General features: G+C 48.3%; 1 protein-coding gene and 4 long non-coding RNA genes across 10 annotated transcripts in view; 2 read left to right on the plus strand and 3 right to left on the minus strand.

Annotated features, from left to right (window-relative positions):
- Positions 1-5388: 5388 nt before the first annotated feature.
- LOC111767939 (uncharacterized) lies at positions 5389-220219 on the minus strand. The gene is made up of 5 exons (XR_011424991.1): positions 220027-220219; positions 172949-173084; positions 172076-172271; positions 8965-10945; positions 5389-7456 (listed from the first exon to the last, which is right to left on the minus strand). It is a non-coding gene; the product is annotated as an uncharacterized lncRNA (long non-coding RNA).
- Positions 9281-20729, plus strand: LOC106781610 (uncharacterized). 5 transcript variants are annotated; one of them, XR_011424990.1, is made up of 10 exons: positions 9281-9418; positions 9543-9668; positions 10700-10960; positions 12176-13628; positions 14233-14383; positions 16853-16969; positions 18341-18572; positions 19038-19101; positions 19769-19831; positions 20386-20729. It is a non-coding gene; the product is annotated as an uncharacterized lncRNA (long non-coding RNA). The 5 variants fall into 5 exon arrangements; XR_011424989.1 differs by lacking the exon at positions 20386-20729 and having other exon boundaries at positions 19769-20152; XR_011424988.1 differs by lacking the exons at positions 12176-13628; positions 20386-20729 and adding an exon at positions 17346-17485 and having other exon boundaries at positions 19033-19101; positions 19769-20152.
- LOC138917252 (uncharacterized) lies at positions 191717-193315 on the minus strand. Its single transcript, XR_011424994.1, has 3 exons — positions 193264-193315; positions 193024-193170; positions 191717-192241 (listed from the first exon to the last, which is right to left on the minus strand). It is a non-coding gene; the product is annotated as an uncharacterized lncRNA (long non-coding RNA).
- A 22-nt stretch (positions 220220-220241) lies between the features above and the next one.
- STC2 (stanniocalcin 2) lies at positions 220242-235744 on the plus strand. 2 transcript variants are annotated; one of them, XM_070232904.1, is made up of 4 exons: positions 220242-221780; positions 223827-223969; positions 226497-226708; positions 232256-235744. In XM_070232904.1, the coding sequence occupies exons 1-4, from the start codon at positions 221630-221632 to the stop codon at positions 232656-232658; spliced, it is 909 nt and encodes a 302-aa protein (XP_070089005.1). In that variant the 5' UTR covers positions 220242-221629; the 3' UTR covers positions 232659-235744. The 2 variants fall into 2 exon arrangements, with proteins under 2 accessions (XP_070089005.1, XP_070089006.1); XM_070232905.1 differs by having other exon boundaries at positions 221366-221780; positions 223830-223969.
- Positions 235745-288248: 52504 nt separating this feature from the next.
- LOC138917251 (uncharacterized) overlaps positions 288249-288358 on the minus strand; it is a 5029-nt gene continuing 4919 nt past the window's right edge. Inside the window, exon 3 of the long non-coding RNA XR_011424993.1 lies at positions 288249-288358. This exon is cut by the window's right edge and continues 972 nt beyond it. This is a non-coding gene — a long non-coding RNA (uncharacterized lncRNA).

The raw sequence follows: 288358 nt of genomic DNA on the forward strand, positions 1-288358 counted from the left end.
ATTAAAAATGTGAAAATAGAAATTAAAAACTTTGTAAAAGATTGGAAGATGGAATTGAGGAAAATTTTGAAAAGTCAGTCAGAAAGACAAAGAGATAGGAAACAGAAAAGAAAGAGAAAATAATTAGAAGACTAGTCCAAGAAGTCTAACATGCAAATAAGAAGAGTACCACAAAGCAACAATAGTGAAAACAGAGAGGAGGAGATATTCGTCAACAAAGCAACACAAGGATATTTCCCAAACTGGAATAGCACGAATCTCCAGACAGAAAGGGAACTTCAAGTTTGCAGCATAATGGAAAAAATATACTCACACCAAGGCCACTGTTATGAAATTTCCAGAACACTGGGAATAAAGAAAATCTAGCACGCTTCTGAAGGGTAGAAAGAAACAGGTATGTGCAACAGATAAGGAATTAGAATAAATTTGGAATTCTTACTAGCAAACAGAAAGAAAAACAAGCAAAAAAACAATGGGGAGTGGCTTCAAAATTCTATAGGAAAATTATTTCCAACCTAGAATTCTATAGCCAGCCCGATTATCACTCATATGTAAGAATAGAATAAAAATAATTCAGACACACAAATTCTCAACAAACATTTAACTTCCACATGCTTTTTCCCAGGAACTCATTGGAGGGTATTCTACCAAATGAAGGAGTAAGCTAGGGAGAAACAAGACACGCCACACGTGTGAGCTCCCTGGGGCTGCTGTAACAATATGCCTCAAACTGGGGGTCTGAAACAACGGAGGTTTACAGTGTCATGTCCTAGAGGCTAGAAATCTGGAATCATGGTGTCAGCTGGGCCACACTTTCTCTGAAACCTCAAGGGGAAGGTAGGTCCTTTCTTGCCTCTTCCAGCTTCTGTAGCAGCAGAACTCCAGTCTCTGCCTCCGTCTTCACTCAGTCTCCCCTCTGGGCATGTCTGTCTCTGCGTCTCATCTCCTCTTCTTATAAGGACATCAGTCGTACTGGGTTAAGGGCCCACCCTACTCCAATAGGACCTCATCTTAACTAATTGCGTCTGCAGTGAGCCTATTTCCAAATAATGTCACATTCTAACGTTCTGGAAAAGACATGAATTTGGCAGGGGACAATATTTAACCCAGTACAACATACAGAAACAGGAGGTGAGAGGAATTCTCTGGATGCTGGTGAAGGGCTGGCCCAGGCCGACAGCTGTGTACCAGGGCAGAGGGCAACCGGCACAGACTGGGCAGGCCAGACACTCGAAGATTTTGTCAGGAAGGTGAAACTGAGATTTACGGATTGAATTAATGATAAATACACAGAAAACTGAGCAAACAAACAACAGCAACAATAAAAAGGCAATTGTTAATTCCAGGAAAAACAAAAGATTAGTTCCTAGCCACAGCTCTGCAAGGCATACATAAATGTACATAAGAAACAATGAATGCTTATCAAGCCAAAATTACAGGACAAATCTATGGGGAGGGCGGGGGATGGGAAGTGGTGGAAGTGGAGGGAGGAAAGAGTGATAAGTCCTTATCTTCCACGGTTAAGGGAGAAGGCCAAAACCTGAAAAAGCCAGTTAGCAATTCAAGTATATGGAGACATGTGCAGTACATATTAAAAGAGTCAAAAACATTGCGCCTGGAGAAGAGGAAATGGGAGGGGAGGGGAATGAGGAATGTTGTTTGTCTTAAAGCTTGTACAACTAGTTGAACTGTACATATGCATAACCTCAACTAGAGAAATAAAATCCAAACAAGAGAGAGAGGCACAAATTGGGCCAAATCATCAACAGCCTGGTGCAAGGTGCACTACACCATAAGCACACTTTATAATTCACATATTTTATGATGAAATTCTAGAGTCAGCTTCGACCAAGGGCAATTCTGCCTCCCCTCACCCTACCCAGGGGACATTTGACCATGTCCAGAAGCATTTTCGGTTGTCACAGCCCTGGGGGTCTGGTGGCCAGAGACCAGGGACACTGCTGAGTATCCTTCAGCACACAGAGCGTAGCACTCACAACAAAGAATTTGCTCAACAACTAACAAAAAAGAAAGATCTGGCCCAAAATGTCAATAACGGCAAGGTTGAGAAACCCTTGCTCAACAGATGGCTGGGAAGAGAAAACCCAATGGAGAGGCCTGGGAAACCGGTCTCTCCACACTCACACGACACTCTGACACCAGATGGCTGCGTTTTCCCACACTGACCCCTTCTCTGATTCTCTGTGGACCTAACTGGATGCCCCACAACTCAGTTTACTTCTGACAGTCTATCTCCAATCCGTCTACTTGGAGTTAGCGTCACATCCCACGAGGTAGGGGCTCAGGCCCACAAGACTGCCCCCAGTCTAGCTGCTAGCCGCAGGTCCCAGGCCTCCTGTATTTATACCAACCGACTGGCTATAAATCAGGGGTTCCCACGACCCCCTGCTCAGGTTCAATAATTTGCTGGAACAGCTCATAGAACTCAGGAAGGCACCTTACTCACATTTACCAGTTTGTTCTAAAGGATACCGCTCAGGAAGAGCAGAGGGCAAGGCGAGGGGCAGGGCTGGCGTGTGCTTCCGCGCCCTCTCCGGGTGCCCCGCCCTCCCGCACCTTGACGCGGTCACCAACGCGAGGCTCCGAACCCCATCCTTTTCAGTTTTCGGAGGCTGTGTTCCATAGGCATGATTGACTAACTCATCCTCCAATCCCTCTTCCCCACCAGGAGGTCAAGGGCCGGGGTTGAAAGTTCCAACCCTCTAAGCACTGGCCGGCTCCCCTTGCAACCGGCCTGCCCCCGCCCCCCTCCCCCATCTTCGGGGCTTCCCAAAAGTCACCTCAGGAACAGAAACTCGGGTGTGGTTGAAAGGGACTTGTGATGAATAACAAAAGACACTCCCTCCACCTTTAAGGCTCTCATCATTAAGGAAATTCCAAGGGTTTTAGGAGCTCTGTGCCAGGAACAGGGATGAAGCCCAGATGTCTATTTCTTATTATAAGTCACGATGCCACAGGAAGCTGTTGAGATCCTCGAGGTAGGAAATCACAAAAGGCTGAATTCCGAGAGCTCTCGGGTGGACTCCACGGGCCTGGAAACCCGATGCAGGGGCAGACGGTGGAAGCAAGGCCGAGTTTTCCCACTTGGGTATTGAGGTGGATGTTGATGCCATGAACCAAAGCCAGGGAAAGGGTGTCGGCGGAGGAGAGAACAATTTAGTGGGTGAAGTTTAGTCTGAGTCGCTTAGAGGCGACGGGAGGTCAAGGTGAAGAGGCTTAGTCGGGTGGGTTCTGGGGTTCAAGACGGAGGTCTGGAGGGTGGACACATATGTGGCAGTCACCGCATTTAGAAGTAGGGTTTCCTGAGGGCTTTTTTTTAAGCCAGTGTTCACCCCAGACCTAGCATAGCGGCTGACACTTAAGAGAAAATTCCTGTTAAAGATGTACTGACTGAACAAAGGAAAATCATGCGTTCTAGTTTCCTGTGGCTGCTACAACAAACGACCACTGTGGGGGATCAGGATGTGCCTCCCCAAAATGTGTCTCTTTAGCTCTGTTATTTTTAAGGACAAAAGACTCTGAAAGAAACTTTGACCTTCCCTCTAAGTGCCTAAAAGAATTTAAGACAGAAGGCCTGTCCCAGGACAGGCCATCACCATGGACAACTCTCTCCATCATCACATTGTCTATGGATGCCCAGCTAACATTCGTTGACCAAACGTTTGCTTTTCCATCTCCATGTGAACTGCCTTACTCCCCTTTGAAGCCCCAAACCACTACCCCCAACATCCTCCTTTGTCTTTAGCTGAAGATGGTATAAGGTGGCGGCTTCAGCCATTTTGGCGAGTTACTCAGTTTTCCTGGGTTTCTCCCTCGTATACATGTCATTAAACTTTGTTTGTTTTTCTCCTGTTAATCTGTCTCATGTCAGTTTAATTCTCAGACCAGCCAGAAGGACCTAGAGGGGCGAGGAATAGAGTTTCCTCCCCTATGTCACAAACTGGGTGCTTAAAATAACAGAAACTTATTCTCTCACAATTTTGGAGGCCAAAAGTCTGAAATGAGTATCACTGGGCTGAAATCAAGGTGTCAACAGGGCTGCACTCCCTGCAGAGGCTCTGGGGATCATCTCTCGCCTTGTCCAGCTTCTGGTGGCTGCCAGCACTCCTTGCCTTGTGGCTGCATCACTCTAATCTCTGTCGCCATCTTCATGTTGACTTCTCCCTTGTGTGTCTCATCTCCCTCTGCCTCTCTCTTATGAGAACACTTGTGGATCTGCCCAGATAATCCAGGAAAATCTCCTCATCTCAAAATCCTTAATTTAGTCACACCTACAAAAACTTTACCATATAAGGTAACATTTGCAGGCTCCAGGAATATACTGGAATAACTCAATATGCTTGGGGGTTACCATTCAGCCCATGACAGGGATCTGGACTACAAGCCCCTGGGAAAACAAACCTTAAAATCCTGAAATTGAAGAAATGATGGGAAGGCTGACTACCCCAGGTGCTGTAGTGGTTTTAAAACGTCCACAGATCATCTGATACCCCTCTCCTGAAAAGGTGTATTCTAATTTCCCTGCCCTTGAATGTGGGCTGCACTTAGTGACTCATTTCTAACAAAGAGAATCAAGTGGAGGTGACAGCATGTGGCTGTGGAGAGTAGGTCACAGAAGGCCCTGTGACTTCCTTCTTGCTCACTTTCTCTTCCATGACTTGCTTTTGGGACAGCCAGCCACCACGTTATGGGGACACTGAAGCAGCCTACGGAGAGGGCAGCGTAGGGAAGAACTGAGGCACCCTGCCGACGGGACTTGAGAGAAGATCCTGCAGCCCCAGGCAAGCCCTCAGTTGCCTGAAACCTGGTCCCACATCTGCCTGCAGCCTCATAAGACAAACGGAATAGACCCACCCAGCTAAGACGCCCCAGAACCCCTGATCTGCAGACACTGAGATAATACGTGCTTCTCATTTTAAGCCATTACGTGTTGGTAGAATTTGTCATGCAGCAATAGATAACCAATACAAATGGGGAGTGAGAAGGAGATGAGACAGCAACAGCAGAGCAAAACCAGAGAGAGAGACAAGGAGGCACGATGTTGGTGGGTAGGACAGGGCCGAGGGAAATAACTCCAACGATGGTGGCGTGGATCCCGGACGGCCTTTGAGTCTGAGCTCCTCCATTATCGAGTGGACCCTGTTACATATTTCCAAAAATATTTGGCCTGAAGATGAAAGCAGAGAACTGAGTTGTATTTGAAAAGATGCACACAAGAACCTAGCATGGAGTCAAGAACATGGAAGGGGGAGAAACAGCAACAACAAGACTCACACTCTGGCATTGTGCTGTTTCCTGGGCCACTCTGCTATACTGATGTTCGCGTTGGGTACCGTCCCCACACGCAATCAGGTACTATGATCCCTATTTTTTTTTTTTTTAAAGATTTTTTATTTTTCCTTTTCCTCCCCAAAGCCCCCCAGTACATAGTTGTATATATATATTTTTTTAGTTGTGGGTCCTTCTAGTTGTGGCATGTGGGATGCCACCTCAGCATGGCCCGATGAGTGGTGCCACGTCCGTGCCCAGGATCCAAACCGGCGAAACCCTGGGCCGCTGAAGTGGAGCGTGCGGACTTAACCACTTGGCCACGGGGCCGGCCCCCACTATTATCCCTATTTTTGACGAGGAAACGAGGCTTCCAGAATTGACGTGGCTACTCTATGCTCCCACGGAGCCGGGACGTGACCCCAGATCAGGCTGATTGCAAAATCCACGTTAATCCCATTGCACCACCCACGTCTCTTTGTACAGCACTTATTTACATTCCTGGGGATTGTTTGAATTCTCTTCCCTCTGCCTTCTCACTAAGAACTCTGCCAGGGTTCCTCCTCCTCCCACCCCTGAAAAAATCCTTTGATTATTGTTCATTCCTGAAATCAAGCGTCTACATATTTCACCACGGAGACCCAGAAAGCCCTCGAAGGGTGGAATGCAGGAGCTATGAATTTAAAGCTTCTTCAAGACTCTTCCTCATTCTCTCTCCCCAGGGTGGGTAGGGCTGCCGTTCTGCCTGGCCGCCTTCCCTCCTCCTTGGCGTCTCCCCACCCTCTGGAGCTGCATCTGGCCGGAGCACGACGTTCTCTCAGTCCCATTCCCCTGGAAAATGTTGAGTCCGCGTTGACACGGACACCCATCAGGGAGCCGTGCAGCTGTTCCCACGCAGCCAGCTCAAAGGCCTTCTGGAAATGGTTTGCATTCACCCACCTTCTGCATGGCCTGGCAGCTCTGCGGGGCCTGGCACCCCAGGACTGAGGCTGGGGTCGGGGTGCAAATTAGGTTTACTCTTCTTTTCCCCCTCCCTGACTCCCTGAAGGTCTGGTAAATTCAGAGTTAATAGCTAAGAAAAACAGGTACTTCCTTCCTGCTATCCAGAATAAGCTGGGGGGAAGGAGGTGACATCTTTTTTTTTCTTTGTGGTTCGGGATATCTATTATCATATTATTTAGCTCTCATTTGATTTAAGTGGCATAAATCCAATTCCAACTGGATTTGGCAAAAAGGAGAGTTTAATAACAGTGTATTGGAGTATCTCCAAGTAAGCTGAAGACAGGGTAGGGATTGCTGCCAGATGGGGTCACCATGTACAGTTGTGCAAGCTGCACACTGCACAACCCCAGGGGCCACTATCACAAGGTGACCATACAAATGGCACTTGCTGGAGTTATGCAGGGCACAACTTGTTGAGCTCTTCTCACTGTCCCTCTTCCATGTTTTAGGAATAACTGGAAGCGGGGTCTTAAATGCCCACCAGGACTCACCCTCCATCTCTGAAACGAGCTTCTCTCTGAGTATTGACTAAATCCCTCCCACTGTGGGCTGGTTTCATCCATGAGGTGAATGAAACATTGTCCATGAACGATTCCTTACTTCCAGCATGAAGGAGGGACTGACTCATGCTGTTATTGGTCCCAGCTTCAAAACTTCTAGGGAAGAACTCTGATTGGCCTGTTTGAACTTGGCACCCATCCTTCCGCCAATCAAGGGGGTAGATGGCTCAGAGGCAAGTGCTGCCTGTGCCTCAGCCAGAGTCAGGTCCCACCTGGACCCAGCACGGCTGCCCAGTAGGAGGCAGCAGGTGTAAGAGCACCACCTTCGTGGAATTTAAGGCTTTTAGCCTCTGCTCACTTGTCTTTATTGTCCTAACCTCCAGATTTTTCAGGAGAGCTGAATACCTAATAGTAGGTGGGACGATGGGGACGAAACATTGCTCTGTCTCAAGAGTGGGTGTGCATTAAACTAATCTGCGGGAATTGCATTTGACTGGACCTTAAGAGCTCGGGCAAAGCGGGAGCTGTATGCACATTGTCATTATTATGGGGCACATTATGATCCTCCTGCAGTTACTTGCAGGCGCCGTCTAAGCTGTCTTGAAGGCAGAAAATATCAGTTCTCTTCCCAAATTAACTGCTCACTGATGCTTGGTAACCGCCTCCTTCAAGGGGCCAGAGAGAAGAAACAACAGTCTCATAATCATTCAATTGATCTCCCTCCACCTCCTCCCTGGCCTCTCATCTCCAACACGAGTTTGGAGGGTGTCCCCCCACCCTTGCCCTTTAATATTGCTACCCCACCATGGCACTCTATCCATATCTTTTTTGAACCCCCAACTTTTCACCCCAACTCTCATCAGTCACCATAGTTTAGCAGCTTGAACGTGAAAGCCAGAGAAGGATTCTCCGGGTGTCATGAAATCCAGGGGTTCCCCTGAAAGGGACAAGGGAGACATGTGGACTGAAGGAAAACAAATACAGCTGCCACGTGCCGTAAATATCACTGGATCATTTCATCCACATGTAACAAGGGGTTGCATGACGATTAATGACCAAAATAAATAGTAATCAATTACGATGATGGTAATTATGCTTTTGAAATTAGCCTGGGAAAGGATGACTGAGGCAATTTTTTATTCCAGCTCAGGAAAATGGCATGCCAGCTGGGGCTAATAAGAGCTTTCATTAGAGCGCTGAGCTCCGTCCAGGGCTATGAAGAAAGCCCTCTCTGTGCTGTGGGCCGGCCCGGCCCTGACATGCCTTCTGCTTTTTAACAAGAACTGAAAGGTGGCAAGACAGACAGTTCTTGCCTTGGCACCAGGGGAAGTCGGCCTTTGAAAAGGCCGTGATTATTTTCAGCGGCCCAGGACGGGGGAGGCTCGTTTCCTTTGCCTCCATCTCCATGGCCTCGGTTCCAGCCCCGGCACTGAGTACCTGGGACTGACTGGGGCGGCTGGTGGCGGGGGATGACCCAGGGCAGAGGTCTGGACAGGGGAGCACTGGCCAGGGCAGTTGCAGAGACCGGCTGGATAAGGAGACAGAGGGAGGAAAAAAATGTGGTTTCTGTACAATGGGCTGTGTGTCCTTCCCCGCACTTCAGCCGCCCCAGGAACTGCTGTGGAGATGGTCACTATATTTACTTGCCAGCCCGTCCTCTCCACAGAGCATATTTACCCAGGCCCAGGGCGGCCCCCACAGCCCCGCCCTGCTGGCTCCTCTGTTCCTGCACACCGAGTGCCCTTGGGAATTTCATGGAAGTCACTTGCTGCTGGCTCCTGCCTCAGTTTCCCTTTCTGCCTCTCTCCCTTTCACTCTCTATTTCTTGCTCTGTTTCTCTCTCGCTATAAAGAAACTAAAGAAGGCCTCTCACTTAGCCACCCAGCAGCACAGTTGAAGAGTTTAAGGGTTAGTGGAAAAGAATTCCCTTCTCTCTCCTTTGAGGTCTGATAGAACTCACTACCCAAACCTCTGACTGAGGCTCGCTTCCTACACGCGGATCACAGCCTCAGCTTCATTCAGCGGCACTCAGCCCCCCAGGGGACGTTTGACAATGTCTGGAAACATTTTTGGCTGTGACAGCTGAGGTGGGGAATGCTACTGGCATCTAATAGTTGGGGCCCGGGATGCTGCTTAAACATCCTACAAAGTATGCAAGAAAGAATTTTCTCACCCGAAATGTCAATAGTGCCGAATCTGAGGAACTCTGGCTTAATTACTGGCTAATTCGGAAGCATCTATTCAGCCCTCAAAGGCTGGCTTCCTGGAAGACTGGGTGTCCTGGAAGAATGGGTGCGGGACTCTGAAGGCACCTTGGGCGAGAAAGAAGTCTGCAGAAAACACGGCCAGCCAGAGGCCAGCCACACGCCTGCGCAGTAAGACATCCGTGCCCCCGCCTCCTGGCGCCAGCGCTGGCCAATCAGATTAGCTGCTCCAGGGAAACTAAGGCCGCAGAGGAGGTTGCAGACGCTCCCTTTGTAACGCTTCTGCCAACGGGGAGGACGTTCCATCTGTCTGGTCAGAGAAAGGACTTGGGCAGAGAAGAGGGTCCCTCCACAGGCCAATTCAGGTTGTCTGATAAATCTCCAGAGTCTGATGGACCCAGGAAGTGATCCTAAGAGGTTCAGGTATGGCCGAGAGTTGGAAACAATCCCCAAACATGGCCCTCGTCTCAACATTCATTTGGCAGTTGCGCACGAGGCCTTGTGTCGGGTGCCTTCCACACCTTATCTGCTTCCATCCATACCGCAGGGCTGCACGACTGTCCTTCCCACCTCACAGATGAGGAAACCGAGGCGCCGGAAGGTTAACGACTTATCCGAGGCCACTTGTCACAGGGCAAGTCCGTGGAGGAACTGGGGTGGAAGCCAGCATGATGTAAGATAACTTGGGGCCTCCCAGGTGTCTAAGGAGGACTCGAGACCCGGAGGGGACTGGTTGGCTGGACTGACGGGAGTGGCGGGCGAGGGAGCTCTGCCAGCACCCAGACACTTTGGGCTGAGAGCGGAGATCCACGGTCTGCAGTAGATGCGGGTTTGGAGATGAACTCACTCAGCAAATCCCCAGAGCACAGATTTAAGTTGTACCCCTTGAACCTTGCAGACCTTAACCTTGTTGAACCTTGTGGAACTTAACTCAAAATCAAATAATTTTACTGTCAAAAAACGGAGCTTATTTAGACTTCACATAAGTTCTAGAGATTTGGGTGGTGGGAGCAGAGGACTATGATTCACTGAGCGCCAACTACGTGCCAGGCACTCTGCTAGACCTACTCGTAGATGATTCATTGCTCCCTCCCCAGAAACCCAGGAGACACCCTTAGCCCCAGGGTTAGGGGCTAGCAAAGGCCAGGGGCAGAGCGCTGGCGTGCACGTACGCACATGCCCTGGTGCTCGGCACGGTCTGTCATTAGGAAGGGGTACTGGGCTATCATGGGGGCATAGCTCCATTGGGGCTATTGTCAGAGAGGGTCCTGCAACGTTCCCCTGCAACCCGGAGAGCTTCTAGAGACAAAATCCCAAGGCACACGCCCAGTGAGCCCGATTAATTGGCTGCTAAAAAGCCCACACACACCGAGACGACTCTGGTCTCCATTTGGTGTCCTCAGAAAAAGGGCCTGCTTTTTTTTTTTCCTGCCCATTCCAGCGTCAGGAAATTCTTCCATATAGACACCCTCAGGCTGCGGCTTAAGCCAATTTCCTCCTCTCCAGTCCAGAGTGGAGATGAGGAACAGCTGGTGGCCACCGTCTCTAACAATCTTTCATAAACCTGAAGACCCATTATATAATCAGCCTTCTCCAAATGAAATCATCCTAGTTCCTCTAAACATTCCTCAGAGATCATTTATTCTCCAGGTTTCCTTTGTAACTTACTTGACCACTTTGGAAATTCTCTTTGTTCCTCTTAAGGTGCAGAGGCCACAGTCAGACGCGACGCTGAGCCCATTTCAAACGCCCTCTCAGAAACGTTGTCAGAGGGTGATTCTCCCGGTAAAGCCAACAGGGAAGAAACGGGGACAGGGAAAAGCTCAAGGCACCTGAGTGCAAACCCCTGCTTCTCCTCAGACAAGCTGTGTGACTTCAGGCGAATCAGCGGTGTTGGCGAGACCTCCGTTTCTTTCCCTCCAAAGCAGGAGGAAAGACTTCCCCATAAGGCTGTAACGAGACAGTGTAAGTTAAGTGCTTGGCGCCAGTAGAAACACTCTACCCAGTAGCTGTTGTGACTTTGCTGTTATGCCCCCTCTCCCCACCGTGAAATGTAGCCACTTCGTTATTTATAGTTCCTCCGAACCAAACAGAGACAGCAAACCAAAGACAGGAAGTTCCTCCCTGACCCTGTCTGCCTCCTCAAGAAGGGAGCCGCTGTCCCAGATGTGTTTGGACCAGGCTGGTGGCACCTCCCAGGGGTGTTGGGGGAGGGGCTTCCACTTTGGGTGGGAATGGGTTTGGTGACTTCTTAAAATCTCTTTCAACTCCAAGATTCTATTTAGAACCCAGGTCACCCCAGGCTCTCACCCCTTATGCATTCTCCACAACAAAACCCAAACAGATTTCCCATGGGGGAAACGCAGGAGAGATGGTACCCAGCACCCCTTGCAACACACCTCCTCTGCATGCCCATCCCCCGAGTTTCCATTCTCCCATGCTGCCCCTGGTAGTCTTCCTCTTCCAAACTCCCCTGCAGATGCTCCATTCCTTTCTGTTGGGTCAAGCAATGCAGCTGTGCCCTCCAACATGTCTGCCCCAGCCAGGCCAACCATAGCAGCTGACAGGCTCCACCCTCCCCAGCAGGCAGTGTAGAGACCGTCCACTCTTCCTGGAGCATGGCCCCTGGGGCCTTACTCCACAACCAAAGAGACTTAGCACAGAATCCCTTTCCTCTACACACAGAACTTTTTCCAAGAGGAACTCCTATAACATAATTTTCTCCATCTTTTTGCATACAATTTAATGATTTCAGCCTCCAGTTCCAAGAGCTTGTATTACCTCCTTGTAAAACAAACTATGCCAACAAATATTTATAGTCATATATTTTTTTAAATGCCTCTGCATTTTTTATCTATTGGCGTTATGGTACTTTTTGTCCATCCATGTGGAGCATCTAATAGAGCTGGGCTGCAGCATCACAACTCGCCCATAGGTGGCACCAGCTCACACACTTTTATGTGTGGGCATGAAATGTAACTTAAGATGGAGGTTTCAGGTTATGTGAAATGACTTAGCTGCATATTTCTCTGCTTTGAGAAACTCAAAACTTACTGACTTTCCTTCCAGTAAAAGGGAGTAGCTGAACTGGACTCCCCCTTTCCAAGGCTTTAGTTGACAGAGCACTTTCACAGTTGATTTGCCATGTGGATTGCTCACAGCACCATCCCTTTCCCACAGCACAATCGAGCCTTTCAGTGATTCCTGCCAGGTCATGGCAGCAAGTGTTCCCAACATCTCTTGGGTCACGCGTCAGGGAAACCTCCCAGGGCTTCGAGAACCCAGGATGCACTGATTTTGCTGTTAGGACACAGGCGTGGCTGGCTGCAATGAGTTGGCCTCCTGCCTCCAGCAGGCAATGGATTCCTGCTCAGCCAGCAGACAACTGCCTAAGCTGGACGTTGCCCACCAGTATCGTCCAGATAGGCAAACTCCTGGCTCCTTATAAATCCTCCCTCACAGTTGGAACTTTCAACAGCAATTGCAAAGCGGCTTTGGGATGAATCAAAGGAAATGCATTGGACGGCATTTGAAATAGTCTAGGCTAACCTACTGCCTCGATCCAGGACTGGGACGTAAATGGAGGTGGACTCCACCAGGAGCAGGAGCGATTTCTTCCCAGCCTCTGGGCCGGGAGGAGAAGCAGGGCTGTGAGGAGCTAGAGGGGAGAGTAAGCCGATAGCCGTCTTGGTGCACCGTGGCCAGCGGCCTGCCTCTGAAAGATGCAGTGTTGTCCTTTGCCTGTTTGGGTGGAAAATGACATGCTACGACACAGCTTGATGGATGGTGAAAGCCCTCCCCTGCATATTCCCTTTCTGCCCCCCCTCCCTTTTCCCACTGGCACTGGCACGTGATCTTATGCTTACCAAATCTGCCAATCAAACCAGAAAAGTTAATTTGTCAGAAAGGAAAGAACATCAGAGACTCTTTGAAAAAGAGGTGGTGTTTCCTGGTTCCAGAGCATCCAGTCACCACAAAAGCTTTGGTGCTCTGTCTGTTCCTGTGAACATACAATTAGGTGATGGAAGGGGGGCTCCAGAAGGAACGCAGACCTGCCTAGGGGCACATGCTAACTCAGTTCTTCCCTCACTGATTTACTCAGCTAATCCTATCTAGCCCCTCTTGGTTTCGGGCCCAGTGCTGTGGGCTGAGAACTCAGAGATGAGGAAGACTCAGTCACTGTGTTTCAGTCACTGATTGCTGTGTAACAAAATACCCCAACATTTAGCAGCTTAAAATCGCCACTGACTAGGCTCCTGTATTCGTTTGGTCAGAAATTCAATCAGGGCACAGCAGGGTTAGCTCCTCGATGTCTAGGAACTCAGCTGCAGAGACTTGAAGCCCAGAGGTGACCTGCAACTGGGGAACAGCATCGTCTAAAGGTATGGATTGGGATGACTTGAAGACTAACCCTGCAGACCAGAGCACGTGGCCACTCCACGTGGCTAGGCTTCCTCACAGCACGGCAGCTTCAGAGCACTCATACCCTTCATGTGGTAGCACAGGGCTCCAAGTGCAAGTGTCCCAGTCAACAAGGAGGAAGCCACCTTGCCCTTCAGGATGCTGCCTTCCAAGTTACCCGGGATCCATTCGCCCTGTTCTGCTGGTCAGAGCCATCACAAGCCACATAAAGGTAAGGGAGGGGACACAAACACCACCTCTCACGGGAGGAGTGTCCAGTCACATTGTAGAAGAGCCTGTGCGATGGAATACTCTGTTACAGCCACCTTGGAAAATAAGATTCGCCTCTCGCCGTTCATGGTGGACACAGTAAGAAATGCCTCTGGCTGTCACATCCCAAGTGCTTCATTCATTCACTCACTCATGTGTACCCAGAGGGCAGCTGCAGCCTCAGCAGTTCCCGAGATCATGGTCAGACGACCTCTGACCCACAGTTCCATGGCTTCGGATAGCTGGAGCCTCCCCAGCATTTCCGCGGTCTCCCCTTCTCCTCTGCTGAGTCAGAGCTCGCTGCGCAATGCAGTGTGGGGCTCATCCATTCTTGGGGGGTAGGGGGGAGAGGGAGTTTCCATTGTGCATCTCGTGCAAACGTTTAAAAACTCATATTAACAATGTCAGTTCTCCATAGTCCTTTCCAACAACCCCCCACACACACCACATGCACACACATCACCTGGGATTTCTCCCCTTTCCCCCTAGCCAGCAGCCCCAGCCTCTATGGCTCCTTCTTCCCTTCCCCTCCCAGGGATCCTCAGTTTGTTCCCCTCTGTTTGCAGAGTGAGTGGCACTCTGAAGCGTCTCCCCACGTGCCTGATGTGCTCACAGGAGCTTTTCAACATGTCGAGCAGAGCCAGAGCCTTCCCAAGATGGCAGCCCTCCCCAAGGAGGGCACAGAAATCACAATCACCAGTCGCTCATGCAACACAGGTTGGTCGGGCACCTACTGGGCGCCAGGCATGGGGTGGTACAGAGGACGTCAGACTGTATTCTGTGCCCCTCTGAATTCTATTGCGTAACAGCTGCTTCACCTTGTTGTTAGAGGAATGCCTGGAAATAGGATTAGCGTTGTGTTTGTTATCCTGGCCACAGCTTTTGCCTCGACAGGTCACCTGTGCAAGGGATTCTGTCATATACCATGCGTTCTACTCCCCCTACTGCAGTCATTTGTCAACTATCTTTATGACTTTTGCCATAAGTATATACCACCTGTGTTTTATTGGCGTTATATAAGTTTTTTAAATGATTCACTTTCTTCGCTTTCCATTAAAAAAACCCTTATATTGCTATAATCCCTTGCCAGGAATAGAAGCCAACCCTAAAATTAAATTCAATTTTAAAACTATTCTATGAAATTTTAGCTAAAGACAAAACTTGAGCCTGTGCCCTCTCTCTTTGTGAAAGAGGGAGCACAGGCTGTATGGAATGGGTGTTCAAGACAGTCTGGCACACACTGAGACCCACTCTGTAGTGTGATCCTGACAGGAAGGAGGATTCTCCCTGAGGGATGTAGTATAATTCACGCCATCTCTGTGTACCCTCTACCGTCATCTCAGCACCACCAGTGATTTCTGTCTAAATCAGTCAGGATAGCCACGTTCTGCTGCAGCAACAAGCAACCCTCAAATTTCAGTGGCTCAAAACACAAAGGTTACTTCTTGCCCATATCCACTGTGGGTCAGCAGGTCCCTGCTCATTCTTGTTGCTCAGGGTTCCAGGCTGATGAAGCAGCCACCATCCCGAACGTTGAGAGTCATTGTGCCAGAGGAAGAAAGTGATATGCAGAATGCCTGGTTTTTAATGCTTCCTCCCACAGTGGATACTCACCACTTCTGCTCACTATTCAATGGCTAAATCAAGTCACATGGCCAGCTGTGCCTCCCCTGGGCAGGAAGTACAACCCGATCATGTCCTGGAAGGACAGCCAGAATATCTGTGAACTATACAGACCTCATCCCACCCTACGCACTGAGAACACTGTCCCTAACGGTTGGGCCCCAGCTTTTCCAGGCTTTCTCTACAACTCCCGCCACACCCAGGCACACCAGGCCACTCACCCCTCTGCAGCCATGACCATGCTCTGCACTTGCCTTCCCCTGCCTCTGCCCATAACTCCCACTCACCTGAACACTCTCTCTCTCTGCCTCCCATCCTACTCCCCTCCAAGATTCTACCTGTTCCTGAGGCTTTGTCAGCCCCAAAACTGAGAGTACTGTCTCTCTGTGTATGTGTTCTCCTAGGGTAACCTTATGGATTCTCAGAGCTAGAAGGGATGAACTCCCTCATTGATAGCAGAGCTGCTCACTCCCAACACTGTTGACATTTGGGCAGGATAACTCTCTCTCGTTCTGCCCATTGTAGTATCTTTTGCAGCATCCCTGGCCTTTACTTAGATGCCAATAGCAACTCTTCCCTCCAGTTGTGACAATCAAAAATACCTCAAGATGGGGACTGTCCCTTAGGGGGGGAAACAAAATTTCCCCCAGTTGAGAACCACTGTTTTACAGCGTGGCCAAGAGGAATAAATACTGCTCCCAAGGTGACATGGTGGGGTAATGGCTGAAGGGGCAGGAGAAATGCAGGCTCTTGGCTCCCCATCTGGTGTTCCTGGCACTGGTGCACAAGGTTATGGTGGGAGTATAAATGAGGACAATGGGCTGGGCTCATAGTCTTTTGACACATTTGATGCGCCTATTGAATACTTCCATAAAGAAATACACTCTCTCTCATTTAAAAAAATAACACACACAGACTTCTTGGTCTGTCTTACATTTTTCAACTTTTAGTATAATTCAGAGGACAAGAAGTACTTCATTTTCCTTTAGTTCTACCATAAGAAAAGAGCAGTGTTAATCCAATGACAACATGGCAACTGACAATGTTAAGAGAGAGACACTAGGGAGTGCTGGGGACTGTGTCAAACTAGAGAATGCATGCCCCATCTAAAAAGCCACGTGCTGTAGCAAGTTGTTAGGATTTTTCAAAGAGATGAAATCTGAATTTTAATGAGATAACTCCTGATTTTTAGAGGCTGAAAACTAGTTTAATTTTGGGGTTTTTTTTTTGAAATATGTAAGTCCAAATTACAGGTCACACAAAATACCAAGTTTGGCCCTTGGGCCATGCAGCTCAGCCACTTCTACGTTACCCAAGCGACCACATCATGCACCCCTGGAGACATGCTACAGCCACAGCCCACAGCACCCCGAGTATCAGAGTCACCCAGGGGGGCTTTTAATACTGCAGAGTCCCAGACCCCACCTCAGACCTGCCAACCAGAAAGCCCTGAGGGTGAGCCCCTGGGACCTGGGTTTTTGCAAAGCTTCTAGATGATTCCGCTGCAACAGGTCCCTGACAGGTTTGGAAACCATTGTATTAACTCCTCCCTCCCCTCCCCAGACTGTGAGCTCCTCGGAGGGGCTGCGTCCCATCCTTCATGTCTTCCTACCACGAGCACAGAACTAGCACAGATTGGGTGCTCTTTAAGCATCTACTCAAACTGAATCACCAGAAAGGGTGAGTAGTAATTGCTTCCAGGCTTTTCTCTTGGATCTCATTTTTTAAAAATCTCTGTGGTATTTGGTTGCAACATTCTTGTATCAATTACAAGGTTCCCTGGAGGAAAGAGGAAGGCAGGGGAAGTGACAGTGGGCAAGTAGCATTATCACCACTTTAAATAAAAAGACAAAGTCTGTGATGAGGCCTCGGTTCCAGGAAGGCTGGGGGACCTTCCCACCAAGTGCTCGCTCCTGGACAAGCCTTCCTCTGGCTCCCTAGAGGGCAAACAAGTTGTGGCTTCTTCTCGCATGGGCCTCCCTGGGAAGAGTCGCTCCTTGGGCATGATTTATTGAATCTACCAAATTTTAAATCCACCCACATCTCTTTCCTGCAGTTCCACATCAGGGAAATTCCTCTCCAGACATCTTAGGACACAGATACCAAGATGTAGGTACAAGAATGTTGCAGACAGACCAGACTGTTTGAGAGAGTGAAGTTGTGGACAAGGCCTAAGTGACCATCAACAGGACACAGGTGACAGCGGCTCTGGTCCATCCGCGTGACGGGAGACCAGCCAGCAGGTCCCTCCTGTCCATCTCTGTCATGGCAACTCACTTTTGCCCTCTGCAGCTCTCTCCACCATTTGCATTTACCAACACATGCATCTCTTCACCTGGTCACTATTTCTTTTTGGTTTCAAACTCTAGCTATAATTCTCCCAGAAAGAAACACCATGCATGCTTTAAGAATAGATATGCAGGTCCTGATACCGAAAGATGCTCAGGATACAGTGCTAAGGGCAGAGCATTCCAGAATGGTAGGTGTGTCACAGGGTTCCAACAGCAAGCAGACGGCACACTCAAAAGTGTACAAAGGTGTGAAAATGGTGTTGGGATGGGCCTGGTCCAGTGCTGGGGTGAGGGGTAAGGGAGCCGACAAGGGTTGTGAAGCACCCAGGGAGCAGCAACAGCAGGAAGTCACTGCCCTGCCTCGGCCTGAGGGGACAAAGGGAGGGACAAGATTACTGGAGTCCAGAGGGAGTTGGACTGTGAAAAGACCCAACAGGGCCTGCAGCCTCAGGGAGTCCAGCCACTTGGAGAACTACAGGGGTGCAGGGCAGAAGTAGGAGGGGAGGAGGAGGAAACCCCTCAGCGTCCTTCGTCCTTGTCCTCCCGCCCTTCCATCTCCTGCCAGTGCTTCCCACTGGCCAGCCCCACTGGAAGCCAGAGACCATGGGAGCCAGGACGCTGCCATTGCGAGGTCAGCCTCCCAGACACAGAGCAGGGCAGAGAAGGGTAAAGAAGAGCTGTAGGGCTGGAGGAGGGGAGGCAAACGGAGAACAGCCACCAGAAGCATGGCTGGACCAATTACATATGCATCTTTTCGCAGGCATGGGAACACCTGAGGACCCCCACCAACCACCCAGCGGCTTTCTCTGGGAGGGGAGTTTGGGGGTGGAGATGTTCGAGGGAAATGAGACTGGACTTTATGCACTTGTGTACTCTGGGATCTAACAATGAGCAGGAGGTATCTTTAGAACAAAAAGTGTCATCATCGACTCTGCAGTGCTGGACGTCAGAAATGCCAGCAAGAGAAAATCTTCCCTGACTCCTTGGACCAGGTGGGTCCCTCTGAGATGCTCCCAGGGATCCTGGCAGAGGAAACTTGCGGGGGGGGGGGGGGGGGGGGGGGACAAAGGAGTGGAACCTGGAAAGCTGATGAGGCATCAGGAATGGCCAGCAGCTGTGCCATGGGTCAGTGGGCAGGGCAGCATCTGCGTGGGGCCAGACAAGTAGATCAGTACATGACCCGAAGAGCCTTGAATGCCAGGAGGAAGGAGCTCCTTCTGCTTGGAGGTCCTGTGCTTCTGGGGCTCACTTCCAGCTCTGTCACTCGGCTATGGACCCTTGGGCCATTACATGACTTCCCTGAGCCTCAGCTTCCTCCTCAGGAGTAAGAGACTGATAACCCGCCCTCATCTTGCAGGCTTGCTGCAAGGATTCGATGAGGTGTCTGTACAGTACCTGGTACCTAATAAGCCCTCAGTTAATCACTGGTATTATTATTGTCATTGTTGTCAGCATAGGCGAAGCTCACGGCAGATGCTAACCTGACATCCATCTTTCAGCTGGGATCCCAGGGCAAGCAAGGTAAAGGCCCCAGGGTCCTCTGTTTGGAGGCAGTCAATGTTATGCATTCTGTGGTCACACAGTGTCCCCCTCACCCCAGCCAGCTGTCTGACAGCCTGTAAACAGATGGCGGGTGGGGTGGCCAGTGAGATAGTGCAGATGGCACTGAGAAGATCCAGCCGCACTTTTGGGAAAACAAGTCAGAGGTGATGGGAGCCCCCGTGGACATCTTTGTCTGTGACCGATAGCACACCCAGGGAGGCCTCCAAAGGAAATTATGAGATGTACCAGACCATGGTGTGCCTCGCCAAGAACTATCTCCGCCCTCGATTTCCATGGCCCGTGGCCACAGAGACATTGCAGACTGTCAGCGGCCACCCTGGCAGGGCTCACAGCACAAGCTGCGGAGGCCGTCGAAGGCCCAGCATCTCAAAGAGTGTCGTCTTCTCGCACCCTCCCCTGAGTCCCTGCCTGGCTCCTTCCTGCTTCACTCACCTGTGTGTCCTCCCCTCTGAGGTCCCTGGGGCAGACACACAGCCAGGAACACGTGGCTGTTTGAACACAGAGCTGCCACGTGGCGTGGTGGGTAGGGGGAGGCCAACATGGCGGAGTGTCCGGGGCTCCTTGGGGTGGGAAGTCAGACTCCGGCTTGGGCTGAAGAACGGAGAGGACCCACTTTTGCTTCCAGGTGTCCTGCCACCTCCTCCAACCTCCCTGCCTCTGCTCCCTCTGAACTCGTTCCTTGAAGAAGGCAAGCTTCACCAAGACTCCATGCCTCCGCATAGCTCTCTCTTCTTTACCCGGGGGACTTCTTCCCGTCTGCCAGGAGCTAATGCAGATGTCACAGCCTCTGAAAGCCTGCTCTACTCCTTAAGAGAGTTAATAATCCCCTCCTTGGTGCTCGCGCAGCCCGCGGCACCCCTGCCCTGCAGCGTTATCTGTTCTTCTGGCATGCTTCAGACTACGCACAACTCCACAACACACACACACAGACACACACACACACACCCCAACACACCAACTTTCTTCACTCTCCATTCTATAGTTGATTCTAAAGCTTTAACAAAAGAAATAGACACTCTTGATTTTCACCGTCACTGGCAAGGCCATTCAAAGGAAACCAAGGTTTACACTAATCCTCTGCCAACAGAGACACACATATTAATACCACTCCTTACTGCTACCGTCACAGGGAGAGCGAACATTGACATCCACGGGGGGAGCACTGTGCTGATTATGTCGCATGCATTATCTCTAATCCTGGGATAATCCCATTGGGTGGCTACTATTGTCCTTATTTTATAGGTAAGAAACCTGCAGCGCAGAGAGGAAAGGTGACTTTCTTAGTCACCAGCTAGTAAGTGGCTGACCTGGCTCTCAAATGCAGCTATGGCTCCAAGAGATGACGTCCCCTCCCAAGCACCCTGTTCTCACACTTTCTTTCCAAGTAGCAGGCCACTTTCCTTCTCCCTGTCATGCCCACCCTTAGCTGCCGAGCTTGCACAAAGCCCATCTCCCCAGCTTGTGTGATGGAGCAATGGTTTCTCTGGGGGTGCTGCTTCCCATCCACAGAAGCTTCCTCAGTCTTCCTCCTCCTGCCGCCCACTCCCACTGCTCTCAAAGCTTATTACAATGTGTGTCACTAGAAAGCTTTCGGTCTCCTCGTCTTCTGTGGTCACCCAGGCCTCCGGTGCAAATACGCCCAGTGATGTCACCATGTCTTCTTGGGGCCTCCCTCAGCAGCCAGTCAGGCCCACGCTGACCCCTGCTTCCCTTCCTGCCGCACCGGGAGGCGTGAGCGCTGAAGGCCACGGAGCCAGCTGGGCCTGGGACTCAGAGCAGGAACTTGAAGTCCAGCTGGTCAGTCAAGGCCAGCTCCGTCACTTGCTACCCCGGTGACCTTGGGCAAGTGTGTTCTGCCTGAGTCTTATATCTCTCTCTATTAGTCAGGAATAATACAATGACTTATTTTCTAGGGTTGTGGTAATGAAAAAAGGAGATGGTCAGTACGAAGAGTTGAGCACAGGCCCTCTCATGTAGTAAGTACTTGTTAAATGCTAATTTATAGTATTAAAAAAGCGTTTATGGGCCAGGCAGTTTTCACAGTCGGTTGGAGGAAGGAGGCCAAGACCCACAAACAGATCATTTGACATGGCATGTCAGTGTCGGACTGGAGAATGTTGTGGAATGGCGTTCACCCACTGTGGCTTCAGATGAGGTTCTCCAGAGGAGATGCCATCAGCTGGCTATAAAGGGGGGCACGCGCCACTTGACATTTGTTATGACTGTTTGGGGTTATTCTGAAATTTCTTCTCACGTGGATCTATCTTATCTCCTCCAACTTGAATTCTCGAAGTCTTCTCAACTAAAACTATGTTTTATCCCTTTGCTTTCTCGCTGCGTTGGGTCTCACGTTACATCACTGACAGCTATAGTCACATAAAGATCTGAGTCTTTCCTAAGATTTAGAAAAGGAAGAAGGGAGAAAAGAGCAAACTTTTGAGGAACACCTTCTGCAATGCCAGGCTTCTCGGCCGCACTATCAGATTTGATCTAGAGTATTCTTTGAGATAACCAAGCTATCACTCCAATTTTTAAGATGAAAAGACTAAGAGTCAGAGAAGAAATCTGCAAGTTGATCTAACTAGAGATGACATGGCTGGAATCTGTTCCCAGGTTCCTCTTAGCCCAAAGTCTCCCCAAAATGCCCAAACCATCATTTTCACATTGTTATAAGACTGAAAAAGAAGAGCCTCATTGTATATCACAGAAGGAAATGAGATTCGGCCCACAGTGGTTTCTGCTGTCATTTTCATCTCACTCAGTCCCGTTATCTCTCTGGTCACCTCTGATGTCAATAATCAAGCAATGCAGTAACGCAGCCCCTTTCCATGAGCTGAGCGGCCATTAGATTTGCTTTTCTAAGTCCCATTCAAGAAGCTGAAATCCATTTGCCTTCCTTTATTTTTCCCCTCTCCATTCCTTTCTGGCCTGGATGGAGCGCCTTAGTGCTGGAAGTCATCCCACATTTCTTGGCAGCGTTTCCGTCTTAGCCTTTACAAGGTCCTTCTCACCCACCACCTGCCAAACCAGGGACATGCAGCAAAGGGGCAGAACCGACCAGTCAGCCCCACCACACCCAAGTCAATATAACTCACAGCCCAAGACTTAATTTAGAACCCCCTTCCTGCCACCACGTACCTTGGCGCTTATGTTTGTGGCTATCTTTCTGGCATGGGGATTTCTGCCAAGGTTATTTTAATGCTGACTGACACCTCTGTCTATTCTGGGAGAATATCTCTGGAGAGAAGCAGCCGGTGCCCAGGTCCCAAGACCTCTGGAATGTAATACTGGAACGTCCAGACTACATCGGTTCCTTGGTGGGAATCTATTGCGTTCGCTAGAGAGACTGGGGGAGATTGTCCTCCTTTCATGTGTTAGAGTGACTTAAATGCCCCCAGCCTCTGCTGACCCACATTTCTAATTTATCAATCTATCGAAACAACCCATGAAAGGAGTGAGGTACTGATACATGCCACAACATGGACGAACTTGAAACATGCAAGTGGAAGAAGCCGGACACAAATGGTCACATATTGTATGACTCCATTCACAAAAAATCTCCAGAATAGGCAAATTCATAGAGACAGCAAGCAGATGGGTGCTTGCCAGGGGTTGGAGGGAAAGGGGCGAGGCGTGACTCACACAGTGACCTTAAAGGGTGTGAAGATTTCTTTGGGAGTGATGAAAATGTTTCGAAACTAGCTTGAGGTGATGGTTGCACAACACTGTGAATGAACTAAATGCCACTGGATTTAAATGGTTAACTTTATGTTACTTAAATTTCACCTCAATTACAGAGTACCTCAATCGCTACAGAAAGGATTTGATGTGGCTGACCAAGTTACACACATTCACCAAGACACAAAATGAATACAGCAAGAAATTGGGACAAGAGGAAAATGGGGCTAGAAAGGAAAATGAACCCTGGGTGTGAGTAAGAGGAAATCTGCAAGCTTTTAGCTATCATTTGATTATGAGAGGTGACTGCAGATTCAACCTGAGCTTCCCAGCAACCAATGCAAAACGGAAGACGTGAGTTCTTCCAAATTTGCAGAATCCAAAGAATGCAATGAGTCAGTGTTCAGAAAATGCTCTGTGGAAGGCTAGAAGAATTTAGGAGACCCTGAAGGGACCACTTTAGAGATGGACACCCATTGGGGGAGGGGCCTCCTGTAATGCTCCTCTGCCTGGCCGTCCACACAGCAAGGCTCAAACCCCAGCCCTTTCCTCTGAGAAGCAGGCTTGGCAAACCTCCCAGCCCCATGGAGGGAACAATCTTATTCAGAAAATTGTGGGGCCCATGGATCCCCAAAAACAAACTAGAAATGTTGTCTGGACGATACATCACGCACATGCAGTTCACTGAATATTTGAGGGGCAGCTGCTCTCGTGGCCAGCACTGCTTACACCCCAGGGACACAAAGGTCAGCAGAGCAAACCTCATGAAGCTTGCCTTCTACAATGGAGGCAGATGATATTTTTTACAAATCACATAAATATATCATTGCTAACAGTGTTTAGTATGAAGAAAAAGGAGAGGAAACAATGGGAGTGGATAAGAGTGGAGGGACTAGTGGTGATGTTGAGAGGAAGTCTTCTCTTAAGGTGGGGACATTAGAGATGAGATCTGAGGGAGAGTTCAACCACAGAGAGAAAGAAAGGCTTCTAGATGGAGAAAAGAACATGAGAGCAAAGGCCCTCAGGTGGGAGGGAGGAACCTGGAGCATGCTGGGAAGTGACAGAGGGTCAGGGTCAGTAAGGCAGAGAGCGACAGAGAGAGCGGAGGGAGAAGAGGCAAAGAGATGGACAGAGGCCAGGTCCTGATGGACTGAGGAGGAAGAGAAGAATGCGCAGGTCCAGCTGCACTGCTGCCCACTCTGGGGTGTGGAGGAACATGGAAAGATGGCCTCCAGGATGGAGAAGGAAGCTGGTTTCGAGGACTGAGGGATGTTAGGATATTGTTTCATGCATTAGTCCCCAGGGGCAGGCAGGAAGATTCCAGAATGAACCAAACCCTTGTCCTACTGGTAATATCGGGCTGGAGAGGTCATACTCGTCCCTGGGGAGCCTTCCCTGGCTATCCCTCTGTGTACCACTGGTGTGTGTACCCAGAGTGCTGTTAACTCTTCTTCAGTGTTTACCTCCAACATCTGCGGGATCTTTCCAGAAGTCTGGAGAATGCTGTTGGCTGCCACAGCAGCCATTTATGGAGCTTCGTTATCTGTTCAGACCCTTCAGACGTCACAGTACCATGTGAGATAGGCATTATCAGCTACATTTTGAAGGTGAGAAACGTAGACTGAGAATGAGAGTGGCTGGAGGGTTTGCTTATAGTGACCCAGGTAGTAAGAGGAAAATCCGGATTGGAGCTCAGGTCTTGTGATTCCTCAAACTGCTGCCTTTCCAACCACAGTTCACAGACTGTCTGAGGACCCCTGAGGTCACCCAAGGTATGCCTTCGAGGGCTTTCAATCTTAGGTCTCACCTCTGCCTCCAACCAGCTGGTAGACCTCCAGAAAGGCACTGGATTATGCTTTCCTTGTGAAATAAAGGTGTTTCTGCTTTAGGGTTTCCAAAATGCATTCCTCAACCTTTTAGCCCCTCAGCGTTCTCCATGAGAAAGCTATCCCATAGTCAATTCCCCTGGAGAGACCACGCATACTCAATCTCCTCCTTGGTGAGTCACCATGTGGTGAAGGCTCTGAGAGATCTCACACAGGCTGGCCTTCTCCGTACCTATTTGACCATGGAAACTTTCTGGTGTACAGTACCTAAATCATCCTAGGAAACTTGTGTTCCAGAACACTAGACTTGATCACTCAAAAGACTAGACTTGATCACTCCAGCACGGATTGCTGTTTTCCACATACTATTCTGGGCTCTGGAAAAAATGTAAATGGTGAAGCTAAATGGATCCTGCCCTCAAAGAAATCCTACTCTGGCGGGTGACAGAAACATGTCTACAGTGAATTGTACTGTCATGTGCTAAGTTCCTAGCCTGTGGCCAAGGGATGAGGGAGGGCTGGAAGAGACGGCAGGGTAGAGCAGTGAGATGACCTAGCAGCAGGATCGGTGCATCGTGTGGGTGGGGAGGCACTGGGGTGGTCAGAAGGACGTGACAGAAGAGGTCCCAAGTGGGGCCTTGAAAGATAAGCCAAAAAGGGGAGTGGAAGAGGAGATGATGAGAACTTTACGGCCAAAGAGATGGATCAGCCAAGGCACAGAATGTTCAGGAAATGGTGACTAATTTGATAAAGCTGATGGAAACCCAGCAGGGGTTGTGGGGGGAACGGGGTGGGTGTGGGAGGCTCAGGGTGCTGTCTGAGAGGACAGCCTCCTCTGAAAGGCTGAGTTTATGCCCCAGGGACCCTCACTGCCTTTCTGGTCTGTGACAGCTAGGATTCCCCATCTAGATTTTCTGACCATGCTCTGCTGCTCTCTGAGAGTTCAACCCCCGGGGTTCAGCCAAGCTCTAACCACAAAGAGTGGAGACAATATGGTTAGAGAGTAAAACCCAACCCTGAACTTGCCCCCCAGTTTTCCATATCTGAATTTCCAAGGTTACCTGGAGCTCTGCTTATCAGTTAGGAATACTTTAGGCTGCAAGGAACAGAAAATTCAACTAAAGTGACTTAATTTTTTTCCCTGTGGAATGGGAAGGGTCAAGATGAGGTGGGAATGCTGGTCTCTGGGGGTTGCCTGCACCCCACGGTGCCCTCCTTTCCAGTATCTGCCCCAGAGCAATTCAGTCATCTGGTCGACCCCACTCCCACCACAGCCCTCTCCCTCACCGAGAGGGAGTTTGTTTTTCTCACGTGGTACAGATGGAGGTAGGATATACTGGCTGTAATTCAGCATCTCAGTGATGTCAGGACCAGTGTCTCTGCAATTCTCTTCACCTTTCCATCTTGTTTTCAAGATCTCAGCTATAGGCTCCGCCCATCATGTCTATGCTCAAGGGAGAAAGGACCCACCTTCCAACGAGCTCCAAAGCTCTCCCGCGTGCACCTGTTCATTGTGCAGAACATGTCCCATGACTGCCCCTAGTGCAAGGATGTCCGGGAAAGCAAGATGTCACCGGGAACTGACTTCACTGCTGCTCCGAACAGAATCAGGGTGTGTCAGCAGGCAAGGGGGACATTGATTCTGTGTCAGTCATAAAGAGTGTCTGCCATCCATAAACAGCATAATTCTGCTCCCCTCTTGGGTGGAACTCTTGGTGTGAGCCCAATGGCAGAGCTCGGCCCCCAGAAGATAATTGCTTCTTGGCCATTTCTGCAAACCACTCTGTTCCCTTAAGGTTAATGCAAAAAGAATTTTTCTGTTTAGATGATTTAAATGGACTCTGTGAGAATTTAAGGATTTCTTTAAAAAGCCTCAGGAAAAAGGCACAACTAATTACGTGCCTTAAGCTTCACACACAGCAAACTCTGACCCAGGCGCTCGGCACATAGGAGAGCCCGTGCTTCTGGGATGGGGGGCTGTCTGCCTTTCTCCGCAGAAGCTGGACATGGGCAGCATCTTTAGAATCTCTCAGATTTCCCCTGGGGTGGGGTGGGGGTGGGACTTCTTGCTCCATTTGAGAAAAGGTTAGAAAGATTTAAAAGAAAGGTTCAAAATAGATGCAAAGAGAGAGAAAGACAGGAAGGCTGGGAGGTCTGCTGGCTGTAACTGTATAATTGTGTCTGTCTTTCATTTTTGCTATTCTGTTTCCTAAAATATTTTCGTAATGAAGGCTCACTTCCCTGTTCCTAGTCTGCCGTCATCTGGAGTCTTCGGAGCAGGATAAGGATGGCCACCCTCTACTGAATGCTTATTGCACACCAGACCCAGCACTGAGCACTTTACACACTCCGTCCGATCGGGCCCTCAACTGCCCTGAAGAGTAAGAACTGTTAGCACCCCATTCTGCAGATGAGAAAACTGAGGTTCAGAGACGCAAATTAACAGGCTCAGGGCTATCAGCCCTCAGGTGCCAAGCTCCTAACCACCGTTACCATTCGGCTCCTGCAGGCTATCGTTGGTGCCTAAGAAAACCAAAACTGCTCTTCAACTGAGAGCAGCGTCGAAGGCCCGGTGGCGGGCCTTCCTAGGGCAGGAACCCTCGCTGGGCTCCCTGCCAGCTCTGACCCGCAGGGCCCGGCACCATGGTCTGCTGATCTGCCTTCACAATGGAGGCGGGAACAAGGCAAGGGAACTGAAATGAACGGAGCTACAGCTGAAGCCAGGCCTTGAGTAACATATGGTTTGAGTAACGTTTGATCCTCACAACAGTTCAGAGGAAAATCTAGGAGACTGTTGATTATAATGTCAGCCCTGCCGTCCAGCAGATTGGAATCCTGCCAGCCGCGTGACCTAGGGCAAGCTTGCTAACCTCTCTGAGCCTCATTTCCTCTTCTGTAAAATGGTGCCCATCACGGGAATCTTATGAACACTAAAATAATCCATGGGAATAGCTCAGCACAACGCCTAGTACAACTTGAGCTCTTGAGCGATAACAGCTACTATCTGACTGGTGCTCTAGAGCGGAGGTTCTCCTCGCCCTATTTTAAGGGTGAAGAAACCAAGGTGGCTTGCCCAAGTCACATGGCTGGAAAGTGGCAGAGCCGGGATTAAAACCCAGGCCTGAGCTGGCTCTCTTCACGAGCCACGATGCTTCCCTCACGGGGAAGTGCCTGTGGAGCACCTATCAGAGCTGTGGCAACCTCAGAGGGAAGCAGTGCTGCCAGGGGAGGATCTACTCCTTCCTTTGAAGGCCAAAACCTCGAGGAATGGGGTCTAGGCAGGGCCAGATCCTGGGCAAAGGGGACTCCTCACAGACTCCCTTTCTGCTCTCGGCAGCAAGCACACAGGGAGCCTACGTTCTAGGGGCTGCGGAGGGGAAAGTCATGAAGCCGCACCCGCCGGAGATGGCGCCTGGCGCTCGGGGTGATATCTCCTGGAGGTGTCAGCACGTCATAAAGCATTCCCACTTGGCCAGGGCAGCTGCTCCTAATTTTGTCCAAGGTTCAGAAACAACGAGACACGTGGGCCTGCCACTGACTGTTCCTGTTCAAGTTCATGGAATTTCAGCTCCCAAGGCCTCCATCGGAAAACATTCAGAGACATTTTCCCAGGCCAGTGCAGACCCGCTGCCAGGAGACGTCTCCCAAGAAGGCTTCCGCCTTCTTCAAATAGGCCAAAAGGGTTTTTTTTCCTTTGGGCACCAGAAAAGTACAGCACGTATTGTACATAAATGCAAACAGTAGGTACAGGGTGGCCAGGATGGTTTGGTCGTGACTTTGTCATTAGAGCATTGAAATAGATGACCAGGGCACCGCCTTCTGGGGTAGCTGCCAGCGTCTGCTGGGCAAGAGGCATGGGGGCCGGACTTGGGCGGTGTAGCTCTTTGGTGCTCTGCACACCGACACTCCAGCAGGCAGACAGCGTGTTTAGCCAGGCTTTGTGGGGAGTTTCATAGATTCCCCATCCTCGTGCACAAAGAGAATTCCCTGCCACGGGTCCTGCCTGCCCGGATGCACATCACCAGCATGAGGTGCCCTCTTCCTGTGAGTCACATGCCCAAAGTGCCAGTCAGGGGCCCAAGGGGGCAGCCTGGTCCCACCCAGGATGTGGAGGAAAAGCAACAGGCTGTGGCGCAAAGAGCAGCAGGTTTGCAAAAGAAGACCTGAGTCCAAATCCTGGTTTTCTCACTTACCTCCTTTGCGGCCTCAAGCTGGTCCCCTGCCCTCACTTGGAGGACAGGATTCCTAATGCCCTTTCTGCTGCCTCATAGGGTCAGTCAAATGAGGAGATGTGTGTGCAGGCTCTTCCCATGTGTAAAAGGCGCAGCACACAGGAGGAACCCACTTAGTGTTTTTGAATGAACAAGTGAATTAATGACTTGGTACACTTATAGGGGAAACTGAGGTTCTGAGCGGGGCACTTAGGCTGTTCGTGGTCAAAGGCTGGGCCCACTGAAAGCTCCAGGTGGACATCACCTAGGGTTTCCCGAGCGAGTGCAGGAAGCCAGGATGCATCAGCTCAAAGGCAACACCGGTCCCCGGCACCCTGCTGTTTGAAACCCTCCACAAAGCCCCCCTGCACTGAGAACAAGCACCCAAATCCTGGCCATGGCCTTTAAATAGGGCTGCAAATTGCATCCCCTGGATATAGCGAATCAGAACGTCTGAGATGAGACCCAACAATCTGTTTTTAGGAAGCGCTCCAGGGGACACTGACGCACAGTTGAAAATCACTTCTCCAGGTCTCCGTGGCAGCCCCTTATGGCCAGTGTAAAAATCTCTACGTGGACTTTTAAGGTTGTGTAGCCTTCACTGTGAGTCTAGTCGTTGTAGGCTCCAGGAGAATCCAGAGATTCTCCATTCAAGACAGACCTGCTGAGAGTGGCGGCTCAAACTGGTAGGTCATCAGCAACTTCCACCAACTCTGGATAAGAGAGGGGACAGGCCTGAGGTCCTGTTGCAGAAAGAGAATTCTGCTACCCTGTAAAGCATGGATTTTAAAGGGATGGGGGAAGACTGATGGTGTACTTGCCTGGGTACCCTGTGTATCACTTGGAATGCTTTCAGCTGCAAGGATTATCAACTGAAGGGTGGCTGAAACAATATAGACCCTTACTATGTCACTTTGCAAGAAGCCCAGAGGAAAGCAGGGCTGGTCACAGAGGTCTCAGGTCTTCCCATGTGGTGGCAGGTCATCCTTTATCATCACAAGACGGGTGTTGCAGCCTCAAACACCATATGCTCACTTGACAGCATCCAGAGCATGAAATAAATAAGCAGGACAATGAGGCCTTGACTTTCTCTTATTATTAGGGAAGAAAAATTTTCCCAACAGTCTCCTAGCAGACTCTCCCTTACATCTCCGTGGTCAGACTCGGGGAACACACCCACCCCCAGGCCAATCACTGACAAAGGAGAAGGGACTGCCACAGTTGGCTTGGATTCATCAGGAACAAAATCGAGGCTCTTAGTGGACAGGAAGGCAAGGAAAGAATGAGGGCAGTGAATCTGCTAACAAGTAGGAGGATATTTCTTCAGAAGAGAATGAGCTCAGAGCCTGAAGCGCCAAGTTCAGATGCCAGTGGATGCCCTTGCAGATCACGGAAGATCCTGTACGCAGAGGTTGGAGCATCAGACGGGAAGGTGTAAGGGTAGGAGTGAAACCCATGTGAGAAAATAAACTCTGTGGAGAGACAGAGGCAGAGGGAGAAGAGCACACGGAGCAGGTTTGGGACTGAGAAGTTTTCCCTATTTTCTAGGAGCCATTGGAGGAGCTGAGAAAGACAGCCTGGTACTGTGGACACCAAGACCATATATGGATGGGGGTCCCTTCCCCACCTGAACTCTTTTAGGGATCTGAGCTAGGGGTGGGGGCAATAACCAGAGGCAGCTCAGCGCCTCAGGAGCTTTCAAATGCCCAGCTGGGCATGTGCCAATTTGGGGGCAACCCCACATCGGAGTCCTCAGGTCCTGATCTAACACTCGGTCTTTAGCAGCCAACAGAAGATGGCAGGCAGGGAGCTGGCGTTGGGGGTGCGTGGGGAAAACCAGGGTTCCGGGCTCACCAAGAGCCTCCTTTTCAGAGTGGGAGTCGGTGTGGATGAGCTCTGTTTCCTGTGGAGAGGCAGCGAGGATTCCCGCCCCCTCGCCCCAGGGCGGGCACACACCAAAGCTGGGGGATGTGCCAGGCGAGCGGCCAGTCCTCAGGGCCCAGGAAGAGGGAGCCCGGCCTGAGGAGGGTTGGGGGGACATCAGGCTCGCAGATACAGCCACTGCACTTCACCCCAGGCTCCATCCAAGAGGAATTGGATTCCAGTGGGTATGTGGGGGACCAGGGACTTCAAGGGGCCATGAACAGGGTGCAGGCTCCTCCTGAGCCCTGCCCTGGGAGTCAGAGCTGTGTGAGAGAGCTGGGAGAAGACTGCTGCTCTGCTGTCTGCTCGGGGTGGGCGCCTCTCCCTTGCTGTCCACTGCCTGGTCCTGCAGGGATGAGGCATCTGCCATCGTCAGCAGAGGAGCAAAGGCTCTCTAGCAAGCTGCAAACAGAACCAGTTCTGCACAACCCTGTGAACCAGAGCTTGATTTCACTGGAAGCCTTGCTCCCCACGCATCCCGCGCCTGGGGGATTTACTGTTCTGGGGGTCTGTGTCGGCACCGCCACCTGCTGCACTCCCCGGCCCTGGAACGGCCCGGGTCAACAGCTGCTTGCAGGCCTCCCCAGTCCCTCCTGGCACCCCTCCCCTGCAGCAGCTCTGTGGACGGGCAGCTCGCCCAGCCTCTGAGCGCTCCCAGTGGCGCCTCTCTCTTCCTGCCGCCCCAGGGCTCAGTCGCACCTGCCGCCCTGCCTTCCCCAGGGGCCCCGGCCCTCCCGCCTGTCATTGTGGCTTACAGAGAATGCCTCCTGCCCTGACCCCAGGACGCACAGCCTCCCCACTTAGAAATCACAAGTCTCTTCTAAAGCTTCACCTGTAAAGTGGGGCTGCTTCCCTCTGAGTCTCATGGCCCCACTGGTCAGCAGGAAGAGTCAGGAAGTCATTCGTCTTGTTCCCAGGGTCATTTCCATAATGGATCATGCCTCCACTCCTGTTCACCCTTTATGCTGGACACAACCTTTTTTTTCTCTTAGTAAATTTACAAAAGTAACATGTGTCCACCCTCCTCAGTGACACAGTAGGAATAAGTAGAAAGAAAATCATCATCACCTCTCGCCATCCCTTTTCACCTGCTCTTCCCATGCCTAAAACAGGTGGCGAGTAATCTTCCCCAACACTGCTCACACAAACATACGCAGATGTGCACGCAGGTAGCCTTTTGGCTTGGAGCTGGTAGCTTTTGCAAAACCAGATCCTATAACACGCCCTTAGGGGCTGCTTGCCTTTCTCTCTTAACAAGGCATCGCAGCTTTCCTCATCGATAGATAAAATCAGATGCATTTTGGCACACAGTTATGTAAAATTTCCACAGATTTGATGTGCCACAATTCATTTGTTCAGTTTTTCCCCACTGGTGGCTACTTTGGTGGTGTCTGGCTCTTTCTCAGCATGAGTAAAGCCACAAGAACCAGTTCTGTCCTCCACGAGGACAGACTGGGCTCAGGGTTCATCCTGGATGCCATTTCTCCACCTCTCTTGCCATTTTTCCCCCTCCCTTCCCATTTCCTCTGCATTTCCTGTCCGTAATTTCTGGCGTGGCACTTAATAACCAGGTCTGATGTTCTGTTTTATTTTTCTGCTTATTATCTGGACCCAATTCCAATGTGTGTGGCGGCTCCCCACACCACCAAGCAATTCTCCAACTGGGTGTCCTACAATTCAACTCGGTTCTGACACTACCTACCTGGAGATAGCGTCAGATGCACGGGTTGAGGGCTCAGTCCCTTAAGACTGCCTCCACTTCAGGGGCTAATTGCAAGTCCAGGTTGTCGCTTGTGCTTCTGACCAACAGGCTATAAATCAGAGGTTCCCACGACCTCCTCTTTGGGTTCGATTAGTTTACTAGAGTGGCTCACAAAACTAAGGAAACCGGTTTACTCACTAGATTACTGGCTTATTACAAAGGAAATCAAAGGCTATGAATCAACAGCCAGATGAAGAGATACGTTAGGCGAGGTCCCAAACAATGGAGTCCCTGTGGAGTTTGAGGTCTGGCATGGTGGCCCATGGAAACGGTCTGGTCCACCAACCTGGAAGCTCTCCAAACTCCCTCCTTTTGGGTTTTTATGGAGGTTTCATTGTATAAGCATGATTGATTAAATCATGGGCCATTGGTGCTAGATTCACCCTCCAGCCCCACACCCCTCCCCAGAGGTCAGGGTGAGACTGAGAGTTCCAACTCTCTAATCAATCACGGTTGCTTCTGGCAACAAGCCCCCATCCTTAGGTGGGGTCCAAAATCACCTCATTAACATAACAAGAGATCCCTTTGTCACTCTCATCACTTTAGGAATTTCAAGGGTTTTAGGAGCTTTGTGTCGGAAACTTGGCCAAAGATCCAACGTCTACTTCTTCTTATAAATCATAATATCACTATCTGTATCTCCAGAGAGTCAGAAACTACTCAGGGCAAAATTAAAACATTATGCTCATCTTTGTTACTTAGGCAGTGCCTGGAACCCAGTGGGTGTCAATAACTGACTATTACAGGAATGAAGACATGAACGGGTCCTGTGGGAAGGAGTGCCTTGTGCCTCTAAATCATTGCAAGCGTGATGCTTAAGAACACAGTTTTAAAAGCAGGTAAAACCTGGGTTTACATCATCGGTCTGATGATTTATGAGCTGAGTGTGCTTAGACAAGCTATTCAACACCTTGGTGCCTTAGTTTCATTCTTTGCAAAATGGGAAGGTAATACCTATCTTTTAGGGGTTTTGTAGCTCAATGCTACATGGTGACCATTCAGTCAATGGTACCTTCTGGAAGTGGTGATAGCAATAGTAATGATAACAATGCTAATAAAACTCAATGAAATTAAAAATTAAGCTGAACTCACAGATATTTTCAGAATGAGAAAGAAACTTTACTGTAAATCTTTGTACGTGGTCTATGATATGAAGGAGGAGGTCAGGAGGAAGTGAACCGAGGCCAGGGAAATGGCGGCAATGGATGATGACAAGGCCCAGAGACCCTAGAAGCAGTGTTTCCCAAACTTGCCCCATCTTAACCATCAGAGAGCAGTTAGCGTACAGATTCCTAGGCCCTCCACTTGAGATTCTGGCTCAGTGGGCCTCGGGTGAGGTTGAGGGCTGCTTTTTAATAATCCCCCTGCAGGCTCCTGATGCACAGCCTGGTCTGGGGAGTATGCATGGAAATGGGTGAGCCCAGCTGAGTTCTGGTCTCCTATGTTTTCCTCAAGAAGTTTCACAGTTTTAGGTTTCATATTTAGGAATGTGGCCCATTTTTACTTAACTTTTGCATATGAGGCAAAGCGGGGACCAAAGGTGATTTTTTCACATGTGCATGTCCACCTGTTCTAGCACCATTGGTTGAAAAGACTGTTCTTTCTCCACTCAGTTTCCTTTGCACCTTTGTTGAAAATCCATCGGCCCTATATGTGCGCATCCTTCTGGATGCTGCCCTGTTCCATGGATCTATATGCTTTTCTTGATGCTGATACCACTCTGTCTTGCTTACTGTAGCTTTAAAATAAGTCTTAAAGTCAGACAATGTAAATCTTTCAACTTTTTTCTTCTTTTTCAAAGATGTTCTGGCTACTTAGGTCATTTGCATTTCCATATGAACTTTAGAATCAGCTTCTCAATTTCTGCCAAAAGGCCTGCAGGATTTTGATTTGAATTGTGTAGAATCAACAGATCAATTTGGGGAGACTAGACATCTTAACAATATTGATTCTCTGATCCATAAACACAGCATATCTCTATGTAATTTAGCAATTCAGTAATATTTTGAAGTTTTCAGTGTACAAGTCTTACACATATTTTGTCAGATTTATCCAAGCAGTTCAAATTTCTGAAGGTTTTGTAAATGATACTGATATTTCAATTTCCTATTTTTTATTGTTAGTATATAGAGATATAATTGATTTTTGTATATTGATCTTTTATCTTGCAAATTGCTAAACTCGCTGACTAATTCAAGGTTTGTTTTATTTTCTTGATAGATTCCAAAGGATATTCTACATAGATGGTAATGTTTTCTTCAAGTAAAGACAATTTTACTTCTTGCTTTCTGATCTGTATGCCTTTTATTTCTTTTTCTTGCCTTATTACACTGGCTAAAACCTTCAGCACCATCCTGAAGAGAAACGGTGAGAGCGAATCTTCTTCCTTGCTTTTGATCTTAGGGAGAAAGCATTTAGTCTCTCATCATAAGTGTGATACTAGCTATGGGCTTTTCACTGATTCTGTCCATCAAGTTGAGGAAGTTCCCTTCTTTCCTGAGTTTTCTGAGAGTTTTAAGTGAGAATGAATGTTAGATTTGGTGGAATGCTTTTTCTGCATCTATTGAGACGAACATATGGTTTTCCTTTTTCAGTCTGCAAATATGCTGAATTACATTGACTGATTTCCAAATGTAAAACCAAACTTGCATTCCTGAGATGACCCCACTTGGTCATGATGTTTGTTCTCTCTACCTATGTATGATCTATCTATCTACCTATTTAGAGTGGATTTGCTAAAATTTTAAGAATTTTTACATCTATGTTCACAAGGGCTTTTGCTCTGATGTTTTGTTCTTATTATTGTTTTTCCCAATGTCCTTGTCTGGCTTTAGTATCAGAGTAATGCGTGCATCATAGAATGAATTGGGGAGTATTTTCTTATCTTCAATTTTCTCTATAATTTGTGTAGAACTGGTATAATTTCTTAAAATTTAGTAAAATTCACCAATGAAGCCATCCAAGTATAAAGTCTTCTTGGTGGGAAATTTTTAAGTACAAATTAACTTTCTTTAATACACATAGGGTTATTCAGGTTATTGACTTCATCTTGAGTGAACATCTTTGTGTCCTTCATAGAATTTGTCCATTTTTTCTAAGCTGTTGAATTTATTGGCATAAAGTTGTTCATAATATCTCCTTATTGTCCTTTTGAAATCTGTGCAATCACTAGTTATCATTTCTCTCATTCCTGATATTGGTAATTTGAATCTTCTCTCTTTTTTTCCTGATCAGTTGGTCAAGAGATTTATAAATTTTAAGGATCTTCTCAAATAACTATCTTTGGTTTCAATGATTTTCTTTAGTATTTTCTGTTTCCTACTCCATTGATTTCTATTCTGGTCATTATTTCCTGTCTTCTGCTTACTTTGGGTTTCATTTTTTTATTTGTTTTTGGTTTTTGACTAACTTCTAAAGGTGGCAACAAAAGTCATTGATTTGAAACTTTTCTTATTTTCTAAGATAGGCATTTGGTGCTATAAATTTTCCTCTAACTACTACTTTAGCTGCTTCCCACAAATTTTCATACATTGTCTTTTATTTTTCACTTATGTCAGGAGGAGGGAGTGGTCAACTGAATCAAATGCTGCTCATGGATTGACCGATAAGGACTTAAGGTTGACCTGTGGAGTTAGCAACACAGAGGTTACTGGTGAACTTGGTGAGCTATTTTGGTGGCATGGTGAGGGACAAAAGCTTGATTGGAAGGACTCAAGGGAGAAAGTAGAGATTGAGAGTATAAATCTTCTTTGAGTTTTGTCTTATAAAGGAGCAGCGAACTGGGACATAAGCTAAATGGGGAATGAAAGGTCAACAGTAATCTGCTTTAAGATCGGAGAAAAGTAGCATGTTTGCATGCTGATGAGAATTGCTTTGACTTTTTCTATTTAAAATTTTTTAGCTTCTAGTTCTTTGAAAAGACAAACAAAACTAACAAACCTTTAGCTAGGCTCAACAAGAAAAAAAGAGAGAAGGCTCAGATAAACAAAATCAGAAATGAAAGATGAGAAATTACAACAGACATCTCAGAAATACAAAAGATTATAAGCGAATACTATGTAAAGCTATACACCAACAAATTGGATAATCTAGAAGAAATGGATAAATTCTTAGACTCATACAACCTTCCAAAACTGAATCAAGAAGAAATAGAGAATTCAAAAAGACCAATAACCAGTAAGGAGATCAAAACAGTAATCAAAAACCTCCCAAAAAATAAAAGTCCAGAATAGATGGCTTCCCTAATGAATTCTACCAAACATTCAAAGAAGACTTAATACCTGTCCTTCTCAAATTCTTCCAAAAAATTGAAGAGGATGGGAAACTTCCTAACTCATTCTATGAAGCCAACATTACCCTGATACCAAAACCAGACAAGGACAAAGCGAAAAAAGAAAATTATAGGCCAATATCACTGATGAACATTAGCAAAAATCCTCAAAAAAATACTAGCAAATTGAATACAACAATACATTAAAAAGATCATACACCATGATCAAGTGGGATTTACTCCAGGGATGCAAGGATGGTTCAACATCCACAAATCAATCAATGTGATACACCACATTAACAAATTGAAGAATAAATCTCACATGATCATCTCAATAGATGCAAAGAAAGTATTTGCCAAAATACACCATCCATTTGTGATAAAAACTCTGAATAAAATGGGTATAGAAAGAAAGTATCTCAACATAATAAAGGCCATATGTGACAAACCCACAGATAATATCATTCTCAGTGGAGAAAAACGAAAGTTATCCCTCTAAGAACAGGAACCAGACAGGTGTGCCCACTTTCACCACTCTTATTTAACGTAGCATTGGAAGTCCCAGCCAGAGCAATCAGGCAAGAAAAAGAAATAAAAAGGATCCAAATTGGAAAGGAAGAAGTGAAACTGTCACTATTTGCAGATAACATGATTTTATATATAAAAAACCCTAACAAAACCACTAAAAAACTTTTAGAAGTAATAAATGAATACACTAAAGTAGCAAGATACAAAATCAACATACAAAAACCAGTTGTGTTGCTATACACTAACAATGAAGTAGCAGAAAGATAAATAAAGAATACAATCCTATTTATAATTGCAACAAAAAGAATAAAATACCTAGGAATAAACTTAACCAAAGAGGTTAAAGATCTGCACACTGAAAACTATAAAACATTGTTGAAAGAAATTGAAGAAGACACAAAGAAATGGAAAGATATTCCGTGCTCTGGGATTCAAAGAATTAACATAGTTAAAATGTCCATACTTCCTAAAGCAATCTACAGATTCAATGCAATCCCTATCAAAGTTCCAACAACAGTTTTCACAGAAATAGAACAAAGAATCCTAAAATTTATATAGAACAACAAAAGAACATGAATAGCCAAAGGAATCCTGAGAAAAAAGAACAAAGCTGGAGGTATCACACTCCCTGATTTCAAAATATACTGCAAAACTATAGTAACCAAAACAGCATAGTACTGGCACAAAAACAGACACACAGAGCAATGGAACAGAATCGAGAGCCCAGAAGTAAACCCACACATCTATGGACAGCTAATTTTCAACAAGTGAGTCAAGAATATATAAGGGAGAAAGGAAAGTCTCTTCAATAAATGGTATTCGGAAAACTCAACAGCCACTTGGAACAGAATGAAAGTAGACCATTATCTTACACCATACACAAAAATCAACTCCAGATGGATTAAAGACTTGAATGTAAGACCTGAAACCATGAAACTTCCATAAGAAAACATAGGCAGTACACTGTGACATCGGTCTTAGTAGCATATTTTCAGGTACCATGTCTGACTGGGTAAGGAAGACAATAGAAAAAATAAACAAATGGGACTACATCAAACTAAAAAGCTTTTGCACAGCAAAGGAAACCATCAACAAAACGAAAAGACAACCTGACAATTGAGAGAAGATATTTGCAAACTATATATCTGATAAAGGGTTAATATCCAAAATATATAAAGAACTCATACATCTCAACGGCAAAAAAACTAACAACCCAGTTAAAAAATGGGCAAAAGATCTGAACAGACGTTTCTCCAAAGAAGATATACAGATGGCCAACAGGCACATGAAAGGATGCTCAACATCATTAACTACCAGGGAAATGCAAATCAAAACTATACAGATATCTCACTTCTGTCAGAATGGCTATAATTAACAAGACAGGAAACAACAAAGGTTGGAGAGGATGTGGAGAGAAGGGAACCCTCATACACTGCTGGTAGTGTAAACTGGTGCCACCACTATGGAAAACAGTATGCAGATTCCTCAAGAAATTAAGATAGATCTACTGTATGATCCAGCTATTCCACTGCTGAGTAATTATCCAAAGAACATGAAAACATGAATGTGTAAAGATACATGCACCCCTATATTCACTGCAGCCTATTCACAATAGTCAAGACTTGGAAGCAATGTAGGTGCCCATCAAGAGATGAATGGATAAAGAGGATGTGGTATATATACACAATGGAATACTACTCAGCCATAAGAAATGATGAAATCTGGCCATTTGTGACAACATGGATGGACATTGAGGGTATTATGCTAAGTGAAACAAGTCAGAGGGAGAAAGTCAGATACCATATAATCTCACTCATAAGCAGAAGATAAAAACAGCAACAAACACATAAAGACATAGAATGGATTAGTGGTTACCAGAGGGGAAAGGGGTAGGCAGAAGAGCAAAAGAGGTGATTAGGCACATGTATGTGATGATGGACTGTAATTAGTCTTTGGGTGGTGAACATGATGTAATCTACACAGGAATCAACATATAATGATGGACACCTGAATGTTATATTATTTTATAAACCAATGTTACCACAATAAAAAAAAATTATTTAGCTCATTGCCTCTACTACTCCAGAATACATACTCATCCTTTTTTCTTACTTTATTAACTCTAGATAACATCTCTTGACTCTAATGTAAAAGATAAATGTATGGCTCAATTCTGCTACCTCCTTGCTATCCCTCTCTGCCTTCCAAAGTTTCATTGTGTGTGTGCTTTATCCATTAATTATCTTTACACCTTTAAATAACTTACCTAAACCTCTATTTCTTGTTCCATCACTTTTCATATGTATCTCAACCACTCATTTTGTAAGTTGAGTTATCAACACTCTTCCTTCCCACAATCTTTTCTTTCCCTCTTCCTATTCCAACTTTGTTTAGCAATGATTGTTTATAGATTAAATCAAATTGATTAAATATAAAGCATTTAACATGTCTATAGTAATGTTATTCATGTTGGGTCAAGTAGTGTGCTAAAATTAAATTGTCTTCTCCAGAAGTCATTTATCCACTTATTTATTTATTCATTCATTCATTTGACAATTATTTACCGAGTGCCTGCTACCTGCCAGGCACTGTTCTTGCCACTAGAGAGAGCATGATGAAGAAGACAGATGAAATCCTTGCCCCGTGGAGCTCACATTCCAGTAGGGAGGCAGCAATAAACAAGCGAACCAATAATATAACTCCAGGTGGGGATGAGTGCTACGGTGGAAGATAAAGTGGGGTAAGAATTTAGACAGATGAGGGATGCTTTAGACTGAGTAGTCACAGTTTCTGAACAGAGACCTGCGTGGAGTGAAGAAGAAGCCGTCCAACAGCTGTTGACTGGACCATCTGACATCACAACACTTGAACAGCAGAAGGAAAATGCTGCAAACACCATAGTCAAGTGGATTTTCTTTTCTTACATTCACCTTTCTCTTTTTCTTTTCTTTTTGTTTTGCTGTACATTTGAACCATGATATGGCGTCTTAGATGCTTCTATGTCCCTCCAACTCAGAATTGTGACATCCCTTTATTTGCAAAGGCAAGTTGCCAATAGCAAAACACCAAACAATTTAAATGTCAAGAACTTTGGTTGCCAATCACTGAAACTGATGGATAAATATTTAAATGGTAACGCTAATAAGATCTAATCTTTATGAAATCTCTTTTTGCCACGGCCAAAAAATAAAGGTCAAGGGGAGCCACTCTCCCTTGAACATGCTCAAGAAACAGAAGGATGTCTCCATTTGAAAGAAAGGTTCAGAATAATCCATCCTTTGGAAGGACTCTTCTTTATTCCTTTGACAAGTTTAATTTAGTGCTGGTTGTTTGTGATCACACCCTGGGCAGAGCAGCACACTCGGTGAGAGCAGGAGGCCTTGATGAGTGGAGACCCCCGGCAGCCCTTGGTAACGGAGTCGGCAGGCAGCGGTGAGGTAGGACTGCTGGGATGCTGATAGAATGATTGGGTCTGCAGATCACCGTGGGGAGAACAACTCCAGGTCTTCTAGTACATTTGCCACTTGCAAAGAACTTTTCCAACTTTTTCTATCTCAGTCTATCTGCTAGGAAGATGAGATAAACTGGGGTATAGAATGGCAGAGAATCAATCTAGTAGTCCATCTACAAGACCCCTGGTCCCCTTGGTGATGTAGTGCCTGATATGAGATGTCCCTTCTGCCCTGGCTAAAGGAACTGGTGTCTGAGCGCTTACTGTTTAGGAGAACAGAAGTGTCATGCAATGAAGAGGACAGCAAGGCAATGAAGGAAACAGAGGACAATTTCTCTCTTATACTCCAAGTTGACTGAATACACAATGGCCTTAAGAAGCAGAATGAACCTTTAAATTCTCACTTTTATAATTCAATGATAGAAAAAGGTTGCAAGGATGTCACCATAATGACTTTGGGGCAGTAAGATTTGGGGGACCAGAGGGGAAAGAGCTTTTACTTTTAATTTTATATACTTCTACTTGTTTAAATGGTTTTACAATGATTCTGTATTCCTTTGGTTATTTAAAAGCCTCATAAACTAGTTTAGCTTTTATTATTAAAGCAAGTTCTAAAATCAGAACTCTGTCTCTTTTTCATGATTAAACTCCATTAGATCATTCACTAGCCTGAACTGTATCTCTCTCAGGGCCTATACAATGATTATACTTTGGAAATGTTTTTAAATTGGCAAACTGATTATAACAAGTAGTTAAAGCAAAAAGGAAGTGACGTGGTGTGTCCTCTTGCTTACTTCTGAAGTTTTTATGACCATCATAAACCCTAATTCTGACTACTGGGTGCTTTGCAAATTACCTTGACCCCAGAGTTGAACAGTAAATCCAGATAGTCCAAAAATCAAAACTATATGAGTGGAGACTTCCACTTCTGGCCATGATGAAGTCATGGGGACCAGATTTACCCTCCTGCCTGAAACAACCATGAAATTAGACAAAATATATGAAACAATAGTTTTCAACATCTTGACACCATGCAACAAAAGATAGTGACCCCAGCAAGACTGGAGACAAATGAGGAGAGCCTTGTGATTGTCCCAGCTTACTGCCTGAGGGTATTTCCAGGCTATGGCACAGGGAGGGGGAACCAAGAAGAGCCTGGAGGCCTCTCTGAGTCCAGGAGATAAAGCTAAGAGTACAGGGAGGCCAGGGAAGCTAGAGTTTTCAGGGCACAATAGCAGAGAGGAGAGAGATGCACAGAGAGAACCCATAAATCTACAGCAAGTGTCCTTGAATATTCAGCAGAATAGTGATCAGTGTATGTTTGTGAAGAAACTACACAAGGCTGGGTAAAGAACCACCCAAAAGGACTGGAGCAAACAGTACCTGTTAGAATCAGCCAGACTGGAAAATCTCATCCCTCAAGGGGTACTGGGTAGAGCACTAAGAATGGTCTTACCTAAGCAGTGGAGAATACTTAGCCCTAGATAAAATGCTGCTCTGGTCCAGCCCAAAAGAAATTTAAAAGCAAGACCTGCCAAGATCAAACTGTGTCCAAATAACCTCATTCCAGAAAAAAGCTCAAAAATAGTTATAGGAATACAAAAATACCCAGCAACCAAGAAGGTAAAGTTCATAATGTCTGACATCCAATCAAAAATTACCAGGCACTCAAATGATCAGGAAAATATGGCCCAGAGGGAGTAGAGAAATCAACTGAGACTGACTCAGAAATGTTACAGCTGTTAGAATTAGTAGATAAGAACATGTCAATAGATATTATAACTGTATTCCATATGTTCAAAAGCTAGAGGAAACATTGAACATGCTAAGTAAAAACATGGAAGATACAGAAAAAGATAATAAATCAACATCTAGAAATAAAAACTATAATGTCTGAGATGAAAATTACACTGTATGGAATTAATGACAGATTAGATATTGCAGAAAAGATTAGTGAACTTGAAAACACAGCAGTAGAAAATATGTAAAATAAAACACAGAGGAAAAAATACATTAAAAAATGAATGAACAGAGCATTTTTAAGTTGTGTGACAACTTCAAGCAGCCTAATATATGTATAATTTGAATCTCAAAGGAGGCAAATGAGGACAGAAAAAAATATTTGAGGAAATAATGGTAAAATATTTTCCAAATTTCATGAAAAATAAAAACCTCAACTAATTAAAAAGCTCAACAAACTCCAAGAATAAGAAATACTAAGAATACTACTTCAAAATACATCATAACCCAATTGCTCAAAACCAGTGATAAAGAGAACATCTTAAAAGCAACCAAAAGAAAAAATATACATTATGCACAGAGGAACAATGATGAGCATGACAGTACATTTCTCATCAGAAAACATGCAAGCTAGAGGCTAGGAGAACAACATCTTTAAATTACAGAGAGAAAAAAGCCAGTCAACCTAAAATTCTACACCCAGTGAAAATATCTTTCAAAACTCAAGGAAAAATAAAGACTTCATTCAAAAACGGATTGAATTTATCACCAGAAGATCTGAACTATAAGAAAAGTTAAAAGAATTCCTTCAGATAACAGATAGGAATATGGACCTATAGAAAGAAATAAAAAACACTGAAAATGGTAACTATGTGTGTAAATATATGAGATTTTTTTCTTAATACTTAATTGTTTAAAGAGAAATAATAACATTGTATTGGCGGGTTTATAATATATGTACAAGTAAACTGTATGAGGACAATAGCATAAAGGCTGGAGAGGAGAAATGGAAATATACTATTGTGAGATTCTTACACTACACGTGAAGCAATATGATATTGCTTGAAGATAGACTGTGATAAGATACAGATGAATACCATAAAGCTTAATAAACCACTAAAATAACAACAAAAATTATAGCTAATAGCAAACAAAGGAGATAAAATGGATAATAAAAAATATTCAATTAATCCAAAAGAAATCAGAAAAAGAGGAAAAAAGGAACAAAGAGAACAGGGGAGACAATAAAACAAATAGCAAGATGGTAGATTTAAACCTAACTAAAAATAATAATCACATTAAACAGAAATGATAAAATATCTCCATTAAAAGGCAGGAATTATCAGACAGGCTTTTTTAAAAAAAGCAAGACAACTATAGCAGTCCACAAGAAACCCATTTTAAATATAAGGACGCAAATAGGTAAATGGATAGAAAAAGTTATACCATGCTAAAATTAATCAAAAAAGCTGGAGTGGCTAAATTAATATCAGACAAATAAAATATTACCAGGGACAATAAAGCTCATTTCATAATAATAATGTGGTAAATTCATTAAAAGGACATAGCAGTCCTAAACATTTATGCATCTAATAACAGAGCTTCAAAATACACGAAGCAAAAACTGATAAAACTGAAAGGAGGAATAGACAAATCCACAATTACAGCTGGAGATTTTTATACTCTTTCTCAATAACTGATAAAACAAGTATATAGAAAATCAGTAAGGATACAGAAGACTTGAACGAGACCATCAACTAATCTGACCTAACAGACATTTAAAGGACGCTCTATCCAACGACAGTGGAATACACATTCTTTTCAGGTGCACACAGAACGTTTTCTAAGATAGATCATTTCTTGGCCATCAACCAAGTCTTAATAAATTTAAAAGAATTCATGTTATACAAAGTATGTTCTCTGACAGCAATGGGATTAAATTAGAAATCAATAACAGAGAGACATCCAAATACTTGGAAACAAAATGATACACTCCTAAATGACCCGTAAAATTATAAAGCATTTGAACTGAATAAAATAATGAAAATACAACATAATCACAATTTGTAAAATGCAGGTAAAGCAAGACTTAGAGGGAAATTTATAGCATCAAATGCCTAAGAAGAACCGTTTCAAATCAATGACAGCAGCTTCCATCTTAGGAAACTAGAAAATAAAAAAGAGCAAATGAAACCCAAAATAAGCAGAAGAAAGAAAATAATGAAGATTAGTAATGAAACAAATGAAATAGAAAACAGGAAAAACAATGGAATAAAATCAATGAAAGCAACAAGCTTCTTTGTTCTTTGAGAAAATAAAAATAACAATTAATAAACATCCAGCCAAACTCATCAGGAAAAAGGAGAGAAGACACAAATTACCAATATTAGAAACAAAACGGGTGTCACCAATACAGATTCTACAGATATTACCAAGATAATAAAAGAATATTTTGAACAACATCATGTCAGTACTTTCTACAACTTAGAGGAAAAGGGCAAATTCATGGAAAGACACAAACTACTAAAACTTGTTTAAGAATAAAACAGACACCCTGATAGCCTTATATCTAACAAACAAATTGAATTTGTAGTTTAAAACCTTCACACAAGCAAGCACCAGGCCCAGATGGCTTCACTGGTGAGTTTTACCAACATTTAGGAAGAATTAACACCCATTCTACACAATCTTTTCCAAACAATTGAAGATGAGGAAGTACTTCCCAACTCATTATATGAGGCCAGCATTACCTTGATACCAAAACCAGACAGAGGCATTATCAGAAAAGAAAACTAGAGACCAATATCTCTCATGAGTATCGATAAAATAATCCTCAATAAAATGTTAGGAAATTGAATCTAGCATTATATACAAATAGGATCAATGTATTTCACCATAGTAGCAAAATAAGAAATAAAATCCATGAGATTATCTCAATAGATGCAGAAAAAGCATTTGAAAAAATCCAACCAATGTCCATTCCTAACACAATCTCAGAAAGCAATGAATAGAAGAGACCTGGCTTGACTTGATGATGGGCATCTATGAAAACCCTACAGCTGACATCAAACTTAACGGTGAAAGACTGAATGCATTCCCCGAAGACCAAGAACAAATCAGGAATATTCACTCTCACAATTTCTATTCAATTTTGTACTAGAGATTTTATCTAGTGCAATAAGGTAAGAAAAAGAAATATAAGGCATCCATTTCAGAAAGGAAGAAATAAACCTGTCTTCATTTGCAGATATGATCATCTATCCAGAGAATCTGATGGGCTCTACTAGAGAAAAGGCACTAGAACATATAATTGAGTTTAGCCAAGGTGGAGGATACAAGATCAATATGCAAAAATTAATTGTATTTTGATATACTAGCAATGAACAATCAGAAATTGAAATTTTTAAAATATCTTACAATAGCATAAAATATTAACTATTTGAAGCTAAATCTGACAAAATGTATGCAAAACGTTTATACTGAAACTTAAAAAGCACTAGAGAGAGAAGTATAATATATTTATGAGTCAGAAGACTCAATGTTGAAGGTGGCAATCTCCCCCAAATTGTTTTATAGATTCATTGCAATCCCAAGCAAAACCCCAGCAATCCTTCTTGTAGACATTAATAATAAGCTGATTTTAAAATTAATATTTAAATATGAATGATTTATAACAACCAAAACCACTTTCAAAAAGAAGAATAAATTTGGAGGACTGACACTACTTGATTTCAGAACTTATAAAGCTAGAGTAATCAAGGGAGTGTGGTTTTGCCATAAAGACTAACAAATAGATCAGTAGAACAGAGTCCAGAAAAGATCCATGTCCATATATGAAAACGGACAACTGATTTTCAACAGAGGTACAAAAGCAAGTGAGTGTATAAGTCTTTGTGACCTTGGGTTAGGCCAAGCCTTCTTAGATACACAACAAAAGCACCATCCATAAATGAAAAAACTGACAAGCTGGATTTCACCATAATTTGAAACTTTTGCTCCTCAAAAGACACAGTTAAGACAATGAAAAGACAAGCCACAGGCTGGGAGAAAATCACTGCAGATGGTACATCTAATAAAAGACTGGCATCCAGAATGTTTAAAGAATGCTTGAAACTCAACAATAAGAAAACAAAAACTCAATAAACAACCAACCTAATAAAAAAACTGGGCAAAAGGTTTGAATAGACACTTACCAAAGAAGATACACAGATGACTAATCATAACATAAAAAGACACCCAACCTCACTAGTTGTTAAGGAAATACAAATTAAAACCATAACGAGATACCACTACTCACATGTTACAGTGGCCAAAACTAAACGGACTGACAATACCAAGTGCTGACAAGGATTCAGAGCAACTGGAATGCCACTCACTGCTGAGAGGAATATAAAATGGTACAACCACTGTGGGAAACAGTTTGACAGCTCTTAAAAATTTAAACACACACCTAACATATGACCCGGCCAAACTGCTCTTAGGTATTATTCCAAGAGAAATGAAAGCTTATGCCCATACAATGACTTGTACAGGAATGTTTATAGCAGCTTTATTTGTAATTGCCAAAATCTGCAAACAACCCAAATGTCCATCAACAGGTAAATGAATAAACAATTGCAGTATATCCATACAATGGAATTCTACTCAGTAATAAAAAGGAATGCACTATTGCTATATGCAACACATGGATGATCTCAAAATAATTAGGCTGAGTGAAAGAAATCATACAAAATAGGGTACATTCTGCAGGATTCCATTTATATAAAACTAGAAAAATGCAAACTAATCTATAGTGTCAGACAGCAGCTCGCGGTTGCCTGGGGATGGAGGGCGCAGGTGTGGAGTGGTGGCCAGGGGTGGGAAGGTGGAACCCAAAGGGCACGAGGAAACTCTTAGGGGTAGTGGACATGGTCATCATCTTAACTGTGGGGACAGTTTTACAGGTGTATACATATGTCAGAGCTTATCAAACATACACTTAAAATATGTGCACTTTATTGTAAGTCAATTATACCCCAACAAAACTGTAAAAATAGGCAAGGTTTTTTCTTTTCTAATACATTTTTTTCTTGAATCATCAGAGCATTTTAGCTCTTTTACTGCACCTCTACACAATTACTTACACAAACACAGCTCCAGCCTTGAGGATATACGATAGAACACACGCACGATTGACACATATACACAAGTACACACAGTATGCTCATCCAAAAGCCATTTGATTCTGAGATATGTTACAATAGTAATTCTCAACTCTTTGACCAGGCGTATTCCTTTTTAACGCCAAACCATTTGAAGACTTTACCCAACACGATCACTGATGTGTGTTAGTATGCATTAATTGAGAAGAGACATAACGACAATAAGCTCCTAGGAGCCTCATGAGCACGTATGTATGAAAACTTATTTTCTTAATCTCAAAGCAGTAACATGGACTTGTGAAATGGAAGCACATATATTTTCTCTCGGTCTTCCCTCTCCCCTGATCCTTCTCTGTGCACAGGCGCCAGGACTACCAGCACGCCTTGTCCCCAGGTAGCGCTGACCTAGCAGAGTAGAGGAGTTAATTCTTAGCTCATGAGTTTCCGAGGGAATTCAGAGCCCTCCAGGAACAGGGGCTGCAGAAAAGACTCAGGACGTGAGCAGCAGATTGGGAAAAATGGGTAACGATGGAAGTGCACAGCAGAGTAAGGCTTCCGGTCCCAGAGGAGAAGCAGCACGCCTGGCCTAGGGGGGAAGGACTTAGTAAGAGGGGGAAAAGAGAGTTTGGATGACACCAGGTGCCTGAGAAGAGGCCCTCTGCTCTGCCCGCCACCCATGGTAAGGCCAGAGGTGGAGTGGAGGAAACTGCCTACCTGATGCATGTGCTGATCCAAGCCACAGGATGCCTGTGCCCTCGTCCCTGGAAGAGCTCGGAGCTGGCACACCCCAGCCTTGCCCTTGCCAGTATGGCACTGGAGCCAAAGAGGGATCTGACAGGTACAGATCCAGGAGAAGAGTTCAAGACCATGTCACAAAGTTTCCTGCATCCCAGAGGGGTGTAGGAGTACCATCCACTTCCTAGGCCTCCAGGAGAGGCAGCGTCCTAGAATGCTGGCAGGTGGGACTAGGCCACGTAGTGCAGACCTGGAGACTGCAAGATGACAGCCTGAACTGACACCCAAGAAACGGGCAGGGGTGAGGCTGTCTCAGAGACCGCCTGCATGGTCCACGCCAGCTGAGGGCTCTTCCCCTCCTGATGCCAGGAGACAACCTAAGCACCTCAGAATAGCAGACACAACTCTGGGACAATTGAGGGAGACCCTGAAATGACTAAGATTAAGTTTCCAATCCTCATAAAATGAGGAATCTTTAAAAGACATTAAACCACCGTAGGAAAACAGTTGCATGTCTTTCAACTAATTTTTTGGATTGAGAAATATGAAAACGCTAGTGTTAAGTGCTGACGTGTTATTTAGAAATAATAGTGTGCTCCTATGAAATTAAAACCCTGGCAATACGCCATGTCTGTCCCGGAGGCTGGAAAGAGCTCCATCCTAACTTGGGTGCAGAGACTGCACAGCAGCTGCTGAAACACATAACAAAGCCATGGAGAGACAGACCCAAAGATCAACAGAAGAGACTCGAGAGGCAGAAATAGACCCACTCACACAGGGCCAATCGATTTTTGACAAAGATGCAAAGGCAATTCTAAAAGACCATCTTTTTGACAAATGGTACTGAAACAACTGGACATTCACGTGCAAAAAAAACTTTGACCCATATCTCACACCTTTTCAAAAGTTACTCAAAATAGATCATGGACTAAAATGATAAACTAAAGCTATAAAACTTACAGAAGGAAAGAATTTTGGGGATCTTAGATTGGGCCAAGAGTTCTTAAATACAACACCAAAAGCACAATCTATACAGAAAAATAGCTATTTCAGACTTCACCAAATGTTAAAACTTTTGCTTCTCAAAACACACTGTTAGGAGGATGAGAAGATAAGACACATACTGGAAGAAAGTATTTGCAAGTCACATACCTGACAAGGGACTTGTATCCAGAATGTACAAAGAACTTTCAAAACTTGATAATAAGGACCAAACAACCCAAGAAAAACATGGGCGAAAGATTTGAACGGACACTTCACCAAGAAGATACATGGATGGCAAATAATCACATGAAAAGATGTTCAACATTATTAGTCAGTAAGGAAATACAAATTAAAACCACAATAAAATACATTACATTCTTTTCAGTATGGCTAAAAATAATTTTAAAAATTGACCATACCAAATGCTAGAGAGGATGCAGAACAAACATACACTGCAGGTCAGAATGCAAAGTTGTACAGATACTTTGGAAAGCAAATTGTCAGTTTTTGATAAAGTTAAACACTCACTATGTGACCCAGCAATCCCACTGGTAGGTGGAAACTTATGTTCACACAAAAACCTACATGCAAATGTTTACAGTAGCTTTAATTATAATCACTAAAAACTGAAAACAACTTGTGATGGTTAATTTTATGTGTTAGCTTGGCTGGGCCATAGTCCCCGTACATTTGATCAAACATTATTCTGGATGTTTCTGTGGAGGTGTTTTTGGGTGAGATTAACATTCAAGTTGGTGAACTCAGAGTCAACCAGACTGCCCTCCACAGAGTGGGTGGGCCTCACACAATCAGCTGAAGGCCTGAATAGAACAAAAGACCGACCTTTGCCAAGCAAGAGGGGATTCCGCCAGCAGACGGCCTTCAGACTTGAACTGTAATGCGGGCTCTCCCCTGGGTCTCCAGCCTGCCAGCTCACTCTGCAAATTTTGGACTCGCCAGCCTCCATAACCACATGAGCCAATTCTTTAAAATAAATCTTCCTTTCTAATATGCACACATCCTATTGATTCTATTTCCCTGGAGAATTCTGTCTAATACACAACCCAAGAGTGTTTCAACTGGCGAAGAGACAAACTGGGGAACGGCCTCTAGCGGAATACTACTCAGCCATAAGAACAATGGACTACTGCTACACGCAACGAGCTGGATGAATCTCAGATGCATTTGGCTGCGTGAAAGAAGCCAGACTCGAAGCTTACACGCTGTTTGATTCCATTTATATGACGTTCTTACAAAGGCAAAACTCCAGAGATGCAGAACAGGTTAGTGGCCGCCAGGAGGAGGAGGGGTTAATGCAAAGGATCAATAGATAGTTCCCTGTGGGGACAGACGTGTTCTGTATCTTGGCTGTGGTGGTAGTTACACGTCTCTATGCATTTGTCGAAACTAACAGAACACCAAAAAGAGTGAATTTTACTGTACGTTAAAATAAATTAAGTTACAATATAAAATCAAATGAAGTGAGAATCCTGATCTGGTACAAGAGGGGAGGAAGCTGGAGTAAAGGTGCCCACCCCCCCCCGACACGCGGACCCCAAATCTCCTCCTGCCGCACCATCCCAGCACCTTTCTGCCTAGAGCAGCACCGTGCAGATAGAAATAGAACATAGGCTCCACGTTTTCACTAGTTAAGCAAGAAAGTCTAAAGAAATAAGTGACAATAATTTTATAACATATTTTGTTTAATCCAATATTCCAAAATATTATCTTTCCAACATGTGCTCAATATATAAAGAAATAGTAATGAGACATTGTACTTTTTTGGATGAAGTCTTTGAAACCCAGTGTGCATTTCACACTCACGGTTCGTCTCCATTAGGACTGGCACTTCCAGGGGCTCCTGTATGTCAAGGGCTACTGTATGGCGGGCGCACCTGTAGAGCTGGTCCCATCCATCCCTGGCAGACGGGGTCCTCGCCCCGTGTCCAGCCAAGTCCTGCCCAACTTCAGAATCTTGGATTCTGAGGTCCTTGATATAAGAGGTTGACTCCTTGGACTCCTAAACAAACCCAGCGGCTGGGGGAGGGGAGAAGCCCAAAGCTGGGAGTTGAGGGCACCTCACTTGGCAGTCTGCCTGCAATGAGTATGCCCCGTATCAGAGGTGCCGGAGGGAGCGGACACGGGTCCCACACAGGAACACACTGTCCAGAGCCCAAGACGGCGCCCCAGCTCTCACTTACAGACCTGTCTGTTCCTCAGCCTGACAGCTGGTAGCTGGGGAAGGTACGATTATTGATCGCCAGCACAGAGAACCGCCACTGACATTCATCTCCTACATTTTGGGGGAGCTGCACCAGATCACTGTTGAGACAAGACTGGAACTCAGCCTGGGTGTGTCTGTCTGTCTCTCTCATTCACTCTCTCTCCCTCTCTTTTAAGAAGTGTCAGGAGGGTAGACTTCCTGCGCCTAAGCATTAGGTGTTAGGGGTGCTGAAATATTTATTTTCCTCTCCCTCCCAAAAAGTCCAGCTAAGACTGCTCAGAGCAAGCCCAAGATGCCCCAAGTTAGAGGTTTTCTGAACCACTTGATCTGACCCTAACTCTTCCCTGTGTGGACAAAACCCGCACAACTTAATTAAATGGCCCAAATTAAATCAGATGTAACCAGAGGCTGTAACAGAGAGAGGGAGATGGGCTCACCTGGAGACATACAGCTTTCTTCATTAAGCAATGGTGTCCAGATAAAGAAAGAGCATTAAGATGATAATTCAAAGTGGGGAGCAACCTTGGAGGGTGAGCCTGTCCATATCTCAGCTTCCTGGAAGGACTGGGCCACAGCAACCCTGAGTAGCCACGAGTTGTTGGGTGTTCATCCATTTCTCCTTATTGGTAAAAGAGCGCCACACTTCCCTGAAGCAGCTACCCTTCCCACATGCAGTTTGGGTGGGGTCAATCCCACTCGCAGCTCCAGCAAATCAATGAAGCTATAAGAGGCATGGTGGTCAGTTTGGGGAGCGGAGACACGGCCCAATCTAGACAAGTGAGACATAAAATTTTTTGCTGGGACTTTTGAGGAGGGAAAACTTTCCTCACTACAGAAGGATGCTTCTCACAACTTGGACGTAACAAGAAAGCATGTGGGTCTCAGAAATCATCTTGCAGCCAAGAGGGGAGACAGTTTAATTACAGGGCAATCACCGAGGGATGAACTCTGTTATACTAAATAAATAAATAAGCTGGATCATTAGTTTGAGATGCTGGATCAAGCCATACTTGAAGCTTATAAGACCCATCTTGGGACTGATGAGTAATATGAACCAATAAATCCCTTTTATTGTTTAAGCCAATTTGAGTTAAAGTTTCTATCAACTGTTACTGAAGTATTCACAACAGATACACATCCAAAAAAGATACTTTTCTGCTAACATCTTTACAAGTAACCCTAAAATCGATCTTTAGTAATGTGGAACAATGTCGGCAATCAGAGTCAGGGATCCAGCTTCAGGTCTAATCCTCCCACTTACCCTGAGCTCAGCAATAATAACAGTGACAATAACAATTATGACGGACTCCTCACTAACCATGCTGTACGTATAGCATTGCAATCTTTACAAACAGGAAGACAGAGCGTGCATTTCTTATTTCACTGATGAGGAAAACAAAGATTCATGGAGGTAAAAATAACTTGCCCAAGATCACAGAGTTAAGAAGCTGGTTCCTTTTCTTTATAGCCTGGACGTGATCTGACTTATTTCATTGTTTATCATAGATCGCCCACACTGACATGAAACGCCATGAGGCTAGAGGCTTTGTCCGTTTCCCCGCTGGATCCCGGATGCATGGAACAGCTAGCTGCAGGCACAGAGAGGCCCTCAGTAAAGACTGGCTGAGTATTAAATGAACAAGAGTCAAACCCAGGTCTGGCTCCAGAGCCAATTCTTTTCACAGCCCCAGACTGTCTCTCATTATTCCCTTGGGTGGTAACAGGGGCCTCTCAGGTGCTTAAGGACAGCCCTGCCTCCTCTGACCTGGTGGAATATCTTGAATGGCTTCGGCCTTCCCTTGTAGGCCCTGGCGCGTCATCCTCTGACCATCCCAGACCTGGTTCACGCTGTCTGTCCCATGCCTAAACAAAGACCTAGCAGGGACCTACTTGGTGGCCAACACTGGGTTCTTTACAGACATCACCTCATTCGGCCCTGCACACACCTGCAAGGTGGGAGCATCACCCCTATCTGGCAGATCAGGGCGGGGGCCCGGAGAGGTTCCATGCTTTTAAAGTCACAAACAGCTTGACTGTGCGACTCCAAAGTTTCTTACATGTTTCTTTAAAAGCCACACACTATAAACAATTTAATTATTCTTATGAATATCACAAAATCTAGAACTAGATTTGGGGTTTTAGTCAGAATATGTCAGAAACAGGGCAAAATGGACATTTTGTCATTCATCATCATTTCAACAGACGCTTCTGAGCATCACCGATGTGCCAGGTGTCGTGTGAGGCTCTGGGAACGGAGGGTTGAATAAAACAGTCCTGTCCCTTCTCTCGTGTTCAGTCCAGCATCAGCTGAGGCTCTCCTATCTCGGGGTTGGGACCACTGGACACTTGGTGAGTTAGTTAAAGCAGGCCAAAGGACAGCAACAGACAGCCCTTGCCTTGCTCAGGGCAGGCTAACTGCACTAGAGACGATCTCAGCTAGCAGGAGCTCAAAGTAATAAGAATGGCTGTATCGCAAAGGCAAAGTCTGATGGTCACATTCCTGGGTGGCTCGTCCCCAAGTGCTAATCCAGGGACTAGACTCCGCTCATTGTGGCTCTGCCATGTTGGGGCTTCAGAGGTGCCCTGGGATCGGCTAGCAAGAGGGCGGATGGTCCTGCACCAGAGACGTTTATGGCCGAGGTTTGCAGGTGGCACATCCTCGTTCCCACAGTCCACTGGACAGAACTGTGCCAGGCGACCCGCCTGACTGGGAAGGTGGAAGAACGTGTGGAATTAGCGCTCACCAAGAGTTTCTTTTACAGACTCCAAAAGTCTGGGGAATTTTTAAAAGAATTCCACAACTCCAAACATTCCAAATTTCTAAAGAGGAATTTGAAGTTGAATCCTTTCTGTGTAACAGTCCAGGGTGGGGATTTGGGTCAGCAGCAACTCTCCTCCACACAGTCGTGCAGGGCCCCAGGCCGGTGGCAGTGCTGCCATATGAAAAAGTCCTCAGGAGAGGTTTTAGGGGCGGGACCTGGAAGTTGCACTCAGCCCTTCCACTCACCTTCCACTGGTTAGAACCCAGTCACACGATCATACATGACTGCAAGGCAGGCAGGAAATGCATTCTATACACCAGGCAGAGGGAGGAATGGATTTTTCTGGGTGGCTAGAGGATTCTTCCTTACCTGGATTTTTGCCTTGGACCTGCCAAATGCCAGTTACTCCTCATCTCCCGGACTGACGTCCCTCTCTGGTCCCCTCCTTCTGTGGCTTGACATGTGTGTATCTAGCTATTCTCAGACAGTTTCCTAATTCTGGCCTCTAAGTAGAAGTCCTTCCTTGCAACGGGGAGGCAACGTGAGAAATCACGGACCGTGCTCTCGGTAGCAAGCGCTGTGTGCTTTCGCACTTCATCCATCTGGTGATAACTCACTCAGACCTCATTCTTCTCTGCTGGGGCAAGGCGGGACCTGTTCAGTTCTGTCTTCCCAGTGCCTAGAATAGCATGCCTGGCACACTGGAGGCAACCCAATAAATATTTGTTGAATGAATATATGAATTTTCCTTCAGTCATAAAACCTTAGGAAGTTCATGTTGATGTTGAAGAAATCTTCCCTGACTCGTTAGACATGCTCCCATCTCCTCAGCCCCGAGGAGGGCATCCCTGACCACAGCCACAGGGCCCCCCCACTGCTCCCACTTCTTTTCCACTCATGGCAAACTTTGAAGAAGCCACATGCGTCACAGGCCTTTTTTTCCTCTTTCTTTGTATTGCTGATGTACGTGGAAACTGGAGTCTGCCTGACCCTCACTTTCCAATTTTTGTCATCGTTGGCCGTCAGTATGGAACCCGCCACGGCTGAGATACGTGCTGCTGGGGAACGAACCCTGAACTGAGCACAAGGAGACTTGTCTGGGTTCCAGCTAAGCTCCTTAATAGCCGTGTGGTTTCTATAAATCAGCTGAAGGCTCTGAGTTTCAGCTTCCTCTGTGCTCAGCAGATAACAATATCTACCCTGTCACCTTCACAGGATTGTTGTAAAAATGCATTTCATCCACTCATTTGATAACTATTTATTTGTGGTCTACTATATGCCAGCCATTGACCCAGGTTCTAGAGATCCATCAGTGAATAAAACAAACTTCCTGTGCCTCAGAGCTTATCGTGGAGGGAAGCAGACTATAAATAAACCAACAAATGAATATATAACACATCAGGTGGTGGTGAGTGCTATGGAGAAAAATGGCACAGGGTAAAGGAGATGAGAGCTCCAAGGAGGGGATATTGGAACAGAGGCCTGAAGGAAGGAAGTGAGTGAGCCAAGCAAAAATGAGGGACAGCATATGCAAAGGCCCTGCGGTGACAGTATGCTTGGTATTTATGAGGAATAGGAAGGAGGCCAGTTCGGGTGGAGCAGAGTTAATGAGGGAAGGGTAGTAGATGGTGAGATCAGAAAGGTAACATGGAGCTGGATCAATCAGAGCTCTACAGGCCATGGAAAGATTTGGCTTGTACTCTAGTAAGACCGAAAGCCATTTTTGTCTTGAACATGGAAGTGATGTGATGTGCCATATGCTTTGTAAAGATCATTCCAGCAGCTGTGTCAACAGCTTCACGGAGGCGGGCCTGGAGGCAAGGAGACCAGTGAGGAGGCCATTGCAATAAAGCAGGTGAGAGCTGAGAGAGGCTGGGACCAGCCGACAGCCCAGGAGGCAGTGAAAAGTGGTCAGGTTATGGATATATTTTGAAGGTAGCATCAACAAGCCTTTCTGATGGAGTAGATAACAACTGTAAGAGAAAAGAGAGGAGTCCAGAATAACCCCGAGGTTTTGGCCTAAGAAGTGAGAAAATGGAGTTGCTACTCATCGAGATGAGGAAGACTACAGAACAACACAGAAGCTCTCACTGCGCTAGGGGTTCAGTTTGGGAAACATCAGACGTGTGACACTGGATATGCCTATCTGGAGTTCAGGGGAGAGGCCAGGGGGAGCTATAAATCTGGGAGTTGGCAGCCTATAGAAGAAATTGGTAAGACCACCTGAGTGAGTAGAGAAGAAATAATTCTGAGGACTGAGCAAGAGGAAACGCCAATAATTAGAAGTCTGGGGAAAGAGAGAGGCACAGCAAAGAAAAACCAAGCTCAGAAGCAGTCCCCGAGGTAGGAAGAGGCACGAGAGAGAGAAGTGAAGAAAGTGGGTCAGGAAGGAGGGGCTGACTGCCGCTTCCGTTATGATCCAGGAGCTTGGCCAAGAAGCACCATGGGAGATACAAACCCAAAGATATCAGTGTTCACGTTAAATGTAAAAGGATTAAGTTTCGACTCAAAGTCTATAATCAGCAAACTAAATTAAAAAACAAAATCCAATTATATGCTTCTTACTAGAGATACACCTTGAATATAGGACACAGAGTAATTAAAAATTAAAGATGATAAAAGACAGGCCATGGAAACACTAACCAAAAGAAAGCTGGGATAGCCAGACAATGCAAAGTAGACTCAAGGCAAGAAGCCTAAGAAGATAAAGAGAAAGGTTTCATAACGATAAGAGGATTAATCCCCCAAGAAAATTCTCTGTTTATATGGACTTAAAAGACATAGCTACAAACTTATAAGAAAAGACAAATTCACACTCATAATGGGAAACTTTAACATACTTCTCTCAATAAAAGATACAACAAGCAGGAAAAAATCCATAAGGATATATAAGATCTGAACAACACAAGCTTGATAGATTGGCAAGTACAGAACACTGTGCCCAAAAGAATGTACGTTCTTCTCAAGCATACATGGAACATTTATGCTGGCCATAAAAGAAGTTTCAACAAGTTTCAAAGGATTTAAATCACTCAGACTATGTTCTCTGACCACAGAAGAATTAAGCTGGAAATCAATAAAAAAAAAAATAAGTAGAAATTCCTCAAATGCTTGGAAATTTAGCAATATACTTTTAAATAGGTCAAAGAAAAAATTTCAGTGGAAATTGGAAAATATCTTTAACTAAATGATAATAAAAATGTAACATACCAAAACACGGGGAATGTGGTTAAACCTCTGCTAAGAGAAAAATTACAGCCTTAAGTGCATATATTTAAAAAGAAGGAAAGATGAAAATCAATAATCTAGTTATCCATCTCAAAAAGAAGAAAGAGAGCAGCGAATTATACCTAGAGAAATGAGAAGGAAGGAAATAATAAAAATTAAGAGCAGAAATTAATTAAATATAAAACATTCAAGAGAGAAAATGAGCACGCCCAAAAGTTGGCACTTGCAAAAGAATAATAAAAGTGTTAGGTTTCTGGGTAGTCTGATAAGAAAGAAACAGAGAAGGCACAAATTACCAGTTTCAATGATAAAGAACACATCCTATAGATATTTAAAAGATAATTATAACATATTATCAACAATCTAATATTAACAAATTTAAAATTTTAGATAAAATGGAAAGTGCTTAGAAAAACAAAACTAACAGAAACTGACACAAGAAGAAATTAAAAACCTGGAATTGTCCTATACCTATTAAAGAGACTGAAGCTGTAGTTAACAATGTCTATACAAGAAATCTCCAGGCATAGATGGCTCGCCTCCAAATATAGATGGAAGAATCTTATATAAACAGTTGAATAGACTAAGAAAAAGAAAATATTTCCTAATTTGTTTAATGAAGCCATTGCAACCTTGACACGAAAAACTGACCAGGAGATGATGAAAAATTTCAGGTCAATGAGTCTTAAGAACAGAGATGCAAAAATACCAAACTAGCAAATTGGATTCAGTGAAAGATAAAAATGATGATAAATCATGACCAAGTTGGATTTGTTCCAGGAACGAAAGGACAGCTTCATATTCAAAATAAGTTACTATACTCCACCACATTAACAAAATGAAGGAGAAAATCATATGATCATCTCAGTAGATGCAGAAATAGCTTTTGATGAATTTCAACACCCATTCATGACTGCCAAAAAAAAAAACTTTACAAAGAAGAATAGAAGAGAACTTCTTTAACCCAATAAAGAGTGTTTCCAAAAAAACTTATAGCAAGTGTCACACTTAGTGATACTATTGAAAGCTTTCTGCCTGAGAATGAGAATGAGCAAGAGTGCCTGCTTTCACGACTTCTATTAAATATTGAACTGGAGTATCTAGTCAGTGCAAAGGCCAAGAAAAAGAAAAGGCATACAATTTGGAAGACAAAAATAAAACCATTATTATTTGAAAAAAGTATGATTTTTTATATAGTAAATACAAAAAGATCTATAGACAAACTATTAACATTAATAAATGAATTTAGAAAGGCCATCATTAATAAGTAAATTTAGCAATGTCAGTGGATAGAAAGCTAAACGCATGTAAAAATCAATTGTATGGCAAAAGGTGTATGGCAAATAAAACTTCAAAAGAATATTGTTTATATTAGCATAAAAATATCAAATATTAATAGAAAAACTAATAAAGACCTACATAAATGCAGGGAACATACTGCACTCATGGATTAGAAGACTCAGCACTGTAAAGATCTTAATTTAACCCCAAATTTAACTATAGATTCAGTGCAATTCAAATCAAATTCCTAAAAGGTTTTTTGTGGAATTTGAGTCAATTTTTCAATTTGTATGGAAACGCAAAGGGCAAAAAAGCCAAGACAATCTTGAAGAAAAAGAACAAAGCTGGGGGTCTTCAAGTATCAAATAACAGGAGCTATTATAAAGACAGTATGTTGACTATTATCAAAAAGACAAGGGAGAAGTGCTGGCAAGCAGTTGGAGAAAAGGGAGCCCTTGTGCACTGTGGTGGGAATGTAAACTCCTGCAGCCACCAGAGAAAACAGTATGGAGCTTTCGCAAAAAATTAAAAATAGAACTACCATATGACACAGCAATTCCACTTCTGGGTATTTATCCGAAGGAAATGTAAACGCTAACTTGAGACGATATCTACACCCCCATGTTCACAGCAGCATTATTCACAGTAGCCAAGATACAGGAACAACCTAAGGGACCATTGATGATGAAAGGATAAAGAAAATGTGGTACCTATATACAACGGAACATTATTCAGCCATAAAAAAGAAGGCAATTCTGCCATCTGCAACAACATGGATGAACCTTAAGGCTGTTATGCCAAGTGAAATAAGTCAGAAAAAGATAAACACCATATGCCCTCACTTATACATGGAATCCAAAATAAATAAATAAACTGAACTCACAGATGCAGAGAACAGACTGATGGGTGCCAGAGGCAGGAGATGAGGGGTGGGCGAAATGGGTGAAGGGGGTCAAAAGGCACAGACTTCTGGTTATAAAACAAATAAGCCCTGGAGATGTAATGTACAGCATGGTGACTATGGTTAATAATACCATACACTGAAAGTTGCTAAAAGAGTAGATCTTAAAAGTTCTCATCATAAGAAAAAAATAACAGTATGTTATTAGCCCAAGAATATAAAAATAAACTCCGGAAATACAATGCAGAGGCCAGAAACAGGCCCACACTATGCAGTCATGTGATTTATGACAAAGCTGACACCAGAGTGCAGAGGAGGGAAGGATGGTCTTTTTAATAAATGGTACTTGATCAATTAGAAAAATGAATTGTGATCACTACTACGCACTACACAATTCCAGATGGATTGTAGATCTAAACTGTGAAAAGTAAAATAAAATAAAATTATGAAGCTTCTAGAAGAAAATATAGATCTTCACAACCTCGGAGCGCTCAAAGATGACTCAAAAAGAAACACACAAAACACATTAACCATACACGAAACGATTGATAAACTGGATCTATTAAAATTAATAGACATATTAATTTTTCAAGAACACCACTCAGAGACCGAAAAGACAATCCACAGAGGGAGAAAGATTACAATACATATATTAGCTGCAGGACTCATACATAATATATATAATAATTCCTGCAAATCAATAAGAAAAATCCAAATGAATAATAGAAATATTAACAAAAGACTTGAATAAGCACTTCTCAAAAGAGGATATCCAAACGGCCAATATGAAAAGGTACTCAATTCCACTAGTTATCACAGAAATACAACTTAAAAGCACCGTGACAATACCGACCCCAACACACACTCATCAGAATGGCTACACTAAAAAATCTTGATAATACCCAGTAATGGTGGGAATACGGTGGAAGCGGAACTGCAGTAGGCGTATTAATGGCACAACCACTTGAGGAAACTGTTGATATCTACTAAAGCGGGACACATCCATACTCTGATACAGAAATTCCATTCTAAAGGGGGTGTATGTGTGTGTGTATAGATATATATATATATATCCCCGAAAGCCATGTACAAAAGCATTTCTAAGAGCCTATTCACAAAAGCTAAAAACTATTGGTGTGAAAATTATATTAGCATAAAAATATAAAATGTCTAAGAATAAGTCTGACAAAAGTTGTACAAGATCCCTACATATACAGACATTAATGAGAGGAAAGTAACGAATACCTAAATCAACAGAAGGACATACCTAGGAATAAATCTAACTAAGGATGCCCACCAAGAGTAGAATGGATCAATTGCGACGTACTCTAACATCTGAATAATATCCGGCAATAAGAATGCACAAATTACAACTTCACACAACGTCATCCGTGAATTTCACAAATGTTGAGCAAAAGAAATCAAACACAAAAGCACACACATTGTATGATTTATATAAAGTTCAAAAACAATTAATTTTCAGTGGTGAAACTCAAGAGAGTGGTGGCTCTTGCAAGGGCAATGACTGGGAAGGGACATAAAAGGCTTCAGGGGTGTCATTAGGGTCTGTTTTTTAGTCTAAGTTCTGGTTACAAGCTAGCTCAGTGCGGAAAATTCATTGACGTGTCCGCTTATGGTTTACATGCTTTTATATAAGTATGCTATACTTCCATAAAAAGTTTACTAAAAAATAAAAGGGAAACAGATTAAGGCCATCCCGTGCTGGTGCTTAGGACCTCAATGTCCCAAGCCCTTTGGCTTTTGAACATGTGACTATTTATTTACTCATTCATTTGTTCAACAAATATGCCTTCAGTACCTACAGTGGTAAGCAAATCAACACCACTCCTGACCTGGCAGAGCTTCTATTTCCGTGGGAGGAGACTGACAGTAGGCTGGGATAGACCACGTCATGGGCTCCCTCATCCTCCAACTTCCAGAGGATTTGGCCAGTGGGAGAACTGGCAGGAGAGCCAGAGCTGGGGAAGAAAGGGAGTTTAGTATATGTATTCCCTCCAGCTCCCTCCCTACAGGATTCCCACAGGCAGTCTGGGTCCCCCATGGAAGGCCCCAGCTCCTGCCAGGCGGCCCTCTCCATCCAGCTTCCTTCTCCGGGGCCTGATGACTGCCCCCTCCACTTGTCCCTTCAAGCCCAGGGATGGTGTCGGCTCCCAGCTGTATTGTCTCCCTAAATTCTGCCCCCACCTTTATAAACAGTCCTTTGTTAAAGTCCTCGGACTCCCCACTTTGACTGCCCCCCCCCCCCGTTCCCGATCAGAACCCTGATTGATGCACAAGATGAATCTCAGCCAAGAAGAAAGGAGATGAAGGAAAACAAGCAAGATGATGGGATGGAAAGCAGCTGGTGGGAGGAGGTGAGTTTAGATAGGGGGGTCAGAGAAGGCTTCATTGGGAATGGGGATACTTGAATTGGGAGCTGAGCGACAATGAGGAGGTTGTCATGAGAAGAGCCAATTAAATCTCTCTCTTTGTCCTTTGATATCCTGATCATACCCCAGGGTTAAAGTTTTCTTTACTGCAGGACTTCTCAGAGCCTTGAATGTGCGTGTTCTATAATTCTCCAGGAAGGGGTAGCTAAGTAGCATTTCCCAGACTATACCTTTGACCCAGAATCTTTCTCTAGAGCAGTGCTATCTGACCAAAACCTCACGGGAGCCACATATGTCATTTTAAAACTTTTAGTGGACACATTAAAAAAAAAATAAGTAAAAAGAGGTGAAAATAATTTTGATAATATACTTTAACATAATACTTCCAAATATTATCAAGTCAACACATAATCAATACAAAATTATTGAGATATTTTGCATTCTTTTTTGAAGACTAGTACGAAAGCTTTAACATCTGCCGTGTTCTATATGCCTCCAGCACCTCTCGGTTCAGTCTAGCCACATTTCAAGTGCTCATTGGCAGCTCGAGAGCGTCATGGGGGTCTTCTGTTCCACAGGGCACTCTTGAGGAAACCCTGCCCCAAAAGGGGACCCGTGGCCAGAACTTTCCCCAGGGCAAAGAGCTAGGACACGGTAGTCAGTAGAACAAGTTGTAAAAGGTGGCACCAGAAGATCGTGAGGCATTTTGGGAAACATCTCAAGCTGTGGAAGAATTAAAAATAGCTAAAAGATAGGACACGGGGTCACAGCTTTCTTGTTGTACAGTGCTGCCTGGGTTATCTTTGGCTGCAGAATAAATCGTCCCCAAAGTCGGTGCCTTTGAAGAACAACCATTATTCATTTGCTCGCGATTTTGGAGCTGGGCAGGGCTTGGTGGGGATGGTCACCTCTGCTCCATGTGGCATCCGCCGGGACAGATCGGCGGGAGCTGGAAGATGCATCTTCAAGATGATTCACTCACACGGCTGGCAAGTTGGAGCTGGCTGTCAGCTGAGTTCAGCTGGGCAGCCAACACGTGAAGAAAAATCTTGGGCTTCTCCATGTGGCTGCTTGGGCTGCCTCGCAGAATGGCAGCTGGGTTCCAGGAGGCAGCCCGCAGAAGCAGCCAGCCTTGTCAAGAATAGGCCTTGCCCTATAGAAGGAAACTACTTCAACATTATAAAGGCCATATACGACAAACCCATAGCCAACATCATACTCAATGGGCAAAAACTGAACCCCATCCCCCTGAAAACAGGAACGAGACAAGGATGCCCTCTATCACCACTCTTATTTAACATAGTACTGGAGGCCCTGGCCAGAGCAATCAGGCAAGAAAAAGGAATAAAAGGAATCCAAATAGGGAGGGAAGAAGTGAAACTCTCGCTGTTTGTAGACTACATGATCTTATATATAGAAAACCCCAAAGAATCCATTGGAAAACTGTTAGAAGTAATCAACAACTACAGCAAAGTTGCAGGGTATAAAATCAATTTGCATAAATCAATAGCATTTCTATACTCCAGTAATGAACCAACAGAAAAAGAACTCAAGAATACAATACCATTCACAATCGCAACAAAAAGAATAAAATACCTTGGGGTAAATTTAACTAAGGAAGTGAAGGACCTATATAATGAAAATTACAAGGCCTTTCTGAGAGAATTGGATGACGACATAGAGATGGAAAGACATTCCATGCACATGGACTGGAAGAATAAACATAGTTAAAATGTCCATTCTACCTAAAGCAATCTACAGATTCAACGCCATCCCAATCAGAATCCCAATGACATTCTTTACAGAATTAGAACAAAGAATCCTAAAATTCATATGGGACAACAAAAGACCCCGAGTTTCTAAAGCAATCCTGAGAAAAAAGAACAAAACGGGAGGCATCACAATCCCTGACTTCAAAACATACTACAAAGCTACAGTAATCAAAACAGCATGGTACTGGTACAAAAACTGGTGCACAGATCAATGGAACAGAATTGAAAGCCCAGAAATAAAACCACACATCTATGGACAGCTTATCTTTGACAAAGGAGCTGAGGGCATACAATGGAGAAAAGAAAGTCTTTTCAACAAATGGTGCTGGGAAAACTGGAAAGCCACATGTAAAAGAATGAAAATTGACCATTCTTTTTCACCATTCACCAAAATAAACTCAAAATGGATTAAAGACCTAAAGGTGAGACCTGAAACCATAAGGCTTCTGGAAGAAAACGTAGGCAGTACACTCTTTGACATCAGTATTAAAAGGATCTTTTCGGACACCATGCCTTCTCAGAGAAGGGAAACAATAGAAAGAATAAACAAATGGGACTTCATCAGATTAAAGAGCTTCTTCAAGGCAAATGAAAACAGGATTGAAACAAAAAAACAACCCACTAACTGGAAAAAATATTTGCAAGTCATTTATCTGACAAAGGCTTAATATCCTTAATATATAAAGAACTCTCGCAACTCAACCACAAAACATCAAACAACCCAATCAAAAAATGGGCTGGAGACATGAACAGACATTTCTCCAAAGAAGATATATTGATGGCCAATAGGCACATGAAAAGATGCTCATCATCGCTGATCATCAGGGAAACGCAAATCAAAACTACACTAAGATATCACCTTACACCCGTTAGAATGACAAAAATATCTAAAACTAATAGCAACAAATGTTGGAGAGGTTGCGGAGAAAAAGGAACCCTCATACACTGCTGGTGGGAATGCAAACTGGTGCAGCCACTATGGAAAACAGTATGGAGATTCCTCAAAAAACTAAAAATAGAACTACCATACGATCCAGCCATCCCACTACTGGGTATTTATCCAAAGAGCCTGAAGTCAGCAATCCCAAAAGTCCTGTGCACCCCAATGTTTATTGCAGCACTGTTTACAATAGCCAAGACGTGGAAGCAACCTAAGTGCCCATCAACAGACGAATGGATAAAGAAGATGTGGTACATATATACAATGGAATACTACTCAGCTGCAAAACAGAACAAAATCATTCCATTTGCAATAACATGGATGGACCTTGAGAGAATTATGTTAAGTGAAATAAGCCAGCAAGAGAAGGACAATCTGTGTATGACTCCACTCATAAGAGGAATTTAAAACTATGGACCAAGAACAGTTTAGTGGATACCAGGGGAAAGGTGGGGTGGGGGGTGGGCACAAAGGGTGAAGTGGTGCACCTACAACACGACTGACAAACATTAATGTACAAATGAAATTTCACAAGATTGTAACCTATCAATAACTCAATAAAAAAAATAGTAATAAAAAAAAAAAGAATAGGCCTTGCCCTGGCACCGCATCGTTCCTGCCCCGATTCGAGGGGAGCGAGAAACAGGGCCCATCTCTCCGTGTGGGGAGGGACCAAGAATTCGTGACCAAGAATCGCTGATCCACCGCAGACGCTGTCATACTCCCACATCCAAATTTCTAGTTGATCCTCTCAGCAGCATTTTTTCAGCTTTAATAATTTATTTCTTTAATAAACTTGAAATAAATATGACAAATCTTAACCATTATTTATGTATGTGTTGAACACAAATGTTTGCTATAAACATCTATTTTCTTTAAATTTTTTAAATTCATAGGCTTTATTTTTTAGAACAGTTTTAGATTTACAGAAAGATTGCAAAGATGCTGCAGAGTTCCCACATACTCCTCCACCTCCCACACACAGGTCCCCTAATATTAGTATCTTACATCAGTATGGTACATTTGTCACAATTAATGAACCAATATTGATACCTTATTATTGACTAAATTCCATCATTTATTCAGATTTCCTTGGTTTGAAGCTAATGTCCTTTTCCAGTTCCAGGATCCCATCCAGGATGCCATATTCCACTAAGCTGTCGTGTCTCCGTAGGTTTCTCTTGGCTGCAACAGTTTCTCAGTCTTGCCTTGTGTCTGACGACCTTGACGGTTGTGAGGGACACAGTCAGCTATAGTGCAGGATACCTCCTAATGGGATGCTTGGCGTTTTTCTCATGATTAGATTGACAGTATGGGTTTGGGGGAGGAAGATCACAGACGCAAAGTGCTATTGTCATGACAACACATCAAGGGTACCTGCTGTCAGCATGACACGATTGCTGATGTCGACCTTGACCACCTTGCAGGCACAGCGTTCGTCAGGGCTCTCCACTGGAGAGGTCCTCTTTTCTCCCCTTTGCCTAGCGTCTTCTTGAGAAGGAAGTTGCTCTGTGCAGCCCACACTTGAGGGGTGGGGAGTTATGCGCCCTTCCTTTAGAATGAAATATCTCCATAAACTGATTAATTAATCTGCATGGGAGATTTGCCTCTTGTCCCCCATTTACTAATCCATCTATCATCTGTTTATATCAATATGGACTCACGGAAATATTTTACAATTTAGGTTATAATGCAATTCTCCTTTATTTATTTGTTCCTCAAATTGTTCCAGCTTTGGCCACTGGGGGCTCTTTCATTTACTCAGCAACACGTTGATTTGAATACTATCATCGCCATGAGAAGGATGAGAAAAAAGCAGTTCGTTCAAGTGACAAGACAAGCCCAGACAAGACAGCCGCCCTCTGACTTCCAGATTGCCACCGCACACACAGCCCTTTGGTGCTGCCGCAGGACCGGCTAGGATCACCAGGCAGCTCCCTCGAGAAAGTCAAACAGGTCACCGCGGGTTGTAGGAGGTCCTTGTGGCCTCTCAGTATTCTGAAAGCTCACAGCCAAGGAAAGGGTAATTATATACCTCAACAGAGAAACCAAAAACAACCGAACAGCACTGGGTCATAAGGAAGCAGTTCAAGGCTCCATAAATAGCACTGCCCTGGTCCTCAACCATCTCAGAACCAAATGAAAGCCAGCCTGGCCTCGGAGCTGACGTGAGCGCACTGCCCAGCCCACCGCGGGCTCCAGGGACTACGCGTGAATCCGGGCGCACCAACAGACGCCGCCGTGCAGGAGGAGGGCAGGCACCTCTGGAGACACACAGTCGTTCTGGAACCTCAAGGACAATCTCCACACTGGCCACAGACCCCAAGGCACCAGTGTCCTCCCAAGGGACAATGGTCGCACAAATACGTCTCTTTCTATCCAGCAGGGAACAATCTTGAGAAATAAACTGGCTCTGGATGGAAAGAATACAAAATGCCCCCACAAAGAAGGCCCCATTTGAAAACACTTTCACACAGGGTCACACCCTTCAAGGGTCCACATTGTGTCAGTGGGTTAGACACACGGCTCCACCTGGAGGAAACAGCCTTTCAACCTTGAGCTCATGACAGGCACAGGCGGTCAGTGGTTCAAATGCATGCTTCAATACCTAAGTTGCCCCTTACAAAGGGCAAACTCTGTACAGACTGCCAGTAAAGACTTTCTTAACACAGCAAATTCTTTTATTTTTTTTTCTCTTGAAGTCCAAAACTTCTCTTCACAAGTATTCTTTAAACCAAGCTTTATTATAAGATATTTCAAACCTATAGGCAAGTCTGGAGTATATTAGCACATACCTTGTAACCTCTAACCAATTTCATCGAGTCTTAATTTACACCCTATTTGCCACAGATCTTCTTTTTATAAAGGAAAGAAAACCCTGCATCACCCCTTGCAGCCCCCATGTGCATCCTCCTTTCCTGCCCCGCGGCCCCTCACAGGCTAACACTGGTACTCTCAGCCATTCACATCGGCCTCGTCTCTCCTTCTCACAGCCTCCACCAGCTTCGCCGGGAGCCCAGCACCAGGGGATCAGCCCAGGACGTGTGTGCTGGAGGAGACCCACCGAGGGAGCTGCTCAGCCAAGGAACAGCCTGCTGAGCGCGACTGTCAGGAAGAGGAGATAGGCCCGGAGGAGAGAACGGAGGAAAACTACGGCGCAGGACTGGAGACACATTTCAGCCTTCAGAAGACAAAAGATGCTGCATCAGATAATATCATCTGTTTTGCCCAGAATCTCCTTTGTTTTTCTTAAGTCTCTGTGAAAATGATTTCACGTGCCAACATTTAAAAAAATCTCATGTTCTTTGTTCTCTTAAGGAACTGGGGGATGGACAGAGGCCTCAGAGCTGGAGGAGCAGAGAATGGCACAGCATCAGCAAACGTGGTCAGGCCCCTACAGATTTGGCTGCATACAGGTGAGGGCCAACAATGTATTAAGCATTATCAGATTTGTAAAATATGTTTGATAAGCTCGCAAATGTTCTGGCAGGCTAGTGGGTTCCCCAAATCTGTTTCTGCAAGACTTCTACTGACTAAATTAATGCTATACGGATAGGTTCTTCAGGGACACCAGCTGAATCCAGTCATAAACAAACAAACAAAAGGCAAGGAGGACGCAAAACCACACTCATTTGCTAAATTTCCAACCAAACTAAACTTAAATTTTGTTATCGAACCCTGAACTGAACCCTACCCAAGCATTTTCAAAATTCCACTTGCCAGACTGGTTCAAACTGGAAATGTGTCTGTTTCCAACACTATAGACCCAGACCCAAGTCCAGTCTCTGAACTGCTGTCACTTGAAGGGAAGGAAACTATGGAGGGTATGCTGTGTGCCAGGCACTGTTGCAGATGTTTCACTTTCTATAGCTTATTTCATCCTCACAAAAGCCTCTGAAGGGTGGCATTAACCCCATTTGATAGATGAGGACATCAGGATGCAGAGAGGTTAAGCAACCTGCACCGGGTAACAGAGCCAGGAAGTAGTGTATATGGGCGGGCCTTGGATTAAACACAACTGTACGTGAGTTCCTATATCTCTGTGGTGGTCTCACTTGTGTTGTGCTTTGGTTGGGCGGTTTCAGGTGGCCGGGAATAGAGGCGCCGAGGTTCTCTTGGGACTTGAGGATGAATCGTAAGAATCCAGAGGAAGTAAAGGGGCCCAGGAAGTAAATGCAGTCACAGTATCAGACTCAGGCTTCTTGTAGAATGTAGCAGTGACCTGTCCCCTCAGAGGGGTGACATTGTGGCTGCTGACTCTGGTGACACTGCCCCCTCAACATGTCCTCCCTCCCTCCCCCCTTCTCTCCCTCTCTCTCTCTCCTGCTCTGCTTATCTCATGGTTTCTGCTTCACGGCTCCATATCGCGGTTCCCACCAACACCCTACTTGGCGTGTGTGCCCCCTTTTGCAAAGGACACCTTGGCAGAAGCCCCCTCCAATCTAGGGTGGCCAGGCACCACATGGGTGGACATCCTCCCATGTCCAGCCAATCAATGCTTGGTCCAGTCGTGTGTGATCAGGGTAGCAGGGTCACATGACACAAATGTGGCTAATTATACAGAGGACACCACTTTTCCTCAGACAGGAGGTGTGGGTGTGACAGGCCGTTGTTGTCTCAGGGACTTGCGTATGAGTTTCCTGGGGTTGCCATAACGAATTATCACAAAGTCAATGGCTTGAACACAATAGATGCGTATTCTCCACACAGTTCAGGCTGGAAGTCTGAAATCCGGAGCCAACAGGGCCGCAGTTCCTCCAAAGCCACAATGGGAGAGTCCTTCCTTGCTTTCTCCAGCTTTTGGTGGCCCCAGGCATTCCTTGGCTTGTGGCTGCTTCACTCCCATCTCGGCCTCTGTCTTCACATGGCATTCTTCTCCCCATGTGTCTCTGTGTCCTCTCCTCCTACTATAAGGACACCAGTCATTGGATTTCGGGCCCATCCTAAATCCAGGATGATTTCAACCTGAGATCCTTAACTAAGGACATCTGCAAAGACCCTATTTCCGATAAAGTCACATTCCAGGTTTTTAGGTGGATATAAATTTGGAGGGTACACCATTTAAGCTATTACAGCTTCTCTTCAGTAAAGTGTGGTGTCACACACAGCCCCACAGTGTACCATGGGCTCCCAGAGAGCACAGGTCTTGCCTTTGGGATTTCTTTTGGGTCTGCCTCAGCGTGGTGCCAGGAACTACACAAATGCCTACTGACTGACCTAGAATACACCAGAAAAACAATTCTGAAAAATCAATTGACGCATCACTTTATTAAAATCCCTACGTTTCGTATGTTGCTGTACCCACCTTTGGCATCCTGTACTCATCGTGGCTGCGTGGTAGTAATTTTCTGGGCCAACCACACCACACAGCCCCATCCACAGAGACGTGAGCATGCGACTCTGCCCTGTCTCCTGCACAGAGGTCAGCCACCATAGCCTCTCCCTCCTGGAGTCGACCTCGTGCCGTCTCTGCAGACCTAACCCTGCCTTCTAAGGTTTCCAGCCTACCAAGTCTAAAACCCATGGCGAGGCGAGGCTCGTGTTCCCTCGGTGTTGCCTGAGGAGGTGGACGAGTCCTGCTCCAGCTGAGCCTCCTTCACTAAATGTTCTCTGGTGGGAAAACAAACCAAACCCAGCCCCAGAACTCTGGTTTGGTTCTCGGTGATATAAACAATATTTGGATTTGTTTCGAGGTTGAGCAAACTGGTGCAGTTCATTCCGGTTTTTGGTTCACAATTCGGGCCAAGTCCCCGCTCCAGACAGAAGGAATGTCCCTGGAATGCCTCTTCCAACTGGGGCTCAACAGCTGAAAGGCCTGGGCGTCCAGACGGAGGCCGCCTGCTCCGCAGACACCCAGGGACTTCCCTCAGCTCCAAGGCCTCGGGGACAGGGCCTGGCAGCATGGCTGCCCAGTTGTCTGAGTCTGGCTTGGAAGGAAGGCCACACTGCCTCCCACGGGCTAGAAGCAAGATGCCATCCCCCGCAGGCCAGGCAGCGGTGCAGCCGAGCACACCCTCAGCCCAAGGGACCCAGCAGAGGAGCGGGGGCAATGGGATCGTAGGTGTCGCTGTGCAAATCTGCCACAATCTCCACAGGAGCACAGCTCCAGTGATCTCAGTGGGGCCAGGGCCCAGCCAAGAACCCAGATAACTATGTTCAGCTGAGTGGGAGACAATAGGGAATGGTGGGTACTGGGGGATCCGGCCAGAGGCAGTCAAATTCAAACTGTTTTTAGCTTGGGGCTCCCTCTGCACAGCTGGCTGGTCTGAGAGGCCTGCAAAGCAACTCTCCATGCCTTCTTTTGGCAAGCAGAGACTCAGAGCACACTTTCTGGGGCTGCTCCTCCCTCCCCAGCCAGGAAGCAATGCAGGGCTGAGGACCAGGCATCAGGAGTGCTCATCCCCAGGGAGTGACTTCAGGGGACAGAGCAGCTGGGGGCGTTGGGGACATCTGGCAGTGAATCATCAATGAGGAATTTTGATAGGAAAACACATATTTCCACCCTAGTCTCCCTCCCACACTGACCCACACATCAAAGGGGTCCTGGGCCGCAGGGAACTAGTTGGCCCCGCCCTGAATGCTGGAAACCCAAGGGCTGGGACCAGGAGGCACATCCCTGAGGGGCTGACCCAATTCTGCAATGTGGGGAGACACACACCTCAGGCCAGCACACCAAGAGTTGACAAACACTGTCAAGGGAGACAGAATGAAAGCCCCCACAAGAGCTCTAGTCCTAACACCTCTATTTCTCATGATCATTTTTCCTCTCCTGACCCTTTAAATAATCACCCAAAGGACAATCTTATCAAAGGCAACTCAGGTGCTCCCTGACTGAGCTCAAAGCCACTTTTATGCTGCCTTGGCTGCACGGATAGCAGAGGCCGCCTGAGACACGATCCAGAAATACTTCCAGTGCTGGCCGCCCGACGGGATGACATGGCCAGCACATGCGATCTCAGCCGGGTGTGCTTCGCGCTAAACTCTGCTGGCTGCGTGCTGGAGTCAATTATAGGTTTTCTTGCACTTACATCTTCATTCGTTCTACATTGCTGAGTAGATGGAATGTGCTGTCAGCTTAAAAAAAAGGTGTTATTTTTTTTTCAAAGACTCAACACTGTCCAGTCCTATTAAAAAACGAAAGGAAAAAAAAAAATCTTGGCTCCAGCATACATTGCTAATGGGCATGGAATTGATTCACAAGTCCCCAACTCCAGTTATATCAAAGTAATTACCGCAACCTAGAGTAATTGGCTCCATATTCAATATTCACAGAAGGCTGCGCATGTTTTATATATATATATATACATATATTGAATTGGGAGAGAAAAAAGTATAATTGAAAAAAAAACTATCAGAGAACATTTAAACTACCCATATATATATATATATATATATATACCTCTAGAAAAAACCTTTAGCTGTGATAAAGATCTTGAAAGAGAAAAACGAAGCAGAGCCTGGAGAGCCCAGAGCCCTGAAGATCTCAGCACCCCAAGACTGGGGAGTGGGCAGTCAGCTCGGGAAGTCATGAGGAGCAGCGTCTACACAGCCTCGCAGGCCCATTCCACAGCTAGCTACTCTCAGCACGTGGCGGCCCCCTCCTGCTCAGCAGAAGAGCGAACCCCAAACCTGACCCCCAGTCCATGGAGTTTCATATGTCCTATTTGTGGCTCTGGGGACTCCAGTTGCCACTCGGTCCCCCAAGTGGGTCCTACAGGGCTGGAAAGTACTGGCAGAGGAGGCCATGGCACAGGGTCGCATGGAACACCCCCACGCAGCTCCAGAACCACTTCAGGGAGGAAAGCAGTCCACGGGGAAAGACTGTGGACCTGAAGGAACTTTATGGGCAAAGAGAAGGACATTCAGAGCTGGAAACTCAGGAAAGGAGGTAAGGCAGGCCTTCCCCAGGGACGTGGAGACGATGGAGTTGATTTCACAGATATAAACGTGAGCCTGAACCTTGATCTCTGTCACCTTTCAGGCTTGGTTGGAGCCTAAGATCTCTTGGAGCTTTTTTTCTGTCATCTATGGAATTGCCCTTCCATCCTGGCTTTGTTTCATCTGCAAAGGTGATAAGCCTGCCTTCCTGTCTTTATCAAGGCCATTAACGAAAGTGCTGGGTAAGGAAAGCCCTCACCACCAGGCACCTCACGCAGATGAGCCCCCACCCATGGATCAAGAAGGGCTGTTCAACCAGGTGCGTGTCCACCTACCTGCTCTACCTTCCATCTCACAGTTCCCCATCTTACCTGCAAGGACAACACCTGATCTGGGGGGTCGAGAGGAAGGTACAACTTGGCGATCAGGTTGCTAACGGTGTCTTCTCATCGTGTGGGTTCACAAAGAGGAGGAAAGCCGGCGTGCTGGAACGGCCTGGTGGAGCACGCAGGCGACCCTGTGGACCCTGGCCCAGGCTACCACCGCAAATTCCACACGAGGACTGGAGAGACTCCTGGCTTCTCCTCAGTGTTGTCTCTGGCCAGCCTCTGCAGATTCTCAGCCTCACAAGAGAGGCTCGTTTTAAAACTTCTGGCAGCTATGTAGGCTCTGTCCCATGGTACCTTTGATTTGGGGGTCTTGATTTAAGTTCGAATCATGTAATCTTCACTGGGTTCTGTTCGTGCCTCCTCACCTGGGATCCAGTTCATCAAAGTCAGCCTTCCAGGAGGGGGTTAGGGCCCAACAGCCCTCAGGAGTGTTTCCTTGATAGACAATCCATAGGGAGGGGCAAGAGAAGCAGAAACACTTTCATTCCTCTATCAAGAGGTTCAGCCCAAGGACATGAGACATTTTTAAATAAGAGGGTGAAAAAAATTAAACGTTTGAAACAAATAACTGGAAATCCAGTTAACACACAATAGAAGTGCATTTAGTCATTTGAGAAAAGACCTTGTGAACTTTGGGATGCTCCGTAGGCTTAAAAGTGTTTAAATTCAGAACAGCTGGATGCAGCACAGCCCCACCCGTGTTCCAGGGACCCAGCCCAAGAGGACCTGAGGGTGACAGCCACGGCACGAGGGGACCTGGGGGTGACAGCCATGCTTCTCGTGGGTGGGCAGGGCTCTCCCACTCCCCAGGGAAGAGCGGAGCTGCCACGTGTTCCCATTTTACAAACTGACAGCAGTTATGATCAGAAAGGGTTTTGCTGCCAATTTGAGAATATATAGACTGGCAGGAGTAGAGAATGAATTTCAGCTCCTCGTCCAGCTGGCCAAGAGGCAGCTGCTCGTTTGGAATGTAAACGGAAGGTACTGGCTGAGAAACTAGAGGAGAAATAGCTGCCATCCGTCTTTCAGGGGAGGGTGAAGGGACCATCCAAAGGTATATTCTTTCAGAGTTCTGGCCTCAGTTTCCCTCCTTTTAAAATGCTAGAGCGCTCAGGCAGCTGTGAAGATTTAGTAAGACAATAATGCAAGTGGGAGCACTATTGGGAGAGAGGGAAGTTGAGAGAAAGAAGGAGAGAGTAAGAGAAAGAGAGACAGAGAGAAAAGACATTGCCTCTTCACCCATGGAGCCGTACTCCCTGAGGCCAAACCAACCCACACAGAAAGGCAGAGTTGAGGTAATTTTGTTCGTTAAAAGACTATTTTTCTGGATACTCTTCTAAGTGCCTAGGTTACATCAGTGAATAAAGCAGAGGAAAATGCCTGTCCTCATGGAAAGAAGTGAGAGAAGTAGTGCTGAAGCCTGATCAAACTGTGCCTGAAGCCTTACAATCCCCAGAGATTCAAGTCACCTGAGCCAATAAATTCCCATAGCATTTAAGCCAGCTTGAGTTGGCTTTTTTCTTACTTGCAAAGCATCCTAACTGCTACTGCCATCCTCTAGACATGGTGGCACCTGACCAAACCCTAAGTCTGGTCACATTTCACTCCACATTCAAATTAAGGAGGGACACAAAAGACAATGCTCATGTCTCTGTCTGAAAAACCAGCCATCTCTGGGTGGCACATAGCTCTTATAAATAGCCAGGAAGCAGATTCAGGCTGGAAAAGGAATTTTAACAATTTCAAAAAAAAAAAAAAGATAAAAAGGGAAGAATTCCACAGGAAATTGAAGGGGAATTTGGGAGATAGAATGAAGCAACCTTCCTTGGCCCACGGCCAGAACCATTGGCCAGAACAAGCCTCAAGTGTCCGGGAGCATCAGGGCCTTCCCAGAGCCTCTCACTGGAGAGGTAGTTCTGGGTACAATTTATGTGCACGGATAAGCATTTTTTGTTCATTTTGTCCCCTGAAGCTCTGAATTCTAAGGATCTCCAAATGCTTTTTTTTTTACAAAATCAGTGTTTCGTTCTCCACTTTCGTAGGGTTCATGAAATAAATCCCAGTTGTCTTGAAGTCTAATGGACTAGGCCCCCTAACTAAGAAGCAGGGCTAAGGAACATGGCACAAATGTTCTCAGAAATATTTGTAATAGCAACACACATACTCCTTTCCTTCTGCTAACAAGTCATCTGAGCTCATTGTTGCCTTTTTTCCTTAAAGATTGACACCTGCGCTAACATCTATTGCCAATCTTTTTTTTCCTTCTTCTTCTGTCCAAAGCCCCCAGGTACATAGTCGTGTGTTCCAGTTGCAGGTCCTTCTGATTGTGCTACGTGGGACACCGCCTCAGCGTGGCCTGACAAGCGGTGCCTTATCGGCACCCAGGATCTGAACCAGCGAAACCCCGGGCCACCGAAGCAGAGAGCGCGCGCTGAATGACTCGGCCATGGGGCCAGCCCCTATTTGTTGCCTTTTAATGAGCCCTTCCGACGCTGTAAATTGCCATGGACATGCCACTGTTTCTGCCTCACCAGGTTCTACTCCTCTGTCATCTGTTAACAACGCCCAACTACCCTTGGGGAGCCAACCCTCCTCCATTTTCAGGCCTTGTGGTTCAGTTAGGTCTGACCCCATGCCTTGGCCGCTGGGAGGGACGAGAGACCCAGACCCAGCCAATCAGAGCACCACACCCTCCTGAACACATGGTAATTGGTTTAAGGATAGTCACAGGGCCCAACCAAGCCAATGGGAATCAGCCCAACTACTAGAGTTGAAATTATTGGGAAGGACACTGTCCCTTTCCACGAAGCCTGCTTAGTTGATAGGATGCAAGTCCAGAGTCACCACGGTGCTAACGGGAAGGTAGCAGAACTAAGAGACATGGAGAGATGACGCATCTGGGCCTCCAGATCCAGCTATGCCTGAAGGCAGCCTCTCTCTATGGACTCTTTAAGACATTTAAGCCAAAATTTTCCCTTTTTCACTTAAGCCAGTTTAAGTTAGGTTTCTATCATTTCCAACCAAACTTCCTGGCTAACTCATAAGTAACGGCTGCCTGGGTACTCCCTACCTCGCCCATCCCTGCACATAGCACGCCCCATCCCAGCAGTTTAGAACAGCGTGGGCCCCACCGTCTATTCCTCAGGCATCTTCCAAATGCCGCTTCTCTTTAAAAAGACACAGTGTTCACAATGCTGCCCCTCCCTTCGTTCTCCACTCGCTAGGAATTCCAGTTGTTCTTGAAGCCGTATTTGTAGACCCCGCCCACCCCTACTGACCCCATGGACCTTTAAATCCAGTGCAATTGCTGCAGTTCAAGATCTTTTTTTAGAGGAACCCAAACTCCAGTTGGTGCACACAGTGTTCTTGTGGTGGCAGACAGGGGAGCACTAACTGCAGTCCCGGTCAACACAAAGTGACCCAGGTTTAGACTAATGTTCCCCTCGGCTGCAGAGAAGTTAGGAAAGTCTCAGAAAAAGCAGCTACAGGACCATGGAAAGAAAACCAACCGGGCTTCCATCTCAGGCGTCTTTGAACTCTTTCCATGCAGCTCGCTGAAACCTGGCTCCCGGAGTCCTGGGTCCTACTGTAATTACTGAGTGCTTCCTACAAATCTCATGATCACATGTCTACATTCTTTTCAGGAAAGGCCACGGAGGACCCCACTACCCAGCCACGTGTGGCCCTCCAATCGAGTGGTGGTCACAGGTACACAGAGAGAGGCTGGCCTCAGGCCCTGATTACTACCCACATTCTTCCATAGAGCCGTGGGCCAGGGCTCTGCTGAAGCTCAAAGGGCATTGGAAGCTTCCTGCTCTGAGGGGGCACGAATAATGGCTCCCAAAGATGTCCCCCTCCTAACTCGTAGAACCTGTGAATGTGACCTCACATGGGAAAAGGGGCTGTGCAGATGTGATGAAGTCAAGGCTCTTGCGATCTCCTGCGTTATCCAGGTGGCTCAATGTCATCACAAGGATCCTTCTCAGAGGGACACAGGGTGGGTGAGAGAGAGAGGAGAAGCAGGTGATGCTGGAAGCAGAGGTTGGGGTGATGGCTTTGAAGATGGAGCAGGGGCCCTGCCAAGGAAGGCAGGTGGCCTCTAGAAGGTACAAAAGGCCGGGAAATGGATTCCCTCTAAGGCCTCCAGGGAGGAAAGCCAACACCTTGACTGATGTCTGACTTCCGGCCTCCAGAACTGTGAGAGAAACAACCTGTGCCATTTTAACCACTATATTTGTGGTACTAGGAAACTAATTCAGGTCACATGGGTCAAGATGCCAGTGGCCACTCCCTGTGCTCAGCCCAGGCCGGGTGCTGGTCCTTGTGTGGGCAAGAAGCTACAAGTGCACGTTAGTCTCCCCACCCTACGGCTCCCAGGACACCCTGGCCCTTCTCCTCCCCTGGAGGGAACCCCTGAGTTCAGACTCAGAGCACTGCCATCAAACAGAGCCGGCTGGAGCCTCTGAGGAACAGGGAGCGTGACGTCCCTCCCCCAGTCACCAACTTGGCTATAAGTGGATAAGATGTGGCATCTCCCACGGACATGTCCCTGCAGACGCACTGTATGAGAGAAAGGACGGCTGGCACCTCATAGAAGATTTGCATCAAAGATGTGTTGATTGAATGAAGGACAACCAGGTGTACCAGTTTCCTGTGGCTGCTGTAACAAATTACCACAACCTTAGGGGCTTGAAAAAACAGAAATTCATTCTCTTACAGTTCCAGACGCCAGGAGTCTGAAAACAGTCTCACTGGCTGAAGTTAAGATGTTGGTAGGGCTGGATCCATTTGAGACCATCGAGGGGAGCATCAAATACAGAAACTAGAAAGTGTGGTTACTGCAAAATCAATGAAAATAACTGCAAGCTAAATCAAAACCCACCAAAGAGAGGAGAGTAATCTAATTTCTCTCTGGGAGAAGCCATGCTAGTTTCTTTGGGCTGTTTCTGTCCTTTGTGCTAATGCCGTCTTGGCGAGAATTCTAGCGATCTCCACTCAAGGTAATGCGCTCATGTGTCTCCTTTCCTCTACTGGACCCTCAGCTGAGACTCAGTAAATTCTAACTGTGCATTCATGCCTGCGAGCCAGGTGGGAGACGACTTCTCCTGGACGTGACCCAGTGGCCTGTAGCCAGTCCTCACTGGCTTTCACCCAATCTCGAAAGCAGCCAAGTGCCCAGAGCTGCCCTCCACTCCTACAGCCTTGCCTTATGACCAACAGAACAGAATGTTCCTGTCCCCACAGACCAAACAAAGGCAGGGGAAAAGGGTGGCCCTAGAGCATGGCCGTTAACATGCCAACAGACGATGCCCTCTGTCAAGATGTTCTCATGGGCAAAAACTCCAACACAAAACCTCAAGATACAACTCCTCTTTCTCCCTAAATTAACATCAACACCTGAAGAAAGCCTGCCTGGCAGGATCGTCATCATCCTTCGGGCTGCTATTTATTGAGGACTTATACGTGCCACTCTGCACACAATATCTCATTTAGTCCTTTCAATAACCCTTCAAGTTGAGTGTTATTTGGAGTCCCATTATATAGCAGAGGAAACTGAGGTTCAGAGATGAAGTCATTCAGCCAAGTTCATTTCCTCAATTCAATCCTCATGTTCTTTTGTTCTTTCCAACCACTGCAGTCCGCACATATAGTTGCCACATCCAAGTATGGGGGCTATTTCTTCAAAAGTACTAACTAACAAGGGTTTTATTTGGTTGGCCATGAGACTCCCTCATTCATGCAGCTGCCAGAGTGTTCTGTATTCTCCACCCTGAGAAAGAGATGACACTGCACAAGAATCTTTTCCTGCCTTAAGTTTCAAAAGTGTAGTCCCTTCGAGGCCAGTAAAGGGCCTATTTGCAAAGACAACACAACAGACTTAGGAGAAGCTGTGAGTAGGAAGAGCAAATCTGCCCACCGTCTCTATCCCATCCCATCCCATCTCCAGGTCAAGGCTCCCAGACTCGGGGGAGGGGAGAGAGATGGAGGGAGAGCAAGGGAGGAAATAGGTGGACCTTGTCTCTCGCCCCTGGACTTGACCCAAAGAGGATGGAGAGGATGACACAGGCCCCAAACTTCAGTCATGTAGGTGTCAACACCCTGTATTTTTGCTGTGACTTTTCACCTGTAGCAGCATTTACTTACTATTTCTCTTTAAATCAACATTAACTCTTTTAAAACTTAGCTTCCTCCTAAGCAATAACATTCTTAAAATCATAGACTTGATGTGCTAATTATATTTTTCTAGTATTCATGAAAATAAACACATACAATTAACTTTTCTTTTTAAATGCTCATGTATCCCCCTAATGCCCACCCCACCGGGGGAAAAGCTCTGTTCCCGTGGCCTCTCCGCTTTCAGAGCTGAGCCTGGGGAACACACGCATAATCAGGAGGAGGAGCTTCTGGAAGGCCTTGGGCAACCATGAGGAAACTACAGGCCAAGGGTTGGTACGGGCTGAAAATGCCAAGAACACAAAAGCTGACAACCCTAGACACAGCCGCAGCGTTAACGAAGCATCATGCTCTCCAAGACCACTGGTTTGTGACAAGCTGGGAAATACACGCCTTCCAAATGCTCCTGGGTACATCGTGAGCTGACTGTCACAAGAACACCCTGATTTTTGAATCTCATAGATAACAAATGACCTGAGATCTGGCTCCCTTCTAGAAAATAATAAGAAGATGCCCCCACTGAGCTATTTGGTTTTGCTCCGTCTACAAACCCACATGCACACAGGGGCCTGAGTGAGTGAAGTGGGCCTGGTGTCGGAAAAGCCACAGTGCAAGCAGGATGAGAAATGGCCACTGACACTCAGCCTCAGGAAGGGGAAGCCAAGAGGGAATGGTGAGGACCGTGAGGAGCTGGGAGCAGGCATCAGCTTTGCCTCAGTGCCGGCCAATTGCTTCAGGCCCAAATGGGGACCCACTTTGTGCAGATGTTCAGATATGTTTTTTTTAATTCTTCCAGTAAGAAAGGCAAACTTTTTTTTTTTCCGCAGGGGAAGAGTCACCCTAAGCTAACATCTGTTGCCAATCTTCCTCCTTTTGTCCTCCTTTTAGCCCCCAAAGCCCCAGTACATAGCTGTGTATAGTTGTAAGTTTTTCTGGCTCTTCTATGTGAGCCACTGCCACAGTATGGCTACTGACAGACAAGTGATGTGGTTCCCTGCCCAGGAACCAAACCTGGGCCAACAAAGCGGAGCACGCTGAACTTCAACCACTAGGTCATCAGGGCTGGCTCCAGATGTTTAGATCTTTTAAGGGAAGCTGGAAAAAGATATTGTTATGTACAGGCTCTTAATTTTTAAGTGTTGACAATCCAAATTAAAAGAACAAAACTCTCTAACAAACAGCATGTGGATCAAATTTAGCCCAGAGGCAGCCAGTCGTAGCCTGTGCATTTGGACCATGAAGGAAGGGACCATGGCTTATTCCTCTGGAGAGAAAACTTTACATGTCTGACCTCATAGACCAACAGCACTCGTAAGGAGAGCCAGTTAGCCCCACATTGCAGATTGCGGTGATGTAGCACTGCGGTTAGGAGAGCAGGTCCCAGAGCCTGGGTTCCTCAGCTGTGTGACCTTGGGCAAGTAACTTCATCTCTCTGAGCCTCAGTTTCCTCATCTATAAAGCAAGGTTCAAAACAACGGTAGGGTGTTGGGAGGAGGAGTTAAATGAGATTATGTGTGTCCCCCACTAGGCACGTATTAAAAAAATATTGATTCTTGATAAGTGACTTGCCTGAGGTCACGCAGCTCAGTTATGAAGAGCCCAGGTCAGCTGACTCCAAAACCAGTGCTCTTCCCACCAGACCACATGTCTCCGTGCCGCATGAACAGCAAATTATGTCACTACATCTGCAAACCCCCAGCCAGGTTAACATCAAACTCCTCACGTCAAACTTCCCGGAAAGTTGTTCTGACACATATTTAGTGATAGGCATTGTCGCTATTTCGCAGCCTGAGAATTCGGCTCAGGGGAGAGCTCTGTGGGGCCACAAGTAGAGCTCAGCTCGTGAAACCCCGCAGGCCTGGATTCAGACCCAAGCTGCATGACCTCCCCTCTCTGAGCCTCAGCATCCCCATGTGAGAAATGGTTACCATAGTGATAATAGTTACCCCACTGAGCTGCGTGAGGTCTCAATGAAACAACATGAAGGCAAGCTCTTGAGAAACTGAGAGGCAGCTCACAACTGCTAGTGTGGTAGCTGAAGGCTACAATATTTTAACAATTTCATGGTAACTGAGTCAGCATTTCTGGGTCTGGCTGGACTGGCCAGGCTGCAGTAGACGGGCCCAGGAAGTGGCTCTGGGCTTCCTTGACCAAGGGTTAGAGCGGGGAGAGAGCAGGGCAAGGCTGCATCCACTGCCAGGATGCTGAGAGAGCAGACCGGGTGGGAACAGGGGTGGGGCCACACTGACTCCCCATCACTGAAGAATAAGGGAGCCCAGGCCTCCGCCTTCCGGGTGAGGAATACAGAGGAGTCACCCGGCTGTTGTTATGTAGTTAATTAATTAACTGTTAAGTTAGGAAGTGTGGAGATACACGACTAAAACAGAATGACGTTTTTTAAAAATGTACAAATAGTACACTTAAGATGTGTGCATTTTATTGTATGTTCAGAAAAATCCATAAGGAACTAGCTTTAGTTAACAATACACATGCTGAAATATACTGGGGGTGTGTGCTGACGCCTGCAACTTACTCTGAATGCACCCCAAAAGTTGTAGATGGATGGATATAGCGAGGAAGGGCTAGATGGAGAGATACATGATAAAACCAGCAGAGTAAAATATTAACGGATATAGAATCTAAGGGGTAGGTATGCGAGGGCTCCCTATAAAATTCTGTCACCTTTTCTGCATCGTTTGAAAATTTTTTATGAAAAAATTTAAAAAGTTGATGCCTACAAGATAATTTTAATGACAAGAAAAAAATGCATATAACATTAAGCAGAAAAAAGCAAACTATATGACCTCAAATATAGAAAGGTTCCTCCACCACCACGATGGGATTGAGAAAAGACTCTCATTTGGAAAAAGGAAAAGAAAACAAGTCTCTGCTGAAATATTATCATTAGAGATTCATTCGGCTGCACCTCAAAGGCTCCTGACCTTCCAGAATCTTCCTTTATGTTTAGGGTTCTTAAAGAAAATACCCTCAAGTTATTACCAGCATACATCTAAGAAGAAAGAAATTGGCAACCATCTAAGAGTAAAATAGATCTAGGGAGTAACAAGAGGTGAGAAGCGACCACTAGGAGTGGGAGGGAATGGGATGGGGGGACAAACCCCTCCTCTGCACACGGTCTCCTATTGGCTGCATTGGGACATTTGCCATATTATGCCATATGAATAGGGAAACTGAGGCACAAAGGTGTAAAGAGACCTGCCTTGGGTCAAATAATGCTCCACAATACAAAAGTTGGGAGCAGCATCTTCACTATCTCTGCTGTGGGGTCTGCTGTGCCCCATGCACCTGCCCTAGGGAACAGGCAGCCGGAGCCGGGAGCAGATGTGCCAGGTTCATGGCTTTCTCAAAGTCATCAATACCATGCCAGTGCTTCCAAGTGGGCAGACACCTCTCTGATGCTCCATCATTGCTCTCCAGAGAAGGTATCCTAGCCTCCAGGTGTGGGGGGAAGAAAGAGCAAAGCCATGCATGTCCCACCACTGTCTCTCCACCCCCAGTCCTAAGGCAAATCTTCCTGCCATCAAGTTCACCCATCACCTTTCTGACACGGAAACCTGCACAGGGTGGTGGGGTCCTGGTTGGGCAGGGGAGAGACAACTGTTCTCTGAGCAGGTCCAACACTAGGTGAGACGACCAGGGCCCCTGCACGTGACCCCCTGAAGATGCTCCAATGACAAGTCAGCTCGGAGATCTGGATTCCTGAAAATGCTAGTCGACCAGCCTCTTAACTTGGATAGTCACTCAAGCAGAGAATTAGTCAGAACATCTTTGCCCATTAAACTGCCCTTTTTTCCTTTATAAAATCTGGCTGTTCTTCCCAAAATGTTTTGACGGGCAAATTTCTTAAATGTCTTAGATATATTTATGTGCAGTTCTTTGAAACAGGGAGGATTTCAGCCACCGCTCCACTCAGAGAGCTTGCCCTGCTCCACGCCACAATGTGGAGCAAAGGTCGGAGTCAGACGGCCACAAGTCATAAAGCTGGAATTACAGTAACGCCATCCTGAGGCCAGAGACACAAAGCAAGCACGTCACTCCCCTCTGACCAGTGGAAGTGGCCTCCAAGACTGGGTCCAATCCGAGAAAGTAAACACTGAGGCAGAAGAGGTGAAGGCACTGCATTGGAGGATAACAAAGAGCATATCCAAGGAAGGTTCAGAATCATCCCACTGACAGACACTATAGAGCATCTACTAAGAACGGAGGTGGGACCAGAGAGCGATAAAGGTGTGTGATCAGAGCCACCACGCAGGCTGGGAGAGACCATGACCACGTGAGCCGGGAGCCCGCTGTCGGGCAGGGAGCAGAAAGGAGGTCAACTCAGCTGCAGTTAGGGACCAGGACAAACCCCTTTTGCAGCCCAGGTCACAAGCCTCACTTCCGAGGTTTGGGGACCTCACAGTGGCTACATGACAGCTTCCCGAAAGGGGGAACTTCAGGATGTTGGTGACATGGGAAGCTGGGGGAGGGGGAAGGGCAGCAAACGCAGAGTCCCTGGGGCCTTCCATCTTGCTCCCGTTAGCTGATCCCCTCACTGAGAACCTTCTGTCCTAACCGCTCCGAGACACTGCTCACTCGGCAAACGCCAGTTTTGGTTCTTCCCAAGAATCCTGCCTGTCTGCCAGCTGCATGAACAACTGTGGGACCCACCCTGTTAGAAAAGACGCCCCCAAATACCCTGACCCTGAGGCTGTGTCAGCCCGGCCCACTCTTCTCCACAGGGCTGGGAGGAGGTCAGCCTGCACGAGGCGGTTCCGCCCGGCCGGCCCCTCCATCACCTAAGGGGTGAGCCGAGATTCTCTGCAGTCTGGGAAGGAGGATTTGGACTTCTTGGAACACAGAAGGCTCCCTGGCTTCTTGAACTTAATGAGGAGGGAGACGCTTTGCTTTGATCTCTGCCCCAAGCTGTGGACGATCAAAAGACTCTGGATTTGTATTTACGTAGGTAGCTCCATTTTTAGGCAAAATTGCACTGAGCGACCGAGCCAGTGTCGGCACCTCCCAGGGGTAGGTAGCACCCCCGACCGCCCACACCCAGCCTCGTGAGTCTGTGCCTTGGCTCGTCAGCCCCAAAGCAGGACATTAAAGGAGTATTGAGCTACATCTTTAATAATATTAAAAAAAAATGTTTAAGAACCATCATAAAAATCCATTGGATGGCATTTTTTTCCACTTTGGCAAAACTAGAGTCATAGTCTATGTTATTACAGACTCAACCACAAGAGAAGAAAGGCAGCCAGTCACAATTTAGAAAATCACATTCCAATAGCCCTGGAAGGGCATACTAGCCGAGCAGACATGGGTCCAGTCACATCTGTCTTTTTCCACAGACGCTGCTCCCCCAGGCCACTATTGAGCAACCTGTCCCCTTTCCAAGCAGCCTCTGAGTGCTAGAGACTGACCTGAAGTGATTCTCTGTTTTCTCAAACCTACAGACCGAGAGGCCTTGCACTTGATATAATTTGAGAAGCCCCAGAGGAAGACGCCTCGACACCACCCCCAACCCTACTCTGCCAATTTAGAAATTTGTTGAAGGGAATATTAACTCTAAAAGGTCCCTTATCAATGTGAGCTGTTCTTGGGAGGGATAATGCATTAAATCATATAGTCATTCATACTTTAGTATGAAGTAGTCTGATAACAGCTACCATTTATTAAGCATCTACTCTGGGTCAGGCATTGAAGCAGGCACTTTAGACAGTCACTTAATCAGACTTTGAAGGAATTAAACATTAAAAATTCCGATGAGAGAAAGTTTGGGCATGTCCGATTAGCAAGGAGTTAGGATGGGGATGGTAGATATATGGACAAGATTGATATCACAAAGAGTGATACAAGGCCAAGGGAGAAGTAATTAATGCTAATGGGAAACTCAAGCCAGGCTTCACAGAGCTGACGTCTGAGTGGAATTTTGATGGATGAAGAGAAGTTCAACAGGCAGCCACAGTGAAGAAGGGAATTCTGGCAGAAGAGGAAAGATGAGAAAAGGTACAGGTATATAAAATAATAAAGCGTATGCAGCAGTCTGAGTTCCAGCAGGAATATTCAAATTAAGAGAATTCAAGAAGGCTTTAGTAAACAGACTATTGACTGAGGGGTGGGCAAGATCCAGGGAGACCACGAGAGACAGTGCAGGACTCCAAGGGCTGTACCACCCCCGGCCTCAAAAGGAGGAAGGGAGGCAGCAGTTACCTGAAAGGAGAAAGAGAAAATTTCCTAGAGAGGGCCACCTTGAGAGGATCCAAGTCTTCTAAGGCACGCAGCCAGCCTGAGATGGCCCCTCAGGGAGGGGTCCCCCTGCCTATCTCTCCTCTTCCTCCACAGATCTCCTGTGGGGCTGCCTATCTGCCAAGCCCAACAGGAAGCCAGAGGGCAGGGCAGGGGGTCCTGGGGGTGCATCCCTAGTCATCTGACTCCTGGGGCTCAGAGCTGGGCAGAGCAGAGTGGAGGGTGGGTCTGGGGTGGGGGTAACTGGAAAACACCCAGGTATATGAGATGTGGCTGGAACATGGAGTATGGGTTGGAGGGGTGACAGAGGGATACAGAGCAAGGATGTGACCACAAAGGAGCCTGTTGGACAGGCTAACAGTGAGCAGGGACCACTGATCTGACATGGTCACAGAGACACTGGCCACTGCTGGCCTTTGCTGAGGGCCCTGGGAACAGGTGTCCACCAAAAGGTGCCTGGCAGGCAGCCAGTAACTCCTGAGCTGAGCCAACACGTTCCCACGCTTCCCAAGCTGTGCCCGGGAAGCTGAGCCCAGCCGGCGTTGGCTCCCGGAGCTCCTGACGCTGCAGACGACAGCCTGGGAGAACAGAGGGGTGGTGTCTGCCGGTGGCTACACCTTGAACCGGCTAACACCAATCTCCCTCTTTTATTTGTATTTCATTCCACCTTTTTTGCCCTCCTCACGTGGAAAGACAGCCCTGTGATAAGGGACTCCCAGGTTTCCCAGACAGACGACAAATATCTGTCCGCTTCCCCCAAGGGACAGCTCTAGGCGGCCAGCCGGGAAGCTGAGGCAGTCCTGCCCTGCAGGGCCTCAGAAGAAGAGCGCCAGCCCCTCTGTCTGGGAAACAGTAAAGCAATCTCCAAAGTGATTCATTAAAAGCCCTGCAGTGGCAGAAGACCATCACCCAGATGTGAAAACAAACACAGAGGGAAACTCCAGCATCAGAATGGTTTCAATTTTTTAAACAAACGCACGGCTGTCTCAGGGAAGGGAAGAGCCGTTTTACCGTCTCTCCAGCCCCTGAATCCAAGGCAAACCTTCTCCAGCCAGCAGGCCAGGCAAATTCCCACGATGCCAGACTCAGAAAACTGTGAAAACACTCACTTGACCCTCCGGGGCCCTTCGCACTAGAACTTCGTGACCCAGCAGCCAAGGCCAGTCACCCAAGCTCACCCAGCTTCTGGTGGTGCAGCCTTCAGCTCAGCCTTTGTAAAGCATCAGAAATTAAGGCAGAAGCAATTGTTCCATGCTGCTCTGAAAAAATTGGCATAGAAAATAAACGGGGTATGAATCAATATCGAGCAAAACCAGCAAAAAACATGGTAAAAATGGGAGAAAATGGGAGTATGTTTGGGCACAGATCACATACACATATTACCATGCACAGTGTCTGGCAGAGTAAATAGCACATAGTAGGCATTTGATAACTATGTCAGGAAGGAAGGAAGGAGCCTCAGCCAGGGAGGAAGTTGTCCAGGGATCCAGGAGTTCCCGAAGGACCTGCTTTACTTGGAGGAACCCAGGAGAACCACAGCTGACCCCGCCTCCACCCATTAAGTGGTAAGGATTGGAAAAGATCAGTTCCTTGAAGCCAAATTCAAATCTTTCCCATGAGAAAATATTAAAATGCTCTTACACAGCTGGGATTTCTTTTTTTTAAATTGTGGTAAAACACACATTACATAAAATTTACCAGCTGATCCATTTTTAAGCGCACAGTTCAGTGGCATCAAGCACGTTGTTGAGACATCACCAGTCCCATCCATCTCCAGAACTCTTCCCATCTTGAAAAAGTGAAAGTGTGCACACATTAAACAACAACTTGCAACTTCAGCACACCTGCCACGGCAGCCCCCGGCCGCCATTCTACTTTCCGTCTCTATGAGTTTGACTCCTTTAGGTACTTCATCTAGGTGGAATCATATAGTCCAAATTTGACCTTTTGTGACTGGCTTGTTGCACTTAGCATAACATCCTCAAGTTTCATCTGGGTTATAGCACGTGTCAGAATTTCCTTTCTGTTAAGACTAAATAATATTCCTTTGTATGTTTATACCACATTTTGTTTATCCAGCCATCCATTGACGGACACTTGGTTGCTTCCCCCTTTTGGCTCTTGCAAATAATGCTAGTACAAACATGGTGTACAAATATCTCTCAGAGTGCCAGCTTTCAATTCTTTAGGGGTGTATACCACTGGGATTTCTTCTGAGCAATGAACTTTCCCCTGAAGGGGGGCAGTGGCAGGGGAAGAATCCAGCATTCTCGGAGCAAATCATCTAGTTGTCAGATGGCTGGAGAACACGGCCGTTGTGAACTGACTCATGTTTAGGCTAGACCTCTAACCGTACACTGTGCGCACAGATAGTTAGGAACCTGTGGGAACCCCATTCCTTGTCACAGCCAGCCGCACATTCCCAGGGAAGATCAGTGCAAAGGGCAGAGTTTGGAAGCCTGAGAGACCCAGGTTCAAGGCTCAGGAGGAGCCCTTCCCAGCCACATGACTCGGGTAAGCCAGAGAACCGATAAGATCCTCAGTCTCCTCGCCTGCAAAATGGAGATCACAGACAGCTCTTCACAAAGCTGCAGTGAAGACTGCTGAGAAGGGACACAGGGTGCCGGGGGCTGCTGGCGCTCAACAAACACTGCCTTTCCTCCATTCTAAGATCCCTCCCCTGTGTCCTCAACGTCACATTTCTGTACTCACATTTACGAATGCAGAGTGTGCCTGACCAGACACCAGCTTTATTGTTACCTGTGAATTGAGTGAACTTAGCCAAACCACTCTAAAGAGATCGCAGAATTTTCCCAAGAAGAAGCTGGCATGAAGACCCCAGGTTGAGAATGCCTAGCACTCAGGGCGGGGCACATTCACCTGTCAAAGGGCCCTGCTCACCTCAGACGAAACAAGGACTTCCAAAGAGTGAGTCCTTAGCCCAGTGCTGTGCAGCAAAACTGTTAATACAGTGTTAATACAGTGGCTGGGGAACAGACTCAACAGTGGAGCATAAAGGTTAGGGCTATGGTTCTGGAATTAGTAGTCTTGGGTGTGACCATAAGAAAGCCACTTCATTTCTCCAAACCTCAGCTTCCTCATCTGTGAAATGGAACCAACAGCAGTACTGCCTCCCAGGGTGGCAGTGAGGAGTAAGAGATGGATAGTGTCTTAACACGCTTGGCGCAGAAGCCACACCGGGTCAGCCGTGGAACTCAGATGAGATGAGCCAGGGCCCCTCTCCCCTCAGTCCTCATCCTCAGGCATTTCTGCAGGAAAAGAGGATTTAATGAGAAGCTTGCACCATGCTCTGCCCCTTCTCCAAACTGTACCATCAGCCCCCTCCATATTTTCTTTCATCACCCTCAAGGCCTTGATCATAAAGTTTAGAGGCATCCATCCATCCATCCATTCATGCACCCACCCAACAATTACTGAGCGCCTACCCAATCCCAAGGCTGACAGAGCCAGTGGCAACCAAGAGATGAACAGAACAGACCTCTTCTCCACAGGAAGTCACAGGAAAAGTGGAGAAGGAACGAAAGTAAGGACAAGAATCGCAAACACTGACCCATGGCTATGTGCCAGGCATGGCTTCAAGCGCCTTTGCATAACTCATATAATTCTTCCCGTAGTCCTGTGAGTAGCACTGGTACGATTCCCATTTTACAGGTGTAGAAATAGGGGTGTGGGCAGGAACTTGCCCAAGGTCACAAAACTGGTAAGTAGGGGAGCTGGGATTTGAACTCCAGCCCTCTGGCTCCAAGTCCATGTTTTTAACTAGATTGAGAGTCAAAAAATGTTAACATCTGGTATGATATAGGCACCAACTGATCAGGACAAATACTGGCGATTTTGCGATGCTCTTACATGCCAGCTGAAAACCAACCAGCCCTGTGTGAACCACTTTTAACCTCTGGACTGTAGGACCCTAACACTAATGGGAGTCCTGGGGCAGAGGGTAGGGGATCTGGCTTGGGAGCATGAAGGAGGGTGTCTAACAGCTCCCCAGAATCAGCAAGCAGCCAACTGCTGGTGGGATCTCAGTACCCTGAAGGTTGACAAGTGGTGAACACGTAAATTCCGCTCTCCAGCTCAGTCCCTTACCATTCACGGAGAGCAGTTCTCACAGGGGACAGCTCATTTAACCCTCAGAGACCCCTGTGAAGGGCGTCTAATTGCTGTCCACTTCACAGAGGAGCAAGCTGAGGCTCAGTGGGGGAACATCTCGCAGCCAACTCCAAGCTGAGGATGCCCGGCACACCTGTCTGTTGAAGACCTCTGTTCAGCTCAGAGGAAAGAATTATTTCCAAAGAATGTCTTTGGCCCCCTTCTGCATGCTTGTCAAAAGCAATGGGGCCTGCATATAGTCTCTTTGTCTCCCACTAACGACCAGCCCAGACATCAGGGCCCCTTGCTTTATACTCTGCCCTGGCGTCCCCTCAAGGTGGCCACCCTGACTGCACTATCTAAAACTGTAACCACAGGCCCTCCAGGACCGGTTCAGCTGACCTCATCTCTTATCAACAGAGTGATTAAGAATTGCCTTTTGGAAAATCTGCAAAGTCACGTAGCCAGGGCATGCACAAAAGACAAAATTGTGACCTGAATTGACCGTGGAACCAAAGATCCTCCTTCCCACAGAACCCAAGGACCAGGACACAACCCGAACTTGAAAGTTGGACTCTTATCAGAAGCGAGGAGCCCCTCATTCAGGGAGATCTGGTGTTAAAATTCCCTCCCCATCTCATCATACATGTATAGAACACTGTCATACATGTTCAAACCTTACCATACACACTTGAGGCCCACCAATCAAACTCCGTCCCACCAGCATTTCCGTGTGCCAGCCTGTTCTCCCTAACTTCTTAAATTTCACCCCAGATCCTGAACCGGGGAGACAGATCTGGGGACACACACCCCCTGTTCTCCCTGCAGGTTGATCTCACAGAATAAACTGATCTCTTTTCCCAAAGGCTGATGCCATAATCAATTGGCTTGTTTATGCGCATCGGGCAAGTGAACCCCGATTTTGCGCAGTAACCAAATCACACCCCATCGCTCACCACTGCCTTTCCCTCCTCCATTTTTCTTCAGAACACTATGGTTATCTGGCATCACAGATTTATTTGTCTAGCGTCTGTTTCTCCCCAATTAGACTGTAAGCCCCATGAGGGCAGGAAATTTGTCTGTTTTGTTCTTCACTGCATCCCCAACATGTGGAACAGGTCCCAGGGCATCATAGGCAGTCAGTGTGGTTTAGTTCAATGAAAGAATAAGTAAATGAGTGCAGATGGGTTAGGGAATTACCCCTTGTCTAAGGAGCTAGAAACAAGGACAAGGAACTCACCTGGGCCCCTCCCCCTAACAAGTCTAAGATACCCCCAGGCTTGGCCTCAGGGCTAATAGGAACACTTGACCTCTTGCCTTCTCTTTCCCAGTCCTCTTCCCCTTCAAGGTGTCATACTCATAAGAGGCCCCTCATTTCAGGGACCCGTTTGGACGGCACCCCGTAGCCGCACTCCGGATCTTTCTTACTTGTCTCTGATCTGACACAACACATGTATCCTCCCCTACTTCCACCCCTTTGCAGCACCAGGCCAAGTCTGTCTCCTCAGGTACCTGTAATCCTCATTCATGCAAAGGTATTGATGAATGATAACAGGCAACAGATAGGACTTTTAAAGGGATCTTCTAGTGACAAGACAGTTACACGACACGATGGCTAATTGTAGGAGTTTCAGGGATCCCAGGAACTTACATGCCTCATCATACACAGACTATTACCTGGGGATGCCATTCATCCCTTCATTTCTTCATTTGCTATCTCAGCACACATTTACTGAGTGCCTTCCGCCTGCCAGGACAGATCCTGTGTGACGATGACATAAGAGTGAGCACGATAGCCAAAGTCCCTGCTCTCAGAAAACCCACTGTCTAGCTGAGCAGAGAGAGCAGTAAGCAAAGACCTTGCCAAGGAGGTTTAATCTCATTCTTAGTATTATAATAGAGGGTGGGGGCCCATGCGGGGACCAGAGGCAGCTACCCAAGGAATAGGCATTCCAGAAGGCCCTCTGGAACAACTGCAGTCTGCATGGGCTGCTGGCGGGGGACTGAGAGTCCAGCCGGGAGCCAGGGAGACGTGGGCATTCCAGGAGCTGCAATGGTGCCGAGGTCTGAAATGGCACAAGCAAGGCTGGCCCTGGGCCCACTGGCTTCATGGGACCCTCAAATGTGGCTGAAGCTCAGCACGGCCAAGGCATTTGTGCCAGGCAGTAGGAAAAAGCAACAGGGCAAGGCGTCCCCGGGACTGAGTAGACAGCCACTCTCCCCTCTCTTTGGAATGTTAGAGATGGAGCCTGTGTTCCTAGGGTTCTTCGTGCCCTATAAAGTTGCCCGACTTCGTGATCTTAACAACACAAGGGGCAAATGGGCTGCATCTGCACACAATCTGCAGTGCCTCCTTGACCCTGGCACGTCCGACGAGCTGTTTTAACATCCCGCTGCCCTCTCCCCTGCATGTCAAGGGTAAGAAAGCCTTGGCGCTAGCCACAGCAATTATGGACGACCAGAGAGTTTTCTTTGACCTGCCAACTAAGGTAAGCACCTTTTTTCAAAGATACCCAAGATTTGGCTTTTAATTCAGCTTGAACCCAAGTCTCCCTCCCGGGCACGATCTCCAACGTGCTCAGTTGCCCAGTGGAAAGAGTCAGAGCCCTTTCCTTTCCTGGCTTTCTCTGATACAACAAGCTTCCAGCAACTGTCAGAAAAGATGGCAAGTAACATCCGTGGTGGAGACAAGCCTACGAAATTATTTCAAACATACAGCAAGGTACTGTGCTCGCTGCAGAGACACACGCTGTTCCATGGACATGGGCCCACTCATGAGTCACCAAGCACAATGGGGCATTGTTGAAAGTGTTGGGAACATGAGAATTTCCTCGCTGCCCAGCTTGGGGAATGCTGGAGCGATGTGTGCCTCCAGAAATGAAGTCAGACAGACTCGGCCCAACTTCCATTTGCTGGGCCCAGAGACCATGAGGCCACCATGTTTTATGCTGACTTTTGCTCGTAAGAACCACCCTCAAAGTTATGTTTAAGGGTCGACTTCTCATCTGCACAGGCAAGAGAAGTGAGTGCTTTGACAAAGGACATGAACAGAACCGTGATCAGAGGGTCCTAGGCCATGTGAAAGGCTGTTCTAAAGACCCTCACATCAGGCTTCTGCACTAACAGAGACACTGGTGAGAAGAGGAAAAACTTGCCATGATTTGGTGTGAGGAAGGGCTATGGCAGGCATGCAGGCAACAATCCATCGACAATAATACATAATAGCTCTCATTTCTTGAGAAATCTATTATGGGTCAGACACTGTTCGGTGCTTTATAAGTGTGGCTTCATTTCCTTCCCACGTCTCTAAGATATAGGCAGACCATGCCAACCTCAGCTACAGAAGGAAGCCAGACTCCAAGAGGTGACAGAATGCGCCTGTGTCACAGAGCTAGTGATATGCACACCCAGGATTTGAACTCAGGTCTGAAGGTGGTACCCTTCTCTTAGCCACTGTACTATAACACATGACAGAATTTGGTGGCTGAGAGGTATTTATTGCTGGGAGAGTGATATCTCCTTAGCTCTGGATTAAGGGCAGCACAAGGACCCAGTTGCACAATCCTAGATTTTGAGCTCCTCTCTCCCATGATCCTTTGCACCTATCTCTAGCACAGCTCTTGTCACATAACTCAATGCCGAGATGGCTTGTTAGAACACTGTCTCCTCCACCAAATCCTGAGTCTAACCAGAACAGGCACTCCAACCTATTGCCTGCATCTGCCACCACATCTGGAGTTGTGTCTGCATTGCAAACATTTTTGTGGGTCTGCATGAATGGATGGATAGATGGTTGCCAAGATGTATGGATAATTCAGATGATCTGGGTTCAAGTCCAAGCTCAGCCATTGGCTGGCTGTGTGGACTTGAGCAAGTAACTTCACATCAGCAGGACTCAGTTTCCTCATCTGTACCATTGAGAGGCTCAGTTACAACTGTACCTACCAAATGCAAGACAGATCCCACAAATGGAATGCAAAATGAACACTCTTTGTTTTTATTTTATTTCATTTAAATTGATACAGATTTATTTTCTGATATAAAAATATAACTAGGTCATCAAGCCCCTGAACGTTTCTTTTGAAATGAGATTAAGTTTCAAAAGAGAAGTTGATTTTAAAAATCTGTTCAACAATGTCCATTAATACTCAAATATTACAAATAACTGTGAAGGTGACACATGGATGAGTGAGTTTTGGAAACCAGGTTAGCTGATCTTTTACATCGGTGCCAGGGTCTAAATTCTGTGCCTCTGATAGGTGGACCAGGGAAGGGGCTAAATGCAGGCAGACACACGTGGAGAAGTGAAGTGGTGACAGACACGACATTCCAGAAGGGCCTTGGCCGCCACATTCAGCATTCAGCATCTACCGGATGCCTGCTCTGTGCCCGGTACGGGGCTACATGCCATGGTGACATCCCTGTGAATGTGAAAAGTATCCTGAACAGATGGATAGGCAGGTTAGGGGGAGAGGACAACCAGAAGTTGGTTTTGTTTTTTTAAATTTTTAAGTTCTATCAGTAGAGGTGACCATAGGCAGGCCTTTCCTGGCTTACACTCAATAAAACACAGACATGGGAAGCTGTCTAGAACACAGAAGACCTTCGTATTTATGCGTCTGTAAAGGGGAACAAGTAGAGGCTTGGGCCAAATAAGCTCTAATTTCCCATCTAGTCCTAACTTGGCTTGGTGCTTTCACCAATTGAGTACTGGACTTATCTGAATATTTATTACTCTGATTGAAAAGCTCATTAGTTAAAGCAACCTGGCCACTAATCATTTCACCTGGAAAATTCCCCCTTAACCCGAGAGCTCTTCTGCTGCTGTCTCATTTTCCAGGGTCATCAGCTCCTCGGGTTCCCATTCAAACTCCTGGGGTGGGAATGGCATCACGGAGAAGGGCTGAGGGTGAAGATTCTGCAACACGACTCCATCAGCTTCTCTCCTTTTCCCAGGCCAGTGCTGGGCAAAGAGAGGGTGGAGTGGATGAGGGCAAATTCGAACCCCCTCCAAGCCAAACAGCTCTCCTTGAACCCTGATCCATCCATGGACAGGAGCCAGAAGCATCACTGTTGTGCATGAAGAAACCAGACATGTTTCCAAAGCTTGCTGGGAAAACTACTCAGATGAATATGGCTTCCTGTAAAAACCAAACCGAAGGCAAATAAAATGTAGAAATAGCATCCCAACATTTCCTTTATGCCCACTGTATAATTTTCTTCTAGCTGGACATCTGCTAGGATTTTTCCCAATTTCTTTTAGATGTCAAGGCTAGAATGTTAAAGAGTTCTGAACCTATTTCCGATGGTGCAGTAGGGGCTGGGGTTCCCATACCACCAAGCAATTCTCAGACACCAGCTGGGTGTCCCACAGATCAACTCAGTTCTGACACTATCTACCTGGAGATTGCATCAGATCCCACAGGTTAAGGGCTCAGGCCCACAGGACGGCCCCAACCCCCGCCCTGCTTCACACAATCACAAGGCTAGCTTGTCTTCTGTGCTTCTGAAGGACTGGCTACAGCTCAGAGGTTCCCATGGCCCTCTCCGTGGGTTCAACTAATTTGCTAGAGCAGCTCACAGAACTCAGAGAAACATTTTACCTTCTACATCACCAGTTTATTAGAAAAAGATACAACTCAGGAACAGCCAGACGGAGGAGCTGCAGAGGGCAAGGTCTGGGGAAAGGGAGCTGACCTTCCATGCCCTCCCAGAGCATGCCACTCTCCCCAGCTCTCCACGGGTTCACCAACCTGGAAGGGCTCCAAATCCCATCGTTTTGGGTTTTTATGGAGGCTTCATCACACAGGTATGATGGATGAAAGCATTAGCCATTGGTGATTGATGCAACCCTCAGCAGGGGCGGGACTGCATTCACGGTTGGTTCCCCTGGCAACCAGCCCCCATCCATAGGGGCTTTCCAAAAGTCACCTCGTTAACACGAACCCAGTTGTGGTGGAAAGGGGCTTGCTGGGAATAACAAGACACCCATTTCACCTTTATGCCTCTGAAGTGATTTTAGTAACTAAGGACAAGAGACTAAATATTATAACAAAAGATGTTATCATTGTTTGCATCTTATCGCTCAGGAAATTCCAAGGGTTTTAAGAGCTCTGTCCCAGAAATGGGGACAAAGATCAAATATATATTTCTTATCATAAATCGCAATATCACAAATGTGTTTTCAATGGTACTTGGAGACACTGAACGAAGACATAAAAAACAAAACAGCGGTGGGTGGAGATTTCCACGACCCACAGGAGGGACTTCCCAGTTGAACAAGAGTAATAAATGCCATTTGTTAAGCAAGTCCTATGTACCCGAAAGGCACTGGGTGGGACACTGTGTGTTTATTATCTCACCAGGTCCCGACTGTGCCTTCCTTATGTAGGTGTCATGATTTCCATTTTACAGATCAAGAAACTGAGGCTGGGGTGAGGTTTAGGGGTATGTGACTTGCCAGAATTCACACAGCTAGTAAGTTGCACAACTAGGATTCGAGCCCAGGTCTGATTCTCACACCCACTCTTCTCCTTGACCCCATCACATGCCCACCCCAGAGGGTGCAGAATCTTGCCTCCTACCCCAACCCGCCTTCGAGAGGGTCCTCTCAGTCCACATCCCTGGACGCCGCGCGCTCCCCTCTCTCGCCCCTTCGCTTCAGCCTGGTGTGTGTTCCCGCCCCCCTCCTCCTCCACAGGAATTTGTCTCTGTCCTCCTAGAGCCAGGTTATAGTCTCCTTCCTCCAAGAAGTCCTCCCAGCCTTCTTCCACACGATCATCCCCTTCTCTGACCTCCCATGACCTGGAAAGGTGAGGACTTACAATTTGACCCTTGAATATCGGAAGAGGGAATGGATTTCACCACTGTCTGTTCCCACCCAAGTTCAGAAGCAAAGCCACCATCGCTCTGCATGTCAAGACCCCCTACGCTCTGTCTCAAGGGGCTACGGTGTGACGGACCTTGAGAGAACGTGGTGTCCACATAGGGCAGTTTAGATGGGACTTGGCAAAGTCTCCAGGCTCCTGTGAGTGTCATTCTGATGGCTGATCCACAGGTGACCAGAAGGCTACACACTGGAGTGACTAGACAAAGACCATTTGGGACACCTCTGCCAAGGGCACATCCTCGAATGTAACAAGCCCTCTGGGCACGGGGCAGCTCCAGGCCGCTCCCTGAGTCTCTCAGTGCTGGCCTTCCTCTCTCCACCTGGACCCCGTCCAGTCTTCCCTGTGTCACTCTCTCCTGCCCTGCCCTCCAGCCTGGGGACCCTCCTGTGGTCCGGGGTGGGGAGAGGCCCGTGAGGTTTTCCTCGATCCTCGTTCTAATCCTAACGTTACCGCAGAGATTTTCCTCCCCGCCTCAGGCCCCACTTTGACTCGCAGAGGCTGGCTTTGGTTGTCTCAGCACTGGACATGAGGTCACGCCAGAGAGCGAGCAGTTCAAATCGGGCTCAGGAAACCACCCACCTCAGCTTGAATCTCACCACATTCTAGCTGTGTAGCTCAATCTAGTTTCATAACCTCTCTGTGGTGAAGTCCCCTCATCCATAACCTCCCCGGTCCGAGCGGCAGCCATGATGTGAGGGATAAATGGGTCACCCACACGCAGCTCCCAGACCAGGGTCTGGCACGTGGTAAGCACTCCATACATTTAACTGTGGGTATTATTTCTTGCACTTTTTATTCCCACAATTAAAACCCGGCTTTCCCTTGAAGTGTGGTGGCCTCTGTCTGACCCAAGGAAAAGTCACATGCGAGGAAGTGGGAAGAAAGTGAAGCAGAGAGGTGGCATCCGAAAGTCACAGCCAGCATCCAACAGAGAGGGCAGACGCCCACCCGGGACCCAGGCCACAGAGGCGGGGGCAGGAGCAGCGAGCAGGCCCACAGCTCGGCCTGACTCACACGGCCGTGCGCCAGCAGAGGTCAACAAGGCCTCCAGGCCACCCCCTGAGACACATCTCTGTGATGACCTCCAACATCATGTCCTCAGATAACAATAGCTACCTTTGAGGAGAGGTCGTGAAAATGAGCAGAATTAATACACAGAAAGAGCTTAGACGGTCCCTGCATGTCAGACTTGACAAACGTTAGAGCCCATTGCTATCTCGGTAATTCTTATGTTTATTCTTTGTGCCTTTCTGCATTTTCCATTTTTCTATGATGAATATGTATTACTTTGACAACTAGGAAAATATGGGGAAAGGACATGTTTTAAAGAAGAAAAAAAACCCCAACAATTAAAGAGAGAGAACATCAGTCCTGAAGGGTGTAAAAGAGGGAGAGGATATATCCAGCTGGGGATAATTCAGGGTGGGCCTCATGGAGGCGGTGGCATCTGAGATGTTTTCAAGCACAGGTAAAATTTCCTTAAGCAGTAAGGAGTTCCAAGGGTATTAAGGTTCTCTGGTGTCCATGATGACTAAAGAGCAGGGAAATTACTGCCAATGGAAAAGCTGTGAGCAGAGAAAACCCAGCGACACCAGTGGAAGGTTCAGGAAGAAGGTCCCGTGAGGCGCATGTTTTCCAGAACGCCTATTTTCCGGGCAACACGGAGGCAGAAAGTGAGCAAGCCCTTTAAAACTGAGAGACCTTTCTCTGTTACTGATCTAGGCTTAGAATTGGCACTGGAAAACACGAACTGATCATTCACAAGAGAAGAAATAAAAAAGGATCACTAAAACAGTGGGGGAAACAGCGATAAAGTAAAACGGGCCAATAGACACAAGGACGGTCAGAGGGGGAAAGGAAGCAGAAAAGGAAAGGCCATAAGATTTATTCTTACCCCTGCAGATCAACAAGATTACACTCAACACTGCCTGAAACATAGAGCACCACGTTCTCCTCTGTCTCACCCCCAAGGCCCTCCCCTAAATGAGGGTCAACGACCGCCACTCACCTCCCCAGAGCACGCCTCACTCGCCACCGCTCCCTGCTCTGCCAAGGGGGCCTGGACGGGGCAGAGAGCAAGGGTGTATGTCCTGCCCTAACAGAGCTGAAGCATCAGAACCCAGGGAAACGACAAAACCAGGCCAGCGGGCATAGGCAAGGCACCCAGAGCCCACACCCTCTTACTTCGTTCAATCTTTTTGTAAGAGAACCTCCAATTACGCTTCAGTAAATCAACAGACAGTGTGTGGCATCTCAGTGTGCAGAGGAGGAATCCCACTTCTGCCCCCTCAAACAGAGTAACTCCAGGCAGGAGCCTCCCTCCTGGGAGCATGCGTTCCCCGATCCATCCAATGGGAGGGGTAGCATAGACCCTGCAAGTGGTTAGGGGCATTAGAGAGAGTGAACACATAGCCTCATCGGCCCTCAATAAGGACCAGCAATCTATGCTGTCAAAAAGTCAGAGAGGGGGCTGGCCCAGTGGCATAGTGGTTAAGTTTGTGCACTCCACTTCAGGGGCCCGGCCCAGGGCTCATGGGTTCAGATCCCAGGTATGGACCTACACATCGGTCATCAAGCCATGCTGTGGTGGCGTCCCACATACAAAAGTGGAGAAAGTTCGGCACAGATGTTAGCTCAGTGACAATTTTCCTCACCAAAAAAAAGTCAGAGAGGAGGGTGAGTCTGCACAAAAACGTACAGAGTGGTTCCTCCTGGCCGGAGGGCAATGGCTGGAAGTGGGCTGTGCTGCTGAAGTCTGATCCCTCTGGTTCTCTGCTACCAAGTGCTCCTGGCCAGGGACAGGCTTTCTAGGTGTCAGAAGTCTCATTTTCCCACACTGCATAATAGGAGCGGGTAGTTCAGTGGGGACCTGGGCATGCAGAGCATTGGGGCTGGTGGGTCACACGCTGGGCCGGACCCCACAGGCAAGCCTTAGCAGTTTTTGTGGTCACTTAGGCACTGGGCAAGAAGAAAGACCTCAGACATCCATCCACAGCTCTGGACTAAGAAAGAGGCAAACACGCCAGCTAGGGGCAGCTACAGCAGCTTCCAGAGGCTTCTAGCTCAGTGAACTGATTCTACACGAAGCAGAGATAATTTAAGAAAACAATGCCTATTATCCCGGACATTTGAGAACATTCACGGTTCTTCCTGTCCTGTCCCCATCTTACAGGTCACAAAATAGGCAGAAGAGCCTGATACTTGGGGACTAGCTATTTGATTTAAGAACTAAAACGCTGCTTCTAGTGACTCAAATAAGGAGCCCCACTGTCTACCTTGAGTCCTCGACTCAGTGACAACCTGGGACACATGTCCTGCAGGACGCCTTTCTCTCACTCATCTTCTTGCATAAAGTCACCTACCGATCAAGGCAGCCAGGAGTCGAGACCTCCCTTCATTTCACCTCGTCAAATGCTGCCAAAGGAGCACCAATATATTCTGCGGTCTCTGCCTCATTCCATCTTCATTTAGCAAAAGCCACTGACACTATTAATTTGCTTTGAGATTCAGTGGAGAAGTAAACAAGCCATTTACATGAAACTAAATCAAAGTGGTGTCAGGTGGGAAGGGAGGCCGGCCACTGCTGACAGCGGCGAGCACTGTTTGCCATCCCCCCGGGAGACCAGTCCAAGGGGAGGGTGCCGAAGATGCTGGCAGCTCAGGAAATTCAAGTTTAGCAGAAATGGAAGAAAGGCTGTGGGTGGTACACGCTGGAAATGATTTTTAAAATGTTTAAATAAATTCACAGATGACACATCCAGAAGGGATTGTGAAAGGAACCTAGAATGGGCAACATGTTTATAAATCAGCAAAATGACTAAAGCACACTGGCCTCTCTCCCCCACAAGAACAGTATCGCCACGGCGAGCTTGGGAAGCATTCCCGACCCTGGGTTTCACAACAATTAAATCACGAATATGACTCTTAGTACGTCAGGAAAGCAAAGATGTCACAACCACAAACCTTTACAACAGTTCACTGTGCCAAGAATTTATGTGGTGTGCCTGATAAGATGGACATTGCTTCATCAATCACATTAATTATGCGAAAGGGCCCATTTTACTATGAAGCATACAAAAAACAACTAGAAAGTACAATGTAACTGCAGCACCTGCCACAGAGCTGATATATTAGTTATAATACGCACTATTATGTTAGCACCAATTGGACTCGCCTTCTTAAAACATGGGCGATTTGGGAAGAATGATTTCAACACTCCTGGTCTCTTTTGAAGAAAATGTGAGAAAAACGAACTGGATGCCCTCGTTTCCCTTTGAGAAGTTGTCCTGCAGCAGGAGGGGCGTTTGGCATCAGTCCTGCCCCCACTTTTAAGGGTCTGAGAGCCCCCACCTTGAGGGTGGGGTGCATGCCTGCAGCCATGTCCCCGCTTCCTCTTAGAAATCTCCTGGAGGTTCCCCAGCCTCCGCTTGGATGCTCCAAACACTGGAGCACTCACTCCAGGACAGCTCCTTCCATCAAGGGGGCTACCTACTTTCCTCTAGTTCTAATTCTGCTTTCTTGGGAACAAGGAGAGAAAGCTCATCTTCCCTTGGCGGGCCAGGCTATGCCAACTAAAATGCCGTTAGCTTCAAGAAGAAGAAAACCCAGCTCAAAGGGGATGAGACAATAGGAGCTCGACAGACTTGCCTGAGAGGCAGCCCCGAGTTGGGGGCGTCTGGCTGTAGGGTGGGGAGACTGACCTGGTGGCTCAGACTGCTCCCCAGGCTGCTTGCCCTTGTGGTCACAGGATGCTGCCAACAGCCAGCAGGGCTACCTGCTTTCTTGTTCACTGTTGGGGGGAGGAGTGGACAGGCACACGGTCCCTTCCTGACCCCCCTCATCTAAGTGCAGACTGACTTTCCCAGAAACCCCTCCCTAACTCCTCCTTGCATCCCATTGGCCTGAAATGTCTTAGATCTGCCCATCTCTGAACCAATCGCAGAAGCAAGGGGATAGGGCTTCCCTGATTGGCTTAGCTATTGATCAACCAGGGCCCTTCCAGGCTGTGGGTCCATCTGCCAAACCCTGCTGCTGTCAGACAAGGGGAGAAGGGTAGTGGATGCTGGAGGGGTAACCACTATGTCCCCTCGTGGTCCTTCTCTGCTCCTGGTTGGAAAGCCCAGCCCCTTCCCCTGACCCTCTGCAGGCACCATCCCTGGGCCTCTTCTGGTCTGCCCGCCTGCCCCAGCACTCAGCAATTTGGGGTGCTCCCCTGTGCAGGGGAGCCACTCTGCACCTGTGTGGGTACACTGGGCGGCCAGGGACACTGGCCAAGCCCAACTTGTGGCTTTTACGATCACGTCACACTGGGGGCTTACACTGGACAAATTCCCATGGGCGTCTGGGGGCCTGGGTTTGGATTCCTGCTCTACCACTTACTGGATGTGTAACCCTGAACAGGCTATTTCCCCACCTGCTCCCTTTGTTTTCTCATCCTTAAAATGGGAAGAATAATAATACCCGTAATATTGGGGTATTTTGAAGAAATAAAGCATTCATTGTGTAGTGCACAATAAGTCCCTCATAGATCTTGGTATTATTATTATTATTCACAATAATAAACTGGTTCTCCCTCATCTGGTACCGACATCAACTGCCAACCGTAGAGCAAAGTAACAGCTTTCTGCTTCTCCATCACTCAGCCCAGATCCAGAAATGTGATCCTTGCCATCTGTGGTCGCCCAGTTGTGCAGAAGGCCCTGCATTCTCCACAGGAGAAGCTCGCTCTCCGCCCTCCCGGAGCCCTACCCTCCCCCTCCACCTGCTCGGCGCTGCCCCCTGGACCCTGCCCCCTGCCCCCTGCCCCCTGCCTCTTGCTATGTAACAGAACTGAGCAGAAGAGCTCTATCACAACAGAAATACCCCTTTTCAGTAACCACGTGTCTTTTTCCTGCCTCCGTTACTCAAAGGCATTATTAAAGTTAATTTTAAGAAAAAATATCAGAGCCGCTGGAAAGATAATTTTAATAGTAACCCTTTGTCTTGTAAAACACTCAGCTTTCTCCAGGAGCTAAAAAAGAAAAGTAACTATCGCACTCTATTTCCTTGCAAGTGTTTCTATGCTACATCGTACTGCAGTGGGAAGTCGTGGAAACAATTACTGATATTGACATTTTTAAGCAGTTTTAAGCAATTTGCCAAGGCAAGAATGAGAGGGAAAACTAACTGCCCAGCCACTGCTTCCTCTTTGGGGTGAAAACCAGTGAATGAGTGGATCATGTTCCAGATCTCAACACTTCCTTCCCGCCCAGGCTGCAAATTCCTGTTGCTCAGGAACTTTCTCGAGCTCCCACCCCCGAATCTGTCCAGCACCCTCTTGCTTTGGCCTCATCCCTGGGGCTCTGTCCGATTGCCCGAATTCAGTCTCATTCTCCTCAGCCCTCAGACAGGCCCCTCAAGCAGACTGGCCACTTGGTGTCGGCTCGGCTCTCTCAGCTCACCTTCAGCCCCACGCTCTGCAGCCCTCCGGTCAGGGCTCTCCGCGCCCTGCACGCAGTCCAGCCCTTACCCTGATCACCTGCCTATCCCGCAGGGTAAGAGTGGAGACCATTCCTTTACACACTCAGCAGAGCAATATCTGAGAGGCCTCAGGGTACCCATCAACCTTGATTTTGACCTCAAGGAGGAAACCCATGTTCTTGCAAAGACAGCTCCCTTATCATCACCATCAGAGACAGAAAGGGCTGGATGGATCATGAAGCTAATTCTGTGCGAGAAGCTCTCATGAAGGCACGATTGTTTCCATTTCTTCTGTCCTCCCTCTGCCATGTGGCCTTGCCCTGAGAACCCACCCCCACTGCACTGACCCTGGGCTTGCCTGTGTGCTTTGCTTTGGCCAAGGCATATTAGCAGATGTGACATGACAGGGACTCTTCCAGGGCTTGCAGAGTTTGGTTTTCCCACTTAGAATTTCATGCTCCCCGCCATGAGAAAGCCATGCCCCAGGTAACCACTAGTCCAAAGAGACTCGGACCCAACCTGCAGCCTGGAGCCAAGCCTGGCCAATGCCAACCGAAACACAGTCAACCCTAGACCCATAAGCAAGAAAATAAATGTCTGTGGTTGCTTGTATGCAGCAAAACCCAAAATGGAGCGCCACTGCCCAACAACACCATTACTGGCATCCTGACCACAGGGCTCCTCGTGCCCCAAATCGAGAGGTGACTGCAAGCCACAATATGAAAAGGCAACCTGTGGAATGCGAGAAAATATTTGCAAACCACGTATCCGATGAGAGGTTAACATCCAAAACATATAAGAAAATCATACAATTCAATAGCAAACAACCAAATAATCCAATTTAAAAATGGGCGAAGGACGTTTCTCCAGAGAAGACAAACAGATGGCCAACAGGTAGGTGAAAAGGTGCTCAACACCACTGATCATCAGGGAAATGCAAATCAAAACCACAATGAGATGTCACTTCACACATGTTAGAATGGCTATTATCAAAAAGACAAGAAAAACAAGTTTTGGCAAGGATGTAAAGAAAAGGAAATCCTTGTGCACTCTTGGTTGAAATGTAAATTTGTGCGGCCATTATGGAAAACAATTATGGAAATTCCTCAAAAAATTAAAATAGAACTACCATACGACCCAGCAACCCCACTTCTGGGTATACATCCAAAGGAAATGAACTCACCGTCTCAGAGACATATGCACTCCAGTGTTTATCACAGCATACTTACAAAAGCCAAGACGTGGTGACAACCCAAGTATCCATCAGTGGATGAATGGATAAGGAAAATGTGGTATATACACGATGGAATATTATTTAGCCATGAAAAGGAGGGAAATCCTGCCATTAGAGACAACATGGATGAACCTGGAGGGCATTATGCTAAGTGAAATAAGTCAGACAGAGAAAGACAAATACTGTATGATCTCACTTATACGTGGAAGATAAAAGAATAGAACTCAGAGAAACAGACTAGTGGTTTTCCGGGGCGAGGGGGTGGGGGAAATGGGTGAGGGTGGTCAGAGGGTACAAACTTCCAGTTGTAAGATGAATGAGTTCTGGGGATCTAACATACAGCATGGTGACTATGGTTAATGATACTGTATTGTATATTTAAACTTGCTAAGAGAGTAGATTTAAATGTTCTCACCATCAAAAAAAAATGTAACTATGTAAGCTGATGGATGTTAACCACCCTTCTCGTGGTAATCATTTCACAATATATACACACACCAAATCACTACATTGTACACCTTAAACGTACGCAATGTTATATGTCAATTATAGCTCAATAAAGCTGGAAAAAAATAAAATGACGCTAAATATTTTCTTTTAAAAAAGAGGTAACTGCAATCATCCCAGGACAGAAGAGAGAAGAGCAGCCCCTCCATCAATGGCCACATCACATTTCAATGATGAGAGACCAAGGAGATAAATCAGAATCCTGGATGGAGCCGGCTTCTGCCTTATTCCACGTGGCCCATGTGGTGAACAACTGTTGGAAGGGATGCCTGCCTGTGTCCCCTTCCCCTTCCTCTGGCACCAGCCCCCAGACTCCCCTCTGGGGAGCCACCACCCACTCACTATCAGCCCTGCGGTTTAGGAAGGCTCTCCCTGCTCTCTGGTTCTAGGTGTGGACTCAGGGTCCCAGCCTGGCCGTTCAGCATATTCCATCACCCTGGCCACAGTGAGTGGGTCAGGGATGGACATGTGACCTACGCCAGACCTGAAAGACTTTTGTAAAAACTATTAGGAAGGAAGAACTCTCTTTCTGGTAAGATGTGAGCCCAGAGCTGCTGGAGCCACCAAGCACAGACAGATTGTCCAAGAATAAAGCAAACACAGAGGAAAGCCAGGTCTAAAAGATGGAGATGGATGTCCAAAGACTTTATGTGAGCACCTGGACCCAGCCATGCCTGAAGTCAATACTACTCTGAACACCTCAGGAAGTGAGCCCATAAATTCCTTTTTGTTTCATCAGCCGGTGGAATTGGGTTCTTCTCCTCCTCCACTAAAAGGGTCTTGACTGAGACTCTCTCTTTGTTAGCCACACTGTGCAATTGCTTCTCTCCATCCTTCCATCTTTGAGTCTAAATTTAACGTTAAGAAAAAGCATAGAATTTTGATGCTCCTCCAGTGGAATTTCTGTTGCTGGCCTTCACCATTTTGTTGAGCCAGTGATTCCAAACATTTGAGAGCAGCAAAGTCCATTGTCGGTCATGAATATTGCGTGGCAGATATTTACTTATGCATTCATTCACTATTTTCTCAGCAAGTGGTTAACGTTTCATTTCTCTTGGGAAAAAAAACATTCAGCATGTTACCACCACCTCCTTTCTCCACCTTCCTCAGGATTCAGGATTATTACAAAGTTGAAATGGATATTTCTGAACTTTAGAGAGTAAGAAACAAATCAAGCCATCCCCCTTCCAAAAACATCAAACAAACAAACAACAAAAAAAACTTATCTTGTCAGAGAGGGTCCTCTCCCCTTAAACGCATTCCAAAGCAATGGCACAAAGGCACGCATCAGGCCAAATGCCATGGGCTGCTGGCTGAGGGCCATCTGGAGAACGTGCTCCCCTTCCGGCCACCCCCAGCCAGCTGTCAGGGCTCCCCACTTGGAGTCCTCACGTTCCTGAAATGATATGGGCCATGCAGATGTCACAGGGCTCACGCGAGGCATGGCTGTGGCCTCAGCCCTGGAGTGCTCCCCTGCTCAGCTGTCACAGCTGATTGGGCCACAGGCCCAACAGAGAGTCGCTCAGAGAGCCCCGAGACAAGACTCACCTTCCCCCACAGGGGCAAGCCCCTCATGCTCCAGCAAGGCCCTCGCAGCTCTCTGGACCGGCCATGCTACCCCCTCGGACACACAGCCTTCACTGTCATTCTTTTTTAATTATCCTTTTTTTTAATTGTGATAATAGTCACATAAAATTTACCATTTTAACCATTTTTAAGTGTACAGCTCAGCAGTGTCAAGTACATTCACATTCTCTTGCTACCGATCTCCCAAGTACTTCATCTTGCAAAACTGCAACTCTGTCCCCATTAAACAGTAGCTCTGCCTCCCAGCAGCCCCTGGCACCCACCTTTCTCCTTTCTGTCCCCGTGCATTTGGCTCCTCCAGGTACCTCATGTAAGGGGACCCACACAGTATTTGTCCTTTTGTGACTGGCTTATTTCACTCAGCATAGTGTTCTCAAGGTTCATTCATGTTGCAGCAGGTGACAGAATTTGCGTCCTTTTTAAGGCTGAATAAGATCCCATTGTATGTTTATACCACATTTTCTTTATCTATTCACCCCCTGATGGACATTCAGGCTGTTTCCACATCTTGCTATTACACGTGGTGCTGCCATGAACATGGGAGCGCTGATATCTCTCTGTAAGTTCTGTTGGCTACATACCCAGAAGTGTAATTGCTGGATCATACGGTCATTCTATTTAATTTTTTGAAGAACCCTCATACCGTCTTCCGCAGTGACTATACCATCGTACATTCCCGCCAACAGTGCACAAGGGTTCCAATGTCTCCCTGTCCTTGCCACCACTCGTTGTTTTCTGGTTTGGGTTTTGGTTTTGTCTTTGATAGCAGCCCTCCTAATGGATGTGAGGTGATACCTCATTGTGGTTGTGATTTTTACCGTTATTCTGGTTGTGATGGTCATTCCTGTAAGTGTCTCCTGTTGTATCAAGTTGTGTGTGTACGTTTCTTAATGTTTCAGAGGCAGGAGTCTTCCACTCTGAAGATTCATGACCCTTGGTGCCTAACCACCTTGCTACAAATGGCCCGACAGCTTCTAAGGAAGAGATTCTGCTGCACGGTCACGGGGACCTGGAGCTCTGAAGTGATCTGTGCCACGCTACCCTCTTCAGAAAAGGAAGGGGAGGCCCCCAGAGGGATACTGTGAGGGTTGCGAAATCTGAGGTGGGCAAGTCTGGACTGCAAACGTGCCTCTGCCACACACCTGGGGCATGACCATGCGGATGTCTCTTGGCCTCTTTGAGCCTTGTTGTTTTTTTTTCTCATGTGCAGAATGGAAGTGGGAACAGTATCTATTTCACAGAGTTGTCACAAGAGTTAAGCTGGAGAACACATGTGAAACGCAGCGCCTGACATAGAGTAAGTGCTCAATAAATGCTAATGGCTGTTGTGGTTATTGTTTGCTTATTCTTATTAAGTAACTTGGCCCAGTCCCATGACTAGTGATCGGTTTCCTGAGTCTCAGTTTATGTTCTTGCCACGATGACTCCTGACCCCACCTTCCTCGGTGGACGCGCTCACTTAAGCAGCCTTGTCTCGGTTACTCCACCGTAACTGACTGCCTTGTTTCTAAAACGTGCATTGAACCCAATCTCTCAATGGTACACCTGATCAATGCCATGCAGGAGGACAGAGGACAGCTGTGGGAAGCCCCTGCTGGTAGTCACTGCAAATTCTGAACGGTCCAAAGTAGCAGAAGGCAAGGGCCAAATGACAGACAGGGGCATGAGGGGGCTCAGCAGATGGAGTCTGGCAAGACCTCTGACCTCAAGGAAGTTCGCATGATCCGATCTCATGCTGTTTCTAAGTCACTGGGGAGCTGCTTTTCTGCTGCAGCAACCCCATTATGAGTCCGTCTGATACTTCACGCTTTACAAAGATCCCCTCATTCAATAAACAGAGAGCCTGCTGCCGTCAAGCAGGATGACGTGCGAGGTGCCAGGACACCCCGAAGAGCAAGGTCAGAGGGTTGGGGAGCAAGGGAGAGATTCAGAAAATCACACAGACTGGTGGAAAATCGCGAGTCTGCTAAGAGCACAGAGAAGCCCTGGGCCCTGAGACGCGGCACGCGGAGCTCTCAGCTGAGGCCCGAAGGATGGGTTACGGTAGTGTGACGGAAGCGGCAAATAACCCAGAGATCTGTTCCCTGCTGCTCCCCCACCTGTGGGTCCTGAACACCCGCTGTGCTTCTGTCCTTCAGCAACCAGCCTGCGCTTAAGGCTCAGGCATCCGATGGACCCAGGGGCTTAGTCAAAGTACACGAGCTGTCCATTAACACAAGAGTGGAAATAAAGTGTGGTTTCTCCACTCTCAGAATACTATGCAGCTGTTAAAAGGAACTAACTAGAGCCGAACGGGCCCATATGAAAAGATTACCACAAGAAATTAGAAAATGCAGAGATCCAGGGATAGAAACGCATTATTAAAGGGTCCATTTACGTAAGAAAAAAATAACACACACATACGTGGGTACTGCAGACTTTTTTTTGGAAGGACGCATAAGAAACTGTTTATATTAGTTTTCTAGAGATGTCATAACAAAGTGCCACCATCTGAGTGGCTTAAACGACAGAAATGTATCGTCTCACCGTTTGGAGGCGAGAAGTCTGGGACCGAGGTCTGGGCAGGGCCGGCTCTTTCCGAGGGCCGTGAGGGAAGGCTCTGTTTCTGGGCTCTCCTGGGCTTGTAGGTGCCATCTTCTCTCTTCATCTTTTCACACAGGCTTCCCTCTACGCGTCTCCGTGTCCAAATGTCCCCTTTTATAAGGACATCAGTCATACTGGATTAGGGCCCACCCTAATGACCCCACTTGGACTTAATTGCCTCTGTAAAGACTCTGTCTCCAACTAAGGTCACATTCTGAGGTTCTGGGGGTTAGGACTCCAACATATGAACTGGGGGAGCTCAATTCAACCCTAACACTATTGGAAGAGGGAGAGAGGCTCATCTTTCACTTCAAACTTTTTTCTGTAGAGTTTGAACTTTTACCATGTACATGAATTTCTATTACAAAAATATTTTTTAATAGAAAAACCAATTAGAAATATATATCACCCCAAAAAACCAACTGCCGAATGAAAGCAGTGGGATTGTCTATCGTAGGTCAAAGTCGTTTGCCTCCATCTCTGAACTGAGAGGTACGTGCTAGATCAGAGGTCTCCAAGACAGAGAGTACCCACCCAAGAGAGAGAACCTGACCCTCACTGACCTCTCACACTTCTGGTTATTTTTATTTTCACTTCTACTTTGCTTTATGGGACGTGTATTTGTGTAGTGGTACATAATACTTTTCACTTTGAGGTGGGTTTGCCTTATAACTGGAGTGCGTGGGAAAGCCCCTTTGGGGCACCTCTCATAAAGGCTGATGTTTTCATGGGCAAAAAGGCCGCAGTCAGAGACAGCATACGAGCCCTCCTCGCTTGGTTTCCTCCAAAAGTTGCCTGTTCAAGTTGCTACTGCTGTGTGACAAACTGACTTAGCTTCTGATTCACGGGTCTAGACCCCAGGAAGGCTCAGCTGGATGGTTCTCGCATAGCGTCTCTTACTTGTTGCAGCCACATGTCGGCTAGGGCTGGAGTCATCTGGAGGTCTGGCTGGGCTGGACGTCCTGGACCATCCACTCACATGGCTGACAGTTGTTGGCTGTCTGTGGGGAGCTCAGCAGGCCTGCCGGAACACCCACACGTGGCCTCTCCTGCATGGCAGTCACAGGGTATTCCGACACACTAAACCGTGGCTGGTTCCTCCTCAAGCAAATACTCCCAAAAGTACTCCCAAAAGTACTAAGCAGAAGCTACATGACCTTTTCTAACCCAACCTTGAAGTTACAGCATCACTATTACTGTATCAATTATAAGCCAATCACTAAGATTCAAGGGCCCAGATTTGGCCCAGATTCAAGGGGAGAGACCAGGCAGAAACTCATGGGCTTTTTGACCCAGGTTTGGAAATCACACAAGGTATTTAGTTATCTATTGCTGTGTAACAAATCACCCCAAAGCTTAACGGCTTAAAACACCAAACCTGAATGATCTTACAGTGTCTGTGGTCAGGAATTCAGGAGTGGCTTAGCAGGATGCCTCTGACTCAAGGCCACTTGTGAGAGAGTGCTCAAGGCACCAGCGAGGGCTGCCATCACTGGAAGGCTCGACAGATGCTGGAGGATCTCTTCCAAGACTCACGCATACGGCTGTCGACAGCAGGCCTCAGGTCCTCACCTCATGGCTCTCTTCATGGATTGCCAGAGTGTCCTGAAAGCATGGCAGCCGACCTCCCTGGAGAGATCAGAGAGAGGGAGAGAGGGAGGAAGAGAGACAGAGAGAGACAGAGACCAGGCAGCTGCAGGATCCTTTATGACCTAGCCACACTCTGTCACTTCCAATTAATTCTCTTTGTTAAAAGTGAGTCACTAAATCCAGCCCATGCTCAAGGGAAGGGACGCTAGGCTCCACTTTGTAGGGAGTAACAGATAATTATAATTTGGGGACATTTTTAAACACCACTGACAATATCACAACTACGGCGTCCTAATAGGTACCAGTAAGTCTCACTCCAGGTCAAAGGGGAGGGGACACAGATCCCACCTTCAGTGGCTGGAAGGTCAACGATTTTCAGACAGGGTCTTAGACACAGTGTCTCAGTCTGCTGGGGCTGCTATGACACATTACCACAGACTGGGTGGCTCCAGGAGCAGGCATTTATTTCTCACAGTTCTGGAGGCTGGAAGTCCAAGATTAAGGAGTCAGCACACTTAGTTCATGATGAGGGCTGGGTTCCTGGCTTGTAGACAGCTGCCTTCTTGCTGTGTCCTCACAGGGTGGAGAGACAGAGAGCTCTGGTCTCTCCTCCTCTTCTTATAATGTCACTAATCCCACCCTGAGGACCCCACTGTCATGACCTCATCTAGACTAATTCCTTCCAAAGGCCCCACCTCTAAGTATCATCTCATGGGGGATTAGGACTTCAATACATGAATTCGGGAGGGACACAAGCATTTAGTCCATAACATTCTGCCCCTGACCCCCCAAAATTCACGTCCTTCTCGCATACAAAGTACATTCATCACATCCCAACAGCCTCAAAAGTAAAGTAAAGCCCCCAGGTAGCTGAGACGGCGATGTGTGAGTGTGCAGGAAACTGTCAACCACAGCTGCAGGTGAACTCAAGCAGCCCAGGTGGACACAGAACAAGCATCAACAGCATCTGCCGTAGAATCTGTCACTACCCACCGTGAGATCACAGAGTGGCTTCTAAAATGTGTCCTTAGTGGTCAGGGAGAGGACTTGTGAGAACAAGTCTGTGACAGCCCACAAATGCATACAGAACACTAACCAGAGCTCAGCTGAGGAAGACGCTCACTCACTCATTCGACACACAGATACTGCCCACCTTCTCTCCACCAGGCACTGTGCTGGGCTCTGGAACAGAACCGTGGACAAAATGGACACCATTTCTGACTTCACAGGACTCACAGGCTAGTGGAGGAGACCAGCATTCATCAAATCATCACACAACAAGATAAGCAACAATTGTGACAACTGGTTTAAAGGTACAAACTTCTGCCTGCAGAGCCAATGAGAAGGAATGCATTTTCTGCAGAGAGGGACCATCTGAGACAGCCCAGGAATCTAGAGCCCTTGACAGACCTGCAGAAGTCACGATGCATGGTCCCAGGATATAACAAAGACACAGTGGATGGTTATTATGGACGGAATGCTTATGTCTCCCAAAAGTCACATGTTGAATGCCTAACCCCCAGTGTGATGGTGTCAGGAGGCGGGGCCTTTGGTTAGGGTTAAATGAGGTCATGAGAGTCGAACCCCCATGATGGGTTAGTGCTCTCGTGTCTCTCTGCCATGTGAGAACACAGCAAGACGGCAGCCATCTGCAGGCCAGGAAGCGGGCTCTCACCCAGAGCTGAATCTGCCAACTCTTTGATCTCGGACTTCCTGGCTGCCAAAACTATGAGAAATAAATCTGTTGTTTAAGCACCCAGTCTGTAGTATTTTGTTACAGCAGCTGAGCAGACTAAGACAATGGTGTTGGAAGTAGTTCTGAGCACGGCAGAACAGGAGGGTCTCTTTGACGCTGGGCTTCTGTAAGGAAGGGTCGACCACTCCACCACAGACCTGGTCACTGAAACAATTATACTCAAAAGACAGAAATCCAACCAACGCCCTAAGGATGACGGATTGTAGAGAGAAAAGTCTGGGTTCCCTCGTGACACTGCTGAGCCCCCGCACTGGCTCTGGACAACTTCCTCCAAGCTTCTTACATGAGCTAATTAAGTTTTTATCACTTGATCCACTATAAATTTGGTTTTCTGTCACTTGAAGCCAAAAGTACCACTAACTGACAAACATATCATTTTTCCCAAGACCCTTCATGGGAACTGTTATTGTTGCCACGAAATAGTTAAGCAAACTGATACCCAGAGAAGTGAACTGATGCATCCAAGGCCACGCAGCTAACAGAGCTGGAACTAGCACTCGAGGCTTCTCTGAATCCACGCTAGTACAAGACACTCCAGGGAGCACAAGTCCTGTCTCTCCCCACGGGGCCCTTGCCACGTGTTGTCACCTTACGGAGCTGTTTTTAGTCTCCAAATGCTGCGAGGCACTGGACCGCCAGCTGCCACCTCCTGGCTCGGCGCCACTGACACACGTGTCACCGCAGTGTCCTCTGCTGTCGTCCCGTGAGCCCACGGCATTCTGCATCCCCGCCTGACAGTGTGTCCTGCTCCCTCCCTTCTTTGGACATTCTCATCTCCCAGGTCCCCTAGAACTTCCATCGTATCACCACATACACATATTCTTACAATATTTAAAATAGTAGTTACAAAAACTATGTAATAACATTAGGCCATTACACGTGAAGTGGAAAAACAGGATACAAGTTGCATGCACAGAGATATGAAAAAGCACATGGGACATAAAAAATGAAAGCAGAAACACCAGACAGCTCGCTGCGATTGTGGTGGTGTGGTAATATTCTGGGTGATTTTTTTCTTTTGATTTTCCACATTTTCTGTTATGTACTTATGATGAAAAAAATAGGTTAAAATGTTTTTTAAAATATGTCATTGTTTATCTGGCTCCTCTCCTGGGAGGGAGCAGAGCAGAGCCTGCTGGTTACAAGTATGAGCTCCTGAGCTTTCACGGCCTGGGTTCAAATCCCAGCCCTACCACTTCAGGGCTGCCTGACTCTGCGAGTTCCTTGTCTATGCTGTGACTCAGTCTCCCCATCTGTAAAATGGAGCTAAGAACAGCATGTGTCTCATAGGGCGGTCCTGGGGACTAAGTAAGATAATGTTTGTAAAGCGCTTAGAATGGTGCCTCATACACGGTCAGTGCCAGGGAAACAGGCCTTCAATACAAGCCATTTCACTGTGCCTTCTCCACCGGGGCGCATCTTGGAAGGGACTATGATACAGAAGCAGGACAAATCTCATGTTCAGAGGGACCCAAATGGTGGAAGCTGCAAAGAGATGGATTTGTGATCCAAAGAATAACTCCGGAGCTGTCTCCCATCAAGCAGGCTGGGGGCGAACTCCTCAGCAGTCCAGCACTGGCTGGCTGGCATAAACACCCTCAGACGCTTTACAGCTCATGAAGCAGCCACAGGTGAGGCCACCGCGAGCGAAGTGAAAGGAAGATGAGCAAACCATCCCCAGGGCAGAAAGGCGCTGAACAAGGCTTCCTCCGCTTAAATAGGATGAAGTCCTCTAGTGGCCGGGAGGTGACACTACAACTCCTTGTCTGAGTCCTCACATGGGATGCCCAATGGTTGCTGGCGACCTCAAGCTGGGTTTGGTTTTGCCAAGCGTGTCAGGAGAGGATGCTGTGGCTGAAAGAGCCAAACACATTTCCTGAGACCCAGGACCTGTATGTTTATGGCATGAGCCCACTTTATGTAGCTGATCTCCAGAAAGGAGGTCCCTTCCCTGGCACGTTTGGCTGTGCTCCACTTGTGTACACACCACATCTGCTTGGAGACAGGGGGTTTCTAAAAGGACAGCTTAGAATGTGTTAGAGATAGGTGGGGCCTTAATCTGGATTATCTCATTTCAACCCCTTCACTTTACAGACGGGAGAAATGCCATAGTAGATACATTATAAATACTTGATGAGAATTTAGTGTCACTCTTTGTCCTTGGCATTACTTTAAGAGAGGATCTCATCAAAAAACCCATCTGCTGATACATTAACTGCTCTTTCCTTCTCAACTTGGCATTGGAAAAATGCCCATGAAAACAGCAGGCTTCATTAGGAATTATCTTCCTTTACTTTTATATTTTATGTATTATTGTATGGCTGGGAGAAAGAGAAAAAAACAGGTAGGAAGAAGAAGAAGAAACAGACAAAAAAAACAAAAAGAATAGTCCAGTGCAGGGCTCGCTCGGCAAACTTTCTGTGAAGGGCCATATGGTAAATATTTTGGCCTTCGAGAGTCACGTGATGTGTCGTGAACACTCAACTCTGCCACCACAGCATGAAAACAGCCACAGACGATACATAAGTGAATGGGCACGGCTGGATTCCAATAAAACTTTATTTACAAAACAATCAGGGGGCTGGATTGGGCCTGCCAACCCTTCACCTAATGCAAGAATGACGACACTCCCACCCTTGACATATGACAGAAACGGTTAACTGACCGTGGTGTCAACTTACTGCCTGAGTTCAAAACCCAGTTCCAGGTCCTTCCTAAGTGTACAACTTCAGGAAACTTGCTTAACCTCTCCACGCCTTAGGTTCCTCATCTTTAAAATGGAGATGGGAATACCACGTGCCTCCAGGGATTGCTGCCAGAATCAAGTAAGACCACGATGGCAAACGCTCAGTACAGCAACTGGTTTCAATAAGCACACTATGCACGTTACCTGTCTTCACCATCACCTTGGTCGTCACCATCATCATCTGCCTCAACTGACGGACACAGTTGGGAGCATGAGATGAGATAATGGGCATGGAAGTGGTCCGGCACGACTCCCACCAGGCAAATGGAAGCCTCCTTTCACTGAAGCGCTTACATGCACGACAAGATCCCACGCACTCACTTTCCACTGCTGAAAAGCCAGGGGAAGCTGGATACATTCTTCCTGTGTGAGTGGAATAGTTAGGGAAACCGAGCCTCTGGAAAGCTCAGGAGACTCATTAAAGGTGGCAAATGACTGATGGGGTGAGGGGGCCCCACCGAGAGCCAGCTTTCCACGTTCCTTGCCTGCTTTTCTGCTTCCTAGCAGCAACTTTGGGTTCCAATGACCCTACCGGGCCCTGTTTGCTCAGGGATTTCTGAGTATCTCCAGGGAATAGATCCTGAAATTTCTTTTGGATGTGCTCCCCAACCCTCCATCCTCCAGTCATCTCCACCCACTGATTTCTTGTCTTCATTATCTGCTGCCTAGCCCATTACAACAGTCCCTTGACCGGCCCCTTTGATACGGATGGATTTCTCCTTGTCCTATCATCCACTGCCCACCGTCATCCTGGCTGATCTTTGTAAAACATAGATCTGACTCTCAGGCTAAAGATCTGCATTGTAAAAATTGCATGTGGGCCCCCATCAGTCCGTCAGTCCTCGCTCTAGTCCTCCCCATCCCCCTGCCCAGCCCCAGGGACCTTTGACTCCAGCTCCAGGTACATGCTCACCCTTTGCTCAGCTCCACAGTCTCCCCATGGCAAGGCTCAACAGTGTCATCTGTGTTCCCGAGCAGGGACCCCAGAGCTCCCCCTGCTCTTGGCAAGGCAGCACGCCTGCCACCACCACACACGTACCAACACTCTCACCACAGTCTAAGAAATCTTCAAGACCAATTCCATGATGCCTCAGCCACTGCCCCAGGGCGCATGGCTCCCAGCCACCCCCACATCACCTGACCTTTCATCCCCAAAGAGCTCTGTACACACCTGCTGTGACCCAAGCTTACTAGTCCTCCCCAATGTCCCAGCCTTTCTACAGGTCCTGTGCTTCCTCAGTCCGTTCTCAGCAGAACTCTCTATTCTCAACCTCTTCCCTGGATCTTCTCTCCACCATCCCATGACTTAAACCCAGTTGTCTCCCGAAAACTCGGCTTCCTCTGCTGTCTGCTCAAGGGTGGCTCTTCTCTTTCCCAGCTCCTTGTGCCCCTGGCCCAGAAATGGAGGAGACATCCTCCTCCCCACATTCAGGCCTTTTTCTCTCCTACTTCCCTGAAAAGGCTCACTGGCCTGGAGGCTCACAGCCCCTCCCTGCTCCAACCCTGTTGCCCTTTACAGCTACCAATTTACTTAAACCTCACAAAACCCCATGAGGTAAGTATGATGAAATCCTCACTTCGCAAATGAGGAAACTGAGGCACAGAGAGGTTAAGTAGTTTGCCAAAGATTACATGGATAAGACTCAAACTCAGGGAGCTGGCACCAGAGTCCAGCTTCTTAGCCACTCCACCTACTTGCCCCCAGGGAAGGCAGCATCCTCTACCCACTCCCGCTCCTTGAAGACTGTTACGGCCACCCTGAGAGGCCTAACAACACTCCATTCTCGGTATGAGCCCAACTTCAGGCACCCCATCCACAGAACACTGTCTCCTGTCCTTCCGGTTCACATCCTCTAGGAAGCCAACTCTAATCTTAAAAACCCATCAAAACTTCCATTATTGACCCAGCACCAACAGAACCTGCCCACTTGCCTGCTTAGAATCTAGGGTCTATGCCCCCTTTCACACAACCTCAATCCCAGTGCCCGTGGCTCCTTCCTCAATCTTGCCCACCAGAACCCACCCCTAATTAAGCCCAACTTTCCACCTATCCCAGGGCTGCTCCTTGTAGCTGCACACGGCTGGAGAAACACACCCAGCTGTGCTGCCTGCTGGGCCTCACAACCACATCCTCAAATACCCCTCGGCCCTACCCAGCAATCCTCCATTTCCCTGGTCAGCTCCTCCCCGCCTGCCTGGGAACGAACCTCAGTACCTTCTCCTCCAACTTGTAACACTTCCTCCTTCTTTCTCCCCCTCTTGCTTTTTCACTCCGTAGGTAATGGGAGCAGTCAGAGGAGGACTTCCGCATGCAACCCCACTGGATCTATGCTCCTGGCTGCAGCTGTCCCATCTTCCTACCTTCCTCTGTCACTGAGTGGGCTCTTTGCAAAGGCCAGCGCCTCCCCTAGGCCCTGGGTGCCCCCACCTCTCACCTCCTCCAGCGCATGACTCCAGCAATTAACGCCCCCGGCTCCTGTATTATGTACGGGTTTGTCTCTCTCCACCGAATCTATCCCACCATCTTACAAACTCGCCGCTCTCTCTTCTGTCATCAAAAATATTTTTCAACTACTTTGACCCCCCATTCCTCTGCAGCTACCTCCATATTTCTTTGTTCTCCTTCACAGAGTAGATTTTCTGAAACATTAACTGAACTCAAACTGTCGGTTTCTCTTCCTAGTCTCTCTTAATGCATCCTAGTCAGGCTCTCAGCCTCACCACCCCCCTGAAATGGCTCCTCCCAAGGCCACCAAAGACCCCTGTGGTGCTCAATCCAGAGGTCAATGGCCAGCCCTCGCTGCCTTGACCTACCAGCAGCATTTACACAGATGACCACACCCCCCTCCTAGAATACAGCATGATCCAGAAAGAACCAAATGCTTGCACAAATGTATTACTCAATAACTGGATTATGTATAAACAGGTAGTCAAAACCTATTCTTCAAGGAACTATCATCGTTCTTTCTATCATCTTACAAATGCCCAATATGCGCCCTCATGACCTAGGGCCCATGTTGGTCCTGGAAGGCATTTATCCCAGATGTGTGGAGCATGCCACAGTTGGATGATTCAAGTGGAGCCATGATACATCTCTTCACGTCTGCAAGGTTGGGAGGAAGAAGAGGTACAAACCAAGATTCTTGGGCAATACAATTTTTATTTTGCTTACTGAATTATAAAATTGCTGTGACAGTCAATTCGTCTTGAGTTGACCTGTACTTCTTCACCTGACTTCCACGATACCACGCTCGCCAGGTTTTCCCCCCTTCTCTCCAGCTGTCCCTTCTCAGCCGCCTTCTCGGTTCCTTCTTGCCTCCCTGGCCTCGTAACACAGGTGTGTCCAAGAGCTCCATCCGCTCCTCCTCCGTGTCTGCTCTCACTCCTGGGTGTGCTCATCCAGGCTCTTGGCTTTGAGATCCATCTATCTGCCCCTGACTCCCAGATTTAGATTTCCAGTCCAGCTGACAAGCTCAAATATCCAACTACCTACTTGACATGGCCAGCTGGGCGGCATCTAACAGGCATCCTGAACTCCTGACCTTCCCACACACAGAAACCCGATTCTCCCAGTCTTTCCCCTTTCAGAAGATGTCCTTCTCATTCTATAGTTACTCAGGCCAAAACTCTTGGAGTCCTCCTTGACTCCTCTGTCTCTCACCCCCCACATCTAGTCCCTCAGCAAAGGCGACCTTCACAACACCATGACCTCTTGCCCCTTCACAGCTCCCACCCAAGGCCAAGGCAGCTTCGTTCCTCACTTGGATTATCGCCATAGACTATTTCCAGATTCCCTGCTTCACTCTTGCCTCCTGCGTTAGTTTCTTAGGTCTGCACTAACAAGTATCCTCAGATTTGGTGGCTTAAAACAACAGAAACTTATTATCTCACGATTCCAGAAGCCGGAAGTCCAAAGTCCAAATTCAAGGTGTTGGCCTGCCCGTGCTTCCTCCAAAGGCTTCAGGAGACACTCATTCCTCGCCTCCTACGGCTTCTGCTGCCTCCACTACCCCTTGGCTTGTGGCTGCAGCTTCTAATCTCTGCCTCCGTTTTCACAGGGCCTCTTCCACCGTGTCTACGTCTTCTCTTCTTCTGTCTCGTATAAAACATTGTCTCCGGATTAGGTTCCCACCCAGATAATCCAGGATGACCTCATCTCGAGATCCTTAACTTAATTACATCTGCAAAGACCCTTTTTCCAAGCAAGATCACAGTCCCAGGTCCTGGGAATTAGGATGTGGACATATCTTTTTGAGGACCACCATCCAACCCACTAACCTCTCTAGAGGCCGTTCTCCATGTAGCAGCCATATGTCAAATCGTGGCATGCCTTAAAACCCTCCATACGCCCTCAGTGGAGGAACTCAGAGGTCCTCACCATGCCCCAGGAGACCCCTAGGACATGGTCCCCCCTAACTCTCTGACCTCATCTTCTGCCCCTTGCCCCTCACTCCCTCTGCTCTGCCCCCCTGCCTCATCCCAGGCCTTTGTCCTTGCTCTTTGCTCTGCCTGGAGCATCTCCCCCTCGTGGCTCCATGGTTCACCCACTCACTTCCTCTCAGGTCTTTTCTCCACCATCAGCTCCTAACACAGGTCTTCCCTCTGCTCCCGCTACCCTCTCTCCCCCTCGCTTTGCCTGATTGTTCTTCATAGCATTTCTATTCTCCTCCATCATCGACTGTACCTTGCTTATTATTTTCTGCCTCTTTTACCAGAATGGAAGACCCATGACGCAGGGGCTTTGTTTTGCTTGTTGTGTGTCATGGACTGAACATTTGTGTCCCCTCTAAATTGATACGTTGAAGCCCTAACCCCCAAGATGATAGTTTTTGGAGGTGGGGCCTATGGTAATTAGTTTAGATGAGGTCATGAGGCTGGGGTCCTCACGATGGGACTAGTGTCCTCAAAGGAAGAGACTAGAGAGTTTCTCTTTCTCTCTCTCTACCATGTGAGGACCCAGCAAGAAGGCAGCCACCTGCAAGAGAGCCCTCACCAAGAACAAAACTGGCCAGCACCTTGAACTTGGACCTCCCAGCCTTCAGAACTGTGAGAAATAATGTCTACTGTTGAAGCCCCACAGTCAATGGTATTTTTTAACAGCAGCCCGAGCTGACTAAAACTATGGTACCTCCACCATCCAGAACAGCGCTTGGTGGGTGCAGGGTGCGCCACAAATATTGTTAGTTAAAACCTTCCCAGAGTCCTCTGGGCAGCATGCACATCCCAATTTGGAGGCGATTTGCTTCTTTTATAGAAATAATGGGAGGCAGCATGGGGCTCAGATTGGGCTCTGGAGTCATCACTCACTCCGTGCACGCGTATTCATGCTCCAGCCTAGCATTCTCTGCACCATCTTGTCAGGACATGACACATCTGTCTCCTCCATGAGACTAGAACCTCTTCCTGGGATGAGTGGGAGTTCCAAGGTAACGCACCAAAGTGCTTCCTGAGGTCTTTTGGGCACCATGATTTGTCCCAGAGCAGTGATTCTATTAGTGGATGTTTCCAGTACCAGAGCAGCTGGGAAAGGACAAAGCTTTGGCTGGGTGGGTGTTTTAGTATAGGTTATTAGTATAGGTTATTGTGGTTCCAAGAAACAAAACCCAACCCAACCTTGAGAGGGAACAAAAGATTTTGGAGGTAGGAAAGGCTTCAGGTACAGTCTGATCCAGTAGCTGAACAATGTTGCTCAGCATCCATTTCCTTCCATTGCTCTGTGTCAGCTTCATCCTAAGGCCAGTTCCTCTCATGGTCACAAGAGAGCTAACTGGGTTCATCTTCCTCATTTATATCTCACAGGGGAGAGAGTTTCTCTTCCCCACAACCCTCAAAGAACTCTTGGGCTTCCTCTGTTGGAACTGCTCACACCACATTCCCACTCCTGAATCCATTCAGTGTAGCAAGAATTAGGCTAACTGCCTTCAACCAATCGAGGTCCACTTCTGGATCTGGGAGTGGGGCCACTCAAACCACATGCTGGGAAATTTGGGACGCTTTTAGGAAGGAGGAAGGGAAATGGACGCTGGGGAGGTGACCAGTCATTCTTAGGACAGTGGGCCTTCCAGAACTTCAAACCCGCCAGGTGACTGCTGCCCCTGTCTCCATACAGGATTAGTTCTGGGTACCCGCAGTCAAGTTATGGCTTTTACGAGATATGAGCGAATCTAACCAAGGCTTTGGAATGTCTCTTGAGGAAATTAGTGGTGAGCAGGCCAAGCATACAATTAAGTATTGAATTTTTCTATAAACACACAAGCACAGATACACACAGAACGGGGCATGGCATATTAAGTCCTCCGTGCAGAGCCCTTTCCCACCAGCCTGTCCTGTGCAGAATGACTTCGGGTTAGAAGACGTGCCAAATGAGGGAGTTGCAACGTTCCATCGTAATTGCAGTGGAGCCTCGGCAGGAGCTCTGTCCTCTGCGCAGCATGGAATGCCTTTATGTAAGCACACATCTATGTATGGCGACCCACAGCACCAATCTTGAGGGTTCTTGCTCTCTGTCCTCTCAAGCCCTCCCTCTCTCTCTCCAGGATTAACAGGAACTAAATGCCTGGGAAATCCTGACTCTGTTAAAAGTGTTCCAGGCCCAGCCTGTAAATAAGCTTCCCATCTCCAAGTGATTAAAGGACCCTGACAAGCTTCCTTGTCTCCCACCGCCTCTGCCATGAGTCCATCTGGAGTCTAAAATTCCCACATCGCTCAAGCCTTTGGATTTGGGGGTCTCGAAAATGCAAGAAAATTATCTCTTGGGTAAGTCATTAGCAGCCTTTGACTCCCAAGGGTGTTAGAGACCTTGAGAGAAGGAAGCTGGGTGTGCACACTTGAATGGGAAGGAAAGAGGGCCTGATACAAAGACCAGACGAGGGACGCCCTAGGGTGCCAGGAGGTAGGGAGAGTGAAGAATCTGCCTGAGATGGAAGGACACCAGCATGTGGCATTTCCTGCATCCCAACTGAGAGGCGCTTGCTTCTCTTACCAAAACGATGAAGGGAGCACAAGGCTGCGATTCAGCTCTGGAGTCCGACAGCCTGGGTCCCCTGCCTCTAACTGCGTGACCCTGCGTGACCCTCACCTCTGAAGTCCTAGCTGCTTTATCTGCCAAAAGAGGATAATAATAATAAGACCTTGTAGGATAATTTCATAATAATATAATATAAAATATATATATTAGTAGTAGTACAGCATAATATATACTTAGACATATTATACTATGGTATTCTATATAGTATACTATACTGTATATACTAGTACGTAGTATACTATATAATTGCATATTATATTATACTATATATAATAGTATACTAAACTATATAGTATAATAGGTAATATATACTTAAATGTATTATGCTTTACTATATACTAGTATACTATATAATAAATTAAATACTATATTATATACACTATATATTATATATAATATTTACATATATTATAGTGTATATGTTCCATACAGTATACTATACATATATTATACTATACATGTGTTATACTACACTTACATCTACTATACTATATATTAGTATATAGCATATAGTATACCATATACTATGGTATATGGTATAATATATAATAATATAATAGTAATAGAATAATAATATCTCTTATAGGGTTGTTGGAGGATGAAGTGACACACCTGACAAAGACTGAACTATTGGTCCAGCTTCTCCCCGCTCCTGTGGTAGTATTATACATCCACACCTTTGCCATGGCCTCGGGGGAACCTGGAGGGGTCTTCCCTGCCCATGACTTTGGACTTGACTATGTCACTTGTTTTGGCCAACGAGATGTTAGCAATGGCTCGAAATGTGCCCGCATGACTGGCACTGCCCTCTTGAGCCCCTGCCTTGGCTCGGAACCAGCTAGCATAAGGTGGGTGAGCAACTCAGAGAGCAGACCTGGACCCAGCCTGCAGTCGGAGCCCAGCCCAACCCAGCCAAGCCCCCCACAGATCAGGCAAACCCCGGGTGACCTGTAGATGTGTGAGCTGCACACCCCTGAGATTCTGTTGTTTATTACACAGGCAAAGCTGAGTGCATAGTAAACACTCAGTAAACATGTGCTATTCATTTTACGATTTTTGGCATAGGAAACCACACATGGCTCATACAACTAGGGTACTTATTTGGAATGTCAGATTCGTGATATTTGCTCTCACACTAAGTTGCACTGCAAGATCTCAAGGGCCTGTTTGGGATCTGAGCCAGCAGGCATCCCATGGTGTGTGTGGCTGACCCACCGGATCATTCACACACTTCCCCTCTCATCTGCACCGGTGTTTGTCACAAGTCCTCTACTACATCGCCACATTCTCCACTCACCCATTTGAGCAACGTTTATCGAGCGCCTTCTACATTTGCTAGGAAAGAGGACAAACCACAGCAAACAGTGCAGACAAGGCTGAGCCTTCAAGGAGCTGCATTCTAGTAGGGGAGACAGGTAACAGACAAAAACACATAGAAACAAGCAAGCGTAGACAGATGAGAGCCGGGAGGGCAATAAACAGGCAAGGAGCCAGAGAACATGGGAGGGGCCACTTCAGCTGGTGGTCAAGGAGGAGGGAAGGGCAAGTGCAAAGTGTTCAAGGAGCCCAAAGGAGTCACGCGGTTAGAGAGGAGAGCGTGAGAGATGAGTGGGAGGAGAGGAAGGCGGGGTGGGCAGGGCAGACAGCCTAACAGTCGAGGCAAGAAATTTGAATTGTATTCCTAGTGCAGTGAGAAGCCTTTGAAGGGTCTTAGGCACAGGAATGAAGATTATCCAGTTGGCAGGCTACCTAGAGGCTGGACCAGGTGGCCCGGGGAGAACTAATGGTGTCCTGGACCAGAAAGATGGCCATGGAGTGGCAGAGAAGTGTCTGAGGATAGAGAGGGACTGGAGATGTATTGTGGAGAAGGGGCAGTATATGAGTCAGGCTTCTCCAGAGAAACAGAACCAATCAGATCTCTATATCTATATGGATTTATTATGAGGAATTAGTTCATGCAATCATGGAGGCGAAGCAGTCCCATGATCTGCCATTTGTAAGCTGGAGACCAGGAAAGCCAGCAATGTAATTCAGTCCGAGTCAAAAGCCTGAGAACCGGGGCAGCCGATGGCGTAAAGCCCAGGCCGAGGGCAGGAGAAAGAAAGACGAGCTGTCCCAGCTCAATCTGCGAGGGAGAAAAAAGGGGCAAGTTACCCTTTCCTCTGCCTTTTGTTCTACTCAGGCCCTCAACGGATTGGACGATACCCACCCTCATTGGGGAGGCTCTTCCATTTACCGAGTCCACAGATGCAAACGCCCATCTCATTGGGAAACGCCCTCAGACACACCAGAAATAATGCCTCACCGAGGCACTCCATGGTCAGTCAGGGTGACCCATGAAATTAACCATCACAAGTCCGCCCCTTGTCAACTTGGCCCTCATCCACATCTCCTTAAATCATACTTAATCTCCAAAGAAAGACATTAACTGTAACATAATTCCACCTAAATACTATGATGTCAAATCAACAATACTTAAGTACTATGCTATAAGGTCAATACATCTCACGTTACGTGGTAAGAGAATAAGAGAGGGAAGAAAACAAAGATATTTAAGATATATATTTGATATATGAGACAGAAAGCTACACATACACATATTTATAACAAAATAAGGAGGAAATACTCATGATAATTACAGTCCTTGTTTCTGTAACTAGTCACATGGTCATAGCTGGTATTTATAACTACCTCCTCCTTCTTTTACTATCCATTCTGTATTCCCTTGGCCTTCTGCTGATTGAGGTTCTTTACCTGCTAAGGTAACCCGAACCTTCATTCCTGAAGGGTCTGAACCATTAGCAGTCCTGCCTGGACTGGGTTGTTGTGGTTTTCCACTTACTCACAGGGCATGGTAATACTACGACCTGTCCTAAGGGATCTCCTGTATTCCTGACATGATCTTCCTTGCCTCCATTGTGGAGAAGCAGCCCAATTTCCCCTCGGTAGTCAGGACCAATCAGCCCAGCCAGCACAGGACCTCCCTTCTTTGCCTGTTGACTAAGAGGCAGGAGGAACTCAAAGTGGCCAGGTGGCAGTCTTAACTTCCGGTTTAACAGAATCATTGTTAGGTCTCCTGGTGGAAGCGTTCCACCCTCTGGAACCAAGACGTCTAGGCCAGCAGAGCATAAAGTCATGGGAACAGGAAGCAAAAATTTTGCTAGTGGGTCACTAGGGGTAATAGCCAATGGTGCCACTCCCATTTCCTCCCCTTGACTCCTGGGCCTGTGAATCCGGGCTATGGGAGAAACAGCAGCATAGACTACACGCTGAGTCAGAGCACAGGCAGCCTCCTGGAGAACCCTGTCCCAGCCCTGAAGGTACTGCCACCTAGCTGGCACTGTAACTGAATCTTCAAAAGCCATTCTATATAGCTAGCTGCTTCAGGATGGTGGGGGACACGGTAAGACCAGAGAATTCCATGAGCACGGGCCTTTTACCGCACTTCTTTTGCTGTGAAGTGAGTTCCTTGATCAGAAGCACTGCTGTGCGGAATACCATGACAGTGGAGAAGGCATTCTCTAGGCCCATGGATGGTAGTTTTGGCAGACGCATGGCATGCAGGGAAGACAAAGCTATATCCAGAGTACTTATTCCAGTAAGGACAAAACACTGCACCTTCCGTGTCGGAAGTGGTCCAATGTAATCAACCTGCCACAGGTAGCTGGCTTCTCACCCCAGGGAATGGTGCCATATCGGGGGCTCAGTGTTGCCCTCTGTTGGTGGCAGATTGGGCACTCAGCAGTGGCCATAGCCAGGTTGGACATGGTGAGTGGAAGTCCATGTTGCTGACCCATGCATAACCTCCACCCCCGCCACCATGGCCACTTTGTTCATGAACCCATTGGGGCATGACAGGGTGGCTGGGGAAGGAGGCTGACTGGTTTCCACAGAATGGGTCACCCTATCCACCTGATTATTAAAATCCTCCTCTGCTGAGGTCTCCCTTTGGTGAACACTCACATGGGATGCAAAAATCTTTCTGTGTTTTGCCCATTCAGAGAGGTCAATCTATACATCTCTTCTCCAAATTTCTGCCACCAGTTTTCTGATCGTGTTCCTTCCAAGTGCCTGACCATTCAGCCAAACCATTGGCCACAGCCCATGAATCCATTATATGTATATATGGCTACTTCTCCTTCCAAGCAAAGTGAACAACCAGGAGCGCTGCTCCCAGCTGCGCCCGCCGGGAGGATTTCCCTTCACACTGTCCTTCAGGGATAGCTCAGAGGGGTTGTAAAGCTGCAGCTGTCCACCTTCCTGGGGTGCCTGCATATCACGCAGCACCATCCATAAACCAGGCCCTAGTCTTCTCTTCTTCCGTCAACTGATGGTAGGGAACTCCTCACGAGGTCAGGCTGGGAGGGAGAAGGCAGAGTAGGAAGAGTGGGGGCCATGGGCATTTGGGCCACTTCTTCACGTAACTCACTTGTGCCTTCAGGGCCTGCTTAGGCCCGATCACATATATACCACTTCCATTTGATGATGGAGTGTTGCTGTGCACACCCAACTTTATGGCTTAGTGGGCCAGATAACACCCAGTTCATCATGGGCAGCTCAGGTCCTATAGTAACTTGATGGCCCATGGTCAAGCGTTCAGCCTCTACTGAGGCCCAGAAGCAGGCCAAGAGCTGTTTCTCAAAAGGAGAGTGGTTATCTGTGGATGATGGCAGGGTCTTGCTCCAAAATCCTAAAGGCCTGCACTGGATTCACCTAGAGAGGCCTGCCATCGGCTCCAAACAGCATCTCTATCTGCCACTGACACTTCAAGCACCATTGGACCTGCTGGGCCATCTGCACAAATGGCAGAGCAGCGTGCCCCGCAGCCTGGACCTGTTGCAGATCCGTCTCTTCTTCTGGGCTCTACACAAAAGCAGCAGCTTTTTGGGTCACTCAGTAAATGGGCTGGAGTAACACACCCACATGAAGCATGTGTTGCCTCAGAAATCCAAAGAAGCCCACTGGGCATCATGCGTCTTTCTTGGTTGTAGGAGGGGCCACATGCAACAACTTATCCTTTACTGTAGAAGGGATATCTCAACATGCCCCACACCACTGGACCCCTAGAACTTTCACTGAGGTAGAAAACTCCTGAATTTTAGTTGGATTTATTTCCCACTCTCTGACACACAAACGTGTTTCCCGTAAGTCTGCAGTAGGTTGCTATTTCTCGCTCACTAGGTCCAGGCAGCATAACATCACCAATGTAACGGACTAGTGTGATGTCTTGTGGGAGGGAAAGGCGATCGAGATGCCTGCAAACTAAATCGTGACATAGGGCTGGAGAGTTAATACACCCCTGGGTAGGACGTGAACGTGTATTGCTGGCCTCACCAGCTGAAAGCAAACTGCCTCTGATGGGCCTTACGGACAGGGATGGAGAAAAAGGCATTTCCCAGGTCAATAGCTGCATCCCAGCTACCAGGGAATGTGTTAATTTGCTCAAGCCATGAAACCACATCTGGTACCTCAGCTGCAATTGGAGTCGCCCCCTGTTAAGCTTATGATAATCCACTGCCATTCTCCGAGGTCCATCTGCCTTCTGCACGGGCCAAACAGGCAAGTTGAATAGGGTGTGGATAATCGTGCCAGTCAAGTTGACACATAAAATTAACCATCACAGGCAGCCAGAACATTAGTCTACAAGGAGCCTCGCAGGTAGAAATGGGGGCATTATAGAGAAACTACTGGAAACCTTCAGAGCTAATGCAAAGGGCTCTTTACAATGAAAAACAAGCCTAAGAAAGAGGCAAAGTCTCCTGCCAGAGTTATCACTTCACATGGAACAGGGTAACACATCAGTAATAGGAGGAAGGTGTCTTCCTCTGGGAAACAGAACCAGGTAGTCGTTCGGAGAAAAGTGGGGGTCATGGTGTTATTTTCTGTGGCCTGCATGGTGCTGAGGGGTGTCTGCCCTCAGAACATTCAGAAGAAACCAACCGCAGGTCATGAGGAGAGAGTAGATTGTGGTTGAAATCACCCGCCATCTCCCCACGTGGTGACAACTTTGTCCCATGTCCCTTCAGCCAAGCTGGACCGACCATTCCCAGAATTCTATTCCATGTACGTACAATTCTGGGCCACAAGAGACACTTGTGCAGGATTTGGACGGCAGACGTGAAGCTGCAGCCACACTCAGGCTCAGTAGCCACCTTCAGGGTCAAGGGCTGTTGCAGATCAAGTGCACTGTCGCTCACCTTGTCAGGGTGAGGAGGCAACCAGGAGGCAGCTTCCTCAGCCCCCACTGCATCTCCCTCTTCAGCTTCACCGAGTCCTGGGCCAGGCATGTTGCTCCAGGACAAACAGCACCAGCTTCTCCCGCAGGGCACCCACGTCCTCTAGGTGAATGTTTGGAGGTGGATGAGACTGATGCGGTCCCAGCTCCTCCTTTTGGGTCCCAGCTTGCCCAGCTTCTCCCACTTGACGTTTATCTTCTCTCTCCTACTGCCAGCCCTGCTGAATCCAGGCCCAGCACCCAGACGCAGGAGCAATGGCCTTACAGAGTGTTGCAGCAGCTCCCATTACTGCACCAGGTCAGATCCCTAGAATAAATCTCTCATTCTGTATCACAGAGGTTCCGCTCCTCCGACAGAACCCTGACACCAAACCTCCCTACATCCCTGCCTTCACGTCAGGCTACAGTCGGTAGAGTCTGCGGACCCATGACGGAGTCGACCCTTCTCTATGTGGAACGTGCCAAGCAGGAGGTAGTGATAGGCAGGAGAGGCTTAGAAACAGCCACGAGAAGGGTGTGGGGAGGATGGAAAAGAAGAGTGTCAGGAGAATAAGGGACATATTTGTGGGACCTCTCCAAAGGTCTGCCCCCATCCCGTGCTTACAGGGGATAAATCAGCCACAGTCCCCTTTACAGAGCCCTGGCCGTGACCTGTGCTTCTGAGGAGGGTCACGGAATACTTAGGTGAGGGAGAAACTGGCATTCTCCATATCCTAGTCTGGGGGAGGTCCCACCCCTAGGAGCTGGGCACCTCTTGTACCCGATCTCTAGTAGAATGCCTGCCTCCCACATGAGTGGCCAGGCAGAGAAGATTACCAAAAGCAGAGGGGTCCCCAAGGCTGAAAGGTCCTTTGCCCTCATCTTTCTGTTGCCCAGCAAGGAGCAAGTGATACTCACAGAGGACAGGAAAGAGGACCATACTGTGAGGGTTAGATTTGTAACTAGGAAACTGATGCTGCCTCTCTGTCCACAGGAATCCTGGAGTAACACCTCCTTAAAAGAGCAGGGGCCCCTGTAAAGTGTGAAGTGTGGTGACATCTCACCCCTCTGTCTCCTGTGCCCATTTGGATGCCAATCAGTGTTGCCTTGGCAAGGCCCACTCCCGGGCTCTCCCACCTCCAGAATTCAAGCCAGTCATTGACTTCACCATCCCCACTTTGCTTGCAACTGATAGGAGGATCAACTGAACTTGCTTGGACCAACCAAAGAATAAGGGGCCAGCTGGGACTTTGAGTGACAGCTTCTAGTTCTGCAGAAACTACAGAAATGACCCAAACCATAAGGTTCCCAGGGGCTGGGACAAGAGGATGTCACTTCCCTAGCAAAGCCCCATCCTGGACCACTGAGGATTCTGTGACCAAGGCCAGGAGAGGGTGGGGTCAACAAGACCCTGACAGCCAGGTGAGGCTGCCACAACCTTGGCCCCTTCCTTCCCCGCTGTGTGTAGGATCCCTGTAAGTATAGCACGATGGAATATTTTTTAAATCCTTTCTCAAAATGAAGCCCTTCTGATAAACCAACACATAAAATGGCCCCCAAAAGCTGTACTGCTCTAGGGACAGTGCAGGTGCCTGGTCTGAGATGTCCCTACTGCCCTGCCAAGCCCTCCAAAGCCCCCTCATCCACCCTGCATCCTCCCCAGAAGCACCCGAGGTGCCCCAGAGGAGCCCCAACTCCTCGGAGCCAACCCATCTGTCAGAAGCAGCCTAGAGTGAGCCCCACTGGGCAGCAGAGGCGACCACTGCAAAAAGACGGCGGCGTTGGTATGGGGGAGGGGAGAGAAGGGCAAAGGGCAGGGAGGCTGGAGGAGGGGGGGTTCAGATTTAATATATTGTTTATTATATGCCTATAATATGCCAGGAAGCCTTGCAAGATGGGAAATACTTTTCTCATTTATAAATGAAGATTCTGGAGCACAAAAAAGCAATTTTCTGGGTCACACACATCTGAGATTCAAACCCAGGCATGGTGGCTCTACAGCGCATGCTCTTCCCTCTGTGAATGCTCTAGGGACATTACTGCTTTTGTCTCCCTGGCACCCCAATTCCTTTGGGGAGCCTTCCTTGCCTATTCCAATATGACAGCCAATCACAGTAACCTGACCCCCTACCACTCACAGGGGTGAGCAGGCCTGGCCAATCACAATGCTGCCCCTCCCTGCCAACGGTGCTCGGGCCAAGGGGTTATGGATGGCACAGTCAGGACCAGTCGGAGTCCTAGGACAGAATGCCTAGGAGGAGGGACGGTCTCTTCCATCTGATTGCTGAACTGGGAACACAGGGATCTGGGGCCGCCAGCAGCCCTCTTTTCCACCATGTGGTCTATGCGAGCTGGTTTTCAGAGAAGCTGAACAGAGGGGCAGACACGAGCTGATGGACACAGGCCCTGGAGGGCAGAGCCTGTCCCCTCTCCTGAGGCCCGGGTCCCGCAGACTGTTTTTGACCCTGTGGCCTCGCCTGGCCCCATCCCAGCTCTGTAAGCCAGTAATTCTCAGTTCCCAGTGTTTAAGTGACTTAAGCGTGTGGAGTAGTATAATAACACGTGCCATCTGCCACGACTCAGACAACCGGGTGTGAGTCTATAGCTGGTGCCTTTCAGCCTGCGTGCAGGGAGCCCGAGGGTTCTGGGGAGCCTCCTCGGAAGGCATCTTTGCCCCATTTCAACCAAAGAAGCTTCTCTTTGATCTGCTTTGAAATTGGGCTTCCTCATCAGATTTGGATGGAAGAAAGCACAGTGCTCTCAAGACATAAGTAATAATAAGAATAGTTTGAATGGTACTCAGGGCAGATCAGAAGGGGGAAGATCCCGGGGTCATGAAGACTCAAGAAGCCTCCCTCTCAGCGACAGGCCCGGGAAGCCCCTGCTGCCTTGAACGCATCTTGAAACCACAAGCAGTCCCAGTTCTTTCAAAGCGAGACCTCAAGTCAATCTCCCCCAGCAGCACATCAGGCTTTAGAAGATCAGATCACAGAGCCTGGGGCTGGGAGTCAGGGACAGTCCTGGGCAGCAGGAGAGCCACACAGGATGCCCGGAGAGGGGGGGCAGGACCAGAGGAGAGCCAAGTGCAGGAAGGACCATGCCTCTGGCTGGCTTTGCAAAACTCTCCACCACTGCTCAATGGCCCTTGCGGCGCCCATGGAGGTGAGGTGCTGAGTGACCCCCGGAACTATGCAGTATGCTTCTCAGTGGACGCCACAACCCAGCACTGCAAGAACAAGGGGTTAGGGGAGTGTAGATGGAGTGAGGGCGACCAACTCATTCCCGTCTGCCCAGGACTTTCCTGGTTTCAAAACTGAAAGTCCTGTTTCCCAGGAAACCCCAACATCCTGGGCAAACTGGGATATTTGGTCACCCCAGACAGCACCGAACTATGCAGCCGAAGATGAGGAAAGAACCTGGCTTGTATCACAGGGCTGAGCACAGTCTTGATGGGAATAAATGAGAATTCAGAGCTATCTGCTCATGGAATTTGTAGAGAAGCTGTGGAGGGGGGAACTGGCTCTCCCAGCGGATGTCAGGGACAGGACACGTCACAAGTGGTGCAGCGAGGAAGCATTCCTCTGTAATCCACTCACCAAAAATAAGACCAAATATGCACTTGTTTCTCCTTGGAGTCTTCTTCCAAGTGGATCTCCAGAGTCTCCCCGACCTGATGCTCTTAGCGCGTGACGGCTTCCACTGGCCACCACGACTCCACTGCTGCCGTAGTTTCTCAACTGTTCCAGACCAGGGAGTGGGAAGGGAAACCAGGGCCCGAGAATCCTGCACTTTCCTTTCTCACCTGGAAGTCGTGAGGACTGAGGTGTGACCCACCGAGGATGTGGTGATGAATACGACCCTCCTCCACCATTAGGGTCACCTCCTGTCACCTCTCAGAGCCTATGTCAGCCGTACTGATTCTATAACTTCTGGAATGCACCCCTCCCCCCTTTCTGTCTGTCCTTTGTGAATCAGTCACACTTCGCTCCCCATGGAAGCCCCCCATCATCCCCAGAACTGAAGCCCACCCTGGCCCCTGATGGGTTTGCACTTTCGGCACCTCCCAAGGGTATGACATTGGTTTGAGGTCACCTGGCTGCACAAGACTCTAACCTTGTTATCCATCCATCCACCAGCACCTCACACAGTGCTTAGCCCAGAGGACCACACACACACACACACACACACACACACGCACGCACGCACGCACGCAGGAGGGAGGGAGCCCTGGAAGGAGGGAGATCTCCACAGCCTGAGGAAGTGAGGAAGAATGACCAGAGACATTTTAACCTCCAAAAGATAAACGTAAGTGCTCCAGAGGGTACCAAATCAAAAGACAGAAAGCAAACCCACCACCCCTCATATTTATCCTGTCCCACCACACTGGAACACAAGGTCACTCCGAGGAGTTGAAGGGCACGAGATGTAGAAGCGATGATGGAAATGCCTTCCGATGCACCCTAGAATCAATTTCTGGGATTCCATGTATGTTCGCCACAGCTAACATTTAGAGACAAGGGCAATTTACGATGGTTAAGGCCAGCGCAGTGGTGCGAGGGGAGGCAATTATTTGGAGAAACAAAACATCAGGCTTCAGTTCCCACCACCCGGGGGATGAAGGGCTTCCTGTTGCTCCAGGCTGGCCTTGCGGCCCGAGGGACTGCCCCCAAGGTGTCCAGCAGGGGAAATCCCCCTTCGTGCCCTGCAAGGCCAGCTCAAAGTTCTCTCCTCCGAGAAGCCTACTCAGATCCCCGAAAGGAGAGAACTTGGTTTTCCGAGTGCTGGGGCGCTGGGAGAGGCAGAGGACAGCTGGGCTCAGAGAGTGGACTTCGGAGCCAGTCTGCAGGGTTCAGATCCCCACTTCAGACTTATGATCTGCGTGCCCGTGAACGACTCAGCGACCTCTCTCGATTTAGCTTCCTCACCTACAAAACATGGGTGGTCACAAAACCTACCTCTCAAGATGCCGCGACAGTGAGTTAATATAAACGCCAGGGACAGAGCCAGACGCGAAGGACACACTACACTAGTGTTTGATGATATCACTATTATTATTTCTCTTAGGACAAAGATCGCATCCTTTCTTGCAGGATCGCTACTACGGCACCCTAGACTGGAGGTGTCTCAAGAAAAGAAATCACTGACCCAAATCATTGTTTTGTTCTCAGTGCTGTGTGGCTCACACAGAGTAAATAGAAATCAATAAACATCTCCTCAATGAACACACAGGAGTGCTATAAAGAAGACACTACCTGCCCCACCGCCACAGAGGAAAAAGAAAATCTTGACACTGATAACATTCAATGACCCCTTTCTCCCAAGGAGCTGGGACCATGACAGCATCCGCACTCAGAGTCTGCAGGGCCGGCTGACTTTTCTAGGCTCCAGTCTTCCTTACTTGCCTTTTTTTTAACACTCTCGTCCCCCTCAACCTTCTTTTCCAGATACACAAAGGAGATGGATCACATGGAAGCTAAAGGGCACAAGTGAGGGATCCACAGTCAGTGAATGAAGAGGTAGGTACCGCACAGCGGAGCAGAGAGGCCTGCGTTCCGAGCTGGCTCTGCTGCTTTACTGGCTCCACGGCCTCTGAGCCTCAGTATTCCTCATCCAGAAGATGGGGCTAAGCAACCCCCAGTCGTGGGGAGGAATAAATGAGCGGGTAGCATGAGGCCCAGCACACGGCAGGAGCTCTGGGTTCTGAGGGCTGGGAGTGCCTGGGCTGTTTATCTGCAACTGCACAGCCCCCCGGGGGCAAGGGAGCAACTTATTTACATTCGCTTTTTGGTTTACTTTTCCCAAGAGCCTGGTCCAGCGCCCTGGGCACACCATTGGCATGCGGCAAATATCTCCAAAGAGCTGGTGAAAGCTCCTGCTTCCTCAGGGAGAAGGAAGTTTAAGTACTTCCACCGTGGACTCAGGACTAGAATTCAGGTTTCCTGACTCTAAGTTTGGAGTTGGAGACACAAGACGGGTCTCACAGCCAGTGGCCACTCACAAAGCGTGCCAGGGTCCCAATCTGCCTGGATCCAAAAGGCCAGGTTTTGAAGACGGAAACAAAATCAAAGGAACAGTCATCCATAATGTGAAACGTTAAAACAAAACCAAGAAAAAATGCAGGCCCTGCCTCTCATTAGCGACCAGCATGAAGGGAAGAAAAGAGGAGGAGGCAGAGAAAAAAAGAGACAGGAGAGAAAAATGAAAGGAAACAAGGAGCAGTAGAAGCAGAAAGGAACTGAGAAGGAAGGAGATTCCCCGAGAGTTACTCACAGAAAGACGGTAGCAAAGCGCTGAAGACACGGACAGTGCAAGTGGGTGCAGAGGGCAGGGGAGGGAGAGAGGGCCCCGGGGGGAGGGGGAGCTCCTTCAGGGGCCGAAACTGGGCAGTTCAGATAAGAATTAGGCGGTCAGGACAGTGTTCAAAGGCTGGGATCAGATCCTCCAACAGGCAGCCGTGGACAGACCGCAGCTCGTTGAGACAAATGAAGGCAGGGTCGGTTGTAAATTCGTGCTCAAGAGCCCAAAGCCTTACCCTGGACGCTGGACAGCTGCTCTGCCAGGGAACAGAAGAGACTGAGTTTAAAGAAACGGTAGGAGTAGGGGAGTGACAAAGCCTGGCTCTGCGGGGCCGTCCAGACTGGGTCTGAGCAGGATAAACGAGAAGCATTTCAGCAAGCCAGCCAGAGCAAGACGCTTCCTTAATTTGGGGACTGCTCCAGCTGAGCACTGGGCTGTCCTCGGGCAGCGGCAGCTAGTGGGGCAAAAGGACCGGGGTCCATTCCAGCTCCAGGCCATATAACATACTCAGTGGAGATGGGTTATTCTGGAGGGTCCAACACGCATTCTGCCTCTCGGGGGCAGCCCTGGACATTTGCCCCCACACGCATCCCTCCCCATGCCTCCCCCAGGTGCCCGAGGCAGCTCTGGCTCTAGAGTAGGTCATGTGGGTTGGGTCACAACTAATTCATATAATCCTACTGTCCTGGTCACAGGAAGTGGTTCAGGCTTGGTTTAGGTTCCCTCAACTGATCCAATAAGACCAAAATCCAGGATTTTGTTTGACAGCTGAAGAAAGGGATATTCCCTTCTCTGCTGGATACGAATTAGGAGTAATGTAGCCCCGGGTCGGGGCAGGGGGGCAGCTATAGCCAAAAGTAGCAAAGCGAAGATTTTGATCTAGGTTACATTACTTCTGGGATCAACCTCCTCCCGAAGGCGCCCAGTCAGTTCATTTAATTGAATTCTCGCTCATGAATAATCCAGCTGGAGTTTTCTGTCAAATGCAGTGGAAGGAGTCCCAACACGAAACCTCACTGATTTCACCCTCTGTTATGCAAAAATAATAATAATCATAATAATGTAAAAATAAAGATAAGTGCTAGCACAAATATATGTGGGAAACAAATTTAAGCACATTGAATCATTTCAGTTCTCCAGGGGCTGACTACACACCTGCTAGAATGGCTAAACTTTTAAAAACTGACCATATCAAGTGTTGGTGAGGATGTGGAGGAACCAGAACTCTCAGACACCCCAAGAAGGTGAGAACTGTGTGTAATAATTATACTGGAGCACACCTATGCTCATTGCAGCATTATTCACAATAGCCAAGATGTGGAAAACAACCTAAGTGTTCATCAACAGATGAATGGATAAAGAAGATAATGGAATATTATTCAGCAAGAAAGAAGGAAATCTTGCCAGTTGCGACAACATGGATGGACTCTGAGGGCATTATGCTAAGTGAGATAAGACAGAGAAAGACCAATACCATATGATATCCCCTATATGTGGAATCTAAAAAAAGCCAAACTCGTAAAAACAGAGAGTAGAATAGTGGTTACCAGGGGTGGGGGAATTTGGGAGATACTGTTTAAAGGTACAAACTTACAACTAGTAGCTGAGTCCTGGAGATTTAATGCACAGCACAGGGATTACAGTCAACGGTATTACATCACAAACTTCAAAGTTCCTAAGAGACTAGATCTTAATTGCTCTCACCACGAAGAAGAAATGATAATTATGGGATGTGACAGAGGTTTTAGCGAACACTACAGTGGACACACATTGCAACATATAAATCAACCCAATACATTGTACACCTTAAACTTACATAATGTTATATGTCAATTATATCTCAATAAAATAAAATTTAAAAAGACTATACGGGAAGTAATAGCTCTACCAGGAGTGATGGACACTGTTCACGGAGAATTCATTGAGAATCATGGGAATCGAGAGGCCGAAGGGACTCCGAGAACATATGAGAAGATAGAAATAATTATAATACTGCCTTCTACTTGATCCTAAATATCCCCACCCCCTTTTTCTCCACTCACCCCACCCTACCTCCAACCACCAACATCAACCCCACTCTCACCATCAACACAGGCTGCCTGTTGGGCTAGGCATCACATGACCTCCCTGGCCTCAGCTGCCTCGGCTGTGAAGTGGGAATGATACCCAGAAGGCGGGAGGCTAAGCATGGTCAACAGGATGCCTGCCAAGGCCGCTTGTCCCCCAGGCCTGCCCACAGGCCCCTGCCCTGTCTGGGAGCTGGGAAAGGGTCCTGACCACAGGCAGCCCATCCCAGGCCGAGCAGCTCCCCCTGGCTCAGCTTGACAAGAGAAGAGAAAGCAGGCCAATCATGTTTCCTCTGACAGGAATCTGAACTGGAACATCCCGGATGATGGGGCAGCAACTGCTGAGAGCTGAGCGGAAAGGCTCTCAGAGGGAGAGCTGAGTTACAGGGGCTCATAGTGAACCCAAACCACAAGACAGCCAAATCTGTGAGTAAACAGAAGTATCCAAGAAGAGATACACAGAGCAGAGGGTGAGGTCCAACCAGACAGCAGTGAGGGGGGAAGAGCGGATGCGCAGTAAGAAGCAGAGGTGTTGCTGGAGGCAGCTGACCTAGAGAGAGACACAGAGGAGCACAGCCCCAGGGCCACCTCGGACCCCAAAGGCTTCCTGGTTCCACTTTGCTCCTCTGTATTCTTCATGACCCACTCCTCCTGTGAGGGGCCCTGAGGAGTCACCCAGCCTACGGATTAGCCAAAGATCTCCTGAGTCCTCCTTCCTCCAGCTCCAGCACCCAGAAGCTTCTGAGGGTTCCTCCACTGCCAGCTGCAGACCCACCAAAGTCCTGCAGGCAGCAGCTCTGTGACTTCTCACCTCTTACAAGGGGGCTCCTTCATGTCAGTGGCCCACTTCTTACTGACATTACAGTTTCAGGCCCAGGAATCCAGAATGCACCCCAGCAAGGTTACTGTCAGACACCCAAGTCTATCCTCTCTCCTCAAAAAGCTAAAGAGGAGTCAAGAATCATTGTGTCCCTAAAAACTGCTCAGAAGACAAGACACTAAAAAAGTCCAAATGCAAAGATAGATTAAAAGTGTTCCTTTGGCCTACAAGGTCACAGCGAGACCAGTTGTGCGTGCGCGCCAGTGTGTGTGCACGTATGTGTGCATGTGCGTGTATCCATGTATGTGTGTGCCCCTTTAATCCAATAACCTGTTTAACCCTCCATGAATCTCTAAGCCTGGCCAGTGAGGGACCCTGAGGCTGAGAACATGGAAGAATCATGGTGACCTCAGGGGGAGGGGCAAGGATTGCCTATAAAAGTACATGAAGGAATCTTCTGAAATATTCTACATCTCGGTCTGGGTAGTGCTTCCACAAGTGTAAACATATGTAAAACTTCATCATGTTGTACATTTAAGATCGGTATGCCATACCTGGCAATTCCACACCTATGCATATATCTTCCAAAAGAAGTGAACGCAGGGACCCAAACAGATATCTGCACACCAGTGTTCACAGCAGCCTTATTCACAACAGCCAAAAGGTGGAAACAACCCGTGTCTGTCAACAGATGAACAGATAAGCAAAATATGGTCTATACATAACAATGGAAAATTACTCAGCCTTAAAAAGGAAGGAAATTCTGACATGCTACGACATGGAGGAAACTTGAAGACATGCTAAGGCAGTCAGAAGAAGACAAACACTATATGATTCCTCTTATATGAGGTACCCAGAGTAGTCAAACCTGTAGAGACAGAAAGTAGAATAGTGGTTGCCAGGGGCTGGAGGTAAAGGAGAAGGAGGAGCTATTATTTAATAGGTGTAGAGTTTTAGTTTTATATGATGAAAAGAGTTCTGGAAACGGATGGTGGTGATGGTTGGACAACAACGTGAATATACTCAATACCACTGAACTATACACTTAAAAATGGCTAAGATGATGAGTTTTATGCTACGTGTATTTTACCACAAAAAAAAATTGGAAAAAATGTGGTCTATACACACAATGGAATTTATTCAGTCGTGAAGAGGAATGGAATACTGAGCTATGCTTCCTTTACTTCTGAGGCTCCACTTCCAACTGGAGGGGGCCACACCGACAAGCAATTCTCAGGACACCAGCTGGATATCCCAAAATTCAACTCAATTCTGACACTGTCTACCTGGAGATAGCATCAGATTCCACAGGTTGAGGGTTCAGTCCCACAAGACTGCCCCCTCTTCCCCATTTCAGACGCCAGTGGCAAGCCCCTGTTGTTGTCGGCTGTACTTCTGTGTACCGAGTGACTTCAGATCGGAGGTTCCCATGATGCCCTCCTTGGGTTTGATTATGCCACTCTCCCCGAATCAACTCGTGTTCACCAACCCAGAAGCTCTCCAACCCTGGCCTCTTGAGTTTTTATGGACAGTTCATAGGCATGATGGATTAAATCATTGGCCATTAGCAACTGATTCGCCCTCCAGCCCCTCTCCCCTCCCCGGAGGTCAGGGGGTGGGCCCGAGAGTTCCAACCCTCTAATCGCTGTGTTGGTTCCATTAGCAACCAGACCATTTCCTCAGTGCTTTCCAAAAGTCGCCTCATTAACGTAAAAAGAGACACCATTATCGCTCCCAACACTTAGGAAATCCAAGTGTTTTGGGAACCGTAGGCCAGGATTTGTGGACAAAGTCCAAAAATATATGAGAAATATATTTTGGTGATCTGAATGACTAAATACTTAATTCTTATAAATCATAATATCGCAACGTTATGACACAACGGACCTTGAAAACATTAAGAGAAATAAGCCAGACACAAAAGGACAAATATTGCATGATTCCACTGACATGAGGTACGTAGAGCAGGCAACTTCACAGAGACAGAAGGGAGAAGAGAGGTTACGAGGGGCTGAGGGGAGGGAGGAAGGGGGAGTTACTGTTTAATGGGGACAGAGCTTTTGTTGGGCGTGATGAAAGATGCTTGGGTGTACACAGTGGTGATGGCTACACAATATTGTGGATGTGTTTAACGCCTCTGAAGTGCATACTTACCAGTGGTTAAAATGATAAATATTATGTATATTTTACCACACACAAAAAGATTGTTACACTTTACGTATGTATGTTACAGTAAACGTACTTAGTTCCATTGACACTAGGATCTCAATACCTTTCTCAGTTAGAAGGTGATCCCCATCTGGGGTACTTTGCCAGGCTGTGTGGCAGATAATGATTCAAACTCAGGCCTGTGAATACAGAAGCCAGGAATAACCCCCCCGTCCTCCCAGAAAGCAACCCCCTTCTAACAAGCTGGTAAATCCAGTTCTGCTTAGGCTGAGGACAGCCTCTATCCTGCCAGGAGGGCTGCGGCTGCTGACCTCTTTACCAGGGTGGCTCAAGGAGTTGAACAACAACCTGGGTAACTTGGGGCCGGTGTCCTTCCTGAGTCCGAGCTGGCCCCCGGTGCCTGTGGAGACGCTCTGCCTGCAGAAAACACTCCAGCTCGCTTGTCTATAAAAAGCGACTAGCTCAGAAGGTGTGGCTGAAACCAGCAACGACAAAACTTCCCAAATCAAATGATGAATTTAATCCTATCTGGCATCAGCAAGCATGGACAGGAACCGTCCCCTCCACCCTTCCTAGTCTGAGGCAGAATAAATATAGATGCCCATGACCACAACTTTCCACCCTCCGTGCACGCTGCCCTGTCCTGCCCCGCCAGGTGGGCTAGAACAACATGTTTGGGACAAAGATCCTGCATTATATTCAGTAACATCAACAACCTTTGCATGGGGTTGGGCACATTTCCATAGACTGTGGATTTTAGACTTTAAAGCATCCTTTGAGGTCATCTCAGCAAATCTCTTCATTTTCCCCAAAGAAAAAACATAGGGAGGAAATGGTAAGGATCTTGACTTGACAGACTGCCCTGGATCTGAACTTGACTTTGGCACTTACTGGGTATACGGTCTTGAACAAGCTGAGTTATTGTCTTTGGGCCATAGTTTGCTCATCTGTAAAATGGGGATAATAGTACCAACTCTGTAGGGTTGTTGTACTAAATAAGATTAAATAATCCATGTCAAGAGCCTGGCACTTCCTCTCTCACTGTGGTAGGACTCTTCATCTTCATCATCATCATCATCATCATCATCATCATCATCAATATCATCAATATCGTCATGAAGCTAAAGCCCAGGGAGATGATGGGTTGATCCAAAATCACACAGCTGTGGCTTGTGGCAAAACAAAGTCTCCCACACCAGTGGGTTTTTCCATTTCATCACTCTGAGACAGCACTATTGCCTGGGCCTAAAAATTTATAGCACTTCATGGAAAATATTTGAAATTATATGGCTTTTCCACATTTCCAAATTGGAAGTCCAGCTTGAGGTCCCAGAGTCTTCAGCACAGAAACAAACTTTTCAGAGCTAAGATGTTGAAATCAACTAATAGGAGGCTCTTTGCTCTCTTCCTCCACGTCTGAACCTGAGATTCTCAAGGAGGATGGCTGTGGAGCTGGAGATGGTCCAGAGAGCTCCCCCGGAGGAGCGGGCACAGGAGAACCGCCCAGAAGGTGACTGGACTTGTGCTCAGAAAGCTAAAGGCCGAAAGGAAAGTTCAGATGAATTGTGAAGGGAACGGATAATAATACCACGATGACATTGATTCGGCACTTACATCCATAACTTTTTTTAATCTTCCAATTCTGTGATACAGGCAAAATTATTACCCAGGTGAATGAGGAAGAGCTTTGCAAACTCTCCCCAAGGACAGGTTTTCAGGTCTCCTCGCTAAGGTATCGCTGTCCCAGGATACCAGCTCGTCTCCCCAGACCTTTGAACTGCCAGCCTCTCCCAGGTTATCTTTCCATACGAAATGCCTTCCTAGTCTCTGCTTGCTGCAATTCTATTCATCCTTCAAGGCTTAGCGGGAATGTCACAGCCTCAGACTTTGCCAGGCGTACCTATCCGTTTTGCTGTCTGACTCATTTACCTGGAAGTTTAGCACTTACCATATTGGGTCGTAGTTAATTGCTTGTGCGTGTGCATGTGTGTGTATGCATGTGCGTGTGCACACCGGCTTCTACACTAGGGGTCAAGCTCAAGAAGAGCCAGAATCGTGTTTAATTGCCTCTGTATATTGCTTAGTGTACATAAAAGATGGTCAATAAATGTTTGTTGGAATTTTTTGATGTCCTTGGCCACACAGCGAGTACTTAGAGAAACTAGGACATCATCAACATGGAGCTGTCCTTGGACCCAAGAGCTCATGGAGTGTTCTGAAGGATATCATCTCCAAAGTTGTTGATGGTTAAAATGTGCACAAGTACACAGTTCAAACTAGTAATTTACCCTAACGAGTCCATTAAACAAATAGACAAAGACACATATTGAAGGATGTTCGTTACAGTCCTGTTTATAACAGAAAAATTGGAAGCAACCTAAACACCAGCCCCGAGGACCGGTTAAAGACAAAGATTTCATCTCTGTGTGCACCTAAACTGAAATGCCACGTTACTTTAAAAACGGTTATGTACATCTCTGCTTACGGATGTGGAAAGCTGCCTGTGACATACTCCTAACCGAAAGAAAAAGCAGGTTACAAAACCACATCATTAATATTACCTCACTTAAGTAAACTATGAACATCTGTGCATATGCTTAGGGAGGTTCTGAAGTGAGTTCGCCAAAATTGAGAGTGATTATCTCTGTGTGAAGATATTTCGGGTAATTTTTACTGTCTTTTTGTACATTTCTCTTTTTGTGTGTGAGGAAGATTTGCTCTCAGCCAACATCTGTGCCAATCTTCCTCTATTTGGTATGTGGGTCACTGCACAGCATGGCTGATGAGTAGGGTAGGTCCACACCCAGGATCTGAACCCACAAACCCAGGCCGCCGAAGCGGAGTGCACCAGACTTAACCAATACCCGACAGGGCCAGCCCCTATACATTTCTGTACTAATTAAGCTTTTTACTTTGAGATATATTGTTTATATAATCAGAAAAAAACAAATATATTTTCATTTTGGAGAAAAAAGCGTATATAAGCTCAAACGAGGTTTTATAAACTCATGGGTGATAAGGCTCCAAACTGCTCCCTGAAAAGAATGAAAGGACTTTCAAACGCAGTAGGTGTTGGCTCCCGTGCAGGAATCCTAACCTTCCCACCTGACAAACGGGCATGATGCTACTGCCCTGCCACCCACAGGGCTGCCGCGAGGAGCTGATGGGTTTGAACCTCTTTTGAGAAGTAAAAGGAACAAAACAGATGCAAAACACAGACTATCTTAATAATTCAATCATTGTTTATTAAGAATTTGCAATAAACTAGGAAGGTATGCTTCAGGAGTTGCAATCTCAGACGCCACCAGGGACCAGGCAGGTCAGAGAGACGGCAGGGCCCCCGGGTCCAGGACCAGTGACCACTTGAGAGGAATTGGAAATCTAGATTCTTAGGTGAACTCTCTCAATTTTTAAATGTTGGGATCTCATCTTAAAAATTTCAAACATTGTGCCATTATTAGAAAACACAGCTCAAAAACTCAAAACACGCTCAAAAACACACAATTGCAATTTCTGGTATGTATTCCCTTAACTTCACAGAAAGTTCAAAATGAATTAGTTTATCTCTTGTCCATTGACATAGCTACATATCATCATCTCAAGACTGGAGCTCCTTCTGAATTAAAAAGACACACAGTCTAACTTTAGAGTTGGATGTATTATTGCATTCTTGTTTTAATTGATAGTTTTTAGATGACATACAGCAATTCATTATTAACCAAAATATCTGACAAACCAGAACACCCCACACATCCTAATCATGCCAGTGACAGAATTCTAAATACACGTGTGCATTATATTCACATTTGTGTGTGTGTGTGTACAGATACTTGCAGATGAGTATGTGTCCTTGGAGGCGTGTACACGAGAGTATGTTTCAAAGCCAAAGAAAGCACAACTGTCGTTTTTTAAAAAAAACCTCTGCTTTCTATTTTTATTCTCAATCTGAAAGATACCAGCTAAACACCATTAGACAGAACATCAATGAGGTTCAATTATAAGGTTAGTGCTTGATTGCTTCCAACATCATACCGAAATACAGGAAAATAGTCCCAAATGATTTACATATGTATGGATGGATAGATGAACAGATGAATGCATTTGAATGGATATATAAATATATATCCAATATAATAAAAATGAGAACGAGATCATAGATGTGGAAAAGGAAGGCTGAGCTGCAGGATGGTGTCAGGGAAAGTCCACACACAGAGACTCGAGGCGCCAGCCCGACACCGTCACTGTCTACAGGCTGCAGGTTCAGCTCCCAGTGGTCAAAAGAAAATTCCTCCTCACTTATTCCCCATGTGTCATGATTACCATCAACTCTCTGTTTTCCTGGCGATGAAACTAACTGAAATAAAGCCTCTCCTATGGCTCTAAGCTGAAGATGACAGATCAACTAAAAGTATTCCGAATAACCTAGAAAATAGAAGGCCAAGAATCTTGCTCAACATCCTGAGATGGTCTACACCCAGTTAGAGAACCGTCCACTGACTTATTCTTTACCCCAAGACAGGCTCCTGCGTATACACACTAATCATCCACCCTCTTTCAAAACTACAATTTAAAAAAAACATAGGAAAGACTCCATTTTAAACTAGGCCAGCCTTTAATGCGTGCAAAGGATGAAGGGTCCCAAAACACTCCTGCCCCACCTCTTCATCCCCACGCCCTCCGGCTCCAGGCGGGATTGTCACGCTGCTCAGGTTTCCAGGGTCCTAGGCCTCTGATGAAAGCCCCTTTGCTGCTTCTACCAAAACGCCGGGCTGTGTGGTGTCTGTCTGGGGTTCAGGAACAGGGAAAAGGGTGCCGAGCAGGGGAGAAGTCAGGGCCAGCAGTGAAAAGCCCCTTTCAAGAAGTATTATGGGCTGAATTGTATCCTCCCAAAATTCATATATGGAAGTCCTGACCCCCAGCACCTCAGAATGTACTGTATTTGAAGGTAAGATCTTTAAAAAGGTTATTGGGGCCGGCCCCGTGGCTGAGTGGTTAAGTTTGCGCTCTCTTCTTCGGCGGCCCAGGGTTTCACCAGTTCGGATCCTGGGTGCAGACATGGCACTGCTCATCAGGCCATGCTGAGGTGGCATGCCACGTAGCACAACCAGAGGCACTCACAACTAGAATACACAGCTATATACTGGGGAGCTTTGGGGAGGAGAAGAAGGAGAAAAAAGAATAAGATTGGCAACAATTGTTAGCTCAGGTGCCAATCTTAAAATAAATAAATAAAAGTCTAAAAATCATCCATGGGAAAAAAGATCAGAAGGAAATAGGACAAAATGACAATAATAGCTGTCTTTGGATGTTAAGCCTAAGTATGATTTTTTTCCTTTGAATTTATTTTCCAAATTTCCTAAAATGACCACGTATTGTTTTCCACGATGAAAAGAAAATAAACTAAAAAAGCCTGAACTAGATGAAATATTTTCAGAATTATGATTTATGCTATTAATATGCATCAGTCACATGATATATGAAGCAGAAATCATAATTCTGACAATATCACATCAATTTATTTTCATTCCCTATAAATCAAGTTGTCCTGGAGCTCGCCGCCCATCCACCGCTTCAGAGGGCCAAGCAATTGCTGAGCTTTGAATTTTAAACAAGATTTATAATGACGGCAGCAAGAAATCATTTTGAAAGTCAGGCTTTGTTGAGAAAAGGAATTTCTAAATTCCAAACTGCTCCCCTTGCAAAGCACAACACGTGGTGGTCTGAACATACCAGCTACATTCAGAGAGAAGACAGGATTGGACAGGAGGGCGGTTCTCCAGGCGTCCTCTCCACAGGAAGGAGGAGAATCCTTGTGGTCTGAAGGGTGATGCTGAGGATGCTGGAGACGTAGACGAGGTGGGATAGTGACACCCTCAGCCTCTGAAGGACCCAGCAACCCCACCTCTCCCTGGGCCTTGGCTGGGGGGCTAGGGAGTGTCCAGCCAGAGAAAAGAAAGCCCAGACTCACCGAGGGGAAGAGAACTCCTAAAAGGGCTGCATTATGTCCCCCTAAAATTCCCACGTTCAAGTCCCTATCCCCAGCCCTTTGAAATGTAACCATGTTTGGAGATAAGGTCTTTAAAGAGGTGATTGAGGCCAAGAGGGTGGGGCCCTAGGCCAATATGGCTGGTGCCCTTATAAGAAGAGGAGGAGGCACCAGGGGTGCGTGGGAACAGAGGGACAACCACCTGAGGACACAGTGAGGGAGCCATCACCTGCAACCCAAGGAGAGAGGCCTCAGGAGAAGCCAACCCTGCTGACACCTTGATCTTGGACTTCCAACCGAGAACTGTGGGAAAATAAACTTCCGTGGTTTAAGCCCCACAGTGTGCAGAATTTTGTTATGGCAGCCCTAGCAAACTGATACAGAAACCATCTTGAAGAATGTCCCCAGCACAACATCAAGTGGCCAAGCAGAAGGGAAATGCCACCTGGCACGGTTAGCTGCTCCCAGCAGTGGGTCTCAGTGCACACACAGAGGCACACAGGGTGGGACCCGGCTGCACCCAAACACAGGAACCTCGCCACCAATGGAAATGGAGAGATCACAGGCTCCAGGAATGGGTGCTGGCGAGACCCACAAACAGAACAAGAAGGATGAGCAATCCCCCACCCGCCAGGATCCACACAGAGTGCCAGGCACAGGGCCCACAGGACGGCTGCATGAGAAGGCCCTCACGCTGCCAGGATGCTACGGGAGCATCCTCGGCACCCAGAGACCCCAGCGAAAGGAAGGAGGAGGAAGGGATGGAGCTCGGAAAGACTGTTTCCCGCAAAGGGAGGGTTTCATTCAGGAGCATTTAAGTTACCTTTAACTGAAGAGTCTGAAGTTTTTCCACCATATTTTTTTGCACCTCTGAATTGTTGTGGATTCACTTCCAACCAAACTGTGGTGTTACTGGTGGTGAGAAGTCATCTCTAACCGAGACAGCAAGAGAAACGACCTAATCTTGGTCAAAGCAGTGCATAAGCTGAAGGCACCAGAGCATAGACTAGGAACTGTCCTGAAGTCCATTCGAGTGGGTCGGGCTCCAGGAGCCCTGAAGGGGCTCGGGTAGCATGAACCCCCTCTCGAGATGTGGCACGGACCCCAGAAACCACGTTCTATGAGGTTCTGGTCTGTCTCACCAGAGGGTGAGCTCCAGTCTAATGACTTGGAGGGCTTCCTGCTTTTTTTCCATTTTTAAAAGAGCAGATGTTCTCCTGGGAAAGAGATATTTAGCTACCCAAACAAATCAGAGAAGTGGAGGAATGGAAATAAACCAGGCGCCTGCCTGCCACGGTGGCAGTGCCCAAAGAAATCACATTAGCTGGAGGGGAGCACCCGGCCGGGCGCGGGCTGCGCCGCTGGGCACGGCTCCTGTCCTGAGCGAATGACGAATATGACTGTCTTTGTTCTGGTTCTCGACGTGAAGGACGGCCTGTGGGGTTATGTGTCTAGTTTGTTGACTCTCATAAAAGACTTTCATAAATTTATTCTTAGTGCCAGGGGTGCTCACCGGTGTCAGAGCGGAGTCCTTTCAGACAGTTGCTCCATGTTAAAACAAACCACTCAGATGCATCTATAAATAATTGTCTGGGCTTCGTTTAGCTAACAAACGGCTTTTTCTCTCTCTCTCCTCTCTTTTTAAAATCAACTCTAAAATGATTTCATAAACAACGGGAGGAATTTCCCATTAATATTAAAGTGTGTCTGGGTCAGTCATTTCATAGAACTTTCCAGAGAGAACAAGCAGTCCTTCCATCTTGTCCATGTGAAACCTGTTCCCTTTTCAGAACAAGACATTTGGCAGCCTGGCCTCGCTAGGACCAGTCAGAGCTTCCCCTCCCCACCATCCTATGTCCATCTCTTTCTCTGCTTGGGCCAAAAAGGAGGAATGCAGCGAGGCTGTGGACAGCCATAGCCTGAGCCAGTCGGGAGAACATGTCACCACCCACAAGGGCTCCAGTATTTCTACTCTGACCTCAGAGCTCCAGAATTTTACTTTTCAGGCCACCACCCATCTAGGATAGAAAGGTAGAGTTATGGCTGTGTCAGCTTAATTGATGTCACAGAACTCCCCCCCGTCAGTCCCCTGCAAATAACAGTGTCTTAAAAGAAGGTAGAAGTTTATTTCTCTTTTACATAAAAGTAGCCTAGACATACACAGCTTAGGGTTGGAGTAGTGGCTCCACAGTGTCACCTCCTGTCTTTGTACTTCACCATCCTTAGCATGTCACCTCACGGTCTAAGATGGTTGCTCAAGTCCAGGCATCATGTCTGCAATTCCAGGCAGCCAGAAGAAGAAAGATAAGAAGAAGAGTATTCCCTCCCATTTAAGGTCATTTCCTGAATTCCCACAATATGCCTCATACTTCATCGGACAGCATCTGATCAGATGATCTTACCTAGCTGCAAGGGAGGCTGGGACTCGTCAGGCAGCAGTGCTGTTTGAAAGGGAAGAATGGACATTGGGAGGCCACTAGCCATCTCAGGCACAATGATGACTGCACTTGATCACCTGACAGAGAGCCTTCCAGTGTCTACAACGCCAAATCTCCACACGGCCCTGCCACTGTTCGTTTTTTAAAGAGTTTCCATTTTCACATCCCTTCTCTTTAAAACTCACCTTCTAGCCTTCATTTTTCCTGTCTCAGAGTTGGGATTCTGAGAAGCTGGACCACCAGGCTGAATTCGAGCTTAGTTCTCACCAAGTCAGCAGCACCTGCTGCCGTAAACTCCAGCTGCCTGGGCCTTCTCCTGTGCTCTGAGGGCTTAAGGAACCAGGCAGAGAAACCATCCCCAGAGGACCCTGCAAGCACAACTTGAAAGCGAAACCAGAGTCCTGCTTCATTCCTGCTTCCCTCAGGATCAGCGCAAATCTTCCAGCCTTCATGGTCCACACTAGGGAAGGTGCCAGAAGCCGGGGGGAGGGCAAAGCCACTCTGGCCAGGATTAACAGTCAGCCCCATTGATGGAGGAAGCCACTGCCCAGACAGACCCGCAGCCCTTGTGGACAGTTTCCTGCTCCTTGGATTCTCAAGACCAACCACAGCTTGGACCCCATGCCTCGCCAGAGTCCCCAGACGCTGCCCCTGCCTTGCCGTGTGGATTGCAGCAGACCATACGTGGTCCGTACGAGATGACCTCCTGGCGCCCACCTGCCCGTCCCGCCACTCCACTAGTCCAGCTCAGTGCCCACTCCACTCCGCACCAGCAACGTTGCTGCCAGCGACAAACACTACTGAGCATCAAGTGTCAGAACAACTTCCCCCACATGAACTCCACCTGCCCACACGGCTGGGGGCGCGGCACAGGAGCAGAGTGAGTGGTAAAAGGATACCCCAGCAGTTGTTGCCAAAAGACCAAGTAAGAAGACTACAGGTGGGCATGCAAGGGAAAACAAGCCACAAAGCAGCCTTTCTTAACCTGCAGTCAACGACGCACCGGTACTGTGCAGTGTTCACAGGCGTTTCCACCCCAAAAGCGCGGTCAGCTAAGTTTGGAAACTGCTGCTGCCAGAGATTCACACCTTAGCAAATTAAAGGCTCTGAGAAGGCCTGCAGTAAAGAAGGCTGTTTGTTTCCTTCTTTGGCCCAGCATTTCCTGAACCGTTTAACTACCCCCGTCCTCTGGAATGCCTATTAATGTCTCCCAAAACCAATGTTCACCAGAACACTGACTGATGCAGTAACATGCTGAGGGTCACTGCTACTTCTCTGGCTCTGGGATCAAACAAGCAGTGTTAAATCCCCACTCTAGCATTTTTTAGTGGTATGGCCTTGGGCACGTCACTAAATCTCTTTGTGCTTTAATTTTCTCATCTGTAGGATGGGGGTGATCATGGCACCTGCTTCCTAAAGTGGTTGTCACTTTAAATAAGCTAATGCATGTTCAATGCTCAGAACCAAACAAATGTTAGCGGTGATGACGACGACGATGAAGAAGATGATGACGATGATGATAATTACAACCCTGCAGTGGAACGCTTTCCACAGCTTACAAGTATGCTTCTCCCAGGGGCCGGGATTCTGATTAAAATCATCTGCGGTTCTCCAGCATCCAGCACAGGGCCTGGGTGCTCCAGAATGCTGAATGCCTAAACAAACGGAAACGAGACGTACAGCATAATGAGACACGAAAAGCAACAAATTCTTTGGACAGTGGCTACAGCTGAAAAGTAAAGCAGAATTCCCTCCAAGGAACAGACCCCTGTCTGTCTACCCTAACCTGCATACAGACCTCTAATGACCACCTGGAGGGCGGGACAGGACACACGTATCTCACACACACTGTCCCGTGAGCGAGAATCATACACTGGCACCTTGTTTTTTTTCTTCAGAGCCAATTTACTGATCTGCCAGGTGGCCTGGGATAAGGTCAAGGGTGGTTAACTGAACCATTCTGATCCTTGGTCTTGGGGAAAATGAATGAGAGACTTACAGAGAGGGTCAGCAGCTGGAGTGAGGGAGAGAGACAGAGAGAGGGAGACAGAAAGAGCCAAAAGCAGAAGTGGTCAGTCAGCGCAGGTGCTGAGCAAACCCAGAGGCAGGAGGCTTCACGGAACTGCTGTCGTGCGAAAGCTCCAAGCCATAATACAGCCACAAATCTCGAAGTCTCCCCTTATTGCACCAACTCTCGCTTCCTCCCCAGCACTGTATATCCTCCTGTGCTTTTTTATTCTTCTGTGTACACAGCTATGCATTTACACACGCATCCCGCATACGCCCATATTTTATGTACATGGTGATAAAGCTCACTTGTAGCCCCTGCATCCCTAGTCAGCCTGGGCTTAGGCCTGCCTGGGGACCAAATGAGGGAGCCCCGCCCAGTGTGAGGGGCTGAGCAAGCAGGAGGAAGCTAAGGGCAGCCTTGGGGAGCTGCCAGTGTGCCGTGCGTGGGAAGTCAGACAGCACCTCTCCTCCAGCACAGCCTGCCCGTGGCTCCCCATTGTCTCTCCAAAGCCAATGTCCTCACAGCTCCAAGACTGCCACAGTGTGGCCCTCGTCCACTCGGCTACCCGGCTAGCCCACCTCCCTCCACACACACCCCTCACCACCATTCACTCAGCTCCCTTCATCCTGGCCTCCTTTCTCTCCCTAGAACGTTCCAGACACTTCCTCAACTTTGAGATTTTGCACTGGCTGTTCCTCTGCCTGGGACACTTCTCCACCAAGCGGCCACCTCCCCTCCTCCAGGTCTGTGCTCCAGCCCTGCCTCCCCAGTGAGGTCTCCCTCAGGTCCTACTGCAACATGCTAGCCCAACCCACAGGGCGAGCCGGAGCCCTGACCCAGCCTTTCCCCTTTCCACAGCGCTGGGCGTCTTTCAACAGACGAGACTGAGACTGCTGGCTCATCTGTTAGGTTCACTGTGTACCGCCTGCACCCCACAAGGGTGGCGTCGGAGCTCTTCTGATCGCCAGTGCGTCTCAAGTGCCTACAACACACTCTTGACTGAACGGGCACTGGGTAAAAACTACGTGAATGGACACGTGGATGGACGGGCTCCGGGCAAGAAGTGACGAGTTACAGCCTAGGGGAGACAGGGTTTCCCGCAGGCACCAAAGGGAGGGGCTCGAGGGATCTCATCCGGACACGAAAGACAGATGCAGGGAGCTGGGTCACGGAGAGGGGCTCCAGAGAGTGATGCTCCCCGAACCACTAACGGCGATATTCTCTGGGGCTGGGATCATGAGTGACTTGCATTTTATGTTTTATATGTTTTCTATTTTATATACATATAAAATAAATCTAAGTATAAATATAAATATTTGTTGTTAGCACCGTCAAGTGGCTTCTGACTCCTAGCGCCCCTGTGGACAGCAGAGCGGAGCCCTGCCCGGTCTTTTTGCACCATCCTCTCTCCTTCCAGTGCTGTAACAGACAACGCCCCGCTGCTATCCATACTTCACGGCCAAGTTTATTGGAAGTGGGTGCCAGGTCCTTCTTCCTGGTCTGTCTTAGTCTGGAAGTTCCACTGAAACCTGTCCACCACGGGGGACGCTGCTGGTATTTGAAACACCGGTGGCATCGCTTTCAGCATCACGGCAAGAGGCAGCAGCCACACTAGGACAACTGACAGACGGGTAGTGTGGTTCCCTGAACGGGAAACGAACTCGCACCACAGTGGTGAGAATGCCCAATCTTAACCACTAGACCACCAGGGCTGCCTATAAATATATATAATAATATATAACAAAGACTATAAATATTACATTTTTTGTATTTTATATATTATATTTAAATGTAATATATTTATAAATTTATGTTATATATTGTTTGAATTTTTATAATGTGCCTACATATAACTTTTGTAATATTAAATTGAAAAAGTAAACTGAATGAATGTACACAGCAACACATTCCATGCTAGAGAGGAGACCCCAGCCCCTGAGATCTGAGCCCTGGGTCAGAGAGAGGTCACCATGAACATCAGGGGGGACAACAGGTCCTTGTGTGCAACTGCAGGACCCTGAATGCCTGACTTTGGGGCCTGAGCCCCAATCTTAACTAGTCTCCTCTCCTTGGGAAAGTCTTATACACACACATGCACACGCACACTACTCCAGGGATGAGAGTGACCCAGGCCTGGTCAGACAGAGCATCATAAATTTGTTCAGGTGGGCATGTGACCCAATCAGAATTCATCTCAAGGCCCCTGCGGGAGGACTAAGAGCAAACTGCTCTCTTCCAGTGGAGTTAAGTCTGCCCAATGCTTCTGGCGGCCATCCTGTCACCATGAGGAGAGCACCAGCCCGAGGATGGAGCCAGCACAGAGGAAGGCAGAGCCAAGAAACACTGAGAGTCCCTGATGGGGACCATGTGACACCTGGATGAAGCCATGCCTGAAGCTAACATTACCCGTGTCCCGCTCAGTGTGATGAGCTGATTGTGTTAACTCAGTTTTCTTAGACCCAGTTAATACAGAGAGCCCTGAGATACAGACTCGGGTGTTTCCTGGACTCTTCCCCACGGGGAAGAAGTCTGCTCATGGGCTCTCAGAAAGAAACATGTGGTGTTTTGTGAACAGAAGACACTACTGGAGCAGACTGTGTCCCTGCTCCATCGAGACCACACCCCCACCCTAGTGCCTTTTGCTGTTTCTGGTACCCGTCCCCCACCTCCCCTGTGTTTTTGTTTCCAAAAGCCTGACCCTGCAAGAAGCGCATGGGAGTTGACCCTTCTCTGGGCAGCCCTGAGCCTATGGCTGAAGGTCACAGGGTTATGAGGGCCCAGCTCTCTTGCTCAGAACCAACTCTGAGAGGTAAGTCACCCCCAGAGTCCCCTGCAGGATGAGGCTGAAGCTGCCCTCAGGGGCTCTGTCTAAAGTCACTCTCCAGCCTGGCTTCAAGTCCTGCTTCCCATCCCTTACTGCTTTCCCTTGAGAGCACACACTTCATAAACCAACAACACACAAATCCTCTGAGGGACCTAACTTAGACACCAGGGGCAAAACGGCCAGACCAGGGGAGTTCAGAGCACCCCCAAAGAGCAAGGGGCCAGGGCGCCTGGAGCTCATCTTTCCCCCAGCCCCAGGAGACGACATGCAGCCGCACAGAGCAGGGAGGGAGCTGCCCCTGGAATGCCCACCCCCGGGGTTGTCACACGGCAAAGGGAAACCAACCTGGCTCCCTGTCAGAGAAGAAGGACAGCACGGGTGACAAGCGACAGCCAGGCACACAGTCTCTCATCCCCACGCTGAGCCGTGGACTCGAGGCCAGCCTGCACAATGCACTTGGATCCCACTCCTCTTCAAGCCCTCCCTTGTCTCACCACACTGCCTCTGGAACGTTCAGTCACCAGTTCTACCCCCATGGTCCAGTGACCCGGATCTACTAGGCAGCTCTCCAGACCCATCTTGGATGGCCCCACAATGCCATGTGCCAGGACCACACAATGGGCACTCCAGCCTCCTCTCCTCCCGGGGGCACGCGCAGCCAGAACTGAATTTCTGCTTCTTTTGCTGTCACCACATAAGTGTTTACCCAGAACTCAAGGAAGACAAGCCTCTCTCCTCTTGGTGGTGGTCACAGCACAGGTGCCCCTCCTGACTCTGTGAGAGAATGACCACAAGGAGTGTGCAAACCTTGTCCCAGCCCTGAGTGGGCAATGCTGCTTTTGTCTTCGCAGGAGCCACTCCCCCTCCTACCAGTAAGAACCCGCTAGACCATGCCACTTTGAAAGGTCCAACGCTGAGCAGGTGGCCCAAGAAAATCAACACATAAAACCCCGGCCACAGTGATTGGTTGGGGCTGGGCCCTGACCACAGCCAGGCCAGTGAGACCTGATGGTCGACTCAGGAGATAGAGATGCTCTCTTTGCTGGCCGTGAAGCTGGAAGCACATAAGCCTGGAAATGCCAGGGGCCACCATGGGAGAGTTTGTTGGAGAACAAAGTCAGCGTATTCTCTGTTGGAGTGGAGATTTTGCTATTGTTTTTCTTTCGGTCTTCTGCTTAAGCCAGTTTGAATTGGGTTTTTCTGTCACTTGCAACCAAAAGCATGAAGACTAATAGGAACAGCAATGGATAAAGTACAAGAGAGAAAACTTCCGCTAGCCCCAGCCCATCACTAACTCATCACATGCTTTGGTCAAGGCCCTTAACATCTAAAAGGAAGTCAGCGGACGGTGACACACAGATCTCTGCCTGGCGCTGAGCTTTGCTCTGCCTTCACCTTCCTTTCCTCGGAATTCTTCAAAATCCAGTGCGAACCAGAGGAAGCCTGCCCTTCTCTGGAGACAGCCCCTGGGAATTCCTCCTGCCTTCAATTCCTGCAACACTTACCCGTGCCACTCACTGGTTCTTACGCCACCTTGGTACTTTCAGGTGAAGTCCATGCAACATGCTGTGTCCCCACAAAACTCCTAAGAAAAGCTAAGCGCATCACCATATCGCAGGCGCTGGGCTAAAGCTCCCCTATGACCCTCACGACCACCCTGCAGGAGGATGCTGATCGTCTCATTACCCCCGTCTTAAAGACGAGGAACAGAGGCTCAAAGAAGTAAGTCACTTGCCAGAGGTCACCCGGCCAGGTATGCTGGACAGGGATTCTTTGAGATGACGAACTTTGGGACCATACTCTGCTCCACAGACCTCAGCCTCAGCTCGTCACCTACCGATTCCTCCCAAACACGCTGCTGATGGATTCTCATCCACTCTGAGCAGATTTCAGGAAAGCACAGGCCAGGAACAGCCAAATGGCACTTGGTGCTGCCTCTCCAGGGAGCCCAGGTCTGCAGGTGGGGGCCAAGGGCCCTGCTGAGGGCTCCCCGCCCCAGTGCCGTCTGCTCTGCCCTGCTCCATCCCCTTTGCACAGAGCCCCATTCACCTCCTGGCTGGGAGGTGAGGCGGGTTCCCAGGGCATTCTGAGGCGGCTCTGGGAGCTGGGAGGGCGGCTGGCTAACAGACGACCCATTCTCCCCTGGAACAGAAGCAGGTCAGTCCCCATCAAGAGCTCGCTCTGTAAGTCCCTGACCAAAACAACCCATACTCGTTAGCTGAACCCTGAGCTGGGCCCAAACATTAATTTTTTACCAAACTATGAAACAAACCAAAGTGTTTTTTTCCAGAAAAAAAAAAGTAGCAGACAAGTTTGAACCTGAGCTGAACCTGTATATTTTCTAAGACTACTGAACGGGAACAAAAATCAGACATCAAAATGTTCTGTGAACGAAACCAACATTCATCCAGTCCAAGCTCTTGATCTGAAAAGACATCCAGGAAGGACCATTGACCTCCCTGTGTGGCTCTGTGGGCTGCGTAACAGTGTTCAAAGGAACGGTGTGTCAAGAATGGAGGCTAGCTTTTTCAAATGCAGTAAAAAAAATGTTATTTTATTTTAACCCTCCATACAGATGAACCGGAAACTTTCAGAGCATTCAATTCCTCTTGTATTGACAAGAGCATTTCAAGGATTGATCGATTATAATAATACAGCCTAAAACATCAGCCGAGAGGACAGGGTCTGGGGTCCTGGTCCCAAGTGCCCAGGTGACCTTAGGCACATTACTCTGGGTCGTGGTCACAAACAGTCAAGGGCAAGTGTGGCTCTCGAACAGCCTGACTTGGCCCACCTGATGCTGGGCATGGGAGGTCCCCTCAAGCATGTCCCCTTTTAGAAGATGCACAGAAGCATCTGACCCCACATTTCGTGCCCCGGAGGAGAGTGCACTGGGCTAGCTGGACTGTCTGTTCTCATTCCACCCCACCCTCTGGACTAGCTGCTTGCAGGGTCCCAGAGCAGGAACCCAGAGGCCTATCTGCTGAAGGCCCCCCAGCCATAAACACACACCAGCCATCCCAATCGTAGGGCCTGAAGAAGAGAGTGCTGTGCGGAGAACGGGAGCTGACTGAATAGGAAGTGGGGCAAAAAGCCATGACCATCAGCTCCACCTGCCATCGCAGTGAAAACAATCATTCCACTGACCACGGGCCAATTACACCTGCTTTAAAGACCAAGGACATCCAAACGGCTAACAGCAATAACCCTGGGATGGAGGAAAGGAGAGCAGGAGGCAGAGAGAGCTCTGCTGTCTATTTCACACTCAACCATCATTTGGAGCCTTCATAAGCATGCCTTGCATTTATAATATTTAAAATAAAAGCTAAAATGCACATATACATGCTATGAGCTAAGCATATGATAAGAGCAGAGACCACAGAGGGAAGAATGGATGGACCGAACTTCATAAAACGGAAAAACTGTTGTTTTACCTATTTGTAAATTTGTAAAAAATTTACAAATTTGAAAAAAAAAAAAAAAAAGAAATAACCTTAAACTATATTAGGAAGGGGAAAAATTTACAACAGTCGTGACATAAATATTTACTATCCTTAACATATAAAAAGCACTTAGGGAAAAACTACACTCCAATAGAAAAATGAGCAAAAGACATAAATAAGCAATTCATGGAAGAACTACAAACGGTCACTGAACATAAAATATTCACCCTCACTAATAATCGAGGACACACAACGAAAGTCAGATAACATTTTTGTCTGTCAAACTCGCAAATATGTTTCAAATTTTTTTATAATACTTGTTGGTAAGAGTGTCATCAGGTAAACCACCTCATACACTGTTCATAGGAGGGTAAATTGGTAAAACCTTTTGGGGGGGCAATATGGCAAAACCTATAAATAACTTTAAAATATGCATAAACTTTGAAATGGCAATTCCACTTCGAAGCATTTATCCCTAAGGAAAATCATCATGGTTAAAGATACATGCATTTGGATGTCCAGTGAAGCATTGTTTATAAAAGCAAAAAGTTGGAAATAGCCTCACTGTCCAAACAATGAAGGACTGGTTTAATATATTATGGCATTATACACAGGGAACAACTGTGCGGCGATTAAAATGATGATAGAGAAAGTATGAAACGACATGGAAATCTTCGTGATACATTAAGTGAAAAACACTGGTCACAAATAGTTCGCACAGTACGAACCCACTTACACAAATAAATACAGGTATGCATCTGCAGTGAATTTTTAAATATCTGATTATAGGCTACTTTAATTTTCTCCTCTATGTTTTTCTGCCTTTTTTGTAATTAAACATCTGTATTTTTTTAGTAAAAAAAATACCAGTCCAGAAACACATCCAGGAATCATTTTCAAGTAACCAATCAAGGAGCAAACAACTTTAAATCAACAAGTTAAGAACCAAAGACATATCAAATAAGATAAAGTAGTATCAATTGTTCCAAATAACCCCTCCAATTAATCTTCCATGCCTTTTTTTGTGAGACCACAGAATCTGAGCCCATAGAGATGAGGTCATTGCATTGCAAAACTTGCTGGACCGGGACCACATTCTAAAATCATAACCTACTCTTACCCACAGCAAAGAAGAAGAGAAGCTTGCTCCCTTGTTTTCCTAGAAGAAAACAATCGCATCTTTAAAACTCACGGTGGAAAGGCTGAAGCCAGACTTCCCAGGGGGCTGGGACAGGACGGTTTGGTTCTCAACGACATTGCTTTGCGCCAGTGTGAAATTCAGATTTTCAAAGAAGGAAAGGAGAATACTTGAAGAGAAAATGCTATTTGCAAGCTGCCAGATACTGATGTGCAATGCTAAGAAAAAGAGACAAAAATAACAAACAGGGAAAACCAGAGCTCCTCAGTGCCCTGCGTAGCGCTTCTGGGGCTCGAACACACGCGCGCCTGGCACATGGTAGCTGCTCAGGAAATCCCGGCTGAATAAGATTGGCGGGGCATTTCACTGGGCTTCTCCCACAACTCCTATTCGACCACACATCCTTAACTAGAAATATTTCCCCTCTCAGTGGAAGCGAGCACAAAGCATTTAGGCCACAGGACTAAGACTCAGGACAATACAACATCTCAATTTAGGGGAAAGTGAGACACACGAGAAAACAGGGCACTGATGGATCAATTCACTAATACCTCCTCTCCGCACTGTCTCAGAGGAGAGCCTCCCAGGCAGGCGCTAACCTCCAGATACTACGAAGCACAACTGGCAAATCCATTAATTACTTCTTGTCAGACACGTCCACGTGCTGGTAAGAAGGCCTCCTGGGTTCATTCAAGTCCTTTGGGCAAGTTAGGAAGACAAGGTTTGACTCATGTGAATTTCTATGATAATCTAATGAATGACTGTCCACACACCAGAATTATGTCTCCTATTATTGTATTATTGACCCTTCCCAGGACCCAGACAGTAGCCCCTCTTGACCTTGGACCTAACACGTAGGGAGAATTTCATTTCTAACATACCATTTTTTAACTGAATAATGGGAGTGTAAAAGAAACTTATCATCACTGGGGATTTTCTTTCCACTGTTTTTGCATTTCCTACCAACTAAATCACAGACTGTTCAGATGGCTGATGCGCACAGTGCACCATGTCGCTTGGAAATGACCCGCAGCTGAGCCTCTCTTAACCATAATTCTCACAGAAGGGGGTATTCCGTTTTCTTTTAGAGACCTGCTTGGCAGAAAGCTAAAGAGAAAATTTCCTGAGGGAAAGTTTTCGTACACGAGGCGGGTTCTAGAAGGTCTTTAGAGGGATCAGATGAAAGTCTGTCCAGTGTGAAGATCCTAAGACACTATAGCCAGCAAGGGTTTGCTAAAGGGGACTATGCCAGTGTATCAGGGTTTTCAGTCCTGAGAAAAAGTATAAAGGAAAAGGACAGAGAAAGGCCTTATGGCCGGAGCAGGGGGAGGAACGGAAAATCAGACAGACGTCGGAAAGTCAAAAACTAATCCACGTCACTCTGTGCCAAATCAGGACGCCCATATTTAATGATCAGACTGGTTTGGTAAGCAACAATCACAGAGAGCAAATTGTTTAAAAGCCACTTTACTAAAAGAATATGGTTTGTTGTATAAATGTTCTTTGTCAAATACACGATGCTTGCCATTTTTGGCTGGAAATCTGGTTTATACTATTTATACAGAGATTTATGTAACCCGTAGATGACTTTTGTATATATTTGTGTGCACCCGCTCACCCTCTTTTCGCATATGGTCAGCACTGAATATATGTTTGCTGCAGAAAGAGATAAATGAATGGCTGCCTTTGGAAAGCAAACATTTCCAAACATTTGGCCACAAAACTGGGAGAAATGCTGAAGATCTGATAGGATATGAACCTGATCCACTCTCACACAACCTGAAGGATCCCATCTGGAAATCTCCCCTCTGAAGACAAGAAAATATGTAAACAAAGGAAAAAAAGAAGTGGACCCACTGGCGAGTTTAGCAAGTTGCGAATCGTGTTCATTTTCTTCTAGCTCACATCCAGGAGGGTCAAGTTCTGTCCCTGGCCCTCTTCCCATGCCCCCGCCACACTCCCCGCCTCCGTGGAGGGCCAGAGGAGAAGGGTCAGCCCTTAACTGGGCAAGCCAAGCCCAGGACTGCAGCAGTCCAGGGCTGGGCCATAGAATACAGCCAACGACTGTTCTCTACCCAATTCTCATCCCATCTCAGGGACGAGACCCCAAATCCACGGAGGGTTGGTGGAAGGACATGTGGCAGTCCACACTGCCTTGAGCTGGATTCCCTGAAGGTGGCAAGCGGGCTCAGCACCGGACAGAGGCAAGATCATTTTAGGTGGGGCTCAGTTGAATATTTATTGTTCAAGTAGCTATAAATTTACTTATATCACTTAGTTATGTTTCCTAGGAAAATGACAACCAATCCATGAAACGCTGCTTCAGATGAGTGCTTTCCAAGGGGACACCCATGAGCATCTCTTTCAAAAATGAGTTTGAGGTGGGGATGTAGTTAGGGAACAAGACTATGTGGCTCTAGCTTTTGGGATTTGGGGTTTTAAATTCTTTGTTTTCCGTTCTCCCCTCCACTGGACTCCCAAGAGCCTACAAACACACCCACAGTTAAATAGGTTTTGGAGAGACTACACGCCATCGAGGTGTCAGTCCCTCAGCCATGGAAGATTCTGAGAGGGTCTGCAGTTTACAAAAAGAGCTTGCTTGCTTTGGTTTCACCTTTTTTCCCATCAAGCATATTATTATCCCACAGGACACACCTTGCAAGTTTTGCTCCACATTTTCTAAGTTTCACCTCTGGGTAAAATCCGACCATGAAAAAGCTGCATGCTCGGGCCAGAGTGTCTTGCGTTCTCGTACAATCGTTTTTATGGGAAGGGTTTTGCTTACACAGCATCTGCCTCCACGGAGGGAGGTTTTTTGGTGAGGCGGACAAAACTCACTGCTCCATGCATTGCAGCGCTGTGGTGAAGAAGACCTCAACCTCATCACAGTGTTTCCTCTGTGAACACCCAGGGTAGAAACCTGCCCAGCCTCGGCTCCAGCAAGAGCTGGGCTTCTCCTGTGCAAGCTGGCCTGGGTCCAGCTGACGGACAGCAGGAGTCCTCTAGTGGATATTTCCTTCTTTGCTTTGGCCACCACTAAGCTCACAGCCAAATGTGCAGCTTGCCTCTAGAAATTGTGCAGAACTATGAGGCTCACATGTCTTTGCACAAGTCGACCTCTGACGTGTTCTTCTTGTCTTACCCTTGCTCCCCTTCACCCTGACATCCTTAGTTACAGGATTGTCCTGCTGTCTTCCACGTGTTTGCTATGAGGTGTCTTGAACGAAGAAGGAATGGATTCATACAGGTTTGGGCTCTCCTTTCACTCTGTGCAGACGGGAAGAGAATCTGGACCACGGGATGGGAAAGGCCTTCCTGCATGTAGGAGAACAAACATCCTGCTTGTTCCACGGACGCACTTTGCATTTTTACATGGTTTGCTTGCTATGCTTTTGGTAGATTGTGGTTTTCTGAAATTATTTGTTTGGGTGTAAATTATCGAAAGTTGTGTTTGTATATTGCTTGTCTATTTCAGTTTGGTTTTTTTTTTTTAATTCTTGTGTACTTGGAGCCTGGGTCTGCATGTGGCCCACCTGCCATCCAAATAAAAAAGTTAGACCACTTCTCTGAAAATCTCAGAAGCCAATCTGGCCCCCGTCCCTACTCTTAGCTGACGGCAACATCTGGCACAAGTGGATGGCGATTGACAGGCTGAGGCCAGCATCTTCCTGGCCATCCACTCTCACCAGAACCCCTACCACAACCTCCCCAGCAGTTGCAGCATTTTTATTTAAGTACTATTGCATATGTAGGGCACAGGGCAACACCCTAATCTTCTTTTATGGCATCGGTAGGCTAGTATTTCCTTACAAATGCTGTGCTTGGTTCCTTCCATGCATATGGTGAGCACAGTTCTCTCCATTTTATCAGCAAGGAAATCCAGACTCAGAGAGTTAGGTAACTTGAGTTTGCATTTCATCCTTCGTCAATCCCTCAGTTAGTGAGCGGGAAGCTGGGAAGGTGAGAGACTAAAACTTCTGCTCAGAACTCAAGGAGCTCAGGCAGAGGAAGCAGGCAATTAAACCATGGAATGCTGTTTTCAGTGTCCCTGCCCCTCCTTCCTCAGCCCCCTCTTTCATTCTAGAACTCCTCTTTCTACTCCATCTTTTCCCTCCCCAGAACCTCCCAAGAGCCTCTACTGCCCTGTTCCCCAGGGCCCCAGACCTTCTGATGCCCCAGTCACCATCCTTTCTTTCCATCCTCTGCTTCAAGGTAAAGGGCCCTGGGAGGAGAAAGGAGTCCATTACACTAATTCGCTCCCAGGTCCCTTCTTAATGTACTCCTCCTCTCAGACAGGCTGCTCTTTAAAGTAGACTGCAGGGAAGCACTCACTCCTTGACTCAAAGGAATAAAGTCTCTGGTGCAGGGAATTCAGGCCGTAAGCAGGAGTCCGGGGAAACATTCCCAGCTGCACAGGCCTCCTGGCACCCTGACTCTCCCGCACAGAGAGCCTCAGGCTGCACACTGCAGGGCTGCAGAAGACGAAGCCCAGCCCTATGTGCTCCACCAGGGCCCAGTCACCTTTTGTGGCTGGCATATAACAACCCCCCATCACTGACAGAGGACAGCCTGGGGACGGGTCTGGAGGTCAGAACTGCAGGGTCGCAGCCCAGAGTAGCTGCCCTCTCTCGCCTGCCTTGGGCCAAACTAGGCCAGACCCAACTGCCCATCCTTCCCCAGGGAACCAGACCCGCCTCCAACAGGCAACTCATCAAAAGGCTTCGCCCCCATCGGGTCCCTGTGGCTCAACTGGTTCTCTGAGCCACCTTGTTTCTAGCCCAACGAATTTAACACAGGCAGCCTCGGCCCCTAGTGGAGAGAGGAAAGCCATGCGCCTCCCAGCCTGGCTCCTGCCAGGACGAGGCAGGACGAACCCTCCCCCAGCTGGGTACAGCCCCACTGCAGAAAGGAGAGGGAGGCCCCCCCAGGCACATCTGTTCCTCCCCTGGCCTCCCCTGAGGGTCTCTGATGGGCTTCGCTCAACGTCTTTCTGTCCTACCCTATCCACACCAAATCTTGGACTGTGAGAGGTCAAATATGTGAATGAAAATGGAAAAGCGTGTCCGTGCTCTCGCTCTCTCAATGCAAGTCCAAGGAGTTATGGGACCAGACACTGGGCGCTGTGTTCTTGCACAGTCAGCCAGATGTTTGGTCTGGCCTGGATGGCGTGGGCCCGATAGCATGCTGCAGTCCTGCTGGAGGGGGACCCCCTGGCTCAGACACCAGGTCACGCCGCCCCATGGCTGGAACAGCCCAGAGGCCCCCAGGAGACAAGCCCCTCTCCCCCGAGAGCCAGCTGGACACCCCACCTCTGGAGCTCAGCTTCTGACAAGGTCAACACACAGAGGACCTTTGCGCTTGGTTTTGGGGTTTGTTTTTGGTTTGTTTCTCTTCCATAAATTGACAAAAATATAAGAAAATTCCATTTTCCTGAATACCTTAGCTGGACAAATTTGTGCTCAGTGACTTACTCTGACATAGGGTTTCAAGGAAAGGTGACCAGGACAAGATGCAGCCCGTCCCACAGAAAGGGCACAGAAGAGCATTCCAGGCATTCGCCAGGTCGCCTGTTCCTTCAGCCACATCAGTCTGGCCATCGGAACGGAAAGGTAAATAAGGCCCCCAGACTTGGCCCTTCAGGACCTCCCCCTAGTCTAGTGCGGGAGACAGACGTGGAAAAACCAGTCCAGCATCTATGCTTTGCCCCGGTGGAGGAAGGAACCACGTGGTGGAGAAGCTCAGGGAGGAGGCGTTTTGTTCAAGTCTTGAAGACTGAGCAGAAGACATCTCCTCAGGGATGTTTTCAGAGGCATCCCCATCCTGCCACAACTATCCATACCTGACTCAGTGCTCCAGGGCGGGCCGAGCATGTGCTCCCATTCCAGCCCTCAGCCAGGGTCCCTGGAGGCTGCTGCTGACTCATGTCCCCCACACACACTCCGCCGCCATGTCCACTTCCCCTGGATCAGGGAGAATGACGGGGGCAAACACTTGAGCCAGGAGCAAGTAGGGGAATGGCCGGAGAGAGATAAATCCAGCCCCCAGATGTTTCTTTTGGCCTCCAGAGTATTTTTTAAATTTTTAATTAGTGCCATCACTTAAAAGTTGGAATATTTTATATAAAAATTATCTTGAGTTTTTCTCCTCTCTAGGAAAATTGGAAGATACAGCTTCAAGGGTCAGAGAAACAGACTTCACTTCTTGATAGGAGAAGCTGCAAAGACTCTGGAGATTTTTTTCATGAGCTCTCCAGTTCACCATTAACCACACCTTGCAGAAACCGGGAGTCAGTTGCCGTTTCTCCTGGAACTTGAGCTACTAGTTTTCTTCCATCTGGTCTTCCTCAAAACTTCACTATACCTGAAGCCTCGGAGGCATCCAAGTTAAGGAACTAAAGCTAGAACTCTTATCCTGTGGCTTAGCTCAGAACAAGCACACCTGACCCACCTACTCATGCACATGGGAAGGCAAGATGGATTTGATGAAAATAAAACCAGAAACTCGATCCAAAGTAGTAGCTGAAGGCTCTGCCCGGTGATGCCAAAGGATGAGCAAGATCCCAGGTGGTGAAGGACAAGGCAGGGAGAGGAGGAGAAGTGCTGAGATGGACCAGAGCCTCTGGTGAGAAAGGAGTGATCACGGAGGGGTGAGGGCAGGGTGTACAAGGCAGCCCCAGGGAGAGCTCACAAAGAGGACAACTGCAGACAAGAAAAGAGGAGAAAACTCCCCTGTCACAAACAGTCAATTCCCATCACACGGGCTCTGCAGCAGAGCACCCGGAGGCAGCAGAGAGCCGAGCCCGCATGCCCGGAGACGTGCTGATGCCCCACACTGCACACTGCAGGGTGTGGGAGTATCCCAGAGGACTACAACACAGGATGCTCGGGGGTAGAGCCTAGCCTCGACGGGGAGAAGTTCCAGCACAGAGTACAGAGCATCTCCAGATGACGCAAGAGATGGCTGTGAAGGGCTCAGTGCATGGGGGACAAGCATGAGCTCTACTGGAACTAACGGGCAGCACCTGTTACAATGAAAATGGTTGTCCGTCCCCTCTTTTCATGAGAATTGTTTGGTCTTTGTTCCCAGGGGTACAAAAGTGTGTCTCAAGTTAATAAATGCCTTAAAAGATGATGCCACAATTCACATGCTAAAATACACATTGCAACGAGGTGCTCAACACCCCCGTGAAGTATTCTTGACAAAAATGAATGAATCTAGTCAAGCCTTTAGACTTAACTTCCAGGATACAGGAACTACTGGGGACAGAGGAACAGGTAAAGCAACACCAGGAGGAAACAGTCAGACATTCAAAAGGTGAGACTTTGCTCAACTCAACTGGCCTACTCATCATGGTTACTTAAAAAGGGGGAGGGAGGCAATAGATTGTTCTAGAATGAGACTAAAGAGATACATCAAGCAAATGCAATGCAGGAATGCTGACTGGATTCTAATCCCTAAAAAACTCAAATCTCAGCCTTAAAAAAATATTCAGGAAACTTTAATATGGGTTGCGTATGAGATGGTACTAGGAAATTACTGTTTCTTAGACATGATGACAACGATATTATGTATATGTAAGAGAACTTTCTTAATCCAGGAGACATTAAATGATAAAGTATTTAGGGTTTGTGCCAGTTCTTAAAATACTGTCTCTTGGCTCCAAACTCATCTTCCTATATTTGGCCTTGAACCCTGGGTCGGGGATTCTGTAAACCATACGATAGCATCTGCCAAAAGGGGGCGCTAGAAAGGACCTGCAAGGCCAGAGGAGGAAGAGGGCACTCGCTTTGTCCTGCCTGTTTCCTGTTCCTGCTCTGCCACCCCGCGCTGCTGCTTCACCCTGGCAGCCGCCCTTCTTTCCCAAGCAGCTGCTGAATCCATCCCCACAGAGCCACCAGTACCCTCCAGCCAGCCCCCTCCTCAGAGCTCTGGCCCCAGCCCCACTCAGGGCCAGCACAGCCGAGCAGCCCCTGGCCAAAGAGATCAGAATGTCATTGACATGGAGCCCTCTAATAGGTTTCTAGATTAACAGTCCCAACCTTTTGCCTTTATGCCACCAGTCCTAAGGACGGCACCTGTTTCCTGAAACTGCCTCCTCCATGATTCCTTGGCATTCTAGTCACCTAGTTAATAGCTTTTTACCTAGTTATTATAGTACATTCTCTGTACTCAAATAGCAAGTGTGGTTCCCTCTCCTGAATGGGTGAAGTGTTATAATGTTTGCAACTCGCTTTAAAAAGATTCAGCCAAAACGAAGAAATACAGATACGCATATGTATAGCTATAACACTCACACACGTACCCAAACAAATATCGAGACAAAGGAAAAAGAGGCAAAACTGTTGGATCTAGGTGGTGAATATAGGGGGTTCACCATATTAGACCTCCAGTTTTCTGTGAGTTTAAAATTTGTCATACTAAAAGGTTGAAGAAAATAAAGATAATAATACCTACTCCTTGGTATTGTTATGAGAAGTCTGTTGAGATACCAATTAGGAAAAATAAAATACTTTGCCATTCCGCCGAGTACATCTGTGGCCCCAGAGGCCATTTACCCCGTGCAAGGTTGGAGTTCTGCTGGTTAGGCTCCTCTGCTCTCCCGGACAGAAACAGCATGTGTGTGAGAGCAGGAAACCAGCGTCTGCCAACAGCACCTGTGCCGGCAGTCCCCGCGGAGGCCGGACTCAGCAGAGAATTGGGCTGGGGCTTTCACACAGGACGCCTCAGCTCATCCCAGCAGAAGAGAGTGCATGCCTTCATCAAAGAGGAGGAGGACTCTCCACACGCTCCCCTGACAAATCGCTTGAATAGTTACGCTCTTCCCCATCAGTTCCGAATCTCAGAGCTGAATCTCTGTGCTCCAGACAAAGCCCCTTCTTCTCACTCTTTCCTCCACACTGTCTCCTTTTTCTATGAAAGAAGACCTCGTCTATACCTCATTAAATCACCTGTCTTGGGGCAGAACACCATCAAGACCCCATAACCACTTCATTGTTCTTTCCCTTTTTTAAATGCTTTGTCTAGTTTTACTGAGATATAATTGACATCTAACATTGCGTTAGTTTAAGGTATACAATATAATGATTTGATATATGTATATACTGCAAAATGATTACCACAATAACACATTTTCTTTCCTGAACACTAGCTTCCCTTTCCTCCAAGCCTCTGACCACTGGGCCACAATGCAAGGCAAGCCTCTCCTTTGGTCCTGATTGCTAGCCCCCACATGGTGTTGGCTTTCCATCTGTTGTTTCTGGGTAGAGGTTTGCTTGCTTAATATTGTTGACCGATCAGTCTGTGTCCCACTGCTGGCCATTTGGCTCGCATTCTTTCCTTCATCGGCTGCACCCTCACTCGATCTGATCTGTGGTGAGCACAGCCTTAAAACAAACATTGGGCTCCCTCAGTCCCAGTGAAATTGCACTCAGACAAGCGTGTGAATTCTAATACGACCTTAAAATAGAAGGCCAGGGAGTCAGCCTCCCATCTCTGGCAAAGCTTGTCATAGAGATGACCAAGAAAGAGGCAGCACCAGGATGAAATAGCAGGCCCCACCCCAGGGAAGCGGGGGTCCAAAGTCTGCGACCACCCGGCCCTCACTGCTCTGTGGTTTGCTCTGTTGTTTCCTACATCTGAAGCAGCCTCCCTGCCTTGTCTGCCTCCTAAAAGCCTTCTCATCCACTGAGGGCTGACTCAACTGTTATGTCCCTCGTAAAGCTTTCTCTATTTCCTCCAGGAAGAAGACAGATGGCCAATAAACACATGAGAAAATGCTCGCCCTCATTTACAATCAGGACAATGAACATTAAGACAATAAGACAACATTTTTCACCCCTGAGATTGTGAAAAACAAAATGTTTCATAACACCAAGCATCAGAAAGGGGGTGGAAAAATAAGGACTCTCATATCCTGTTTGTTGGGCTCTAAATTGGTGCAGCCATTGTGGAGAATAAATGGGCAGTATCCAGTAAAGTTTTGAGCATACACACCTTAGGAACAAGCAATTCCACTTCTCATCGCCCACCCTTGGAGAAATATTCCTTACACAAATGCACAAAGAGCATGGACAAGAATGTTCACTGACAGTTGCTTGAAATAGGAACAAACTGGAAGCAACCTAAACATCTATAAAAGGAGCAATAGATAAACTATTGTGCAGCCATTCAATGAAATACCAGGCAGTAATTAGAAAGAATACAAGAGATAGAAGCAATGAGACCCAGTAGTGACAGTCATGCTAGCATGCAGATCTTGGCCTATGATACCAAGCCCTAACAGAAACCAGCGCTCCTTGGAGAAATGGCCGATTCCAGGGCTGATGCAGGGTCGGTACAAGATGAGCCTGGAACACTTTGTCATGCCAGACAGTAATGAAGTACTCAAAAAAATGATGCATACGTGTCACACTGATACAGAGGGAGCCTCCACTGGCCTAATCTGGGACAATTTGAGCACTAAAATAATTAAAGATAGTAATAAATTATAGACCACTGAAAAATTAGAACCCATGAGTCCATAATAAATAGATAAATACATAGGGGAGAAGGGAGGGCCCTAGCTTATAGCAGAATGCCAAGCCCACTGGTGTATGTGGAGAGATCGTCAGTGCTGGAAAATCATCATTTTGCAACCATCACAATAAAGATTGGCTCAGGCAAGAATCATCAATGGATGCTAAATCTGGGGGGAAGTGTCTATGAGGAGTGGGCTATTTGAATGGTCTTAAATGTCTTCCAAGAGACTGCATATTAATTGCAAGGGGAAAAAAATGGTAACTATATAGTAGACAAATCAGACAACACCTTGCCTAGGTGATTACATTTAGCATCACCAGCAAGGGGCAGATGGACATTGTGGTGCAGATGTGGTACCCACAGATATGGTATGCTGAAAAGGAGTCATCATCAATACAATATTCTGGCTGAAAATGCCTAACCTGAATCTAATAATCAATCTAATGCTGAGAGGACATCAGAAACCCAAAATAAGAAATAGCCCATTTTATAAAAAGTGACTATATTCTTCAAAAGTGTCAGTATCATAAAACACAAAGAAAGATTGTAAAAATGTTCCATGTTAATTGAAGAAGAAAGAGACCTGACAACTAAATGCCATATCTGATCCTCGACTGGATCCTGGACTGGAGGGGAAAATACAACAAAGGACATTATTCGGTTAAGTGACAAAAATGGAATATGGAATATAGATGGTAGACTAGGTAAAAGTAGCATATCAACATTAAACTTAGAGAAATTCATAACTACTGTGACGATTTAAGAGACTGTCTTTACTCATATGAAATACACAGAGAAGTACTTAAGGGGGCAAGGACAGAATGTACACTACTTATTCTCAAACGATTCAGAAAAGACAATTACATTGTATACATGATAAAATTACATTATATCTCTCTCTAACATGTGTGTGTGTGTGCATATAAATATACACACACATCTTTGAACTAATCTTATTCTTGCAACTTTTGTTCCAAAATAAGAAGTTGCTTCAAAATAAAAAGCTGGAAAAAAGGGATGTACCTATATGTACTACTATAGCAAGAGCTCCAAATTTACTGTTGAGCGAAAAAAGAAAACTTGGGAGATAATTCACTCAGTGTGATATTTCCCACATTACATCCACTTGTACATTAAGTAATACACAGAGAAAGTTCTGGAGGAACACGTGCCAAACTGATTATGTGGTTTGCCTTTGGGGGAGAGCAGGATAGCTGTTATAGAATACTTTGGCTTCTCTGCAATATTTTTATTGTTTAGAAAAGTGTATTCATGAACTGCTCATGCAATTAGAAATGACTTTCTATTTTAAGGTTAAAGCTGCCTCCCTCTCAGTTCCCATCGGTGACAAGGATCATCGCTCAAGTTTTCCGAGACAGCACTCATTTCAATATTTGAGCCCACTCTGACATCTGACAGTCCCAGAAATGACCTGGCTCTGGGGTTGAGATACCTGGTGAGGAAACAGCAGCAGCGTGGGGTATTTGCAAAGACCTCGAGCTGCAGAGTCAGACAGAGCTGGTCTGAGCCCTTCCTCCATCACTCACCTACAGTGAGGTATCGGCAAGAGACGCACCTCTCTGAACCTCAGTTCCTTACCTGTAAATGGGGAAAGGAACACCTATATGGCAGAGCTGCCGAGCTTTAGGTACAATATTCATAATTAATTTGTCCTTAGACAACATGCACACAAAATGCCGAGCCTATCCTGGGACTCGCCTAGAGCATCTCTTTATTGTTACTCATTCTACCTCTTTTTCATCATTTGCCTGCATGCACTCTTCCCCTGAGAGCCCAGAGGCTCTTGAAAGAAGGGTCTATCCCTTATTCATTTCTCTGCTTCCAACTGCACCTCACAGAACACTCTGGACATTGGCACCTGACAAACATTTGGTAGCAGGGTAAACGAACCTTGTCACAGAAAATCTGGAACAATATGTAAGTATGCCTTAAGACCCCAGGTTTACTTTAGAATTATCAAATATAAGTAGACATGGCCTCCGAAGTCACTAGGTAGAAATCTGTAAGTGCCAAGAAGATGAAGAGGTGACCAATGACCACGTGTGCTCCTGATCAGTGGAGGTGAAAGAGCCCTGTGAGCATTCCTTGAAGCCAAAGGTGTTATTTAGTAATAGGTGTTATTTTTAAATGTTCCATGTTCGCCAACGTTTGGAAAATGCCAAACTAGAGAGAACTAAACAGGCTTATTTACTGCCGGACTTGTCAGCTCCTTTAATATGCTAATGAGCATCATGAATATGCAACAGTCAATATAATTTGCAAGACATTCCAAGTTTGACTATGAAATCTTGCCCTTTTTTTGAGGCTCTCAAGGCCTTGATCCCATAGAACATGCTTTGGAAAATGCTGCTCAAAGCTGTTTCTCCAGTGTCAGAGCATGGTAAGAATAGTACTTAGTGGAAATTTAACAATATAACTATAACCCAAGAGGGCAAGGGAATAAAGTAAACCAACAGTTTAAGAGTGCTATCAATTTCTCTCATATTCCTCTCCTTCCTTTTTTCCCTTTTGGTCCAAGGAACGTGTACAAAGAATCCCGACAAAAAAAAAATCATGCTCATGACTCCAAAACTGAAAAGAGAGACCCCCCCCAATATCATCATTCCAGTCATTTCAGCTTCACTTAATTCTGTGCACTCAATTCTACTCATCCATGGACTGGACAAATGGCTGAAATAGCCACGATCCTGCACTGTGGCCATGTCGTGGACCACACGTAGAGATGCTTGTCTCTACACAGCCAACTGGAATATTTAAGCAAATGCTCAATAGGATGGGAGAAGACCAATGCCACGCTCATTATGACCTTCAAATAGGCACTGTGACAGTCCAGATGATCTCCTTTTTATTCATTATCTCTGAGTAACGGAAACCTGTTATTTTAGCCCATCCAGTATCTATGCCCACGCCCCTTTGGTAACAACACACTTCTCCTTTGGGGAGTTATTCTTCCCTTCCTGCCTCCCTCCACCCATGGCACACAGTCTTGATGGGCCTGTCAATCAGGCACCCTGGGTCCCTCACCCAAGGAGTGGGTCTGGGACTCAAGACAAGTTAGACTCTCTCTCACCCAGGAATTTCGCAGCTAGAGTAGAACAACGCGAGACCAACAAAGGCTGGGTCTGACGGGCTCATCAGTAAAGCCCAGGAGACAGCACTTCAGTTCTGCTCCCCAGCTCCATGTGCTGTCCTGGTTCCCCTCCTTTGCGTGACTCGGGCACTCGGCTTTTCCTTTGATCCTGTGAGTGCCCCCAATGTCCTGCTGATAGAGTCCCAGAGAGTTTCTGTAACTTGCAGCTGAAGGAACTTGCCCAGTATGCTGAGCAAAATGATCGAGCAAATTCCTACTCATCCTTCCAGGAGAATCACTGACTTAAGATCTGAAAGTGACCGGAAAGCTTCCCTAACAGCCTAACCTCCTCACTTTGCACAAAAAGGTCCCTGCTCTCTTGAGAGGGTAGGCAACACAGCCCCTGTCCTTCTGTTCACTAGTGGAGCTCAGGATTCCCACCCACCTTCCTTTCCCGCCTGGAAATCTGACCAGATTTCCAAACTTCCATTTCACATGGAGATGCAACCAAAACCGCTCTGGTCTGAAGATCTGAAGTGTGACTACTTTTCTTCCTCTCCCACACCAAACGTGGCCCCTCCACCGCCACTTATCAAATGCTGTGCAAAAGTACATCATCCTTTAAATGGCCCAGGGAGCATTGCATCCCCCTAAATGGTCACAGCCTGCCACTCATCACAGTCCTTCAGCTCCATGTCCTGAAGCCTCCTGCCTTTGGGAAGGAGACGCGAGCATGGAGTGTGGCAGTTCCCACACTAGGGATCTTGTCAGCGGCTCATCAGGGATCCCACACCAAGCCAAGGACGTTCTATTCTGAGTGTGGCCCCAGTATGTTCCATTTCATCGGCAGAGCACGTTTATTCTGGAGAGAGATGTTTTGGGCACATCTGTAGTAGCCAACGAGCAGTGCTTCCTTATATGCAGAACACAAAATCATCACATAAAAATCTGACCCAACTGCCAGTAGGGGGTTTAAAACAAACAAACTCACCCCTAAAATTACCTCTCTGGGCTGGCCGAGTTTGCACCTCGGAGTCACAGGCTGCAATGGTGGAACAGAGGCCGTAAAAATCAGCCCACAGCAATCTGCGGTTCTTTGGGGAGCGGCGGGGGCCCGAAGCCTCCATTTCTCCCTGCCGAGGCGGAGGTCTGCACTGGTCACCGCGCACGCATTCCAAATCCGCGTCCTTTGAAAAAGCAATGACAAAGGAGAGCTGGCTCAGGTTGTTCCCTGCAGCGCTGCCCAGGCTTTCAGAGCACGACTGGGAAAGGAACCCAGACTCGCCCACACTTTCCAAAGGGGTCGAGAAGCCTGCGGCCCTGCCCATGCCCAGCTGGTCAGCCCCGGCCTTTTCTCACGCTTTCCCTCTGCTCTGGAAGTCCTTTGTTTCCTTCTTCATTTCAGGAAGCATTCTCCAAACCCCACCAATTCTCCACCTCCTGACCTGAGCAAGGTGCCCACAGCCCAGCCCCCACCCCCACCCCGACCCCCCTACCAGGCTCCCCTCTGTAATGGAACTCCAACCTGTGGCTCTTTCAGTGCTCATTAACATGTCTCTCTCCCCAACTGGACAACTGTGAGCTCCTTGAGGACAGGCCTGGGGTGCGCTTGTCTCCACAGCTCCAGGGCCCAGCACCCTTCCAAGCCCACAGCAGGCACTCAGTGCAGAGAACGGAGTAGAAACAAAGCACCAGAGGCACAATGATGGCCACAGCTCCTGGCCCTGGGAGGGAGCAGCTCTGTCGACAGGTCACAGCTCTGCCCATGCCAGTCCCACCATGCCCAGGGAAGACACGGTCCTGGCCTCAGTGTCTGCGACCTTCCACACGGCCAACATTCCCAAAGCGTTGGGATGAGTGGTACCTTCAGAAGGCTGGAGACAGTGACGTTTGACATGAAGGCGTCCAGAACCAGACAGCGGGGACCTAACTCCGCCTCCATCACTCACTAGCTGTATGAACGTGGGCAGGTCAAGCTCTTGATGCCTCAATTTCTTAATCTGTGAAATGGAGATAATTACAATACAACATCACAGGGTTGTTGTCAAAATAAGTGAGTTAATCTACATAAAATGCTAGGTGCCCTCACTATGTAAGTATTGGCTCTTAACACCGAAAATAGTGTAGGTGGTGCCTTGATTTAATCACAGTAAATCAAGGAATTATTTTGTCCTCAATTCTCTTTCAAACTTTCTTATTATGTCAAGGAAAAAGTCACAGTGACTTTAATATGTGACTTTAACACGAATATGACATTAACACATCTCTAAAATCTGCTGTTCTCCCTTTTAACAAAGAGAAAGCAGGCCTGAGCTCCAGTCTTTGGCGGGTGAAAAGATCAGCTGAAATCCATAAAGTCACTTTGCCCTTCTTGTATGATTGCTGTTGACTACTGGCAACTCATGCTGGTTTTCTATTTATGATAGTGAAATAAATCTTCCCTTGAGAATAAATCTATTGACATAAAACGAGTAGGTTCAAAGAAAAATATGCAATCATAGAAGTAGTTGCAAATGTACTATGGCAAAATTCACGAAGATGAGACCCAAATGCCTCAAGTAGAAAATATACACTAAATATACCCATATACACTAAGGGAGGCCTGAGGCAGAAGCGTGCTGTGCCCAGGGAGCGCTCGGGAAGATGACCAATGGCAATGTCCTCCCTCCAGAGGAAGCCACAGCCTTAAAGTGTCCCCTGAAACAGAACACGTGACAAGAGGGCAGGCGCTGCTGAACTCGGAGGGGGCTCCTGCCGCCCCTGGGTGGAGGTCAGCAGGGGGCGGAGCAGTTTAGGGAGCTCCAAGGAAGAGGGCAGGGAGCTGCGGAGGGGAGACTGGACTGGCCGCCATCAGCATCCACTGCAAGGCCAGGAGTCTCGGAGGGACAAAAGAAGACATCATGCATCACCACCTGAGGGTCGGCAAAGCCGGATGCACTGCCCAGGAATCCAGCGTCTCCTGCATTCCCTGACACCCATGCAACTGAGGGCAAGAGCTGGAAGAAGAGGTCTCAGATGGGAAAGAAGCCCACCAGGCCTTGAAAGCGGTGTCACAGAACACCCAGGGGCGTCTCCAGCAAATGGGATCCTCCACCCAGCCGTGATCCCGGGGTTTTCTTTGCGTTTGGGGCTCATCTATTTGTGCAGTTCGTTGGCGGGGGGCATCGGTAAATAGCTCGAGCTTGCTTTTCAAAGCAGCTGTGTTCCCTTTCCCTGTGACTCACAGGCGGGGCTCGCCCACAGGCACAGACAGCCCGCTCACTGTCCTCTGGCTGGCCGGCCACCACAGCCATGCCCTGGGTGAGCACGGGGAGGGGCGTGCAGAGGCATCTATGCCTCCTCCCTCAGCCAGCACGGGCGACAGGACACAGGCCAGCGCTCCACGAGCCCCCAGCCCCCTGAGCGAGCCTTCTGTGAACAGCCGGCTCTGAAACAAGAGCTACGCTTCGAAAGGGCCTGCTCCCAGCCGGGCACGTTACCTCCACACTCACGAGAAACTCCCCACCCTACACACGAGGGACTCAGAGAGGCAAAATGACACACAGCCAGGAAGTGACACGGGCTGTTTTGTGGACCCAGGTCCCTGTGCCTTAAAGCCCACTCTTGCCATCCCAAGGCCCCCACCGCCTTGCAAGGACGTGTGTGTCATGATGGTGCCATCCAGAGCGTGCTGGGAGGACACATTTAACTCTGCTCAGGGAAACGAGGGAAGGCTCCCCAGAGAAGGTAACATTTGAGCTGAGACTTTAAAGATAAGTAACGACTTTGATGGCAAAACAAAATAAGCTAGACTATGTTTCATTCATTCATTCATTCCATGCTATATTTCCAGGACTGAGCTAGGTACTAGGAACATGGTGGTAAACAGACACAGCTCCCATCCCCAAAGGGCTTACTTCCTAGTGGAGGAAACAGAAAAAAAAAAAAAACAAATGAGTAAAGTTATTCCTAATTGTGTGTACTGTCAGGAGACGTGTAAGGAACTGAAATGGAGAATACCAGGGAAACCTATTTTAAGACGGTCAGGGGAGTTCTTCCTGAGGAGGTGACATTTGTGCCGAGCCTGAAAGATGAGGTGAAGGTGCTACGCACGCAAAGTCAGGGGAGAGAAGTGTCCTAGGCAGAGGGAGCAGTGTGTGCATAAGGCCCTGAGGCTGGAAAGGGAATTGTGCGCTAATGGAATGAAAGAGGAGAATGTCTGGAAGCAGCTGAGCCCCAGGAAAAGTGCTGCTCAGGGGGAGGCTGGGGAGAGAGGCCAGAGCCAGGCTGGGTAGGGTCTCACAGACTGCGGAAAAGAGTTCTATTCTAAGTGCATGGGAAGCTCCTGAAGAGTTCTCAGCTTGGGAGTTATACAATCTAATCTAGCTTCTAAGATCAGCCCTCAGTTCCCTCATCTGTAAAACGGGAGGAGGGAAGAGACTGCACAAAAAGTGCTGAGCACCCTCCCCGGTTGGAGAATGCATTGAAGATGTTCTGAAACGTGGGCTTGCATCAAGAGCACCTGAGGTGCTTGTTAAAATCAAGGCCGCCGCCCCTGCTCCCAAGATTCTGATGGGAATCGACGGGTCTGGGGAGGCCCAAGAGTATGCAACCCTCAGGCGATAATACTGCTCCTGGTCCAGGCACACCACTTTGAGAACTCTGGGATTAGAGAGAATAATAAAGAAGTGGGAGGTGCCATGGGGATGCTGTTGCAATTGTGAAGAGCTGGTGGAGAAACAGGATGTTCGTGAGATGGAGAAAAGGGGTCCAGAGCAGAACAGTCCTATTTTGGGGGTCCCAAGGACAAGAGCAGCTGAAGGATGGATGTTGGGAATGAGCGAAAAGGAGATATCAGGCAGGACACTCCTAGAGCTCCAGCTTGAGCAACTAGACAATGACAGTGGCAGGAACTGAGGGGGACACTGGAGGAGGAGCAGATTTGGAGACAGGGGCTGGGACAGCCACTTGGAGACCTCTGCAGCCCTGAAACAGCAATGCCAAGCAGGCAGGTGGAGCCTTCACAAGGACAGCAATCACATCTATCCTGCTTTCTATTATATCCCCAGATCTCAGCCTAGCATCTCCTGGCACGTAATAAATACTAAGAAAACATTTGTTAAGGGTTGACGAAAAAATGGAGCCTGAGGAACTAGGATAACCAAAGGCACCGGGGTAGCAACATTGCCACCACGTCTGAAGAAGCCATGACAGTCACTCTGTTGAGGCTAAGCCGCGAGCTCGATCACTTCCTGACCTTGACACATAAGGTGACATGGGAGGCTGGGGGCAGAACAAAAGACAGAAGTGAGCTACGGACTTCACAGGAGACTTCTTCCTTCAGAGGTCAGAGATGCCACATTTGAGCCCTTCTTGGGTGGGTTTTGAGATGTCAAGGTTTGATCAGAGAGCTTAGTGAGCATGAAGGCCAGAGGACTCTTGGGTTTTTTATAATGTAAATCATGGGAAAATCAAGCTGTGCAACTTGGGGAAACAAGGAGGGAGGGATGGGGAGACAGAGAGAGAAGAAACAGAGGAGTGAACAGGAAAAGTGGCTTAAGCAAGACTATCTACCCACCAAGGGTAGACGAGGCCGGCCTCCAGAACTTGAGCTCCCGGGCTAACCTCGACCCTGGCGTCCTCACCACATTTCAAGCAGGCACAATGGACCCTCAGCCTCCCTACTTGCCAAGTAGTAAATTAAAAGGCTGTAATTCCAGCCAGGAGTTCTGGTGACATCATAAACCACAGAGCCACAAACTCAATTCACCAGAAGCCCCAAGATGGAATTACACCCTTTTTTCCTAATCCAGGCAGCTCTGGTCACTGCCATTTTTTCATGATATAATAGAAGCAAGCAATATTTTAACCATTTGTGTGTGGCCATTCTCCTCCAGCCACAAGGCCCCCTCTCCTGGCCTGGGTCCGTCTCCCCTCCCACCCCAATGTGTGCCTTCCTCCTAAGGGGTTTCCTCCAGGGCTGCCCCCTGCTTCCGAGGCTGCCCCTCCTCCAGGCCGGCTCCTCTTCCCTTCTTCCTCCAGATCTTCTCTGCTCTTCCGTCTCGAGACTCTCAGGAGCGAGCGGCGCCCTGGCTGCCACCCTCAATCTGCTTTTCAAGAGAAGGCCAGTCTCTCCTGGGTCCAGGGCAACGTCCTGGAGAGCAGATCCCATAGCGTGTCTGGAATACTCTGCCAAAAGTAGCATGAACAGGCAGTCATGTTTTCAATGAATTGGGGAAGTTGACAGCCTAAAGAAGAATCCTTCTGAAAGCAAATGCTTGCCCCTCCAATATCCTTTTGCTTTGTTTTGGTTTCGAGTCCTAATTTTCAGGAAGTTTCGTTTAACACAAAGTCTACCTGGGCGTCACATTACCTCCCCGCCCCCCACCTCACACTGGAAGCTGACACCTAAGCTCCCATGGGAATCGCACTGGGGAAAGGCCACAGGGAGGACAAGAACCAAAACAGCTACCTCTGGATGAGCAGCCCCTGCGTCTCAGAGGCTTATATTCTTCTTTATCCCTTTCACAGAGATATTATTTCCCTCGTTTTATGGAGGAGGGAAAACGAGGCCCAGAAATGTGGAGTATTTTGCCCAAAGTCCCACGGCAGCTAAGTAAAGCCCTTGGATTTGACCCCAATCTGTCTGACTCAAAAAGCTATATATACATGCGCTCTCAGTGTCCCCGAGCCAAATATTTTGAGAGCAAATATTGCATGTGACTCCAAAAGGACTTTAATGATTGATCTTCATGTAACGTGATTTTTTTTATTTCAGAAGGGATGAAAGTTCTATACCATTTTAGGGTACAATGAGAATCAAAAAACACATTCCAGTGTTCTGTGTATCAAAAAGAACAAAGTAAATTATTTCCAAAGCATTATGACTTTCCCCAAGCAAAAAACAAAAACGAAAGAGTTTAATTCCACATTGATATAATCTGGCAGAAACAAGGTGGACCAGAGACTCTTTTTATAAAGTGTCATCCACCAAATGCCGGTATTTGAGATGGCAGCTTTCCAAAGGGTTCGGACGCACAAGTCTGTCTGCCCACGCTGTGTGTGGCGTGCAGTGTGAGCCCTGGGCATCTGGGAGATGTCCCCCAGTGGGAGGGGACAGGCCACCTGGGCATCTAGGAGGTGTCTTCCAAAGGCAAGAGGGAGATGAGCTACAGAGAGTTAACGCATCAGGGGTTAAATGCCATCACAACTTCGTAAGCTAGGACGTCACAGCTGGAAGAAGGCTGCAGGTGAAGCACTTCATAAAATATCCGACACCATTCCAGAATGCTATCTGCAAAGCTTTCTGAACACAGCCGTCTTGAAGGAAAGTTGGACTAGAACAGAAAAAAGACAGCATCGGTTTTATCTTCTTCAGAAAATGCATCTCTTTGCCTAATGAAGCACGTGTTTGCACGGCTTAAGGAAGATGTGAGGCAGTGACCTAATTTTTTTCCTCTAGCATCAAGGGCAGTAAATAACATCCTCCCAGAGAATACAAGTGGGGAAATACCGTCAGCATATATTAGATGAAGTTACATGGTACAAGTGAATGCCGCAATGAGCAAGCAGGCAACTCGCTTCTCCAAGTTTAGAGTGACATGACAGAATCTCCTAGAGATGGAGAACGATTTATTCATTCCCGGCAACAAACATTTAATTACCAGATGAATCCATATCATTGTACTGCACGGTGGAAAATCATCATCATCTGCCAGATGTACAAAGACAATGAATTTGAAAACATCTTGTGGGTTTTCCTCACGGACTGAACTGAATGTCCAGGGCCCACTGGCTCCACTGTGGAGAACGCACCAACACTTCGTGTCCTGCATCCCTGGCTTCTGAGGAGGCAGCAATTAAGAATACAGGCTCTGGAGCCAGACTGCTGAGCTCCAAAGCTGGCTGTGGGATCTTAGGCAATGCTTTTAACTGTCTGTCTATAAAATGAGGATAAGAGTTCCCTACCTCATGGGCTTGTTGTAAGGATTAAATGAAGTAATTCACATAAAGTGCTTAGAATAGTGTATAGTAAAACACTCAATAAGTGACAGATATCATGAGCCTTTTCTCTCCCCTTACCATGCTTGTGTTGGCTAGAACTCCTGCCAGAGGTAGAAAATCTGACTCAAACTCAGCTCACATAACTGAAAAGTCCAGGGGAGTAACAGCCTCAGATACAGCTTGATCCAGGAGCCCTAATAGCACCGTCGGGCCCTGGACTCTCCATCTCTTCTCTCTCCTTCCTCTGGCATGGCTCCCTTCTCAGACAAGCTCTCCCCTCAGGGTGGCAAGGTGGCTGCAACATCAGCCTATATCCTCCCAGGCTCAAGTCCAGCCGGAAGGAACACAGTATACATCTCCGTAGATCCTGCACAAACTCAGTAATTCAACCTAACCACACCAGCATGGATCACTGCTCTTCACTTCTCTGATTACTGACAAAGTTGAGCATATTTTCATATGTTTATTGGTATTCATATCATTAAAGGGTGTTAACTTCATTATTTTATTGAACAACTGCACGTTCATTGTCCGCAACATGAGAGGAGGGTATATTCTCTTTCAAGTAAACTGGTTGACTGTAGGAGGTGTTCCCAGATCTGCCGAGATTAGAGGTGCCTCCCCTTTCAGCACAAGCCCTTTGCTCCGGTGACCTGTCAGTCTGCTGAGGTTAACTCAGTAACTCCGATGTGGCCGTGCTCACGCTCACTCTACCTGAACCTGAAACCGCGGCCATGCCCAAGCCGCTTCGTGTCCCTAAGTCCCAGCCTGACACCCTCTTGGCTCCTGGGGCTGCGGATTTCCTCCAAACCCCACGGAGAAATCCTGCCTTAAGTTGTTCCCATTCCTTTTGGCACCATGTTAGATCAAGTCCCAGCTCTTTTCTAATTACTTGATGAAAACTTGCTTCCCCAGCTGCCCACAGCCCCATCCCTCAACACGAAAGTGTTGGAAGAGTCGACGTGCCAAGTGCGCACAAATTCTCTGAACACCACGGTTCCAGGGGGTTTGCTGTCTAATGTGCCTGGGGAGCTGGGAGCCAAGAATTCTCCCCACCAACACGCTTGGTGCCCTTGGCTTTGCTCCCAAGCTATTTTTGGCCTAGGTAAGTCCTGCTCTCTTTAAGGACTTGACTCAAATGTCACCTGAATCTCCAAAACTGGGCTGGTCATTCCTACATTTCTACTCCTGGGCCATCTGGCTCATGCCGGGGACAGTGGTGACCTGAGATTGCCCGCTTTCCCAGCTACGTCTTCCCCCACCTGCCTGCACCTAGCACAGCTCCCACGACAGAGGCCCAGCTCGGCTTATGTTGGCTGAATGACTCCCCACGTGGATGATGGGACGCACATCTACACCCGCAAACCCCACCATCCTCGTGACCCCACTGCAGTGTTCCCGAAGTGTGGTGTACATGCTCATGACGCAAAGTAAGAAGCAAGAAAACCAAGATTGGGCTTTCTCTGTCTTCTTCCTGTTTTACCAAATTCTGCGCCAGCGAACATTGCCCCAAATGGCATAAGAATGCCAAGATGCCGGTTTTAGGTTTGAGGAGGAAAATAAGCAATGTGACAAACACTTATCAAGTGCTTCCAACATGCCAAGTGCTGAAAGGAAAAGGGGGGCACATATCGGTCAGGTTAGGCTGGGGCCTGCTGCAGCAACAATTCCTGAACCCCAGAGGCTTTTAAGGATGAAGGTTTATTTCTTGCTCAGACTACATGTCCGCTGTGAGCTGGCCAGGGTACCCAGGCCGACAGAGTAGCCACCATCTCGAATATGGCCGGTCAGCGTCCCAGAGGGCATACAAACTCTGGGGGGTTGTGCACTGGCAGTTAAATGACACACACCACTTCTACTCACACTCATGGGCCAGAACGAGGCCCCACCCAAGCATAAGGGGACCGGAAAATACAATCAGCCCTATGTTGGAAGGCGGGAAACTGGAACAATTTGGTGAGCAGCACCCATCATGCCCGTGGGAGGGAGGTTCTGGGCCTTGGGTTTTGCCTTTGATGGAGTGGGAATAAAAACGACACCAATCATGTGAAGGAGGAAATAAAGAGGGAAGGGGGATGCTGGGGTGGAACAATCGGACCTCAGGGGCCCAGGAGTGTGTGACACAGCCTGCCCAGTAGAGAGCTACCACTCGTTACGTGTGCGGTACGTACCAGAGATGCTCTTGTGCTAAGCTGCTGGACCAGTTAGGGTGCTCAGGAGGTTACAACAGAAATGTACTCTGGCCAAGAAGCAAAGATGGGTGCTAGCAGAAGGTTCCAGAGGAACTCACAGAACTGGAGGGAAAGCAGATGGACCAGGCCTCCCGGTGGAAATCACAACAGCTCCGTGGCCCGGAAAGGGTTTTGGCACATCGTCAGCAAGAGGAGGCCAGGGCTCTTTGACTAGCAACCCCACTAAGAGTGCACGCAGTAGGGACGTCCCCCAGAGGGAAGTCAAGGCGCTGCTTCCAGAACAAGGAGGAGTGACTGATGACAGCCCAGGCAACACAGATGTTCACAACAGCACTTTCAATCCAAATGGATTCTCACAACCACGACGTGCGTCACCATCCCCATTTTCACACAAGGGAGCGGAGCCTTAGAGCTAAGGAATGTCCCAACATCACACAGCTGGTCGGAGGCCTGACACTGTGGGACCCCAGAGACTGCACCTTTACTTCTGTTATCTACTGTCTCACGCAGATCCGGCAGCCTTTTCATTGCCATTTTTCGTGAGGTATTAAAATGAGGAGAAGCAATTTGAAATGGCCACCCTACTACTAATCATGCAACCATCACACCTGCAGAGTACTCCATAGCCTACAGAGTGTTTTCACCTACGTCATCTCCTCGGGCTTCCTTAAACAGCGTGAGGCGGGCAGGTCTCCATCACTCATCCCATTTATTGGGTGAAGACACAGGGCTTGGATCCCATGATTGGTGGGAGCTGGTCAGGGTAGGCCCAGGGGGCTGGAGGTGATGACCTGGCTGGGGCTTCTTCGGCAGGCATGGGACTCAGTTTGCTGGTCTGCAGTGCGGGGCTGGCAAGTCAGGGCCCGAGAGCAGGCCTGTGGCTGGAAATGACCGGGCACATGAGACGCACATGAACCCAGAGCCTAAAAAGAGCAAGCTTGGTCTCTCAGCCTCCCCAGGGGGCTCTCAGGGGCAGCTCTCTACGCTAAGTGTGTGTAGGTGTCACCCAACGTTCTTAATGGAATTGGGGACGTGTAACTGCAGGGAAGCTGGGCTCCCAACCGCCCCTGCGTCCCGGCCATGCCTGACCTAGGTGGTCTCCAGCAAACATTCCGTGCTGTAAACCGAAAGCAGAAAGCAAGTAGTCATAGCTTTGGGTGAGTTAAAAGTAAAAGAATGGAGGGGCCGGCCCAGTGGCATAGTGGTTAAGTTTGGCGTGCTCCATTTCTGTGGCCTGGGTTTGCAGGTTTGGATCCTGGGCACAGACCTGCACTGCTCATCAGCCATGCTGTGGTGGCGTCCCACATACAAAATAGCAGAAGATGGGCACAGATGTTAGATCAGGGCCACTCTTCCTCAGGCAAAAAAAGAAAAGAATGGAGGAGCTTTGGGTATTGAAGCTTCCTTGTCACTCGCCCTCAGCTTCCGGCCTGGATGTGATAAACACTGCTGCTTCTTCAAAGCGTGGAGGCAGCACGATGAGGTGGCTGGGGTTAACCAGATGTCTCTGGTGGCCCACTGTGTGGGTTCAAAGCACAGCATCGCAGCTCGCTGCTCTGTGATTCTAGGTGAGTTACTCATTTCTCTGAGCTCCTTTCGGCATTAGTGAAATGTACCCACTTTGTGGGCATGAAGACACAGTGAAAGAATCCGCAGGAAGCACCAAGAACAGGGCTCAGCACACAAGAGACACTTGGAGACATTCAATAAATGGTAAATCAGAAAGACTGAGTGACTTGTCCAAAGGTACACAGCCAGTCGGGATCCAGACCCAGATCAGAGTCCAGATTCTGAATGGTTCTTCCCACCATGCCATGCTGCCTCTCAGGGGGACTGGGGTTTCTGGTAGAAAGGGGTAAATCGGCATCTCACTTCACTGCCCATTGAAGCTCTCCCATGTTCATCATCATCCCATCTTCAATGGACTTCTTACCTCCATGAGGAGAAAGCATGATCCTGGGTGTAAATTTTTCCTTAAACTCACCTAGCCTTGCAGTCGTCAGACCTGCCCCAACCTCTTACAGGGAGCTCTGCAGGCTTGGTAACAATGTAGGAATAGTGTTTTTGTCCAGCACATGCCCACTTACACAGAGGAGAAAATTCTTCCATGGAGAATCCTCTAGCTTGACCCTCATGCAAAACCAATTTGAACAATCAGAAGACACACTATCCCTTGTAACAGAGAAGTTGAGGGCTTCAGGTATGGTATGACCAGGGCTCTATCTGAATTTCTCTGTGGCTCTCTGGGCTCAGCCCTCCTCCCCACATTGACTCTGCACTTCAAGCTGGCTTTCTTCATTGTGGCATATGGCAGCCTGCAGAAATGGACTTGCTACTTGTTATATCTAGGGAGAGAGAGAGGACATTATACCTCATTCCAGCTTAGACCACACACCCACCCTGACCCAATAACTGTTGCTGGGGGAATGCCACGTGATCATTGGTTCCAATTCAAATTCCTGAGCCAATTATAGGGAATCGCCCTTAGGCCAATCAGGCCCTGGGGTGGCAGTTGACTCAGACTCTGTGGGACCCAAGGACCTCAGGGGAGGAGGGGAAACCAGAAAACCCAGTCCTGTTGGGCTAGAGAAAGGAAGAGTAGATGCTGAGTACTCAGCCAGCAAGGCCCACTGTGGGGTACAAGGAGTGGGGAGGGAGCAGCATAGTAAGAAATTGCTGTACCTGGAACCCCGGGAAAAAGTCTCATAAACTGTCATATCTTTTAAGTCAAAACTCTAACATGAAGCCACCAGATTTAATTCAGAAGAAAAGCGCCATCATAGTTACTATTCATCGAGCAGCATCAACTGAACAGGGATGTAGGTGCCCTCTCTACATCACGCCATCTAATAACGGAATCCTCACAACGACCCTTAGAATTTGGAATTATCGCTCTGATCTTATAGACGAGGAAACAAGGCTCCGGGCAGTATTGTGCGTTACTCCCAGGCACACAGCTGAGAGGGACGGACAGAGGGGAAAAACAAACTTGGATTTCTGTGTGGAAAAAGCCCCAGCACCACACTTTGCTTGTTAGATTCCAAGAAACAAAAGTAGGATGTGAGTTAATTTCATGTGGTGTAGTTAATTTCTAATACCATTGTCAGAAAGCAGGAAATAAATGACCTTCAGCCTCTGAGTCCATGGGAAAAAACACAAAAAACATTGTTAAAAGTTACAAATAAAGTGCAAAATGGGACCAGGAGAATTGAGGGAATTAGTAGGAAGCTACCATGCATTCTTCTCCCCAAAACACACAGAATCCTACGTAGATTTGGGACAGAAGGTGGGATCACCTGCCCCGTGCCCAGGGCCAGCTTGTTACCTTTGGCCATCACTGTAGAAGTGACTTAAAAGCTTGCTTTATGCTAACAAGGTCTTTAGAAAGGAGCTGTCTTTTGGTCCAGCTCGTCAGTCATCCAGATGGGCATTAACAGCATTAAAATGGACGTATATACTAGCGAGTTTCCCCAGCCAGGAGCTCTAGACTGCACAGGTGATTTTGGGGGTGGGGGGTGGGGAAAGGAGAGATGTGGGGCACCTCATTGAGAAGGCGGCCCTGTGGTCATCCCTGTTGTCTGCTGGAGTCCACGTCCACGCCCCACCCCTGCAGTGGGGGTTGAGGCCGTAACAAAGGACCATGAACTTAGTGGCTTAAGACCAAATAAAAGCAAATTTATCATCTAGCAGTTTTGGAAGTCGGAAGTCCAAAATGAGCCTCGCAGGACTAAAGTCAAGGTGTCATCAGACTGTGCTCCTTCTGGAGGCCCTGTGGGAAAATCTGTTTCCTTGTCTATCCCAGCTTCAAGAGGCCACCTGCATTCCTTGGCTAGCGGAGCCTTCCTCTAACTTCAAAGAGTATTACTGCAACATCTGCTTCCATTGTTACATCTCCTCTCTGCCTTTGACCTTCTTATAAGGACTCTTGTGTTTATATTGGGCCCATCTGGATAATTCAGGAAAATCTCCGACCTTAAGATCCTTAATCACACTTGCAAAGTCCCTTTTTGCCTTGTGAATAAGACATTCCCAAGTTTTGGAGATTAGGGCCCGGACGTCTTAGGGGGGCATTACCACAGCAGGGATAATAAAAAGGGCACCACTTTATGAAGCCATCATAAAGGCTGAGGACTCAGACACCGTCTCTAATGGGTCAGCTTAAAATGGAACCCAGCAAAGGAATATTCTGACCATCGTTGCTCTCATTCAGGATTTTCAATTCTAGTTTGATAACCTTTAACAGAGAGAATTTTGAGGCTGTACATACATGTGTCTACACAGTGACTGGGAAAATGAGCAAATCAGCTGGAAGATTCAGGGTCTTAATACTTATTAGGCCTGATGTTTCCAGATAAATCCCCCTCCCACCCAGACAGTTTGAACTGAATGGCCAATTCCCTTTCCATGCGCAGACTGCAGGTGTGTCTTTGTCCTGGCTCCTCCTACCTGTGACTACTAAGAGGGTGGTCACAGGTGACTCTGCAAGCAGACAGGGAGCTGGGTGAGGCCAGGGATCCGGGAGGAGGGACGGCAGGGGTGAGGAAATGGGAGCCTAGGAACGTCTCCAGTGGGACAGGGTCTCCCAGACTTCAGGCATCTGGGTACCATCTTTCGCCCTGTCTCGTGCTGGTGTCTCACCTGTGCTACTGTTTACTTAACACTGACCTTAAATTGACTAACTTTTGGTGAAATAAGTTGGTTTAGCTGACATTACTTCCATAAATGAGAAAAACAGAATATAATAAAACAAACTATCAAATATTATTAAAACAAAAAAGTATTTAATATTAAGATAAAAGACGTCCATAAGCCCCCTGAAATAGTTTCATTTGTTGTACACGTCAGAACTTTTCAAACTTTAGTGTGCATACAAATGGTCTGGGGATCTTGCTAAAATGCAGATTCTAGTTCAGTCCAGTCTGAGGGGAGGTCTGAATTTCTCTATTTTTAAGCAACAAATGGTATCGCGAGGTTCAACCGACTGGATCACACACTCGTGGGCCCTGAGGCCTGTTTATTCCACCCCAGCAGCCCCTCTCCCCCCGTCCGCCCACCTGCAAGTGACTGGTACCCTTTTTATTCCCCCCCATCAAAGACAAGGCCGGAACCCACCTCCAGGGGCATCATGAGAGCTGCTCACCAAACATCTCCAGTTCGCCCATCCAGCACAGGGTATGATTGTATTTTCTGGTTCCTTCTGGTTGGGTGGGACCTAGTTCTGGCCCATGAGTTGTGAGTGAAAGTGACATGCATCATTGAAGGTGACTGACCATAATGGAGATGGCTGCTGCTCTGTCGGCCTGGGTACCCTTGCCTACCCACAATGGACATGTAGTCTGAGCAAGAAATACAGCTTCATTGCTAAAAGCCACTGGGATTTGAGGATTATTTGTTACTGCAGTGAAACCTAGCCTAACCTGACCGATACACACACCCAAGTTTCACCCACTTACCCTTTAGCACTTTGCATGTCAAAAGCACTCAGTAAGTATTTTGTCAAATTACTCTTTTCCTCCCCAAACCTACAACGATCATGCTAGCATTCTTATACCACTATTAGCCATGTTCAGTGGCACAGAATTTGGCAAAATAGGACAAAGAGAAAGAAGGCCCAGTCACGTTTCCTTGCTTCTTACTGAGCCACGTATGGGCTGAAGTGGGATCCATAGAACAGTTCTTGTAACCCTCATCAAAGGCCTACACTGTTCCAGCTCTGGTTTCCCGCCACCTTCTGCTGCGAAGTTTCATTCTGAAGGTTTTGTACGAGGCTGTTGAGGGTAAGTGAAGTTTGGTCCACCCTTCCACAGAACAAATGTTTTCCCAGACAACCTGCCTGGCTGATGTGGACAGGGTTCCATCAGTGCAGGTGGCAATTTCTCCCACATGTGATAACACCATCTCTCACCAGACCACAATTCCAGAAGCAATGTAAACTGAACAAGTGACTATGGAGGAAGGACCCAAGCGTGGTAGAAAATGCAGGGAGCTAGGACTAAGAAACGTAGGCTCTAATCTCAATTCTGCCAACACGCTTGTCCACCAGCCTCTTCTGAGGGCAAGTGAAAGAACTCAACTCACACAACTTAAAGGAAAAATAGAAAATAAAAACCTCTCCAGATTCTCGAAAAATATCAAGAAGAAACTATCCCCCTCTGAGACAGCACGCTGCTGTCTTTTTGTTGGCTCTGTTCTCAGATCTGCCCTCCCCAAGTGGCCACAAAGATGAACACAGCATGTCTAGGCTTATGCTCTGGCAGCTCAGCAACCCAGAAGAAAGGGACACCCTCTGTCCAAGGGTTCCATCAAAAGTCAGAGAACAGAATTTCGTTGGCATGATTTCAGTCACATGACCATCCCTGAACCAATCACTGTGGCCAGGGAAATGCAAGTGTTCTGATTGGCCAGGCCTGAGACCCACGTCCACCTCTGGAGTTGGAGGTGGGAGCAGCCTCAGTCAAACTTCATGGGCTGAGAGTTGGGGAAGAGTAAGTTTCCCCAAGAAAATTGGGGTGCTATTTCCAAAAAGAAGGAAATAATTGCTAGCGACACAAAAGCAACTGTGAGCCACTCCACCTGCCAACCTCCTCCCATCCCCCTACTCTCATCAATTCTAAAGGAAATTCTTTGTCAGTCTCCCAGGGAAACTGCAAAGGTCCTACCATGCAATGTCATTTCAACGCAAACAGATTGCAAAGTGACACTGACAGGCACCCCAAAGATGCAAGAAGTCATGGACTGCAGGAGAGTGATGGTGGAGAGCCGCTCAGACCAAACGCAGGGCTGTTGGCAAAGGAGGACCCGGCCAAAGTCAACCCGCTTATAACTGAAAAGGAAAAGCCTGCAGGGACAATGCGAAAATAAGAGTTTCAAAAAAGAATGACTTAAACATCAAAATTTGATGTCCTCAAATATTTTTGTCCACATTAATCCGTTTTATAAGACAATGCTGGATATCGAGTAGTACTAACTTATGGTTTGGTTTAAAAAAAATTCTACCTCCAAAAAAACAATCCACACTTGACTCTTACTTTGTATATTCCAAGAGTGAGTGCACAGTTGCAATCATAAAGTCAGTTTGGTAAGCGTATGGTACATTTTTCCCATTAAATGGGCATAAAGGGGAATCTCATTGAGGTCTTGATCTGAATTTCCCTGGCCCTAACGATATGAGAAAGAATTCAGAAATGCATTGGTTTCTTGTGCTCCCTCTGCTGAGAAACATCTGCTCACGTTTTCTGCCCGTTTCTCTTTTCTTTTCTTATTGATTTGTAGGTGTTCTTTTTATATTCTTGATACTAATCTTTGGTTGTACATATTGCATGTATCTTCTCTTAGTAAGTTATCATTTCAATTTATTGAAGGTATCTTTTAATTAGTAAAGCATCCATCAAGGGGTTTTTCTTTGTTTGTATGTTTGTTTTAGATTTGATAGGAAATGTTAGCCCCTATTTTAAGCGGATTTACTTGAAAGGTCATTTGCCAGGAAAAGTTATCTTCAGATCCGAGGAAACTCTGCGGTTCAAAATCAAACTCTTTCTTTCAAGTTAGTGCAAGACTTTGACTTTTTTCTTTCAACATTCCTAATCAGCACCAGGAAATAACCCAATATCTTTCTTTGGGATGGGCCAGATCAGATGCATTTAAAAGGACTGGCGTTTCCGTTATGTGATATGGCTTGTCTTAAATTGATAACTTCCATAAAAGATCTTCATGTTACTTTAAATTCCTTGTTGGGAATTAGAAAACACTCTAGTTACATCAGTATCTATTACGAGGCAGGCCCCGTGGCTGAGTGGTTAAGTTCACGCGCTCCGCTTCGGAGGCCCAGGGTTTCGCCAGTTCAGATCCTGAACACAGACATGGTACTGCTCATCACACCATGCTGAGGTGGCATCCCACACAGCACAACCAGAGGCACTCACAACTAGAATACACAACTATGTACTGGGGGGCTTTGGGGAGAAGAATAATAAGGAAAAAAAGAAGACTGGCAACAGATGTTAGCTCAGGTGCTAATCTTTAAAAAGAAATCATCAATTAGGCTAGCTGTTTTCTAAAAAGATATTTGAAAAACCAATCTTGTCGTTAGTTTACAGTGTAGAAAATGACATTATCTCTATGAAAATTCTCTAAGTACATTGGATTTTATTCATCATGCACTCAAAAAAAATTTATTTCTCCACCTGAAAGAAAAACAAAGTTAAACCTTTACCTCACACCATATAAAAAAAATTAATTCCTGACGGTGTAAAGCTCTAAATGAAAAATAAAACAATATCAGAAGGACATACTCATAAAATCTATAGGAGACCTTCCTCTTAACAGGCACGGAAGTTAGAAACCCCAAAAGAAAGAGTAGGCAGATCCAACAACACATTTTTAACTTTTTAGGGTGCAAGTTTCTTAATCAACCCAATTAAAAGTGAATAAGCAATAAGGTCATTTGACCACACACAAAAAAAGTAGGCTAAATCCTGGATTGGTTAACTTGGTTTCATTACGTCATTGAGAACCCAGGCTCTATTTTTTCACTCTGCAATCCTCAACACTGGCTTTTGGTTTTGGGCTTCTCTCAAGATGCTACAGCTGCCGCAAGCACCACATCTTCCCTCAACAACGTCCAGAGGTAAAGGAAGGAAAGACGGCAGTCCCTGGGTCCATCTTTAAGGGGGGAAACCACGCCCCAACCTCCCTTCTCAGAAACCCCGGTGGACTCCCATCACTGGGCAAGGCTACTCCTCCCCACATCTCACTGACCATAAGCCCATCACAAGCCTAAGCCTGAACCACAGAGCTTGTAGAGGGAGTGCGATGACCATGGTTGGCTTGAACTCATCAAAATCCTCCTCTGGGGCTGGGGAGAAGCCCATCCCCCACACCCCTAAAGGCCACGGCTGCCCCTATTAGCAAGGAAAAAGAGGGAACGGTTGCCCTCCAAGAGTTCATAGTCTAGTGCAGAGTTGGCAAACGTTTTCTGCAAAAGGCCAGATGATATTTTAGGCTTTGAAGGTCATTTGTTCTCTTGGGTAACTACTCAGCTCTGCCATTGTAGCTCAAAGTACCCATAGATAGTACCTCAACAAATGAGCATAGCTGTGTGCCAACAAAACTTTATTTACGAAAACAAGTAGCAAGCCAGATTTGACCGAAGGGCTGTAGTTTGTGAACCCCTGGTCAGGGGAAAGATAAGCATATAAACCAAGATCTCACACTGGCCTGCAGACATGTTTTGTTTGGCAAACCCCAGGTTTAAGCAAGACATTCACTTTCTAACTGACCGCAGTCTCCACTATTCCCTATTGCCTTATACCATGCCACTTTCACATCTACCGTCATGATTCCTGAGTAAAGAGAAAGGCTGTTTCACCCAGAGTTCCAGGAAGCACCTCCTTGCTTAATTACAGCATCTTTAGAAACAAATTTCTCTTGTACATAAATTTCATTAGCAAATACCACATAATGAAACCATTTGTTCCATTGCAATCCTTGGTATACTTTGGCACCACAGACACATACAATTTAACTCAATTATCTGGGCACTGATTTTTTTAGGCATGCAGTCCAGAGGAGCTCTATGATAACCCAGGGAGTGATCAACAGCCCTGAGTGGTCCCCGCTGACAAGCTCCGTGGTAACCCAATCTCTGCATTCTGCTGACGAGCCGCACTCCCGCGGTTTATGAGCTCAGTGGAATCCCTCAATAGAATTATACCCTTTTATTGAGTCCCGAACCATATATTATCCTGAGTCCTAAACCAGTTCCAATGGTCCATCCCCTCTGCCTGAACATTAGACGAAGCCTTCAGCAATTACCCTGCTCTTCAAAGAATGTGTTTTCTTTGGCACTGAATCCTGCTGAAACCTGATGTGCCCGGGCCTTCTGCACTTTACTTCCAGGCTCCGAGCTAGGCTGCCCCCGACTCACACGGGGGTCCAGAGCCATTCAGACACGGACCATGGGGAAGCGACATGCCTCCCTCCCTAGCCAAAGGATTAGCAAGGAAAATTACAAGTGTGGGCTCAACTTCAGAGAGAGTGGTTACACCCCTTACAAAGACCAGCAGGTCTTTGTCACCTGACATCTTCAGGTGACATCAAGCTCTTGAGAAGCACCCTCTCCACCCCTGACAAGCCTCAGGCTCTCCAGAAGGTGGTGCTTTCCTCGATGATTCTAAACAAGGAGACGCCCCATTTATTTTCATTCGTTCCATAAATATCGAGTTGGCACCTGCTGTGTCAGAAACCATGCTGGGCACTGCAGATAAAGTAAGGAATGGAAAAGACCCAGATCTGGCAGTGTCGTGCGGTGCTAAGGGGGAGTCGGGAGCACATAACAAAGAGGTCACCTAGTCGGGGATGGGAAAGTCAGTCATCGTGAGCGATATGAGAGATAAAGGACAGGATGCTGTGTGTGTGAGTTTCCTGTCTGCAGTAACAAATACCACAAATCAAGAGGCTGAAAACAGTAGAAATTTATTCTCTCACAGTTCTGGAGGCTGGAAGTCCAAAACCAAGGTGCGGGCAGAGCCAGGCTCCCTCCAGAGGCTCTGGGGAGAACCATCCCTCGTCTCTTCCAGCTTCTGGTGGCCCCGGGTGTCCCTGGCTTGCAGCTGCCTCCCTCCAAGCTCTGCCTCCATCTTCCCATGGCCTTCTCCTCTTCTCCCATTGTGTTTCTCTTCTATTTGTCTCTTGTAAGGACATTTGTCATTGGATTTAGGGCCTACTCACATAATCCAGGATAGTCTCATCTCAAGATCCTTAACTTAATCATATCTGAAAAGACCCTTGTCCAAAAAAAAGTCCTATTTACAGGTTCTAGGACGTACCTTTTGGGGGCCATCACTGAACCTACTGTACTGTAAGAGATAGTAATGGGGCAGCTTCCTTTAGATTGGAGCAGGCAAAGAAAGCCTCTGAGAAGATGAGAGTTAAGCCAAGACTTGAAGGATGAGGAGGAACACACCATGCAGAAGGGAGGCGACCTGGAGATATGGAGAAAGGCATCACTGATTGAGGGCACAACCCGTGCAAAGGCCCTGAAAGAAGCTGACTGTATGGGACTCTAGAAACTGAAAGGCGGCCAATGTGGCCAGAGCAGAGCCAGTAAAATGGCCGGAGATGTCATGGGAGGGGCAGGCAGAGGCTTATCCTGAAGGTCTTGGAAGCAACCGTGAGGAAAGGGGATTTTGCTTCCAGTGCAAGGAAAAGCCCCTGAAGAGATTTAAGCATAAGAAAAGCATGATTAAATTTACATTTCACCTGGAACATATTTCCAAATAGCACAGCTGGCCTCAGTTTAAACTGGGAGTTACTATTTTTATTGTAGTCTTAGCAATAACAAATGCATGGTATTTTATCATTTATGATGACATACCATTACATGCATTAACTCACTTAATTAAAAACTGCACATAACCTGAATACAAGCCAGGGCACCATGTGGTCCACTGCCTATCTGATATCACATTTTAGGAAGTACAGTCTAGAGATCAAAAATGATTAAAATTAATTGCAATCTTTACCAGCATCTCTTCTAGAACATCAAAGGGGATCTAATCCACAGTCCACAGCAACACTTAAACCCTCTTTCCCCATTGCTCTCCGTCTCAGCTCTCATCTGTCCTAACCTGCAGCTTCCTCAGCAGCCTCTCTCCTCCTGCCCAGCCTTGACTAATTCCATCAAAATCTCGCCCAAAACCCTAGCCTAAGGTTCTTGACTCCTTCACCCCCACAGCCCCTCCCTGCATCCAGCTGGCAGACTTACGGCCTCCCTGACGAGGCCGAGACGGAGCAGCCGGGGACAGAATCCAAAAGCCAGTCTCTCCCTCTGCAGAGGCAATGGCGGCAGGCGCGGGAATACAATTTTATGTCTTATCTGATTCCTTTTCACACACGAATCCTTCGTTTTAACCTGCACGAGGGCAGAAACTACATCTTACACATTTTGCACCCCCTGCATTGTCAAGGGGACCTCTTTGCAGGAAGGTCAATAACAGAAGCTTGCCTGAGGCCCTGAATCCTTGCTGTGATCGAGCTCTCTTCCTAACCTCATCTACAAAGTCACAGAGCTGAGACTGTCTGTTCTTAATTAAGCTTTGGCGACATCTGTCATGAGTGATTGGTGACATTTTTCCATCCACTCATCACTCCTAAAAATGGACTCGTTCCTGCTAATGAGGAATCAAGAGACCAAGGCGGCCCAGAGCAGAGGTGAGGGAGGGTGCAGGAGTCATGCGGGGTCACGTGAGCAGAGGAAGAGGGGGAGCAGCTCCCACGCTGCGGACCCTGCTCCCAATTGCATCCAGCGTGGACAGCAACACCCCCTTTCACCATGTTCTACCAGTGAGACACAATCCTAAAAGAGAGAGAGGAAAGCAGAGAGCGAGCCCGTCTCCGGGAAAAGCCTGGAAAGGCCAAGAGGCTGTGTGCTTCACCACGGACTGCAGGCTCCTCCGGGGCAGGCACTGTGCTTAAGTCAACTTTGTACTTCCTGCCCCCGCTCCAACCTCCACCTGCAGGCTCCTAGGCTCGGACCTAGCTCGGTGTGAAGCTGCTGGGTTGGTGGCTTGGTTCAAGAGCAACTAACATTTCTAACAAGGGCCCTATCTTCCCTTCCCAGGAGCTATTCCTGAGTCTCGGCAAAGGCCATAAGGTCACATTAGCCCCTGCTCCCTTAGCGAACCCCTCAACTTCCCAGATTGAGAAAGAAAATTAATGATTTCTTAGAATCCCAATGAGGCATAATAAAAAATATATATTTGGTCTTTGTCCTGGGTTCCTGGCACAGAGCTCCTAAAACTCTTGGGATTTTCTGAGTGACGGGAATGTCTTTTGTTATTCATAATGAGCCCCTTGGACCATCCCTGAGTTTATGCCAATGAGGTGACCTTTAGTCGGCCCCCCACATAGCTTCACGATGGGAGCGGGATGCCAGAGGAACCGACCACTGACCAGAGGGTTGGAACCTTCAGCCCCACCCCAGCCCACCCTGCACAGCCCAGACCTCAGGAAAGGGGGGAGGCACTTGAGATTGAGCTCAGTCAACAACGGCAAGTGACTTAGTCAGCCATCCCCACAAATCTTGGATAAAAATCCCAAAACAGGAGGCTAAGGGAGCTTTCAGGCTGGTGAACACATGGATGTGCTAGGAGGGTGGCACCCAGAGAGAGCACAGAAGCTCTGCCCCCCCCCCAGCTTTGCCCTGTGCATCTCTCCCACTTGGCTGTTCCTGAGTTGCATCCTTTATAATAAAACCATGATTGTAAATACAGCACTTTCCTGAGTTCTGAGTCATTCCAGCAAATTATCAGTAGGGTGGGGAGTAGGGGTGGGGGTCATGGGAACCCCCCAATTTGTAGTTGGCCAGGCAGAAGTGCAAGTAGCCTGGGGTCTCCATTCACGACTGGCACCTGAAGAGGGGGCAGTGTCGTGAGACTGAGGTTAACCTTGGGGTCTGGGCTAACCCCGGGTAGCCAGTGTCAGAATTGAACTGAACTGTAGGACATCCTATCAGTGTCAGAGTCGAAGAACTGGTTGTTGCTGGAAAAACAAAACACACAGAGACCCCAAAGATGCCCACGAGCCATCAAGAGGCACATGTCTGAGCCCTGCATCAGAGAATCTTATTTGCTGGAACTTTCTCATTTTAAGCTTGCATGACACTTTAAATATTATCCTTTCTAAAAACGTTTTACAAACTTCACTTAAATCCCTCGTCAAATGCAAACTTTTTTTTAAGCACTTACGACACGTAGGGGCCACAGGCAGATGGTCTTCAAACATTTAAGCTCATATTACTCTTGAAAGAATCATGATATACTATGTAGGCCCTTGCACATTTTTGGTTGACTTCTAAAATTTTCATCATAAATTTAAATAGTACAAAGGATACAATTCCCACTGTATTGTAAATACTGACATTTTATAAATAGAAAACTGTTACTTCACTCATATAAATGTTTCCAATGGAATCTAAATGCCATAGCAATTTGAGACCCACCATCAGTTACTTTAAAAAATACATGAACACACTCCTCTTTATGAGTCACAAAAGTTTACATTTTTCCTTTTCCTCCTTGAAATCATATTTACTTGTCCTCACAGAATTTTATTGTAATACAATTTTTATGCTAGAAAGTCTTATTAACCACCCTATCATAATTCTATGCAGGAAAAAAATGTATATAAATTGAAATTCTAGCTTACTTTTCAAGTTGTGCAACCATTAGGCTCTGAGTGCTACAAAGGTTTCTCCTGGAATGAGCTGTCATTACAATTATTATTTGTATATAGTTGATCAGGGCAATATGGATACATGACAAATTTTGGTGTGTGCGTGTTAAACACACACACGCTATTTCTTGAAAATGCGCGTCGGTTGCACAGACAGCGGTATTCGGAAGGTCACTTTTGGCACTTCAGGGTGAAGGGGCTGAGTCTCTCCTTGTGAGAGTGAGAGATGCAACTGGAAAGAGTGGGAGAGCAGTGGCCTCCAGAGCAGAGGCCTTCTCTGGCAGATGTGTTTGAGCAAAGGACCCTTAAATGGTTTCCTTGGTTTCCCTCCCCCCCCGGGAAGTCCTCCCCCGCCTCCAGGGACACCTACCCCTGGCTACAGCCAGGTCTGAGGCTCAAGTCATAGGCAGGTCAGGTAAGAAAAAGACACAACTTCAGTGTTTCAGGAGTTGACATCTAGATAGGGAGATGGGCTGAGATGAACAATTGTAAACGATCGAAAGAATCGCCCAAGACAGTAGATGTGGTGAGCAGCACAACGTGCCCCAAAGACGTCCACGTCCCAATCCCCACAACCTGGGAAAGTCATCTTATGTGGCAAAGGGGAACGAAGGCTGCGGGCGGATTAAGGTTGCTACTCAGCTGACCTTAAAATAAGGAGAGCATCCCAGACCATTCAGGTGGACCCGTCGTAATCGGCAGGATTAAAACTGAAAGAGGGAGGCAAAAGAGGAGACCAGAGTGACGCTCTCTGAGGAAGGACCCAACCCGCTGTTGTTGGTTTCAGAGATGGAGGAAGGCAGCCTCCAGAAGCCGGAAGACGCAGGGAAATCCGTTCTCCTTTCGAGTCTCAAGAGGAACGCAGCCTCGTGGCACCTGGGTTGTAGCCCAGGGAGACCCATGTCAGATTTCTAACCTACACAACACTAAGATAATAAATGGTGATGTTTTAAGCCGCTAAGCTCGTGGCGATTTGTTACAGCAGCCACAGGAAACTAATATCTTAGAGCGACGTTCCCCACACAGGACAAGAGCCCCGCTTGCTCAGAAAGAGGCACCTCCTCCTGCTGGGGGCTGGAGGGTGTGGCGGTCAAGCCATGGCCGGGAAGGCAGCCCACACCTGGGTGTGAATCCTGGCCCTCTCAGCTTGGCCCAGGGTGTGCTGCCAGTTTGAGGACACAGGTGTGAGGCCCACACAGCTGCCTGCTACTACTGACCCCATGTCCACCCTGGTGGCTGTGGGGCCCTGGGGGGTCTGAATAAAGGCTGGTCCCCACACCTCTAATCCTCCAAACAACATTGCAAGGTGTCCTGTTATCCCCATTTCACAGCAGAAGAAACTGAGGCTCAGAGAAGGGGAGGAATCTGTAACAGCCTATCCCATCCATCATCCTGAGAGCTTTTCAGACTCTAGATTCCTAAGCCCAGCTGCAGACCCTCTGAGTAAGGATCTCCAGGAATCAAAACCAAGCAGCTCTTCTCCAAGTTCCGCAAGGGGTCCCAGTGCCCAGACAGGCTCAAGGACCACTGGATACTGTCGCTGTGAGCTGCCAGGGTAAATCCTCATTTCTGCAGAGTGAAAAAAGGTAAACTGAGGCACATGCAATTTTGAAGAGTTTATTTGAACAAGGCAGGGGCTAGGGCAGAGGTTTTTATGGAGAAGACGCAGAAGCAAAGCAATCATTTAATTGGCTATAATTTAAACAGTTGTCTTACTTGGGAAAATCTAGTTATTTGGCTGTGATGAAGGTTGCTTTTGTTTCATTTTCTCAGATTCGGGAAAATCTAGTTGGCTGTTTATAATTTGTTGTCCTTGAGTTTTGTTTTCTTAGATTCGAGGGCACTGACGTGGGCTTAGGGTTTGAAACCAAACCTTTTACAGGCTACCAAGGGCACGAGGGCCACCCCAGTCCGATGGCCTCCTGCTTAACCACCTTAACAATACGTAGCTCCCTAGTACCTGCTGCCTGGCCTCACTAACAGGGAAGTACTGGAGCCAATCCAAGGCTGGGCTGGAATTCGGGATCCCACTCTGCTATGCAAAAATGGTTCTCACTCTTGATTGCAGCTTAGAGTCACCTGGGGGAGGAAAAAGAGCCCTTCTGCCTGGGGCCCGTGATGACAAATGCTCTAATTCAGGTGATCCGGGTGAGCCCCGGCTCCAGTAGCATTTTAAGCTCCCCCAGGTGATTCAAATGTGCATCCAAGGTTAAGAACCACCGCCCTAAAACAGTGACACCTGCAAGTACTTATTCTAACACTGTACTTATTCCAGAACAGACCCTGTTCTAAGGGTCCTGTGAGTGCATACTAACTTAATCAACACAACCACATTACAACACAGATACAATTATAATCCCTATTTTGTAAATGAGGAAACTGAGGCACAGAGAAGGAGTACGTAATTTTCCCAACATCACAAAGCTAAAAAGCAGCAGTAGTGGGACTTGAACACAGCTCCAGCGTCTGTGCACTTAACCACTGCCTGCTCCCTGGGAGGCGAGCCCTGCCTCCCTCTGCCCCGTGCCCAGGTCCCAGGGGTTCACATGCCCCTGTAACTTCCCTGGTGGCGGTAAATGCCAAGGGTAGCCAGCTGTCCATCTATCCCCTGCACCCGGGCTGAAAGCCATCTCCGGTTGCAAGAGAAAAGTCCGGATGGGAGACCCTTCCCCACCCACATCCTGACTGCAGCGCCCCCCCCACCTCTCCCACAGGTGTGCACGGTGGGCTGCCCCGACCCAGGTGCCAGCCGACCCAGCTCACCACCAGCACACGTCCGCCTCCTCCCCACGGAGTGTGCACGGGTACCGTGCTTCTCCTAGAGAAGCCACATTTCATCTGATTAGAAATAGCACGTTCTTTTAGAAATCATTTTAAAACACGGACAGATGTACATTGTGAAATCCAAGGGCTATTTACGAAAAGTATGGGTACAACAATTCCCATTTTTTACAAATATATATGTATAAACATGTTTGTTTGTTCTGTTTTCCCCAAAGCCCCAGTATATAGTTGTATATCCTAGATGTAGGTCCTTCTAGTTCTTCTATATGGGACGCCACCACAGCACGGCTTGATGAGTGGTGTGTAGGTCTGCACCCAGGATCCGAAATTAGAAGAATATGTACTAAGATGCTGACAGAAGGGTGATTTTTATTCTTTCTGATTACCCGGGTATACTTAATATTTTACAATGACTTTGCATTATTTTTGAAATAAGGAAAGGGAAAATCAAAGTAAGTATTTTTTTAAAGCAATGGGCTATAATAAATTACAATGTCTGAAATTCTAATCAGAAGTATTTTGGTACCTAGTCCTGTATTAGTGAGGGTTGCTAAGGAACCATGTGATGCAAATTAGGAATAATCCCCACAATAGCTAGAAAGGGTGAAAACAGAGGCAGGCAGGCAGGAGCCTATGGATTGGAGAAAGGGATCATGAGGCTCGTGTGGAATCTTGCTAGTTCCTGCTTCTCCAGCTCACGTGGAAAAGAGAGACAGTTTGCTCCCCAAAAACAAACCCTCAGTCAGTTGAGTATAGGAGGCTAAAAGCCCAAGACAGGCAAGAGTCTCTCCAGAGAACGGCCAGGGCCAGGACGAAACCGAGCATCACCAGCGTCTATCAAATACTCACTGCGGCCAGGCACTGGGCTCAGCTTTATTTAATTCTCGTGGCACCTCAGAAAGGTGGTCTATTATTACCCCCATTTTACAGACAAGGAAACTGAGGCACAAAGTGTTAGGTGACCTGCCCCAGGTCACACAGCCAATAAGGGTCAAAGCTGGCCTGTGAACCCAGACGGCCTGACTGGGAAGCCACGAGGTGACCCCGCACCCTGAGAAGGCAGAGCGAGACCCTCCATCCTGTTAGAGCAAGAAGACGACGCGAGGGTGGCTTTCAGAGCCAGGGCGGAGCAAGAGGGAGCTGCAGCCTCCCTTCTTAAGGCAGAAGGAGAACAGAGAAGGAAAAGGGGAAATATTAACAGCTAAGGAGGGAAGTGTGAGATTTTACGTTTGCATTTATTTTATTAACTTCTGCTAGGTTCATGGTTTCCATAAAAGTGTCGTTCGATGTCTGTGTTCACCTGCTTAATACAGGAGCTGTGTGGTGACTGTGTGTCCACGCGTGTGTGTGTGCGCGTGCTTGTGCACGAATGGTGTGTGCATGTGTGGGGCACGTGTGCCCATGAGTGTGTGCATGTGGGAGTGTGATGCCTGGATGTATCCATGTGTGTGAGTGTATGTGCATGCGTGCACATGCATGTGCAAACACGAGGGGCCACACCCCTAAGAAGCCTGACACCCAGACCCTCACCAACACGCTTGTGTTGCCCCAGCAGCAACCTGGCCTAAAGGCAGCAGAATTCCTCAAGGGAAATAGCAGCCTCAGGGAGCCGGCCAGCAGCCCAGGCTCAAAGCGGCAGCAGACGGCCCCTCCTGTCCTGCCTGCGCCCACAGAGCCTGCGGACAGAGCGCCTCAGTCCCAGCTGTTGACCAGCTGACAGCGAGCGGGCTGTGGCAGGGGCAGGCCGGGCGGGAGTGCCCGAGGCACCATTAGTGGTCACTCCTTTCTGGTCTAACACTCGCCTTTCCCACATTCCTCAGATTTGAAAGAAGTAAAAAGCTTGCTTATTCCACTCTCCCTGCAGACGCACAGGGCGTCAATGACTGTCACTGTCAAGCAGAGGCCCAGGCAGGCCAGCAGCACAGGCGGCCCCACATGGCTGGGTGGCCTACACCCCGAGAGGGAGGCCGCGTCCCCAGTCCCTCCTTCTGACGGGGTGCACAACTTAATCCACACACTCTGAGCTGGGCTCTACCGGCTGTGACAATGGCCACACGCTCTCAAGTCTGTCCCATAGATGGTACCGTTCTTGACCCCAGGGGAGGGAGTCCCACTTTTGGAGACTTTCTTGGAACCAGGCAAACAGCAGAAACTTAGCGAGCAGGGATCTCCCTTCCTAATCCTAATATGGTCAACAGCCTCAGCGCATACTGCAAGGACTAAAAAGAGCATCTCTGCAGCCTTCCTGGACTCCAGACGACAAGCTAAAGCCCTCCCCAGGGCAGCTTGCACAAGTCTCCACCTTAACCCGAGGGTCAGAATCACCCAGAAGACGGTGAAAAGGACAGGCGTCCTAGACAGCAGCCTCTCCACAGATTTAGGGGTGGGGGCAGCTGTACAGAAGTTACACCTCTCCGGGGAGATCCTTGTCAGAGAACTCTGGGATCATTTCCAAAGCAAAGGGGCAAGTGTGAGAAATGAAGAGCAAATTGCAGCAACATAGCCTGTGAGCCTTTAGGTTATTTTTTAAAGCATCCAGAAAAAAGGAGTCGAGCCCCCAGGCAGGCAAACTGCAGAGCAAGGAAAGGCCAGTGGGTGCTAGCTAACGCAACGCTGATAGCAGCGCAGAGGCAGACGGGGTGGGGATCCAAGCATCAGAGCCGACCGAGAGACACTGTTCACAAGCAGACAACTCAAAAGTGTCGCTGAGGACCGAAATCATTCTTTCGTTCCACAGACACCTAACTGGCATCTGCTCTGGCCCAGGCCCTGGGCTGCACCTTTTCTGACTACGAGCAGGTGCCAGGAGCCAGTCAGCTCCCCAGGCCAAGCGGTCAACAAGGAGGCCACTTATACACGTGTCTCCGCCCTTCTGAGGAAGCCAGGACCCCTCAGCCTCCCAGGTCTCATCCACTTCCACAGAGACCCACGCGGCCCGAACTGCTCATTTTACAGAGGAGGGGCAGAGGCCCGCCTGCCACCAATGACGGACAGAGGCAGGACTAGAACCCAGATCTCCTTAGGCCGACTCACTGGTGGCACCATTTCCCATGCAAGGCCCAACCCCGAGCAGGTGTTAAGCAGAGAATGCTGCCTGGCTCCTGGTGCCCCTCAAACTGTGCCCAATAAGACACCCCGAAAAGCACCCAGATATAAGAGGGGTGCCATCCCAGGCTGGAGCGGACACCACTTCTCATCTGTAAATGATTTCTGGATCCCTTATCCCTCAGGCAGCGCATATTCAGAGACCCCCAAACACTTCCTGGGGCCTGCGCGTCCAGTACCGGGGCATCAGGTGTGAAGTTTTACTGCCTTAAACGCCCCGTGAGTGAGGCCAGCTTTATCCCGCGGGGACGGCGGATGGGGCGGGGTGGGGGGATTGTGGAAAGACCCCAAAGGGCTAACAGGGATCAGATCTGCATTTTAGAAGGAATGGTCTAGAGCCACACAGAGATTAGAGAGGGAGCAGAAAGCCCGCCCCAAACCACTGTAATAGTTCAGGGGAGAGAGGACGGGGGTCAAACTGAGGTGTGGACAGCCAGCCACAGATCCCAGAGATTATTCCTATAATCAAAAAACCTCTTCTGTAGATGGATAATGATGATTGTACAACAATGTGAATGTACTTAATGTCCCTGAACTGTGCACTTAGAAAATGGGGAAAACGGTCAATTTTATGTTTTGTGTACTTCACCACGATAAAAACAAAACCTCTCCCCCTTTCAAGCAACACTTCTCATTTGTCAAGGGTTAAAAGCCATAAATTCAAGGACCACCCTCCCCACTAGGCCTCAAATACACGAAGAATGAAAATGAGTAACACTGATCGAGGGTACTACTGTGTTCAGGTACTGTACGAAGTAATTGTGTTAACTCATTTAACCCTCGCAATGAAGCAGCAAGGTAGATACTGTTATTACGCCCATTTTACAGATGAGGAAAGTAAGCACAGAGAACTTAAGTAACTACCCCGCAGCTCGTATGTGGCAAAGCCAGGATTTGAATCCGGGCAGTCTGACTTCAGAGCCTGCACACTCACCCACTACACTAAATTGCTCTGTCCAGTTAGATGCTAAATACCTAAATAAGAAAAAAACATGTTGTCTACTGACCAACTAGCCCCACTATTCGATTATTTGGCTTCCATTCCCAACCAGATGTTTGGCATCACATAAAAAGATGATGTGTGTTCGGGCCGGCCCTGTGGCTGAGTGGTTAAAGTTCCATGTGCTCCACTTCCATGGCCTGGGGTTCATGGGTTCAGATGCCAGGCACAGACCTACTCCACTCATCAGCCACAGTGTGGAGGCATCCTGCATACGAAATAAAGGAAGACTGGCACAGATGTTAGCCCAGGGCAAATCTTCCTCAGCAAAAAAAAAAAAAAAAAAAAAAAGATGATGTGCCCATGAGTGGGAGCCACTCAGGAATTAGAACTCTGTCACCAGAAGAAACTCTGTCTTAATGCAAGGTTGTTATTTCATGAATTAATGTTCTACTCAAAAATGTTTGCCTAACCTCCTAGAGTATCATACTTTTTGAGGGTCCATTTCTGACAGCCTTTTGCTTACCTCAGTGGAGGCTCGAGCAGTACTTAATAGACATCCTGCTCATTTCTCATTCTCCATCTCCTCTTAACTGAAGTCACATCAGATTTTGTTTTTCTGCATCACGAATAACAAAAACCATGCATATTTTAACTTCATCTCTGGGATTAAAGTAAATACATAATTTTGGCAAATTACTTGGAATTACGGGCTAGCAGCATCTGGTTCCGATATTCTCAAGTAAATTATTGGCACGGTCTCTGCCACATTTTTAATTTTAACCAAAATGTTCTCAGAAACATGTGTTTTCTGTCCCTTTTGCATGTAATCAGTTTTAGAGGGCCTCGGAGTTTGAAACTGGGCTTCAGAAATTAGCGCAATACCTGGACGCTGCCTGCGGCCTTGCAGAGCCGCCCTCCCCCCAGCGCTGGGGGCGGTGCCCTTGGGTCCCTGCCTCCAGTTCTTCAGAGGAGAGAGGCCCGCAGGTACTCTGTGTCCACGTCTCTCGCCTTCGCTCTGCTCCCAAATTACATACCTCGCTTTTATGTCAAGTCCAATATAGCTTCCTTAGCAGTTTTTTTTTTCCTCCTTATTCCACATCAAGAGTACCCAATTACTTTTATAAATACTTGTTTTAAAAATATCACAGTGGTTTCCTGCTGCTTCAAATTCTGAAGGGCTACACAGGATTTTAGACTTTTATAAATCTTTCAAACAGTTTATATTTTATCAACAAAGTGCATTTTTTGTAAACTCTAAGTATAACTCCTCATCAAGGACATTTTTTTCCCAATTATTTGACTTTTCCATAAAAATGACAAAATAAAACGCATTTTTGCCATTTCCAAGTCATTTGCGATGCCCCACCTGTGCTCAGTAACGCCGCCTCGCCCACCAACGAGAGTGATGTTTTTGGTTAAAAGAGAAAGCACGAGGGTTGTCAATTCCAAAACGTCCCAGCAGAGGTAAAGCAGGGTTATGTACCGGGTCTTTAAAAGAAAATTCCAGGAAGGCCTCGGCTTTTGTTAAAACTGAAAAGCTCCCTAGCTCAAGGCAGGGCCTTGTTGACTGAATGCTCACGGTGGTCGGTGGTCGTGGTCGCAGGGCCACGTGGTGAGACGGCAGCAGGGGCACGGAAGGGTCAGTCCGCACGGTGGAGGCCGGCCTCCAGGGCCTGAGGATGCCACTGCCCTGCAGGCCACTCAGCTGTCTGCATTTCTACTGGCCCTCCTGTGCCTTTCCACTTGGAACTACTTGAAGATACCCAAAGGACGGCCACTCGGGAGGCGAATCCCAGAGTGATACCGGACCAAGAGCAAGATGCAGTTCTAAACACAGCAGTTGAGCTGTAGCCACCAACCACGTGGCCGTCTGGAAGCCCAGGAGCTTTACGGCCTTGTCTCTTCTGCTCTGTCTGGACCTGGATCTTATGTTCTGGAAACCACATCCCACAGGGAGAGAGAGAACAAGGTGAGAGAAATGTGGTCTGGGTATGTTTTAGAGCCTTAGGCCTCACACACAAGAAGAATAAACCAAGTCTTTGAAGCATGACCTTGGGTTAGATACTGTCGCATCCCCCTGACAATCGAGGAAACCATCTGTAATCAGCTCAGAGTCGCCAACACCCCCAACTCACCACCCCATCCCACCACGGCATTTGTGCAGCAAAGATCTGACGAGCACCATTGGCAGGAACGTGCCCGGCGCTCGAGGGAGCTGGAAAGACCCAAAGCAGCACGAAATGGGCACTTCTCCTCAAGAATCCAAGTGGACGCACAGCCTTGAAGCTACGGAACCCCACCAGGCACCACGTGAGTAGGGTCAAGGAGGCACCCAGACAATCAGTGCACAAGCAACAGGTAGGAGGGCCCAGCTCCTGGCGGCTGGATGCTCAGAGGAGGGTTCCAGTAAGTGACGTTTGGGCAAGGCCAGAGGAGGCCGGTCAGTTAGGCTTCTCAGACAAACACAGCCAGCAAGACACGGATATGTGTGCGTGTATATATTTATACACACACGCAGGCAGACTGGTTTCCTGTAAGGAATTAGCTCACGCAATGGTGGGGGCTGGCAAGTCTGAATTTTTAGGATGAAGCGGTCGGTCGGCTGGAAACACGGGCAGGAGCCGAGGCTGCAGCCTTGAGGCAGAATTCCTCCTTAGGAGACCTCAGCTTTCGCTCTTAAGGCCCTCCGTTGACTGGACGGAGCCCACTCTCACCACGGCGGGCAATCTTCCTTCCTTACAGTCCCCTGACTGCCGACGTTAACCACGTCTACGAAATACCTTTGCAGCAACACTTAGCGTTTCATTAAACAACTGGGTAGCACAACCTCGCCAAGTTGACTCATGAAAGTGACCTCCCAGGAGGCAGCGGATAGGGAGGGAGAAAGGGCAGGAAGAGGGGTGTGGAGGCAGACTGGGCCTGGGGGAGAAGGGCAGGTCGGGGTGCTGCCGGCGTGAGCTGAAAACGGGGGCCAGGAGGCGGGAGCTCCTGTTTGGGAGTCAGCCAGGGGAGGGCTTTGAACCCTCGGCTGAGAGGTTTGCAGCCCACGTCCCGGCCCCTGGGGGTCGTTAAAGGTTTCCCCTGACACAGGCAATACCGCAGTCTGGTGGGAGTCTGAGGATGGTCTGGAAAGAACAGACCACTGAGAGATCAGCTACAGAACCCCGGGGAAGGACCAGAAGCAGGCTGGCGAGCGGAGCGGGGCGGAAGGGAAAGGACGAACAGCTGCAGGAGGCAGGCTGCCCAGCCGGGGAGGAGGGGCAGACACGCGGGGTGCTGAGGGACCAGCGAGGAAGGCAGGCCCCGTGGGCAGCAGAGCGAGCAGCAGGAGGAGGAGCCAGGCTTGGAGGCAGGAGGAGGGGTCTGGGTCTCCACGTTTCGAGGGTATGCTCACTGAGACCACCGGGCACACACAGCCACACCAGAGCAGAAGTCACGGCCACGACAGAAAATCGGCGAGGCCTTGGTAACTGTCGGCATCTCCGAGGGAGAGGCTGAAAAGAGCAAAGGTCGGAGAACCAAGAGTCAAGCCACGGAGAGTGGCTCCAAAGAGCACCAGAAACCAAGGGGACAGAAGTGGAATGTGAGGGGGTCATCAACAGAGGCCAGTCAGGCCACAGAGAGAAGTGCGGGCGTGGTAAGGACCAGGGTGTATAAGAAGACCTCAAAACAGCAGTAGCAACGCAGTGAGCGGGGGGCTAGGAAAGACCCTGGAAAGAAAGCTGAGCTGGCCCTCGGGGCTTCCCCCACGTGCAAGGGAACAGCAGAGAAGAGCCTGCAGCCAAGGGCACGAGGCCACGTGGGCAAGGAGCGGGGCTGAGGCAGACAGGAAGTTTCTCCAGTGGAGTCAGCCCTTCTGAGGCCCTGGGGGGCTGGCAGAGGGGGGCCGGCAAAGGACGTGCAGGCAGAGGACGCCGGGGCCAGGGCAGGCAGATCTGAACTAGACTCAAGGGGAAGTCTAGTTAACACCTGACACCTAGCAGGATGGGGGTGAGAGGCGGGGGTTACCGAAAGCAAGGAGTAGACCACAGGGATGAAGGACGACAGCACACTGGGAGAAAGGGCAAGGGACACGGTCGTGGCGGGAGGGCACGAGGACTGAGGGCACAGAGCCTTGTTACTTAACGGAGTTGGGGGGGGCAGTAAATGCAAATTAGGTGATGCACACACAGCAGGATACAGGAGACTCAGGCTCAATCAAGAATAGAAGGTTAGTGTGGCCGTATCAGGAGGCAGCCACGGGCAAACACTACTTCAGACCCCTGCCTTGTGCAAAAGGAAGGTAGCACCCCCAAATGATGTCAATAGCTCTCACTTCTACATGCATGCTTACAGCCCCCAAGACACGACTTCTACGGGCTCTACACGCTAACATACGTCACGTCTATTAATCATCACATCCCTAAGAGATAGGTACAGTAATCATCATCATTTTACAGACAGAGAACTAGAGGAACAGAGAGGTTAAGAACTTGCCAAAGGTCACACAGCTAGCAAGGGCAGAGCTAAGATTCAAACTAGATAGTCAACTTAGGTGTGAGAGGTTAAATGACTCGTCTGAAACCATAAAGCAAGGGGGTAAATTCAGAACTCAAACGCAGGCCCCAAGCATGTATATGGTGGCTGGTTTACCCACCTGGAAACAAACCAGCCTGGGTCACCCTCTGAGCGACCTGATCTACAGGCAGAAGAAGGGGCCTCGCCAGGAGCTTGCAGTGCCCCTCCAGTCCTCAGTCAGGCAACTAGTTCTTAAAATCCTTGCAAAGACTTGTCCCAAACCAGGACGACATCTGCACAGGAGCCAGAGGCCCAAGGGCCAGAGCGCAGGGGCTGCAGCTTGAGGCATCTGCAGCCTGGACCATGCCGGAGGTGCCCTGAGAAGAAGGGAGCCACCTGCCAGGAAGGACCCCCAGACTTAGGTTCAGATTCGGGGCATGCCAGACATGCTGGAAGTGGCTCGGCCGAGGGGCCATGAGATGTTTCACACCAAGGCCCCTCCCACCTCTGAGTCTCTCTATTGACCTTGGGCCAAAACACAGCAGATTCGGAATTTGGAGGTTTCTTGACAATCTGCTGTGTCATCTGATCGCTTAACCTGCTGAAACCCAAACTGGTGACTAAGCCAAGTCCAAATGTCCAACACGGAGAGAATGAAAGAGAATCTTCACCCGAAAAATAATCCTACTGCTTTTACGTTCGTACTTTGCCTTTTACTCTTAAAATCTCTCATCCACAGAAGGGTTACCCATCGCAATGTGAGAACCAAATGCCGCTTTTGTACTCGTCCACCCAGGCAGCACCTCAAGGCTCACAGACAAATATGCACCTTGCTGTCTTCTGTTCTCAACCAAACCCACTTTCCTGCTGCGAGGAATTAGGGTGCAACCCTCAGCACCTCTCAGGGCCCTCCCCGGCCCCTCCCGGCCCTCTTCTTGCTCTCTCCTCCAAGCCCAACGCCCAGCCTTTGTTCCACAGGCCCAGTTCCCCCTCCCATTCTGTATGCCCTCCCCCTCTCCCACCTCCTCCATTTCCTCCTCCTCCTCCTCCTCCATCTCCTCCTCTGCAGCTGTTCTCAGGACAAGCAGCTAATGGAGGAAGAAGAAAAGTGAGTTCTACCCCAACAGGAGGAGCCTGCAACACAGCACGAGGTCAAAGAGCAGCGGGGGCCGAGCAAACACACCAGAGCACTTCCTCCGGCCCTCTTGCTGGTCACCCAAGGGGCCTCTTCAGTGCAGACCACGACAAGTGGCAGCCCCCGGCTGCCATGCCCACAGTTCACAGAATGGGAAGTTGCCCAAGATTTGGAAAGTGTGTCCAGGGACAGCTGTCATTTCCCTAAATGTGTCCTCAGCCATCACAGAAATCAGAATTCCCCAAAGCGTGACGTAAGTATTATTGGACCCCTCGAGATGATTCACAGGGCAATGGACACATGCTTTCTATTAAAGAGGGTTGTATTTATTTTTACAATCACCTTCTATTTATAGGAAGGGAGAGTGGTTTTTGTGCACAGTCATGGTATAAAATTTCCTGCTAAAACAAATTTCCTAAATGAAAAATGTGAGTCCATTTAACAAAAACTAGAAAGCAAATTATTGCACGACAGGAGTGCAGGCACAGCAAACCCAGGAAGCTGATAAGCTAAGGACTGATGACACAAACTGCATAAATACAGACCCCTGCTGCAGAGCCACTTCGGTCCTTGATTAATCGAGAACAGGTCAGAACCACGAGCCAACTCAATTCAATGGACAAATATTTGCCAAGAGCCTTTGCCACATCCAGGACTGTGAGAGTCCCACACAAGAGGGAGCTCCCACAGCAAGCCCAGACTTCAGGAAGATTACAGCTCGCCTGTTGGAAAGAACAGGTCTACGCTCAAGGAAACCGCCAGAGAATGGAGCCAAACAGTACGGAAGAGGAAGCGAAGTAGACTTGAGGGGACAACCAAAGGGAGGCTGGGGGGCTGCAGAGGTGGGGCTCAGGGTGGGTCACGAAAGTTTGGAGGAGCCGGAAACATTCCTGACCTGGATCCCAGGAAGTCACTTTGGGACCCTGGTGACCTTCTTGGGGCAGCAAGTCACCAGAGGACTGTACTTCTAAAGGTGTGGGGAAGGCACAGACACCAGCGAGGCCATCCCGGTTGCTCGGACAGCCGCCCTCGGAGCTGCATGGCCAGGCTCTCTGAGGTCGCGCTGAGCAGCTCAGCTCCCAGCCAGTGGTCAGGCCTGACTGACAGTCCCCTCCAGCCGGCCTGCTGCCTGCTCTCTACTTTCCCTGCGGGCTTCTCCTCGCTGGAACTCCTGATGCTGCTCCTCTGTGGTGGCTGGGGGACCCTCTGACCTCGGAATCCAGAGGGCAGGTATTTCTGAGTGGGAACAGAGGCAGGCACCCAGAACTGCTGTCTTTTCCTCTAAATCTTGAGAGCCGACACTTCGGGGTGCCTTCAGTGCCCTGGGTAGAATGAGATTCCATCTTAGGGAACTGCTCTCCCCGCCCGACCCACAGGGTCCCAGGGTGGGCATCAGCTGTCACAAGTCACATGGTTGCCCCCTGGACCACAAGCCTCAGAGCAGGAATCTGATCAATAGGACAAAGGGAGCTGAGCACTCCCCTACCACGCTTGACACCAGCCCAGGCTCTCGCTGGGCCCTTGACCAAGTGTCCTCTCTGCCCAGCATGCCCGCCCCACCCCTTCCCCCAGATAACTCCACAGGGCTCGAGGGGGACATACACCAACAATGAAATCCATTGTTACGGACTGAACGTTTGTGTCCCCCAAAATTCCTATGTGAACGCCTAACCCCCAGCGTGAGGGTATCTGGAGATCCGGCTTTGGGACTTAATCAGGCTTAGATGACATCATGAGGGTGCAGCCCCCCCGTGACGGGATTGGTGCCCTTATAGGAAAAGACCGGAGAGTTTGCCTCCTCTCTCCTCCCACCACGGGAGCACACAGCAAGAAGGTGGCTGCCCGCACGCCAGGAAGAGAGCTCTCACCAGAACCCGACGATGCTGGCGCCCTGACCTGGGCCTTCCCAGCCTCCAAACTGTGAGAAAATAAACATCCACTGTTGAAGGGCCCCAGTCTGAGGTATTTTGTTATAGTGACTCGAGCTAACTAGGACACCCATCCTCCTGACCCTGGCCACTGGCCCTCAATTACTCATCTCTTGCCGCTCTCCGTATCAGTCACTACTCCGGCCACACTAAGCACCTTTTAGTTCTTTAAACAAGCCGAGCTTAATTCCAACCTCAGGGCCTTTGTACTCACTCTGCTGCTGCCTGGAAGCAGCCTCCCCCGATCTTCACATGGCAGGCTTTTTCACAACATTCGGGTTTTTGTAGAAATGATCCCTGTTCAGGGAGCCCTCCCCAGATGACCCTCGCTGACCTAGGCCCTTAGACGCTATATTTTCTCATGCCCTATGTGCTGCATGCGACCAGCAACCTCGCCCATCTTACTGCCCACCAGATCGCCCCCAAAGCCCGGGAGAGTGCCTGGCACGCCAGGGTGCTCATCAGACATTCGCTAAATAAACCACCAGGACACAAGGGTCTGGCCTCCACTGGCCCGGTCAGAGCCAGGCTGCGGCCGAAGGGGGACGGGGTGACACCCCCTGAGCAAACACGGTCAGTGAAGAGCTCAGCAAAGGGAGCCCCGGGCTGGTCAAAAGACGGCCACACGCGAAAATAGGCACGACCAGATTTCGTGCACCGCGCAAGTTTATCTTTGACCGTACTTATGGAAACATTATTCAAGAACATCGTGAACACACAAAAATAAATCTTTAAAAATACCATTTGGACGACAGACACAGAGGAATGAAAGATTTTTCTCTGTCTACTAGAGCAGTCCATTAAGGCATTTTTAAGAAGCAAATGTGCCAAGTTCCCGCACACAGTAACCAGCGAATAAAAACGTACCCAGTTACTACCCACCCAGCAGCCCCCGGACGAAACCCACCCCAATCGCACCATCTAGATGGAGCCGCCTCATCCAAGCGGGGAGGAGGCAGCTGCTCCCAACAGCTTACTGCCTTCTGAGGAGCTGATGGTGCCCCACACAACGGAAGGTCACGGTTCCTACTCCGACTCAGTTGCAGGTCCTAGGGTGATCAGAGCCCCCACCCACTGCTTTGATCAGTGGGGAAAACAATGGCTATTCAGTGCCTGCCAGAGGCCAGGCACTGAGGATGGCATTTTGACACACCATCTCATTTAATCCTACAACAACCCTATGAAGTGCATAGTACTATGCTTGGACTTATGTGGAGCCGAATGAAGCTCAGAGAGGGTAAGTAACCCGGCCAAGGTCACACAGCTAATCAGCGTCAAGGCTGAGACTGGAACTCCATGGCATCTACATCCCCACCCACTCAGAAGCTGTCCCCACCTCCACACTCCATAGAGCAGCTCTCCTTGCCCTTCTTTTTTTTCTTTTTTTTAAGATTTTATTTTTTTCCTTTTTCTCCCCAAAGCCCCCCAGTACATAGTTGTATATTCTTCATTGTGGGTCCTTCCAGTTGTGGCGTGTGGGACGCCGCCTCAGCGTGGTATGATGAGCAGTGCCATGTCCGCGCCCAGGATTCGAACCAACGAAACACTGGGCCGCCTGCAGCGGAGCGCGCGGACTTAACCACTCGGCCACGGGGCCAGCCCCTCTCCTTGCCCTTCTTCATCTCTGCCATCAGCAAACTGACGTCGAGGGCCCAACATCTTCCTCCTTTCATCTCTCCTAAACAGCCACCACGTGCCAGGCTGACAGGGGGCATCATGTAATTGGCCACAGCATCCCCATGCTGCTCTCAGAGAGCGCCTCCCGCCAGCCTCTCCTGTTCCCCGCAGCCCTGGGGGCTGTTTTCTCCTCTTTTTTTCTCATCAACTATCAGCCTTCTTGCTTTTGCTCTATGTGCCTGATTCATCTCATTACCCGCTTCTTATTGTTTGTAACCTTGCCAAACAACAAGAAGAATCCAAAAATATCCTTCGCCTCCTTTTAGATTATAACTTTACCTTTGTTCCTTTCCATTTCCTTCCTCTGAGGACTTTTAGTTTCCTCTCTTTTATTTTTTTCTCTTCCTAGTTCTTCTGCCTTTCTCAAGGTTTTAAGATCTTAGGGAGGAAAAAAAAAATATATATATATATATATATATACACACACACATACATGTATACGTACATACACACGTACGAGGGTTCTGAATTCCCCTGGCCATCAGGCTAACACTCCCTCTGATCAGCATCAAAATGGAAGCGCTTTGCAATATGATCCATGACCCTTATAGCTCACCGATGGGGATGGAGAAGTGGGGTATGACTCCCAGAAGCCCAATAAAATACAACGATCTGGGAATTTAAATACTCAGGTCCAAATCTGGACTTGGATGCTTCCAGCTGTGTGTGCCTTGGACAAGAATCTCTGACCTTCCGCTTTTCATCTGTAAAATGGGAATAATAATTCTACTCCCTCCCGAGATTGTAGAGAGGTTTGAAGGGGCTAATGTACGAAAGCCATTTTAACCTATATATAATTCCAACATAAAGCAGTACGGGGTCAGGGCCTTGGGGAACAGCGACGTGCTGCAAAAGTTGGGAGGACGCCTGTTGACCTGTCCGTTGGACGTCCTGCCTGGACGGCCCGCTAACACGGTGCATCACCACTTTCCCCCAAACTTGGCTTCCCCTCTGTACGTCCCGGTTCTGCTAATGGAATTAGGAGTCACTTCGTCATCCGATAACCACACACACACACACACACACACACTTAATCTGCCATGACTCAGGGACTGTAGTGGGTGCCAGAAATTGGACACTGAACAGGCCAGACAATATCCTCTCCTTCAGGGCACTTATAATTCATCACGGGAGAGAGGAAGAATAAGAGATGCAACAAACAATTAAATAAATAAACAAGGTAATAAGTGAGCAAGGCCCCTGATTTGCAGGAACAACCTGCATTAAGGCTCGAAGGCAGGAAAGAGGTTGGTCTGTTTGTGATACAGAAAGAAGGTTCTGGAAGGGAATCAATGAGGGAGAGGGTTGTTCCCATGAGGTCTGCGAAACCAGCAGGGCCAGATCTTGCAGGGCCTTCTTGTCTGTGGTCAACAGTGTGGATTTGATTCTAAGGACTCTGGAGGTAAGGAACTGAGCGGCACAACTTGGTTTAAGGTTTATTTTTGTTGGTTGGTTAGGTTTGGTTTCTTTATCAACCTGGCCACGGTGCAGAGAATTTGGATTGGAGAGAGTGTCGGTGAGCCAAGCGGAAGCAGGAGACCAGCTGGTCAACTCTGGGATGGTGCAAGACAGAGATGACGAGGGCAGTGGAAATACAGAGAGGTGAGCAGAATGGACGGGTATCCTGGAGTCAGAAACAACATGAACCGGTGATGAGTTTCATACGGAGGCGGGAAAGGAAGGAGAAAATGACTAATTTTCATACCAAACATGACTCCTGGGGTTTTTGCTGGAGCAACCACAGAGGTAGTGACAGCACTGACTGAGACAGGGGTGGAAAAGGAGAACAGGAACACGGGGCAGGTGAAGGAAGGCACGGCGAAAGGCTTAAACTGCTGCCATTTTCCCCACTTAACCCTCAGCAAGAGGTGCTTATCTTGCCTGTTTGTCCCCTACAAGCTTCTCAGAATCACCTATTCGTTTGCATCTCCAATGTGCCACCTGACTTGTCAACGTGTTCCTGCCTCGGAGGCCTCCACCTCCAATCCATCTGCTGCACCGGCTCTAGCCCCACGTCCTCAAGGCTTCCTGGAGTGGGGGTAACGCACTGGCCTTGATCGTTTAAGACTTTAGCGTTGGGTTCTCCGTTACATGCAGATGAAGGCAGACACAGCAGGCCCCCGAGGGCTAACCCCAGTGAGCACGCAACCAGGAATCCTCTCCTCCACAAACATCCTTTCCAGCCACACCAAACCACCCACCTTTCCAACCTGCCTGCTCACTCTCTCTCTCTCTCCTCTGTGCCTCTGTGTACGTTGGCCCAGCTGCCTGGGATGTTCTCTCTCCTTATTTCTACCCTCTAAATGCCTCCTAACCATTCTCCAAGATCCAGTTTCTATTTTTTTTAAGTGAAGATAAAAACTAAAATTTTTCATCTTTGATGCCTCTCACGAGTCCCACAACCATTCTCCTGGTTCCCAGGGTAATTTGCCTTCATCTCTACCATAATTCCTACCACACAGTGCTTCCTCCCCTCTAGATTGGTACTGCCATTATGGCAGTGCCTGGCGCTATTTCTTCCTTGTTGCCCTGTATGCACCACCAGGTCAGGTGTACAGACACGCACAAGAGTTTGTTGAATGAATGAATGTCAGAGTGGGTTAGTGCTGGACTGAACGTTTGTGTTCCCTCAAAATGAGTATGTTGAAACCCTAACCTCCAGAGTGATGGTATTTGGAGGAGTGGTCTGTGGGAGATGATTAGGGTTAGACAGGTTATGAGGGTGGGGCCCTCATGATGGCATTAGTGCCCTTACAAAAAGAAGATGAGACAGGAGATTCTCTCTCTCTCTCTGTCTCCCTTCGTGCACACTCCAGGGAAGGCCACCTGAAGACATAACCAGGAAGTGCCTTCATCAAGAACCCGACCATGCTGGCACCCTGATCTCAGACTTGCAGCCTCCAGAACTGTGAGAACTAAATGCCTGTTGTTTAAGGCCCCAGTTGACGGCATCCTGTTAGAGCAGCCCTAACGGACTAAGACAGGCTCCAAAGTCTTCGAGCAACGTGAAATCTTGAACAGCCCAAATTAACCTTAAAAATCCTGTATACCTCACACTAAAACACAGAATCCATGTTATGTGTCCTGTACAGCAAGTCTTATCCTCACTGAATTTTGAGAAGCACTGAGTTCCACCGGAGGGGAGGATCAACAGAGATGCTGTATGACAGTGTTTCTCATCTAAACCACCCTGATTGAAAACAATCACCAATGCTCGACGGTGCGCACGTCTGGGAAGGAGAGGCAAGGAAGGGGATGGGAACAGACGAGGACTTCTACAGTGACCCCTACCCCCCGCACCTGAAGGAGTTTACTTGATTTTTGTTTTAATATTTTGTCTCTGTAACCTCAGCTCCCGGTACACCAGGAAAAAACTGTCATCATCACTTACCATCAGGATCCAATGGAGCCTTTTTATTTTTATGAGTAATTTACAGAAGTAATAAAAAAGGGATAGTTTTTAAAACTTTATTACAAAATTTAATGATTTAAACATAGCAAATTTTCATTCCGTATTTCCCTAACTTCGAAGGCATATAAACTCAGAATGACCAACGTCTTCCACATGCAACTGACTGTCATGCAGGAACCTGGGGCAGATCCATCTTAGAAAGACTGACTCCAGATTTCAAGTAAATCTCTAATAAGTTCTAGCTTATCATTATTTCTGGTTCTTCTTGCATTTGCCTCATAAAACTAGTTACTTTTGAGACCTTTGACAGCTCATGATTTTGTTAAAGAGAAGATGGTCACGTGCTTATCTCCATACTTGCGAAGTATTTTCATTTTTAAATTTATAAACAACCACAGAAATGATTAGTCCAGTATTTTTTTTCATTTGCATAGCATCTACTTCCTTTTGATCACCTTCATAAACACATCTGACTTCATCAGTTGTCCCCTTCAAACTGCATCAAGGAAATTCTGGCAAACAAACAGCACAAAAGGAAAAAACTAACCCACTCTGTTAGCAAAACAGGATGGTCCAGGTTGTTGCAAAATACTGGGCGACGAAATCATTCCTGTTGAATGACTAACTGGATGAGAATATCATATTTTCTTTTTGTCCTCAGAACTATATTGATTATTCATTGATTCTGGAGTTTGAGCAAATTCATCCGGATTATTCTCTTGTAAGACTCAGAGTCTGAGCTGTGCATATAAAATCAATTTTACTATTATCATCAGAGGCATCACTGCTGTCTCTTCTATTTGTCTAACTACTATAAAACATATCCCTTTGTCAGTTTTCTTCTCTTTACCATTTTCTGCAGGAAACAAAAAATTCTGTATTCACAACTGAATGCAACGAAAGCAATAATAAAACTACAAAGCCGGCGTAGTCTATCTTCTTTTATACCCTCTAAAAAGACAACATAATACTCACAGCAATGTAACGAGAAACCTGAAGGGCGATGCAATAGTGATTTATTCCACTGTTGCATCATCCTTCTAGGTAGCGATTCCCTCGTTCTTCCATTTCCTTATTATTTCAGTGTTTTTAGCATGACTGGCAATAACTGATAAATAATCATGAAATAATTCCTGGGACAATAAAATGGAAAATGTTTCAAGATATAAAAAAAAGCAAGGTCACTAAGATCCTACGAAGTATCTTAGATTTATAAGTGGTTCCAATGGTCCCATATGCTAAATTCAAGATAGAATGAGCTTTATTCTGTTTCTGTTAAAAAGTAAATGTTCTTTTCAATCTTTGGAAGATTGCTAGAAAAAGAACAAAGTCGTGAAATATCAATCTTTACAAAAAGTTAGAACTGCTTAGAAAAAAACCACAAAAACTAAAATTGGGCCCAATGGACCCTGAGCATATACTGATGGTTAAATCACATTAATAGATTTGGTCCTTTCATGAAGATTTTCAAACTCTAGCTCACTGGGAAACAGCCCCACAAAAGGACTCTTCCTTCACCCACTTGAAATCCAACAGGGCCCAGACCAAAGTTGAAAGCCAGTCAGAAAGAGCCCCCTCGTATCCCACACCACGGATTCCCACCTCTAGGCTCCACCAGCAATCCCCATGGAGACCACGCAGCCCTCTGCCTGGGACATCTTCTCCTGGAGTTCGTCTCAGCACACAATGAAGACGCAAAAATTATGACCCAAGGAACAAAGAGGGCTTCTGGAATACTGTTCCGGCTTCAAAGCAAGGCACTAACAAAACTCAGACCACAATCAGACACCCAATGCTTACTTTATATTCTTTCCAGGAAATAGATTTATTGTGAAGGAGACAGTGTTCCTATTTCTTGGGGTTTTCGAAAATTCTTTTTTATCTTTTTGTATTTCCAGTCACTCCATGAATATGGTTTGACTGTTCATCTGTGACACTGAGGAACCATCCAGTTCACAAAAGTGGTGGGGTCCAAAACTTTGGGAGTTGGTTGCTTTGGGAACTCAGAATACATTTTCCTCCAATAAACAATATTATCACTGATGGTGAGTTTTCCAGACCAGGCCCACAAAAGCCTTCTTAACTGACAATGTCGTTGAAGCCTGGTACTTTCACGGTGAAAATCAGGAGATTTGTTGCAGAACTAATAAACAAACCCCAATACAGAAGACATATTCTCCTCTATCCTGAATTCTATTTAAGAAAACAACCAGTTTAATGAAAGAAGGTAAGGGGAAAGAGGGAGACATTTTAGGGAGAGACCTCTGCTGTCTAGAATTCTGGAGGCGACAGCAGGAGTCTGGTCTTTGTCCAGTTTCACCTGGATATTTTTTCATTTTACTCCATATAGGCATGGCGTCAAGGAGCGACAAAGGAAGATGGCAAAGGATGGGGAGGAAAAGCAAAGTCTGAAAGAGATTTCCTTGACTGGGGGATGAAAGCAGGTCTCTTTGAGGAGAAGATTGCTTAACTCAGTATTAACTGATTTGCTAAGCAAATTGAGGAGAAGGCCGGAGACCCCATATTAGTGCCCCAGGCCCTGAAGTCCAGTAGAGACGGGGAGAGTCCACTGCTTGGTCAGATAGTTCCCTCTCTGACCATCAGGTGGTGCCATCAGCCCAGCCAGCCCCAAGGGGGTGGGGCGCGCAGTGGGAGGCGCCCTCCACGTGGAGCCACATTTTCCACTCAGGCTCTGAACTCACAGAAAGCCTGGACCAGACAGAACCTATCAACCTACACATACTGCCTCATCATCCAACAACTGTTCCCATCCTCCAAGGCCCAACCTGTTCACATCTGAGCAAGACCTTCTGTTCCCCTGGGCACAGCAACCCACACCAAGATTCCAGCTAATTACCCCCCTTCCTCTCCTCCATATTTTCCTTCACCGTGTCAGCACTGGGCCCTGACCATTTCCTAACTCCAAAAGGGAATCTAGTCTAAGAGTGTCCTGGAGTCTCATCCATCAGGAGAGAACAAGATCTTCTGTGGTGAGCACAGATTTGCCACAAAGGCCCCAGGCCCCAGAGGCCCTCGCCAGCTTCATCTTCCCCTTTAACCCCAAATTGGGCAATCCCTATTCCAGATACAAATCCCACTGTAGCCCCTCTGGACATTTACCCCCCCCCCCCCGGGGGCCTCCCTCCCTCCTGTGATGTCTCCTCTCTTCTCCTTACCTCTACTTGTCAGTATCCTCTCCCCTTTCAAAGTCTAACCCAAATTCCCTGCTCCCCCAAACCTACTCACCAAATGTTCGAATTTAACTGGTGAACTGGAGTTAGACAGAAAAACGTGGGTCTCATGCATCAACCACAGAAGCCACTAGATGTCACGAGGCAAGCCTGCCTCATCCTTTCCACAGCTGGTTGGGTCTTAAACTGAGAAGGACCGTCCATCTAGCCAGACTCCCTGCTGAACCTCAGGGCAACCCCAGCTGGTCTGTCCTTGCTCCTCCCAGTCTCAGTTCCCATCTCGGGTGGACTCAGGTCTGGAGAGCCACCAAAGCCGCAAGCTCAGCGTGTGGCGCAGCGTCTGTGCTCAATCACGTTAGCTTTATAAAAATCATCACCACCACCATTATTATGACTGCCCCTTCCCCACCTCCACTCTCAGCAGCCACAGTCAGCCACAACAGGCCTGAGTGAGAGAGGTGAAAGAATGAGCGGGGAGAGCAAACAAAGTCACAGCTCGGAGCTCCTCTCCCCACACCCACCCCAGGCCCGGGGCCAAGACTGATAATCCCAGCAAACTGCCCACTGAGTGTGCAGAAACTTCTCAGCTTTGATGGGACTGACTGGGCCGGGCATTCTCCTCTGGATGTTTGGCTCTGGCAAACTGGCCTGCAGATCAAACCTTTAAGAACTAGTACCTTTACCTGCAACACCTCAAAAGCTAGCTGCTACTTCTTGTTGTTGTTCTAAAGGGGCAGTTGGTTCAGGTGGGAGCACAAATGTCCCCTGTGAAGCTGGAGCAAACAGCCTCAAGATGAATTTTTAAATTATGTAGGTCCTCTAAGGGCAGCCCCAGGGCCTCATGGTGGCAGTGCCCAGGCAAAGGCCACAGGCAGGCAGGGGGCCCAGAGAGCTCCTTCTGCCCGGCTGGGGCTCTAGGTGCGCTCAGAGTCTTCTATCAAGCAGACTCAGAGGGCTTGCATCCAGCAAAGGTGGGCTTGCCCCCAACCCTCTGGACCTCTCCTATTTCTGTGCTCAAAGAACCAGGTGACCAGATGCCCTTTTTAATGCCAATATTGCTCATGTTCTCACCTACAAAAGAGGCTCCACGGGAACAAAGCCGACCCAGGAGACTCTGGGGTTCCGCGAGGCCCGAATGCCGCTGTTTGCTATGTTCTGTCTTTTGGGATCTACAGGAGATGGGTTTTCATAAACTAATAAAGGAAGCGAAGTTAACTATGCAAACAAAGGCAGGGGGGCAACGCGAACCACCCCTATTTTAACGTACTGGGACCCCACCTCCTTCCACAAAAGATCGCAGTCTGCAAGAAGTAACTACTGTTGGAATCATGGGCGCGAGCAGTTTCCTGCCACCGCTGGAGACTCGGACCTTCAAAGGGACCATTTATTGGTGCTCTGAAAGTCGGGCGCGGATGGTGGACAGCCGCTCTCTGGCGCTGCAAGCCGGAGGAGAGGCCATTCAGAAGGCGCCTTCCCCACCCCCTCCTCCCCTTCCCCCCCCGACTCAAGGCCGCTCCACCCGCCGCGCGCGCCGGGCGACTGCGGGCAGTAGCGGCCACCCTGCCCCCACCCCTGCCTTCGCCTTCCCTGTGCCGGAGTGCAGCCGAGACCCTGGAAGGAAAGCTTTGGAAGCCGAAAGGCGGCCGGAGGATGACCTGGCCGAAGCGTCTCCGCACCCCCTCCCCCAACAGTGTCACATGGCGGCCCCAACGAGGCGCGCAGTGCGCCCCACCGCGGAGACCCAGGGCCGCGTCGCCGCGGGCAGTGGGTGATGAAACCTCCCCAGAGCATTACCGCAGAGGGCGCGGGCAGGGAGCGGGGCGGGGGTGGGGGATGGGGATGGGAGCTGGTACCCGGGCTCACCTGTTCTCCAGGAGGAGGGTTGAGGCGGCGGGGGAGGGGCGAGGACGCAACAATCCGGGGTAAGTGCCGCAGGGCACTCGGCCTCAGCGCTCGCGTCCCCGCCCTCCTCCAGCCCTGCGAGCCCCCAGAGCTGCGCCGTCGGACTGACGATGCCCGGAGCAGTTCCTGTCCCCGGCCCCGGCGCCGGGGAGACGTGAGCGTGCACACGTACACACACAGCGGGAGAAGAGGCGCTCCGAGCGGCGCCCAACTTTCTCCCTGCTTCCACCGGCCTAGGGAGAAAGAAGCAGGGGCAATGCAGCCCCGGCAGTGCTTGGGGAGGGAGCTCGAGCAAGAAAGGAGAGGAGATGGAAAGAATTTCCCCAGGTTTTGTCTTTTGGTTTGGTTGGGGTTTTTTGTTTGTTTGTTTTAACCGTTTCCATCCGAAGTCTGGAGATTAAAAAAGGGAACCCGGAGCTGGGCGGCGAGTAGCGCTTTGGGAAAATGGAAGTGTGTGTTTGGAGACGCGGAAAGTTGCCGTTCAAGCGCCGGCCTCCGGGGCACGCGATGCTCCGCGGCGGGCTGACTCAGGGCTGCCTGGGCCTCCTTGCCACCCGCCTGGAAATGATGCAAGTCCAGTCTGTCACCTGAATCCCTGCAGCCCAGCCTGGAATCCGTCTGGATTGGAGGAGGGGCGAGAAACTGGCACCCTAGGTATTGCACGGCCCACCAAAGGGGGGCAAAAAGGAAGGGGCAAGATGAGGCAGTTTTCAGGCCAACTCCTGTATCTAGAGCTTCCGCTCCTATCTTAAATAGTTTGAGGGGTTTTTTTAATGCAAAGCGTCACAACACCAGGAATTTCCATATGTACTTAGTTTGCCCCCAGCATCACTGTGCCCAGGAAACGCCTCCAATCTGTCAAGGCCTCGGAGCTGGGAATCTCACTGAATTCCAAACGTCGGAAAGAGGAAACTTTCCCAGCACGATGCGGGTGTGGTGCGAGCCAGGGGCCCAGGGGAGGGGGAGGAACGCTGTCCCAGCGCAGAACGTCCCCTCTCGCCCTTCCTTAGCTGCAACCGGAGCCGGGATTCGCTTTTATTTTTTTAAGTCCGTTCGGCCATTGCCCTGGAGCACCCGCCCACGCGCACGCATCTCCGGCCGTGCTCACACACTCAGACACGCACGCAAACGCGTGGCCGCCGCCAGGTCGCCAACTTTGTCCGGCGCTCCCGGCGGCGCTCCGCTTCCTCGTGTAGTAGTTGGGCGCAGGCCCCGCCTCCCGGCCGTGTTGTCAAATGGGCGGGGGTCTCGGATTGGTCCAGCCGCCGGGACAACACCTGCTCGACTCCTTCATTCAAGTGACACCAGAGCTTCCAGGGATATTTGAGGCACCATCCCTGCCACTGCCGGGCACTCGCGGCGCTGCTAACGGCCTGGTCACATGCTCTCGGGAGAGCTACGGGAGGGCGCTGGGTAACCTCTATCCGAGCCGCGGCCGCGAGGAGGGAAAAGGCGAGCAAGGAGGAAGAGTGGGAGGAGGAGGGGAAACGGCGAAGGAGGAGGAAGAGGAGGAGGGGAGCACAAAGAATCCAGATCTCCGGGCGGGAGGTTTACACCAAGAACCATGTGTACCGAGCGGCTGGGCCAGTTCATGACCCTGGCTTTGGTGTTGGCCACCTTCGACCCGGCGCGAGGGACCGACGCCACCCATCCGCCCGAGGGTCCCCAAGACAGGGGCTCCCAGCAGAAAGGCCGTCTGTCCCTGCAGAACACAGGTAAGTGCGTGCGCCCCCGCGGCGAGGAGCTCTTAGGAGACAACACCGTGCACCCACGCAGCGCGCCCCAGGAGCTTCGCCCGGAACTGGGCGCCCACCCAGGGCCGCGCAAACTCTTGGGGTGGCGTGGGACGTGCAAAGGAAAGCGCGAGGCGAGGTCCGCGCCGGGCTCCGCGCGCCCGGAATCCGCACGTGCTGGTAGGGTGATGAAATGGCCGGGGCAGGACTTGTTGCTGCCCTCCCCTGGGTTGAGGGTAAATGAGGCAGTGCCTGACGAGACCAGTTCCGGCCCCGGAGTCCCGGGATCGGTGCAAAGCTCCCTGCTCCATCCTGACCGGCCCGCAGGAGGTACGGAGGGTCCCCGGAGCCGGGCTGCGCCCTGCACCCGGCGAACTTCTCTTCCCAGCCGGCGGGCCGCAGCAGGACCGCTTCTCCCCCTTCTCAAAAGATGCCCGACATCCGAGAACTTGGTAGACGAAACAAACTGCATTGAGAACTTTCTCCTTGGAGGCATTCCTTTCGGAAGGAGGGGATGGCGCAAAGCGTACCTTTGCGGTGCTGCCGCCGTCCTCCGCTCCAGGGCAGGTCAGCAAGCGAAGCAATGGTGACACGGCCCGAGCCATGCGCCGCCGCTCCTCAGCCAGCTCTCTCCTCACCGGCAAGCTGCCGAGCAGAGCCAGGCGTGCAGGGCACGCGGCTGGCCCTTCTCCCAGCTCCCGAGAGAGTAAGAAAATCTGCGTCCAGCCCCTTCGCTCTTCGCGGTCCTCCCTTTATTCGCGGGGCCTGCGAACCCGGTGGCGGCGTGCGTGCGCTCGCCGCACGAGCAGGAATGCACGAGCGCCCATTAGGGACGCCCGGAGCGAGTGCTTCGCGGCCCTGCGCGCTCCTGCCCGGCGCGCCGGGGCCGCGCGTGGGATCTCCCGGAAGCCTCCCACCTCCACGTGCGGGCGCCAGCGCCCGGTTCGTCCTAGGACCCTCGCCTACCCTTCCCTCCCTCCAGCGCCTTCCCTGAGGATCGAACGTGATTCTCAGTAGTTGGTGACCCTCAACAAATGCACGCCCCTCATTCTCTCGGTAGATTTAATCTGAATGCGGATTATCTACTCCGACCCCGCCCTTCTTCCAAAATATACTTTTCTGATGTAATTTTGTGGTTGGTTTAAGTCAGGGAATTGGGTAGGGGGGTGGGAAGGAGGAGAAGCTTTGCGTAGCCTGACAGTTGAGTCCCTCAGTCTCCTTTCAGAGAGCCCAATTAGGGCCACGTTCTGCGAAGGAGGACGGCAGGCTCCCGGGTCTCGGGAATCGTAGAGGCTTGAGTGACATCTCCCACCGGATCTCTATTTAAAGGGAGCCTCTCTGGACGCGGTGGGTGCGTTTCTGCAGGCTAGCCCCCCCCTGACCTGATTCCCCAGGCTGCTCTCAAACCGCAGCTTCCACAGCCTGATATTTTTAATGCGGACGGTTTGGAGACGCTGCCTTAATAGGAATTTTGTTTTGATTTTTAGGTGTTGAATCATAAAGCTGAATTGAAACTGCTTTTTGGACGCTCTCATTTGGGGGTCAGGAAGGAAATAGCTGTGAGTTCATAGCAGCAGCTTCGAGTTCCAAGTAGAGAAGGGTATTTCATTGATGAGGTACCTAAGGGAGAGAGCAAACTCATCGTTTGAAACCTGATTTTTGTCTGTGGGTTTAGAAAGCTCCCATATCTTCTGCTCTCAAACTAAGTATTCCCACTAAACCTTTAATAAGACAGGAAAGATGGAAAATGGAGTGCCGAGACCTAACTTAACGGTTGTGATTTTTTTTTTTTTTGTAATATAGGTTTGGCTAATTTTTTACAAATATGTACAAATACTGATATTTTCATAAGTAGATTAAATAATGACATTTCCTCTCCCTGGTTTTTTAGATCCTGAAATAGTCATTTCTAACTTTTTTTTTCCCTTAAATTTTCTTTTAGTCATTACTTTTATTTCAGCCGAGCTCTCTGCACGCCCCAGCGTGGCTGAGAATTTTGTATATATTTGTATGTAATTCTCATTTTAGCAGAAATCCAGCACTGTTTGGTCAACGCTGGCGATGTGGGGTGTGGCGTGTTTGAATGTTTCGAGAACAACTCTTGTGAGATACGGGGCTTACATGGGATTTGCATGACTTTTCTGCACAACGCTGGAAAATTTGATGCTCAGGTAAAACCACACAGAGCAAGAAGAACATTTGGGGTTAGCGGAGCATGACTGAAATGTTTGTTGGAAAGACTCTTTAACAGATTTCCTTCGTTGATCTTTGTGGTGTGCTTTAGTGCTTGCGAGAGACATTCTAGGACATTCTAAGTGTACAGCAGGATGCCAGAGCCTCCCTACTCCACTCCTGGGGTCTGCTCTCTGGAGCTGTCCTGGAGGCTAAATCCTTCTCCACTCTCAAGCTGTGTCTACACTGGCAGAGGGGAATGGAGGCCAACTTGAATAATCATCTGAGGATTCTTAGCAGAGAAGACAAGTCATAATAAATGACAGACATCTTCTAAGGGGACGCATTATGTCTGACCACCCAGAGCCCAGTCTGCAAGGCCCATGATGATGAGAACAGTAGGTTGATGGGGGGAAGGGCATGAACTCCAATTATACATTCCAAAAGCTATTTTCACCTAATAGGCAAGGCTAGAGGACATAAAATTCATAGAAATTCATCGTCTCGTGGTGGGTGTGTGCAGGCAACACAGTGGAAAATTCAGGGCCTCCAGAAGAGCAGAATTTCTTCCTCCTAATTAGCAGCTCATCCTCTCCCAACTTGAAAAGTCAAAATCCTGACTAAGTCCTGCAATTCTGCGCGTTTCTTTTGCTCTGTACAATAAATACCGTCAGGGCCTGACCCATCTCGGTGATCCCAGGGTGGCAAGGATAAAGCCCAGTTGCTGTGTGGGGCAGGAACAGGACCAACAAGCAACCTTGTGGCTCCAGTGCTGGCAATCCAAATAGATTTCAGATGGCACACGCATTGGGCTCACCCTCTTCCTGCCCTCCCCAGCCCACATATTCAGGGTGAAGCACCCTGTTATAAGAAGGTATAGCCTTCCTCTCCCATTTCATCAGAGAGCGATGACAACGTCTGGATGAGCCCAACAGTTTAGGAGTGATTTATGAACGTCACCAGTCACCATCTACTGACATCCTGTAGAGAGCCTGACAAAGCAAGTCCTGGGAACCAGAAAGGGATGCGACCAGGCTGGCAGCCTACGCTACAGAGGATGTGGGGTGGCAGGAGGGGAAACAGAAGCCAGGGAAGGAAAGAGGTAGAGCGTTTGAACTCCTTGAGGCTCCCTAGTAAAGCATCCCTCCTGGATTAACTGGAATTAGGAAACGTAATGGGAAATCCGGAGGAAAGATGTGTGTTTAAAGGCATCCCACAGGATGGCAGGGGAGGATACCATCGCTGCAGCCCACGCCTGCATTCATCTTCCTCTTCTTCTCAACCAACAAGAGTTCGTTCGCAAGTTAGGAGCATCCCTTTCCAGTCGGTTCTCAGCACATAACTACTTAATAAATTGGCACACCCCACCCTCCATCCTATTTGGCTCCCACTGGAGACTCAGAGGAAAGGGGGCCACGAGGAGGTGGTTTTTCAGTGGTCAGATGCAAACTGTAGCCATTTCAACTGCTTCTAAAGGAGAGAACCGAAGTAAATGTGCTGGCTGGCTTCCCACCTCCAACCCAAACCCCTTTACTTTCTCAACTCCGTTACTTCCGGGTCTGTCTAAAAACACAGGGACGACCTCTCCCACAACAGCTTGTTTCTATAGCGATGGAGGGTGCTGGGATACCAGGGTAGGTATCCCACAATGCCTCTCTGCCCCGGGAGGTTCATAAGGGAGCTGACGGCCAGCTCGCCTCCACACCCCCAACAGCTGTCTCCTTTCTAGGATAAGAACAATCTAATGGAGTTGCCAGGAAAGAGAACTGTAGGCCAGATGTATGCCTGGCTGCCGCAGCGGCTCAAAGGCATGGAGCACGGGGGAGGGGCTGTCCATTGGGCAGCTCAGACTCCAGATGCTGCCAGGCAGGGTGCCAGGCCGGCCTTTTAGAGGCAGTAATCCTAACAGTTTAAAGGAGTCAAATCGTTTTCAAAAAGGGAAAGAATGCTCCTCCTTAAAGGACAGGAGGAGATGAGAGTCTGGGTTGGGGGCAGCGGGAGACACTGAGGCAGATGGGGGAGGCGAGGTTAGCACCCCATCTTGACGTGACTCGTGGAACAGAAGAAAAAGGGAAGGTGTGAGATCTGGACAAGCAGGCACCTTCCACTTGGGAAAAACTCCTGCTGGGAACCACCACGGAGTCCTGGATTTATGTCTGGCCAAACTCCCCTTGTTCCAGACCAGTTGCCACCAAACAGCCAACCGTGGGCTGCCCCGAGGACAGACAGCCGCAGAAGCCCCAGGACAGGGAAACTAGTGCAACAGCTGGGGAGGAAGGAGGCAGATTGTCAGTCTCCGGAAGTAACATCCTTTTTGGCCAAATGCCAGAGGTATCATGTCACTCTGGATGTACCTCCTGATGGAGCGTCGGCCTGTCACCTGCAAGGACATCAGTCTGAGGCGGGGTCTTGGGATTCAGCTGTCAGAAAAATCCTGTGTGAGCCCAGGACGGGTAAATGGCTAAGCGAGTAACAGGGCTTGTCTCTTCTGCCTCTCTCTCCCTTCTCTGTCCTCTCTCTTCTCAGGGCAAGTCATTCATCAAAGATGCCTTGAAGTGTAAGGCCCACGCTCTGCGGCACAGATTCGGTTGCATAAGCCGGAAGTGCCCCGCCATTAAGGAAATGGTGTTCCAGTTACAGCGGGAATGCTACCTCAAGCACGATCTGTGCTCTGCCGCCCAGGAGAACACGCGGGTGATGGTGGAGATCATTCACTTCAAGGACTTACTGCTCCACGAGTGAGTGCTGCCCCACGCGGCTGGGGGAGGGGCTCGGCTTGCACAGGGGAAGGGGCGGCCCACAGCGGGGCTGGAGGAGAGTCCTACCCGGTTCGGTTCGAGGGACTCGTTTTTAGAGGTGGGACACTCCCGTCAGATGGGGAAGGTTGTGGTTTACCTCGGAAAGCTGCACTGACTCCCCAGGGAGTCCCTTTCCTGCTGGCCTTCAGGAAAAGTGAGAGAAATTTCCAGCGTCGGTTTCAGAATCATAAACCATAGAAACGGAAAATCTTTTCTACACGCGTGAAACATGTAGGATTCAGAATTACCCTTCGTGTTGCCCTCAGCCAAGGTCCCAACAGCTCCCCATGTCTTCCAAGTAGCTGTGGAGGTGCTCCACACACAGCCGCGAGCTGACAGCGTTTGTTTGGCATTTACTAAGCGCCAGGTATTGAGCCAAGGGTCCTGGATGAATTTTCCACTTGAGCCTCACAGCAGCCCCGTGAGCTAGGTACCATTTTACAGAAGAGAAAATGGAGCTCGCTGAGATGAAGATCACACGGCGATGAGAGGCAGAGCCGGGACTGGGAGCCAGCAGTCCAGCTCCGGCAGCTCCCTCTTCAATGCTGAGAGCAGTGGCTGTTTTCCTGCTTCCAGAAGCTCTCCTCTCCCTCCGAAGGTCCAGTTCCCATTCTCTGACACATTAATACCCTGTCAGAGAAAATGTAAAGCAAATGTCAAAAACTTTAATCAGCTAAACACCTTTTATGCCAAAGTGAGGAAATAGGAACTTACTTATTTGAAGACTTGCTATTCAATAATAAACCCAGGACATCTCATTCCTTAAAAAAATCCCACCTCTAGGAACCTAAATTTGGCAGAGTGGTAAAGCGTGTGGGTACATAAGTGCTCTAACATGAAGCCTGGCCGACAGCCCCTGAAGGTCACAATGGCCTCTTCCTCGGAGACGCAGGGCAGAAAGCAAGCCACCAGCTAAGCAGACCAGTACACGTCACTGCCACCTTGATGGCACCATTGGTCTTTCCACAGTGACTCAATGGGCCAAATCAATACCACGTTATGAACTCTTGCTCCTAGTTTTGCTATGGCCTGCCCCAAGCTATGTCACCAAACAGGCTATCCCGCCACCCACACCACTGAGATCCTGGAGGACAGCAGCCATCACCTGTCACTTTCTGCTGGTGATGAGGTTCTAGGTATCTTGCCACACCCCTGGTGCAGTGTTAGAAGGATAAGACACTGTGCATCTCTGCAGGCAGCTCTTGCCAAGAGCAAAAGAACGTTGCCTTTTCCTTGAGTTACACTAATGCCTGATAAAATATTTTTTACTCTTCCAAATACCTGTAAAGAAACAACAGCAGCAATAACAACAGTGACGGTAGCTATCATTTTTTGAGTGGGGCAGGCCCTGGGCCAGAGACTTGCCCTGGATCATCTCATTTATCCTTCCCAGCAACACTAGGAGATAGAGATTACTATCCCCACTTAACAGAGGAGGAAAGTGACCCTCAGAGGGTAAAGATCTTGCTCTGAGATTTGATTCCTACTTTCCAGCTTGGGAATTGATATATATGACTGAAGCCAGTTGTCAGGAATAGACCTCAAGCTTCCTTGCTCCTGGCCTGCTCTGTCCCCATATGTGGCAGGGTTTTCTTTTTTCTCAGATATATCCCTGTTGCAGAAGGATATATGCAATGAATGCAATAAGGATATATGCTGTGAAATTCCCTTCCTTCAAGGTGCCCCTAGAAGAGGCAAATGCCCTGTGGATGAGAAACTCATGAAGTTTGTGTGTCCTCAACTCACTGTCCATTAGAGATAGTTTATTAGCCTCAAGAATAGGTGATGGGGCGCTAGTTTCTAAGCTCCTAGAGCCAAGAAGACTTTGTCTTTTTGAAGAAAAGTCTTTGGGAAAACTGAAGGTTTTGAAATTTTTTGTACCCCCTGCAATTTAAAATGGGGTAAAGTGCTGCAGCTTTCTGGTGTCTCCTCCATGGAAACACGGGCCATGGGGCCATGAGACCCTTCTTTCCAAAGGGCCCCTCACATCATTTAGAATGAACACGTAGCCCCCACCCCAGCCTGCTCTGGAAATGCAGGTGGCCCATGCCAAAGGGAAGCCTGGGTCTCTCTTTTATTTTTTTTATTTTTTTATTTTTTTTTTTGCTGAGGAAGATTAGCCCTGAGCTAACATCTGTTGCCAATCCTCCTATTTTTTCTTTTTTCCTTTTTTTTTTTTTTTTGCTTGAGGAAGATTTGCCCTGAGCTAACATCTGTGCTAATTTTCCCCCCACTTTATATGTGGGTTGCCACCACAGCATGGCTGACTGTAGGTCTGCGTCCAGGATCTGAACCTGCAAACCCAGGCCGCTGAAGCAGAGTGTGCTGAACTTAACCACTATGCCATGGGGCCGGTCCCCTGGGCCTCTTTTAAGAACACTCACTGGAGCTGGCCTGGTGGCACAGCAGTTCAGTTCGCACTTTCCACTTCTCCGCAGCCCCGTGTTCACTGGTTCGGATCCCAGGTGCGGACATGACACCACTTGGCAAGCAGCCATGCTGTGGCAGGCGTCCCACATATAAACTAGAGGAAGTTGGGCATGGATGTTAGCTCAGGGCCAGTCTTCCTCACCAAAAATGGGGAGGATTGGTAGTAGTTAGCTCAGGGCTAATCTTCCTCAAAATAAATAAATAAATAAATAAATAAAAGAACACTTGCTGTGGCTGCACACAAGTCCTCTCCCCCCTGCTAAGGCAGCACCTCTCGGCTGCTGGTCTCGCCTAACTCCAGCTCCCCACACCCCCCACTACCTTCCCTTCTGAGGCCACAACTACGCAGTGCATCAACTTGTACTTCAAGCTGAATTGCCTGAATTTTTTGTTTTTTTAATGATCTTAACTGATTTTGGCACAAAGGATCCCATCAGTCCCCAAATATCAAGAAGACCATTTGAGAACGTGTGGCCTTAGTCACAGACAAGAAACTGAGAACCGAATTTGCTTTTCACTTTAGAGAGGAGGAAATCACAGTCACCCCAAAATCCACATCACCCCCCATCCTCAGCCCAACCCCTGTCCATGCTGACACACCCATATGCAGTTAGAGTGGCTCCCTTCAAGCTCTGCACCCCGCCTCGTTCCCCTCACCCCCCCCCCCACCCCACCTTCACATCAACCGTCTTGGCCACCACACAGCCTGTCACTGGGTGCTGGCAGCCTCCAGGCACGTCCCCCTCGAAGGATTTTTTAAAATCCTTTAGGCTTGCTGACACCCAGTTAAGGGAGCTGGGGTTTGTCATTAGACACGGGCTGAGCTTGCAGCCTGAGAAGGCACCACGCCAGCTTGAAACACAGCTCAGATTAACACACCCTCCCCACGGTTCACAGCTTTCTCCGCAGGAGAGAGCGCCAAGGGCAGAGGAGAGCGGGGGCTGGTCCAGCCTTCTCAGATCCGCCTTGGGGTTCTGCGAGCTCATGTGGCAGGCAGAATGCCCTGGGGAAGGCGGCCAGGGGGCAGTCCATCCACTCCCAATAGTCCATTCCCCTCCCCTTACTCTGGGGAAAGAAACTTGAAGAGAAGCATCGGTTTAGTGTCCTGAAAAGACAGAGATTCTCGTTCTCAGCCACTGCCATTTGCTCATCTAGCCCCAGAGGAGTGGCAGGTCCCATCGGGGGCTACAATCCTGACGCTGCAGCAGCAGATGCAGTCCGTGAGGCCGTCAGGAGCTAGTTCTCAAAAGATGGAAACAAACAGGCACTGAGCGTTTCCCTGGTATGGCCCCAGGATGACAAGTTTATCACTGTCCTTGTCACTCTAGGGGCCTGCCTTAGAGGGTTGCAGCACCCTGTCCATCAGCCATGCACAGACTCTCTGACTCCAAAGGCATCAAGTAGGCCTTAAAAGGCAGCTTGATCTCTATCAGCCAGAACATTCCTCCGTTGCACTGTCAGCCCAGCCCCAGGCCTTCCCAGCCCAGAAGCTTCCAAAAGCCACTTCCTCCCCGCATTTTTACATCTCTGAAATAAGGGCAGTTCACTCAATTGCAACTTGAAGATTAATTCATAAAAATGGCAGTAAACGACTTCACAAGTCTTAAAACACAACCTGCCCTTCCTGTATCGCGACAACTGCCAGCTTGCAAAGAAAAGATTCAACGGGCCGTAACGCAGCCAGCCAGGTGGTCCAGGCTCACAGAGGAAAAAAGTCTTGCTCCTTCTTGTAAATGACCTCGTGGTCCAGAGTGATTTCCCTGCCCGTAGTGATGACCCAGAGCTGCGAGGCTCACGGTCAGATACATCCAGAAACTTTGCTAGCCGAGGACTGCTTAAGAATGCTGGTTAGCCTCATGAAACATTCCATACCCCCCTTGGGGCTTTTAAAAGGCCAGTGAGATATAAGAAAGGCTCAGTGAGCAGGCCATGAGAGCCCATTGCTGGGACACTCTTACCAGATGGACTCATAAATATAAAAAGCAGGCACACTGCCCCCGCCTTGGGCACACACCCCCACCCCCAGGAGGAAGGTTCCGACGAACGTGGTCATTCCTCCTAGAGAACAGCCCAGGGCAGCTGGAATGGCCCAAGCAGCTGGCTCTCCCCGCCGGAACCAGGCGTGTTTCTTTCACAGACAGCTGGCTCTCGTTCTCCACACACAGCCCCTCGCGGCCAGCCGTCCCCTCAGCTCTGGGGAAGCCCAGCTTGGAAGAATAGGGATGCTTGGATAGCCCCGCCCCCCAGCCTCAACTGCCGAGAACGAGAAGAGCTCCATGGGAAAGGACATCCCAGGGAGGCGGTCTTCCTCCCACCCACTCCACCTATTCCAGACTCCTCCAGGAACAGAGGGGAGTGCATCCAGTAACTTCCAAAAACGCCCTCTCCTCATGAGCCTAAACCAGGGGCAAACACAGACACTGGGAGAGTGGTTTCTTGGGAGCTTCACTTGGAGAAGGCTCACCCAGGATAGTGGCACCCTGCAAGGCCAGCCAGCCCTGCCAACACCACGGGCAAGGTGGCGAAGTGGGGCTCCCAAGCCCTGAATCTTCCATGGCTCCTCCTTCCCTGCCAAAAAGGCTCCTCAGTTTGGTATTTAAGGCCCTTCACCATTTGCCTCAATATTATTCCCTGGCCCCCAAGACCCAGCTCCACGCCTACTGAAACTCTCCTGGTTAGCATGCCCCACACAGGCCCCCGGCTCTCTTGCTCTCCTCGTTGTTCCCACAGCCGCCCTACGCAGCATTCCCTCCCCTGAGGCCCTTCCTTTTACCACAGGCACCTGTGACTTGTCACTGGCCTTTTTCCTCGTGGTGAGCTCTGTCCCCGACCTCTCACTCTCCAGTGCGTGGCACGGAGCCTGGTACCTGGCCAGCCAGTAAGTGGTAGTTGAGACCCGGATCCAAACAATATGGATAAAGGCTGGGTACTTCCAGAAAGCTCTTTCACTAAGCCAAGCCCAAGCAGAGCATTGGCCACTTCTGTCTTCCCTGGTGTTGCCCCTGCCCTCGGGGCCCCTTCGGGACTGGTCCCATTCTCGCTCTCTCTGCTCTCCAGACCCTATGTGGACCTGGTGAACCTGCTGCTGACCTGCGGGGAGGAGGTGAAGGAGGCCATCACCCACAGCGTGCAGGCCCAGTGCGAGCAGAGCTGGGGAAGCCTGTGCTCCATCCTGAGCTTCTGCACCTCAGCCATCCAGAGGCCCCCCACCGTGCCCCCCGAGCGCCGGCTCCAGGGGGACAGAGCCAGGCTCTCCAGGGCCCACCATGAGGAAGCGGGTCACCACCTCTCGCAACCCAGTAGTCAGGAGACCGGCCGAGGTGCCAAGGGCGAGCGAGGTAGCAAGAGCCACCCAAACACCCACGCCCGGGGGAGAGCGGGCGGCCATGGGGCCCAGGGAACTTCTGGAAGCAGCGAGTGGGAGGACGAACAGTCTGAGTATTCCGATATCCGAAGGTGAAACGAAAAGCCTGGCCAGGAAATCTTTCCTCCACGCCGTCCATTTTCTTCTCTATGGACATTCCAAAACATTTGCCATTAAAGAGGGGGGATGTGGCTCGCAGGATTTGGTGAGGCTCGCAGACTTGATGAAGGTGTGTGTTAGTGGATGAACAGGTGAGGCGGAGACGCCCTGGGCAGCAACAAGGTCTCGGCTGTGCCCGGTGGGTTCCGCCCTTGCCCATCCTCAAGTGGGGCTGCCACGTGTCATCCCTGCAACTTTGTCTTCCTTCCACCTGCAGAGCCCTGGGCCCCGGGTCAGCGGCCTGCTGTTTACTCTGCTGTGGGGGAGGTGGAGCGGGGTTAAGCGGCCCACCTGGGCTGGCCCACGCACTTGGTGCCGGTCCCCACCCCCTAGCTCTGGTGCTGTCCTGGCGGAGAGCAGCTGGATTCTGGTCAGGCGTGGATGTGAAAATCTTGCGAATCAGGAGAGGGGTGGCAAGGAGGCGGGACCGTGTGGGTGCTTGGTGCCAAACCAAAATTCAGTTTCTTGCATGGGACCTTGAGGTTTGCAGCTGCTTGACAGGGGCGGGCGGGGGTTCTAAGTGTAATTTCTGAGCCATTGTTCTGTCTGGAGGCCCCTGTCTGAGGGAGTGGCCCCTGTGTGTTTGTACCTTAACCACTGCTTCAAGTCTCGATTTCACTTTTTTATTTATCCAGTTACATCTGCATATCTGTCGTCTAAATAAATGGCTTTCAAATAAGGCAACTGGGTCATTAAAACCAGCTCAATGGGGAAAAAAAAGCCAGCCCATCTTTTGGGGCTCATTTTTTAAGTGCTGTTTTAAAAGGAATTGACAACCAATGCAGCCGTCCACCTGACTGCCTGGCGTGGGCTTGGAGCCACTTAGGGCAAGCCCCACGCCTGGAGGACAATGCACACACAAGGAGTACGTTTGACACGTCCCTCAGCATCTCCTTATCTCCCCTGGACCCTCAGCCAAGATCGATAAAGCACCATGCCCTGGACTCCGTGAGGCCAAGTTGGAAGGCTGCCTTCTCTGTGCTGGAGGATTGCAAAAGGGGAGAGGAGAATGGAGACAACTCAGTAATTTCCATCAGGGAATGCCGACCTTTTACATCAATGGAGGAGACTGCCGAAAATCGCTGAGGGACGGGATATTCCAGATCCTGATTGGAAATTTAGCAACGAGGAAAGGAGTCAGAATGGACAAAGGAAAGGCAGAGAGGAGAGACAGAACTGAAAATACCAGGAGACAAGGGCGAGGATTATAACAGAAAGTGTCAGCAGCGGATTTCTGGCGGTTACCTAAAAAGTTTCAGAGAGAGGCCTTTTCTTTTCTTTCCTAATAGGCTATCAGATTATCCTTCCTTGCAGCCAGTACTCAAATAGGAGCACAGGATTGCAAGGAGTGGACGGGTGTCCTGGGCCAGGTCCTTCTAGAGCAGGGGTTAACAAACTTTTCCTGTAAAGGTCCAGATAGCAAATACACTATTTTCAGTTTGGCCGGTCATATGGTTTCTGCCGCAGCTACTCATCTCTGCTGTTGGAGCATGCAGCAAATGCATGCAGGCAACACGTAACAAATAGGCCTGGCTCTGCTCCAACGAAATTTTATTTCACAAGTGCCCAACTGGATTTGGCTCTTGGTCTGAGTTTGCTGACCCCTGTTCTAGCGAGTGGTCAAAACGTATGCATCCTCCATTTGTATCAGCTCCTAGCTCTCCCTCAAACCAACGTGAGGACAGAGGGAAAGAAGCTAAATTTATCTACTCCAAAATGATTTGTTCCGAGGAATGCCTTACCCAAAACAGCTAGTATTTAGACACCCAAAATCTCATTGCCGTGGACATGGTGCTGGAAGGCCAGCTCCCCGATCTTTCATGATCCGTGTTGGAAAGAAACCGTCTGGGGCTTGGGGGGAGGGGGGCGAAATGCTGGGAGAAGCACCTAGAAAGAACTGGAGCTGCAGGAAGCAGAGGAGATGGTGCCCTTAATCCAGCTCTGCCCGAGGAGGTAGGAGGACCGGTGTGGCAGCCTCTGCTATGGGAAGCGAACGTAAGCCGTGGTTCTCTCCTGCACAGGCCAGCGCAGCGCGTTGACCGTTTCACTCACATCACTCAAAAGCTGGAGCAATAACATTCTCCCGCGTTGCTGGGTCAGCCGTTCATTTGTTCGCCAGCTCCTAGGCTGGATGTGTGAAAGGCATCACTTTTATATTTTCCTCAGTGTAAATGTTGTAGTATGTGTTCGCCTACTGACGTCCCGTTTTTTGCTTCGATTGTAACTGTTTGTCATTTGTATTTATTATCTCAGTGTTTTCCCCCTGAGGCATAAAACTGCTTGCCGTGTTCATTTGAACCCCTTCACTGATCTCCATCGGATGCTTTTCATACTACCGGTTTGTTTCTTCTCACAAGTCAGGCAGATGTCATTTCAGTCTGGTTCCTAATGTTTTGAGCATATGACAGTATTTATTGCTAAGATTCTTTTGCTCAAAACTGAGGAAAGTCCAAATTCCCCTAAGCGTTCATTTGTACCCTCTAAGCTGTAAGCGAAGTGGTCGTTAAAAATCGACCCTTGCCTTGGTCTTAATGCTTGATGCAGATTTACGCATGAGCCTTCCTTTGAGGAAGGATGTGGATTTCCAAATAAAGATACAATGTTTATTTTGAGCTTTGCATCTTAACAAGATGATCCGAACACCTCTCCTTTGTATCAATAAATAGCCCTGTTATTCTGAAATGAGAGGACTGAGTAGAGTGAAATGCTGACACCCAAAACTAAATAAATAGAAAACGCCAGCCCAGAACTGTAGTCAGACTTTGACACACACACACACACACACAAAGAGAGAAATTTAAACTTGAACCGAGTAAAGAGCTTCGCTAGAATAACATGGAAAAACAATGCTTCCAGGGCCATTTCCTAAGGAAGAACAACCTCGTCTGATCTCAGAATTGGCACCACGTGAGCTTGCTAAGTCATAATATCTGTTTCTGTTATGGATTTAGGCAACAGGATCTGTACATTGTCACATTGCATTATTTTTCTCCAAGCATTAATAAAGGTTTTAAATAAATGGCTTCCACTTGAGCAGCGTTATTGTCTGAGAGGGCTTTGGACGTCCTGTGCAAAGGGGGACGGCTGTGAACAAGTGGCCTTTTGAGTCCTTTTAAAATGCTGGATGCTCAGTTTACAGGGAGGGGAGCTAGGTGAAGCCCCTCCATCAGAGGGTCTCTCGTACACCCTGCCTGTCGCCTGGACAAAGCGGAGAATGCGCTCCATGCAGCCAGCCTGCAAGTGCCAGCCCTGTGGCCATCAGGGAGGTCACAGCTCCCTCTGGTCTCCCCTGGGGCCTGGCCACACTTCTCTCAGATTGAGCCTGTGCAGACACCACCATCCTAACTGCTCAGTGGCCTGGCAGTGGCAGGGGAGCTCACCCCCTCCTCCCCAGCTCTTCCTCACCACTGCAAAACCGAGCTAGAGTCCCCGATTTCCTAGGCTTTACACACTGTTAGTGTACCTTCTATGTGCCAGGCACCGTGCTAGGCATTTTGCATCCTGACTATGTCCCACGAGGAGCAGATATTATCCCCATTTTACTGGTGAAGAAACCGAGGTCTTGAAAGATAAAGCAACTTGTCCCCGACCGTGTGGCTAGTGAGTGAGAGGTCTGAACCCAAATTTGCGGCTCTGAGCCAGCATGCTTTCCCCCACTTCAGGCCTGGATTTCCTGCGTTTGATTTATTTTTAATTTAAGCCAATGAGTATTATTCCTATTTTACACGCAGCTTAGAGAAAGAATAATTATGCTGTTAGATTTATAGCAGCAGGCCTCCGAGTTCTGCTTTAGAATGGAAAGGAAAATTGATGCTCTCACCTTTCTTCTCGGATGAGCGAGGACCGGAGAATCGTGGGGTCTCATCACTTTTCTGTGCGTGTGGGTGATTGTTTAAAAGGTTCTCCCTAAGGGCCACTGAGGAAAGCACGTCGGGAGCGGCTGGCTTTTGAGAACGTGAGGTGGAGCTTTCTCCACCAAACCCACCCGGTCACCAGCCCTGTCTGAGAAGCCAGGCTCCCTGGAATCTTCACACCGTCATCACCCTCATCACGACAGTGGCAGTTTCTTGTGGATCTTTTATGTGCCCCGTGCACTGCCTGGTGCTTTACAGATATTATTTCTGAACCCCATTTTGCTCATGAGGAAACTCAGGCTCAAAGGCACCTTAATAAGCCTGGAGCCCATCACAAGGCTAGCGAGCTCTAGAGGTGGCATGCCAACCCACCCCTGGGCTCCGCTCTGCCTTACTCGCCATCTCTCACCGTAAGTGTGAAAACATGGGTTCAATACACCCAAGTTCAGAAGCGCAGCTGCCTGCCCCCAGCCCCAGGACTGCTCCAGTCCATCAGCTCGGGAATTTTTAGGCTGTGGGAGGAAGATGGCAGAAGGGCTTCCAAATAGGCTGGGACTTAAGCAAAGTTTCCAAAGGAAGCTGGAGCTGCGTGCCCCAAAATCTGGAGATGGAAATCTGAATTTGTTCTAAAGTCAACAAAAAAAGAAAGCCCCCTGCTGAGGAGGGGACAGGCCTTGGCCAGAGAACAGGTTTCATGTGAAAGTATTTTTTTGTGGACGGAGCAGAGAAGAAAAGGGCAACAGAAGGCTTGGGCCAGGAGGCATGCGCTGCTGCTTATATCAGCAGTTCGGTTTTTATCACTCCCCCAAAAGTACACACACATACAGTCACCCCCCCAAAAAGAATGGGAAAAAAAGCCACAAAGCCAACCGAAGCTCCTTTGTGAAGTGGGCTCCCCCAGGATGGACCCTTCCCTTTGGCAGAACCCGAGCCTCATGGCACTGGAGGGTATGCGCCTGCCCAGCCACCACCCAACGTTGGGGCTGCCTGGGAGAGCTGAAAGCTGGGGGAGGCCAGAAAAGCTCCTCTGGGGACTTCGGCAGGCAGGGCAGTTGTTCACAAGGTACAGAGGAGAATCAGCTGGCTCCATTTCCCATTAGACAGTTTCCAGGCTATTTTTATGGTTCGTCAAGTTAAGGGGGAGCACCCACATAAGAGAAGTGACATGCTAAAGCGGATGGGGACCGCCTGCCGGCTCACCCTCTCGAGTCGGGAATCATGCTCAGCCAAGGACCCCAGGTACCAGAGAGCGCTCTGTGCAGGAAGAATGCCCAGGCCCTGCAATGCTGTCCCTGGTGCTTATTGCCATATTAACAAACTACCCCCAAAATTTAGTAGATTGAATCAACCATATTACTTTGCTCACAATTTTGAGCATCAGAATTTAGAAGGAGCTCAGCTGAGTGAGTGATCTCTTCTCCATGTGGCCCTGGTTGGGGCAACCGGGATGGAGGGTCCCCTCCCCAGATGGGCCCCTTCAGGATGCCGCCTCAGTGCCCTGGACTTCCTCTCTGTGTGTGTCTCTCCACGTGGCACCTCATTCCCCAAGGCCTCTCAAGGCAAGGCCAGCTCCAGGCAGTTTGTCTCCCTTCTGCCACGGGGCCCGGCTTCCCCAAGAGGGGCCAGAGGATTCTGCAGCATATTCTTCAAATCTAAACGAGGGTTTAGACGTCATCCTGGGTACTGTAACAACCCAGGGTCTAAACACCATGAGGACAGGGACGGGGACACTTTTGTACACAGTTTCCTGTCTCCCCGGCAGCCCCGCCACAGCACAGTTTGAATAAATGAATGAATGAGTGAAACCTCTTGTCTAAAAGAGTGCCGAATTGTCAAACCAGATGTTTCAATTCACTGTGGCGTCTAAAGCAAATATATCCTTGTGTCGCAGTAAGGGGCATGGACATGTCATAGAATCAGTGAGTGGGCGTCAAAGTTAAAATCATAGAAGCCTGTCATTTTGGAGTCAGGAGACAGATGGGAATAGGGATCCAGCCACTTACTTGTCCGGCACCAGGTAAATGTCTTTTTTTTTAAATAACGACTGAAAAAGTAAATTGGGACTGGCCCTGAGACCTTGGCAAATCATTTGAACTTTCTACGCCTGTTTCCTCTTCTAAAAATAAGGAATCTGACAGCTACCCTGCTCCTTTGCGGGGGTGGGGAGCATGAAATGACGCAAGCTCTACGGAAGTTGAACACAGAGGAAATGCTCTGGACACTGTGAAACACCATGTACATGGCAGGTATTTTTCTCCTGGCCATTTTGGAAGGTTTCCGCCTAAAGCCAAGAGCACAGACCAAACCAGCTGCCCCATCCTTTCCGCTCTGTTCTGGCGGTTCTCTGGGGTGGGAACGGAGTCTTTCACGGCCCGGATGGGGGCGCCAGCCCTGCACCCTGGGAATTTGAGTCAGGCATGAGGGGTCAGCAGCTAACCAGCTGGGAACCCTCCCTAGGGTCGGAAAGTGACTTCCAAGCAGCGGCGTGATGCTGCGGCTCTCGCCAGGCGTGAGGTCCAAGTGGCAAGCTCAGCCGGGCAGCGACGCGGCCATGCCCAGGAGCAGAGCGCCTTCCTGCCAGGCTCTCTGCAAACCTCAAGGGAAGGCACCCACAGAGAAGCCAGTTCATAAATCTCTTTAATGAGAAAGGAAGGCAGAAACTGACAGAGACCAGGGAGGAAAGGCATTCGGGGCCAGAGCCCACTCCACTCTGTGCCAAGCTTCCTGAGAGCTTGACATTTGGAAAAGATCTAGCCCGAAGGAGCCAAGGATTTGGGACAGAGCTCCTTCCGGCTCCCAGGAGTGTCAAGAAGAAGAGGAGGAGGAGGAAAATGACTCAGCTGAAATGAAGAAAAATGTATTTTTAAAAAGCGAAACATTGAAAGGCACAAAGGGATAAAGCCGAGCCCCAGGCTGGGGTCCAAGTGCCTTCTCAGAGGACGTGGGAGGAATCTGCAAAAGCTAGAGAGCTCGCGAGGGTCTCTAGACCAAGAGTAACACCACAAAAATGAAGAGAGTTCTCGGCTGGCCAGGTCCACGGCCTTCGGAGCCCTCCCAGGTCCAGGTCCCCGAGGCTGGTACACACCTCTGCAGAAGAAAGTGACCCAGAGGCCCAGAAGCTTCTCCACACTTTTGATTCTGAAAATGTAGTGAGTTCTGTAACAGAGGACTGGGGTAGAAACTCATCTCCAGTTCAGACTCACTTTCGCCCGGCGGGGCGAGGCTGGAGGAGGGGTGCCCCGCCGCACCCCCCTTACTCCATTCTGTGCACAGAACCTGAGGGGGGCCGTGATGGGAGGGAGGTGGAAGGAGGCTCCCTCCCCAGGAGCTAGCACACCTCTGTCCCTCCAACAGCGAGGTCAGATGACCCTGACTGCAGAAGTGTCATTTTGAAATACTCAGTGGAGAACAAGCGTGATAATGAGATGCAATATGAAAATAAAGAGTCTCCCTTCCCCGGGTCATCCAGTGCGTGTCGGGTTCACGCTGGGGTTCCACCTCCTCCTTAGCATGGAACTCGGTGGAAACCCACATTTCTAGAAAAGGGAAGGCTGGGAAGAAGCATTCAGCTCAGCACAGCCCAAGAACTGTGAGCCTCACGGGGCATGTCCGCCCTGCCTGCCTTTTTCAGAGCCTCCCAGCAACCCAGAGCCCCCGTCACTGGGAAATCCATCCCCGCATGTCCTCCTGGGAGGATGCAGAGCAGGGAGGCCCCCGGGAGGGCTCAGCTGATCACACCTCACTGCCCCACTGTCCTGGAGCAGGGCTGGGGTGGGAGGCCTCCCCCCATCCTTGGGAAAGAGCTCCTTGACTGCATCTCCCATGTTCTGACAGAAAATAGGAAACCGGCAGACGAGTCCCAGCCGGGAAGACACTGGGTCATCTCAGCACCTCTGAGAAGGCACTCGTGTGGCCCATTCAAATGCCTGCAGCACCTGGCAGGGGCGTCTCCAGCCTCCTAGCGGCTGCAGCTATGCAGAAGGAACGGGGCCAGCTGCCCTCTGAGGCCCCTCTGCCAGCCACGACTGTTCTGAAATTCCTTTACCAACCTCTGCTTTTCTACGTAGACACCCACAGGCAGAGATGGAGCCAGCCTCCACACGTGCATTTGCAGGGCCTGGGGCCTTAGGAGCTGTGTCCGTTAAGCAAGCAGGGGCAGAATTAAGAATGCCAGAGATTTGTTGGGGAAACGCGGGGAAGGATCAAACGGAGAGCTGGAGCGGGCAGGTGGAGGCTCTGAGCACAGTGCAGGCCTGACAGCTGCGTGGGGAGAGAGGGAAGGAGGGGGAGCTAGGCAGGACTGCAGTGTAGTTCTGGGGAAGTCCCCGCCAGGATGATGGAGAGCCCCAGGGCAGAGTGTGCTGCTAGAGGCCTGTGTCAGGGAGGAATGGCTGGCTTCAGCCCTCCTGTGTGCTCAGTTATCACTGGGAACAGCCTAGGAAGAGCATGGCTCAGCCTGAACATGGGGTGGGCTCTGAAGGTATGGCAGGTGGAGGCCCTGAACTGACTACATGCTCCACAGCAGGGAGACCTGAGCTGTCCACTTCCATGGCTACCGCAGAGCCTGCGCTTTTTAAAAAATCTTAAACAGAGCACCACACTTCGTTTTTGAGACAGGATCTACCCATGACCAGCCCTTTGGCGAGAGGCTTCACAGGGTCGTTGTGAGAAGCAAATAAGAGACTGGATGTAACAGTAATTTGCAAACTAGAAGGCCTACACTATTCGCAAAATGGTGGCTCACAGGCCAAATATTGCCTGTAATTGTGTTCTCTTTGACTCACATGTTGATTTTTTTTTTAGACCAAATTAGTTGCCAGCACATACAAGCCACAAAAATCCAGATTTCTAGCTTCTTTTCAAGAATAAAAACATCCACTGATATCAAGCCCACATTCCAGTTTGCCACAGTCCCCACCACTCCCTGCTGTCTTATACCCTACCTGCCCACTCCTGTACTTGACTAGACTGGCCCTTACAGGCTTCCTGCCTACACTGATGGATGTTTCTAAGCACTTCATGGTCATTCCATTTCCTAGGGGGATATAAAGAGGAACATTTAGAAAACTGAAAAAGAACCCCAGGAAATTAAAATATGAGAGGGGAAAATGAAAAATTCATAAAATGATTGGGAGATCAATTTGAGAAAAATCCCTCAGAAGGAGATGAACTATTGAAAAGAAAAGATAAGAAAGAGAATCAGTCTAGAGATTTAACATCCAACCAGCAGGAGTTCCAGAATAAAGGAACCAAGAAAATGTAGGCAGAAATTTATCAAAGAAATAGTACAGAACCGAAGGACATGAGTTTTCAGACTGAAAAGGCACAAAGAGGACTTGAGACAGTGAAGGAAACTCCCTAACAAGATGCATTCTTGTGAAACTTCAAAACTCCTAGGGGAAAGAGGAAAATCCTAAAAGCTTCCAAAAGGTGGGGGGCGGGAGGAGAATCACAAAAACAGGATCAAGAATCAGAGCCAGCCCTGATGGCCTAGTGGTTAAAGTTCAGTATACTCCACTTCGATGGCCCGGGTTCAGTTCCCGGGTGCAGAACCACACCACTCATCTGTCCGTGACTGTGCTGTGGTGGTGGCTCACATACAAGAACCAGAAGGACCCACAGCTAGAATATACAGCTGTGTGCTGGGGCTTTGGGGAGGAAAAAAAAACGAGGAAGATTGGCAACAGATGTTAGCTCAGGGCCAATCTTCAAAAAAAAATTAGTGACAGGAAACTAAACAAACCAAAACTGAGCAAAAGACTTGAAGAGACATTTCACAAAAGAAGATGTCCAAAATAGCCAGTAAGCACATGAAAAAGGCCTCGACATCATTAGTCATTAGGAAAATGCAAATTAAGATGACAAGGATCCCTATCACCACCCACCCCACAGAACAGATCAAATTCAGAACAACAGACGATCCCAGGTGCTGGCGAGGCCATGAGGCAACCAGACCTCTCAAACATGCTGACGGAGACACACATGGTACAGACACTTTGGGAAACTCTTGGGCAGTTTCTGATAAACATATACCCATCCTACAGCCCAGAAACTTCACTCTTAGGAATATGTCCAGAAAGACGCATACATACAGCCACCCAAAGACTAGTACAAGAATATTCAGAGTCGCTTTATGCAGAATAGCCAAAAACTGGAACCTGCCCAAATGTCCATCAAATAGGGAATGGATAAACACAGTGTGGTATTTCCAACCAAGGACTACGACAGCTTTAAAAAGGAATGAAAGGCTGATACACACAACCACATGGATGAACCTTGAAAACATGATGAGAGTAAGAAGCCAGACAGAAAAGAATACATGTGACATGAATCTATTTATATAAGGTTCAAACACAGGAGAAACTAAACTATGGGGTGAGCACCAAAATAGTGGTCATCTCTGGGAGTCGGGGACAGGCAGGTATTAACTGACAGGCTCATAAGGGAAACTTCCAGGATGACAGATATGTCCTGGTGTCACAGGTACCTCATATGTAAAAGTCATTAAGCTGGGCACTTAAAATATTTGCGTTTTACTACATGTAATTGATTCCTCAATAAAGAACTGAAAGAAAACTAAGAAAACCCAAAAAGATGCATTATTAATTCCATGAAAAGCAAAAACTTACATTAGAAAAGAAAATGTGATCCTAGGACACTCCCTGCAGTATGGACTTAGCTCAGCTGTGAACAATAATTACACAGTTGTAACAATAGAGAAATATACCATCTATGATCCAAGTAGAAATCTGGATTGGCAGGATGGGCAGAAGGGCAGTGTTCATGTGAGCAGAGGGCTGGGAGTGAGCAAAGAGAGCTAAATCTTAACATTTTATAGTGGGGAGTCAATAGATAATGTCTAAAATCAAATAAACAAACAAGAAATAGCAGTGAGGTGTGTTATTCAGACATCTGGAGGTAAATACTAGAAGAAACAGCTAAAGGGAAGCAAGTAATTGTCTCTGGGGAGTAGAATTTAGTGGTGGGGAGGTGTAGGTATGTACTTTGGATCTGTTGGAATTAGGTTTGGCAGACAGAAACAGAAAACCGAAACAAAATCCTTTCATTAAAGCAGCAAAGTATTTCTGTGTCAGGTAAAAGTCCGGAGCTAGACAACTCAGGGCTGCTCCACAAAGTTCTCAAACACTCAGGCTCCTTCTTCTCCTTGCTGTTCCGTATGTGGCCTTCAGTTCCAAGACCACCTTGTGGTTCAGTATGGCTGCTCCAGCTCCAGTCACCAAATCCACATTACAGCCAATAGGATGGAAGAAGGGAAAAAGATGAAAAAGTGTGCATACCAGTTGTCTTTTTAGGATGTTTCCCCAAAGCTACCACCCACCACTTCTGCTTAAATCTCACTGGCTAGAACTGAGTTGCATGGTCACTCCTAGCTGCAAGGGAGGCTGGAAAAAAACCAACTCTATTTTGGAAGTCACGCACCAACCGTGGAAGAGAGGAGTCTCAGCCATTAGGACTTGTGTTTAAAATCTTTAACTATATACAGGTATTACTTTGATTTAAAAAATTAAAATTTAAACAAAAAGAAATAGCATAAGCAGCCAACAGACAAAATGAAGAGCAGTTCTGCTCAGTGAACCAGCACTGCAGGCTGCGTTGATCCTGGGCACACACCTGGGAACACCTGATGAGGGCACAGCCGCCACCTCAGGCCTCCCATCAGCCGGGGAACCGGAAGCAGGGCCCTCGGAGAGAAGACTAAGAAGCTGAAGTGTGGAATTAAGGTATTGGGTGACACACACAGAGCAAAAACCTACCGTGGGGCCAAGTAACTCCGTGACGACAACCTTACAGACGGCCCCAAGCTCTGAAATCTTTCCTATTCTTCCACATCTAGACTGTGTTTGAAAGCACGAAATCGCACAATGCCCCCAGAAAGGTGGAAATTGTCATTCCTGCTCAACAGATAAGGAAACAGCCTCCAGAGGTTATAACTTCCCCCAGGTCGTAACTAGAAGAGCCAAGACTTGACCTCAGGAATCCCCAAGACCCAGTCCCGGTTTCTCTCCTCCAGAACCTCCAGGTTTTGCTCCTCCGAGGGGTCCGGGCAGCCACGGCAGCTTTTGGATCCTCTGCAGGGCCACATCAGTCCTGTCGATAAGTCACAGGGAGCAGTGACTCATCTGCAGACAAGATAAACACTGGGGAGGCCCAGGGGGATGAGAGGTCCTGTTTCCTAGGAAGTCGGCTTCTGTGGGGGCTGAAAGAGTACACAGTTGGCAGGCAGGACCCCCTTCTGCAAACACCAGCACAGCAGTTTGCAGACAAAGAGAAAGTGCTGCTGGGACTAGAGATGGGCGGCAAGCTGGGAGCGCAGTTACTTCAATCCTGAAAGGGCTTTTGTCAAGCCTGGGCCAGGAGCCTGAGCATATAGAATTCCAAGTCTTTCCTTTCCAGTTCCTCCAAAACCAAAAGGGAAAGTCGTTCTGCGCTGCTCGAATAATATTTTCCTGCCATGTCCCATCGGAGGATCCCAGAATGCTTCACCAACCTTTCTGGCTGAAACTGCAGACACTCTGGTGACCCTGAGGCAGTCCCTGCCTCTCCCCACACCCCAGGTCTCAGGGGGGAAGCAGATGGCTCTCAGGGAGACCGAGGCAATTTGGCAGAAGGCAGAGGGAACGTCCTGGCCAGGTCTGTCTGGATGCAATGGGTTCATGGGCACCAGCCAAAGCCCAGAGCGCAGACGGTTCAACAGGAGCAGGGCAGGCGGGTCAGCGAGCCCCAGCCAGGCAGACAGAAGCGGAGGGCAGGGCAGAGCTTCAGAGTGTGCCGAGGCCACAGGAGGGACCCAGCCGAGGGCTCAGGGACAGGGCTCAGCTGCTGCACAGACTCGGATCCCGGCGGGACCCCATCCCCAGAAGAAATCAGCTCTCAGGCGAAGGATGCAGGTAGAGCCCACTTAAGTCTTGGCCATCGGGAAGCAAGACAGGAGACGGCCTGCTGGGCTCCAGGTCAGACTGGGGTGACGTAACGCTGACTCAGCCAGGGGGACCTCAGAGGAGCTTTTCATACTCCCTGACGGCCACGGAACTGATGCCAGAGTCTGCAGCGGAGGCAGCTTGAAAGTTCAGGGACTACAGGACAGGGCACTTTGAGGCCATTCAGGAAGCAGTTGGCCTAGGCCCCTCCCTCCTGCACCCTGCTGAGAGGCCTGTCTCCTCCAAATCATCAGAGCTAAGCAGGTGACCTTCCAGGCAGCCTGGGACACTGTGACAGCACCCAGAACAAAGCCTGCTCATCCCTGGCCCCTTCCCAGACTCCCCCAGCTTGAATGGACCTTCCTAAGGCGTGAGTCCCATCTCTGACCCAGTGCAAATCTTCTATTGTTATTTTCAGATGACTTACTCTCACTCCGCCCCAGCACCCAGCACAATACTGGGTACTCAGAAGAGCTCCATCAATATCTTTGTGTTTGACTCGCCTTGAAATTAATCTAGTTAAGGAGATTTAAAAAGAACTATATAGGAAAATGAGAATATTCAAAAAAGCACAAAATGATGCCATGAAAATAAGTGATAGGTCCTGAGGGAGCATTGAAAAATAAGTGAGAGAGAGGGAGCATTAATCTGGGAAGGCTGCTTGGAGGAGGTGAGTTTTGAACCAGCTTGAACCAGAGTTTGGGCTTATATATTAGAATTATTTTGGTTACAAGCAACAGCAATCTAATCCAAAGTAGCTTAAGCCAAAAAGGAAAAGAAAAAGGAAGGAAAGAAGGAACGAAGGAAGGAGGAGGGAGGGATGAAGGAGAAAAAAAACCAGAGGGCACTGCATTGGCTTAAGCAATAATGGGATGTAGGCATGGCTGGATCCAGGTGCTCAAATGACCTTATCAGGAATCCTCCTCTCTTCATTCTGTTTTCCTCTGTAATAGCTTCATTCCAAGGCAAGCTCCCTCTAGGGTGGCTCCCTAGACTTAGATCCTACAGCTTTGCAACCCCAGCAGCAAGAGAAAGCTTCTCTTTGCCAGTAGTTGCGGGGGAATTATTTAAAAAAAAAAAAAAAAAATGTTGTGAAGAGATACTGAGGGAATTTATTTGATACTGCAGCTTAACCAGGGCTATCCCAACAAATACATGCCACCTTGATCTAACTTGGGAGCAAACTTACCCCTGTGGTCACAGGGAATGGTGCTCTGATTGGCCAGGCCCAGTCAGGGAATGGTGCTCTGATTGGCCAGGCTCAGTCAGGGAATGGTCCTCTGATTGGCCAGGCTCAGTCAGGGAATCGTGCTCTGATTTGTCAGGCTCAGTCATAGGACCAACCGAGGAACCAGGGACCTGAGGCCACCCTACCCTAATCTCGTGGTCTGAGATTTCCCCAAAGGAAAATCAAGATGCTGTTACCAAAGAGAAGGAGGAGTCAGCGGAGCTCAACGTGCACTTGGCAGAGGGGCGGAGGGAAGCTGGGCATACTTCATACCAACTGCCCCTGCGTCTGGGGCCCACCGTCCTGCCTGATGACACCGCCCTCCCAGGCACCCCCTGCCTCTCCAGGGAGGTTGCAGAAACGGAAGCTCGGGGTCCTGAAGAGAGCTTGGGGTGCTCAGAGCGGGAGTAGGTCTGCCCCTCTCCTTGCTGCCCACCGCCTGCCCTGACCAAGACTCCCACTGTGAGCGCTCCTGGGCCTGCGGGAGGCCTGCAGGTGTCTAACGGCGACCTGGAGGCGCAGCGCCCACTCCTGCAGCCCCTGCGGGCCACCACATCCCGCCAGGACCCTCCCAGCCGCGGCACAGGGCTGCTCCCTCACTGCAGCGGGCCGATTCTTCGGGGAGCTGAGTGGAGCCTGCAGCAGCTTCAGCTCTGCTATTGCCCTACGTATTTCTAACCTCCTGGACGAAATAATACAATCCGGCTTGTCTGCCTCCCCTGCAGACCTCAGGATCCTGCCGGAGTCAGCACGTCACACTTCCTGCGGCAGCCCGGCGGGTCAGGAGTTCACCGGCTGAACCATCGCCCGGGAGCGGGGGTCCTAATAAGCTTACATCCTCCCCCCAGCTCCGTTGCGACAGCTGTGCTTCCCCTCGCCAGGAAGGGAAGAGACCAAACACCGCAGCAGGAGGAATTACGCTGTGCAGAAATGCTTAGGGTGGGACTCAGAGTCCCAAGGTCAGACTCTCAGTTATGATTTCAAGCAGGTCATCTTTGGGTTTCTGCCTCAGTTTTCCAAACAGGCAAAATCGGGGTGAAAGGGATCATTTCAGGAAGTGAGCCAGTCTGATCCAGTAGGAGCTTCTCCATCCAGGTTCTGCTGGGTCCCAAAGTAGGCCGAAACCAAGCCAACCCTTTTTATAGAAGATTTTCTTGACTCCCAGACGTTCCTGAGGAGAGAGAACTGCAGGCTAGCAGCCCTTGCCTCCTCCTCAGTTCCCTGTCCAAGCTGGGCCCTGGGTGGAACAGAAATCCAGAGAGCTGAGCTGCCTGCTGTGGGTGTACGGTTCCCCAGGCATCTCTCAGAGGTGACTGGGGGCTGGCAGAGGGGCAGAAACTCTGGGGCCTGGCCTCCTACGTTATACCTGGGAGCCCTGAAGTAGAGGACGCCTCGGGGGACTCGCAGCCTGCCGCTCAGAGCATCACGCGTGTATAAAGGCAACAAGGACCGGGAGCTGGGGAGGCTGCAAAGCTGGGGAGGGGGTTGAAGACAACTAAATCTATGACCAGGTCAGAACAGGCAAGTGAGAGGCGGTTCCTGGATCTTAGTCTAGAACCCAAAATTTATTTATTAAAAAAAAAAAAAGTAGACAATTAAAAGAAAACCAAATCTGTATAAAGTCCCTTCTATGACTAGGCTAGGGAGCCTACAGCTAAACATAAAAGACAGAGCCCACTTTGGGTAAGACTGACTACAAGGCCTTTGTATAGAAGGTGTTTCAAAAGGACAAATCTAGCAAAATCACTTAAATGGGAATTAGGGCAAGTCCTGGCAATTGTATTAGACGATTCTGGTTGCCAGCGGCAGCCACCCAGTTCAAACTGGCTTAAGCCAACAAGGGTAATTTATTGGCTCGCTGGACTAAAAAACTCAGGGGTTCCAGCTTCAGGCAGAGTTGGATCCAGGCTCAGACAGTGCCATGAGGGCTCAGCCACCTCCTCTCCATCTCTCAGCCCTGCCTCCCTCCTTGCCAGCTTCATTCTAGGATGCCATGTGGCATCTCCTGGAGGCTGCAGGCCTACAGCCTCCTTTACTGGCAACCACAGAGGAAAAAAGTGCTCCTCCTTCCCAAGCTTCTCACTGACCTGGTGTGCGTCACAGTCACTGTGGCCAGGGAAAAGAAATATTCTGACTGGTCAGCCCAGAGCTGTGTAGGGAGTCTCCTGTGAGGGTGTGGAAGTCTGGGAGGAAGGCCTGGGCTGGAGACAAAAAAGGGACTCACTGGGATAAAGACGAAGCCAAGGTTACCAGCTTTGCCATTGCCCAGCTCTGGGGCCTTGAGCAAGTCAGTGTCCCACTGTGAACCACTGTTTCCTCATCCATAAATGGGGTAACATATCTACTGTAGATGGCTGCTCTTGACACCAAGCAAGATAATTTATATACAGTACCTAGCCCAGAGCACTCAACAAATAGTAGCTACTATTCTCTTTTCTATTTATTCTGTTTGTCTCTCACTTTAGTTTCCCTTTTCCCTGTTTCCTCCTTAAGCTGCCAGAGGCTCACGCTGCGGCCCTACTGAGTGTCCTGGGAAGAGCTGGGGTAGAGAGATGGGAGGGGCCTGGGGTGCACGGCCTCATCATGCCCATCCCTCGATTCCCTTGGGCTTGCTCCAGCTGCAGCTGCAGGCTGGGGGACACAGTCTGGGCCTGCCAGGTGACCCGAGGGGCCAGGACTCGGGCAGGAGGTTCTGCCAGAGGCGTCGTGAGCCATCAAGAACTCCGGGCCCAGGAAAAGGGCCACCTGGAAAACCAATGCAGAGCCTCCAGGAGTGCACCTCCGGTTGGAAGCATCGGGGCAGGACCGAGATGGGACTGCCCTGCCGGTGGAGAGGGTGGGAACAGGAAAGCGAAGGGGCAGAGAAGTGACCCTCAGAATGGAGTGCTCACCCAAGGCCGGGGAAACAGCCTGGGCAGCTCCCGGCAGCCTGAGTCAGGGGCACCCCTGAGTTCTAAGAGATTGGAGGAATTCTCTGAATTCAGAAAAACATCAGGATAACCCCACACACAGTTCCAGGAAAGGGCCACACGATGACACCAGCAATGATGGCCCTGATGTGGGTGGGAATCCAGCGAGGAGCCGTCCCAAGGAAGACAAAGCAGGCCACCAGTTTCAGGAGGCCAGCACAGAAACCTCTGGTGGCCTTCATCCCCTCCCCTCTGCCTTTTCAAGACCTCAGCCCTGGGCCCCTGAGCCTGCTGCCTGCTCTGACATCCCTCAGCCCTGGGCCCCTTAGCCCCACTGGCTGCTCAGACATCCCTCAGCCCTGGGCCCCTGAGCCCACTGGCTGCTCAGACATCCCTCAGCCCTGGGCCCCTGAGCCCACTGCCTGCTCTGACATCCCTCAGACCTGGGCCCCTGAGCCCGCTGCCTGCTCTGACATCCCTCAGCCCTGGGCCCCTTAGCCCCACTGCCTGCTCTGACATCCCTCAGACCTGGGCCCCTGAGCCCGCTGCCTGCTCTGACATCCCTCAGACCTGGGCCCCTGAGCCCACTGCCTGCTCTGACATCCCTCAGCCCTGGGCCCCTGAGCCCGCTGCCTGCTCTGACATCCCTCAGCCCTGGGCCCCTGAGCCCGCTGCCTGCTCTGACATCCCTCAGCCCTGGGCCCCTGAGCCCGCTGCCTGCTCTGACATCCCTCAGCCCTGGGCCCCTGAGCCCGCTGCCTGCTCTGACATCCCTCAGCCCTGGGCCCCTGAGCCCGCTGCCTGCTCTGACATCCCTCAGACCTGGCAGGTGCCTATATAGACAGCGGCTCCTCCAGGCTCTGGACAAGGCAGGAGGGTCTGGAGCTAAGGCAGCTTGATTTGCCGGCTGCCCCAGGGACAGGCGTCTTGGACCTGACTGCCCCGCGGCCTGCACGAGTCCCCGCACTTCGGCTGGGCTCTTAGGGCTTCTCATGTGGTGCCCCTCCCTCCTGGCCGTTCCAGCCTCTCACTGTTCTCCCAACACCTGTAAGGCGGGTCCCTACACACACCCCATCCATTCCCCCATTCCCACCTCCAGGCTCTTGCCCATGCTGTCCCCTGAGCACAGAATGCTGAGACTCTAACCTCCCTATCCACTTCCCTCGTGTTCCTAAGGCCCCACTCAAGCCCCACCCAGCAGCCTTCCTGGACCCCCCATCTGACGGCCTGAAGTAGTTACCGTCCATCTCACAACCTGAACCCCGTGGTCATGCGCTGTAGTGTACACTCACTCGGCTGATTCAAAATGACACAGACTGTGCTGGGCACTTTCTATGCACAAGGCAGCAGGCCGGGCACCATGCGGATGCCCCGATCCTACCCCCATAAGCACCCTGAGGACCGTGACACCCTGCAGAAACCTCAGCTAACTGCGCCCTCCCAGCAGGCTGTGTCCAGACAGGAGCCCCGTCCTCCTGTCCCCATCTGCCCTGCAGCCCAGACGCGCAGGCTCCCGACCGCACAGCCTTGGAGAGCAGGGTACCCACCCTGACAGCACCCCAAGGACGGCCCATTTTACAGAGGAGGAAACTGAGGCTCGGAATCAAAGTGACTTGCTGTGATGGCCCCGCGAGTGAGTGCCCGCACCTGGATCCACACCGGGCCCGTGGACTCTGCACCACGCCGTCCTCTGCAGGGCGTCTCTCTCCTGTTAGGTCTCAGCGACAACATGGTAGTTGACTCCTGACTGCCGTCTCCTTCTTCCCCAGTGTGTTTCTGCTTCCGGCTGGGGTCGCCCCTTCCCTTCTCGCCCCGCACGGTGCACTCTTGGTAGCTGCGCGTTTTCAGCCCACTTCCTTCTTTCCCCTGAAGATCAGCTTCTCTGCCTTTATTTCCCCTTCCACACCCGAGCTGCGAATCCGTTTCCTATTCCATAGCGGCCCCTGGCGGCCGCGGGGAGCCCGCGCGGTTTTGATGGAGCGGGAGGAAGCCTCACGTGGCCTCGGGTTCTGCGGCTCATCTCAGCGTCACCCCGACGGCCACGCAGCCCGCGCCACCGCCCCGCGGACTCGCGTTTGCACTGCCTCCGCGACAGCCCGGCTGCCCACGCAGGACAGACACGGAAGCCTGCCTTTCATGCCCGAGTGGTCTCCTGTGGCTTCAGGAGGCTGCTGGGCAGTCTGGCACAAACCAGGGGACGCCCGCCCCGGTGCAGCCCTGCCGGTCTGCGGCCCCAGCAGCAGAGGTGCCACGCGCAGCCCTAAACTGCAGGGGGACAGCCCTAGGTCCACCCCAAGCCTGGGCGGGCGGCCTCTTTCCTCAAACTCGGGAAGACACATGGAGAACAGTCCTCGCTCTCATGGCATCACTTTACATGATAAATGCAGAATATGAAGCTGTACATACTGGGTGATCCTTTATTCTTTTTACGTAAGTGTTCATATGTTACAAAATGCACTAAAAATCTGGAAGTGTGTTAAATGTTAATGAGGGTTTTTTGTGAGTGGTGGAATTTTTAATAGACTTTTCTGTATATTCCAGCTTTTCCGCAATTATCCTGGAATGTCTTTATCATGGGGCGGGGGGCGTGGAAGACCTTTATGCTCTTTGGGAAATTGATGATGTTTCCATGAGGCAGCGGGGAGCTGTGGCGTAGGAACTAGCCTGGAACTTGAGGTTGAAAGCCCAGGGCATCCACTCACAGGCTGGGTATCCTTGGGGAGGTCACCTCCCTAACGCCCCATCTGTCCTCCATAAACTAGAAATAATTATAGCTACCTACCTCACAGTGTTCCTGTGAAGACTAAATGAGATCATGTCTGTGAAAACACGGGTATGGAGTGAGTGCTCAATGAATGTTCTTTGAGTGAATAGTGTTTTATGTACTTAGGATTCAGCAGTTCCATGCAAGTGGCAAAAATCCAACTCAATCCAGGTTAAGAAAAAAAAGAGGGGACAGAAATATTGAGTTACAAAGCTGAAAAGAATAGGGTTTCAGGGACAGCTGTATCAAGGTGCTCAAACAATGTTAGAAATCTGCTTCCTCCATCTCTCAGTTCTTCTTTCCCCTGTACTGGCTCAAATCTCAGGCAGGATCTGCCTGGAAGTGGCAAGAGGGCCCCCCGCAGGCCTCAGCTCACATCTCAGGGTCTCAGGTCTCAGAACCCTCAGCAGGGAGAGAGCTTCTCTTTCCCAGTAATTCCAACAAAGTTCCTCAGCCGGAATCCAAACACTGAGGCGAGAGTCTGACTGTCAGACCTGGGAAGTCATAAGCACTCCCCTGGGAAAGGGGGTCTGGGCCTGTCCCACCCACACCATGTGATTATTTGGGGTGTTTCCCCAAAGGAAACTCTGGGTACAGTTTTACCAGAAGAAGGAAGAAACAGTAGGCATTCAAAACACACACGTTAGTCAAACAATATAACACAAAGGCTGTCACAAAGCTAGGCTCAGCCTCCTTAGCACAGATTCTGATGATGTGCTCGGTCAGCTGTGTGAAGAGCCACACGGCAGTGGCCCAGCGCTGGGCTGGGGGTCGGAAGACGGCATTGTATTCACAGCCTGTCCATGTGACCTCGAATGAGCCTCGTGGCCGGGCTGGTCTCAGTCTCCCCATCTGTCCCAGCAGGGGGTGGGACTAGGAGCAGGCTCCCACCCTCCCACGTCCCCAGGGCCAGGCAGTTGCAAATGGTTGAGGTGACCAGGTCTGCGTGACAAGGAGGGGAGCCCTGTGAGCACAGTGCCCTCAGAAGGCCAGGCTGCGGGGTTGTGCTGCGGGGCAGGCCCAAGGTGACCGGCCTCCTGGGATCTGAAGGCAACTGTGGAATCTCCTGCGTTTTCAATGTTAAAAACTGATTTAACCGTGGTGATGGGTGCACAGCTCTGTGAACTGTGCACCCTGTTGCAAAAGCCATTGAATTGTACGCTTGAGTCGGTGAACTGGACGGTACGTGGATTATACCTCAGTAAAGCTGTCATAAAGTAATTCGAGAGCTTTCTAAACCAGTCAGCCTTGACGACACATGAGGTACTGATGGGCGCCGCAGCGGGCGAGCCTCGAAAACACGCGCAAAGTGGAGGAGCCTGTCACAGAAGGTCACCTACTGCAAGATTCCATTTATACCAAATGTCCAGAATAGGCACAAAACAGGTCGGTGGTTGCCAGGTCCTCCCCCATTCTGTCTCCTTGAAGCAGAACCTCTCAAAGATAATTTGAGGCCAGAAAAGAAAAGTCTGCTGGAGCTGGAACCTGGCCAGAGTTTTCGTTTTCTCCCGACTGCCCTTTGCCACAATGAAGGGCTTCGAACTGCGTCTGGGGGACAGCGAGCGGACTCTGTTGACACGGCCCAACTTTAATTTTTGTGAAGTTAATAATTAGGCTGTCATCCCTCAGCTCCAGAGCAATTAGTGGCCTGCCGAGGGGATGAATGGGCCCTATTATCAGGGGAAATTATAAATAGAAGAAAGTGCAGGCTGGCTGGGAGCTCTGCACAGCGTCACCCCTGCCCTCTGCGCGCACCAGAGTCCCCACAAGCCCGGCTGTGTTGACTTGCCTCCGGCTGACAGCTTGGATCCCAGCTGCCATCCAAAAGGGCTCTAAATTCTGCCTCTGTCATCCGGGCCTGACTTCTTATGCTGTCCAGAGCAGGGCCGCGCAGCCCGGCTGAGAGCAGGAGGGCCCGAGGGAGATAAACGCCTTTGTTCTGGCTCCTCTGACTCCGGGGTCTGAAGGTGTCTGGTGCTGGGCAGAAGGAACTGGGCTCCACCTGACAAGGTGTTGGGGACGCTGAGTGACAGCCTGCACAGGTTCCCCAGGTCAGCGCAGGCCTCCAGCCAGGAGAGGCAGCCCACAGGGGCCGGCTGTGGTGGGAGGAGGTCCAGGTTCCCACTGGGATCCTCTCTCTGCCTCCCTGTTTCTTCCAGCATCTCGGGCAAGTTCATAACCCTCTCTGCAAACTCTTCTATCCATCAGGTCAGATCAAAGCAGAGTTTGTTAGTTCAAGAAGGAAAAGTATCTGTCACTGTAGGGGAAAAGCAGCAGTGGAGAAAATGCAAACACCTACAGCCAGAAAACCATCATAATGACAACTAACATTTACATAATGTTTTCAATGCACCAGGCACTTTTTATATATTAGCTCACGTAAGCCTCCCAAAACAGTCCTGTGAGAGAGGTACCACCATTGCCCCCATTTCACAGGTCTGTAAACTCAGGCAGCAAACAGTCAGCTAATTTGTCACACGGCCAGCAGGTAAAATTCAAACCCAGACACTCTGGCCCAAGTCCACGCTCTTAACTGCTGTTTCTACAGCTTGTACGTCAGTCAACAAGTGAAGCAGACGAGGGATAGGAGACAAGAAGGAGTGGTGGGGACCGCGGGGCCCGGGAAGCAGCACACCCAGACTGGGGGGCGCAGCAGACAGCCCATGGGTTGCCGTACAGGGATGAGGGCTTTAGTTTTTTCAACAGAAGCTAGAAATATGAATTTCACATAAAATTTGATTTTCAAATGTTGGCAACTAACTGAAAGCTTTCAAAAACACTGCACGCACAATGGAATACTACTCAGCCATGAAAAAGAATGGAATCTTGCCATTTGCGACCAGCATGGATGGACCTAGAGAGCATTATACCAAGTGAAATGAGCCAGGCAAAGAAAGACATACACCATATGATTTCACTTATATGTGGAATCCAAAACAAAACAAATGAACAAACAAAATACAACAGAAACAGACTTAGAGATACGGAGAACAAAGTGGTGATTGCCGGGTGGGGGGTGCAAAGAGGCAAAGGGGATCAAGCAGTACAAACCTCCAGTCATAAAATGAGTAAGTCACGAGGTGTCATGTACAGCATGAGGAATGTCGTCAACAGTCCTGTAATCACTTTGTGTGGTGACAAGTGGTGACCAGACATATCGTGGTGATCAGTTCATAACGTATGAAAACATCAAACCACCATGTTGTACACCCGAGACTAACATAATGTTGTACATCAAATTATACTCCAATTAAAACCAACCAACCAGCCAACCACTGTGCAGCCCAGACACAGGCCTCTTTGGGCCACAGCATTGCAATCCTGACGCAAAGCAATGCTCCTGCCTCACTGGGGCCACCTCTGGCCTCACCGGGATTCAGTCAGAGTCAAGCCCAGCCTCTTCACTCTCCCAGACATCTTTCCACTGGGACAGAGGGGAGGGTGGTGGGGACGACCCCCCGTCCAAGCACCTGGGCCGCAGGCTGGGCTCCACCAGCAGCTGTGTCACTTTGGACAAGTCACTCACCCACTCTGGGCCCCAGTTTTCTCATTTATTAAATAGAGATGATAATCGTTTCTGTGTCTCCAGGTTGTTGGGGGTCTGGATTAAGAGGATGAGGGAACCAAGCTTTGTAGACTATAAAGTACCTCACAGATGGGGCCCACCTGGTGCAGGTGGTCTCAGTCTGTGGTCTGCCAGGACAGGGAGAAGAGAAGGAGCCCCAACCCGTGCAGCCAACTGCCCATCTCACTGACGACTCCCCGACCTTCCGTCTGTCCACCGACCCCCAGCGACGTCGAGACAAACACACACCGCAAAGCCTGCGTGCCCCACGTCCCTGCTGACCTCGTGTCCACACCTCCCGGGACGGAGACCACCCGCGCTGGCCAGCAGACATTGCAGGCCAGCCTCTGACTCCTGCACATGACACAGAATTTCAAACTAGGGAAATATTAAAAATACAGAAAACGAACAACCCCCCATGTCCCCATAGATAATTTGGTGCATATTCAAGTAAGTAGTTATTTGTAAACATAAAACAGAAATTATGGATGGTACGCTTTCAGGAATCTGGACTCAGACGCACATTGCAGCCCTTTTTACTGAGCACAACTTGGAGGGCCTTCCACGGTCGCATAGGCTACTGTGTTCTTATTAATGGAGTTCCATTACTTTTTAAACCAGTCCCCTCTTGGTGGATGTTGCTTCCAGTTTTTTTGCTGATACCAGCAGAGCCACCAAGAGCATCGTGTACCTATAACTCCGGGCAGTCACTGGGGAGTTTCCAAATGGCGGATTCTTAGGTGTGGAAACACTGAGTCAGAAGGGCTGGTGGCATTAGGAGTCCTTCCATTTTCTTTGGCTTATTCAAGTTATTTTAATTTTTTAAAATTTGTTTACTAAGAAAAGTGAAGAAATCTAAAGTAGACAGCACAACCTATTAAAAATATCTTTGTGACCCTCTAAGAGATCATGACTTATCACAGTAGGGTGTGTGTGCTTACTTTAGAGACTCTGGGACTAAAATTCAGAGGTTGCACTCAGCATTACCTTTTAAAGACAGGGAAGCCCCTTATGCCCTCCCTGATAGAGAGGGGGACTCAGGCCAACAACACCGAGGACTCAGTAATGTGGAAGTAATCGGTACCTGGAGCTGAACTCCAGGGGAGAAGAGGCAGAGGACAGAGGATTTACAGGGGAAACCCAGTGAATCAGGAGGCCTGGGTTGGGATCTACTAGCTGTGTGGTCCTGGGCAAGTCATTTATCCTCTCTGACCCTTGGTCTCTTCCTCTGAAATTGGGTGTAACAGTCCAACCTCACAGAAATGTGAAGAATCCAGCACAATGACCAGCAACGTAAGTGTCCAATAATCATTGGTTAAATCAGAATCCTTGAAACCTCCCCTGCAATCAATCCAACAAATTCTGTCTGGGTTCACAGGGGACTACTGGAACGATATCATTGCATGGATTTTGCGATCAATTGACTGATTAGGGCAGTAAGAAATGGCTGTGACCACTTTTGGTCTCACAACAGGCTGGCTGCTTCACTGGCTCAGGAAAAAGGCTGTCTTGACAGCGCCCACCACTGTTTTCTCAGCAGGTGCGATGGCTAAGTGGCTGGAGACACAAGTGAAACCACAACAGGGCACTTCCGGGGAAGAAAATGCTTTGGCTTGTGCGTTCCCTTCTTCCTGACACAGCCTCTCATCTTCTCTCCAGCAACACTGACCCAAGGGCTCTCAAGAGAGCCTGACAAAAGAATCATCTCTCCAAGAAGGCCACCCTAGACCACCCCTCAGTTTGCACTGCTTCAGCCCACGGGCCTACAGTTTGGACATACGTGCGCATGCACACACACACACACACACACACACACCAGTCTTACAATATTTTGTGCTTGCTAAAACTCTTCACTGTTTTATGTACCTACATCAGGTCTCCCCAGCTAATTCCAGAAAATTAGGCATCTTCTAATTCTCAGATCTACTAAATATCACTCACTGAGTATATATCATGTACCAGGTGTTTCACCGACATTATTCCATTTAATCCTCCCAACAACTCTGCATGACTGAAATGTCATTATGTTCAATTGAAAGATGTGCAAACTGAAGTTCAGAAAGGTGAAGTAACCCACCCAAGGTTACAGAGCTTAGTGCTCAAGGTGCACAGGTCTGCACTCAACAAGTAATTTTCAATGATTGAAAGAACGGATGGATAGATGAATGGATGGATGGATGGGAGATGGAGGGGAAGATGGGTGGATGGCTGGGTGGATCGGTGTGGGGGTGGATGGGTGGGTGAGTGGATGGATGGACGGATGGATGGGTGGATGGGTAGATGGTTGGATGGATGGGTGAATGGATGGTTGGATGGATGGGTGGATGGATGGACGGATGGATGGCTGGATGGGTGGATGGGTGAATGGATGGTTGGATGGATGGGTGGATGGATGGATGGATGGGTGGATGGGTAGATGGGTGGATGGATGGTTGGATGGATGGGTGGACGGATGGACGGATGGATGGGTGGAGGGTAGATGGGTGGATGGATGGTTGGCTGGATGGGTGGACGGGTGGATGGATGGATGGATGGTCGGATGGATGGGTGGATGGGTAGATGGGTGGATGGATGGTTGGATGGATGGGTGGACGGGTGGATGGAGGAAGAGACAGTAAATCAGTGGTACAGCCAGGTTTACCTGACTCCAATAAGACCTTTCCATTTGAGCATAAGAGGACTCCTGCTTTTAGCACCAAAGTAGGCACACGGCAGGACCCAATCAGTGTCAAACAGTTCCCCAAACAGGCAGTGGCAGCCAAGCATCCTTGTTCCAACCAGTTTCCATAGTTACCTCACCAAGGCAGGCTTAGAGGTGCTGAATTCAGCCACAGGCATAGCTGAGCCATGAAGGGTGATGAGCAAAGATTCTCCTCCCTCCCTCACACCAGGACAGGCTGATGAGCTGAGGTTTGGTGTGAAGGATTTGGGTGGGATTCTGGTTTCCTAGGACTCACCTTCGCAAGAGGCTCCCCCTCGCCAGGCCACAAGGGGGCAGCAGTTCGGCATCTCTGGGCATCCGCCCACCCCGGGCAGGCGGGTGGTCAGGGGCTGCTGCAGGTAAGCGAGCCAGCTCCTGCAGGTGCCCCACTTTGGCCCTCGCTGCTGCTCATTCCCGCACCGGCTGTTGGAGTGGGAGGACTATGGCTGGGAGCACTTCAAAAAGCACCGGAACAACCCAAATATCAGGACCTGATTTAGGGGGCCACTTAAAACGGAGACAGCACCTGCAGCTCAGCCCTGCACAGCCCTTTTGAAGATGGTGGCCCCGCAGTGGCGGAGAGGCCCCCACCTACACCCAGCGAGAAAAAGCAAGGTGCTGAACATGCGTGTAGTGTGACCTCGTGTGTACACGTTAAAGACGTGTAAATAATTGTAGGCACTGTTTGTCTGCTGGTCTACGCCAAGGAAAAGGCACGAAGGAAAGCCAAGCCGCTGTTTTAAGGCTGCCTTTGGAAGAGGGGCTTTTGCTTTTGTTTTCTGCCCTTCGGTGCGGTTTGAATTACTTTTTTGCCATTGGAATGTATTAATTCTTTTTAATTAACGGGCTATCTGGAAATTGGGGTTTGTGGCGATTTTTCGTTCTTTTGCTTGCTTTTCCTCTTTTACGCTTTCTTGGTTTGTTAACCTAATCAATACGGTTTAGAGAGCAGGAGGGCAGCGTAGGGCTTGCTGCTGGCCCCGCCTCCTCAGCCCGGGGCAGAGGGCCAGGCTGCAGGGTGCCCCTCCATCTCCAGGGCAGGGTGGCAGGCTCACCCCAGAGCATGGAGCCCAGGACACTCAGAGCCCCAGGGAGGCTGGCCCCATCTGATTTTCTGAGGCTGCTTTGGAGGACCCAGGGCAGGCCCATGGGGGGCTGAGAGCTGGGTGCTTGGTGCTAGAGTCCTGACCGGTACAGCCCCCGGCCACTGACACAGAAAATGGAGCTTCCCCGTGGGGCCTGTGAAGCAGAGCTCAGAGAAGAGCAGGGCCATGGAGCCGTGAAAGGAACAGGTATGACCTGGGATTTGCCGTCCTACCTGGGCCCCGGTCAACGCTGTCCTAACAGTTTCATCAGCAGACGGGCCTGCGGAGTAAAATGGGCAGGGCTGTAGAGTCCAACAGACTTGACTTTGAACTTGGCTCCTGCATCTGACAGCTGAGTGACTTTGGGCAAATGACCTCTCTGAGCCTGTTTTCTCATTTGTAAAATAGTAGTTATAGGAGCATTCTTATAAAATTTAGCATTGATTTATGTAAACCTCCGAACAAAAAGATTGGCATATAGTTGGCATTTAATTAATGGTGTCCACTAATTACCATCATCATCTTCTTCTTCTAGAAAGAAGATCAACCATAAAACTGAAGAGAATGAAAACTGAGTCCAGACAGTCTGCAGCCTCGTGCTTGCCATCTAACTGCCCCAGGTCCATCTCTGAACCAGATCTGTGTCCCTCAGGACTGGAGAGGACCTGCTGCTCCTCTCTCAACCCTACATGTGAAGCCGCAGCGCCCCGTCCCAGCGCGGACCCCGGCTCCCCACCCTGCAGTTCCCGCGTGCTCTCACTTGAAGGCAACATTGAGCTTCAGATCGCAACCTGCCCGGGAGCGCTCCCCTCTCCTTGGTTCTCCAGCCTCGACTGTCAAGTCAGACTCAACCAGGCTCCTCTCACCCTCAGAGAGCCATTCTGGAGACAAGGAAGACACGCTCCTTCCCACTGCCCTGAGCAACGAAGGGGGACCGGCTGAGGATAAACTGGTTTCAGTAGCTCAGGAGATAAAGGACAAGGTGGGGCGTGGGGACCCAGAGCATCTTTACAGACTCATCTATGAGTCATAGGAATCGCAAACACCAGAAATGACTGATAACAGTAAATGACAATAGGTCCACTTGAGTGAACATTTAAATTCTCATGATGAAGATTATGCAGCTACTTGGGACAATTACATAAGTGGAAAGAAGAATGCAGATTTTTTCTATTTTTTTTCTTTTTTTTTTTCTTTTAACTTTCAGTGCATGTCATGTGTCCTAGTTGTTAGGTTTTTTTTAGTTCTCTGTGGGAGCTGCTGCCGCAGTGTGACAACTGACAGACGGGTGACAGGGTTCCACAACCAGGAAACGAACTCAGGCCACAGCAGTGAGAGTGCCAAATCTTAACCAGTAGACCCCCAGGGCTGGCTCAGCAAGTTTTTTCTACATTTTTATTGCAGCCGTCTAAAAATTATATCTGCCTGTAAGAAAAAAAAAAACAAAGGAGGGAAGGAATAAATAAAAATTGAATTGCTGAGGTAAAGAGCTACAAGTTATTGTCGCATATGTTCTGTTTGCCATTTGTGTTGCTTATGCCCTATTTTAAAGTCAGGACTGTGGATGGGGGTTGGTGCAGCGCGCTGCGGTAGAAACCCCCGGATTCTGTAAGAACACAGTCCCGACGCTGCTGGCCACTGAAGTCATTGAACACCCACCACGGAGATGCTCCTGCGGGTTAAGATGAAAATGGTCTCTAGAGAGTGCCTAAGAAATTGTCTGGTGGGAGGGGACAAGCACTGGTCCACACCTCACTAAAACACATGAGAAAATACAAATGTGTGCGTTTATTAGGTTCTCTCTCTTTACTACACAAAAGCGGAATTTCTCATTGAGGGGAAGAGAATGGGAGAAAATGGAAAGAGATACTATTCCATGATAATAACCCCATATTTGAGCAGACCTGGTTTACCTACTTGTGTCATAATAATAATAATTTGCCATTTCTTAGGTGCCAAGCGTTACACGGGGCGCTTGCTGTATGTTCTCCCATTCAGTGCACTCAGCAAGCTCACGAGATAGTAGGTTTTACTCTCCATCTTTTACAGATGAGAAACAGAGGCTGCGAGAGGTCATTTGCCCAAAGTTGTGTGGCTTGTTAGAGGCCAAGACAGGATTTAAACCCTGGTGCATCCCTTCTCAAAGCCTTTGCTCCTTGTATCCCACACACAACCAGATGAGGGGACTGGGCAGGGCCCACAGTGAGCAGGATCTGGGCTTTGCCTTAAACACCAACAAGAGGCAAAAAGCTTCACCAGAGACCCTTGTCTTCGTCCCAGTGGTGACACGAGTGATATCTGTGTGCCAACAGGTTCTGGACACTTTTGCTGCTGGGGTTAAAACAGAGCGTTTGGTTGGCGGGAGGGCAGGGGGAGGTCTTCAGAAGATGCTCATGGGTCCTAGTCTCCACCCTTTGCTTTTCAGCTGCTCCTTCTCTCTGGTCTTCCTGCCTCTTAGCATCAACAGGTGAGAGGCCACAGCCCCCAGCACATGATGCCCGAGTCCCTGACCGTACGTGAAAGCTCCAAGGTCAACAACTCATTCAAACCACATTTCCCCGGAACTCACATGAGCAGAGCCCATGGAGACGGTGTTGGCCAATCTGCAAATGTGCTAAAAGAAAGGATTTTTCATGAGGCCTAATTTCGCGTGGATTGGGTTGGGTTTTTGCTAATACCTATGTGTTAGATGGGGCCCTAACAAGGGAGGCACTGTTATTTCACAGATGGGAAAAACCGAAGCTCAGAGACAGGAAGGAACTTTCCCAAGACCATTGAGCCGGGAAAGTGTGACAGACTCCAGAGTCCAGGCTCGATGGAGCCCAAGCTCTCAATCACTACAATAGAACGCCTTTCACTCCGCCAGACCACTTGCAAGGAGAAAAGAACAAAAACAAAACCACAGCAACCTCTCTGAGCCTCAGGCTCTTCATCTGTAAAATGGGATAATAATACTAACAATAATTAATAATAATAATATCTACCCAAGAGAGTTGTTGTGAGAAATAATTAATACATGTAAAGTGACCCATGGCCTGCACTCGGGTAAACATTAGTTGTTACTTAATTATTATTGAGATTATAGAGTCGAGACTTGGAAGGACCACAGTGACCTGGTCCAATATCCCTATGACACTTCCCATCCCTGCTTGATCTGCGAAGGAGCCATCCTTGCTCCACGAGGCAGTTTCTTCTTTCATTGAGACATTCATTACTAGAAAAGTCTTCCCCACATATGTGGCTAAATCTGGCCCGCACAACGTCCCTTCTCCTCCAGGTCTCTCTCTGCCCTGGAAGAGGGACAGAAAGAAGCCAGTCCCTCTCTCACTTGGCAGCACTTCCGAGCTGAGGAGCCCACAACGCCTGGGCCCTGGGAGCCCTCCTGTCACACCCCCTCCAGGTCCCGTCTCCCTAGAAGCCCAGACCAGGACGCAGGTGTCAGCTAGGCCCTGCCACTTCCCCGACCCGGGCTAATATTCACGCAACAGGGATCCCCTTTGAATTACCCTGACAGAACCTGGAGAAAAGACCCGGAAAGCACAACATTGAGAAATGAAAAGGGCAGTTGTGTTTGGAGCACTTTGTGATAAGATGAATCTCAGTTCACGACGCTTGTCGATTTCTTCCCTTCTGTCCCCCAACTCATTCTCACCGACAGGAAAGCTTTCCTCCAGTGAGGCCTCTGGCCTGGTTTCTGTTCTAGGGGCTTTTGTACTGTACTGTCCTCTTCTGGTGCACTCAGGCACTGGGAATAAACCAGGCAAACAGGGTTGGGCTCAAAACACATTTCTGTCCACACACCATGGACCACACGGGCCAGGCCTGTCTGGAAGCCGGGGCCCTCCTCCACCAGCATCCGTCACTCGCCCCGTGTCCACATCACATCCAGGGGAGGGCTAGGCTCTGGGCCAACTTCCCACAGAAGGAGAGTCGATGTTTTAAGTATCTCTATCTCCCAGAGGCTTTGGGAGCTGGGACCACTGAGGGAGCCCTTTCCATGCCAAAGGAAGATGTTACTGGACAGCAGGAAGGATATGACACAGGCTTGCTTTCTCATCTAAGAACTTAATGGGGATTCTTTTGAATGTATGGGAGTGTTTGTGAAAGTTGAAGCTTACTTCCAAGCCTGGGCTAAGTGTGTCCCCTGGGTGCACTCACACTCTGACCTGATCATCTTGGTACTTACACTACTTTGCAACTGTCTAGACTTGTCTGGCTCCCTCCCTAACGTGGAAGCTCCTTGAGGGAGGGATGTCTCTCCCATTGTCCTCTGGCTCCCCAGGACCTAGCTCGGTGCCCAGATACAGTAGGTCATCAAGGGCTATTTGTTGAATGAATGGATTAAATGAATGGCTCTTTTTAGCACTTACCATCTGATCCACACGCTGTACCTTAAATGAAGCTGCACAGCCTAATGAAAGGTGTATCAGGGGACCTCTGGTTTCAAGATGGTGGAATAAACTTTCCTCTTGGAAATCACACAAGGACAAGAAGAAGAAGAAACAGGCACCAACTGCATCTTCAAGGAAACCAGAAGACACCTGCACCCCCTAACCCCAATGTGTAAAACCACAAGTACCCAGGGAAATGTGAGTGACCCTGCAGAGAGGAAGCAAGTCAGACTCAAGGGCCCACAGGGTTGGGTGGGAGGACCCACAATTTGTTCTACACAACTCCCCAAAAGGCTCAAGAATAGGAAGCAGCAAGTTGTCACATAAGATAGAAGTTGAACAGGGAATGAAAATAGGAATTATTTGAAAAATCTCTTTAAAAAGTACACAGAGTCCACCAACTGATGAATGAACAAAAAAATGTGGTATATCCATACAATGGAATAGTATTTAGCTGTCAAAAGGAATGAAAGACTGATTCATGCTACAATATAGATGAAATTTGAAAACATTATGCTAAGTGAAAGAAGCCAGACACAAAAGACCACATGCTGTATGATCCTGTTTATGTAACCTCTGCCTAACAGGCAAATCTACAGACAGAGAGCAGTGGTTGCCAGATGCTGGGGGAGGGTGGAATGGGGAGTGACTGCCAATGAGCACAGGGTTTCTCTCTAGGGTGATGAAATGTTCTGGAATTGGATAACGGTGACAGTTGTACAACCTTGTAAGTACACTAAAAGCAACCAAACTGTATACTTTGAAGGGATAAATTTTATAGTATGTGAATTACATCTCAATTTTTTAAAAAAGAGTACACAGAATTTCCAATCAGCTTCTTCTGATTTAAATATGAACTAAGAGGCAAGGATCACCAGAATCTTGAAGAACAGCTTGACTATGAAGGACGGAGACCAAAAAATACAGAGACAATAAAGAAACTCAGAGCAAACAGAGCTAATGCAGGGCTCAGAAGAAAACTTCAAAGAATTATAGTTAATATCCTCTGGGTAATAAGAGAAGATAGTGCTCCCATGAAACAAGAGCAGTATACTACACAAAAGGAAAAGCCAAAGAACAAGAAATTTCTCAGAATAAATTTTGTGTTTAATTATTGCTGAAATAAACAAATCTTCCCAAAAAAGGATTAGAAGACTAAGTTAAGCGTATCCCCCTGAAATACTCTCTCCCAATGAAAAGTCAAAAAAATGACAATAGGTGAGAAAAGATTAAAAAGAAATTAGAGAATCAACTCAAGAAGCCTAACATGAAAATCCAAGTACTAGGTGTTCCAGGAGTGAGAGCAGACAAAAGGGTGAAACAGAAATTATCACAAAATAATACAAGAAATTTTCACAAAGATCATAGGACATAAGTCTTCAGATTTCAAAAGCCCTCAAAGTTCCCAAAACAATAAATGAGAGTAATATACCAAGATACATCATTCTGAAATTGCAGAACAGCAAGAATAAAGAAAAGATGCTAACAGCAATCCACAGGGGAAAAAAATCACATACAAAAAGATCAAGAAATAACATGGTAGCCAACTTCTGAACAATTAAAGAAAAATGGAGAAATGACTTCAAAAATCTTAGGAAAAAATAATTGCAACCTCTATATCCAACCAGGCTATAAGCCAAATGAAAAGATTCAGATTAAGACATTTTAAGCACTCAAGATCTCGAGAATTCACCTCTTGTACACCCCTTCTGAGAATACTATTGAAGGATATTCTCCAAGAAAACAAAGAAGGCAAGGATCAAGGGAAAAAGGAACCAGCACGAGAGGAAGCAATTGGATATCCCAGGAAGGAGTGAAGGGAAATAGCAGGACAACCAACAGCTGTGCAGAAAGCTCAGTGAGCAGGAGGAAGAGGGAAGACTTTGAGAAAAATATTGAACTGATGAATTACCTGATAGGTTTGACTATATAGAAAATTATATGGAGAGGTTTCCAGAGCTGTTGAAGAGTGGGGCATGACCTGTCAGATATTCAAAGAAAACTAAGCAAACAAAAAAATCATACAAGAAAGGAAATTTAATCACAATAGACTATCAGATTCGACAATCAGCAATGCTTACAAAGTCATGATAATGTAAATACTGAATAAGGGATTTCGTAAAGCATTGAGACAAACTATTTTGGAAGGAAAGGGAAAGACGAGACGTAAGTGGGCTAAAATCTTCCTCTGCCGTGATTGGACGTCAAGCAATAATGGTCAAATTGATGAATCCAGAGGTAGTTTCATATACACATCATCCAGAAATATGGAAGCAAATGCCAGAATAAACAGTTAAATGGGTTGAATGATGTTGTTTCTGGGAGAATGGGGTCAGAAGTCATCGGGCAGGCTGGGGAGAGATGGCAAGATAATTTGATAAAACTTCTTAAACTGTTTCAGTGCACCAGCTTCGAAGTCAAGCCCTGCATTGACCTGGTTCTGCCACTTCCAGGCTGGGTGGCCTTGAGTGAGTTCCCTCTCTGGCCTCCATGTCTCCTGTGTTAATAATCTCTCCAGCACATAACAAGGAGGCAATGTCTTCTTCATAAACAGTAAATAAATGGGAGCCACCTTCTCACTCCAGTTTCAGGTGAGTGTTGTCTGATTTCTTCTCAGGCAGGGGCTGTGTCCTCTGCTCATCTTGTAACCCACTCAGCACCCAGCAAAGTACGTGAACATCATCTGACAAAGCTGCCAAACTGAATAATTGGCTGTTATGACACATTGGTCATCTGAGAGAAGGTATTTCATTGAGGGATAATTACAGGAAAATGGAGATAATACCGTTACAATAATACCATTACGACCATGTCCTTTTAATTGTCCCCACAATAACAGAGTTGTATGGGTGTGGTTAAAATAAAAGACTACAAAATCATCTTGTACAGCTAGTAATGTCTAGCCATTCTTTTTTAATAAAAACCCCCGCAGCTGAAGCCATTAATTATCCACCAGTCTCATTTTTCCCTTGTTCCTTTTAATCATAGACCACCCCCCACACCCCTACCCTGGCTGCCCAGGTAGAGACCACATTTCCCGGCCTCCTTTGCAGCTAGAGGTGGCCCCTGACCAAGTGCTCACCATGAACATGAGAAGACAAGACATGATGTGTGGGAGTTCCACATCGCTTCCTCGGAAGAAAACTGCCTACGCTTCTCTTCCTCTCTCTTTCCCCCATCACACAGGCTGGGACCTGGACATGGTGACTAACAAGACAGAAGGAACCTGGGGCCCCAGAGGACTTAGTGGAGCAGAGCTCCCTGTGGCCCAGCCCCTGAGAGCCCGCAGCCTATCTAACCCAGCTGCTGACTATGAGCACGCGGTGCTGGATGTGACGGGAAAACATGAGAGCCCGTTCTAGACGGACTCCTGCTTCAGTCCTACAACCAAGCAGCAATTAGGGTTTGCCCCTAATTAATCTTTTATAATATATACACATGCTTCAAAACTCAGAATATGGGGGCTGGCCCAGTGGCCGAGTGGTTAAGTTCGCGCACTCTGCTTTGGCGGCCCAGGGTGTCAGCAGTTCAGATCCTGGGTGCAGACATGGCACCGCTCATCAGGCCAGGCTAGGGCGATATCCCACATAGCACAACCAGAGGCACTCACAACTAGAATATACAACTGGGGGTTGGGTGTACTGGGGGGCTTTGGGGAGAAGAAGAAGGAAAATAAAGAAAGAAGATTGGCAACAGATGTTAGCTCAGGTGCCGATCTTTAAAAAAACAAACCCTCATTGGGGCCGGCTCTGTGGCCGAGTGGTTAAGTTCACGCGCTCCGCTGCAGAGGCCCAGGGTTCGGATCCTGGGCGTGGACATGGCACCGCTCGTCAGGCCACGTTGAGGTGGCGTCCCACATCCCACAACTAGAAGGACCTGCAACTAAGATATACAACTATGTATGGGGGGGCAGTTTGGGGAGATAAAGCAAAAAAAAAAAAAAAAAAACAAAACGGAAGATTGGCAACAGTTGTTAGCACAGGTGCCAATCTTAAAAAGAAAAAAAACCCTCAAAATATGCAAAAATGGGGGCCGGTCCCCTGGCCAAGTGGTTAAGTTCATGTGCTCCGCTGCAGAGGCCCCAGGTTTCGCTGGTTCGGATCCTGGGCACGGACATGGCGCCGCTTGTCAGGCCACGTTGAGGCGGCATTCCACATGCCACAACTAGAAGGACCTGCAACTAAGATATACAACTATGTACCAGGGGGATTTGGGGAGATAAAGCAGAAAAAAAAAAAAAAGATTGACAACAGTTGTTAGCTCAGGTGCCAGTCTTTTAAAAAAAAAAAAAAGCAAAAATGTGTACTATGAATATCTCCCTTGATTATGAATTCACCTGGCCATACCCCACCCCACCCTCAGCCCCCAGCTAACTACTGTTACTGGTCTCTTGCGGGGTCTTCAGTAATTTCTTTAAGCACGTACAAACAGAAGTGCTTATATTTGCTTCTTATTCATACAAAACATAGTTTTCTATATTCTACATTCATCAGTCTACACTAGTACCGTTTCCGGGCATCTATTCTTAGAAAATAACTAGAAATTTTGCTGTATGACCAAAGATATTAATTGCGGCACTATTTATAATATTTTTTTAAAAAGGAACCCTTAATGCACAAAAACAGGAAACAGCTACCAAGATTAAATTTGTAAAGAGTATTTCATGGCATGGGAAAATGCTCAGAATTTCATTAAGCGGAAGAATCAGATGAGAACTGGCAGACACTGTGTCTTCGGCAACGTGAAAGACACATATAGAGAGAGGAGTGGAGAGCATCACACCGAAATATTGGTAGTGCTTTTTGTCAGTTGGTGAAATTATTTTTTCTTCTGCTTCTTTATTTTCCAAAATGACCACGATGAGCTTGTGATTCTCTTATGGAACGCGGGAGGGGAGGGGATAGGAAGGGGAGGGGTGGAAGCCTGTCTCTCACCTCCTTCCGGAGGCGCTTCCGGGCACCATCACAGGTAACGGTGACTCTGAATTGGGAGAGTAAGGGGAGGGCTGACTTACATCTTTCTTTCCTCCGCTTTGGACACAGGAACTCCTTGACCCGGGTCTCGATGCTGCCAGTTCTTTTGTGTCCAGCTTGCTCCCCTGATGATCTCGATCCCAGTGTAGCCGGCACTGGGAAGTTACCATCCAGGTTAAGAAGGCCACATGGGGCGGAGCCTTTGTATGAGTAGGATGGAGCGCTAACCCAACCTCTCCTTTCACCCCAAGGAACGAAGGTTGCCCAGAAGGTTGCCCAAAGGAGAGGCCGCTCGACCTCTTCCTGCCGATACCATCTCCTGTCAATCAAGAGTTTCTCCCTTGCCACCCCCCTCCCTCCCCCCAGCAGCCCTAGCTCACCAAAAAGCCCCCATCTGGGCATTACTGCCACCACCCAACCCCATGCCAGCCCACCATGGCTCCCTGAATTCTCCACATTCTCCCATCTTTCTTTTAGTTAGGCCAAAATTTTTCAATCATGGTAGTACCTGGATTTTAAAAAATTGATGCATATTTACTTTAAAATATAAAGACAAAGTACAACTAGGGTCTCAAACCCATGATTTCTGGTATATTATTCTTGGGGCAAGGCTAAAATAAGTTTTCAAGTAAAAAAATATATATATTCATTTCAATAAATATATTACTTATTTAATATGTTCATATATCTTTATTTATATATCTTTATACATCATTTATCTTACCTGCCTATGGCAAACAACTGCAGTTTAGGAAACTCTGCATTAGGGTATTCATTTCTTTTAATGTTTTACCACATACCTGAGAGGGACAATTCACTGCCACCCGTGAGAGTCCCACCCTGAGAGGTGGGCTGGGTGGAGACACACGGGCGGAGGCGAGCTCCACCACACCCAGCGGAGGCCAGCGGCACCCAGGCAAGGCCGCACTGAGTGGACTGTTTTCCCTGGTGGAGTCCACGAGGGCAGCATTCCACGGGCCTCTATCCAGAGCATCTTCCTGACCGGGTCTGAAAGCTCCCAAGCTGGGCAGCCAAGGCCTGGCCTTGTCCACTTTCTCCCGGGAAAGGGAACGAGTCTGCAAGCAAGCTTCCCAGGCACCGTGGAAGAAGCCCCGCTCACCAGGCACCAGGGCCAGAGCGAATCCCACTCCTAAAATAAGAGCCTGCATTTTTAAGCAGCTTGCTGAGGTGGTCCAGTCCAATCCTAGTGAGATATAACATACCTTTGAGAAACCTCTCCACCTCCTGACCAGCCAGGATCTCCCCATCTCCTCCAAGGAGGGGGAAAAGAGATGGAAGAAAGGTGCAAACAAGATGGACCCAGCCAAACAGAGCAGGGCCTTTTAATCCCCTGCACTTAAGTGTGGGACTCTCGGACACTTGGTGCTTTTCTGGGCAGCCTGAAATAAGGGCCCTTCGGCACTCCTCATACGCACACATGGGTGGGAGTGGAGCAGGGGCGGGGGGCAGGAAGAGGCTTCCTAGACTCTGAGACTTCAGGGGATTAGGGAAGTGACAGGCATCTCCTGCAGGAGGCTGGCCAGCTCCCTCCCCCCTCCCCGGAGCCTGGGTCCAGCCTTCACCCTGAATGCCCAGCCTCTCCCTATGTCTCAGTTCACAACTCCGGACATTTGGGGCAGGGGCAGAGGGCTTGGCAGGTCTGGTCCCCACCAACTGCCACCTTGCCCGGCATGAGCAGAACAGCAGGTGGGTCCAGAAGGAAGGCGCAGTTTGCCTATGTTGGCATCTGGCAGCATCACCCTGCAGCTTCCACGATATAAATACTGGGAGCGAAAATAGCTAATCCAGATAACAGCAGTGTAATCACCCAGCGCCCGGCCTGGAATCCTGGAGAATTTGGAGGGAGCAGCTGCTGGGGCTGCCCCCATCAGCAGCCCACTGCCCCTGGGTGGCCTGGGCTGAGAGTGTAAGCCAGAACAAAGCTGGGGGAGCCAAGAGCAACGGGAAGAAAGACATCTGATGAAAAACGCCTCTAATCACCGCCCTGCCTGGGAAGAGATGATTTTTCTAGAAGCCCCATGAAAACTCTGAGCTGGCAGCGATGTGAACCCGGTCTCCCAGCTCTTAGCTGAGACATGATGACACACATGGAATCATCTAGTTTTGTTTTGTTTTATCTTCTGGGTATTATTATCGTTACTGGTATCATTGTTGTCCTGAAGCCTGGGAAGGTGGGGGCCCCTCCCATGCTCCTCCCACATCCTGGTGCTGAGCACCAGGGTGGTCAATCTGTGGCCACCAGCCCCAGGCTGCTGAGCTCAGTTCTGACATGCTGGCCATGCCGAGGGGTTATGCTGAAGTTACAACAGATGGCCCATAGCCACTGCTCCTGCAGACACCACCAATCGTCTGGGAGAAGCTGCCAGACTTGGGTCTTCGGCCATTCTGTTCAAACAAGACATTGAATGAGGGCTCCCTGAGATGGTGCAGACAGCTCAGGCCTCCTCTGTCCTGTTCAGCGTGCTCCCTGAGTCTCTGGCTGCCGCTTGATGGACAGGCGATCCCCAGCCGCCAGTCACGTCTGTCCTCACGCTCCCTGCCGTTTGTCCTGGCTTCCCCGTTGCGCTTCTGAAGGGCCCTGGACACTGTAATCCTTTCTGACGAGTCATGAGGCACTCTCTCTCTCTCAGACACAGATTGCAGATACAGCCTGGCAGCCACAGCTCAACATGGCTGAGCCGCAGTGGAAGGACGCAAATAGGGTGAGGCCCAGAGGTACCCCAAAGAAAGGTAGGGCTGGGCCTCAGAAATATGCCCTCGGTGAGCACCCGAGACATTTGGTTCCCTTTGGAAGCATCCCCACCATCCTCTGTATATGCAGGGAAAGGAGAGAGGAAAATTCCAGAGCAAACCAGAAGGAATGGGAAATGGAAGCATTTGTCATCTCTGCACGGTCTAGAGGTGGCAGTGAGCAAGACTCCTCCTGCCTGGTCTCTGAGAGGCTGCTCTAAGTCTTCAGATTGGAGAAGTCGGCTTACTATGAATCATGTTATTTCTCTTTGGAGTTTCATGTCACTTCACACAAGAGTTTCGTACAGTCAACCACAGATGAAAGTCACCTGCGTGTGCCCTACCCCAATAAGGTCTTAAAGGTTAGCCGCAAAAGTTTCAGTGAAGAGCAAAATGTGAGCGCCAAAACAAATCTCTGAGCCCCAAGCTGAAGGAGGCCAATAAAGTGGATGAAAGGTTTACCCACCAGAGTGCCCTCAGCCCACAGGAGATGGGAGCCTGTGCAGTTGAAATGCCACTCCGGGCCACCACAGGAAGCTCAGCCACCCAGATCAAATTTAAAAAGAGTATTTGATGACACAGGGAAACACTTACAATTTTATATTAAGTAGAAAAATCAGGACAGAAATTGCATATGATATGATCTCAACCATGTAAAAATATACATATATTAAGGTAATGGAAAGCCACACACCTAAACAAACACTGTGCATACTTTCTGTCACTTACTTAGATTACAATTTTTTTCTTCTTTCACGTGAACTCACCATGCCATGGGTTTCTCCCCAATTTCTTTTGCTTCTAAAGGAGGGACATTGGACCTGACAGTCACCTGTGCGTTAAAAAAAAATCTATGATTTCTTGGATATGATCGCTTAGGTGAAGGCTGAAAAAAGTTTCAAGTTAAAAAAAAGTGAATTTAAATTAAAATATTAAATAAAAATAATATATTGCCTCGTTGTGGTAAATAACTGACGTGTCGGAAACTCTACATCAGGGCATTAATTTCAAAAAAGAAAAAAGCTTTAAAAACATGTACAAATGTTTGACTTGGTGCGGGATAATCCATTTCTACCCTTGAGATTCCTGCCCCAAAGCGGGCCCCACCAGAGAATCCGAGAGAGAGACAGAGCTCCAGCAGGGCCGAGGGGAAGGCCACAGGCCCCTCAATGGAGGGCAGCCCTGAGCTTCCTATCCAACCCCCGTGAATCCAGGAGGCTCTATCTGGAGCCTCTTCCCAATGCAGCTTCAACCTCGGTCCTGAAGCTGCGCACCCAGCACAGATCCTTGGTAACCGTCAGCCGAAGACCGAGATCAAAGATGACAGCTGAGATCGTAACTACAGTGCATCCTAAGTATATCTGAATCTCTTACTCCTTGTCCAAAGTGTTTCCTTATATATTTGACTGGAAATGAACCCTAAAAAAGAGAGAATAAAAAGAGAAGGGAGGGGCCAGTCCCGTGGCCAAGTGGTTAAGTTTGCACACTCCACTTCGGTGGCCCAGGGTTTTGCCAGTTTGGATCCTGGGCACAGACATGGCATCACTCATCAGGCCAGGCTGAGGTGGTGTCCCACACAGCACAACCAGAGGCATTCACAACCAGAATATACAGGTATGTACTGGGAGGCTTTGGGGAGAAGAAGAAAAAAAAGAGAAGAAGATTGGCAACAGATGTTAGCTCAGGTGCCAATCTTTAAAAAAAAAAGAGAGAGAAGGAAAATGCCCTTCATTGAATGCATACTACTTGCCCAAAATTATATTAGAAACAGGATGTATTTTACTTAAGGCAGCCCTCACAACAACTAAGAGATGGATATCACATTGTCCGTTTCACTGATGAGAAAACTGAGCCTCAGAGAGGTTAAGGAACTCACACAAGGTCACCAGCTAGAAGGAGTCAGGCAGAGATTCAAATCTGGTAAATCTGACGCCAAAGCCCAAGGTCTTTGTACCAAACCTCACCACTCCCCGTGTCTGCAAGGACTTACATGTGCACAGAAGGCACTGAGGGGGTACGAAGAGGAAAAGGAACAGGAGCTGAGACTGACATGCTTCCAGGTGGTTGACAACCTTGCTCACAGATGTTTAAGCATGGGGGAGACACATGAGCTCAGAAAAAGAAAGTCAGAGAGAGAAGAAGGAAAGGATAAAAAGCAGATGCACAGGGCAGCACGCAGAGTCTGCTTCCTGGCTCCGCGTTTGTTGGGTTACCACCTCCTGCTCCAGAAATGAACCCTCCAGGCCAGGGAGTAAATGCGGGTTCCACCGCATATGAAATGAACGGACCAGCTCTCCCGTCTCTGCCAGACAGGCAACTCCAGCTGTAATCTAATCGCGCCCCTTGAAGCCCCAGCCAGCAATCTCTTTCCCTCACCCTGTCACAAATGCCACCACGTTGCATTACAGATTCCCCTCACACGCACAGCCCTGGCGGGGCCCTGGGACCTGTCTCGGCCACACATCCACAGATCGGCAGGGTCAGCCCTGGTTCTGCACAGTTCACAAAGGCCAAAATAAGAGTGAGCCCCAGAGGGGCCCTGCGGGGGCAGGCCTGGCTGGCCGTGGGAGGTCAGGCCTGGAGGCTTTCTCTTAGCAGAGTCCTGGTCGTTGCTGCTGCACACTGTGGGTCTGCTCACAAAAAGTCATTAGTGACAAAAGCTAAAGAAAAACAGATAGTCCAGGGATGCGTCCCAAGATGCAATTACTTGGAAAAAGAAGTGAGAAAAGGTCAAATAAAAAGTCACCTGATGATCCAGACTTAAGATCTGACTTCTCTAGTGAACAGTGTGACATTAACAGGCCTGATGCTTAGAAAGTCCCAGAAGGGACTGTCTGATGCAAACTGCTTTGGGCACCGCCACCCGGGGCTGGGAGCCCCCCTGGGCCCTCCTTCCCAAAGAGGTCACTGCCTCTGGAAGTTCTGGGGTGAGGATCACGGGAAACAGACTTCAGCACTGTGCATTTATATTGGGTTCCGCGTTGCCATGTAGCTTACCTCACCTGTTCCTCCTGTAATCTGTGGGGCAAGCAAGCCCATGTCATTGTCCTCTTTTGACTAATGAGAAACAAAAGCACATGGACCCACGGTCCCAAAAGCAATTGGTGACGGAGCTAAGACTAGAACTAAAATCTGGAAGAGTGAACTCCCAGACCAGTAACAGCAAACTAAGTAATGCAGACTAAACTCCATTCTGCTGAGAACAAAGGGAAAAGCTGCAGACAAGCCGATCCTTAACTGAACAAATGGAAGAAACTCATGAATTTTCTTGATGTATATAAAAAATAGGAATATATGGGGGCTGGCCGGGTAGCGCAGCGGTTAAGTTTGAAGATTCCACTTGGGCAGCCCGGGGATCGCCAGTTCGGATCCTGGGTGCGGACATGGCACTGCTTGGCAAGCCATGCTGTGGTAGGCGTCCCACATACAAAGTAGAGGAAGATGGGCACGGATGTTAGCTCAGGGCCAGTCTTCCTCAGCAAAAAGAAGAGGGTTGGCAGCAGATTTTAGCTCAGGTCTAATCTTCTTTAAAAAAAAAAAAAGAGGAATATAGCTCGGCTCTATCTGTTACTTCCCCTGGCACATTTAAAACTGGGAGACTATTAATAGACTCAGAGGCAGTAACAAAATTATCCTGCCTCTCTTCTCAGTAAATGTGAAATAACAATAATAAGCTTTTATTATTATCATTAGTCGTAAATAGTGATAGCTTTGCCTCGGATGTGAGGATGTCACTAAGGCATGCAAAGGTAAAATAAACTGAAAGAGGAATCTACCTGGGATTTTTTTAGAAGTGGTTTCTTTGTGAGAATTTTGTCTGCCAGAATATCTTTTGAGAAAGAAAAGGGATGAATCCAGTGAAATATATTGTCCGCTTACTTTGTTGTTGTTGTTGTTTATAAACATTTGTTCTATGCGTTTAGTGAAGTTAATGATTATTCAGGGTAAAAAACGAACAAAAAGAACCTGCATAAAGACACCAGAGAGCTGACAAAATAATGAAGAACTTCCAGCTGGGATCCTAGGGAAGAAGGAGGCAGTGAGCTCATTCTCTGAGCCGCTTTGAGACATGGGGCATTTGCTAATTCTGCAAGTGGTGGCTGCGAAACTGAGTGACACTTTTGACAGCCTCACAGGGCTGAAGAGACAGAGATAGAATCTGAGGCCCACCAAGACGAGGACTGGGACTTGCTCTGGATTGGGCCTCCAACTGGACGCTCTCTACATGTAAGTATGAGCCAGAAGTAGACAGGCAAGGACTGCAGCTCAGCTTCAAGTATTCTAAAGCCCTGAAATTGGATTGAAGTAAGCCTGGATTGCTGATGCCCCAGGAGCCTGGCAGAAGCAAACACAGGGCTTCTTAGGAGCAAAAGAACATCGTTGGAGGCCTCAGATTAGTTCTGCAAGCAATTTTGCAAACACAATAACCAAAACAAAATAAAAAATAAGGCACAAGGATACAAAGCAGTATTTTTTAAAAAGAAAATATAGAAAATCAGCAAACAATAGAAACAGACTCACAGAGGCTCTGCATATTGGAGTTATCAAAGGCTGTAAAGTAACCGTGCTTACCACATTCTAGGAAATAAAACAAATAAAAGATAAGACTGAGAATTTTGGCAAAGAACTGAAAACTGCAGAAAAAGAACCAAAGGGAAATGTTAGAACTGAAAAATATAATAACTAAAATTAACAACTCGAAGGATACTTTCAGCTTTGAAAAATTGGTTATCTATGTTAGGTCAGAAGAAACTACCAGAATATAGTAGGAAAGACAGAAGAATTGACGATACAAAAGACAGGGCAAGAGACATAAAGGACACAGAGAGGTCTAACATGTTATTAGGGGAACAAGATAAAGACGGAATATGTCAGAAGCAACATTTGAAGAGATAACAGCTGAGAATTTTTGAAAAGTGATAAAAGACATCACCTCACCACAGATTCAGGGAGCCCTGCAAATCCCAAGTGGGATAAATAAAGAGAGATCCACACTTAGGCACATTGTTTAAAAAGTCTGCTGAAGAACAAAGATGAAGAGAAAATCTTAAAAGCAGCTAGAGGGTGAAAAAGATGGATTACCTTAAAAAGGAGCAGGAAATAGGCATACAGCTGACTTTCCACCAGCAACAATGGAAGCCAGAGGACAATAAGACTGCGTCTTCGATTTGCTGAACCATCTCATGGCTCCTGACTCCAAGTCTAGCTCTCTGTCTACTGTGCTGTGCTGCCACTCAAGCTTTCATTTCTTAGTGGCCTCTAGAGCTGGACAAACCTGAGCTCAAACACTAGCTGTTTGATGATAAGCCTCTGCTTTCTCTCTGTACAACATAGACAGTAAAATTTTAGCAGAAAATTTACATAAAGCATCTGGCACTTAGCAGCTCAACCAAATTGAATCCCTGCTCCCTCATTTTTTCTTCTCCCTCCCTGAGACTCTGATATCTCCTCAAATAATTGTCACTGATAAATTTTGTTCCCCTTCTCTGTTTTTTCTCTTGTACAGTTCAAGTCCTAATGATTTGCTGAACAATAGTTATATTACACACATTTAAATCACCTAGGGGAATGGCCTGCTTTATCCCATCTCACTATCCTAAATGGTTCTTCCTTCCTGGGCTCTCGCCATCTGTCCCAATCTGGATCACTCAATGACAGCACCTGTAAGCCAGAGCTCACTGCTCTGGCCACCTCACCTCCTGACAGCCGCACATGTGAGGGTGATGACCACTTGTCTTTTCCTGCAGTGAGGCATCAGATGCCTGACTGCCCTAGTGCTGGAGCATAGCTGTGTTCTGGAAGTCCAAAAGCATAAAGTTGACTGTGGCAAACCTAGAGCTCCAGGATGACAGTGGTTCCTCACTCAGTTATACGATCACATGACACCAGTTAGCACTCAGTGAGAATGCACATCGATCAGACATTGCTTTGAGTGTGGCAGCTGCAGAGACAAGACACAGTGCCTGCCCCCAAGACACTCCCAGTCTACTGAGGAACAAACCATTTCAACAAGTACCAAACAGAGTGTGACAGAGCTGGGAGGAGGGAAATACTAATTTGAGCAAAGAAAAGACAAGCCCTGAGCCCTCTTTTTCTTTCTCTACACTCTCTCTGCTTAATCTCATCCATTGCCATGGTTTACATACCATCTGTACACCGATGGACTCCAAGCCGTATCTCCAGCCCAGACCTAACCACCAAAGTCCAGACCCAGAAGACCACTGCTCACTAGAAAGCTGGATGTCTATAAGAATCCCAACCTTAACACATCTCTAAGAGAGCTTTGAGTTCCTCCCTGTATCCCTCCCCTCACTCCCACCCCCCCAAAAACATGACTTTCTTAAAGTCTTCCCCTCCCCAGGAAATGATGCTAGTTGCCTAAGCCAGGCACCTAAGTACTGAGGTGTTCTCCTCAATTCTTCTCTTTCCTTCATCCTCCAAAACCAATCCATAAGCATGGCAGGGGGCTCTACTTCCAAAATGATCTTATTTATCTGTTTAGGTCTGTCTGCTCATTTTCTTCCACCAGAACGTTATCTTCTTAAAGGCGGGAACTTTGTTGTTCTTTTGGGTTTCGTTTGATTTATTTTTGCTGCTGCATCCCCAGTTGCTTGTGGACCAGTGACTGTCCTTTAACAGGGTTTCGATAAATGTGTTACCAGCTAAGAATGTCAGGGAATGTGTCCCAGGGGAGGTGATACTTGAGCCGGGTCTTGATATATAAGTAGCTGTTCTCCTGCTGGAGAAGGAGGAAGGGAACACCCAGAGTAGGGAACTGTGTGAGCAAAGACAGAGAAGCAGCAAAAAGCGCAGAGTGTCTGAGGAGCTCCTGCTTGGAAGTCAGGTGTCCTCAGTTCAAATTCTAGTTGAGCCCGGGCTCTGCAAACTTTCGAAAAGTAGTTTCCCAATCTGAGCAAAACAGAACCAATATGAGTATGTTCCTCACAGGGCTGTCCTGAGAATTCAGTGAGAATGGGCCCAGCACACTAGGAGTATGCAATAAACGGTAGTTTTATTAATGTTAATATTAATACACATGTAATTAGTAGCACAGCTTTAATAATTTGGTACCACTAGAATGTGACTTGCATAGAAGTTTCTGGAAGATGTGACTAGATGGTCAGGTTGGAGTCAGATCACTTGAGGCCAGGGAATCGTGTAGCAGCCAAGTGACCACAGCTCTGAAATTACTCTGTCACTCGAAGCACCAGGTGCTCACCTGAGAACAAGCTTCTGCTCTCCTGCTAGCTGCACAGCAGTCGGCTAGCACAGGGCAGCCCTCAGTTACGAGAGCTGGTATACTAGTTATCTATTGCTGCATAGCAAACTACCCCAAATCTTGGCAGCTTAAAGCAACCGTGAACATTTATTATCTCATACGGTTTCTGGGGGCACAGGAACAGCTTAGCTGTGTTGTTCAGGCTTGGGGTCTCTCGTGAGACTGAAGTCAGTTGTGGTCATTGGAAGGCTTAACTGGGGCTGGAAGATTCATTTTCAAGATTGTTCACATGGTTGGCAGGTTCAAGCTGACTGTTGGCAGGAGGCCTTAGTCACTTGTCACATAGACCACAGGGCTGCTTGAGCATCCTCACAACATGGCAGCTGGTTTCACCCAGAGCAAGTGATCCGAAAGAGAGCAAGGAGGAAGTCACAGTGTCCTTTACGATCTAGCATCAGAGGTCATACACAGTCATTTCCACAACACCCTGTTGATTACCAGGTCAGCTCTACTCATTGTGGGAGGGGCCTGGGGGCCTCAGTTCTTCTCCTCGGGGCCTCTTATCTTTCAGTCCCAGGAAGTGAGGGTCACTAGGGGCCACCTTGGAAGCTGGTTACCACAGTTGGCTAGAGTGGAACTGAATTTCTCCTTACATCCCAATAGATGGAAACAAATAACGATACTGAAAGAGAAAGTCCAAAAATAGAAAGCAGAAGAACAGGACTGCTGAAGGAATAAAGTAACAGTAATAGCATAGTGTTAACAATAAAGCTATCATTTCTTGAGTGCTTCCCTTACGCAGCGTGAAGGCTAAGTTCTTTCCATGCTTTATCTCAGAGGCCAACAAGCTACGGTCCGTGGGCCAAATCCGGCCCATCACCTCACTTTGTGAATAAAGTCTTAACGGAACAGAGCCACACCCATTCGCAAACCTACTGTCCACGGCTCCTTTCACCTACACGGCAGTGGAGTACTTGTGACAGAAACGACATGGTCTGCAAAGCCAAAAATATTTATGATCTGGCCCTTTACAGAAAAAGTTTACCAATCTGTGCTCTATCTCATTAAAATCTCATAAAAAACTCACGAAGTAAAAAAACAAATTAATTTAAAAAATTTAAAAACCCATGAGGTGAGGGATATCACTTTCCTCATTTCGTAGATGAAGGAACCAAGGATCAGATAAGTGAAGTGACTCTCCCAGGATGGCGTGTGGCATGAGTAACAGAGTAAGGTTCGTGTCAGCCAGCCTGACCTCAGAGCCTCGCTTACACTGGGCTGGGAATCAGAGAGGCGGGCTTTTCAAGGAGCTATGTGACCTTGAGCAATTATTTAATGTCTTGCCCCTCATTTTTCTCTGCTAGGGATAGATTTTTAAATGTCTGACAACTACTTCATGGGAAACTCAAATGATCGATATAAAACGGGAGTGAAAAGGAGCAGACGCGCAACAGAAGGGATGAGTGTCTTAGCGTGTGATGCTTAGGCTTACAGAGGGGAGGAGCGCTGGGAGGAACGACCGGAAGAGAAGCATCTCAGTTGCTGCGAAACAGACCACGTAAAGCTTACGGGTTAAAGCAACAAGACTTCGTTGTTCTTCACGACTTTGTGGGCTGGCCGGGTGGTTCATCTGCTGGTTCCCCTGAACTCACGTGCGCAGCTGCACTCAGCTGCAGCAGAGCTTCTCGCCAGGACTGATCTTCCCCCCAGGGGACATTTGGGAATGTCTGGGGACATTGTTGGTGGGTGCTTTCATCTAGTGGGCAGAGGGCAGGGATGCTGCAAAACATCCTATGGTACACAGGACAGCCCCCATAACAAAGAATTATCTGGACCAAATGTCAGTAGTGTCAATGTTGAGAAACCCAAGCTAGAGAGTCAACTGAGCTGGAAAATTCAAGATGCCCTCACTCTGGTACTGATGCTGGCAGTCGGCTAGGGGCCTCAGTTCTCCCCACGTGGCCTCTCATGATCCAATAGGCTGGAATGGCTTCCTTACATCGTGGTCTCAGGGCAGAGTACCAAAAGAGTCAGGGTGGAGGCTGCAAGGCCTCTTGAGATCTGGGCTCTGGAACCCACCCAAGGTTTCCTCCCTCACATTCTATTGACCAAAGCTAGTCGCAAAGTCAACCCAGATTTTAAGCAGTAGAGGAATCCACTCCACCTCTGCTGGGGAGGAGCAGCAAAGTCACGTTCAAGGGTGTATGTATACTGAGATGGGAGGAATCTATGACTATTAAACAATCGACTGCAAGAGGTAAGATTAAATATGTTTCAGCTGGAGCTCCATAGCTGAGGGGACAGCTCTAAGCCAGTGGTTCTCAAAGTGTGGTCCCCAGACCTGCAGCACGAGCGTCACCTGAGAACTTGTTAGAAACGCAAATTCTCAGATCCTGTCCAAAGCAACTGAATCAGAGACAGAGGCTTGGCAACCTCTGCGTGTTAACAAGCCCTCCAGGTGATTCTGACGCTCGCTCAAGTTTAAGAACCACTGGCCTAAAGTAAGCGACCAGATCGGAGCCCCGTGCAGGCCCAGGACACCGACTTGAATGTTGGTAGAGACCAAAACACCTCTCCCCACCTCTGCCCAGCTCTCCTTGAGTCTCTGGCCACTCACCTGAGGACAAAACTCGTCTTTAATGATGGAGTTTAGCAGGAACACCCCTTGCGTTCCCAACAGAAACATAGCAGTGGTCAGCAAGTGGGCAGGAGGCTGAGAGGCAGCTAGTGCCCAACAGAGAGTGCAGCCGAGCGGGGATGGGGAGCACAGGGAAGCCAACACCACTCAGGAAGGCAGCCAGCCCTCCCGGGGAGCCGGACAGAGAAAACCAGAGGACTTTTTTTGGTTTTGTTTCTGCTACTAAAAATACTAGCAGAAAATAAAATGGGAAAAATGTTCATGTTAAATAAAATTAATAAAAATTTTTTAAGGCTAAAAACCCCCACAAATGCTAGCAGAGCCCGTTTAAAATCTTTTATCCTCAGCCCAGAACCTAAATTTACAACATTGGTCAGGAAGTAGAATGGGCCTCAACCACTGATGACCGCCAGCTGAAAGCACAGGGAAGGTGGCAGAAACGCCATCTCCCAACAAGGCCGTGCTCTGCAGCTGTCAGGCGAAACCAGAGGTAGGACACGGTCAAGTTGCCAAGCTACCCTTGAGTCCCCTCTGATGACTACGCCTCTGGTTTGTGGTTTTTGTTTTTGTTTATTCTGGAAATTACTGAGATAGGTGGTGACCTGGATACTGCCCGCTGAGAGCGCTACGCAGGGGAACACTGGAGCCCAAGGCTGTCCCCGGGCACCAGGGAAGCCTTGGGCTAAAGGAGTTAGTGCAAGAATAGGGTGGGACTCAGAGCCTCTCTTACCTTCCTTTCCAGAAACCCTCCCACCCAGACCCAGCCAGGTCCTCAAGCTCTTGAAGGACGGGGAGACCTGTGACTCCCAAAAGCCTCTTGCAGTGTCCGAGTCAATCCAAGTCAAGAGGAACTTGACTAGTTCCCCAATAAACCATGAAGTCCAACTAAAGGACTCAGTCATTGTTTAGCACAAAAATGGCTCAGCAGCCTGAGATATTCATCACCTCCAGGACGGGTACTAGGTGGGCTCCTGGAGCCTCCGGGGGGCCCCTATGGATGGAAACATAAAGTGTGCAGCCTTTGACAGATTTGGGAGAGGAGGGGGTAAGGGGGCTTCACTGCGTTACAGTCAGTCTTTCTGACCATTGGCCCGATCTTAGAGTAGGAGGGGCTGCCTTCCAAGGTAGTGGGCTCCTCCGCCTGGAGTTACGCCAGCAAGAGGCAGGACATCAACCACCAATCGCTGGGGGGGCTCCAATAGGGACTTAGGGACGGGATAGAGAATTTAAACACAGCAGTTTCCAAACAGGAGCCACGGTGAAGACAGGAGGACTCCCTTACACTCAGTCCTTCTACTTTACGAATTGGAATTCTGCATAAAAAGATCGTTTGCTACACGGGTCCCATTGCTTTAAACCAAAACTTTGAAAACAACTGAACTGGATGACTGCTAATGCTCCCTCCAACGTTCGGATTCCAGGGGTCTGTGTATTAAGTATCTGGGTGCGCCGAGTATTCAATACTCCTAAGCCATAATCACGCTCCTTGTTATAATCTCTAAGGTGTGAACACAAACTATCACTATAGCATAAACAACCCAACATAACACTAATTTCCCCTTCCACTGAAAAATCTAAGTTCATCTTCCTCGGTTTGAACAGGGGAGGCAGAGCTGTTTCATGATTGACCTTTTACTCTTCGTCGCTATGAGGAAATGGTGATGACATCTTTTTGGCCAGATGGAACTGATGGGAGATTTATGGAGCAGCTGAGAACTGTCAAAGGCAGGCCAGGCAGATCCCACAAGACAATGACCACGGCCTTTTCATCAAGGAGCATGTTGCTTTCTGGAATCCACTAACACAAGAGGTTCATATCTACCCAGTCATCAGCAAGATTATCCCAACACCCCACCAGCTGCTGCCACCCAATCCGAAGGCCTCCGTTTCTGCTCTTGAGGGATGGCATGTGACCGCACAGGAGTCTTACCCCTCACCCACCATCACCCCCCTGCCCCCGTCTGGCACCCACAGCCCTCCCAGAGTGGGAAACCTCATCCAATGCCTTCTCCGTTACAGAGATTTGAGAAATTAGTCACAGAATGGAGGGCGGGAAGAGAGTGGAGTTTTCCTGAAGGAACTGGTAACAAGATCTGGGGTGTTTCACCTCGAGGTCATGGCAGCTCAGATGGTCCCTGAGTCAGCAATGAGTGGTCAAGAATCAAACCAACCTTTGCAAACCCTCTGCTGATTTGTCCCCCATTCACTGGACAAAGGGCTTCTGTGAAGCAGGACTTCCAGAAAACAGCTCTCCCCACTCACTGAGCTTTCTCTTTGGAGATTGTGATCCATTCCCCGCCCCTAGCCTCAGAAGACAGCCCCAGGGCCCACCAATTATCAGACAGAAGGAAGGAGTGGAACTGGACACTGGAGTCCAGCATGTATTTGTGGCAAGGGTTTAGACTGGCTTCTGATGCTCATCTCGTAAAGTATCCACCATTGAGATGCACACTGGGACTCCTTCCATGGCACTGGTGGTCATGTCCTGCTCTGCACAGGGCGGTCCCAGTTTACACCTCCTGTCGTCCCAGAAGCCTTACTGACATCACTGCCTTTCACTCTCAAAGGTCCCCGTTTGGACAATAAACTATACAGTCACTCTATCTTTGGCCCAGTCACCACCGATGCTTTTCAGTAAGACTCTGCAAAACTCCAGGTCGGCCTGAAGAGGTGTGGGGATTTAAAAAAGCCAAAGAGAGCAAATATATTTCCATTTTTAAAAAAGTGCCAAAGGATGGCCATGTTCATTGGTTGGCTTGTGACAGGGAAAACAGAGAAACAAGCCAACTGTCCATCAAGAGGAAATGGTTTGATAAATCAAGGCTCGTCAACGTGGAATACTATACATCAATCCCAAAGAAAAAAGTGGACCCATACGTCCCGACCTGGAAAGCTCTCCAAGGCCGACTGGTAAGAGAAACGGCAAACTGTTGATCAACACAACACAAATGATCCCAGTTATCTTTTCTTTGTAATTGTACATGTAGACATACAGATATATGTATACAAATGCATGAGAGAAAGGTCTAGAACAACACTAATAGAAATATAATATAAGCCACATATATGTAATGTAAAATTTTCTAGTATCCATATGCTTACTCAGTGAAATTTATTTTATCCCTTCCAATGTATCCAAAATATTATGTAAATCAATATAAAAGATTGTTAATGAGACATTTAACTCTCTTTTTGGTACTAAATCCTCAAAATTAGGCTTACGGCAATCTCAGTTCTTACTAGCCACGTTTCAACAGCTCAGTAGCCACGTGTGGCTTCTGCCTAGGATATTACTGAACAGCTCAGGGCTAGAAGGACGCACACCGGATAACAAGAGTTACGGGGGGAGGGGGAGTGGGATTAGGGAAACAGAGTGATTTGTATAGAATTTGAAATGTTTACAATAAGAATATATTCACTACTTACGCAATGTTATAAAACAGTAAAAACTTGAATTTTTTTTAAAAAGGGGCCAGAACATGAGATGTGACACTAACAAAGTCTATAATGAACTATGAAAAAACACATTACTAAAATCAATGCATCAACCAACAGGTGTTCGCATCTTTTTGTTTGACTCCCATGAGCCCCAGGGGCTGGCCGGTGGCCATGGGGCTACACGGACCTGCCCAGGGGCCCGAGGCAAGCTTCCTAAGGGCCATCTCCCTTGCCTCCCCATCTGGAAACAGGAAGCCCTGATGCGTCCCTGAGGAGTCGGTCACCTCAGGGGAACAGGAGCGTGCTCCCCAATACTCAGATTGAAGCTTCGTCGAAGTGCAGGTGGGAAAAGCAGTGCTATCCAAATGGCCGGGGGTGCTGTTTTAAAATGCAGACTCCTTAGCCCTACAAAACAAGAATTCCTGAGGTGGAGTCTAAGAATCTGCAGGAAACGAGAACTCCGGGAGACTTCTAAACCCAACTAAGATACAAAGGGATGTCATTCTTTTCTAGCCAACTTTCCACTGCCAGATTCCTGGCTAGAATCTGATTCCACCCAGAATCATGCTGACAAAAACCGGCAGAAGACAGGAACCCCAGATACTCAGGATTCCCCCTGCCCCACCCTAGAGGAAGATTCTGACTCCTTGAATGACGCTTACAGACCCCACAGAACGAAAGCCGGCCATCCCTTGGTGAGGACTGCCTGGTCCACAGTCAGCCCTGCTTCCAATCCTCCGAATCAGAGAGAGCCCAGGCTGGTGGACCAGGCCTGCCCTCGGCCCCGGGGCCTACTGCGGGAATGGAAAAGGTACTTCAGTCTACTTCCACCACCTAAGAGACAACACTGGGACATGTGGGTGGAGGGTTTTCTGCAAGGTGAGATCTCATATCTATTTGGTTTTATTGTTGTTTACATGTTTTCTCTTCTTTCTTTTTAAATAAACCAAAGGTGTTGTTTAAAAACAGGGAGAGGCAATTTCTTCAAAGGCATATTGTCAGTAGTGAAAAATAATTGCTTGCCCGTGTATGACATCTTTCATATGCACTGAGCCGCGTGAACGTCTCACAACCAGTGAAGTTGATGGGGTGATTGTGCCCATTTTACAAAAAGGATGGGAAGCCAGGAGGGTTGGGGGGATCACAGGGAGAAACTAACCTTTAGGGGCTCCCCCTCTGGGTTCAGTCTTCAGCTAGGTAGTGTGTGCAGGGGATCACAGTTCATTCTAACGACGACCGACAAGCGGATATTGTTACTTTTCCCACTTTCACAACTGAAGGGAGGGGATGGGGCTCACAAAGCCAGGGAGGCCCACACCATCCACGGACCCCTCCGCTGGTGCTCTCTCCCATGCTTCACACAGCAGAGTCCCTCACACACCGCAAGACTGGCTGCTCACTCCACCCCCACTCAGGCACGTTTAGCGATGAAAAGAAAGGCCCTGTCTCAGCAGTTAAACAAGCAGATGAACGTTCTCATCAAAGCTAAGCGTCCTTTCATAATCTGATGCCCATTCTCCTCCCTGACACCTGGCCACTGTCAGTCTCCATGAGAGAGAGAGCAGAGACAGAGTGTGCAGAGTTTTTCCTTCTCCCTACGGGCCAGGCTGGGCTGTGCCCTCAGGCTTGAGCTCCCTCAGGAAACTCTACTTTCCCTTAAAGGTTCTCTCCCTCTCTTTCTTCCCTCTTTCAGTCTCTTGTCTCTGTCTCTGTCTCTCTCTCTCTCTCTCCATCTCTCCTTTTTCTCCTCTCAATCTCTTCTCTCTCTGTATCCCTATCTCCATCTCTCCTCTTTCTCTCTCAGTCTCTCTCAATCTCCCTCCCTCTCTCTTCCAGTTCTCTAGGAAAAGCAAACTGCAGCGAAGGCAGCAAAGCAGAATGAGGAGCGGGCCGGGCGGGCGGACCTCCGCGGGGCACCCTCCGCAAGGCAGAAGGCCACAGCGAGTGCGGGAGGCGCCTGGGGGGGCGGTCGTGGCCTGCGGTCGCGCTCTGGCCCGATGCTCCGCGCCCGCCGCTCTGCAGAGGGAGGACGAGCCTCCTGGGTGCACGGAGAGCTGGGCGGCGCTCACCACGGCAGCCCGAGAAGATTCGCACTCAGCCCCAGGCCCAGGTCTGCACGAGCCCCCGAGGAGGCTGCCGGGCCGGACACCATCTCCAGAGAACAGTGAAAGGGCAGTGCCGCTGCCGCTTAAAATTCGACAATGTTTGCTGCATCCCAGGGTTTCCCTTCTGCAGGTCTGAGGCCCCAGATGCAGCGTCCCTTAGTTGTCTCCCCTGAGCGCCTGGGGAGGGAGAGACAAGCGGCCGAAGTTGCCCCGCGCCCACCCAAGGGCTGAGTCACGCCCGCGGGCACATCCCCCTCGCTTGCGGGCGGCGCTGCGCACGCGCACGGACTTGTTGCGCAGTCACCGCTCGATGTGTTTCATATTTATCAATCTGCAAGCATTTGTTGTACACCCACGACCTGCCTAGAATGTGCTAAGAATGTATCCTCTGCCCTCAGATGTCTGCGGACAAGGCAATGCGTGGCACTTAAGACAGGCACTTAAACTGAAAAGCGGCGCTCTGAGGAAAGAGGTTACTCTTACTCTGCATGATTGTTACACGAGCAACAAAATGGTTCCTGACACTTCCTCTGCTCCCTACCCCCACATTCCCCAAGCTCCACTCCCCCTACACCCCTTGCCGACCCCCTCTAGAATTCATTTAAAGGAAGAGCATGATGCAAAAAGAGAAGATGCTGAGGCCCTCACCACCTCCTTCTGTGGCTGTTTGCGGTTTGGAACTCTGGACGGAGGGGGAGGGCGTCTCACACTGGAGCCAAAATAAAGACACAGCCCAGGTGGAAGGCCTGAGATCATCTTGGGATCAACTTTCCTACGGCAGGCCTGCCTGCTTTTTTTTCCCCTAACAGACTTTCGTTCTCCACTCTGGGACAACTCAGTCACCCATAATACCAAGAGCCACTGTTTATGGAGCACCTACCAGCAAGCAAACAGTGTGATAAACTATTCTGCTTAAACACTGTTCTGGGTGTCTACCGCGCACAACAACAGACAGTAGACCTAAAACTCAGTGGTATGAAAACTACCGTTTTATTATGTTCACTGACGTGGTGGGTCAGGACACAGCAAGGATGGCTTGTCTCTGCTCTATGAAGTCTGGGGCCTAAGCTCTGAAAA

Source organism: Equus caballus, chromosome 14 (assembly GCF_041296265.1).
Source record: "Equus caballus isolate H_3958 breed thoroughbred chromosome 14, TB-T2T, whole genome shotgun sequence".
NCBI classification, from domain to species: domain Eukaryota; kingdom Metazoa; phylum Chordata; class Mammalia; order Perissodactyla; family Equidae; genus Equus; species Equus caballus.

What these genes read in the sequence shown, in the direction of transcription:
- STC2 (XM_070232904.1), top strand. Translation starts at nt 221,630, where the DNA reads ATGTGTACCGAGCGGCTGGGCCAGTTCATGACCCTGGCTTTGGTGTTG. An exon ending in TCTGTCCCTGCAGAACACAG is followed by an intron (nt 221,781 to 223,826) that starts GTAAGTGCGTGC and finishes TTCTCATTTTAG; the next exon opens with CAGAAATCCAGCACTGTTTG. An exon ending in CTGGAAAATTTGATGCTCAG is followed by an intron (nt 223,970 to 226,496) that starts GTAAAACCACAC and finishes CTCTCTTCTCAG; the next exon opens with GGCAAGTCATTCATCAAAGA.